The 243,800-nt window shown below is 28.3% G+C and overlaps 11 protein-coding genes and 1 long non-coding RNA gene across 17 annotated transcripts; 6 read left to right on the top strand and 6 right to left on the bottom strand.

Annotated features, from left to right (window-relative positions):
• Nucleotides 1-6,339: 6,339 nt before the first annotated feature.
• On the bottom strand, nt 6,340-11,021 carry LOC119688932 (testis-specific gene 10 protein-like). Its single transcript, XM_038103611.1, has 8 exons — nt 10,829-11,021; nt 10,529-10,751; nt 10,273-10,470; nt 10,105-10,200; nt 8,815-8,955; nt 8,567-8,758; nt 7,607-7,717; nt 6,340-6,413 (listed from the first exon to the last, which is right to left on the bottom strand). Exons 1-8 carry the CDS (start codon nt 11,005-11,007, stop codon nt 6,387-6,389), a joined length of 1,167 nt encoding a protein of 388 aa, XP_037959539.1. The 5' UTR covers nt 11,008-11,021; the 3' UTR covers nt 6,340-6,386.
• Nucleotides 11,022-13,920: 2,899 nt separating this feature from the next.
• On the bottom strand, nt 13,921-20,099 carry LOC119688931 (laminin subunit beta-1). The gene is made up of 2 exons (XM_038103610.1): nt 20,040-20,099; nt 13,921-19,971 (listed from the first exon to the last, which is right to left on the bottom strand). Exon 2 carries the CDS (start codon nt 19,462-19,464, stop codon nt 14,065-14,067), a length of 5,400 nt encoding a protein of 1,799 aa, XP_037959538.1. The 5' UTR covers nt 19,465-19,971; nt 20,040-20,099; the 3' UTR covers nt 13,921-14,064.
• Nucleotides 20,100-39,306: 19,207 nt separating this feature from the next.
• On the top strand, nt 39,307-40,200 carry LOC119688930. 3 transcript variants are annotated; one of them, XR_005253320.1, is made up of 4 exons: nt 39,307-39,532; nt 39,599-39,679; nt 39,753-39,919; nt 40,008-40,200. It is a non-coding gene; the product is annotated as an uncharacterized LOC119688930 (long non-coding RNA). The 3 variants fall into 3 exon arrangements; XR_005253321.1 differs by having other exon boundaries at nt 39,753-39,948; XR_005253319.1 differs by having other exon boundaries at nt 39,753-40,200.
• Nucleotides 40,201-45,479: 5,279 nt separating this feature from the next.
• On the top strand, nt 45,480-46,859 carry LOC119689727. The gene is made up of 3 exons (XM_038104621.1): nt 45,480-45,523; nt 46,038-46,480; nt 46,557-46,859. The coding sequence occupies exons 2-3, from the start codon at nt 46,066-46,068 to the stop codon at nt 46,688-46,690; spliced, it is 549 nt and encodes a 182-aa protein (XP_037960549.1). The 5' UTR covers nt 45,480-45,523; nt 46,038-46,065; the 3' UTR covers nt 46,691-46,859.
• Nucleotides 46,860-49,494: 2,635 nt separating this feature from the next.
• Nucleotides 49,495-121,866, top strand: LOC119690081 (dedicator of cytokinesis protein 9). 3 transcript variants are annotated; one of them, XM_038105073.1, is made up of 15 exons: nt 49,495-49,915; nt 108,071-108,187; nt 108,245-108,786; nt 108,861-109,046; nt 110,632-110,749; nt 110,819-111,974; nt 112,256-112,506; nt 112,591-112,926; nt 114,580-116,043; nt 116,110-117,720; nt 118,646-118,792; nt 118,857-119,067; nt 119,126-119,414; nt 120,325-120,551; nt 121,641-121,866. In XM_038105073.1, the coding sequence occupies exons 1-15, from the start codon at nt 49,817-49,819 to the stop codon at nt 121,661-121,663; spliced, it is 6,777 nt and encodes a 2,258-aa protein (XP_037961001.1). In that variant the 5' UTR covers nt 49,495-49,816; the 3' UTR covers nt 121,664-121,866. The 3 variants fall into 3 exon arrangements, with proteins under 3 accessions (XP_037961001.1, XP_037961000.1, XP_037961002.1); XM_038105072.1 differs by having other exon boundaries at nt 114,577-116,043; XM_038105074.1 differs by lacking the exon at nt 121,641-121,866 and having other exon boundaries at nt 114,577-116,043; nt 120,325-120,562.
• On the bottom strand, nt 58,021-59,199 carry LOC119690082. The gene is made up of 3 exons (XM_038105075.1): nt 58,500-59,199; nt 58,260-58,433; nt 58,021-58,155 (listed from the first exon to the last, which is right to left on the bottom strand). The coding sequence occupies exons 1-2, from the start codon at nt 59,087-59,089 to the stop codon at nt 58,427-58,429; spliced, it is 597 nt and encodes a 198-aa protein (XP_037961003.1). The 5' UTR covers nt 59,090-59,199; the 3' UTR covers nt 58,021-58,155; nt 58,260-58,426.
• Nucleotides 121,867-129,466: 7,600 nt separating the features above from the next.
• LOC119690080 lies at nt 129,467-163,964 on the bottom strand. 2 transcript variants are annotated; one of them, XM_038105071.1, is made up of 4 exons: nt 163,737-163,964; nt 163,557-163,605; nt 130,864-131,062; nt 129,467-130,138 (listed from the first exon to the last, which is right to left on the bottom strand). In XM_038105071.1, exons 3-4 carry the CDS (start codon nt 130,961-130,963, stop codon nt 129,579-129,581), a joined length of 660 nt encoding a protein of 219 aa, XP_037960999.1. In that variant the 5' UTR covers nt 130,964-131,062; nt 163,557-163,605; nt 163,737-163,964; the 3' UTR covers nt 129,467-129,578. The 2 variants fall into 2 exon arrangements, with proteins under 2 accessions (XP_037960999.1, XP_037960998.1); XM_038105070.1 differs by lacking the exons at nt 163,557-163,605; nt 163,737-163,964 and adding an exon at nt 131,779-131,872.
• A 20,785-nt stretch (nt 163,965-184,749) lies between these two features.
• LOC119690079 lies at nt 184,750-185,961 on the bottom strand. The gene is made up of 3 exons (XM_038105069.1): nt 185,284-185,961; nt 185,045-185,217; nt 184,750-184,859 (listed from the first exon to the last, which is right to left on the bottom strand). The coding sequence occupies exons 1-2, from the start codon at nt 185,871-185,873 to the stop codon at nt 185,211-185,213; spliced, it is 597 nt and encodes a 198-aa protein (XP_037960997.1). The 5' UTR covers nt 185,874-185,961; the 3' UTR covers nt 184,750-184,859; nt 185,045-185,210.
• A 6,198-nt stretch (nt 185,962-192,159) lies between these two features.
• LOC119690233 lies at nt 192,160-193,311 on the bottom strand. Its single transcript, XM_038105250.1, has 3 exons — nt 192,628-193,311; nt 192,389-192,561; nt 192,160-192,203 (listed from the first exon to the last, which is right to left on the bottom strand). The coding sequence occupies exons 1-2, from the start codon at nt 193,215-193,217 to the stop codon at nt 192,555-192,557; spliced, it is 597 nt and encodes a 198-aa protein (XP_037961178.1). The 5' UTR covers nt 193,218-193,311; the 3' UTR covers nt 192,160-192,203; nt 192,389-192,554.
• Nucleotides 193,312-202,964: 9,653 nt separating this feature from the next.
• On the top strand, nt 202,965-215,602 carry LOC119688290. Its single transcript, XM_038102969.1, has 2 exons — nt 202,965-203,669; nt 215,528-215,602. The coding sequence occupies exons 1-2, from the start codon at nt 202,965-202,967 to the stop codon at nt 215,600-215,602; spliced, it is 780 nt and encodes a 259-aa protein (XP_037958897.1).
• Nucleotides 215,603-225,140: 9,538 nt separating this feature from the next.
• LOC119662208 (putative gustatory receptor 28b) lies at nt 225,141-231,191 on the top strand. Its single transcript, XM_038071782.1, has 4 exons — nt 225,141-225,770; nt 230,302-230,703; nt 230,786-230,944; nt 231,012-231,191. The coding sequence occupies exons 1-4, from the start codon at nt 225,141-225,143 to the stop codon at nt 231,162-231,164; spliced, it is 1,344 nt and encodes a 447-aa protein (XP_037927710.1). The 3' UTR covers nt 231,165-231,191.
• Nucleotides 231,192-239,423: 8,232 nt separating this feature from the next.
• Nucleotides 239,424-242,221, top strand: LOC119662752 (putative gustatory receptor 28a). The gene is made up of 3 exons (XM_038072499.1): nt 239,424-240,047; nt 241,270-241,881; nt 242,015-242,221. Exons 1-3 carry the CDS (start codon nt 239,424-239,426, stop codon nt 242,123-242,125), a joined length of 1,347 nt encoding a protein of 448 aa, XP_037928427.1. The 3' UTR covers nt 242,126-242,221.
• The last annotated feature ends 1,579 nt before the right edge of the window (nt 242,222-243,800 follow it).

Raw genomic sequence — 243,800 nt, 5'->3', positions numbered from 1 at the left:
AATTTGGAATAAATTTTAAATTTATGTGTTTTATTTACAAAATCCGAATACTTTTTGAGCAGAAGGTATATATATACAAATCAACAAATTCAGTTGCATATGTATTGTATAATAGTAAAAATATGAAATTAAATATAACACTGTTTTGGAGAAAAAAAACTGATTCATATATTTAGAAATAATTTTAATAGATATTTATTAATTGTATAAGTTAATTTTTGTAGTAGTTTAAAATAGGATTAATAAAAATTCGTGCAGAAATTTTGGGTACCCACCTGATCAGAACTAATAGCTGGTTTTTTTTTAAATTAAAATAAAAACCACAATCTTCTATATATTATTTTTATTTTGAAATTTTTAAAATTCATTACAATCTTAATAATTTAATTTCCCATGTATAAGTTTAGTTTTCATACAGACCAATGTTTAATAAAATATCACAATTTTATAAATTTATTTTATATCTTAGTACTAAATTTAAAAAACCTCATAACCGTTTGAGAATTATCTATAGCGACATACATTTTTTAAATTTATTTTTAATTTCTATTTGTACGTTTTGTTTAAAAGCATTTAAGTTATAATTTTTTATATATATACATATTGATAACATAATTGATATTTAATTGCACAATATAAAATATATAAATTTGATATAAAAACATTATTATATCATAAAAATTATTTGTTACAGATTAATATTTCAAAGGCTTTAATGTTTTTAAAGTGGTGCTTAAGACATTTTTAAAGCTACATCTATTTTCTTTCTAGGGTGCTTTATTCACTGCAGCTGTTGTTTTTGTTATTATTATAGGTATTTTAATCTACTTAAATACATATCAAAGAACTGTAATGAGTACTGAACTTTTAAGTCATACTCGAGTCATTAGCTGTATTTCACCCAACTTCACCTGACTCATGTATAAAAGAAGAAACATACTTATTTTATTATATATGATACTCATTAACATTTATATTCGACACAAAAATGTTGCAAGTGACTTAGGTAAGTTAACCTAGTATTATTTATTGTGCTAATATTTCTGTAATACGAAAAACATGTTTAAAATTTTAAAAAATTATATTTTATAAATGAAACTCATAATGTAAATCAATGTTTTTTCTCAATAAAAAACAGTGCTCGCACAACTTTCATACAAAATTTTTAAATGCTAAAACTGACCGATACGGCAATCATTAACTTCATTCATTGTTGATTCATATCACTCGAGTATATGATAAATACTTACTAAGAGTACATTTACCTGTATGCTACTCGATTTAGAAAATTGTGGGCACTCTTGTGATGGTGATTGATTAATACTCGAGGTCCAGAATGGATACCCGCCGTGAAGGTTCAACACCATGCTGTTTTTTATGTATCGGTATATTGCACCGATAAACACCCCACTGGAACTCCGAGAAATTTTACCGGTACCATTTGAAGTTATGTCTTTGGACATTACTTTCTTCTTGGTGAGGAGCGTGGACTATCTAACACCTCTGCTGATCTTTGGGTCACAACAGCCGGTTGGAAAATGCAACTCCACGTTGAATGATTGTAAATAAATACAATCATTCTACCCGTATAAATTTGAGTTACAACTACAATTACCAAGAAACACCCTCTAAAGAGCAGATCTAAATGGTCAGGACAGCCGAAACTGCGAGCCCTGATCCCCGTAGTATCAGATTTTAACCTCCGGTCGGAGGTTACGAATAGTTGTACTTCTTTTTGCAGAACGCTTGTTAACAGAATGTGGGTCCAGATTTTCAAGGTATTCAGTAAGAGTTGCGTTTCTCAATTCGGACAACCACTTCTTTAGATCGAAAGCGGTCTTGTTACAAAGTGTTCATCAGATTATCAGCTTAGCTTCTGGCTAAAGGCCTTCCAACTTAGTTGCTGTATTTAGTATTTCTTACTATTTCTCGCTAAGAGGTATGTATTCATACTGCTGGATCATATTTTTACAATTTTTTAATTGTTTTGTTGGCTCTCAGGTGGTGTCCAAAATTGAATAACCCTTCAATCTCGTATTCTCTTTCGGCGTGGCCGATATATGAAATGACTGCACTTCACGTAAGCTTCTTAATGTCGTTAGAAATGCTTCCGAAGATAAGTTACCAACCGTTCCTAGATGTATAGCTTTTGTCACTAGACACATAAAAATAGATGCATATTGTTATCGCTTGCTGGTGGAAAAGTCAATATATTCGCTTTGACCGAGGCGCCAACAGAAAAGCATAAAGCAACGTTACTACCTAGCGTAGATAAATATTCTCCTTTCGTGCTCGAGAAAGAAGCTATCTTTGTCTTGTCCGTCTGAAAATGTGGTCTACAGATGGTTTACAGATTCGCGTCTAATAAGGCTTCTGCGCACGCTTATGCGAGAATTGGCACAGATTTTTATGGGAAACAAATGCTCAGAGCCAAATCAGCTACAACCGAACTCACATGCATAACTTAATGGTGACGGATGCAGATCGTACTTTGAGCCCTACCAGGGTTTTAATGAAACGAAGGCAGCTACAGATTAGCCTGGAGCCGTTCACATGTGGGCATCGCCACAGTTCCACTATGCTATACGACGAAAACCTGTAGCCACTAGCTCAGGTAGCTTAGCTTGATGCTTTGTTTAAGAAATGAATCTTAAGACTAACTTAAACCTAAATGTAAAATTTTTTTTTTCGATTGTGGCAACCAATGCAAACACTGGCATTGTATAGTTGATGGAAAATTAGTTCTCACAAATAATTTTGTTGAAACATCAAATTTTGGCTCAAATATGTTTTGCAAAAACATATGAATCAAATTTTGTTTCAAACAAAACTGATTACATTTTTAGCAATGGTCTTCACACCTTGCAAATGAATAGAAACACTCAGTTAAATTAAAAAACAAAATATTCAAAATTGAATTTTACTTTTCAATTTCAATATATCTATAACCTACTGGGTCGCCACAGTACTCCCTCCTAGCGATGGAGTACCAGCAACAACACGACACCACAGCTGAGTCGAACCACACAGACTTGTTCTCGATATTCCGCTAACCTTGCTGGAAGACGCACTACTCTACCAGCCCGCGTTATGTCGGAATCGGCGACAGGGATTCACGCCTACGATCGCAAGCAGTCACTGGCTGACCACCATCCCGCAGCGCTGTAGGATGACGCGCTTCTGGAATGACCTGCCCAAGGTCATCACAAAGTCATCTCTTCTCCGCGGCAAACAATGACCGACGTTTTCAAGTAGAGATCGTGCACGATCAGATCCACTCGAAGAAAAACGTGCTGACTATTGATAACGTCACGCGGAACAAACACATATGGATGAAACGTGCTTACTATTGATAACGTCACGCGAAACAAACACATATGCATGACGCTCGACCATGCCGTTTGCTTGAGGGTGATAAGCTGTAGTATGAAAATGCTTCACTCCAAGAAATCTCGTCGGTTCCCGAAATACAGTAGATTTAAACTCCCGACCCAAATCAGTTGTAATAGCCTGCGGAGACCCAAACATGACACCCAACCGTCAATAAAAGCCGCTGCAACTTTCTCTGCCGTACTACCTGCCAAAGGCACAGCAACAGGCCACCGTGAAAAACGATCGACGCAAGTCAAGCAATGGTCTCCACACCTTGCTAATAAATAGAAACACTAATAACTAACAATAATAATAAAATTTTATTCATTTTTTCTACAAGCCAAAATCGAAAACGTTTTCCTCAGGTTAATTAAAAAACTTGAAATATTTGAAATGAATTTTATTTACTTTTCAATTTCAATAAATCCATATCCTACTGGGTTGCCACATATTTTACATATCTTTAGAATAGTCTCTAAAGTATGGGATGATAAAACATCCCATTGATGACAACTTTATAAATATTGTTTAAAAAACTTATAGCTATGTGAGTTTGTTGGATTAACGTTGTTATGCGTTTAATTTTCAGGATTTGTCGTTACTTAATCAAACACATCATAACGGTAATTTCTTACTTTATTGATATGAACTATTTTATTAAATACGTTGTACATACGAAAATACGATGATGTAATAATGTACTGGTGTTCTGACCGGGAGGTAGTTCAGTAGAGTCGTGTGACATATAGGCCAACGCCACGATTAAGGTATTTGCATCGTTCCCTACTCTTACCGTAGTAAGGTCTGGTAAGCATAGAGGAGGCAATTGGATCACCATAATGTATGTTCTTATTTTTCCAGGTGTTTGTGAATAGAACAGCGTAGCAGCTGATGTAGCAATCCAACGCTCTTGAATCAACAGTATGTCCAACTTTTATTCGTCAAAGTGTCGCAATATCATTGCTGATACCGCTTTATTATTTTCTGGTATGGGACCACTAACCGCCCTATTGATATAAACAGACCCATTAGCCCTATATCATAGGGCTTGATCTAGACCACAGTTGAGCTTGCGCTCTGTAGTCTTAATCGCATCAGCGTATTTTTTAGAGTATCACACTGTGCGCATGACGCAAGCACTGTTTATATCGCCAAACTTTCTGAAATTAGTGACCCTCCATTTTGAAATGACTTTAACACAGCTGTTTTGCTTTTACTGCCTGTTGAGAAAACTTTCTTTGCCTACGGTAGAGTCGTAAACAAAGATAAATATTCTCCAAATATGGTTAAGAAGCAACTAAGTATTTCTCGCCAAGAAGTCCTTCGACTCTTGAATCGATAATAGCCATATTGAAATTCGTCCCAGCTGCCTGGGTGTAGGACGTCTTATGGGCAGAACTATCGTTTGCGTCTTCTACTGTCCGCTTGCCAGATTTGTCCTTATTTGCATTCTTACTGGTGCTAGGCAGTTGATTCGCCATCCAAATTTGAGGTTTCACTTGGCTAACAACCGTTGCTGGTTGTTCAACTTGTTTTACCTCAACTTTCTGACCTATGGATTTTGGTTGGTTGACATCACTAAAAATTTCACTAAAAAAAGTTCACTAAAAATTTGTACAAATTTCATAAAAAAAATTTTCGAAAACCAAAACTGATCGATACGGCAATCATTATTGATGCATACCGCTCGAGTATATGAGTATTTCTGCTTGTACGTTATATTACTTAGAAAATTGTGGGCATACTTATGGCGCTTATTCATTAGCACTGTCACTTGTTAACGAAAATACTTATGAATCATTTTTGTGCTGAGTATAAGTAAATATAAGTAGTGTATGAGGAAATTATTTATACGCACTTATACTTGCTTTTTATGAATGTACTACAACTATTAAAATTATGACTCTTTACAGTTCTCTGATGTATATACTTATGTATGAATATAAGTAAATATTAAGTTTTTAATACTATTTAATTTAATACTATCTTTTTGGAATTAAAAAAAAGGTAAATATGTAGTGCCAAGTTTAGCCTTTAATTCAATTCAGTTTCTAACAAGTTTGATTTATATTTTTTTTTCAATTTAGAAATCATTTTGAATATCTGCCTTAATTACTTTACATATTTTTGATTATAAATTAAAATTTGCTTTAATTTTAACAAAATCATAAAATCAAAATTTTTAATTTAATTTACGTAGGAAGGAACATGATTTATTATTGTTGGTTTATTATTTTGTAATATAATAACAAAATTTTAATGTTTTTTTTTTGTATTTCACTTAACTTTGTTAATTATGGTATACTCGGTTAAATGCGATTTTATTGTGGTTTCAGCTTGGCACTCACAAATTTTACTTTATTTTTATATGATCTTGAATGTATTTTTACAGTTAGATGTATTTACATATTAATTTTTGATAAGTTGTTGATTTTCTTTGAGTTTGATTCTTAATTGCCAATTAAAAATCAAAAGCAATAACAATTAATGGTGAATTAATTGCAATTTTTTAGTTTAATTTGAATCAAAAATTATTATGATTTCCTTAATATAATTTTTAATATATGAATAGAAATTATTATTATTTTAAAACATTATACACTCCCCTCTTCTTTAGCAAAATTATTTTTGGTTTGATGTAAATATTTAGTATGATAATTAGTTTTGTTCTAAATTAATGAATTAACAATGAATAATAATAACAAATTAATAAATGAATTCTGAATATATAATAAATACTTATTGGTATTGGTACTTATTGGTAGTATGTACTTAATTATTGCTTATAAAAACGTAAGGTACTTAATTATTAATTAATTATGTACTAAATATATATAACATTGTTTTTTATTTACACTAATTTATGTCTGTTTAAATCAATTATACATTGGAGTACGTTATATTGATATATTTTACATATTATATAACATTTTCAATGAAGAAAACGTTAAAAATATTTTTAAATTAGTTGATAAATTCTAGTGATAACAATGATAAATTTAACAAACTTAAATTCATTTGTCCGCTTGGAGTTGATTATGCTGTAAAAAGTAAAAGTTAAAAACTTTTAGAAATATTTAAAATTGCTTGATTTTCTAAAATATAAATTATTATTTTTTTTTATAAAATAAATATATTTAGTTGTAAGAATTATTACAGTCAAATAACTATAAATACCAAAACTGTTCTCAATATTTTTTATTTAAAAAGTAGAAAAAACTATAAGAAGAACTATGGATAAACATTAAATAATATTTTATTTTTACCCATTTTTAATCTAATTAATTTTTACATTATATTCATTTTGTCTTCTGTTTTTTTTTTACACAGCATTAATTTAAAAAAAATATTTTGTTTATACCAACAATTACATATTAAGAATATCATTTATAGTTATTATATATATAATACCTATATACACATATAAAGGGTCTGTTTCTTCAGGCCTTTTATTAAGTTATTCTGTTGTCTTATATTAAGACAATTGCAGCTCATTTGATATTTCATTTGATATTTTTTTTTTTTGAGTCTAATAAATCATATATTGGAGTTTGCTTAGGTCTTAATAGATGAAGGTTTGTTTTATATTATTTTTCTTTTTTTAAATTAAGAGTTTTCTTGACGTTTATCACATAAATTTAATGCCTTTAACATAGTAATAAAGAGAGTATATTTAAATATACTTTTAAATAGTAATGTAAAAAAATTGTATATTATAGTATGGTGTGCTATAATAATATATGGTATAGTACGGTATGCTATAGTAGAGTATGGTATAGCATGGGGTGATATTACTAATAATAATATTTTTTTTATTGAAATTTCAAAAAAAAAAAAAAATTGAGTGAATTTAAAACTGTTTTAAAAAGACTATTCTAACATTTTAAGACAAGTATGGAAACTGAAAGTAAATATATAGGGTTCTTTAGTTATTGATCTATTGACCTATTAATGCTACACTTATCAATTATTTGTTTAGTATTTTTTTGAGTATCTCAAATTAAACCATCCTATTGGTGGTTTTTTCGAAATTATTTTTACATAAAACTATAAAACGTGATTGTATCTCCATCACGTTAAATTTAGAATTGTAGCATTAAAATATATGATTAATTTGATCTACTCTATATCTCATTACAAAAATAAAAAACAAAAAAAAAAGTTTAATTGTTAAAAAGTGTATGAAAAATGATATAAAAAAATATGTACAATTTAATAAAAATCTCTTACTTACTTTTTCTTTTAATGGTAAACGAGTAGTCGAATTTTTAATTAAATCAAAAGTTATTTCATTCGATGATGGTTTTTCTTTTGACTTTTCAACTTGCTGATCCTCCTTACGTAACTTTTTATATATATTAAAAAAAATAAAAAAAATTTAAATATTAAATTAATTAATAAATAAAGTAAATATATTAATAAAGTAAATATATATATATATGTAAATATATTGCATTCATATAATATGTAGAATAATTGAGTAAAAGTAAAATAAATTTTTGTTGTTGCATTTCACTACTGTTCGAAAAAATCTCTTTATAACATTTTTCGTAAAATATTACTTAAAAAACTAAACAAAAAAATTTTTATATATTGTTGTATAAAAATATGTCTTTACAGTATAATTTTAAACTAGGCAACAGATGCCTAGTTTTTTTTGTAAGACTTGTAGTTAAAGTCTTGGATTTGTCTGAACTAAAATATTGTTTTTTTTTCTATTTTGATCATATCTACATTTAGAATAAAATTTATTTTTTTAGCATTAAATTTCCCCATATTAAGTTCTTTCCGTCATCCATGTTCCAAATAACATGATTATAATGAATATGTCAGCTGCATGCAGTTGGACCTTAAAACAATAACAAAAACTAAAACTCTAAAAGTCAGAAGGAATTATGTTCAACAAGTTCAGTAATATTGTATTTTAAAAACAATGTTATTTTGTTTTATTCTAAGAGTTAAAAATATTTTGAAGAATATAGTCATATAGGTTTAAATTTTCTATTGGTCTCGAAACATTCCTTCAATGCAATACTTTATTAAACTAAATACCATATAGTCTATAGAAATTCATTTTTAAAATACTTAAGAATATACTTAGTACTACCAAAGTGTTTAAAATCAAACATTCACAATCGCAAATAAATTTTTAGGATTATTTTAATGCTTATAATAAGGACTAAAATAAACTTACTGCGAAATTATATGCAGTCGATTTGAACTTATTAAGAAAGTAAGTATCTTCGTCAGTATCATCAGTGCTTGTACTATTAATTTTACGCAACTTATTGACCAAAGGTTTTTTAGTTGCTTGACTTAGAAGCTGTCGTCGTTTTCTTGTACTATACTTTGGTAATGTATTAGGTGTTTTTTCTGTATCTGATAACTAATCAAAAAATATATATATTTATTAAAGTTATTAAATGAAATGAATTGTTTTACTTGTATTATAACTTCCTGTGGAATCGATTTTGCAACTCCAACTGTCTTTTTGGTAGTATTATTTGCAGCCACAGACAGTACAGGATTTTCCAAAGCGCGTTCTATTTCACGTATTTTGAAACGTTGCTCTTCAATAATTTTCTAATTTATAAATACAAAAAAATCATTAAATGTTACACAATACTAAACAATTGCTTAACAGATAATAATAATATTATTTACTAATAAAAATATATACGACAACTATATTATTAAAAATAATACCAGAACAAAAGTACCACAACTTATACACGAAACAGAATAGAAATCTGATTATTAGTTAGAAAAAGGTATGCTTAATAACAATAATAAAAATATTAACAATTATTAACATATTGTTAATAATGGCAATAATTATAATAATTAATTAAAATTTACCGAACTGATATTTCGACCATTTTCTATAGTGAGTACCCTACAGAATATATATATATATATATATATATATATATATATATATATACATTTATTTAATTTACACAAGCGCAAATAATTTAATAATAAGACTAGTTGTATATTTATAAGAGCAAATAAAAAAAACATATTTGTAATTCTAATAATAATTTAATTGGATATATATGGGAATATTAAATTGAATTTCTATAGGAGATAAGGATAAAGAAATGAAAAAAACAAAAAAAAAATGTGAAAATGTTACTAATATTACTAAATTGATTTAATTATTTTATATAGTCGTGCTAGAGGGGATAAAGATATAGAGATATAGATATAGAAAAGATATAGAGATGAAAACAAAAAAAAAAAATATAAAAATGTTTTTAATATTACTCAATATAAAGTTCAATTAGTTTTACCGATAAAGCTACGCTTTCTTATAATGACAAAGAAGCTATTTTTTTTTTAATTTAGCGGGTTTCGAATAGCAAATAAAGAACGGACAAACACAAAAATTTAATTAATTTATTGAAATTTGGCTACCATACAAAGCTGTTTCGAGTATTGCCAAGTACTTATCATCAGTGGTCATAGGAAATATTCGAATTTTTTACTTAGATTATAGTCTAATAGTATAATTTGTTTGTACTGCAGGTGTCAGACTTGTCATGCCTGTCAAATTAGTAGCGATGACTAATCTTATTGTTCACAAGTCTAAATTTTTGTGTTTGTCCTTTCTTTCTTTGCTATTCGAAACCCTCTAAATTACTAAATATATATATAATAAAAATATATTATAAGTAAATTTATGAAAACATTAATAATTGCAATAAAAAATATTTTTTAAATTCTTACATTTTTGTTTGTTTCACATTCAACCAACTTTGCTTGAACTTTGCTTAATTCATCTTTTAAATTTTTGACATCATTTTCATACATTATCATTTCTCTCTGAAAACACAAACAGTAATTAGTTATAAGACGCCTTCATGAATAATAAATAAGATTTTCGAAAATATTTACTTGATTTTCCAAGCGCTGTTTCTCAAAACGTACTTTCTCTTCCACGCGGAAGGAATTAAATTCTTTTTGAGTATTTTCCAGTTCTATACATGCATCATTTAATTGTTTTACTAAGTCAGTATTTGAAGTTACCAGTTGAGTAACTTCTTTAATATATTTTTTGTTTAATTTATCCATTTCAGCTAATTGAGAAGCAATCTATGAACACAAAATAAATATCATTAAATATAATTTACAATTATCAAAAATCAAATACCTTTTTCTCGAAATCGCTATGCTTCAATTGTAGCGACGCAATAGTGTTTTTTAGATCCGATATCTCTTTTTGTTTTATAGCAAGTTTTTTTTCATATTTCGTTTCTAAATCTTGGTGTTTCTTTTCCAAATCCCCTGCATAATTGCGTAATTCTTTAATGGTAGTCTTCATATCATTTGTCACTTCTTTATTTGCTTTTTCGGCCAAAGTCCATTTATCAATTCTAAAAAGATAATAAAAATTACAAAAAAATAAAAGCAAAAAAAATAAAATTGAGCGATTATAAAACTAATGACTCACTTTTTTTTCAAATTTCGTATATAATTCTCTTTCTGGACCAGAAGACTTTTATAAGCATGAATTTTAGTTTGATTATCATCAACATTACAGCTTAGAGAGTTAACCATTTTATCTTTTTTTGTAATAAAATCGTTAAAAACATTTTGGTAGATTTGAAACTTTTCCTTTGGCTTGTCCATTTGTAATAGTTGCGTATAATGAACTGTTTAATATAAGGAGAATAATATAGGAGAATATTAATTTCATTCACTTAAACGATATAAAAATACGATTCTTATTAAAACACAGATGACAATTTTTAATAAAAATTTATTTTGTTAATAGCTAAATAGTTTTTTTAATTAATAAGAAATATATTCGATTTAATTGTAAAAATTCATAAAAACAAACAGGACTTTTTGAAAGTAGACATTTGTACTGAGGCCATCTATTGCCAAATACACACATTAGCAAGACAGATACTTCACCTTGACAGAAATGCATATTCTAAAGTACGTAAATTCTATAATATAACGATCGACTGCTAGTCTCGTAGCGTTTACGCTATCAATTGTAGCAAGAAATTCTCCTCATTCTAAAGTCTAAAATAGTTACCATATAATCTTATAATTTAACGCGTCTATTTGTTTTATTTCTCGCTTAGGCACTCCTTGTGGAGACAAGGAAAGCAAAAAATTCTCCTCATTCTAAAGTCTAAAATAGTTACCATATAATCTTATAATTTAACGCGTCTATTTGTTTTATTTCTCGCTTAGGTACTCCTCGTGGAGACAAATTTATCCATGTTATTTTCTTTCTAGATAATATTAGAAAGAATCTAAGATAAAAATAGAGAAAGAAATCTATATAAATAATACAGATATTTTAGAAAGTAAAGTTATCTAAATTCGAATTTAAGCTTATATTTATGCAATATATTGAAATTTTATCAAATTTGATATAATTTTCATGAAATACATTGAGTGTTAGAGTTAGGCATGTAGTTCTTAGAATATTTGAAATCTAGCTCTCCACTGCAGGCTTCTAAATAGGTTAGTTCAGGTTAGTAGCTAGTCTAGTTGACAAACTACCTTTGATCCTATGGAGCCATTGTCTTACCACTGAGCAACAAGAAAGTATAATTGTTTTATTTATAGAACTATTTTGCTGCTTTCATACAAGACATAATGTCTTTAATCGTAGCGTAAATACTTTTGTGGAACAGCCACGACATAGCTGTATAGCTAGAAGTTACAGCTTCTAGCTAAAGCTAAACAGTGTCGAAAATGTTTCATTGTTTCTTCTTTGTCCTCATCTCCATAAGTTCTACAATATTCATACCAGAGAAGTCAATAAGCCAATAAGCATGACTACCGAATAACAAGTAATTAGTTACATAAGTCACAATTTCTTCACTTGGTAGGTTTAGTAGATTTCTTGATTTTTTCCATTGAGTATCGGTTACATTCGTCCTAACGTTACACAATTCTTTTCGTTTGACGAAGATATATTAGTCTCTTAAACAACACTATACTAGGAGAATAATTTAAAAGTGACGAAAAGTATTCTATTACTACTATCGCTACTGTCTACGCTTTGGAAAAGATTAGTACCCCACCCCGTTTTGCCAATTCAACAGCTCTGTAGTTATCTTTAATATCATTCTGCCTGGTAACGTATATAATGCATACATCCAAAACTAATTCGCTAATTTCGTTTAGAGCAATATTGATTAATCTTAGGTCTAACTTCCTTTGGCCTGAATTTATTGATTTGATAGCCGCCTGACCTCAGCAGCCGCCAATATCTTAACAGCAAAAAACACATATAATGATAAATGCATGTTACGTCCTCACGTCAGAGAACGAATGTTTATTTAGAGTACCATATGAAAGTTCATTGTTAACTATAAGTAGCTGCTTTTAATGAGTAATGTTAACTTTATAAGAAATGGAAGAAGTAAATAGTAGAAAAAAAACTGATACTTTGATAACATTCGCACTGAACTCTTGAATTATGAATCGAAAGTGTCGCAGACCGGAAATGACAACCGATTTTTTGTTATGTTCGATAATTTTTTTGATCTCTATCATAATAATAAATATACAATATATTTTTTATATCTTTTTATTTGTTAATTATTGTGTAATACAAAGTTTAACTTACGTTACATTAATTTTACAAAATCATAGAAAATAAAACTTTTTGAAAATATAACATTGAAATTCATTATCAGACACAAAAACTATAACATTTATTTATTTATATATAAAAATCTAAATTGAATTTTTTTTTATAAAAAATATATATATAGCGTCAATATATTCGATTCGTTTTGATTTTATTTTCTTTATTATGATTTGCATTTATACTATTTAATAGTAGCCAAGCAAAATTTGTTTTAACCTAATCGTTTGGATAAATAACTAAATCGCACAATCGCTGATGACAATATAAATAAGAAATTTTAAAGATTATTTATTTAACATAAATATATTTCAATATATTAGTTTTGTTCAATATTTGGACATATGGCAGTTAATAATTAATTACATTTCAGTATACATATTTAAAACATAATTATTTGTATGTATCAATGTATACTTTTCTTATTATAATTAAACATACAAGACGTAGATTACTACTACAATAAACACTGGCGTTAAACAAAATAAAATAAATAAAAACAACAACAAAATTCAAATAAAACAAAAAAAAAACAAAAAAAAAAATAAAACAAAAAAAAAAAAAAAAAAAAAAAAAAAAAAAAAAAATAAACAAACAAAAAAAAATAAAACAAACAAAAAAAAATAAAACAAAACAAAAAAAAAAAAACAAAACAAATAAAACAAAAAAAAAAATAAAACAACAAAAAAAATAAAACAAACAAAAAAAAAATAAAACAAACAAAAAAAAATATAAAACAAAAAAAAAAATAAAACAAACAAAAAAAAAATAAACAAACAATAAAAAATAAAACAAAAAAAAAAAAAAAAAATAAAAAAAAAAAAAAAAAAAAAAAAAAAAAATAAAACAAAAAAAAAAAAGAACCAAAAAAAAGTGATAAAATATTTACATTTACTTAAAATTTTTATGCTAAATTAAAATTAGTCAAAAGAAAGGCGACAATTAATAGTAGTGGAAAGTGGGAAAGTGGGTGTGTACTTAAGTAAATAAATGCTAGAGGTTAGTTAAGGATTAGCATTATACATGAAGTGCTTAATAGCATGGCGCTTATGGTGCACGCGTCAACAGCTTTAAACTAAACATTGTCTATAACGATCTGCGTTTGACTGTATATTTTTAAGATAGATTGTTACTTCGTCATTTAATGGTTTGATATCATCTTGTAGTTTCAGTAGTTTATTATTTTTCTCTGAATAATTGTCGTGCATTTGTTGCAGTTCGCGTAATTTCTCATTGGTGTCGACGGTTAGCTTAGATGCGCGTTGCAATAATTTCTTGGCTCGTTTTCGCGCATCTTCGGAACGCTGGGCACGCTCGATTAATGTCTGATTGGCTACTGTGGCGCTGGACTTTAGATTGTTAGCATCAGTGCGAGCTTCTATTGCTGAATCTTTAACACGGTTTGCTTCCTTTTTGATTTCTTTAGCGTCAAGTTCATTCTTCAATATATTTTTCTGCAAACGATTAACTTTCTTTGCTAGTTCCTCAACTTGTGATGCAGTAGCATTTGCAGGAGCTTCAGCTTCACTTGTTTCCAAATCAATTTGATCAAGATCTTTGGCAGCTAGTTCTATATTACTATTTGCTTGTTTAATAGCATCCTCGGCTTTTGCTTGTGAATCATCTGCATCATCAAGATTTTTAACAACAGAATTGGCTGTTTGCAGTATTTCATTAGCGGTTTCTTTTGTAGCGTTCGCTTTCGCCTGTAAATTATTGACGCGTTCCAAATCATGTTTTGTATTATAAATTATTGACTCAACATTTTTCAGTGATGAAACAGCATCATTAATCTTTCCGCCCAATAATTGAATTTCTTGCGGATCTAATGTTAGATCCAATAGCAAAGTTTTTTGTGATATTTTTTTAGTGTCACTTGGTAGAGCAGTACTGTTGTTTAAAAACTCAGTAAGATTTAAAATCATAGCCTCACCTTTTTTGATATTAAGATTTGTACGATTTCGATAACGTTCGGCATCTTCGTAAGCACTCTTTGCCTTTTGGTAAGCTTCAGATGCATTTACTTTAGCTTGGAATAAGGAACGTATAGTTTGATCAGCTTGATCTTTTTTCTTTTCAATTTCGTTTTCAGTATCCTTAGCAACTTTAAGTGCGTTTTCAGTACGTGTTAACGCACCACGTTCACAAGAAAGTCCGCCACAAGTACCACAACCTGCACCACCACACAAACTATCACAAGGATCGCCACGTTTGTCACAAACTTCGTTATTTAAGTCCGGTATGATGGCAGTTAGTGCAGCCAATTCATTGCGATATTCATTGATGAGATTGTCATTTGCAGTAACAGTACTTGAATCGTCTTTTAGTTTATTTGCTAAAGCTTCTACACGCTTGCAATTGCGATCCGTGTTTGCTGCATATTCTGCTGCCTCGTCTTTAAATGCTGACAAATCTAGAACCCGATTAAAAGCCTCACGCGTTAAATTCAATGCACCATCGATGTTTGATTCTTGCAATTGAATTCCATTTTCTTTTAAATCTTTTGATAATTGCTTAACTAAAGCAGACTGATTTTGCAGTGCTTCCAGTTCAACACCAGACAAAGTAAGCGAAGAGTAGATATTTTCTAGATTGCGTTCTGTTTCAATAAGTTTTTGGTGTGCTGCAGAAAGATTGCGTTCAAGCTCTTTTGCCTCTTTTTCCAATCCATCAATGTCTTGCAAGCTCACAGTGGTATTTTGCAGTAAGTCACGTATGTTTTGTAATTTCTTTTCAAGAGTGCTAAATTCAGATGTGTAGGCTCCAGTGGCGCCAATGAGTTTAATTTCTTTAGCGCGTTGTATAGCGACGGCTGTGGCATCTTCTAGTTCATGCAGAATTAAGTCCCAATTGTTAAAGCATTCGCCGCAAGGTGCGCAATGTGGGAATTCGCCAAGATAACCTCGTGCACATTGATTACATTTGTCGCCACCAATACCTTCGTGACAAACACATTGTCCGCTTTCTCGATCACATTGGAAATCTGCTGAGCCATAAGGATCACAATCGCAAGGTAAGCATTTTTCATTTGGATTGCCCCAGAAATTAGATTGACATTGATTACATGCACGTCCGCCAAAACCATCTCTGCAATCACATTGTCCAGTATATCTATTACATTGTTCAGATAATGAACCGATTGGATCGCATTCACAGGCTTCGCAACCCTCACCTGATGCAATCTTCCAGTGATTAACTACACACTCGCTACAACTGATGCCTCTTACATTAGGCAAGCATGGACACTGTCCGGTAAAGCGATCACAATGTAGTGCTGTGTTGTTGGTGCCTAACACATCACAATCACATGGTACACAATTTTGATTAAGTGCATCACCAAAGAAACTATCACGGCAGAGCTCACAATGATCTCCAGTTGTATTGTATAAGCATTTAAGGCATTTTCCTGTGCGACGATCGCAATTTCCTGTATCATAAAGATCTGTATTTTTACTACATTCGCATTTTTCACATGAACCGCCAAGTGACGCTGCATCTCCGAAATAGTTATCAGCACAAATATCGCAACGGGGACCATCATAGCCTTCCTGACAATGACATATCATGTTATTGTTCCGTGAATCTAAAGAACAGCCATCAGCATGTGAGTTGCCGCTAGCAATAGTATCTGGACAACGGCAAGCACGGCAACCTATTTCACTGCCAAGTAACGGGTTGCCATAATACCCATCTAGACAAACATCACAACCATAACCAGTTGTGAAATCCATACAACTCGAACACTGTCCAGTTAGTGGATCACATTGTTGCGCATGACCGTTGCATTCACAAACTCTACAATCAGGGAAATGCCAATAACCGGGTTGACATTGATCACATTCGCGCCCATATGTATTTGGGTGGCAGGCGCATTGCCCAGTTATTAAATCACAATTGTTATCCTTGGCTCCAATGCTGTTACAATCGCATGCTTTGCACCCCTCTGGACCAAAACCATATGTACCAGGAGCACAAATATCACATTGTCGTCCTACTACATTCGGTTTACATTGACAATAACCACCAATAGAGTTACATTCCTTGCTCAATGACCCTGTAGGATTACAATTGCACATACTAGCACCGTTGTGTATAATAGTACTAGCATCGTTATTCCATTTTGTACAAGGTTCATTGTTTACACCACCGTAGCGCAAATCATACAAAGATTGATTGCAGCCCATATGAGTGTAATTATCTAAGGGAGAGCCTCTGAAGATTTCATTTACTTGTATACGTGGTATCAATGTTAATGAATCTATTTTTATTGTAGCCGTTGGATTATCTTCATTGTGATGTCGACGTTCAAAATTAATTTTAAATTTATAAACTTTTCCCTCTTCCAAGCATACATTGTGTAAAGCAACTACATGACGTTGGCGATCCGATAAAGTAAATGGTATATGTGTTTCATAGGCACTACTTCCTGGTCGCACAGCTTCTGCACAGTTGCCAGCTGGATCAACCTCATCCGGACGTACTAAAGTGATAAAGGCATCTTCCCAATCACCGTGTGAAGTAGTTTGGTACCGAATAACAACATCATATGGCATAGAACGGGCAATGTCATTGACTGTTATTGTAAGACCTGAGTTTTCGGGAATGCGCATAAAACCAATACCGGTAAAATCGGGAATACGATCAGATGGTACTTGAGACGGCAAAACAGTACAATTACCATTATTTGAATAAGAGATGCAAACATCTGCAGTTTCAGCTTCATAAACTTGTGTTAATTGTGGTATGAAATAATTCTGTTTAGGCGTGGCACAAGTACGACCACTCATATGTGGCCTACAACGACACTGTCCTGAAATGACATCACAGAAATTATCGTATGATCCACCCAAATCGCAATCGCATGGCGAACAGCCTTCCTCTGATTCAGAAAGTCCATAGGTTTCTGGTGCACACTGATTACAGTCTTTACCAGTTACCAAACGTTTACATGTACATTCACCAGTATGCATGTTACAACCAGAATTATCAATAGTACCAAGAATATTGCAAGTACATTCTTCGCAGCCATCTGGATTTTCTGGATCTAAATTCCAATAACCATCTTTGCACATATCACACCGACGTCCTTTCACGTTAGTTTTGCAGTGGCAAGCACCTGCCTGAACACCATTATCAGGATCGTTGACAGAATCGCAAATACCTTCGTCCAACGAACCAATTGGATCACAATCACATGGCAAACAAACATAAGGACTGCGTATATCTTGACTTGGATCCCGATAGAAGAACGGCATACATTCTTCACAGTGTTGTCCCTGTGTATTGTGAATACAATTATCACAAACACCACCAGATACACGTCCAGAATGGTCAAACACCGCCTGATCGAAATGACAACTGAAGGCATGTTCATTACATTCACACTTTTTGCAAGCATTGGTCTGCTTACCAAACGCTGGTTTCCAAGGTAAGTCATTAAAGAAGTCTTCACAAGACTCGCAATTTAAACCCTTCGTATTATGCGTACATTCACAACGTCCATGAATCATTTCATATGAATCACTATCAGAGCCATCCAAAGGCAAACATTGCGAAGCATGACCGTAACATGAACAGGATCCACGTACAACCATATTGCTTATGCCATAGTAATATTTCTCTTCCATTTCCAAACGATTATCCAATAAATTATCACCGAGTTTATGCAATTTAGTAAAATTAATACGCAAATTCGTCATTTTGAGCATATTTTGTACATGCGCCGCATACGGGTTAGATACATTTATATTTGGTGGCAGCACACGGAAGATAACCTCACCATTCCGAGATGGCTCGACATTGGAATAACGTGATGTACAAACAACATCTGTTATATTACGCAAAACAGTTGGTACACCGGGGAAGGATTCGGCACAGTCATATGCAAAGTAACGATAAACATGCCAACTTTGACCAAAATCAAATGAACGTTCTATCAACATTGCTGCCGGGCGAAATGTGGTAAAGGATATTATCAAATGGGTAAAATGAAATTCAGCTTCCATATCCAGTTGAATGATGACATTTTCTTTACCATTTTCAGACTGCCACCAAGTCGGTGTTTGCGTGTTTGGAATTGTTTCATATATTATTTGTCCGATACGATGATTTTTGAATGGGTCATTTCGTGTTTCCTCTCTTGTATCACAAAGGAAACACTTCTTATCTTGCAAATGTGAGAGTATACAAAAACGTTCCGGTGAATGTAGACCACATGTCGATGATGCTGTTAAGCGATTTTCACGCCCGATTAGTAAGTTACCAGTGGCCGGATAACATGATGAACGCTCGCATGGATGTTGTTTTATATATTGGCGGGGCAGATTGCGTACACGATCACGTCGACCGCCGGCATGTTTCTGTGCCACGCTTATGTCGAAACAGTGGCTCAGTAGTATAAAGCATGAAATCGCGATAAGCAATAAGCTACTTAAATTGCTGGTATGACCGCCCCAGCTCCGCTTCGACATTATATTGAACTAATTTTTTCTTGTTTTTTTCTTTCTTCTTTTTTTTTTATTATTTTTAATAATATTAATTCTATTTATGGTGTTGTGTTAGTTCGATTCTCTACGGTGTGTTAATATTGAAGTTGTTTTTTGATTATGTTCTTTTGTTTTTTGTAGTTTTGTGGCATATGTTTAAATATGTATAGAAACTAAAACAATTCTATGTGATATATATTATGCATGTGTGGGTCTTGAGTAAATATTGCTCCCAGAGTTGTTTTTGTTGCCCCAACAGTTTCCGGTTGTAATCGATATATAAATCAGCGTTGGTTTGATTTAATTACTTTTGATGCGATTACTAAAGAACAACTGAACTTCCTTCCTCTTCCTTCGCTTCAGAGTTTTTAATTTTGGTTGTAATAAATTTAAAAATAAAAACAATTTTAGTTTAATTTTATATACTTTTGGATTGTTTTTATTATTATTTTAAGTTTAATGTCGACAAGAGGATCACTTTTTCAAATTCACCTAAAAAAAGAGAAGAAAATTAATCTCTAAAATTTTAAAAAATGAGTATATATATACTTATTACTTACCCAAAAATTTATGAATCTTTTTTATGTTAGAAAGTTTTGTAGTGAATCCTGTTTAAAATCTGTAAGAATATTGTAAAGGAATATATCTTATAAAGAATTTATTCTTTTATTTTGGTGTTGTATCATTCAATAGTCAGTGAAATATTGTGTAAAAATATTATATCTTTTTAACCAAAGTACATAAATATACACTTTATAGAGTACTTAAGGTTTGACACAAATTTTGTAAAATTTAAAAATATATAGAATTTAGCACGAGAGTTTGAAAAAAGATCATCAATCGAAGCAAAGTTATATATAGATTTATATATATTTATATTGAGATTATTTATATTATTTATTCATATAAATAAATGCTTTTAATTTTCAAAAACTTGTTATAATCGAGAATAGTCCTTTGCAGTATTTATTCTCAATATTCACTAAATAATTATAAATTGTTAAGTTTCATTCTAGTTTTTATTCATTAATATAATAAAGATGTTATTATTTCGTCTTATATTATATATATGGTACATAAATAGTGAAAGTTTTTTTTCAGCGGACACCAAGCATAGAAGAACAGAACAGAAAATAACGTATTTTGTAAGACGAATGATATATTTTGTGTGACATCTGAAGACTAGTAAAATGAAAAGGTTAAGAGAGACATTTATTTATGGGAGTGTTTGTTTAACAGAGGTTTTGTCTTTGGCTATGATAAGAATGGAAGATCTACAACATACTGTTCAAATGAATGACCAAATCTTACTGTTAGTCTTTCTCTAATTGAATACGAATAGCACTAATATCTAACTAGAGAAAGTAGTAAAATAAGAACAAAAATTAAAGTATTTAATCACAGGATAATTTTTAACAATCGCTGGATACACCGTCTGTCCGTCCTCAATATAATAATAATTAATATATAATTATTAAATAATATTTTAATAATATGTTATTTAAAGTAAGTAGGATTTTTTAAAACTAGATGTTTTTAGTTAGACCTTTTATTAGCAAATACATGCGTCGGTAAAATAAATCCTTCACTGATTTGACAGTATGTTTGTGTTATCGATATAAAAATATTTTTTAATCAAGCAATGGGCTGAAGATCCTTTCGTACTTTCATCCCTTGAATCATTTTTTTCCGTATTTCTTTTATTAAAACTGACATTTTAACATTAAATAAACATTTTTGAGCAATTTTTCTTCACAAATTTTTTTATTTTTTTACATTTTTGAAGATATTTTTGTGATAATATCATTTCTTAGCATTATTTTTTTATCGCATGTTTAGTGGTGTTCACTAGAACTTATACTTGTGCTTCTTTTTTTATATACTTATATGATCTGAAATATCTTCTCTGGTGGCAACACACGTTCAGTATGTAATAAAAAAGCATAAAAACAAAGTTGTCATAAGCTAGAGAGAAGATCTCATGTATTGTCAGCGTTCTTTACCAAAGCTCCTGCAGCTTGTCACATCAACACAATAGCCCAACGAGGGTTGAATGATTTAGGGATCTTAATGGAGTTGAACACTGATTGCTTGACTAAGTAAAGCGAAAAGTTTACTTCGTAATTGATATAAAATCCATTAAGTATGGAAATTCATACACATTATAAAATTTCCAATATATGACTTGATTTTATTAGTAAATGTGTTGATAAGTTTTGGTTACTTGGTTTCAAAAAATCCTATCAGATAAGAGGATCTGATAGAGAAAAGTATAAGAGGTAAAAAGAGGATAATTTTAAAAACGTTTGTTAATAAATTATTTAATTTAGAGAAAATGCTTTGTTTAATAACTTTGTGGTTTACTTCTATAGTTTATACTCCTACTTAACGATAGGTGGGAAAAGGTGGTAATATCTAACGTACTTAATAGTTTGTATAAATAGTTCTTTGTTGGCGTTAATGTTTGCAGACCTATGTTAATTATCTTAAAGCTATATATTTGCACTTTCTTAGAATTTAAATAACAGATTAGCTGTAATATATATTAAAAATTTGTTGTCGTTTTATAAAGTTAGGAATAACTTCTTATTAAGGAACGACTGGAAGTTATGACGAAATGTATCTAAAAGTTTAAAGAAAAAGTAATACTAAGAAGCATAACAAACTTTATTCGAAATCTGTCAATTAGCAGCAAATATAAATTTGTATTTTATTATATGAAAAGGACCTATTTAGTTCAAATTATCTAATTATTTTACGTATAAAATTTTTAATGTATAAGATTTGAAGATGTTAAGCTATTTTGAACTTATGTGATAAATTTTAAGATACTTTTAAGAGCGATCTTACAACTACCTAGGAATATTTGGAACGTAAGTCCTTGATATATTTAATCTATGTTGTGCAATTATTAGACATAGAAAGTAATTGTTCCTTATAAGTAATAATTATGCATGTATGTATGACAGAGCAAGTTATTGAGAAAAAAAAATAACAAAATGTATTAGGAAGTATCCATAACCCTATCTATATAAAAAAGATCTTATTAGTTCAGATAAGGTCTTTTAAAAAGAATTCTGTTTTTGTACTCAAGGGATTAATTAACCGAATTATATATAATATTATATAGGATCGTGTGAACAACTTAATATATTTATGAAAAACTAAAACATTAATATTTTAATAATACCTATAATTAATTTTATTGGGGTTTTATCGCCGAATTTTAGGAAGTTATTGATTTTTTTCTCAAGATAGATTATTTTAATAATCTAATTTAAAACATTTTGATTTGAAAGAAGTTTTATTTAAAGCTCTCCTTCTATATATTTTTTTTAAATGGTTGGAACATTTATATTAGTGTGTCATGAAGAAAGCCTAGTTTATCAGAATTTAAAACATTTGAGCTATGGATCTCACAGAAACAGATTAAACATCAAACTGTTTTTAAAACTAAATCTGTCCTGAAATTTTATTTAAAGCTCTTCTTCTATATACTTTTTTAAATGGTTGGAACATTTATATTAGTGTGTCATGAAGTAAGCGTAGTTCATCAGAATTTAAGACAGCTATGGATCTCACAGAAACCCATTAAATATCAAACTCTATTTAAAACTAAATTTGTTGTGAAATTTATTCTGATTTGAAAGAAATTTTTGTTTGAAAAGATTTTTTTATAGCTTTTGGAAACGTTTCCACTTTTTTAGTTGATAAGTCAATTAAACTAAAGAATTTTACGATGTCATGAAGTAATCCAAAGTCTTCCGGTTGTAGAAAGAGATTTTAATTTGATATAATATTTTTTTTTCGGTTTTTGAAAATATTTAACTTTTTGTAATTAATAACTCAATTAAACCAAACTAAATTACGATGTTATGAAGTAATCACAGTTTAGTTTGAAGACCATATTTTTGTAGTTTTTGCAATGATTAAAAATTTCTGTAATTGTTAGGTAGGTCAATAATTAAACCATATTAAATTACTAAGTTATTGAGGACAGTTCTTCAGGACTTAAAATAAGTGTTAGGTTTATACTGTTTTTTTTATAGTGTGCTAAGATTATTAAACATTTTCTGTAATATCTGAATTTATTCGGATTTGAAAGAAATTTAATCTTTATACCTGTTTTACCATGTTTTTTATTATACCTGAAAACAACTTTGATAGGTCATTTGAACAGTATAGAAATCCGATGTCACATGATAACTGATCTTTTGATCTATATCTATTGTTATGTTGAAAAGTTGTGATAACTTTTTTTTGCGTAATAATATTTATATTGAATGAATGAATTTCATTTCTATACCACCATTACCGTTTTAAAGAAAAATATGGAATAATATGTAAAGATACTGAATCCTTGTTGTGTGGAGACTACTCTGTCTAATACACAATATTTCACTTCTCATTTAAAAAATACAATATAATTATTGTAAAAACATACTACACGTTTTTTTTAAATTTGTGTTTTAAATTTTACAAAAGTTTGGAAATTTGCTGTTTTCCAAAAATCTGTAAACTAACGATTCCATATATCCAACGAAAAAAAAGTGTGGTAGTTACGATACACATCGAACGATACACATCGAAGCTTTCGTCGCTGCTTTCAACTATATTTCTTTTGAAAGCGATAGAAATGTAGCGAAAGGCAATATAATTAATCTAACAACCGAACACGACGACCAACACGACCAGACTAATGAAATCTTATAATTTAGTAGAAAAACAAAAAAATCTCAAATTAAATATGAAGAAGTAAGTATGCAACAAAATGTGTACCGACTGTCGACCGATCCAACACAAAAGCAAGAAACCTCATTTTTTAATGTAGCGATAAATAAATTTTAAGCAATCTTTATAGTTTCAACGCTGTTAATTCATATATTTTTTTATCAGTTTACAGCGACAAACACAACGGCATTCGGACTTATTCACTTCCAACAAACATCCTTATCAGCATCTCGAAGAAAAATGCCGTACACCATATACCATATATTTCAGATACAAATATGCACACACACATATATACATATGTATATATATGCGTGAAGTACTAGCATATAATAATTTATTCATGAATATATGTGCACTCCTATATATGATATTATATATTAGTTTTGTTTTTTCTAATATTTATGCTGATTTTTTAGTAAGACATCAAAACACTTACTCTTACATATAAAAATATAGTTATGTTATGTTACACATGTATGTATATTTTTATTGAAAGTAATTAAAAAAAAAAATAAATAAATTTTATTAAAGAAATGCTTTGCTCTTGTCATCATTAAATCAATTATAGATATTTTTAGAAATACAGTTAGAATTAAATTATTTTAGAACTTGATTAAATTTGGTATATTCATATTCTTTTCCATCTTTTTCGGAATGCTAAAGCTACTGCTGAACAGTTTCAGTTGAAAAGACTTAGAAACTACAAAACGAGATTAACTGAAACTGAAATTTGTTGAGAAATATTGTATAAAGTAATTTAATCGAAAGAAACTATGTTAAGCGATAAGAGATAGTATGCGAGTAAGTTTACATTCTGATGGATTCTACTTATCTGTTATGCTGCTAGGTGCCATAGTGCCATAGACCTGCAATTTAATATTTTTACGCGCCAACAATGGGAGCATTCAGAACACCACAGACGCTAACATATTTTATTAGAATTTTTAACTTAGTTTTGAAGTTGCTCGTTGTTTATAATTTCACTTTTATTAACTGATAAAAGTTCATTCACTGAATACTAAAGTATTTCTTCTCCTCTCAGTACCCGTCTGTCTTTGCAGTTCTATGCGTTTTATTAGCGGATCTAGATCTCTGATATGACAGTGTTATTTCAATGTTTGATACTTGATAAGCGCATTAGTTGCACAATGATGCTGTGTGCACTGCATAATTGTGTTAAGAAAAAATTAAATTTAAATAAAAATTTAAAAAATTTAAATTTTTTAAACAAAAACAAAAAATTACGATGAGCTCATATTCTATAGATCTACATTAGAAATTATAATTAACAGACCACTAGCTTCCAACGGAACAGAGCACTACAACTATGGTAGAAATTTTGTGCTAATAGAACTACATTACTTGGTAGAATATATTTATATATAAAATAGAAATTTTATGCTAATAGAACTATATTACTTAGTAGAATACATACTATATATTATTATATATATATATAAAATAGAAATTTTGTGCTAATAGATCTACATTATTAAACTTTTTTTCCTGATTCTTTACAGTCAAAAATTGTTTAGTAAAATTTGCAAATTATTGTAGTTTTAAATTAAACTTAGCATCAAAATGAGAAAAAATTTTTTTTAATATTATATATAAACAGAAGTACAGTGAAAACTCTGTTAAACGGACGTTTTGATATGTGGGTTTATAACCCACATATCACTTAATCATTCAATATGTTTACTCTCCAAATTTTAATTTCATGTCTTAACCGTATAGAATTACTGATCCCTTCGATGGCCGCTTTAAAGAGTCTTCACTGTTTATATCACATTACTTTAATAAATATTTGTACAACATTTAAATTTATTTTCTTAACACATACACATACGTACATTAATATGTGTAAACTGAATGTACTTTTTAGCCATACTCATTTAATGTATCTTAAAGATACCTAAATACGTTATTAACCCTTGAATGACTGCACATTCGTCGAATAAGTAGTAATTTTTGTTGTTAAATTTTTCTAAAAAATATATTATTAAAGGTTTCACTACGAAAATCCATACCGATTTTAAAAAAACAAAAAAATAACTATAAAGGATTTTTTTTAAAAAAAATTAATCATAGAGGATCTTTTTTAAATTAATTATAAGGATTTTATTAAAAATATTTATAATTAAAGTTTTCTTCAAAAAAAAAATTAATATTAAAGATTTAGAAAAAAATTTAATTATTGAGGATTTTTTAAAAACAATTGAGGATTTTTATAAAGAAATTTATATATAATTGAAAATTTTTTTTATTTGTAATAAATAAAAAAATTAAGCACATTAATACAAATATGATAATATAAAAAAAATATGCATGTATAATAATATATATATAAAATGTACATAAATATATATATTATTATATATGTAAATATACATATTAATATAAATATATATATATATATATATATATATATATATATATATATATAAACATACATATTTATATATAAATATGTTATAAAAATATTGCCATCAGACCATAAAAAAACTCTGGTTATATCAGAACTTATAACATTCATAAAGTATAAAGATATAAAAATATTTATTAAAATGGATGAACATAAAAACTTAGTTCCAAAGCCTCATTTTACGATAATTGAAAAAAGGATAGTAGAAAGTGATACAATGATAACTCGTGATATATTTACACACAGGAGGAGTATTGGGCGACACTAACTTCATATATAGAACATTAATGTAAATTATGAACAAAGTAGTTTATTAGGTTAATTTATTGAAAAGAACAAATATAGAACAAATACATACAAATATAGTTGAGTTCACGGAAAAAAAAATCATTGAAAATTATTAGATACCTATATGTTTCCAATAGTCTCATTTAGGTAGTTTTGCTCATCATAAGGATAATTTACCATACAAAAATCTTTCATATAAATGAGATCACTATCAATAAATAAGCTTATTTACGGCGAAAAATGTCAAATGCAACCTTTACAAATACATTTCCCACTAGGGAAATGATCATTTTCTGAAATATGTAACATCAAGACATGTTCATATGTTTCATCAAGACAATCCATATGCTCAACTAAGATAACTGTTATTCTTATCTTGAATCGACTGAGATCTATTTTAATGAATCACAAAAAAAATAGAACTGGGAGAAAATACCAAAAATTATGCCCGTTTGGTTTGATCTTATACACCCTTCATATGTATTAAATAGTTTCTTATTTGTATTTTTATATATTATTTTTAAATTAGTCCCAATACTGTAAATCTTTAAGAATAAAAAAGATTGTAGGTGAAAAAAATGTATGCCCACAACTTGCACATATTTGTCGGTCAGTCAAGTGTTAATATTTTTACTTTTAATTTCAGTTTAAATAAACAATTAAACTTAAACATTATTCAATACAAACAGAAATTAGAAAAATAAGCAATACAAATTTGGTGGACTTAGAGCTGTGTGCATTGAAATGGTTGGGAATAAAAATATGATCTCATGAATAAAAACTGAATATGTTCGTAGTAATCACACAAATGGTGGGTACCCAGACAAAATCACACAAGAAATAATAAAAATATATGGAAATAAATAAATGCAGAAATATCATATCTAATAGATTTGATATGTATATTTCTCATTTATTGGAAAGCAAATAAAACAAAACAAATTTGCCGGTCTGCCGATCGATCAATCAGTTCATCACATCGGAGCATAACACAGTTTGTTTTGTTTAGATGACGTTATGCGTACGCAAACAGAGCGAGTATCTCAAAAATCTAAAGATAAAAATTCATACTCGAAGATAAAAGTTCATAATCGAAGATAAACAAAAATATATGAGGAGTTAACATAATAATGAAAATTATAATATAATGTGCAGTAAGAAAATGTATAATTGTAAATAAACAATTATTTATGAAAATTAATTGATTTATTTATTTGTGAGTTAACAACAAAATTAATTTTAAATATAACTAAGAATAGGGAATTCAATTACTAGGTCCTTCGCCCTATATGAATACTGTTATAGATTTTAATGTATTATTATTATATCGAATAAGTTACTTAAAAGAAGTTCTGTAAGAAGTCGAATGAAAACTAAATCTAAATAATTAACTAATGTTAAGGGTTAGTTATATTTGATTCGTAGAAAAGAAACTGTGTTAGTAGCTATGTTAGCATATATACCCACAAGTTCCTAGCGATACTAGTTGTGACAGTGGAACTACTCTTATTAATAATATTACCGGTGATATTGAGAAAGTGTGAATGTTGATTGATTGTTGATTAAAATTATTCTACTTTTATTCACAATCAAGGTATAGTAAGGGTTAACATATGTTGCCCTTTAAGCAAAATAAAGCATATTTTTAATCTATAGAATAGAGTAGAAAATAATAAAATATAATAGAATAGAATAGAAGGACTAGAATAGAAAAGAATAGAATAGAATAGAATAGAAAAGAATAGAATAGAATAGAATAGAATAGAATAGAATAGAATAGAAAGAATAAAAAAGAATAGAAAAGAATAGAATATAATAGAACTCAATAAATAATAATTATTTTTGATAAAGCAAATTTAATTTAATTTAAACTCAATAAATAATAATTATTTTTGATAAAGCAAATTTAATTATTATTTATTGAGTTTTATTTTAAAATGCGAATCATAACAGTTATAAGGTGATTTTTATTTCTTTAATGATAAGTGTTACTGTCTCTGATTATAAGTAAATCTAGATTCAATCTAGATTTGCTCTCCACCTGTCAAATTTTGTTGAACATTTAAAATTTAACCGAACATTTTTAGAGTTATTTAACTTTTTATAGTTGTGTTTACAGACATTCACATTTTTTACAAATATATATATCGAATCACGTATCATATAAAAAAACTGTTAATTTCAGTATACTCTTCCTATTCTGGGATAATATCTATAAACAAATCTCGAGTGTTATACATTTTGCCACAGACGTTACCTAATATTATAGTTATAGAAATATTTGATTACATTTTTGTCCTATGTTTAAAGAGTCTTCTCAAAAATTATATGTGGATACTGAAATTTATATACGAAGAAATGGATGTTGATCCATAAGACATAAATAAATATACATATATATATGAATTACTTGACGTCTGAACAAATTTTACATATTCTTTCCATACAAAATTTTTAACTGTTATATTAAGTATATTCTATATCGTAATATTACAGTTAAGAAATATAGTCAATTATATTTAGAAAGGTCTGCGTTATGAATATTATTCATGTATTTTAAAAACCGAAAGATTAATTCGGCATTGAAACAGACAATACAGTAGACAATTAACGCTGCCTACTTGAAGGGTATAAAGCAAAGTTTTCTTTAGTTCAAACTTATATTCTCCATATTTATTTATTCACATATATAACTATGTATATCCAAATTTTAGTATTTCCTGCATAGTTCGGCAGATCCATTATGACACATTGAGAAGATGCTGAAACACATGTTTACTGTGAAAATTAAACTCATAAGTCAATATGAGATCATCAACTAATTTTCTTTATATAGCGAAAGAAATTTTTTAAATTTTTTGTGTTACAATAAACAAAACTTTAAAGCAAATTTTATACTTTTCCTAAAATACGATATAAACAATTTTCTTTTAATAACTATAATAACACTTTATAATTATAGTAATGATATAAGGTATAAGAAATATATATATATATATAAATAAATCAATAATTAAAAAAATTACTGATTGAAGGATTACACCTCATACGGTTAAAATGATTAAATTTGCAGTAATAAAATTTTGATAATTAATTACAGTGATATATCTATTCCATTCTATGTTATGTATCACTGTAATTAATAACTTCACTATATCACTGTAATTTTATATAATTAAAAATAGTGAAAGAACTTAACTACAAAAATTAATTTTAAATTAAAATATTTCCTAAGATAAATAAGATAAAACATAGATGATATATGTATTTATATTTGGCACCATCCAAAACAGTTGTATCGTCAATCCACACAATTGCTTAATCAGGAACATAATATTTGTTCAGTATGAATAGGGACAAGGAATATTAAAATTATTATGGATTGCCAGATGTGTCCTACTTACCGAGCAATTATTACCACATGATGTAATTATCTATTAGTCACTGACTTGCAACTCACACAAATTATATAGTATAATTCAAGTCTAAAATAATCTTGAATTCTAATTTAGAGTTTGTAACACAAGCAACTTAACAAGAGACACTAAATAAAAATTCTATAAAATTCTATAAAATTCAGTTTGTTACTGTTTGTAACAAACTGAAAAAGCAAACCCGATATATAAATATCGTAGAGTTAGTTAACAGAATTAGAATTAGTTAACCTACGCTTAGTATGGTGCAGATCATAATAAACTTAGCTTGCTTACCATATGATTCAATAACCTCATCTTTATCAAGAGAATTGATGGATAGGTGCGAATAGTCTGGGACTGATAGTGAGCTGATATTCAAAGTCTACAAACATTGAGTGCAAATTTGGGAAAAGAAAACATTGTATTCGTATTGTCAAGACTGGTTACTTAAAACATATATTGGCATTCACCCAACTTTTGTAAACTTTTATGTATTCAATGAGCGGATATTAGATCATCTTACTTGGTGACAAAATGTTCTTATCGCAGCACCGCTATTTTGTTGTAGAGAGAGACTCAATCCGCTGCGTCTGGCACCTGATTTGGAGTTCTTCTGGCGAATTAAATTGGAAATTTTTCCAATTTTGGGACGACTAAGTCAATTAAAAGAGCTTCTAATACATTAAAAGGAATTTTGTTGGAATGTTATGAATAAATTTGTCTGGAATGTTGAAGAAGTTAAGGGTACACGTCGCTTGGTGAAATATTTAAGAATAGAGTGAAGTAATTTAATTGGTACTCACTAGAAACAGAAAGGTGCACAGACAAAACATCTAGAAGCTTGTTTAATTTTATAGACAAAATCACGGTAATATACACGGTAATATGAGCAATAACTAGTTAAGATAGCACTGTAATTGTTAAACTCAAATGAGTATTTTATCTCTTATCCAAACCACCATAATATAACTAAATTTGATCCAAAACTTATTATTGTTAGACGTTTCGTTTTGTATATATTACAGGCTCTTCAGGTAGGTGTGAGGATCTGAGGTCTGTTATTGCTTAGTCTTGTGAAGTGATAAACAATAATCCAGTCAAGGCGTAAAGAGGGGTTATGAAGAAACCTGGCAGTTTATAGAGAGTAAAAGTGTTCAAGTGCACTGACTCTCAATAAAATGATAAATTTATCTATAAACAAATTAAAATGCATGTCCTCACATAAGAACACCTATATTAAAGCTAAGAGAGAGAGAGGGAGAAAATCTTTTTAAAGAAAATGAAACCAATTTATTACTGCCTTTTGAATAAACATAAACCAATGCAGCACAAGTTCATATTAAATTAGTTTTGTCATTTGAGTTTATGTTTATCTTAAAGTAATTAGCACATGAACTTGTGTTTCTGTTTATTTTTTTTGTCTTCTTTATGTATCTGAAAAGTGCATAATTAAAAAGCATCAAGCAAGCAGATTTGTATGCAGCAAATGCCTTAATAAGTTTTTGTCCGGATGAATGTCAGAACAATAAGATGAACCAAAAAAAAAAAAAAAAAAATAAAAAATAAAATAAAAAGTATTAAATTAATAATTTCAAAGTTATGCGATACATGTCTGTCTGTCTGTCCGCATATCTCTCAGGCAGTTAGTCGTCAATGAGATATTTTCTTCTTTTATTTTTATTTTTTTTTTTTAAGTATTCTCTTGGTGTTATCTTATAGCCAATTTTTAGATAAACTGATGTCATAGACACTTAAGAAATGGAACTCAACTCAAGCAAATGTAAGTCTCTAACTTAATAATTAAAAAAAAGTCATACAGAATTACAGATATCACAAAAATGAACTTGTGACAATGTTACGCTCTGCTTAGCAATGCAGTTTTTTCTTGTTATTTAATTTCATTTATTTTAACACATTTTAACATATTTTTTATTTTTTTACTATTTTGAGTGATGATGACTTAAATTTTTAGCGTAAAATTACTTGCAACTTTAGACCTGAAAACTATGTGACAACAAAGTTATTTGCTAATAATTTAATTATTCATTTTCTCTTGCATATTTTTCAAATATCAATTATACACGCTTTGTATGTTATATTTCGGGAAAGTACCGAAATTGGATCCAAAATCTAAAATGCAGACAATACATTAAAAAAAAACTATTTTATCAGTTAAACGTAATAACTTGAACTTTGAAATTAAAAATAAAATTTTGAATAATATTTGAGATCCTCAAACAGTACGAGTATTAGATCGTTTACTATGTACTACTTCACGTTTGGAATAAATATGGCAGCATAATACACATCTTTTCATCAAAATGATAAAGGCAGCCGATGATTAATAAAACCAAGTGTAGTCTATTTTTTTTAAATCATCCTAACCAACATTTCCTGTCCAATAAAAGGTCTAAAGTATATAGTAAAAAGTCAGGACTTTAAAAACTGTCTTAAAAGGAAAATCATTGTCAGCCAAATCACTGTCATTTTGCTCGTTCCAGAGAAATGTTGGACCAAAAATATTTAAGTTGTTTCAAATAATCACATGAGTAAAGTTTGGTTTTAGAAAAATTGTTGACACGGTAACAAGTCCCCATTAGAGGAATTTTCAATGCATAATGACTCAAAAACTGGTGAGTTCTATAAGGATCTCAAATCTATAGTAGGCTCTACAGCTACATCTTTAAAAATTTCAGAATGCCGGGCTTCTTTAAACGAACTAGCAAGACGTGCTAGTGCACAGCTCACATAGATTAGTAGCTGGACACAGGGAAATCTCGACGAACTGCAGGGCAGACATATCTGACATTCTCAGATATTGGTTTTCCATTTGTAACGGCCAAGCTGGCAATGAAACAAAAATATCTAAGCATAGCTAGATAAAAGTGAGCAGCTAAACCCTTCTGTCAGATCTTAAGATTGAACTGGTCCAAACTGGACAAGAAGCGTACCAGTGAGTTGCTTTAACTAAGGTTCAACCTGCTCAGCACTACGGTATCTGTGCTGACAGGTCACTGCATATTAGGAACACATGGTTTGAGACTAGGTTTCTTTTAAACTATTAACTTTGTATACTTGATTCATACTTAAGTCAATTTTGAGACTCTAATTACGACAGCGAAAAAGGTTTTTATGGTTTTTATTAAAAAGAGATAACGATGTGTCTTAATACTACAGTCGAACTTTTATAACTCGAAGTTCTATAAATCGAATTTTCTATAATCTGAAATAACTAGAGTGCAACAGGGTTTAGAGAGCAAATTACATACAATTACAAAAAAATTTCTTAACTCAAAGTCTTCATAAGTCGAATATTTTTTTCCAAAATGGTACTTCGAGTTATAGAAGTTTGAATGTATTTAGAAAATATTTTGTTTAAAAGATACAAATGGAAATAATTCTTGTACTGTAAAGTATTATAAAAAGCAACAAATTACAAACTAAATGTAATAGAGAGCTGTTATATTACAGTGCTAAAGTTGGAGCAATAACATAGAATGAGAAAATACTGTTCTCGAAGCTAACAGGTTAGTCTTTAGAGTCTATTACTACTCTCATCGAGAACTCAGCCTAACCGTGTGCGTAACTAGTTCCTATCTAAAATAATCTCTATTACTGAAAAATAAATGGTGATAGAAATATCAATACGTTTATATAAAATAATAAATATATATAAAATTCATATATCCTAATATATCCCAATTCTATTATATAAATAATAGAATTTCAAATGTAATGTTTTTGATCATTACATTGTATTTATACAATGATTTTATTATATATATTATTAAACTAAATTTTTATGAAAATAAATATATAATATAAATACATTATTTATATTACAATGCAGTACGGGACTGGACTATCAAACTACGGAAAAAAAGAAGAATAAATACACATATTTTCACAGTTTTTTTATATTGTGACTCTGATTAGTATCAAATCTAGGATTAGGAATAGTTATATTAGATAGGGAAAGACATAGAGTTCCTACTTTAATATATTTCATTATTTGAATACCATAAAGAATTAATAATTATCCAATTTATTTGTATATCCAATATCATTTATGGTAGACATTACCGCTCATAGGTAAGACTTCACATTTACTTCAACCTAAACTGTATGTGCCTACATAACAAAGGAGTAATTCTACTTTTTATGGAATTATTTGCTGTGGAAATATTTTACATATTATTGTCAAGAAGTCAAAAGCAAGGTTAGCAATTTTTTTTTTATTTGCTGAGCTTTGTACAATACTTTTACCAAGTAATGTAAACGTTAACATATTGACAGAATGTAAATTATAAAGAAGTTCTGCAAGAATATAAAAGGTGTAAAGAAGTCAATGGAATAAGCAATTCACTAAAAGAAAATCCTATAGAAGTAAATAAAGAAATTAGTTTTTGCTTAGTCGAAGGTTAAATACCCTTCACACAAAGTTAATAACATTTTATTAATAAAAATTTAACACCACAATAAGATTGTATGGTTGCTATATTTAATAATATTCAATCGGCGGAAAGATATATTCAAATTTGAGTTATTGTTGTGATTGTTTGTAGTGATATGTAGTATAAACTACAATGCTAGTTTCATTTATTTTAGGAACTGGCTTTATTAATTTATGTCTTGTGAGACAAAGGGTCTAACAAGGTCCCTTCCCAAGACTGGAACAAGAAAGTTTAAATGTTAAACAAATTTTCTAAAAGACCAATTTTCGTAGAACAGATATCGAGGCAGACATATGGATAGACGGACATCGTTTAGTATCATTATAAAGCCAATACACCCTTATAACAATATAAACGTAAACTAAGGATTGAAACTATAGATAGAGATATACAATAAGATTAGAAAGATATATATTATGAGATCTCCGATGTTAAATTCACTTCGTTATAAATATCTTAACATAGCTTAACAAATTATCGACCGACTTTGACACATTTAGATAATTAAAAAAAAACATTTGTCATACAATTTTGATTTGATTAAGAAAGTTTTTCCACCAACAACCATAAGGAGAAAAATTATTTCAAATAATAAATAAAAAAAAAACAAATTTGATTTCAGTAAAAATTAAGCATTTAAGAAAGTGTCCCTTTAAATGAGGTGCCCATTGGGACAAAGTTTCATTCTGTAACCAAAACAGTATTACGGAATACCAGGTGTACCGGTATGAAATAAGCGTTTTTTGGTGAAAATAAAACACTAATTATTAATAGGAAAGTAAAAAACATTTTATTCAAAGTATTGGCCATTGCTTTCTACACATTTTGACCACCTTTCTGGCAATTTGTGGATACTACGCCAAAAAAAGTGTTCGTCTTTTAAAGCAAACCAACCAAACACCCAATTTTCGACCTCCTCGTAGGAATCAAAGTGCTGCTCATCCAATGCGTGTCCCATCGATGAAAACAAATTGTAGTCATTTGTAATAGACGTTCCGCAACATGTAAATCAGTACTTAAAATATTGATTTCAAAAATACTAATAAATTAATAAAATTTATCAAACAAAAAAAATCGATCGATAACAATATTAAACTAAATATATCTATCAATTTTTCATATCATATTCAATAATTTACCAAGAAAATTTGAAATATTAAATTCTTTTCATAGATCTTCTCATAGATAGTTTTTACGGATGACAACCAGCTACTGAAACAGAATACTAAGAAGAATTTATCTATACTGGTTATCAAAGTATTTAATTCAATCTCGAAATTGATCGTTTCCAACGATATTGTATAAATTTATATATTTTAAATGTATCCCAAATATTTGATATCCTCGTGCTTACCTGATCTATATCAATCTCAATTTAGTAGATTGATTTTGTAAACTTTCTTTATTTAATTTTAATTACAATATCGACTACACTATGATTATCAAAAAGCGGTTGATCATATTCGAAAATTAATCATTTTCAAGATGTTTTTATATATACCAAATATGAAAAATATTGGTAGTTCCTGATTTACCCCACCATATAAATGGGATTATAGAAAGAATTTTAACAGTATGTTGTTAATACCTTTATATATTAAATGGTTATTCAGTAAATATACATTCATTTAAATAAAAAATGAAGAGAATGAATAAAATAATATATAGCACTATCATATTTCAGTGACTCTGAAGACTCTCTGACAACAATTGGGTTCATATTGCAAACTTATGCTCTTTATAGATCGAAACAATTTTAAAATAAGTTTTTAAGTTATTTTAAAATAAGTTTTTAAGTAATTTTAAAATAAGTTTTTAAGTTATTTTAAAATAAGTTTTTAAGTTATTTTAAAATAAGTTTTTAAGTTATTTTAAAATAAGTTTTTAAGTTATTTTAAAATAAGTTTTTAAGTTATTTTAAAATAAGTTTTTAAGTTTTTAAGTTATTTTAAAATAAGTTTTTAAGTTATTTTAAAATAAGTTTTTAAGTTATTTTAAAATAAGTTTTTAAGTTATTTTAAAATAAGTTTTTAAGTTATATTAAAATAAGTTAAGTTATTTTAAAATAAATTTTAAAATTTTTTTAAATAATTTTATTTGATTATTTGATTTCATAGACGATTGCGTTTGTATAGGCGGAGGAATAAATTGGTTCATTTAGCACATGTCACGATATCATTATCTTTTCCATATTAGTGGACCATAGAGCAACGAATGAATCTTACTCTTTCACTTAGCAAAAAATCATAATTTCTTTACTTAAGTTTTTAGTTTTAATTGAGAATATGTATATGTGAATTAAGAATTTTTTTACCAAATCATGTATATAATTGAACTCTTTCTGAAATTTATTTATTTACTATTTTTTTTTTTTGAATTGTTGGCGATAACACAACAAGGGCAAAAACTAAGTTTAAAGTCTTAAAATTTATGTTTTATGTGGTTCATGACAATTTCGTATTGGAGCGATCGTAGGAAACGTATTTACATTAAATCAAAACATTTCTTGTCCTATATCTGCAGTAATACATTCCCGGGAAACAGAGGCAATTTGAGTAGATACTGCATTTATAAGAAGAAGATACTTCAAGAAAATATTGAAATTAAAAGAAAACTTCAAAAATAAAGTAGAGGAAAACAAAATGGTGTTTACGGGGCACAACAGAACATGCAACACATTTGTTGTATACTACCAAAAAAAAATTTTTTTTTCGATTAACTTTTTTTTAAGAAGTTTCTGGTACATAATTTCTTTATTTGAATTATTTTGTTAAGTTATTATATTTTTCTACACAATATTTCACTGCATCTGATTAGATATAGTTTTGTTTTTTTAACTTACCATTCATTCCAACTTGGACTCTTTCTATTTAGACACAAACATCCCATTCCTTTCTGTGCACAATATTTAGAAACCTATATAAATGCACACAAAAACAATTTCTCCGACTGTGACCCGCTAACACAAGATCACTATTCAACACTAAACGATCATTGAGTGAAATATTTTCATGTACAGAGGCAGTAGATACTTTTAGAAGCATGCCACTAGGAATTATAATCACTTACGCTTGGATAAGTAAGTACTAACATATTACAGTGTTCATATCTTATACCTATCGCACCAGTGCGATAAGTATTTTTGTATGAAATTTCAGTGACAATTTTTTTTTTTTGCTTTTTAATTTTATTTGGAATCTATCATTTTAAGACAATAACCAAATTTAATAAATACTTATACTATATAACAGAAACAATTAATTTCAGTGAAATTAACTGTTGCATACTTAGCATTTAATATCTAATCACTATCCTATCACTAACTTATAATACATACAGGTTAATTACATATAATACAATTCTTAGTTTATACTTATCAATTATTTTATAACTACCTATCTATATTATCTTAATATAATATGTCTATTTCACGAGCTACTTGTAATAAAACTCAAGTGAAACACAAGTAAAATACAAGCTGAGAGCGTAACACAATTAAAGTGCCAAATTACACTTTTTACACAGCTTTTCATGGAACAGCTTTGTGTAAAGTCTGGTGAGAACACCAGTGCTGCGCGTATAAATTATATAAAAATTTAAATTCGAACCAAAACAACTGATTCACACATCAACAAAAATTTGTAGTATTTTTTAATTTCGGCAGGGATGTTACGCTCTCTCAGATGATCTCATTTACTCGAAAATTTGCTGGTGGAATGCACTTATGTATACACAGTGTTATTCAAAGTTACTACGAGTAGCTCGTGGCACAGACCTATTAAAAATTTCGTAAAATTTATACACTGAATGTAATAATTTATATTTTATTGAAAAATTATATGAAAATGATGTGATATATACATATATAAATGAATATAACATAACGAATATCATAAAATAATGAATATCATTAAGAGAATATTATATAAATATCACAAAATGAATATAACGAAATGAATATCATATAATAATAAATAATTTAAAAAGATTGTTATGAAATGCGTATCATAGAATGAATATTAAGAATATCAAGAACTGCATTGAAATAATTATCATATATTCATATACGAGCGGTTTGATAAAATTTCGTATTGGGTCGTTTATCTTTTGCATTAAAACTGCACTCAAAAGTTAAGGATATCGAAAACAAAACATATGAAGAAAAACAATAGTTAAAATAACATCAAATAAATACAAAATACTCATGCACATAGCGTACGTGCATGTGTGGCACGTACCGTGAGCGATAAGTAAACAAGACAAGAAAACGAAATATGGATAAAAGGTAAATAGAATAAAAACAATCATTTAAGATACAAGCAAAAACATAAACGTCAAGTGAAATTATTGTGAAGGCAGCAATGTGCACTTGTGTACATTCTGTGTAATGTGTTACACACTGGAGAGTTCAATAAATTGCAAGGTTCAATTTGTGTAACAGCTGTGATTTTGGTTTTACGCGGTAGAATTTACGTATTTATATATTTGATTTTGATAAAATATTTTTGATATTTTTGTTTGAGAAATTAAATAAAAAAGATCATAAAATATATTTGTATTTATTAGCGCTGGATTCTGTAAACAAAGTTGAAGCAAAATATGCGTCACCAATTCGTACAAAATAGTCGGGAAATAAATAACAGAAGTGAACACATCCTTACAGTGCCATTAAAAGATTAGCATTTTCTAAATGAATATAAAAGGTTATCGTCAATACCTAAATTGCTTGACAAAAAGTTAGAATAATGCTTTTTACTTAATATTTATCATTAAACATAAATTATGTGCTTTATTTATTTCAGTATTATTAAATGGAAAAATGGTACACTCCATACTTGGAGTTACGAAATCCTTGGTACTATCGCTGAAGGGAGGCTCTTAAGGTAACTCAAATAAATTAAGTCTATTAATAAATCTAGTAATAATTTTTGGTTCAAAATCTCATCCCTTATTCAGTTTAAGGAAAGTCAAATGCACGGTGCATAACCAAATGAGTTTAGATTCCAAACACGAACGGATCAACATCCCGGAAACTTTTGCAACACTCTCAAAAGGAATTACACAGACAGATTTCTGCGAGCTAGAACAATCAGCTAACTTGAGTTATCTGCATTAAATGATATGTGAGTGTCACCTCAGCTACTAAAGATGTGTAAATACCTACTGGATGTCATTTATTATAAAGTCGATTTTAATATCTTTTGGTCTTAGCTACGACAAGAGTACTATTCAAATTTCACTGCGAGTGCAGCTTTCGACATGAGGAAAACATCTTACTAGTTTATAATCCACTATTTTAGAAACTTGACTTTATAAATATAAGTTGTTTTTGGAATTGGCTCACTACTATTATGCAAATAGTTTTTGCAGTTTCATATGAAGTTGGATATAAAAACAACAGCAATATGGGGTTATCTATTTAATAAATTAAAATATAGTTAAATAATATAATTTAATATATTTCAATAAATTTAATTTATGTTACTTAATATATTTGCATATATTTAACTAATATCATTTAATTTATTTTATTATTATTATATACATAACAATCATAAGACTTATAATAATTTTCATATATTTCTAAACCGAACAATATCTTATGACTCAAGATTCCAGACCTCATTCAGGACTATGAAAGACATGAAAATTCTGGTCGATCAGTCTATTTTAATAACTTTATTAAATTATTTATATTATTATATATATCATGTATTATTATATATATTACATTATATATTTATATATATATTATTTTATATATATTTCATCATATTTAAGTGATTAGTAGAATTTATGAATAAAAAATGTTAATATTATACACATAATATATAAAATTTAAATTAATATTTATATAGACAGATTGGTCGTCCAGTATTTCCATGTGTCAATCGTAGTTCTGTATAAGATATGAAATCTTGAGTCATGAGATATTGTTCGGTTGATCCACAAACCTTAATTATTTTGGTCAGCTTAAGAAACTACGGTATTTAGAGAATAGCGTAATATATTTTATTACGTTATTACTTGGTGTACCATTGTTGCATCACAAAGTACATTTATAAGAATAAAGAAATTTACAATAATAAATGCTATTTATGCGTTTAACAATGATGTTTATTATCACTAGAAAATAGTGTTTCCCACCATTTTTTCATTAATATTTTATTTTCAAAAAAAAAAAATATTCTAAATAAAACGATTTACTAGTTTGTTTTGTGCTCTACTATATTAAATTATATAGTAGATAAATTGTTAACAATTTCCTATTATTTTTACTCCATAGATTAATTTTGACTTCTTTGTAGTTTGCAAGATTTTGTATTATTTTTCAAAGTTAATAAACGAGGACTCATTTCATTTTAAGAGAAGATGCAATAAATAAATGTATGTTTAAAAAAAAAAAAAAAAAATAAACGAGGACGTAAGGACATTAATGATATATATAATGGAATTATAGAAATTGTGAGCGCTTCGATATTTTATATATTAGATATTTTAATATAAAAAGTGTCATTTAAATAACAATATTGTATATTTTAAAACATCCAAGAGTTTCCGATTCGATTTGAATGTTTAAATTATTATTTTATTTAAGATCTTATAAAACAAAATTATTCAGCAAAATAATTTAGAAAGAGAAAATAAATGCTTAAAATAAATATTAATAGAAATAATAATTAAAGGAATAATTTTTGCTATTATTAAAAATATTGAAGTTATATATAATGTAACTGCATATTTTTAGGAAATTATGAAGTAAATTTAATTTGTTTGTTCATTTTACTTTTTGAATTGAATTATGAAAATCGGACCGTCTGTTACTATGGTTTGCTGGTCACAATACTGAACCAACATAAACTACACTTAATAAGTTATTATTATTATATAAATAAAATATAATATAGGATATGTGAACAGTCAACATTTTTTTCTATGTATGAAATTGAATAGTTAAACTGAACATCAGAATTATTTGTATATTATAATAAAAAAAATTCTAATAGAAATAATAATGTGAGATCACTTACCTTTTGAAATTAGTTTTTATTTATTATTTTGAATCTGAAATAGTATTTGTTTATTATTAATTAATTAATACAGTAATATACATTAGGTATTTAACTTACATATGTACAATTACAGCTATATTTTAAAAAATAGTTGAACTGCAATTTCCTTCAATTAATTTGCACTCTGTAAAAGACAAATTAATAAGAAATTATAATTAAAACTAACAAATAGGAATATTAAGATGTAGGAACCTGGAACCTATCTATGAGTCTAGGAATCTTTGCCCTAGATTACTATTTTATTAATACTAATTATTAATACTAATATTATTAATATTAATGTCATTTATTTTAGATTTAGTACTAGGCGTTAATATTTTGAAATTTTTAACCGAAATTGATTATATAATATAAAATAAAGTGACTTATATTAAGAAAAAAAAAATTGTAATCTTAAATTTTGGAATTAAAAAAAAGTAGGAACTAAGCGTATTTTTCAACAAAAACCAAACACGGCAAAGGCAATGTAATGAAAATTTAACTATTAAAAACTTTTGAATTTTATTATTTTATATAAATAATTAATAATATTCATGTTTTTAATTCCGGTTGTTTTATTTTTTTTTTTTGAAAAAGCACAAAATAAATTGACAAACAAAATGGCGGGATATGAAACGGCTTTTTCGAGAATTTTTTTCAAACAGAGAATATTCACTTTTATGCATGTTACTTATTTGTCTATTATTTTTTATTAGAATTTTTTTTTAATAATAATACCGAAATGATTTATTTTAAAATTGTTTGAAAAAAAATTTAATTAATAAAATTATTTGAAAAAAAATTAAAAAACAATTATTATTAAAACAAATTACAGAATTTACATTAAGAGTGAAAGAAAAGATTTTAAGTAGTTAAGCACAGCAATTTCTATAAAAGAATTACGCTATTAATTTTTATGCATTTTGATTTTTATTACCAATGCTTCTTCATTCCATTATTAATCTTATTGAATTGCAAAAAATATCCAACCAAAATGGCGATTTTTTAAAAGTTGACGAAACGTCTTGTATGTTTAACATAATTACAACTATATAATAAAATCAGTTATAAATAAATAATAGTGTGTATAAATACCTTTATTTTTCAATTAAATATATTTAATATATATTCAAATAAAACCAATTTCACCAAAAAAAAACATGATTAGGATTCTAAACTTTGCGCGACTGCACTCGGTGAGCGACACAACGAAAATAAGCACAAGAAGAAATAAAGTAATGCGTTTATTTTTTACGAATGACAAGTAGTTGTACCGACGAGAGACGAAGCGCAAATTTTAAACGAAGGGCATAAATAATTTTCAAAAATCTAACGACATTTGTAAAGAAATTTAATTTTTGTTTCCACCTATAGCTAAATATAATTCATTATTTTATTAAAAAACAAAACAATGTTTTATTTATAATTTGTTTTAATTACTAGAGTTCGGTTACATGGCAATTTAAATAATATTTTTGGCAAAAAGCACGAAACAAATTTTGAATCAAAATGGCTGCCATTCTAAAACGACTTTTCTTACGATATTCTTTTAAATAAATAATTTTTTATTTAATCACTTTCACATCTTTTTTTTACTTATTCAGTATAAAATAATAATTTTTATATAATATATATATTAAAATAATAAAATTCTTTAATAATAATTAAAAAAGCGTTTAATTATTTATATTGACTTTGAAAACTTTTTATTGGTACTCACATAATAAAAAATGTGTTTATCTTTTAAGATAAATTTATTTCTTATAATGCAATTAGTTATAACAGAATAACTGTTTATTCACAAAACAATTCACAAATTTATCTTTAAGCAGTAATTGACACAACTGAACTCAATAAGGAACTGAATACGAATGAACACAAAAAACTTTGTAAGTAAGTTACGCGTTCGGTTTTCGAGTAAAATTTCAATTTTTACAGTTATAGTCTATATAACCAATTAACTTTTAATGCATGAATATATTTATATTATTGCATAAGTTTAAAATGAAAATATAAACTCTATTTAGAAAAAATCAATAATCAATAAATAATAATTTTAATTAAAATATTAAAATTTTAAATATACAACTGAAATGTATATTAAACATAGCGCCCTTTGGGTAATTGACTAAAATTTTACAATATTTTCTTTAATATAATAAAAAAATTTAAGGAAAAGTGTTCATAATTAGTTATATATGTTTCTACAAACATAAATAATGACAAATCAAATTTTTAAAGAAGTTTAACATATTAAATATTTTTCAGTTGAAACCATTTATGCTCAAATCGTATAGGTCGCAGCGTACCATTGTCCTTTTTAACAATTTCAATTTCTTCAATAAAAGAAATATATAATTAATACAAAAAAATTCTTAAAGTTAAAATAAATTCAAATATATTTAACTAATTTAAACAATCTTTTAGGTATCGGTTTGACAATACATTTCCTTAATATTTTTCATATAGAATCCATACATCCAAATGTGCTAGAAAAATTTGATAACTGCAAGTGTAAACATAATTATAACACCATAAATACTGAAGAAAGGGTATTGTAATAATAAAATGCGCCTGGCTTAAAATAATAACTATTCGACAATAATTAAGTTTGATATAATTAACTTTAAAAATATTTGATACTAAAAAAATATTATAAAAATATCAATATTTAAATATTAATGTTTTAAAAATTTTTAAATAAAAAGTTTTGTATAATAAAATCTAATTTCTTATCACTAAACGTATTTTATTTCAATTGCTATTGCAGCCATTTATGTAAAATATGAATATAATTTCGACAGATAAAGGATTTGTACCATACAGATTTCGAATTGCGGCATTGAAATTGTTGCATTCAAGTTATTTGATTGACAGCTATAATTACAAACATGGCAGCTAAAATTACAAACAAAACTCTTATGTTACTTTAGTATTAGCCCTTTATCGACATGACCCTTGGTCTTATTTGTGCTTTACTGCCGAAATGTCATATGTCGATCTTTAATTTTTAATCAATATGATAAACTCGAGTTATAATAAAAATATGTTAAAATGCTAAATCGTGAATGCATATTTTATAATTTCAGTAGAGCTTGCTTCAATTTTTTAAACCAACATCAGAACAGCAGATTTGACAGTGCAAGTTTCGACACTAAGTAAATTGAAATCAGCTGATTTGATAGTGCAAATTTCGTTAAAAGTCAATTTCTTTAGTTTTAATTTAAGGTTCACCATTAATGACTATTTTTTCTGATTAAATTGAATTTATTTTAGTAGTTTTAATAAAACTACTGAATGCCATTCTTTATAGATACAATAATCAACGTTTAAAATTTTCCAGATAAAAATGATGGTTTGAGCTTGTAATTTTTATACTGCATCTTAATTTGGGGGTAGTATGAACAGTTTTAAAATTAAATTAATTTCATTTTTACGAAATTAAGGAGATTTGGCTGTCTGAACATATAGGCCAACTATGCATAAGTTACTTCAGATATATGTATATAGAAGCTTAAAAAATTGATCATAGTATGTTATACTTTATTTACTTTAAAATCAAAAAATATATTTCCTCATATTATACTTTTTATATTTCAATAACGAAATTTAAAAAAGTTTTGTAATTATTAGCTCTTCGAATTTTATACTTAATCTTTATTTTATATATACTTGGTAAGTACTGCATATCAATATTACCAATAGACCATCTGCTTTGCGGTGCACGCTCAATAAAAATCATTGCAAAATAATAGAGTATTTTTTATTAACAAATAAAATGTAATTAAACTGAATCAAGGAAATTAAATTAGTATTATATTAATATTTTTATGGAAATAAATTTTTTTTTGCAAAAGTCACTAATGCTTTACAAAAAAAAATTTGAAAAATTTATTATTCAAATGTTAATATTTTATTTTCTAATTTTTTTTTTGTTTATTTCTTCTTTTGCAATTAAAAGTTCATATATTTGCAAATAAAGTAAGTAATTGGAGAATTTTAAGAATTAAATTATTTTTCGAGAAACGTGGCAACATAGCTTGTATTATTTCCTTCCGAATTAACGGACACGAGAAACTATGACAACATTTCAAATTAACAATTTATTTTTTCTATTAAGCTTTATATGTTGAGAGCAAAGGTTGATAAATATAAAGAGTGATAAATATTCAATTTAAAAAATATCTAGACTTGAAATTTTCTTAAAAAGCTGCAAAATGTTGAGCTTCAATTTGATGGGTATTCCTACCATGGATTTGCGTAATCGCAAGTTCTTGCCTATTATGGACCGCGAGGGTCGTATGGTCAAGCCGTATCCTCAGCCTCCACCAGTGCCAAGAGGTCAGCCTTGGTACACAAATCTCAAACCATACGAGCGTTTGTTCTATCATCAAACGTTGAGTTCAGTTCGTACTGGTAAACGTTTCAAGCAATGTAATTCGGTGCCAAAGGATTCGCTGGACTTGCACTTGCAGGCTTATTATGATCATGGTTGCATAGCGTTTCCTAAGCGAGAAGATCATATCATGCAGGTGGAGACAGCTACTGAGTTAATTACCTATCGCTTACTTCGCAATGTTATAACTGTTCATAAGAAACCACCGAATCCACTTGGGCATCCTATACAAATTAGTTAGTATATTTTGTTTAGTATATATAGAAGTAATGGTAAATAAGTAATTAATATAATATTTTCATTCCAATATAGTTAATCCTGAGGGTCCAAGGCAAAGAAAAATTCATCCTGAATACGTTAAGTTGATGGTAAGTGGTCCGCATAGCCAGTTGACCAATGGTGGTTTCTCACGTCAAGACGGCGATGGTAATTTCTTTAATTATTAAACCAAAAACATCAACGAGCGCAGAATATATACTTTATCACCAAATTGTGAAGGAAATAATAAATAATTTTATTTATTGTATTTTGTATAACACAGTAATAATCTACAATCTTTAGAGCACTTAAACAAACTTTAATTAATTTTATGGCATTTACGAAAATACATATACAGAAGCATTAAATATTGTGTCTTATTTGCATTGTTTTCATGGGATAAATATCCCTAAATAATTAATCAAGAGTTATGATTGAATCACGTTATTTAATTTGAATGGTTTTTCATATTTAAATAAATTTATTATTTACTGCAGTTTGCATTGCCAATCGTTTGGAATTATTGTTATCTGCTGAAGTGGTTGAAGACTTTGCTACTTTAATTCTAAGTGGTTTGTATATTAGATAGAATTGCAAAAATACGTATAAAATATTTTTGTACATTATTTGGGTGACCAGATGATATTTATACTAAAAACAGATACAGGCAAAGTTCCATAACTCGAAGTCTAATTTTGCAAAGAAAAAGTTCCACTTATGGAGACTTCGAGTTAGAGAATTTTTTTTATTTTTGAAAGAAATTAGAATTACATTTTAAGATATTTATTTATTTGTAATCAAATAAAGCACAGAAATTATAGTGAAGTAAGATATTCAGAAATTAGCGTTTGGGACTTTAATTTTTTTCTTATTTTCAGTAAAAAGATTTCCAATTTATTCATACTCCCATAGTAATCATCAGTTGTTTGCAAATATAAATTCAGAATTTTAAATGAGTCTTCTACTTCATTCTTAGAAGGCTGATAAACAATTACATCCACCGAACCCTCATCATCACTTTCCGTTGCACTTAGAATCAGATCCACAAATTCAGAGCTATAATGATCAATAATATCGTCATCTCTAAGAAAGTTTGATGTACAAATTTCATTGTCAAGCTCAAGTTAAAAATCAATTTAGTCATATTAATATGAAGGCTGTGTGCGAGATTGATGGTAAATTGAGGGAAATAGTAAATTATGTCGGTATGGCAGCGAATGTTAGTATTTACCAGAATTTCGAGTAGGTTAAATTTGATAAAAATTAGGTAAATTAGGTGTTACCATTGTTAAAATTTTATAAGATTCTTAATAAATAAATTTGAAAACTTTTAACCAAAAATAATAAAGAAGTGGAGTATATAAATAAATAAATATTAACAAAGTGCAGTGCAAAAAATACCTAAGAAATTTCAATTTACTTTACCTCAATATACTTGAGGTCACACACGGCCTAAACAATAAAATATTGTAGTAATATACTACTTTTCAAAATATTTCCTCATTGAAAACAATAGTTTATATTAACCCATTATATACTAGGCAATTTCATACATACTTGAAATTTTACTGTAAAATTTCTATAATAAATAGTAAAATAAAATAAGTTAATGTGAATGAGAAAAGTTATTTGAAAGATTACTCTTACTTTATTTTTATCCAAAATATACAAAATATTCTTTAAATATTAAAAAATATTCAAAGCTAGCCGGAATGGGTTAAGAATTAAGTTTCGTGAAAACGAACATTAAAACCAATTCAATCATATTAATATATATATATAATAAATGTAATATATATAATAATATATATATAATAAATGTAATATATGTAATAATATATATATAATAATATATATATATAAAATTAATAAATATATAATAAATATTTGTGCTTGCACATCAACGCAATTTTTAGTGTTTGTTAGTGTTGCCAAGAATTAGAATTATAATTTTATACCACTTTATACCATATGTTGTGCAGTATATATTGGTTGGTCACACTGCCACAAATTCAACTCAAAATTTTTTTGTGTGTTCAATTTCTATTCACGGCATTTAGTTTGCATTTCGCCGTTAAATCCTAAGGTTAGTTTGTGCGCAGTGAGTCTTATTGTTCCGCCGACGGTTTCCCATATCAAATGAATGCATATTTTGTAAACAAATCTAATTGTTGTAATAAAAATAAATAAAATGTGTAATAAATGAAAGAAAAAAAAACACCTTACAATAAAGTTGTTTTCAATAGTTTTTGTATATTTTTTATGGAATAAGTTTTTGTTGTGCTGCTTACTTTGCGGTCCTTTTAGAGCAAAACATGTGTGTTTGTTTTTCTCTCGCATCAAAAGTGTTTACGTATATTTAATTGTATTAAATGTTTGGATTTATTTTTATTATTTTATTGAGAATTTTCAAAATTTAGCAAAATCTGAATGCCTGCTGTTTTCTATGTGCCTGTTTTGTGTATATCACCGCAAAGCAGTGAAAAGGCGCTAAAATAAATGCAAAATGCAAAAAATTTGATGTGTAAGGATTTTTGTTTTTGCCGTGTTTACTGGGAATGAAAAATAATATTTTTCTTTTTTTTGAATTTTTTTGAATTAAGCAAAGCAATTCAATTAAGATAAATAAAGTTTTATTTGATTTAAATAAAATAAGTGGGTGTGTAAGAATTTCAAATGCAATAACAACAACACACCAACAACAGTGGCATAAACAGCAGCCGCCGTGTACTGTGGAATACTGTGGCAACAAAAACAATATCCAATAAGAACCAAACCAAAGGCAGTCAAAAAGGATTACTCATCATTATCAAACCTAATACTCTCTTTTGTTTTTGTTTTCTCTGACAAAAAAAAATAATTTTTTTGCATTTCTTTTTTGGCTTCCTGTACCTTCCACTGCATGTTTTATTTTTATTTTTTTTTTGTGCTAAGTGCAAGTTTTTTTTTTACCAACAAAATATTAATTACAAAACGAAAAGTGTCCGTAAAATAAAATACAAAAAAATTTATATCAAAATTTATTTAAATAAAATGTGAGAACCGAAATGCCGGCTACTTTATTGCATTGAATACAAAAAATACGAACACATAAAACGACAACAACAACGCAAGCAGCGAGTGCCAGCTCAAACACAAAACAACAAGTTTGTGTATAAATTTTTTTTTTTTCGCTCTCTCAGCATCGGTTTTGATACCGTGTTGTTGTTTTTCCTTGATAATTACGAGTGCGGTGCGGTGCGGTGCGTTGTGTTTGATTATTTCTTTTATGTATCGGTGTTTGATGTCGCTCAGCTCCTGTTCAACTGACCACAATGGCTGAGCGAAAATTTACACGCGGCTTGAATAAGCCAGGCATGGCAGCGCAATTGCGTGAGACGGTCTCGCAGGTTGTGCGTGAAAGTGCTGTGTTGGTAAGTGAAAAATTTTGTAAACTAAGCTTAATCGAGCGAGTAAAGTATAAAGTATATGAATGCATATGGCTAAGAAGTGTCTTTCAGTTTTTTCTATGAAAAAATCATTTTGATATAAAAAAAATTAATAAAAATGTTAACATTGAAAATTCATAATAAGATACAGTGAAAGCTCGCTCTTCAGCGTATATTGACGTGATCAGCAATTCTTCTCAGTTAAAAAAAACCAAAGGATTAGTAATATTCCATGGTTAATATTCCCAGTTAGTATATGACACTGTTTATTTAACGGACTTTTTGGGTGTGGCAAAGACCACTTAGTCGTCGATGCGGCGGAGATCCTGCCTGAGACCTGCAGGATCACGGTTGCACTGCAATAAAATTGTCAATAGGCCATCGCCTAACATTTCCCAGAAACAACGACACATTTCCCATGCAGTAAAAATTGTTCTAGCTCCATTATGATCAGGATAAAGTACATAAACAGTTACTTGAAACGCATAAATGTCAATGTGTGGGCTATTTCCTACCCTATCCTGCCTATCTGTCAAGCAACAACGACACATTTCCCATGCAGTAAAAACTGTTCTCGCTTAATTAAAATCAGGAAATAGCTATGTGCTCAACAGTTACTTGACACGCATCAATGTCAATGTATCAATTTACCAAATGTGCCCTTACTGCAGCTCTACTCCCTATGATGTGGCCTATCTGTTTTCCTCTGCCTTCAAATCTAACTGCAATCGACCTTGGGAGTCATCCATTAGAAGTAGCTAGGTTTCTGCCATTGTTACTGGGTGACTTTAATTTAAACCTCACTTATTCTTCAAATCAAACTCACTGTCTAATAATCACATTCATTACCCATCCACAACTTAACACATATACTTGTCGTGTAGTTCTTTATATGTTATATGCATTACAGATTCCTGCAGTCTATAACAATAACAATAACAGATTCCTTAGTATTTTAACATGATTACCTCACGTGAAGGTCTAACACTTTGATGTTTCAATACACGATCCCATCGGTTTCCTAGTTTCCTTCTTGGGTGGAAGCGAGGTCTAACTAACATCTATTTTGTTTTTTCGGTCACAGCACCTAATTGTAAAATGCAAGTCCACATCGAATGAATATAATCATTCTACACTCATAACTTTGAGTTTTAATGATACTTCACAGCTACCACGATACTTTTATAGAAAGTCTAAAAGAAGCCATACACCATCGTTTATAATGATTTAGACAACGATCTGGCGTGATATCGAATTTGATTTAGTTATGACTAAACGAGCCCATATGGAAAATTTTAAAAGAATTTGAAAGATTTGAATATTTTCTAATTCTTTCTATTGGTTTAAAGAACTACAATTGCAAATCAATGGTGTACAGTGAAAATTCTGTTATTAGATATACCTGTTGAATGAACAACGCTATTGAATGGATATCCCTGTAAAAAGAGTACCGCTATTGAACGAACATCTCTGTTGAAAGAGCAGCTCTGTTAAATAAGTAAATCTGTTGAATGGATACCCCTGTTGTGTGGACACCCCTGTTGAGCAGACACCTCTGTTGAGTAAACACCACAGTAGAATGAACACCCCTGTTAAATTGTTACCTGTTTAAATAGACATTTCGGTTATAAAGACACTTCTGTTAAACAAGCATCAGTATTAGATAGGCAGTCTTGTTAAACACACCGCCCTGTTAAATGAACACCCCTGTTGAATGAATACCCACACCTCTTTTAAATGGATACTCCTATTAAATGGACATCACAGTTAAATAAACACACCCCAGACGAATGTCCACCTCTGTTCACCATGGTACCCCCGTTGAATGCATATCCTTGTTGAATGGACTACCATATCTCTATTGAACGAATATCGATGTTGAATAGACATCTCTGTTGAAGGGCATTCTGTTAAATCGGCATCCCTGTTTACTGGACTCCCGTGTTCAATGGACATCCTTTTTGAATGGGCAACCATATCTCAATTGAACGGGTATCCCTGTGGAATAGAAATCTCTGTTGAACGGGCACCCTTGCTGAAGGGCAGCTGCTTTTATGTGGACACTTCCATTAAATGGACATCCCTGCTAAATAAAAACTCGTGTTGAATGGGCACTACTATTGTATTTAAACCCCTGGTAAATGAACATCTTTGCTAAATAAAAACTCGTGTTGAACGGACAGCTTTGGTGAACGGCCACCCCTGTTGTATAGACATCCTTGTTGAATGCATACTCTCATACACGGTCTTCCTGTTGAACGAAAATCTCGCTTGGGTGTACAATTCTTTTTAGGTAGCTTCATCTCATTTGACCAGACACACCTTTCGAATAAACAAATGCTTGCAGCAAATGAGTGTCCGTTCAATTGAGTTTGCACTGTATATGTACTTTTTGAATTTTCCGATACTTCCTCTACAAAGTGACAAAAAGCTAGACAAACTTAATGTCTCTTTTTCACAATGCGTGAATGAAGAATTCAAAAGAATCGACATAAGTTCTTCTCCGTGAAATGAAGCATCAATTTTTACTATCAAAACCTGACAGCATCTTTAATTTTTTTTGCTATTTTGCTATTTTGCTATTTTTCTTCTTTTAACTGCACATATAGAACATCACATCAATGACCTTGAACAGTTGTCGGGCGCTGCAGAAAGAAGCGAGCACGTATGTGTTTCTATGGTGCAAACGCTTCACAGTGGTTGTTAAGTAGCAGCGCCGCAGAAGCAGTAAATGGCAGCGAGTATTTGCTTGCAGCGGCGATTATAATTTTAACAACGAGAAAATTCAAAATACAAGCAAAAAAAATTCTTGGTCAGCGTGGAATCCAACGAGTAGCACAAGAAAAGCTATAATAAATTAATTAAGAAAATTCCGTAATACATTTTAATTTTAATTTAAAATACAGAAATAATTATGGTGAGGGTAATTATCATTATTTAAAAGCGGAAAATGCCTATAAAAAGAATTCTAACAGAAAATCGTTCGTTCTCGTTAGTTTTATTCTCGTTGTTGTTGGTGCTTATGTTATTCTTTTGTTTTTGTAAAACGAATAAGAAGAAGAACAAGAACAAGAACAAGAATTTGTAGAATGAAAGAAATTTCTTAATAATTTTTCTATTAAAGAACATAAATAATTCTTATGTTTATTTAGGCTGACTCTGATGATGTCAAAACGTTGCTGGCACGAAGCCAGGAGAATTGATTTGGAAAATCCCCTCGTTCTCAACTTGTTGGAGTGTGGAAAGCTCATAAATAAATAAATTTTTTATTAATTTTTCGTGTTTTTTTTATGATTTGCCATATTTTATGTTAATTTGCACGTACGCTTACGTACCATTACTTAACAATTGAGTTACAATATCGAACTAACAAAAATGCTCATAAAAATATTGTTAATAAAAACAGTTTTTATGAAGAAAAACCATGTGTTGATTCTACAATACTGATATATATACATATATAGGAAAAAACTGCTGTTTTGAAAAAAAAAAAACAGTTGCTTAGAAAATCATATTAACCAAAAGGGTTAACTCATTTGAATAATGAATTTACATAAACTTAACAGCTTAATTATATTATTAGCATACTAATACAAAAACACAGCTTAATAATTTTTAAAAAATTTTCCTTTATGATCTATTCACTCAAACCATTTGTCACAAATCATTTGTCATAGCACTTTTTTTTATTCCGTTAAGAACACTTCCTAAACACGGGTTTTGAACGCATCAACGGCTTCCTTCCAATGCCAGCGAAAATCGTAACTTGTATTGCCGTGGTTAAGAATAATCCGTCTTTGGCGATTGGTTTTCCTCCTTTCCTTGAAGAGTTCTGATGATGTGCCATTCAAACTGTAATGGTGCATCACAGTATTACTTTACTTTTCATACAGAAAAAAAAACAATCTGTTTAATATCACATAATGTCTAGAATATATGCATTTATACTGGTCATTAGCTTTATCAAAAAAAATTATCTACCCATGATCTATTCACACAAATCATTTGTCATAGCACTTTTTTTTATTCCGTTAAGAACACTTCCTAAACATTAACGGCTTTTTTGACAGCGAAAATCCTTCTGACTTGCATTGCCTTGGTTTAGAAGTCTTCGTCTTTGGCAATTGATTTTTCTCATTTCTTCGAATAGTTTTCGCAATCATAGTGATGTATTAGTTTTCATATGGAAGAAAAAACAATCTGTTGTATGGCATTATATTCCTAGTAAATCTCTGCACTTATGCAGAAGATTAGCTTTATTGAGTTAAAATATATACATATCCATGTGTATAGGCAATAGTATTAGAATGGAATGTACATTGCAAATTAAATTGGCTTATGGTCAATAAAGGGACAAGTTAGAATATTTGATGTTGCACAAGGTTTTATTGTTAACAATTAAAAAAAAACTATAATTAATTTATTCATTTATTTTATAGCTGGTTTATGATATTTTTCTAATATAGCAAAGCAAGAGAATTTCTTGATGAACTTCACAGCAAACTGACACACAACTCCAAGTTAGAACAATACAAGTCGAGTACGGCTTTGGGTTAGCTGAATAATTAACACTAGCTTAAAGCTTCTAATTTAACAGGGTCCAATACTTGTTACTCGCAGTACCAAGTACCAATAATGATACTCACATTATTAACGAATAATTGTATATAAGAAATACTTCCGAAAAAGACCAATTATAATGCGTATTTTGTTGTTGTAATTCATTAATATTTTCTATTAAGAAAATAGTTTCTTTCATCATAAAAAAATTTTCATTGGTTTTTATCCAAAGCAAATGTTCATTGCCTATATACCAATTCAAAAGATAGATTTTTTTTTTGCCTCAAGTAAACAGTTTTATAACCAGTCAAACCTACAGTATTAGTTTTAATAATACTATTGATTTTTCAAAAACTCTCACATAAAAGACAAATAAGTAATATATTCATTATAATTTAGATAATTGCAAAACAATATCTTAACTTGGACTTCTTGTTATCAAGAGATTTTGATTCTTATTGATATAAGAATATTTATATTATTTTTATATCAAATTTTAAATTGCATTAATAATTATAAATTGTTAATAAACTTTTACAGCGAATTAAAAAACTTCAAGCTTTCAACAGCTTTGGTTCAGTTGGCTAATGAACACTGACTCTGAGCTTTAAATTTGGCAGGGTATGAGTTCAATCCTTGGTACTTGCAGTCTCAAAAAATTATTTATAAATAATTAAATATAAGAAAAAATTCCAAGACCACCGATGATGGGTATTTGGCAATACCCGAAACAGCTATATGGTCAGCTAAAAATTTGATTAATTAAAAATAAATAAAAATTTTGTTGTTACAATTCACTACTGTTCGAAACTTCTCTATAAAGTTCAATAATTTCTATTAGGTAAAATAGTCACTACCGTCATAACTGATGTTAAAATTAAATTTAATAAGAAATTATATATAGATGAGTCTATTAGGACCTCTATTTTGTTAATAAAATATACTAGTTTCTTAAGTTGAATGCCTTTTAAATCCATTTCTGCATTTCTTATTTTCGAAATACCAATTCTTGATCTCATAATAAAACTGGACATTTAAAAGATTACCATATATACTCCATTATCTTCTTGTCTTCATCGTAGTGTTTACATTCATCTGATTCAAAAATGCATAATTTGCTTAGGTGTTAATTACAGCTTTAATGCTTTGTGGATAGTTTCAAATAAGATTCTCAGATCATGTCTGTTGACACGCAGACTACTAGTCCGGTTGCGCAAATAATGTTTGCTCCATAATCAATTTAAGAATGATACCATTTCGATGTTTTTTTAAAAAGCCATAAGTGGGTTTAGATCCTATGAATATTATTTTAGTTCTTAGTCTGAATTTGTTTATCTGGTTTCTTACTGTCAACATGTTCTCTATGTCCAGACACCAATATTAAGTTGTGTCCTATGATAGCATAGTCTGAATTATTTATCTTATTTTTTATTGCTACCAATATCTCTATGTCTGTATTAAGACCTCTATTATGTTCTTCTATGTTTATTTAAGTTAATGTGACACTCAGGCGTTGAAGGCGGAGATCAATAATATTTGCTAAGATAATTTAAAGTTTAATAATATTAAATTCAAACATTTCTAACTCCCACAAAATGCGGAAGATGTTATTGAATTTACACATACGAGATAATCGTCGATTAATCAATGTATCACTCAATAGGAATGGTTTCTAATTCTATGAATATCGTTTTCATTAAATTATTTTTCTTAAGTAATTTTCATAATAGACACAAAATAGTATTTATTTTGTGTGCTTATATAGAAAAATATTCAGAAATTAAATTACAAATTAAATTCATTTGAAATATAAAGCGAACCGCAAAACCTCTCTTATCATTTGGAAATAGTTATGCAAGGTTTAGGTTAGAAATGTCAAATTTCGACTCTTAATTGCAAGTAGCAAAGCTGTTGAAATAACAAATAACAAAAAACAAAATTTATTTTAAAATTAAAATTATTCTTCTTAATGTAAAGATGTGACTTTGACATGCAAATGAGCGGCTTATTTAAAACACAATTTTATAGAAGGTCTGCTCTGTCTTCCCTTTTGTCATAGTATAAAAATATTACAGCAGATAAGCTAACCCCGTGATAGATCTACTCACAGTTGAAAGATGAGAGGAGATTTATGCAGTGCAGCTTTGACTTTTGGAGACACTAAGAAGTGAAATTTAAAGATAATTTATTTTTAAATAAATTTTATGCCTACAAGTACTCGTATAAGAAAAATATAACTTTCATTGAAGTAATTGGTTTACTAAATATTTATAGAGTTTTCTTTAACAGAGAGGTTTTGAAAAGTAGTTAACTACAACAACAAGAATTGTTTTTATATTATTTTAATTATTATTGTTTTAATATAATCTATAGAGTTTTTTTAAACAGAGATGATATTATTTTAATTAATTGAATTATTGGTTGACCATACAGCTGGTTCGATTATTGCCAAATATCTAAAATCTTAAAATTAAATAAAATTAAAATTAAATACCTAAAATCTCATATTTAATTAATCGTAAATAGTTTTTTTTTTGAGACTGCAAGTATCAAAGATTGAACTCGTGCCCTGCCAATTTTGAAGCTCAGAGTCAGTGTTCATTTGCCAACTGAACCAAAATCGTACTTGACTTGTATGTTCGAACTTATAGTTTATTTTTATTAATTTGCTGTAAAAGTTCATTAACAAATTCACTTGCTGTATTATATAGGAACGAAATCATAAACCAGTTTTTTTTTAACCTAACAAAGTAAATACATACTTTAATAAGATATGCCTAAGCAGGCGAGGTACGGCACGGTACGATACGTGGTACAAATAACCATTGCGGTATATAGCATAACATAAACATATGCGGTACAATATTGTGATAGATTCAGATATTAAATCATACCGCAACGGTACTGTATTACAAAACAAAATGATTGACTTCACGGTATATGGTACAAATTTTTGTAAAAAAGGTACAATAAAAGTATATACGGTACTAAATATTTAATTACAGCATATATTTAAAAGTCCAAAATTTTGACTTTCAAATAGAACCATAGGTACTTAAAAAAAATTAAAATTGGTTATAAAATATAAATACCTAGAAGTATATATTTTTACTATAATACTACATAACATATATGGATGAAAAGTTAAAATAGGAATATGCTCCTTAGTTCAAAGCTTCAACTCTAAAAAGCCAACGTGACGTTAACCATGCTCAAGTGTAGGGAGAACTCCTTGTTGAGAAGGTAGAAAATATCTTACTCCTTCACCTTTATTAAAGCCTTTTCTTATATATGAAGAGATGTAGTTTGATTGATATATAGTATGTAAATGGGTAAAAATGAATTATACAGATTGTTTAAAAAATTATAAAATGCTTAAATTGTGGATATTCTTTGGTACAAGAAACGAACAATATTATATGAAACTTGAGGGTTTGTCGATTTCTTATTGTTACCTATATAGATAAAATTATTTGATTGTCTGATCTATTATATCTACAAAGTCATAGAAAATTTTAACGTTTCCGTAGTTTGACTTAAATTAGTTTATTTAATTTATGTAGTTTATAAAAGCATTATACATTCTATTCAATTTGTACTTCTGATATCTACGAATAATTTTCCAGTTTCTGAAGATTTTGATAGCGAGGTAGGTCCCAAGTTTTCTATAAAGAAAGTTTTATTAATATTTAACATTTTATTCAATACTGAAATGGTGTGTTTATGATTTTTAACATAAATATATATCTGTTATGATATATGTCTATACTTGCGTGCATGATTGGAATAGTTATTGTATATAAATTTTCATAAAACGATTTAGAATTTCTAGTTTCCCTCATCAATATTTTTAAAATTTCAGCTCAGAATTTATATAGATTCTAAATTCTTAGTATGAACATCGAATTTGACTGCGAATTTGAGATTTCTCATTATTTAGATTCTATTTTAAAAATTAAATTAGTGAGTAGTAAGTTTTTAATATTTCGTTATGTTATGCAAAACAAACCTCCTTTTCTTTTTACAGAATGGACATTTCTGGATATTATGCCGAGATTTTTTCTTTTTTAATCGCTTTTGGAAGTTATTTTGAGCGAACGCCTGAGTTTCGCCATAAGAATAAAATGAAGCGTTAGAGGATATTGGTGAAACGTTAGTACCATTACTAAAAGTAAACTCCTTATCCACTTCCATCATATTTGGATAATCATAGAATTCATCTATTTCCATTGGGACGACTTCATCAAGTTGTTCTTTGTTATTCTCTATGGGTATAGTTACATTTCCGGACAATGCTATTTGTGTGATTGTATTAAATGGATATAGTATTTCCATTGGGGAAAACAAATTTTCTGCATAATTATTTGTCATATCACCGTATGTTGAAACTGAATTTGCAAAGGGTGATTCAACATTTGGGAATGAGTTTATATTATATATAAAAGGTTCAGGTCTACAATCATTAGCATTAATGGGTATTAACGTCATTTCCGGGAGTTTATCAGAATGCATTTGATGTCCAAAATGATTGCCGTAGTAACCGCTAAGCACTTTTCTTTTTGAAAATTTAGATCTTCTTTTGCACTGTTTCCTAGGCATTTTTGATTTCGATCAATCAAAAGTTTTGAAATTTTTAGAAATATTTGTTTTTTTTAGCAAATAAAGTACTTGTATATAACTACTTGACTTTAATGTAAAAAAGTATAAAAATAAAACAATACAATAAAAAAAAATTATTAGTAACATTTTTTTATACAACAATATCATAATATAAAACAAAAATCAACAACTACTTAGATATTATTAATTCAATATATAAATATTTGACTTTCAATAATGTTATATTATATGTAAAAATTAGAATTATAACAGAAAAACGGAAATAAACGGTATTCTGGCTCGCAACCAAGTGATGCACTGCGATCATAGCACATATTTTGTACTGCTAACCGACCCTAAATGAACAAATATAGAATATTTTTTAATATCAGACAGAAATATGAACTCTTGATCTAGAAATCTCTTCCGGCTCCATGTCAGAGTTAGACAGTCATAGAATATGACTAGAAGTGTCGTCTGCTTTTAAGCAGAGCCGACACTCTATTTCTCGAGTCATTCTTTTTAAGGTCATCAGAATCTCTGGCAAAAACATTCGTCAGCTTTTCGAACAAGTCTGTTCCACTGTGTAGGGACGGTTGACGAAACAGCTCTTTACATGGCAATTATTTGTTGTGATGCTTCTATAGCGACATTTTTCTATTTACAAACTACTTTTTTTTATTAGAGTTTTAGTTGTGTAACTACTTATTAGGCTTCGACTATAGAATTGAATGGCCTATCTGTTCTATACGGTACTGTTCCCGAAAATATTGTTGTTAATTCCTTTGTGATTATATACTCCATACTCATTATTCTGTTCCTGCAAGTTGCATCATATCATAGCAGTCCATTTAGATATTCGAAATAAAGTACCAAGAGGATAATGCTTTCATTGCTTCTTGACTGTCTCTGACGATAACTTCTATTAATACAGTTATTTTCGCACTTTTTAAAGCACGTGTAGAAGTAGAAGTCCATTTTTTAATTCTTTCATTTCGCAAATATAATAATGTAACACTGTCTCATCTACAATCATAAGCATACATATGTAGTCTTTTTTAGGTTATGAAAGGTTACTGTTATATTTTGGACTCACTATGATTAAATGTGGTACAAATCTTGGTGTCAATTTTTTGGAATGATAAAAATCATTAGTAAACTCGCATACCTGTACCTTTATATGATGATATTTGTCTATTAAATCATGGATTTTGACAACCATGCTTTTATTTTGACATTCTTCAGCAGCTTCAGCCGAGTGAACCACTCAAGCTACCAAATTTCCGAACTTATGTTAATTTTTCAAGTTATAGCTTATCTTCTCAATAAGTTGGCTTGATTCCTCAGTGTCTATCTCGGTTAACTATAGGGCTAACGAACTTTTCTGTTGTAGATGTTAGGAGTTTGTTTGGCACTAATGTGTAATAAGCGATGAGAAAACGAAACATTGTAAATATTGCCAGATTATAAAAAAATATATATATGTAATTTATTTTTAAATTTATTTAGTGCAATTCCTACCGATTTATCAATGGGCCCTCATAATTCTCTGATCGAAAAATTTTTTTTTCGCTTTTTAAAATATTTTTTCTGTATTTAAAAGGTATTTTTTTTTAATTTTCTTATAGGTTTCGTTGTATATTATTCTATGTACTCTTAACAATTGTAAACTTTATTTGAAATGGCATTGTTTATTTATTTATAAATATTTGTTGCTTAATTTTTTTTATTATTTATTTTATTATCATTATTTTTTTCCATTATTATTATTTTTTTTAATTTTTTTGTATTATTTATTTATTGGTTATTTCAATAAAAAACACACAAACGAAATGTTGTTAAAAACAAAAAAAAAATAGTAAATACAAAATAAGTTCACAAATTTGTTTAAATATTTTTGTTTTTTTTTAAATTTAATTTATATATAAAAATGTATTTTTTAAATGCTATTTATATATATTAATTATTAATAATATATAATACATGCTATACAAATATATAATTTAGCCTAACCCATAGATGATATGATTGCTTTAAAGTATGTATAATATATATATATATTAATATATATATTTGTATATATATATATTATATATTATTTGTATATATATTTTTGTATGTATGCTAGAATCAGAAAACTTTGGTTTCAGTTTCTTTTTAGTAGATTTTAGGTTTGTTTTCTATTTTCTAAATTCAATAGACCGGTTAACACATCGCTTCCGTCCTTCAGTTCTTTACAGTTTCTAACAGTTTTTCTTCCGCTGTGTTTAAACGTTTTTCTACTGATAGTCTAGCGTTCATCTAATGTTTTTTCTTTGCTTCTTACATATCAATAATATTAACTTTATTTATTTTTATAATATTTTATGCAAATTTTATTTTGAATATATTTTTAATTTTTTAAAATTTTTTTTTAAAATCATTTATTAAATAAGTTTTATAAAATTTTTAAAATTTTTTTTTATTTTTTTATATTTTTTTAATTTTTTTAACATTTTCTTTTATTATTTTTTGTCTATATTTGAGTGTACCTAATAGTCCATAAAAATTACTCATTACAAAGCCATCAATTGTATTTTAATTAAGAGTAACAATACGCATTACTTTAAAGTCGCTTACTCGCCTACATGGCGATCCACAATCTATAAGGAAATTAATGCCTAAAACGGTGACTACGCCGGTTTCTACAGATAGACATTTGGCGAGTATTTTTATGTCTGAATGTGGCCACACTTAAGTAATTATTATACTATCTATAGTATGTACTTAGAGGTTTGTTAACTACTTTTGACTATTAATATTAGCTCAGTTCCATTAGGGAATAGTGTAGATTTCTTTCGAAATAATATATTCTCTTATAAGTACTAAAATGCTTACGCATTTACCATATGTAACGTATATTGTAATTAAATCAATTTTGGACTACAATTATTTTTAAACTCATTTATGTATAATTTTTTATAAAATATAATAGCATTTTAAATTACTTTAATGTGACTTGTAATAACTAAAATTTTGTATAAAGTTTTCTTCAGTTTTTTTATTACTTTTTGACACACTGACTTTATTAATTTCAAAAAAAAAATTAAAAGAAATATAAAATTTACATGAACCTCAAGTTTCAGATGAAAATAAAATAAAATATGCGGCTTTAGAGTGACGATTAAATGAAGTCTTATTTTGGATGCTGATATAAAACAGAAAAATATGTACGGATACATGTGTGTATGAATCTACAAGTCTTGCTTTTTTACATTCATCTATTTAAGTACTTAACTAGTTTGTAGAAATTATGATTTCATATTAAAACAATTTCATAAAAACCCACTAAAATGAACAAACTGTTTCCAGGCTTTATGCGAACTCGTATATTTGCATTGTATACTTATCACCAATTGTTTTATTTTTATTTCTGTTTGTTTATTTCATACTCCGGCACCGGTCATTTAAATAAAAATGTTTTCTTTTGTTTTTATGAGATTTTATTTAAATTAAACTGAGTTTTATAATAAAACTCATTGCCAGGCACCGAACACAGTAGCGTAGCAAATAAATAAATTGATTTAATTGAGTAGAGATCTGTTTTTGTTTACCTGAATTGTTCATTCTTCAGACACTTCATTTATGTCTGGCATGTTAAATTCAATAGAAAAAAAATAGATAAACTATGTTTTATTGGTGACTAATTAGTGAGAAAAAAAATTTTAAGTAAAAAACACACGGTTTTTTTGAAACCATCTGTCATTTTATTTCCTTTTAGTTCCACCATAAAACCTTACTCAGATTTCTGGGTAAGACTTCTAAGTATTATTAAATTTTAAGCACATTAAATCTGCAACTATTTTTTCTGATCATTGTTTAAATACTCGGATCGATGTGATACGCTTATTAACGCCCCATTAAAAGAAGATCTGCCGGTACCCGTGTAAGCCATCTATGTAACTTCCATCTGGCCATAATTTTCGTCTGGAGCGAGACTGACCAAAATCCTTTTCTTTTGTTTTTAGGGAGAGAGAACATATGACAGGAAATAAAATTTTATACTGAGTTAGGTTTCAACGACAACGGAAAGAGCTAACCATAAACTACAGAACAACGAGTAACGAGAGTAACTATCTAGTAATATCAGGTAACGAGTAATAATCTACTAGATAGTGACTTGTGATAGATTTACACTTTAGACTTCGGAAGTCACAACATAACTTCAAGCATGTAAAACTAACCCTATACTGGCCAGCTGATTATATTATATATATTATATAGCCAGCTGATTATATTAACACGAGATATGCACCGAGAGTGTAGCAATAATAGCCGTAATTTTTTCTTTCAGAAAAGATATTCGCAACTTACAAAAGAAAACATGCTCTTAAAATCCTCACAAAAATACTTAAGACCAAATTCAAAAATCAGTTTATTTTGAATGAAATATATCACTGAAAATATATTTCAAAATTCATGCTGCCATTTTTTTTCAATCAGACTTATTTTTTTCTTACGAGTTTCAAAAATTTAATAGATTAAGATAATAAAATGTTGAAGCAAATATCTATAGCCATAAGTATGAAATTTCTATATCTCTATAGATTCCATGTGGTCCAAAATTGATAAATCCGGTCGAGTGTTGCAAGTGAAACCCACATACTTCCAGTATGTTTACTTTGTAAGAAGAATAAGTACTTTAATTTGTTATATATTCTTTATTTTTATTCTATATTCTTTACTATTTGTAAATAAGTATTTTAATTTGTTATATATTCTTTACATACTTTTCTTTCTACCATTTATTTCTATTCTTTACATTTTCTTTACATATTTTTTACATATATGAGCTATAACTATAAATGGAATAATATGGAATAAGATTTTTATGTTTTTTGCTTTATATATCTTTGTATATCTTATATATATATATTGTTTTGAAAAAAATATTTCTCATGACATTTTATTTTATATATTTTTTATCTCAGCATTTTGCATTTCACCTTTTCTGATTTTAAATTCTTTTATTTTTTGCTCTACCGTAGCTAAAATCGCTTCTTCCATTTCAATTTCTTCATCATAATTTAGATTTTCCTTTAATATTACTCCTAAACTTTTGAAAAATGACTGGATAGTAGATTTTTCAGATGAATCTTTGCTTTTATTTTCTAATTCCAATGATTTGTTGTAGGATTGAGCTATTTCAATAGTTGAGTTCTTGTTTCCATGTTTTGGTCGTTTGTTGAAATCAGATGGTTGGTTATGAATCGGAGAGTCATGAGTAGAAATTTCCGTACCAATATCATTTCTGTTGTAAATTGGAGATTCATTCGTTGAATTTAAACTGTCATGACGTAACCGCTTAGAAGATGGATAGTCGTAAATTGCAAATTTATCAATAGAGTTTGCTTTCTCATTTCGCATACTGGTATCATATGGCTTATTGAAAGTAGAAAATGCATTTATAGTTTCAGACAAATCGTTGTTAAATAAAGGTGCTTGTAAGATGTCTTGACCATCAGTGCTGTCATCGGAGATTTCCAATATATCAAATGTGGTCATAATAGATGGATTGTTATGAATTGGAGATTCAATAATGGAGTTTTTTCTATCATTTATTAATCGGCTACTGATATTAGATGTATAGCTGTAAGTTGGTGATGTGTTAATTGAATCGATGTTTTCTTTACTTAATTCAATATTGTTAAAAGATAAAGCACGTGATGTAGGCGGACGTGGTACTTCATTGTTTTCATTAGAAATGTCTAATACTTCATATTGACTGATTGTAGATGGTGTGTTGTAAATTGACGAATCATTAATGGAGTTTTCTATCTCTCCCATAGTATCTCCCATAACAATATCAGTTGAATTGTTATAAGTTGAAGTTGAATTAATCGAATTTTTTTCTTCTGTACTTAATCTAATAGTTTTATTAGATAAATCATTGTTACATAAAGCGGCTCGTAAAATTGGTTGATCATTAGAGCCTTCTTCTGAACCAGTATATGTTCTGCAAAGGAAGAAAAAATATTATTTATAAAATATGTAATATATTTATTATATATATATTTATTTTTACTATATATATATATATATATAAGAAGTAGAAAGAAGAATTTGTGAACATACCTATTTAAATGAATCTTGTTTTTTAAAAAAGATAAGCTATCCAAATATTGCCAATCCTTCGTTATTTTTGTCGCTTTATGTATGGGTTTTAACATTTCTATTCGAGCCTTTCTCCTCAGAGACTTCCATCTATTCTTACACTTCTCAAGTGGCTCTCCGACCAAAGCTGCCACCTCTTTCCATTCTTTATCTCGTATCTTTGCATCTTTATATTCCACACAATTTACATTATATAGTGATGGGCGCACTTTAACTGCTTCAATCAATATTTTCTCCATTATTTGTTTTATCTAATGAACTCAATAACTAACTGACGATGATTTAAGAATATATCTACTTTTATATCCTTTTTAGTTTATTCCTGATGATATACTTTAAAGGTACAGGTACAATTGTATTCAAATTTCAATATAAGTAGATTTAATGTATCTATCTCTTTTTCTCCGTTCTGTCGTTGTGACTAATGTAATTATTTTTCATTACCTGTCGGTACCTGCAGGTAACTGAAGGTCACCGTTTTTATTGTCCGTTTTTTAAATATTAGATATTCTATTTTAAAAAATAGGTACTAAGTAGTAAAAATCCGTTAAGCATTTCTTTGTAAGTATTTGGCAAAAAATTTAATATTTTCATGTTAAATAATATAATGTATTGATATTATAATATTAATAATAATATAAATAGATTATATTTCTTCCAATTCTACAACTATTTGGAAAAAATATATTGTATTAAATAGTATACAAAAACAATATTAGAATTTATTATTTTGACAGCAATTGTTTTTCTATTAATTTTTCTATAAATAAATATTTTGCGAGTTAGAAGTTAATATGAACATATAATATTAATAATCATAATTCATATCTTATCTTTCTTTTTGTTCAATATCATTTTAGATGAAATATCCTGCAGCAAATCGTAGCCAAGTATTTGGGGTAAATTTTTTTCTTCAAAGAAAAATAAAAATATATTATTTCCGTTTGTACATATATACATATCCACTTATCTTTCTTCAGTTGTTGTTGTTTGTGGTTTAGATTTTTTTATATTATTTTTGTTGTACTGAATGTATTTCAAAATTACAAATTTTACACAGCATGCCTGCCATTCCATATACAAAAAACAGATACAATACAGATTTAATTAAAGTATCTTAAGAATTTTAGAAATGGAATTTTTGCAAATATTTTCTAAATTTGTTAACATATTAGAAACAGAAATATTTATCATAGTTTTGTTATGTGTTAATAGTAATTTTAAATTTACACTATGTAAATACTTAATTAACAATTGTAAATAGTTATGAGCTATTGCAAAAAAAAAAAATAAATAAAAATATGTTCTTGTCAAGAACATAATAAAGCAATAGCTCTCTCTCTTACTGGTTTGTAGATAGATACATTCCTCTATAATACATTTAATATATTATTTTTTTTATAATTTATTTAATACAATAAATTATTTTTCATTTTTTTCTATATAATTATATTATATTTATTGCGATGCTAAATTAAAATTAAACTATATATTATTTATATCATCTAAAAGCTTATGTGCCATTGTTATTAGTATAAATAAAATTATATGTCAAAAAATATATTTATGTGTTAATGTAATTACATTTAATTTAATAAAAATCTACTATTTGCATATTTTAAATATACACGCATATAATATAAATATTAACAAACAGACAAACTGCATGTTTTGGCTTTAATTTTATACAAGAATAATGTAACAATGAAAAATGAGAAATAACAACTGATATATAAATTCTGTACAAGAAGTATACGGAATTGAGATTTTGAAAAATGTATTGTTATGAATTGGACATTCAATAATGGAGTTTTTTTTATCATTTATTAATCGGCTACTGATATTAGATGTATAGCTGTAAGTTAAATAATGTAAGTTAAATAACAACTGATATATAAATTTTGTACAAGAAGTATACGGAATTGAAATTTTGAAAAATGTAAAATTTAAACTTAAAAAGCTTAATAAATACATCGGTTGTATTTGCAAAAGCGAAAACCAGAACGAAATTCCAAAATATGGATCTATTTCGGTTCAGCATAGCACGATTCGGTACTTATTTGTTTAATTGTATTTATCTTCATCTTCAGCTATTGAAACTTTAAGGAATGAAAGTTAAAAATTCAGTTTTTATCGATTAAATTCGTTAACTGTGCTTTTTAAAACAAAGAGTAAAATTAATTTAACCACGACATCCAAACTGGGTAGATAGAAAAAATATTTTTCTAAATATTTCTATATTTCTAAATATTATTATTTATTTAGTATTGATTCAAGGAAATTCATATAGCACTTATAAAAATTATAGAATTTGACCTAAAACCTAAATTAACAATAACATATTTGTTGTATGTCAGATTGATATACAAAAAGTGCTGCATATTATTAACATTATTATTCATTTAAATTCTTCAATAATTAATCTTCTGTAACTTAAAATACTTTTCATAATAAATTTTTACAGATTATTAGTATTGCTATTTAACAAGACTTTAACTTCTTCTTCGGACAGAAGTGCTTTATAAAAAAAAAAAGACGTTTATGTTCTCTGAAAATCGGACATACTCCAATAATATGACATATAAGTTTTCTATTTTATGACGCTTACACAAAGAACAATCAGGTTCAGATATATTTAATTCTATGGCGTTTACATTTAAAAGACCACCTGAAAAAGTAAAATCGGAAAAAGTGTTATAAATATATATACACATATATATTTATATTAGTTCTCGTAGATCCTATGAGGATGGTCACAATTAGATTCTTCCATTCCGTTCTGTTGGATACAACCGCCTTCACTTCTCTGCAGATTTTTCCAGATCCAGCAGCTTCGAGACCAAGCTGCTTGCGGCATGGAAGAGCCGACCGTCCTCTTTGTCGGCTGCCTGCGGATTCCAGTCTATAGCCATGCGAGTAATATCGTCTTGAGGCCTCACTAGTGTGTGGCCTAGCCAGCTCCACTTGTGCATGCGTATCTTCTGAGAAACTTCTTTTCGATTTGTCATGTCTAAGAGATTATTATTCGATATAGTTTGCGGAGCCAAAATATACGCAATATTCCACGTAGACAACGATTGCAGAAAACTTGCAGTTTTTGTATACCTCGTGGTACTAAATAGCTAAAACTGTCGTTAAATAAACTATTCTACGTATCATTGAAGGTGAAAATCATTCTTACTTTAAGTTTGAGTATGAATCTATCATGGTACCAGTCTATAAACTGTTAGCTGAAATATAGACTTTATGTTTTATGTATGTGATAACAATATGATAATATTTCTTTGTTAACAACTGTACGAAAACGTGAGGGTCTTATAATCATTTTATGTTACATTGTGTAAAGTGTTTGGAATGAAATTATGGATATATTCAAAAATAATCCATAAAGGTTGTTTTGATTTTATATAATGTTTTACCAAACATTTCGTAAAAGGATTATCAACAGAATGAATGGTGTTATAGTAACAAAAATAGATCCTTTGTATTGTATACGATTTTAACACCTTATTTAATATTGCTTCAACCGATGTAGTTCGACATTTCTATTCTTTGTCTACTCGGATACATGGATATCGCAAATAACATAACTATTTTTAGTAATATTAAACCTAATCTTTATTAAACTTTTATATTATTAAACTTCATTCGATTTGCTTTGTCATTGTGAGTTAATTACTGATACCTAGCCAGACTGATGGACGGACAGACAGATCTAGTTAAATCGAGTCGTCTTATCATGATTAGTTTCTGATATAGTTTCTAATTTTGTGTGAGAGTTAATAATAATGAATGGTGATAATAAATAAGATAATGTAATAAACATAACAGACATTTACATATTTAAATGTAAATTTACATAAATATACATTCTGAGAATAATAACAATATACTATACATTGTTATTAGTAGTAATACATTGTTGGTGTGGTTGATACTAAAATTGCTGGTGTGAACGCATGTCACGATATAAAATTATAATAAAACAACGAAAGTCAGATGATGACAATATCGGGTTATGCAAACCGTTGAATCATGAAATCCTTCTTTCTAATCTTAACTCGGTTTAATTTTTTTTAATAAAAATATATTTTTAAAAATAAAATGTGGTGTTACTCATTGTGTATGTTTTAGCAAGAGTACAAGACGAAAAAATAAATCTATGAAACCACGTATGATGAGAAGAAGAAAATAGGAAATAATAAGAAAATACATTTTTTTAGGAAACGATTAAAAATTTATGGTAGCGTTTTCGATGTACGAGTATTAAAAACAATATTTCAATAATCAGTTCCTTTCTCGTAAGAACAGCTTTAAAACCAATAAAACTTATGGATCAAATCAACGGAAGCATAAAAGGATTTTCAAAATAATTGCCGTTCATTGAAAATGTTGGACCATATGATCGCATGGATTTACGCCAAATTTTACTAAATTAGTATCTATAGATCTCTTTTTTTGGTATCCATAGTATTCCATAGTATTCAAATTGACACACAACAGTTACTGGCAGATACATTCTTGAACTTCTTAATTTCTTCTTCTTTTTAATATAAAAACGAGCTGGTTGAATGTCAATCTGTATCTCAGATATTCGTAACATAGTTATAATTAAATTGATTATGAGGGTTGTTATATTTTGATAATTATTTAGTAAAATAAGTAACAATAAAATATTACTGATATGAAAATAACTAAAATAATAGATTGTTGTTGCTACGGAAAAGGACACAATAACTACAAATGATATAGTTTACTTTATTGCGGTTAAATTATCTAGAACCATATAACTATTATTATTAAACTCTGGGAATAATATATACTAATTACACACTAAATATTGATGAAATTGCAAAGGTTGTTACAAAAGTACAATGTATTGGTTATAGGTTAGTTCATAAAATCTTCCGGAACTTGTTCCTAAATTTGTCATAAAATATGGGCTCACTTTTCTATGCAAATGAAAGAAGCCACAATAATGCTGAAATAACGAAAGAGATAGAGATAACTGATAAGTGATTAATAGTAAGTGTAGGTACAATTTAAAAAATATTTCAAGGTTATATTTAATTTAAAAATATATCTGTTGCCTGTATGAAGGTCACTTCAAATGTTTTTACGGAGAGTTTGTTCTTCTATTCATCATATGAATAATATGCCGTTTTCAATCGAGTTTCATTTTTAATGTAATTTTCATTTTCGATTGGTAAACCTCGAGGGAAATGTATACCACTCAAGATTAATTTGTGCACAATAGATCAAACTGGTCGCAGTGCATAAGGGCCTAAGCTTAATCCGAAATCCCTAAATACCATTGACCAAGATTAATTTATAACACTCTAGATATTTTGTCAAAATAACAAGAATACAATATGAAACAGCTGTTTCATATGACTTTACAAATAAATTATGATTTGATTCGATATAGATATGTATTTATAAAAAATATAGCTGTCTACTTACATAACTGCAAAAACGTTCGACGAGCAAGTTGGATCATTGTTGATATATAGACGTTTTTAAGACTAAATGTGTTTTAAAGAAACTCTTTTAGACCGACTATCCCAGTAAAAGCCCCTACTCCCTATTCAACGGTTTTTTTTATTACTTCGCTAAGTTAGTGAATCTGAAAATAGAACACACATTGTATAGTATCTCAATTATAAATGGTTTAATGTAGTATTATATACATGACTATATTGTATATGTGTATTTAATAACAAATGATTCTATTTACACGTGTTCTCAAGGTCATAGAGTTTTTCGCATAAATGTTATCCTTATACTTGACAGCAACCAAATTTCCTACACATGTCAAAGCTACTACCACAGGCACTCAACTATCAGAGACACAAAAGCCATGCCATCAACTGTCTTTTTGATGCTTTTGTGGTATATACTATATATTTTTTGTAGTGTATTCCACATTTTCTCAGATGCATTGTAAAAAGTTGTGTGCGCTTTTTATATGAAATGTGTGCATGGTTTTTGTTACCCTCCTATCGATTTAACTATTTCAGTCGTCATTTAACCTTGTGAATTATCCTTTTGTCCTCTAAGTACGCCTTGGCTTGTTAAAGTAAAATAGATTTTTTAGCAAAAACTTAAATTTTGTATTTATTTTCGCGTATTTTATCTTTGCTGACCTTATTCTGTATTTAATGTTTTTTTATTTTACGCAGTGAATGGAAAAGGATTTGGTGTTAAAATTTCTAAAACTCTTTTTTTCCAATTACTTTCTCTTGCAAAGTCCAAGTTTCTACATGATAGTTGTAAAGAGTAAATAAATAGTCTTAAATAAGTATAAGAAGTTTGCTTAAATAATACAAATTACTCATCTAAACTAAAGGAAGAAACTATTTGGTATTTTTTAAAAAATTCAATACTGTGTTTAAAAAACTAATAATAATCTGGTGGTGCAATGTCAGGGTCAGGACTATAGTAATGGAAGTATCAAAACTTTCCAGTGAACGTTTCTCAATGTTTAACGGTTCCTTGTAGACGCGTTTATAATGTAAAAAAAAACATTAAACAAAAGACTAACTATTTTAAAGTTAAAATGTTTTAAAATAAACAGAAAAATGACGAATACTTTATCCAAGGCAACCAAGGGTTTGTCATACCATCGAAATTGGGAGCTCTAAATACTTGTATAAATATTTTTTTTAATCATAATTGTATTCAAAAATTTCTTTTTTATAATACTTCATTGTTTTGAAAACAAAATTATTTGAAAGCTAGAAAGGTTCGAATAGTTATAAAAAGACAACAACAAAAATTTTAATTAATATACTGAAATTTGGCTGACAACACAACGTTGTTTCTTACTTTTTTATTTTATATATAATATTTATTATGTGTTAAGAATTTTGAACTTTTTCTAAAGGTATATAAAGCTATATTCAGACTGGTATTAAGATGTATTGTTAGATGTGTGAATATCCTTAATTTAACAGGAAAGCATTTTAGATTATATCCAGGAATACCATAAGAGGCCCTATTGGTTGAAGTGTACCATGTTTCCTTCTTAAGCTAATAATCTAATAATAGTATATAATAGAAATAAAATTAAAGTATATTTAATGTATTAAAAATTTAAATAAAGCTTGAAATGTATGAACCAACAGTTTTGAATATATACGAGGGTTTTTCGATTAAAATTTTTTTTGTTTAAGGCATAAGCTACATATGTTATTGAACCGACATTTCAGTAACATGTCTCTCGTATTGTCATATTGTAAATTTTAATGATTAATTTTCTTTTGTTCAAACCAAAAAGGAAAATGAGAGATGTTTACCATTTCTAGACGAGTAGAAAACAAGTCCAAATTTCTGTTTTTGTAAAAAATGCAACAGTTGTTTGTATTCGATAAAAATTATGTTTGAAGCTACAAATGCTTTTCATCTTTTTCACAAATGTTTGATGAATCACTTCCTCAACAATTATTTTTTCTAAAACATTTTTATTTTCCATTTGTATATAAAATCTGAACTATTTTTGCTTACTCATTGAAATCGGTCTGACTTTTGCGTGATTACAAATAACTTTAGGTTATTATACAAATAATTGATAGTGATTATAAAATATTAATAATTTTTTTTTTGTTAACATTTTTAATGTTACACGCTGCTTGCAACCTCCTCAATAAGTTAAAAATTTTTACTTCTTAATTCCACATTTGTCCTAATTCTAAGAGAGGAATAGGCGTTTGAGAACTGGTCGAACATTATTGTGAATGCAAGTGTTTGTCGAAATACTATGTTAGATATGTTGTTCAAATTCTTATTTCAAAAATGGAGCTGCTATTAGCGTTAGCCTTGATCTAGATTAGCCTGGACAGTGACACAGCAGACGTTTCTGTGTCTCTTCATATACAAGCGCAGTCAGCTCCATATCGTCCTATAGTCAAGTATGTTATGAAAACCGATATTATTTAAAATATTTACAACTTGCTGCTGTGAAGTCAAGTGTGCTATGAGAACCGATATTATTTTAGATATCTCCAGCACTCTGTTGTGAAGTCAAGTGTGCTATTGAAACTCTGATATTATTTTAGATATCTCCAACTTGCTGCTGTGAAGTCAAGTTTGTTATTTAAACTAATGTTATCTTAGATATCTCCAACTTGCTCCTGTTCAGTCAAGTGTGCTGTGGATTAAGTTAGAAGTTCTAGATTTTAGGTATTCAGACCGTGTATTTGGATGCTGAAGAAATATTAAATTAACTACTATTTATTTGTTGGCAAAAACTGATCATTTGTCAATATACGTTTATGGTTTGTTGATGATTTTCATGTGGAAATATTCAATTTTAAAGCCCTGAAGTAAAAAAGTGGTTCAAAATAAATGTTATTACTAAAATGGACGTGTTCTGAAAATCGGAGAACCTTGAAAACTTTATTGGCGCAGTTTTAGTGTATAATTAGTGCAATTATAATATAATTAGTGTATAATATTATTGGTAAAAACATATAATTTCAGTCTTGTTTGGGATTAAGAGAACAGCAGTTCAATAGGGAACTGTATTAGAAACATAACTACTTGAGTTATATTTGACCCAAAGAATCTTAAAGTCAGTTTAACTGGGAACTTTATTACTAGAGTTTTGTCTATAAATATGGTATTATATTATTAGTAGAAACATTCAGTTTCAGTATTGTTTGGATTTTAATTGTACAATAGTTATAAAACTATTGTCTGGAACTTTTTGATCGAGAAATAGGTCAACATTAAATAGCCATCGATGCCAGATGCAATTATTGTTTGAAATTAGTTATATTAAAATTTTATATTAAAATGTTAAGACTTTGATGGGAAATTATTTTTTTTATATATGTTTGTATTGAGTATATTTCTATACTTATCAATATTGTAATTATCACGTATTTTTATGTGTTTATATTTTCATCAAATATTGTTAACACTGTATTACTAAAAACATGCTGATTTTTACAAAACAAGAATTTATTTTTAGGATACAAAAATAATCTTTCTTTTGTATGAGTAAATTTTATATTATCGAAAAGTACATAGAACATTTACAAACGAAGATAAATATTTATATAAACGCAAAATGTATTTAGAATATAGTTTCTGTTAAATCCATTAATCTTTTCAACCATTAAATATATATTACGTTCTCTTTATTGCTTGAGGAATGCTCTCGACACTGATGCACAACCGGAAGAAACATCAAGGAGAGTAATACATGGAACATAGGCATTTAAGGCTAGGAAAGAGAGGCTTTATATTGTCTTTCATTAAAGAAATTTGATTTGGAGAAATCCGACTAAGGGGTACAATAGAATAGATCTTTTAGTTCGCAGTGCCCAATCCCTTTTCCTTAATAATATTAACAATAATATGTCTTCAATTCATTGTGATAATAACTAAATTAATTTAAAAAAATATTCTTGCATTTCAATTGAATCAGTAACATAGCAAACTTATGCTATTACATAGCACTAATATTAGTTTGTATAATGAGATATATTTAAATGATTTACTGATTAGTGAAAAATGGATGTGATCATTTTAATATGATAATACCAATAAGTTATAAAATAAAATTGATATCGAAGGTTGATAGGTTATTTTTAGTAATGAATTTAGCTTATATTTGTATTTAAGATATGAAGATAAAGTTTTACAACGAGTTTCTTATGTATGATCGAGTTAATATAAACTGGTCACACTTAAAAAAAATTAAAATTTTGTATAAAAATTTGTATTCTTGAAAGTAATAAAGCAAATTAATATCACTAATTAATTGTCGTAGATCCATAATTAATTTTTTTTTCATTTATTAGGTTTCGAAACAGGTAGTAGTCATTAGTTACCAGATCTGGAGGAAACGACGGGTGGTACAATAATTAAAATGCAATTTGTGCAATTTCATTATTGTTACCATCAACTTGACTGCATTTCATTATCATGATTAGGAGCGCGTTTTTTATTGCATTGGCTGTGACATTTGTGGAACAACAATGTTTTCATATTGTATTTATGGTTATGAATTATACTAAAAAATACTTTCTATTGCATTTAGCGTAACAATGATTTTGTGGATTTGTTTTGTGGTTTTTTAAAATTATAGTCTTATTTGTGCGACCAAAGCGTTTAGTATTCACAGTGGCCTCAGTATGACCGCGTATAGAGACTATTGCAACTGATTCGACTTATATGCTAAAGTAGCAAAACAAATACTTCATTTGTTTAAAAACAGTTAAATTAATAAAGGATTTTAAAATAAGAGTTATTCAATTTAAAATTTTATCTCAATAAATTGAATTTGTCCCGAATAAAACATTGTTTGGAACATTGGATTAGCTTGTAGAAACTTAAAAGGTTTAAGTCGGAACCTACTTTATACCACGAAAAATTAGTTACCAATCTGCAATAGTACTTCATTTACGGTTATGGTACTGCAATGTTGATTATATTTTCAAAGAAAGGACTGTCTAAATAAACTTCCAGACCATAAACTATATCAAATTGTTAATTTTTGTGGCTGTAAACATGTTTTATAGAAAATATGTGGTTTTTCCTTAATTCAAATGCCCACATTAGCTTCATCTCTAAAGAAGTTTTTTTGTTTTGTTAGAAATTGATCATGCACAGCTTTAGCTCTAAGCCCCTTCTACAAAATTTTTATGCCATAAATAATCATTTGATTTAATTCTTTGGGTTAATTGAATTTTATATGTCCTGAAAATCAAAGTCTAAGTTCTTGAGAACGACTTCTAATTGATTGCTTTTAATAGTTTGTTTCAAAATATCGATATTTTTAGCAGTGATCTTATGTTTCTGTTTTCTGGTTTAGATTTTGGACATTATAAGCAGTCAGGAGTTATTCAATCAAATTACGATTTTTAAGCATTGTAGATCGACTATCTTGACCATAAATTTCATTCAATGCGATACAACATAGTGATGTTGTATCGCATTGAATTAAAATAATGATTAAAATATGATTAAAATAATTTAAATCAAACCTGACTTAAGAACTATTTATAAATAGAAAGAGTTAAAAAATTTTATTTTTTTCGGCTAACCAAACAGCTGTTTCGAATATTTTCCAAGAATATTTATCATTAGTGGCCTTTGGTAATATTGGTTGGCTTTAATAGTGCATTTTTAGTGCTTGACCAACGCATATAGCGTTGTCAAGTATCACAAAAAAGTCTGAACTATCTTGTTTTACTTGTCACCAAAAAAGTTTATTAATATCTCATATAAATTTCAACTTTTCATAAGTGCATATTTTATTTTTCTTAAGAGATTTCTTAAAATATTTTCCATTTAACATAATTAACATTCTCTACACCATTGTTTCTAAGTTTGATGGACAAGTTTTCTAGTGGTCTTATGTATTGATATATTCGTTTAGAAACACGGCTTTACATATCATATATATATTGCAGTATGAATTCCTACTTTTAGGTAATATTGTTGTGATTTGATATTCTCAAGAGCGTGACATTAAACTTGATTATCTGCAGAAGTGACCTCTTTTTATGTCTTTTTAAAGTACATACTTCCAGAACATAAACGTATATAAATAATGTGAAATGCTAAAACTGCTTAAAGTAGTAAAATGGTGTTAATACCGCTTAATATTCTTGAATCCCAACATGTATTGTGTCAAGTGGTAGCTTCTTTTGTCATTACTTCCAGTTCGTTCCATTCAATTTTGCAATAAATTTTAATTTCACAATTCACAACAAGTAAAAAGTAGAATAAAAATAGTGAGAAATCTCGGTTACTTGACAAAAAAAAAGTAAACTGAAGCATTTATCAAAAGCATGAAAAGAATACGGCAGTGTTTTCAAAAGAGAACAAATTGAAGCATTTAAACTTTAATTTAATAAAATATCGCATGCCTAAAAAAGTCGTGTCCGAAATGAAAGTAAATGAGAATAAACAGAGCAAAACACTAAAAAATAACGCAAATCGGCTAATTGACACAAAAAATCTAGGCGGAAATAGTAATTTTTTTTCGGTGCTTGCAAAATTTTTACTCAAAATACATGAGAACATAAAATTATAGTGAGTTTTTGAAAAAAATAAAAACTACGACAAAAAATGTTTTTATTAACAAAATAATACATTTTATTTTATGTACATATGAAAAAAAATATTTGATATAATTTACTAAAGTAATCAAGTAATTTATTGAAAACATTACACTCTACCTAACCTTATTACTAAATTGAATTAAAATCAAGTAAGAGGTTAATAACCCCTTCATTTCATCCACGTAAGTAGTCAATACTGAACTTAGTTCATATATGCATGCCAGCTAAGTAGTAATACCTACTTACTTACTTATATAAGTAAGGCCATAACTACCCGTTACTGAGTTTCAGTCTGACGCAGGATGTCTCTCCAGGCGCCTCTACTGCGCGCGTGCCTACTCCAGTCTCGTACATCAAGTTCGGTTATTGCTCCTTAAACTTGATCACTTCACCTGAGACAACGTCGCCCTCTACGCAAAAAATAAAAAGTGTTTTTCGAAGATCGTCGATTGATTCAGAAAAATTTCAGTACAAATTTTAAACACATCATTTGGTACATTAAGCAATTTTTATATAGATTATAAATTAATATACTTATCAATGGTTATGTCATGCATATCTCTTTATATCTAACATATATGGTATATATGCGATTTATCTAATGGCTTTATATTGATTATTGAAACACTGGCTTATAAGTAAGTTAATTCATATTAAAAGTAGTCGCAACCCACATAAACGATGTCCAAAAACTACTTTACCACTAGGAATTGTCGCAAAAAAACAGAAAGTGTTTTTGGAAGATCAACAACTGATTGAGAAAATTTTTAGGACTTTAAAAAGTTCTTTATGTCTAATATATGTGGTATATATGGGATTTATTTGATGACTTTATATAGATTATTGATTTATTTAAAAAAATAATTGATAACAAAGTTATACTCAATAACTTGATGACTTAGAGGACGTGCTTTTATAAAGGTTAATAATTTGACTTATTTTAAATTTATAAAAAATCTGACATAGTTTTCTCCCGAAATTTTAGTGTTTTTTTTTAGTTGATTTTCATTTGACAGCTTGTATATCAGTCAATATTAAAAATAGAATTCCTATCCATACGATTTTTTGAATTTCCGAAACTGGAAACCATCTTCTGATGTTAAAATACTTTCAAATACAATACTATGAATATGTAGTGCATATAATGTGTTTGTCTTTGAAAAGGATTTATTGGAAAACTATAGATCTTAAGTTGTGATATTATTTTTCAAGTGTGATCCATTCTATTTGCTATTTATTGCAGGTTAGTTTTAGCTATTTGATTTTATTAGTTACTTACTCAGAAAAAGGTGACTTGCTTCCTAAAAAATAAAAACAGGTAACTGGTACTTTGGCTGACAGATGTTTTAATGTACTAAAAAAGTGTATGAGTACCTGTTACTATTTAAAAAAATAGATATTTTAAGTAAAAAAAAATTATTTTATATATATATATATATACAAACATATATATATACAAACTGGTTAGCCAAACATCAATTGACTTTTGGTAATTGTTGCGTGGATTCCAATTTCCGAAATGCCAGTGAGGAGTGCCATTTGCCAAAAGTTATGGCAATTTAACATTCGACGTAGCCGTACAGCTTTGTCTGAATAAAAAGTTTGATGACCTTAAAATGCAATGCAACACCTGTTGGTATAGAGCATAATATATTTTTATAGAAATTAATTGACATTTATTTTTTTAGTTTAAAAAAATATTTCCTATAAATTCTAATGTTTTATTAGTTCATGATTAAATATTTACTTCTTTTTATTTTTTTTTTGATGATTCATAATTAATTAACATTAACTTTATAACTAAAAATATTCATTTATTAAAACCAGCTTCAGGCTAAAAAAAAATATTGCTGACGATACTCCAAACACCGTTAGTGGTTTATATTGTTCAACTTATTAGTGTTCAAAGCCAGTTTTCGAGGCAATCTTTATGTCGTCTCTCTCAAAGTGTATTTATTAAATTTTTTATTATATTATTTTTAGCTTAAATTTAAATTTACACTTTTTTGCATTTTTATTGACATTTAACGATCTGTAAATTATAAATTTCTCGGAAGAAAGCTTATTTGACACCCATATTTATATTTCTTTCTATGGATTTTCAACTACTCATTGAGTGGTTGCGTATTTAACACATTTGCGGTCTTACAGTACAAAACCAAAAGGATAGCACTTGTAGTTATAATGAAAACAATGGCTAGGTACCTCACATTCTCCTGGCAACACAATTGGGCTTAAGTGTAAATGTTTTTATTTGTATGTTATAATACACGATCTTTCAAACTAAATTAATCTGGAACACAATCAGGAGCATATCCAGAGACTTGTTTAATTATAGGAAATTATTATAAAAACATTCAAATGAAAAAATCAATTATATCTAGAGTTTTAAAATATTTTGGGTATGATTAAACCTCAAGGTGAGGCCCCTTATATATACCACTGGGAAATCGTTCGAACAAAACGAAAATAAAATAAAAACTAAAGTTCGAGTAGCTCGAACATTTTTGAAAACTTGAAGTGTTCGAACCAAATGTTCGAATCGACTATACTCAGAGGAGTAGCTCAAATATTGTAATGCTCGAATATTTTAAAGCAATAATTTTAGTATTTGTAAGCCATTGGATCTATAATCTAATATTTTTATGTATCTAACAGTGTTTTTTTCTTTTTATTTGATGATAGTTAATCTCGTTTTTATATCTGTCCATTACCTGTATTTTTGTCTTTTTGGTTTATACCTAATAACTTCAGTGTGTGAACTATTCTTACTTTTAATATGTTTGGTTTTATGAGGGTAGTAGAATAACTTAATGGAGTATGTACAGAGGTAATTATCTCGGTGTTGTAGAAGACCTTAATTAATTAAAGCAAAACATATTACCAGAATTGAGTTTACGCCCATATAAGATCTATTAGTAACATTATTGAAGGGATGGAAGATGTGCCACTATTTTTAGCAACCATACTTTCCAGAGAATTCTATGCTGATCTACCAACAGTTTGAGAACTGCTGGCGTAGTTGGGTCATACTACTTTAAAAACGTAGAAATTGCAAATGTCTGTGGTGTACCATATACCATATCGAGTCATGTTCAATGATATCTTGTCTCACAACTGTTAGGAACATAGTCTAGAAGGTGTGTGATTTTGATAATATGCTGCCACGATTGATATATTAAAGAAAGAGTAAGTTGACAACATAATCTTCAAAACAGAATTCTTGTCTAATCACAGAGACTTTGTGATTTGAATCCATTGGACTGTCTTCGTTGAGAGTATTTTTATTCTTATTCTATGCGAACAAACAAATATTGATTTAAGTATTCGAAGTCAAGATTGAGCACAATTTTCTGAGTTCTGGATTTATATGGTGGAATCTTGAAAACTCGTGTGTGTCCGGATATTTCTCTGCAAGATATAGTTTTCCATTATGAAAATAAATGGGTGTGCGTATATGCGGATGATACATCTGCGTAAATTTTTAAAACAAACTAAAAATATGTTTTATATATTTAAAAAATGAATTGTTTGTATATTTAAATTAAAAAAACAATGAATTGCAAAATAAAAACTTAAAAAATAAATAATAAAGGCATTTTTAATCTTTGATATAATAATTTTATGTTTTAATTTATTTTATTTAAATTAATTATTTTATATTATGTTTTAATTTCATTTATGTAAATTAATTATTTTTTTTATTTTCTTTTTTTTAGGTGAGTACGAAATGTTATATATAACACATTAACTTCAATAAAGGAAAAATATATGAAGGTATATTAAAAATTAATACTACTAATATACTTGTAGGACTATTGTTATAATGCACATTTAAGTGAAATAACTCTGAATGTAAAGTGAAGTGTTCGATATTGAATACATGACCGTATAGGAATAGAATCATGTCATTTTGATTCTATCTTGTAATCGCGTGATTCAGAGCACTTGGCCTATTTAATAAGATTGCTTTGCAGAAATGTTCCCTAGTTTTACTGTATACGTTCAATTATACATATCTTCGTTCAACATTTGGACGATGTTAGCCTACTAGAACTACTAGAAGTTTTTACTATAAGTTACTAGTTACTAGAGGATTATTTGCATTTGGTATTTATATTGCTCATTGTAATAAATAATGTTAAATGGGGTTATATTAGCGGTGTAATATTGGGCTCATTTCGTTATAACAATTAGGATGAAGGCTGTTAACTTAATATATACAAATATATTTATAGGTGTGAGAAAGTTTTTCCATTGAACGCTTTTTTTTTTGATGAAAGAAGTAATCTATTTAATAGAATGTAATTATACTTTTTGAAATAGTATTAATTTTCTGAATGTATCGTCTTTTATAATAGCAAGTAAACAACAACAGTAACAATTTTTATTTCACAACTTTCTGATTAAAAAATACTACATGTGTTTTTGAAGAAGTCTCTGAAAAATATTTTCAATTTTAAGAAATTTTCAGAAAATCGTTTGCTCATCTTCGAATTTGCAATTTAAATGTAGAATATGAAAAAATAGCAAGATTTTAGAATTTATGAAACTAGATTGAAAGTAGAATGTTCAAGACAGTTCAAGAACTATTCATGAATCCTTCATTCTATAAACTCTTTTGTGCGTCTTTTTTCATCGTTGTTTCCGATGTAATCAGCTGAGCAACTTTTTGTCATCCACTGTAACACCAATTTTGTTAATCGGGGGCTGTAACTTTATTGACCGCTTCTGCTAAAGATGTGTTTTTTTCCGACTAACATCATAGGGTTTCGCACTATTACTGGTTTCCATATAATTTGCTATAGTTTGAGACACTAACGAGTCCTTGGTAATAAGGTATTTAAAGGCACTGAAGTTTAGCTATTGTATTTCTTTGATCAAGTAAAGTAATATCATTACCACGAAAATTTTTTCCAAAAAAAGTGAGGTGCTAAGATCCGCATGCTTGGAGACAATAAAATCAGCTGTGTTTATGCGAAATATGAACGAAGTGTTGCCTTTACTTGGAAAATTAGAGTTTCAACTGAGTTTTGTCTTATAAAAACTATTTTTATCAATCAGTTGTATTATTTAAGTTGGAATTACTTTGTTTTACATGATCTTCTCGTCAACTGTGTCTTTATGTTTTTAAACTCTGTACCGTATCTCGCTTTATATTATTTGATAGAAGGCAGTATTTAGCACTCCTATTTCACATTAGACGTTAATTAATCTTATGCAAAAATTTAAAACTTGTTGATTATACTTATATAATTTATATCTCCCCTTTCTACACCTTTTATTATAATTTACTACTTATTGTGCTTTCAAATTATCTCAAGAAAAGATATTGTAAAAGTAAACAATCAACTTGTCACTTTATGACGTAAATTAGCACAAGAAAAACTCAAGTCAAGGTCTGACGTATTACTTACAGTAATTCCGTCGCTTCTCAATATCTTAACAATGAGCAAAACTCATAAACGCGAAACCAGATGCTACCAGCAGAACTGAACCTAGATGCTTTTCCTTCCACAACAATAATTGTCAACCAAACGATGCACTAACATTAAAGTTTTTCTTATTAATAAAAACAAAAAAAAAAAAAATTAAATAAATAAATAAAAAATAAAATAAAATAGTAAAAGTGTGTCATTTGTTCAGTGCTATCATTTTATATGTGATCTCGAAACTGCATTCAAGGCAACTAAAAATTTGTCGCTTCTTCATTATTGTCTACAATAAAAAATTTTTCTTGGAGATAATAATAATTTTAATAACCTTGTCACAGCTATATTCATTGTTTTCATCCTAAATTAAAAAAAAAATACTAAATACTATATAGTTTTAATTTTTTTGCTTAAGTACAATTTCCTGAAAACAATGTCATGAAAATTATTTTAAAGTTTTGTATTTTCCGTATTGTCATTATGATATCAGTCAGTTCATACGAAATCCACATATTCTTCAACGATCTTTTGACCTCTATTTTCAAAAACGTTAAGTACACTAATAGTATGTGTACGTTTCCACTGGCTTCGTTAGACCAGTTAACTTTCTTGAGATTCAATTGATTCAATTCAATCAATCTCAAGTAAGTGGTCTAACAAATCCGGTGGAAACATACTATAACATTTTTAAATTATGTTTTTCAATATCTTATCTCTAAAATCAAAATTCTAAATATGCAGTTTTCTAATTCAATATAAAATATCTGCTTAGTGAAATTCTATTGATTTATTTAAGAACTATATGTAAGCTCTTGAATCAAGAACTGGTATATCATCAATAACCTCTTAGTATGTAAAAACATTATACAAGTATAATTACGAGTTGGATATTTTAAAAATAAGATTCTTAGGGTAACATAACGGGCCTATGAAGGGTCTATACAAAGTTTGGCACAGACTTCCGCTTAAACTTTATCTAACCTATGTTAATACTTGGGTTCCTCTTCAGTCGTTGAGTTGATCTTTTATCTTTACTTATGTTCACATAAAATAATACTATTGTTTCATGATTTCCTTTAAGATGTACTAGTCATTTCAAGTATAAAGTGTGATGTATATATGTAACATAATGTAATCACCATATTTGTTGTGATTCCTCTCTTAATGGAACTAAGCCAGTTGCTTTTATATTTCTTTTAATTATAATATTAATATACTAAATTTGATTCTAACTTCAGTTGTATCGGTAGTGACTATTTTATTTAATAGAGAAGTTTTAAACAGTAATGAATTGTAACAACAAAATTTTTATTTATTTTTAATTTATTGAATTTTAGCTGAACAAGCTTCTAAGACCACTGTTAATTGGCATTTGGCAATACCCGAAACAGCATATGGTCAGTCCTAATTAGAATAATTACAAATAAATATTATTTATTATTTCGACGTTTGGGTTACATTTAATGCAGTTAGCCTACATTATTTTTTCTCATATTTTTCTGTTATATTCTTGAACTATGTACTTTCCGAGTAATTATAAGTTTAACTTTTTATTTAAGGTTTCTACCATTCTTCTTCAATCAATTTAATCCGTTACCGTATCGTTCTTGATCATTCGTTTTGTATTTCTTAGGAAGAACCAACTTTAATCCGATTTGTTTGTAGCATCTTATCGTGTGTTAGTCATCTATTTTTACGGTTTAGTATTTTTTTTTTCTAATAAATAAAATAGTTCTGTTATGTACTGCAAGGATTTAAATACATATAAGTGACATTACGTTCAAGAGATGATAAACGGCAGCAATACATGATGGAATTCGAGTTGCAAACAGAAACTTCTTTAGTCACATAAAGTCTTATATAGTTAAAATTCTTTCAGAAAATCCGTGTTCCTATGACTCCAATTCGACTAGTTCTTGTATACGAACTTATGGTAGGTAAGATTTATTGAGCTATATTAGCAAAACTAACAAACTAAAACCGAGTTAAGAAACGCATTAGATAGAGTTTAATGGAAGCTATTTGTTCTATTTGTTACGGTCCTATGTTTCACCTAGAAATACAAGGATTAAATATATATCAACTAAACTGGCTTTGGCATATGTGAGTATAGTAACTACTTTGGAAAATATATAGTGCTAGTACTAGATATTGAACCAACAGTCTTACCGAATTTAGTGCTGTCACGGGCGGTAAAATGTGATAAAATATAATATATTGCAGCGGTTGTGATGATCAGTGTACGTTCAAAGAATATATTCCAGGATATTAACAAAACAAGTATTTACCATTGTTACCAATTGATAGATGTGGTAGAGATAGGTTGAGAGATATGTGGATATATAATATTATAGACGACTTTAATAAGTGTTACAGGCCAACTGAACTAAATGGATTTTCTTTCCATTTCTGCTCATTGCTAAGGAGTTAAAATTCTAAATTAATATAAAAATATTTTGACCATTTATAAAATTTTCATTTCCCTTAATTTTATTATCTATATATACATATCTAATAAAATACGTGTTTATATAAAAATTTTTTTTTGCATAAATCTTCTATGCAAAGTTCCAATTTGCTGTATAACATCTTGTGTGCGATAATATATATATATATATATATATATATATATATATACATTTTTATAAAGGAAAGATAATGTGTTTGCTTTCATAAAATAGGATAATCTTACAAAGGATAAACATTTTATACATTTTTATATACATGTGTATGTAAAAAACTTATGGTATTGTAAAAGTTTTACATCGCCAACATTTTGACTTACTTTATATTCAAATTAACCAAAGAAAAAAGTTGAGGCAAATATTTGAGTTTATACTCTAAGCCAAGTTGAAGGCATGTTGTCTCGTATGAAGTATTTGCTAAGTTGTTATTTACATGCGAATTTCTGAAATCCGCACATATCCATATATACGAGTATTTGTCTATTAGAAAATATTCGACTATACGAAACATGGGTGATATACGAGTAACATATAGTGTATGAACATAGATACTTTTCGCTTTGTGTAGTGTTTGTACTGTGAAATAAGAATGTCATTCACGTTTGTTGATGCATTCATCTACTGTTATTTGTAAATGTAAATTTTTAGTAGAAAATCGCTGACAAAATGCGGACAAATCGTTGACAGTATTTCTGTACGAGGGTTACTTCATAAGTTATCAAAAAACTAATTCAATAGAAAATATTTAATTAGCTTGGAAAATTTATTTAAAAAGTAAAATTTATGTATTTAATGTGTATAGAAATATCTCTATATGTTTCAGCATGAAACTATACCCTTGCAGGTATAGCTAAATTCTTTGTATTTTTTGTAGTTAACATTATAATCTTCTTTAGATTATTGTACTAATATTAAAGAAAGGTATTATTATTATGGTAAAAGTAGTTATTTATATCGATAGTTTTTAGTTATTCAAAGATAAACATAAACATATATAAACAGAAAAAGATCATTATTATTGTTAAGTTATATGACACTAGGAGCGTTCGGTCTATTGTGCCCTTCTGGATTTAGAGTAGATCCCTAAGCTCTGTAGCGTCAATCAAAACTAGTATAGAAATTATTTCACAGAGTTTTATTGCCTCTTCCGTAAGGGCATACATTATTTATTTAAATATATATAATTCATTATCGGCTAGCAGCCTTTTAAAAATTTTCAGCATATATTTCGTTCTCTTTAGAACTTCATCAGTGCTTGATTTTTTGTGAAAAAGCAAAAATTTTGGTTTATAATTATCTTATTCAAATGTTTTTAAACAAAACATGTACAAATGTTCACAAAATCAACATGTATATAAAAATGAATAAATTTAACAAGGAAAACATTAAATATAATATGAATTATTTTAAAAACATTATTTTTAAACAAACGCTTAGACGGAGTAATGTCACAATAATAATGACATTTGACCATTAGTGCAGGGCATTCTAATAGCACATATTTGGCTGACTACTCATGCTTTTCGCAGAATTTACAGTTTGCATCTGTATGTATACCCACTTTTGTAAGATAGTAATTTAGTTCACAGTATCCTGTTAGAATTCCTGTGATGATTCTAAGATTTTCTTTTGATAAGTCCATACATTCCTTATATCTCTTATTGTTATAGGTACCAATAAGAGATTTGGATTGTGTTAATCTTGGTATATTGTCCCAGTATGTTATGATTCTCCTTTATTTTTATGAGAGAAAGAATGATTCAAATTCTTTTTTCTCTTTACCATGCAACCCCCTATTAGTGATTTCTGCAGCATTAGCATTGGCCGGATTATCGCTTTTTTTAATGCTTCTGGCTGGTTCTACATTGACCTTCTTGTACCCATTAATACGATAATTTGTGAATTCAAAACGGGTTTCTTGGCTAATTGAGAAGGAATTGTTAAAATATACTATAAATATATACAACTTTATCGCGAAAATCAAGCTATATCAGCTACAGTGTAGTGGGAAAATTGATAATAATAGTGCACTTACTAAAATTCATCATCAAATCACGGTGCTCTGAAAATTGTTGCCATGTATAGTATAGCACGTAGCATAGTGCTATATACGTATTTGGATATTACGACAATGTGGTTTTGCAAGTCTACATGCATACAAAAATTAACATATTTATATACATAGATTTCGATTTGTTTAACCATTATTCAAAAAGTTTTGGTACAAATTTTTTTATAATTAAATTAAATATATATCCAAATATATAAGTTAATTTTTTGTAATCAATTGTAATTGTTTGAACGTGCCATAATATAGTTTAACAATCTATTCCATTTATTGACTATGAGTCTAGTTTTTTGAAATGTCTTTATGGGTTTGTTTGATTGGTTCAAAAACTAAATGTTTTGTTTGAATATAAACAGAAAACAAATGGAGCTGTTGGAGATGTATAGTACGTAGACCGATGTAACTGAACCCATTCATCTTATACTATAATACTGTTCTAAATTAAATATAATACTATATGTAGTTTATGTGGTATCTAGCGTATCCTTCACTACGTAACAAACTAGGTATGTTCTTTATTTGTTTAAGGAGTATACAGAGATATGCTCTATATACAATATATATTTTTCTAAACTTTATATAGGTACGATTATTCTGGGCAACTTATCAAGCGGCCCTCTTGCATGCTACCTTAAAGCTACAAGTTATTATGCAGAAAGTGTGCAACAAACCATTGAACCCTAGTCAACGTACAAGTATGTTTACATAAAATGTTTTGTTGGTAAAAGAAATAAAAAGTTTATATGTTATTAGTTCTCTTCAGTTTTGAAGAGCATAAACATTAAATTTCGATGCAGCTTAAACGATAAAATGTCAAATATATGTACGGATTTTTCCATATATGAAACTGCATGAAATTCATAAATCTTGCATAAATCTTTATTAAATCATGTAACCGCACCTCTTTCGACTCTCAGCGAAAATTTTCACATAAACCCTGACATTGATTTTGTTCGCCTTGAAGTGCATTGCCTTGCCTTGTCTTGTCTTGTCTTGATTTGGTTTGGTTTGGATGTGGATGCACAATACACAAATTTGTTGATCATATTTTTCCAAAAATGAAAATAAATGATAATTATGAAAAAAGAAAATAAGTAATTATGACAAAATAATCAAGTTAAAAACTAATTTGCATTTAAATGTCTTTAACTCAACAAGAAAAAACATCCTAACTTACATGAGTTACATGAGCCTGTGTACATCTGTACATCCTTCCAAAAAGTCCAAAGGCGCTGAAACGTGTACTCGTATTCCATAAGAGCAACCGCCACATAACAACTGTACTGAGTTGTTGCTGAAACCTGCTAATAAAACAATAATTGGCCAGATGCACCAATGTCTGGTTTGGTTTGAAGATTGCACGTGAAGAAATTTATGGCTCAGAAATGTCATTATCAAAACTGGTATGTTCCTCTTTAAACAGTTTTATACTTGTGATATATTTGCGGCAAAATCAAGTCAAACTATTCGCATTTTTTTTTTTTTACAATAAAATTGTTCAAAATAGTAGAAAAAAAGTTAATTAAGATTTATGTTTCTTTCGCACTTAATTGTTTACTAGAAAGTCTTTATGGAAAACGCTCACCAATTAAATATATTATTTTCATATCTTTAATGATTGGTAATGTCATCTATATATAAAAAACAAAACCTGAAATAAATTAAGATGAAATGTTTTTATTCGATTAATTATATATTTTTATACGCATTGCATATCCCTTATGTATTAATTATATTTTATAGTTATTCGTTTGATTTTCACTTTTACCATAAAATGTGTAGATACTTCACTATTATACATATTTGTACTATAATAGGTGGATTGATGAATACCCGGTCTAAGTAATAAAAACGTGTTTTTTCTGAAAAATTATATTTTATGCTTCAATATAGTTCTCTTTTTGCTGCACATACCGAGCCCAACGATCATTCAACATTTGCATACCCTTTAAATAATACGATTTATCAAGTTCTCCAAGATATACCCCAGTTTCCCATTTCACTTCAACATTTGATGCAAATCTCTTTCCCTGAACCCATCTTTTCAAGTTTGGAAACAGGTAATAGAAGTCAAATCTGGAGAATATGGTGGGTAAGGTAGCAATTCATATTGTAATTCCTTTAATTTTGTCATGGTTTCCATTAACATGTGAGCGGGTGCGTTATCTTGCAAAATCCAAATTTTTTTCTTCGACAAATATGGTCGTTTTTTTCTTGAGTTTCTCATGCAATCGTTCCAATAATGTGCAATAGTAGTCTCATGTTATTGTTTTTCTTTTCTCCAAACATGAAAAAAGGTCTTTGAAATTTATTCCACTTGAATCTCAAAATACAGAAGCTGAAATTTTTACAGTCGATTGTTGAATTCGATAAATATAAAGCCTTATCAAGGCCTCTTAATCTTTAGTCCTGGACAGACTGAATTACTTTTAAAGAATTAATCTAGGAGCATTAATTTTTATGAATTTTTGTTGATGTATAGACAAGTTGCGCATTATTTGAAATGTAATATATACATATGCTATATATTAAAGCCACATATAGTCCAAAATTATTTAATTTAGAGTAGAAGTGAGTTCACTTATTTAAATTTTTCTGTTTTTTTTTAAAAGGTTTATGTGGTAAAATAAAACTTTGTTAGTCAGTTTTTATTTTTAAATAAATATCGTCAATGTTTCGAAGTTTGTTTGACTTCTTTCTTAGAAGTTCTTTCCGTCCAAGAATATCAATAAATCAATAAGTTCTATTTTTGTATGATCGTCTATATAAATATCGCTGACATTTCGAAGTTTGTTTAATTTCTTCCTTAGGAGTTCTTTCCGCACTTCCAATAAAAAAAAAGAGTAAGCCTTAGTAGTATTTCTCATTTACACTAATTTCAATTCCTATTTTATTTTCAAAAATATACGTTCCAATCATATATGCCGAATTATTAGTATTATGATTGTAAACGGTCTCTATGGAAAGAGTGTGAATCTCTTCACTTCAAACTTTGTTTATTTACAAATCCATTTATTCAGAGTTGATATAATTTTTGGTAACAATCTCCCTCTGGCAATTCACATTCTCAAAGCGAAGAAATTTGACTTAGAAATGATATGCAGAAACTAGGCTAATAAATAGTGCAGACGCCAAAAAAATGCAGTGAAAAGTGGAGGTCTGGACGCAGATCGAATAACAACAGAGCATGGTTTAATATGCCACCATAAAAGAAACCTTCGTCAAAATAATGTAAAAGCAGTTCCAAGAGAGAATAAATCTCTTAGAAAAAATGTCTCTTAATAAGTAGTTCATAACATATACTATACATAAGGGAGTGTTAGAGTTGAGCACAGCGTTCCGATGACGGTCGATCTGACGGTGCATAAAGCATTCCATCTACTTACCACAAAAAAAAAAAATATTGTTTTGAGTTATTATTAGCACAGGTTCTTGCAAAACACTGTAGGTCTTAGTACAAAGAGCACTATTCTATGCTATTAGTTTTTAGATTGAGAAATACTTCTCTATACTATCATGAAGATACTATTCTTAGTAATCATTATATTGGCTACTGAAAAATAAGAACATATTGCCAATTGGAACTTTATTGTAGACTTTCTTAATTGTAATTGTATTTTTTTGACGTGAAAGTTAAATCGATAAACACAGATATAGTAAGAAAATATGTTTTGGTATTACGTATTATGTTTTCCATTCTATTAAACTTATATGATATATTGTCAATATCTGCATTCTTCACTTAAAGTCTTAGTATTGCATTTAGAAAGTCGTTTTGTAACTTTAGATGGCATATATCTTTCTACTACAGATGACTGGTATATATGGTATATAAATCTAATTTTCATTTTCTAATGTAAATTATGTTATGTTAAAGTGAAGCGTTAACTACATATTTGTTCGTCTATAGTTTTTTTTTTGATGTAAGTAAAACAACATAAGAAGGGGCTTGTTCTGTTTTTTTAGTACTTCTTTATTGCTTTCCCGGAAATGCAATTTTTATTTACATTCCAAAACCTTTTTAAACATTTTCATTTTTACTTAATTTGTTTTCAATACAATTTCATGCATTAAAATGTTTTTAAGTGGAAAATTCTAATGTTTTTCAAATGCCAAAAGAGCACGTCTTTGATGTACTTAAGAACACAAAAAAGAAAAAATTGTGAAATATTTCATAATGCAAATCCTCTTTACAAACTTCACGTACGTTTGAAGCAACTAAAAAACTGAAGAGACGGGAACTTGAACAATAATTTCAATATGAAGATAGATTGTAACTATCTATGTATGTACGAGGTATGTACGTATTTATTTGTTATGCATTAATCTATATATATATAAATATATATGAACTTTTGTATCTGATTGAACAATCAACGCAAGACTGTCATTTAAATTGCATCTCTGCATACAACTTGAGATAAAAGTGAGGTAACTCTTATGCAAATAAAATGCAGTCTAGAGACGTCTGTTGCACGCAATGCAGTGGTAGCGTTTCAAATTTGAAAAGTTAATAAAAAGGCGACAAAATCAATTTAATTGGAAATGCAGACTAAATTAAGACTTTTGTTATTTAAAAATATTTCAATGAATGAGTGAATATGTTCAAAAAAAACATTAAATTAAGTAGTCAGTAACGTGATTTGATTCAAAATTTTTTAATGCACTATATTGTTGCATACGAAAACAGTAGTCCACTATATATTTTGCATACGAATATAAAATTAAATAATAAAAAAAGAAACCATTTATACGATCATAATTTCTTTTTAAGTGACTTATAAAACTTTTTAGTTTATGGACTGTAATTAACTGAATTTCTTTCAATCGATGACATAGTCTATATCTGTATTACTTTGAAACATAATAAAGTCAATGAGTTATTGAGTTGTTGGAAAAGTTTTTAGGTATTTTTCAAATTTTTCTTTTAAAGAATTTTCTTTTCATTCGTTATGGTTTCTCTAGCTTTTACTAAGTTTCATAATTCTTCATTCATAGTATGATCTGCCTTTATCGTTAAAAAATAAATAAGGCATTTACAGCATCAGCTAAATGGAATGTTGTACAATGTAAGGAGTTTTAAACAGAGAATGAGAAAAATGGAAATCTGATAGTTTAAAATCAGATATCAATCAATCAGATATCAATATCTTGTATCTGATTTTTCTTATAATGCTTTTGACTGCTAAATCTAGGTTCAATCTAAATTTGCACTAGATCGGTCAAATTTTGCGTCCTATTGTACCAAATACACTTTTAATAACATAAAGCCCTTTAAAGCTTTGTAAATTAAGTCCGGAACTAAATGTGGAGAATAGTTTTTAATTTGTTCTGGTAACAAAAATTCCAAGTGATTCCAGTTTCTTCTGTGCGTTGTTAAAGCTGGACAGTCACAAGGAATATGCATAGTAGTTTCCTCATCTTCGAGCCATAATCTGCATTCCGAATTAATAGATACTCGTAGTTTATGAAGGCAATATTTCAGACTATAATGACCTGTAATGAAACCCGTTATCAACTTTAAACTACATTTTGAGAATTTAAGAATGTTTTTGTAAGAGTATGATTTGATCAGTGCTTTGCTTTATCTAAGTCCTGGAAAATCTTCCCAGTACACCGGCCAAAAACGATTATCCCTCTCCTGGATTATTTGTTTTGTGCTGATCTATTTTAACCAACAAAAGGTTTGAGAACCTGTAAAAGCAGTTTTTGATGCAATTCTGGTTTTCTTATTAGTTTGTTCATTTCCCAAAACTCCCCTGTGTCTCAGAACCCAATAAAGACTTACCTTATTCCGAGCTGCAAATAACTGTAAAAGCTAGTAACACTCGAGGACTTGTTTCGATTAGAAAGTCCAAGAAGACAGAGCTTTAAGAACAGCCTCACTGCCAAGTAAATAACAATTCTCGAGTCAAAAGATTTGTTGACCTGTGGGTCTCCGTTATCTCACGTTGAATGTGATGGTAAGCGTACCTGAAATTTTCTGCCAAAGCGATAGATTTTTGTTAAATAGTCTCCATCGCACTGAGGTATTTTATGTATTTCAAATGTTTTTAATATTGTTTCATGACAATAGTCGAGACAAACCTTGTTCATGTGGAGTTTTAATCGGAGCGCATTAAGCGCAGACATAGATTGTATATATACCTATGTGTAGAAGTGTCAGCCCCAAGTGCTACATTTAGAGTAGTCCTCACTAGTGTTTACATTAGCTTAACAATTGTTTTTAATACAAATTTTTTGCCCTATTGAATGGATGTATAGTATAACTTGTATATTAAAATAATTTTGAATAAATAATAAACAAGTAAATAAAATATCATACAATGTACTTGACGTAAGTTGCTACGAAATATAGTATTGGCTCTTAATTAACCTTTTTGAAAATTTTAGGATTACTGATATTTGAAAGAGCTGTGTTATATAGTATAGTGTCGAATAAGTATTCTTGAAATATTGTATATAAAAGAAAAATTATGTGAAATATCTTAAATATGTGTATAAGAATGGTTGTAATGCTGACGCAGTGCTGCGTTGTGCTACTAGAAGCAATATTCTAGTCGATCTGTTTATATATCATTAGTCCTATGATTAGTGGTATTTAACGACAAGACATTTATAAATAGCTTATTAAATGACTATTGATCAGTTCTAATAGGTTTTAAAATCAGTTGAGCATAGCAATTGTTCGAATAGATCATAAAGGAGAATATTTTAAAGAACTGTAAATCCATTTTTAATGACAAATTATTGTTTTATGTGTTATTATACTCACAATATAAATAATGACCTCCATATTTACAATTTTCCAGATATCTTACAGAGCTTTTGGAGTGTATTTTCAGACTGCATGTGAATAATAAAGAAATGTATTGAAATCAGAAAATACAGTTCCTTAACATTTACTACTTATATGCGTTGCAGTTGAAGTTATTTATTGTAGTATTTTAGATACTTTTGTGTAGTGCAGTTGAATTTTCCCAGGTTTAGAAAATTTTCTGAGAAAAGTCATACACTAGCTAGCACTGTGTGTGCGTAATCGGTTAAATATTTTTGTTTTATTGATTTAAATTAAATTGCATTATTTACAAGCAGTTTGATCACAACAATTGCGCCCTTTAGAAATATGCTTCGAATGAAGGAAATATGAAAGAAATTCTTAATGCATTCTTGATAAGTCGTTGAAGCGATTCGTCATTTCTCAGATGTTGTACATTGCAGCATTGCAGCATTGCAGTATTGCAGCATTCGCATTCGCATTCGCATGGAAATGAGTCCCATGACTGCGATCTGAAAGCCTCGTACAATTTCCTTGGATTTCAAGAAAAACTTCAAAAAATGTTGATACAGGCGAGGTTAGTCTAGATAAGGCAACACTGTGTGTGCTTCAGTATAATTTTAATATCATTTATTACTTTGCAATGGCATTTCTTGTACTGATAAAAAAAGTTCTCAGTGCATATATTGAATTTTATTATTTTTTTTCTTGTAACTGTTGGCTAGGCAATTCTTTTATTCGCAGATATCTAAAATGGAATTTGTAATGTTTTTTTCTATTACAAAATAATAAAAAAAGAAGCACGTAAGAACTGAATTTTGTGATATTTATCAGAATACTCATTGAATAAATATTAAAAATTGCATAAAGAATTACTGCAAACAAAAAGTGATTTTTAGTATATGATTTTATTGTTTTTTATTTGTTGTTACTACATACATTTAAGATATTTTTAATACTTAATTTTGTTTTTTTTGAAACGTATTTTACATAACTCAATTTGGGCAAAAAGTTCAATGAACGATTTAAGTTTTATTAGTAGAAATGAGATACTAAATTAAATTCACAAATTTTATAAAAAAATATATATATAATGAATTAAGTCTCGTACAAACAGACATGTGAAATTATTTAATATAGATACAGAGATAATAGATATGAATTTAAAAAAACTTGTTAGAAAATAAAAGCAAAACAAAAAAAAATAAATTTAAGCTGAAATAGTCAAAAAAATTAATTAAATGGTAAAGCAATTAAAGTCATGTTGTCATTCAAGGTATAAAAAATTACTATCCATTTACCCTCTGTAACTTCATTCCATCACAAAATAAGCTGACTTTATAATTATGATGAATAATATCACCACAATCAAACATAAACAGGATTAAATTAAAATAAAGCAAAATGAACTCAAGTTGAAAGTTACAAAAATGGACTGATTATTAGAGAAAGATCAAAACTCTACATATAGGTATAAAAAAATTATAATTCACAAGGAAATTCTAAAACCAATATAGTGCTCTACTGCACAAATTTGGGATTCTGTCTCCCAATGCAAAATCAATATAATTCAATGGCTTTTATATAAAATTCTTCAAAATATAATTAACACTTAACGTATGGTACATTCATAATGCCGGTATTCACCGATACCTTAACATATATACATCTGCTGAGGAAATTAAAAGACAAGCAGACAGAGTTCCAGAGATATGTTAATAAATAAGCTAGCAAGTTTTTAAATTTTATAGGCCTATACCGACCTATATACTTCATCGAAAAAAGTTACATGATTTAAAGTAGGGGCTTTAAAATCTCTTAGTTAAAATATATGATAGCCTAAAAACTACAAACTACTTGTTAGTTTCTTATAACTAGTTGTAGTGCGAACACATTGTTATGTACATACTTGTTATTATTATAAGTATGCTTCATACTGAACTTTCACAGAATATATAGTGCTAGTATTTTGGTCCTAGATCGAAACTACTTAGTTATTTACTTACTTAGTTGGTCATTACAGACGTGTGGTGTCATTGGCCGCGTCGAATAGCTTCCACCATCTTAATAGTGCCGAGCGCACCCAAATCATCGGTCATCTGGTTCTTCCACCGAAGATGCGGACGTTCTCTACCGCGTTTTCCACCCGACGGGTACCGAACCTTACACATTTTTAATCGGAGCACTTTCTTCCACTCGCACAACGATTAATCTAACGAGATCGACTAGTTAGGTAGTTAAGGTGGAGGGAGGACGAGTCTTCCTCAATTAGCTAAAAAGTCGTTTTGAATCCAAGTTTTAAAAACTAGAACCAGCCAGAGGCATTAACAAAGGCAAGAATCTGGCTAATGCTGGTGCTGGAGATATCGTCAAGTTAATTGAAGAAGGGGCCAATTAATTTTAATGCACTTAACAATATCCATGTCATGGTATAGCTCATCGTTTCATCTAATTCGATACTCGTCGCCAACGCGTAAGGGACCATAGATCTTCCGAAGAATTTTTCTCTCAAACTCTCTAATGCTTTCTCATCACTGTTGGTAATTGTCAAAGCTTCGGCACCATACAACAGGGCAGGTATGATAAGAGATTTATAGAGCGTGATTTTTGTTTGACGAGAGAGTGTTTTATTTCGCAATTGTCTACTTAGCCCGAAGTAACATCTGCTGGCAAGAGTGATTCTTCGTTGAATCTCATTTTTGGTGTTTACGGTGGTTCTCAAAAAAGTAAATTCATTCATAACTTCAAACTTATGATTGTCAACAGAGACGTGGGTCCCAAGACGCTCAGAAGATTTGTTTGTTGAAAGTAAGTACTTTGTTTTGTCCTCATTTACCACAAGACTCATTTACTTTGCTTGTTTTTCTAAGTTGGAAAATGCCAAACTGACGGCGCGGGTGTTCAGACGAAAGTAGATTCGTCTAAAAAACAAAACGTTTTCTTTACTTTGAATTTTTATTCTTGTTTATTTAAAAAAATCTTCTTCGGAGTTAACGTAGTACCAGAAAGCAATGTGGGTTGAGTAAAAAGTAAATGAAAAAAAAATAATTGCTGTGAACTAGATTAATAACCAAAATATTCAGCAGAACCCTTCTATGATTCTCTTCTTCCAGGACTCTCATATACAACCTTAAGGTATTATCGAGTAGGTTCTGTTTTCAAAAGCCAAAATATTATTTTAGAAATATTAAAATATGCTTAGAAATATTGGTGTATAAGAAGGAGTTAAAATAGGTGTATATTTGTCAGATATGAATTTAGGCCTTACATTTTTTATACTTGTACTGTAAATTTTAGCTTATTCATTCAGAACAAAAATGTTATTTTATAAAAATATTTAATTATTTACAGTTTTTATTATGCGTTTGTGCTTACACAGTAAATTCTGTGTATTTTTATGTTGAAATATTTTAAATATTTATACAAGTTTTAAAAATTGTTAATGTTTTTTGTTTTTTCTGCTTGTAAATATATTTTATGTATATATATATACAAATATACTAAAATATTATTTCAATAAATGTATATTATTAAAATTCTTTATTCTTATTTTATTTTGATTTTCAAAATTATTTTTTCTTACTTGTTTTTATTAGATTACTGCATATACCACAAATACCCCAATGTGTTTTTTTTTTCTTCTCTTCTTTTGTAATAAAACCGATTTCATTAGTTGACCAGTGCCAAAATCCAAAGTGCAACGAAATTAGCTGACGTCGTAAATAGTCGGAATTACTAGGAAGCCAATGTGCCCTATAATAATAACTTCACATTAACACAACAATAGAGGCATATGTCTACATTAATTGCCTTCAATTAACTTCAATTTTTTATATTTATGGAGTTAAAATAGGGAAGTTTAAACATTTATATATTTGTATTTATGTGACAATGTATGTTGATTAATATTAGAATTAAATTTCATGTGTCATATAATTGGATACTTCTTCAGTTCATCATTCAGTTGTTACGATAATTATATGGTACTAATATAATTTTGACCGTGGTAATGGGTGACAATGTGAAGGAAGTTTGATAATTGTTGTATTAATTATTATTATTTTTTTTTCAAAAACAACATTACAACAATATTATTATTTTTCAATATAAAATTGTTTGTTTATAATAAAATAAAATGAAAATGCAAAAAGTAAAAAAAATAAATGCTTTATATTGTTTGAAAATAAGCCACAGATTTCAAATCTTAATATAATATATATAGTATAAATAAAGTATATTATGGCTGCTCTTTAAAGATTGTAAAAAATTTATTTTGAATTTCGCTTAAGATACACTTATTCCTAAGGTAAGGCCATAGATTTAAAGACAAAATATGTAAAGTCTGCCACAAGCTATTCCTTAAACCTAAACTATTCTACGACATACATCACACAAATAAAAACAAAAATATATTTAAGATTGAGATGACCTGTAGAGATATCAGTCTTGTAGTTGCTTTGCTCTCGGGTCACAGCTAGTTTAAAGAACCATTCTACAAGAATCTCCCTTTTTATCATTTCTAGGTGTATTCTTTTGGCTTGAATGCTCCAATAAAACACATGTCGCTTAAAAATTAACATGCAAACCAAAAAAAAAAATAAGCCCACTTTCCTGAAAGTGCTTAACGAGTAAGCCACTCGTATTACAATGGTGTCAAATCTTAAAACTGATCTATTATAAATGATTTTTGGAAGAAAATGGAAAAAACATGTTATTATTTTTGTTAAAATAATAACACAAGACAGAAATATGGTTGGAATGAAATTTTTTTTAATAAAAATCTGGTAGATTATTTCATGGCATTTATTTTTTGAATATGATTTCTGGCATATGTTCACCGCGGCTATGAGCTACATAGTCCATTCGATCAGTCCAATTTTTGACTAGTTTTGCAATAAATGTGGCTATATGGCGTCATTGGTGCCATGAATATCGCAATTTTGGCTTCCAATACTTGAAGAGTTGCTGTTATAGTCCCAAAAAGGAAACAAGAGGCGTTAAATTGCATAAACAAGGGGGTCAGTTAACAGAACCACTTCTGGAAATAAAGTTGCTACCAAATTGATTTCACAATAAATCGAATCTGAAGCGTGCTATATGACAAGTTGCGCCATCTTGCGTCTTGTTGAAACCAAGTGTCGTCGAAGTTTAACTGATTAAATGCAGTTATTCACCATTCATTTCGAAAGAATTAAGGACCGTTGGTCTCGCTAGCTTGTAAAGGAAACAGTAAATTTTAATGGATGTAGTGGTAATTCGTTAACGGCTTGAGGATTATCTTCCCTCCATATACGACAATTTTACTTATTGACGTAGCCATTTAACCAGAAATGAACTTCATCACTAAACACACTGTTTCGACGAAGTTCTCTATGAGCTTTGTGAACAGATTTAATTTTTCATCATGAAATGCTAAGCCTAATAGTACAGAAATGTCAACAAAATTGGACATTCTATTCTGTCAAACTATAGTTATCGATATCGATGAGAACATGTAGCTAAAAAACACCAGATATTCTACAATAATGAAGATAAAATTAACATGATCAGTTTTATGACTACGTCATAACTTTTACTAAAATCCCATAATAAATTTATATTCACAGCTTTTTAAATAATTTGTCGTCATTAAGTGAAATTAATAAATTGATTTACTCACCAATTAACATAATTGTGACATAATAGTAATTTTTGTGCAATTTAAAATAAAATCTTCAAAATTTTTGTGAAGCTTAAACATTTCTCTCAGCAATCATTTTTAAATCGGTGATTGTGCAATATCGCATATCACATTTATTAAGCGATTTATGACATGATAATTTACACAAAAAAGTCTTCTTTTCCATTTCCATTTTCATTTCCATTTAATAACTTTAACGGCTGCATGTGTTTAGTTAATAATATGTTAATATGTTAATAAACTCCGCATTTTATTTTAATCTTTCGGTAAACAAAATAAAAAAAATGCTTTTTTTTTAAGTGTTAATTTTCGTTGTTGTAGTTTGTTTACACGGCACTGAAAGCATAAAAATTCAAAAATTATAAAAATTGAGTAAAATCGCACAGAAAAAAAACAAAAAAAAAATATACATTGTATATACAATTTATATACAATTTATATACAAAAAGTTAGCATTTGTGTTATACTTCAAATAGCAATTTAAACTTCCGGTATTTTAGGCTCTATTGTTCTGTGCTCTTTTATGATGTCAACGGAACACTCGATTGTTCCCTGCTTTATTTCATTTTGCTCATTTTGCATTTTGTATATTTTTAATTTTTTATTTTGACTGTTTGACTGACAATGCAAAATATTGTACTCGATATGATACTTTGCCTCATCAGAGCCTAACCCTACCCGAAATGCCCACCATATGTCAGATATCATTGCAATTCGAACCCCAAGGGATTGTATGGCAGGCAATGAACATTAAATGCTCAACAAAAACCCTTAAAAAAGTACAATTTTTTTATTGGAAATTTGCATATATTTAAGGTTTTCTATATGTTTTCTATATGTGCACATATATTGATGCTCTTTTCTACTTTTAACCCATATAGCATGTGTTCATTCAGTAAGTATCTCAAAAAATAAGCAATATGCAATATGCAATTTTATACTTTACTTCACAGATATTTATCTTTTTTGACACGTGATGTGGTTTTTGTTTCTATAAAAATAAATGCGTTCACACCAAATGAATTCTCTGCGCCAATTTGCTCAATTCATTCATTATACGTTGTCATATTGTTCAGAGGGGTCGTAAAATGTTGTACTGACACGTTGTTGTGCTTAGGTATATGGTTTATCATATTGAAAAGTACAAAGTCTAAAGTTGTAGAATAATTATTCTACAATAATGAGTAAAAGTGAATTAAACACATTTTTTACACCCCATTCAAATATGCTAGAGATGCATGTAAATAGAATTAATTTTGAAGTAATATTATTAATTAAGTTAAAGTTAAGGGTTCTCGAACTATAAATTCGTACACCTGAAAGTTTCAGTATTATGACTTATATGGTATATACGAAAACATATTAATTTAAAAATAACATGCTAAGCTTATAGTTATATAGAAGGCCTTACACTCTATTACGAGAGAGAAAGACAACAGTAAGTAAGTAATAGTTAGATAGAATCTAAAAAACAAGTCGTGGTGTAGTGAATGGAGTTTTCTTAGTAGGATTGAATAAATCTTTTTACTATAGGCTTTACAGATCATTGTAGTGCTTTTCAGGCGGAAGTGATCACCATTAGGGAAGCTATACTTTGTCTCAAAGTAGATGATATATTTTAGAGGAATGTATAGATACTACCAGACAGTCAAGTTGCTTTAAAGAAATTTCTTGAGTTCAGTTCAATTTATATCCAGGTCTATTTTTTGTTTGGTACATATCAGAGTTTATTGACAGAGCTTAACAGAGTTGATCTGTATATCCGATCATAGGGATATTTTCGTAATTACAAAGCAGACGAGATAGCCATTTTCATTAAAAAGAAATTCAATACTCTTATTATTATTAGATGTGAAGTAGAGATATCAGTTTTATGTTAGGTTTAGTCATAGGTCATTGCAGATTAGAAAACCGTGCTAGAGGGTTGAATCCCTCTTTCATTTATATCTAACTAATCTGGATTTTTTATAATGAGATAATCTGGATTTTTTCAATCCAGATAATCTGGATATTTTCAATCCAGATTAGAAGTAAAGTTGAAAGTATTTTGAACGAAAATTTCTAATATTTCTACCATACAATATTTATAAGTTTAACGTTATATATTAATAATTTCATTTCTTAATTTAATTATAATATAACCTGTACATTTCTTATCATAAATTTTCTTGGTTTTGGATGCCTTGAGACTTTGTATCATTTCCATAATATAACATATAAGACTTATATTAAAACATCAAAAATGTTGAAAGTCCTTTTAAAATTGTGTTCATAATTCTTTCTCTTCACAGATATGCCAATGTTTCTATACCACAATGACCCATAAATTTCAAAACCAAAAATATTTAAAGAATTCCAAAATGCTTTTATAAATTTAAGCATCTCAATTTATACAAGTATATATGCATATGTGAATTTTTAAATTTTTTATTACACTATACATAAATATCTTTTTATGTTTATTCAGAATTCCAAACACATTTGTTCGCCATAAAGCATTTAAAATAAATGTAATGTTACACAAATTCTAAAGTAGTTTCCAGACAAACAAATATCATATTATTTTTAATTGTGTAAGTGGCTTAAATACTTAACCGTACCGCCTTCTAATACTTACAACCGATGCTCTACTCCAGAGTTCATACTCGTATCAGAAGACGTTGCCGTGCGTATCTTTTTAACGCAATCCGAAAAAGCGATGCTAAGATGATCGCCTAAAGATTTATGGCATATTTTTTTGAGTGCTCAAAATATTTATTTGGGTGTAATGAAGCGCCACAGAAATCAATTTGCTTTTAGAAGCTCTAGCAAATTGCTTATTTTGGCTTTCAGTTTGTAAGGGGGGTGTTGTTGGGTGGATATAAAATATATTTTTTTGATAATTAAATTGAACAGACGCACTGAAATTGGCAATACACAATAGGTCATAATAACTTAAACTTTCATGTGTAATGACACATTAACGTAAAAATTTAATAATAAACCGGAAAGTCTAAATGACATTTATTATGATATTCTATAAATATATATAATTGGTACATATAGTTGAACACAGAGTTCCTTGAAGTATTTTTCAATTCTAACTTGGATATATATATTCAACTTCACATTTCGATATATAATCGAATTTGCCTTTAGCGCGAATATGTTATGGACACAATCGATAAACAGGTTTCACATGGTTCATTTATCCATTCAAAAAGATTGCATTGAACACATCAAAACTTCGATATATTGTAATACTGAGATTGACGTACAAAATGGCTCATATCGAGAAGTCGAGTGGACTTGCATTTGGTAAACATGGAGATCACTGTACACTAGAAATAAAGTGTTTAAGATTTTTTAAAATTTATGGTTTGCCTATGTTTTTCTTTCACTTTCCAAAACGATTTCGCGATAAACATTCTTAAAAGCATCAAAGAGAAGTGACACCATCACGGCCAGCCGAATCAATGCAAACATTGCAGCTTCTCTTCTTGCGGCCACATTAGAATGTCTAAATTATCATATAACCTCTTTATTAAGTAAATTCTATAATTTTCTTTGTTTGTAGTTTTCACTCAGAGGTGAAATTTTCTTCTTTGAAGTAGACAATATTTTGTAATTGGTCACGTTTGTGTGAGCGCAATAGCACCTTCTCTTTATCGAGTCTAGTTTTAGTTTTTAATATCAGTAAAACCTTAAATTATTGGAGCTTATTAAGCTTCACTTTTAATTCGTTTTTAAACATTCAATTAGTTAAAATAAAATCTGTCAACTAACATTATTTTGTATTCAAAAAATATTGGTCTCTCCCGTGCGAATCGTGGAGTAACATTATCATGACTTTCTCAGTATTACTTATTACGTTCCTAGATCAGGTTTTAAACATAAGAAAGAATATATAAATCATGCAACAAATAATGCCTCTACCAAACAGAATAGTAATGAAATTTAACAATTAACAACTAAAAATATATAAATTATTAATTCAATTATTCTATAGCTGGTTTATGATTTCGTTCTAATATAAATACAGCAAGTGAATTTGTTGATAAAACTTACACAGCAAATTAATGAAACTGCAGAAAATGTGCGAACATAAAAGTCAAGTACGGCTAAGGGTCAGTCGGTTAAGTAGCGCTGACTCTGAACTTCAAATTTGGTGGGGCACAAGTTCGATTCCTGGTACTTGCAGTCTTAGTTATTTATGGATAATTAAATACAAGAATTATTTCCAAGACGACTACTGATGATGGGTATTTGGCAATACTTGAAACAGCTGTATGGTCAGCCAAAAATTTAATTAATTAAAATAATATAAAAATGAACTACTTTTCTACTTTTCGAAAAAAACCTTTTTTCACCTTTTTTTTTTAAATAATATTTAATAAATCATCGTATAACTACTTAAGTCCGAGCAGTGTTTATAAGTTATATATATATCCAAAATTAATTTCAGCAAAAAATGTTTACGGAGTCTTTAAATATGAAGCTTTGTAGATGGCTTTTGTCTCAGTAACTTTATTAATAAACATAATTGTTATATATAGAGTAAAAAAGGTCATTCAACAATAACCGATATATCCTGAAATGTGCACTGTTTGGTGCTGTTCCACTAGTGGTAAAATTGGACCTTTTAAAAACTATAGAAAATCGTATTTTCATAATAAATGGTGCTTGGATTAAAGCTTTACACAACGATTAAATATGTTTTGAACTACTTTTGGTCTCAATGACACTGAAGTAATTGTGCGTCTTCAGAAATAAAGCGGTTGTGTGGCCTTATACACTGAGTTATTTAATATTGGTGGAGCAATTTTTATGGAAGTATTCAAAATAAATGGTATATGCAATTAAATAATATAATATATAATATATATTGTTAATAATTAACAAATATTCCAAACTTGAAAGTAACTATCAAGTGTACCGATTCCAATATACATCATATATATATATTATATATATATATATATATATATATATATATATATATATATATATATATATATGTTTGTATTATATATATATATGTGTTTACATTATCATTTTTCGTTTCCTCGATATACTAAACTTCTAAACACGCAGGGGTGTAAAATAGATAAAGCTGGACGCAGTGCATAAAGGCCCTAGCCTAACCCATGAACTAATACCTTTATCATATTATAAAATAAAATTCATTACTTAAGTTTTGAATAATCAAACTCGAAAAAGAGTAACTAAATCGTTTATAACAATTTTCAGGTTAAATCAAAATTAAAAAAAGAAAAAAAAATCCGCTTTTTCTAAAATTTCTATAAACAATAAACAAAATCTCTCACAAAATCATCTAAATGTCAACATTGCGTTATATACTCGTTCTTATTTTAGGTGTATGAACTCAAGGCAGAAGTTTCATAAATTTTAGATTCTAACAGTTGTGTAAATAAAATCCACACACCATATAGTAGACACTCCGAACCTGGAGCACACACTCTTCACAAACCATTCAATTTTCAATTTTGATTACCTTGACCGAAATTATTAAGACTTGCTGGCGTGTTCGTGTTCTTTCTAAATTTTCGCTTAGTCTATATCTGCCTATCTAGAACATTTTGTGCGTGTGCTCTTCCAAATATAAACAGAAAATATCCAAAATTATTACACAAACATCCACAAATGATATGATGCCATATAAATTGATTAATACTATTATTTAGCATATCAAATAGGCTAGCTTTCGTGTTTCGTGTTTCGATTTCATTAAATTTGTTTGGAAAGCCAATATAAAAAAGAGAAGTAAACAAAATTCAAGTGAAAATGTAAACAAATTAAAAATATTGATAACAACTTAATTATGCAAATTTATGTTAAATTCAATTTTGTTGGAAACGAACTATCACAAAACGAAAATAAATTTGATTCCATGGTTTTTTGTCAAATGACGAATTTTTCCTTGGCATAAGAAATTGCGCAAAACACACCCTTTCTCTACCGAATGAGTGTTGTGCATCCAAAGAAGGAAATTAATTAATTAAGCCATAAAGATTTTTTAATGTACCAAACCCTTTTCTTATTTGTTCGATTCAAAGGTCAAATTATTTTGTTAAATTCTTTAGCAATAATCCTCGAAGTATGTATAAAGGTATAACAAGTTCATGATCTTAAAGGGTTTAATATTTTTTCTTTTTAACATAGGAAGTATCTTTTTTCTTGTTAAATTCTTAAAGTTTATTCAATACTGAATATGTTGGCAGAAAATGATTAAGGATGAGACATATATTAGAATGGAAATGGAATAATGGATTAAAAATTATACAATTTTGAATACAATATACATAGTATGAAACACAATATCATTGAACTATTCGCCACTAAACATCTATACTCACTCCTTTTGATGCGATTTGCAATAACTGGTTAGTATATAGTTGGCAAGAAATCGTGACAGTTGGAAAAAGTTCGTTATGGCCCAATGTTCTGGGAACGTAATGAAATGAATAAAAAGAATATAGTTGGTAATAGCACGATCATGACTTAAAATGCGTTTAAAGATGTCTTTCCAAACCGTTTAGGGTTTAAAGATTGTCCACATAAATATGATCGCTTGCTTATCTTTGTGCTTAATTTTGTGCTCTAAAATATTAGTAGTCATGTAGTTATAGAATTAATGGTTTGAACTACATCTTTGTTATTTGAAAAAATTTCAATGACGAAGAAATGGGCCTATCACACCTTTAAACCAAATGCCATACTGTAGTATCGAATGTTAATCGAATAGTTTCTCGTCAGTTTCTTGTGGATTTTAACTGCCCCAGATGCGACAATGTTAGTTAATATATCCACAAATCTAAAAATGAATCTCATCATTAAAGAAAATACGATGTAGTATAGTTAGTTTTAATAATTTTAACATATCCACACATATATATGTAATATATTTTAGTGATATATGATGTTTAACAAAATGTAATGTTTAATAATATGTAACGCACCCGCGACGATGAGCAGCCCGACTTCAGTATACCACTATCTTCACAGAACAACTGCAAATTTACAGGTTAACTCCTTTTACAACTGCACTGCATTAGGTTGCCGCCCCAATACTACACATTTTACATATATATATATATCTATATATATATGATCTATATATATAATATCTATATAAAGAATGTCTATATATATAATGTCTACATCAGCAACAGCTGTTTTTTTTATTTCTTATTTTATAAAATTATAATCAAATAGTTTCAGTTAGTAAATCGTAAGTCAATCACATCTCTTACATATTATACAACTGATGTGAACCATGTACTATCTTGGAACAGACAGTAGTAGTTCATAATGAATGATACCTCTACAATTTAATTAAACAAATAGTATCAGTTTCTTTGGCGCCAATATCGAGTTGGCCCTAGTTTTTGAATATTCGATTCACAAAAAGTTATTTCCAGTGATTTTAGTGAATTCCAGTTCGTTATAATCTCAAAACCCGACTTGTATATATTGGTTCACGATTAGTGTTACTTCTAGCTATCCAAAAGATACCACGAGGACATTGTTGGTATTTTAACAAACTTGATTTAACTTAAGACAAGGATCTCAGGTTGCCAATTGCAATATTGAATGCAAACAGACATGACCAAGATTATGTTTAATTAAAAAAGTAAATTATTCTTAACATTATGCGATTTAGTTTTTATTATTTCTTACCATAGTCCTTAAAAATTTCATTCCACTTTAACAGCCACTCACAGATAAAAAATCGGTCCGCTTAAGTTTTTTCGTATATTTAAATACCAGCTTTTCGTATACCTAAATACAGAATTTATTATTAAAACCAGTCTTATGTGATGGGTTTAAAACATTAATGAGGTTGGCTTTTAATTCTTGGGCGGTATCGTAACTATATGATATCGCTTTTTAATGGCTTTCTACTTCTTGATCTATATTTTTTTTCACTTTTCGTAGATGATCTTACTTACTTGCTTACTGTTGTTCTCTTATCCTTGTGGAGCATAGGGCCTCAATGGACTGGCCAAAACGATATATTTGTGCTATATTGTTAGTGTAATTAAATTGTGAAATTTTATTTCTAAAATTTCAAATATGTTTGTTTAAATATAACTTTTTAAATGTAGTTCTGATCCCAATAAAATATTAACAAATATTTATCTAGTCTATTCTCTGTTAAAAAACAATTTTTTTATGTAAATAATTATTTAATAAGTAAATGGATTATCTAATCAATCGAACAAAAAAACACTGAATAGTTTTTTCCTATAACAAATTCTAATTTTATTGATAAAATGTTTTATTAAAAAAGTATATATAATTATGTGATTATAAATTATTTTTCAGAATAAGCCACTTGTTGTTGAACCCATCGATTTTGAAAGTTTTGTTGCAAAGAATAAAACACTTATTCAAAATGATCCACAAAGGGAGTTGCTTATATATCCAAATGATGATGTTTCAGTAAGTAAAAGATTTCATTTATCATAAAACATATAATCATATAATTAATAATTTTAGGAAATTATTATGCCTCGAAAGTTACGCACAAATTCAAAATCGATCACAGATCGTTTTGAACCGCCAAATAAATCAATTGTCTGTCCCTTACATGGTACCAATACTACCAGGCAGAATAATGTCACAAATAGTCCCAAAACAACACAACGCCAACAAAGCAATCACTCAACTAATAGTCTTCAAAATGGGAACATAACCCGTAGAAGCTCACAAACTTCTACAAAACTTGCGAATACTAAGTCACCAACATCGTCGTTTGAATCATATGAATCAGCACATGCTGCACCTGGTCCAGTATCATCATCTTCCTCATCAACATCTACTCTTAAATCATTTATTGCAGAACCTGAAGAAGATTCAGAAGAAGACAATGAATGTGTTAATGGCGGTAGTAATGGCGATAATATTGTTAAAGTTACTGCTACAACGCGTGCTGAATGTACACGTTTCACGCGCCAAGCGCTTTATACGTATCGTGCTAAAAATCATTTGATTCACTATAAATATAGTGCATATGGTGGTACTTGTCACGATTTGCCAAAGTAATTATTCCACATAACTTATAAGAATCTAAAATATGTATATATTATACTTCTTAAATTGTTTTTAATATTAGAATTAATCCGCCGGAATCACTTATAGAAGAAGTTTATGAAATTGACGCTGATCAAGATCGTATTGATGAACAAATGACAAGATCTCAGGCGGATTCTATTACAAAGCAAGGATTTTTATTGAAGGGTCCTGATTCTGGATCGGATCGAATGTTTGCTAATATTGGCAATAAGTCATTTAAGAGAAGGTTAGTTCTGAATAAAACAAATACAAATATTTTTTTATACACATAAACATACATATATATATTTAATATATTAAATGTAATACATATACACATAAATAAATTAAATAAATATAATAAATTCATATTTTAATATATATAATATATATAATATATTCATAATATATTCATTATATTTCTAAAATCGAGTTAACAATCCAAAACGTTAAACATCATCACTTTTTATAGCTATACATATATGAGTCTGTCTGGAATATATATTTTATTAAGTTTAATTAAATATTTAATATTGGCTTCTTCGAGCCCTCCGAATGATTTTGGATATTCTCTAGATGCGAAAGATTTTTTATAGACATTTATATTAAAAGTCTAAATTTTTGATCGGATTTAAGTGTTTTTTTCCATATTTTAGTGTTATTCTATTTAATAAAATTATCCTTCTGTCGATATGGAATGTGTAAAATTTTCTAGAGGTGGTTATATAGCCGCAGTTTTAAATCTTTTGAATTTAAATAAAAACTCCTTCAGACTTATTAATTCTGGCAGTAATATCTTTATCTACTTAGATTTAATTTTTTGTGATGCTTCTGACGTATATAATTGATTACACACATTCTGATTTCTTGATTTCTAAATGAATGGAAAAAGAAGCTGCAACTCTATTTCTGTTCGTCGTGATTCTACTTTTTCCGATACTTATTTCTAAATCAGCATATTAAGAATAGAAGTATAGTTAATTTATGCTACTCCAGAAACTAGTGCAACATTTTCACAGTAGACCCAAATCATCAGCATATTTTAAGTCTCAAACTCAACTGATGTCCGATGGATACCCAATGGTTCGTTTGATGATGTTCCATTATTTCATCTAGTACAAGGATAAATAATAAAGGCGATAAAATCGAACTTTGCCGTTCACCCGTCTTGACAACGAATAACACAGAGAGTTGTTTAGAGTAGGAGAGTGAATCCTTTAATCAAATGTGACACCTTAACAGGCATGCTTTTTTTATGATGTATCATAGAAACGTAAGATTTTAGCTGTCGAATGTTTTTTTTTTAGTAAATAAAATCCGATTACATTGACTATCAAATATCATTACATTCTTAAATACGTATCGTATTAATAGTACCAGTATCAGAGCGATTTATTCTGAACCCGAAATGGTTTTCTCGTAGTGAGTTTTCTGCGACATTAGAAATCGTGGCCAGGAGAATTAATGTAAATATTTTACTTAAAATGGGAAATAATGTTATGGGCTCGTGTTGTTGTTGCTAAAGAAAGCATCATTCATGATAATTCTTTTATTTCCCACATATGCTGTATAATATGTAACCTTATAGTTGATGGTAAGTCTGGGTCACATTACAGAAATTCCGTGTGAATGTTGTCGTTGCCTGGAGACCTCATGTTTTAATAGTGAATCAATGACATTCAATACTTTAGCTTTGATTTTTGCTATAAGTGTATCGATGGAGTCATCTTGGAGTGAATCATCTATTGAGTTCTTTTCAAATATATATTTAATAAATATATAGTATAACATATTAAATATTGAATAAATAATATAATTCTTAATTTTTTCAGATATTGTTATTTACGTCAAGAAGTAGATGGAACGTATATTCTAGAATTACATAAGGATGAAAAACAGGGAGAAGCTAAAGCTACTATTGTAATGGATTTTTGTACTGAAGTTGTGCAGGTAAAACTCTTCGAAATTATAATAGTTTATTTCTTAAATTTTAAAAAAAAAATTTTTTCTTCACAATAGAATCCTAAAAAAGGTCGCTATTGTTTCGAATTACGCATGACTGCTGGCCATAAATCGTTTACATTAGCCGCAGAAAACGAAGATGAATTTAAAGATTGGTTAATAAAACTGTCATCGGTGCTGCAACAGAATAAAATACAAGAAGATAAACGTGTTGCTTCCTTAGAACGTACATTACCACCTAGTCCTTGCAATATTATGTTTGGTACACTTAAAGGCTTAGATCAGTCGATGAATCCACAATTAATGAAATATGGACGAGAAACCGATATATCAATTGCACAATCACGTCGTGAAAATCGTCGTAGACTTTTTGCTTGCTATCAATCGCCGACCAAAGTAACAAATGCTGACAACGTTGATCAATATCGGGAACAGTTTGGTAAAAGAATTTTCATTTCTTGTAAAAGCCTTAAATTTAGGTTACAATGTTGTAATGAAAATGGAGAAGGTGATAACTTGTGCCAAGTGGAACCATATATAACAAGTTTGGCGTTATATGATGTGAAATCTGGACGCAAATTGACAGAATCATTTTATTTCAATATTAATGATGACAACGTCCGTGATATGTTGCCCAATACACCAGTGCCATCTTCTGTGACTGCTTGTTGTGTGCCCAAGCGTGAAGATCGTGAAGAAAAGGCACGTCAAGGTTCCCAAGCACAAAACTCGGTACTTGATAATTTGTCACCAGAACTAATGCGTTGTCCTAAAGTAATTTTTAGTGGTTTAAAACAAGGTGTATTCTGTGTGACAGCACCGCATCCTGATATATTTTTGGTGCTAAAAATTGAAAAAATCCTTCAAGGTAATATAGTACAGGCTGCGGAGCCATATCTTAAGACTGGACGCGATCCAAAGATCGCTTTAAAATTGCACAAATCAGCACGTAATTACGCACAGAATATTGGTCATTATCGACAACCTTTCGCTTGGGCTGCAAAACCTTTGTTCAAACTTTACAGCAATGAACTGGACACTGAAAATAATCAGTTCGACTTTACAACTTTATATCGACAGGAACCAAATAAACTAAAAGATGATGAATTGCTTAAGCTACTGGCAGAATATCGAAAACCAGATAAATTGAGTAAACTAACAATAATACCGGGATGTATGAAACTAATTATAGAAGAGATCGATAGAGTTCAATGTGGGTGCCATAATTTATGCATTTTGTTATGTTGTATATGTAGTTTACCGATAGGATAACAATGTAAATGGATATTAAGAACTAAAATAATAACTAATCTAAAATTAGTTAGAGATCAGTTTAACAGAAAAGTTGTTAAATTAAATTTTGATACTAAATTAACTATATAATAATTTTGAAATGATCGGTAACTGCATGGAAAATATAACAAAGTGGCAATTGCGATTTTTGATAACTTTTATAATTAATTTTAATGATGTTTTTCTTAATTACTTAATTAGGTTCCTTTAATAAATCGCTTGTACCATTAGCTAACTTCAGTTTTCCGCCCAAAACGCCTACGCTTGAATTAACTGAATTCCAAAGTAATAGTGAACGTGATACACATCCCTACACCTTATTCTGTAATCACCTATTTATATATCCGTTGAGTCTACAATTTGATAGCCAAAAATTATTTTCACGTGCACGCAACATTACTGTTGTTGTAGAGCTACGTGATTCAGATACTGAATACAGTAAACCACTTAAGGTTGGAATCTTGAATTTAAAATTTTAATCAAATTGACTTTATTTACATAATTTTTTTATTAATTCGTACTGTTCTTTATTGCAGTGCATTTATGGACGTCCTGGTCATGATTATCTTGTCTCTCAAATTTCCTGTCCTATTTTACATCATAACACAACTCCGTCTTGGTATGAGGAAATTAAAATACGTTTGCCTTTAGGCATATTTCCGGAGCATCATTTATTATTTTCATTCTATCATGTTTCATGCAATTTGGGTAAGAAACGTGATGCTCATGCTGCATTTGAAACACCCATTGGCTATGCCTGGTTGCCATTATTGCAAAAAGGAAAAATTAATTTAGAAGAGCAGATATTACCAGTAGCAGCTTCGCTGCCTGTTGGGTATTTATCCATACAACCACTTGGCTTGGGCAAAGGCGTAAGTTGAAAGAATATTTATCTGTTTTTGTATATACGTATAGGCATATGTGAAAATTTATTTAAAAATACATATATTATATATTTTATAAGCCTATTAATAGTATATTAACTTGCAATTTTAAGCAAAAAATCTGTTCAGTTGTAAGTTTAATATTTATTAAATATAATTTCTGATATTAACACTAATGTATGTGTTTTTAAAGTAGGAATATAAGATCTGTGAATTCATAGTTCAAAATCTCAACGAGTTTGTAATATTTTGTTGGCAACTGGCACATTCATAAATTACTTAAGGTATCCAGCATATACCTGAAAGATATAGATGAATTCACTCAAACAATTAAACCACTTCTTGTTTGCATGAAACCAAAGTCTACCATATATTACCTCCTTGTCAATCATGTTTTTAGAGTTATACTAATATTAAAATTTTAAAATTTTCTAAGCTATTGAGAAGGTCTAATATCATACGACCAAACACGGCACCACTGTCATCGCTTAGGCCCATATTCGCCAGATCTGGATCCGTGCGACTTTTTCCTGTTCCCGAAACTTAAATTGCCCCTTTGTGGTGAGCGTTTTGAGTCGATTGAATCGGTAAAAGAGAATTCGCCGAAGGAACTAAAAGCCATACTTGCACGGGCCTACGAAAAGTGTGTGGAAGATTGGGTTAAGCGTTGGGATATGTGTATCGCTTCAGAAGGAGCATATTTTGAAGAAGATAAAATAAATTGGGAATAAAATTTAAATTTGTGTGTTTTATTTACAAAATCCGAGTACTTTTTGAGCAGAAGGTAAATTATATTGTATATGTTATCTTAACTCAGAGTTCGGTATGAAGTAGCTTCGGTTGCTTCGTATGAGTTACTTTATTTAAGCGCAATTAAACTTGGCTAAAAAGGGTATTTCAAGTAGATCAATAGGAGCTAATTTTTATTTTACTTTAGACAATTACCATATTACGCTCTTGTGTAACTCTCTACTGATCAAATTATCAATATAAATAAGCCTTCCCGCTAACACAAGTTTATTTTTTGTCTCAAACCAAATATTAATTTGAATAATTGAAGTTTTGAAATAAAGCACATTGTCTTTATTACTTGTATTCATTATAGTTAGATAATAAACCCTTTGTTTTCTACATACTGAACAGATTTGATATATTTTTTTTAAATTTTATTTTATGTTAAAATATTTAATATAATAATATTATCAAAAACAATTAACTAACCTGTGTTTTTTTTAATACTACACACTACACTTACACACATTTTAAAATTTATACAAAAATCACAACTCATACACTTCTAATCAAAATCGAACTTATCAAAATTGTTTCTAACTTTGTCTAATTCTTTGTCATTTCATTGTTTCTTTGCGTTAATGTGTGCTGAAATGTAAATGTGAATGGTACCATAAAAAAACTACCTACATAAACAACAACGCCTAAACAACATCAACGAAATCAATTCACTACACATCCAAAACGCCCTACACTATTCCATACTTCAACCTATGACTGTTAACTTATTTTCATCACCAACTCATAATACTCGTACTATAAACTTTACTATTGCTATCGTTCATTTGCTTATAAAATTTCGACCTATCTATCCTCTTTGGCTACAAAACATTACCATATTTTTAGCAGAACTGCGGTCCCGATATACAATGGATCGATAACCAACGTCCATTATTTGCGTTGAGTTTACGCATGGATTCCACAGTATTAACCGCTGATCAACATATGCACAATCTGTTTGCACATTGTGAACGTTTACTAGAGGGCGGTAAGACTACTGCTCTACCCGCAGAAACGGAGACCTGCAAAATACTAAAAGCTGCGCATGCCATCGATATATGCTCTCTGATTAATTACCTACCGACAGTATTAAATGAACTCTTCACTCTGCTAGTACATATTAAAAGCGATGAGGTTGGCTTAAATATCATACGTCTGTTAATTAATATCATACATATGATCATTGAAGAAGCCGGACGTAAAGAGTTGTTGACGGCATATGTTAAATATGTATTCCATGCTCCATACTATAACTTTAAATCAACACGTACTGTTCATGATGAGCTGTGCAAGCATTTGCCTTTAATATTACATCCTAACAACACCGATTTCCTAATAGTTAATAAATTTATGCGCTATTCCAGTATTTTCTTTGATATAGTCGTTAAAAGTATGGCACAGCATTTGCTCGACACAGGACGTATACGTATGTTGCGCAATGAGCGTTTTCCGAAAGAATACCAAAATAAATTGGATAGCTTGATAAAAGTACTCATTCCATATTTGATATCACGTTACAAGGATTTGCCTGTTGAAACGCAGCACTTAAACAAGTCGCTCTCACAGTTCATTAGACGCTGTTTGACTTATATGGATCGTGGTTTCGTTTTTAAACTTATTCGTTATTATATGGAACAATTTGCACCTGGCGATCCACGCACATTGCAGGAGTTCAAATTGAATTTCTTGCAAGAAATATGTCAACATGAACATTATGTGCCTATGAATTTACCGTTTGTCCTAAATCCTAAAAACCGTCCACCCGAAATGATGCAACACTTCACACTTTCCGAAGAATTTTGTCGGCAACATTTTCTTTCCGGCCTATTTCTACAAGAGTTAAAGAGCAGTTTAAACGAAGTCAACAATGTACGCCGGCACGCATTGTTCATATTTAAAAATTTGTTAGCAAAGCATGAACTGGACGATCGTTACCAAAATCGTGGTCAATTGTCACGTATTGCTTTGCTCTACGTGCCCTGGTTGGGCATTGTTATGGAAAACTTACAGCGCATTGATGACTTGTCTGAGACTGCATTGACCCCAAATGGGCATGTTTACGCTGATTCTGCATCTTATACGCAACGTTTATCTTGTTCGAGTAGTTATGTGTTTGCCAAAGACTCAGCATTGACATCTACAACATCAACTCCTCGTTCCAAAAATCGTATGACTCTTCATATAGACCATCCTAGTCCACTACGTGCTTCGATACATATTAAGGAAAATAACTATCTGGCAGCCATTGCCGGCCAAGCAGTGACAAATGGCGCATCAACCACATCCTTGAATTCCTTAACTTCTGATTCTCAGGTAAGTCATACACAATTCATATTATATAGTATACTATGTAACAATGTATATAAAAATTCATTTTAGGGTTCCAATGATACTACAACAATTGGTAACATTACTAATGGAAATCATGATTCCGATGTTGCATTGAGAAATGGCCATAATCGTTCCGTAAGCGTGACACAAGCTCTGCAATTGCCGCGTTGCGATAAATTTTCTACAACTGAAAGTAAGGATTTATTAATCGGTTTCCTCTTTGTTATTAAACATCTGTCACAAGATCAGCTGATTGGCTGGTGGCAAAATTGTAATGAAAGCGATCAGATTTCATTTCTAACCATACTGGAATTGTGTTTGGTGCATTTTCGTTATGTTGGTAAGAAGAATTTGAATCTTGCCGAAGAAAGTAAAGATGCTCGCGCTGCGCGAGCTGCTAAAGCTAGTACCCTGCCTGCACGTATGGCACCACCAAACCTTGAAAATGGAAATGCTCACGAAACGGGTACCCTAAACCTAACACAAAATCGTGATAATTTTCTCAATGAAACTGCTAGAAATCAGTTGGCGTTATATGAATCTAATTTAGCTACAGAAGTTGGCATGATAATATTGGATTGTCTGGGCCTCTATGCGGTACATTTTCGTGAAAAACTTATTGACTCCATTGTTTTGCCAAAACTTGCTCGAGTTTATTTACGTTTTCTACAAATTGGGCAATCGGAAAATCTATCAAAACATATTTTTGCCGCTTTACGGGCATTTATAAATAATTTTTCACCAGCATTATTTAAAGGAAATGCTATACTGTGCGGTCAAATGGTGTATGAGTTACTAAAAGCTTGTGACAGCCGCTTAGTGGTCATACGACATGAATCTTGCGCTGTTCTTTATTTGTTGATGCGTAGCAACTTTGAATTTAGCGGACGTAAAGGTCTAACACGTGTACATCTGCAAGTTATAATATCCGTTTCACAAATGATTGGCAATGTGATTGGACTTAATAATGCACGTTTCCAAGAAAGTCTTTCTTTAATAAATAGTTATGCTAACAGTGATAAGGCAATGAAAGGCACAGGTTTTCCAATGGAAGTAAAAGACTTAACACGTCGTGTACGTACTGTACTAATGGCAACTGCACAAATGCAAGCACATCATATGGATCCAGAACGTCTACTGGAATTACAGTATTCATTAGCGAATTCTTATGCTTCCACTCCCGAATTACGACATACGTGGTTAGTAACAATGGCACGAAATCATGAGCAAAACGGTAATATATCGGAGGCAGCTTGTTGTCATTTACATATTGCCGCTTTAATGGCCGAATATTTACGTTTACGTGGTGGCTGTAGCGTACTGTGGGGAGCGTCTGCATTAATGAAAATTTCGAGTAATATACCACGTGATGAGCAGGGTTTGAAACTGGATGCTGGCGCACAAGATTCACAGTATACGGAGCATATGTTATTGGAACAGTTAAAACAGTGTGCTGATTTTCTGGATAGAGCTGAACGTTTCGAGTGTTTGGGTGAACTTTATAAACTTATACTTCCTATTTACGAACGTGGACGAAATTTTATAGAATTAGCACAATCATATGAACACTTGACGCAAGCTTATAATAAAATTGTAGAAGTTAATCGTTCTGGAAAACGGATGCTCGGACGATTCTACCGGGTAGTGTTCTATGGAGCGGTAAGTTAAAAAATTATTGTTAGCAATATGATTTTTTTTTTAATATTTTTTATATTATTCTATTTTAACATTATTTTTTATTACAAAACATGTGTACGGAGTTATCCATTTTCGGATCACTTTGTATAAGTTACAAAGTTAAACCTAAATGAAGCATTCTTGTAATTGAGATTTGGATAATACATTGACTGTATTAAGTAAATTTTTTCATTCTTAGCATTTTATTCTTAAATTATGTGAATATATGCATTATATTATTACTTCACACGAAATACAACTTAAGAAACCTTAGCGTAAAAAATTTTAAGTTGACTTTTCCTTTGCTTTTTGCTGGGAATTTTGGAACTTTCAAAATATTCTAATAAGATCCAATAATATTTTATGTAAAAATGTAGTATTCAAGAATACATTTTTTAAGTACTGCGGAAATGGCGAGCGACCTTTTGAAGTATCATTTCACTTAAGCCAACGAAAACATCTACAATAGCAGCAACATAAGCCAGTAGCTCTTTAACATAATCTCATATTATATGAAAAGTATATTAATTCATATTATGTACATTCACCTAAATAAGTAAAAATCGAAATGCCAGCTAATAGCATCAAAAAAAAAAACAGATACGCGAAACATAAAGCAAAGAATATAAGAATAATTTTATACAAACAGTACCAAAAACGGGTAAAGCAGTATCAAACACGTGCGAAAGTGCTAGTTAACAGTAACAAAAACGAAAAATATAAGACAAACAAATGTCACGTTATATAAATTTCTCAAGAAAACCTCTATAATAAAATTTTCAATATACATAAATTTAGAAAAAACTTAATAAGAAAATTAAATGCATTAATAATTAGTATTAATTACATTTTACTTTATTTCCCAACTTTTATTAATAAATAAATATTTTAACTTTCTACTTTTCAGATGTACTTTGAAGAGGATCACGCCATCGAATACGTATATAAAGAACCAAAATTAACTTCTTTGAGTGAAATTTCTGAACGTTTGGCAAAGCAGTATAAAGAGAAATTTGGTGCTGATGTGGTTAAACTGATTATGGATTCATCACCAGTAATTATTTATATCATTATTATTTTTTTTTTTGATTCATTTAAATGGCATTTTTTTCCCTCAGGTTAATGTCAAAGAACTTGACACCAAATTGGCTTACATACAAGTAACACATGTAATACCATTTTTCACTAAAGATGAACTCGATCAACGTTTGAATGAATTTGAACAGAATCACGATGTCGATACGTTTATGTATGAAACACCATTTACAAAATCCGGTGCTGCTAGAGGAAGCGTCGAAGAACAGTGGAAGCGTAAAACTGTTATAAAAAGTAAAGTTTGTTTATTAATCATAATTAGACACTAACAGAAAATTGTGTTTTATTCCAGCTACTTATTCATTTCCTTATGTGCTAAAACGAATATCCGTTAAATCGAGAGAAATTATAGAACTGAGTCCAATTGAAGTAGCTATTGATGAAATGCAGACTAAAGTTTCAGAACTAGAAGAGGTTATATTACCGCCAGCAGATGTAAAGAAATTACAACTACGTTTACAAGGTAGCATTGCAGTAACTGTAAATGCAGGACCTTTGGCCTATGCGCAAGCATTTTTGGATCCAAAAGTCGTTGAAAATTTCTCTGTTGATCGTGTCGAGGATTTAAAAGATGTTTTTAGGTAATGACTTTAAAGTAGAAACAAGTCATCTAATATATTTTTAATGTGAATTAGACTTTCAGTATTATTAGTTATTAAGTTTATTATATTTATTAATTTTATTATCGATGCATTGACGTAGCTAGAGTGTAGTCAAAGTAGGGTAGGAAGTAGAAAACAAATTTTGTGATTGAAAATGGTTATAATCCTTGAATTTTCGTTTATTGTTTTTAACTTTCTGTAAAAGTAACAAATAATAAAAAAATCGATAAGCACTGAAAATTATTACCAATAAAACACAGCCAAAGCAAAATATAGGTGGAACCTTGTAAAACCGTATTCAGAGTAATATTTTACAATGGAAACATCGCATTTTCATGCTATCAAAACATCCTCTGTTGTAGCCCACAGGGATGTGCTTTTGTAGTTTTTCGAAATTAACGAGTGGCTCTGGAGTATGGATCTGTCCGTTCTTGGCACTTGGTATTTTTTACTAGATATTAGCTAGGCTATGTATTTGCTATTTTGCGATAATTTTTGGGTATTTAATAACTTACCTGAGTAATTAATTGACTTTATAATTTAACTTTTGGTAAGAACTTCCAAATTGTCTATCAAATGTTGGATTCTTTAAAAGTGCACAATAATACCTTGTTTAGCTAGTCTATTGGCATTTATCATTTACCGTCTGTTTCCAGGTGACCTATCGACACTCAAATCCGCCGAGTTTTTTTGTTTGAGGACTTGAAAAAGAGAAATGTTTAATTTTGTTGATATATGCGTTATTAATACCTGAATACCTATATAACATATATAATTTCTACTTTTATGGTGTAATGCAAAATTTAAAAACTTATGTATATTAAATAATAATATTTTATTAATTAATATTTAATTTCAATTTAATTATAACTAATTTTCATATTTTCAGGGATTTTATTGGCGTTTGTCATACTGCATTGCAATTGAATGCACGTATGATTAGCAATGATCAAAAAGAATATCATTCTGCTTTAAAGGAAAACTATCAGAAACTATGTCAAGCACTTAGTGAGTTACTAGATGAACCATTCCAGCCGCTCGACGATAGCAGCATTAATACGCATCGCAATAGCATGGCTTTGTTCAATGCAATCAGTGGCGCTTCGAATAACTCAAGTAATGCCTAAAGGAATTGTTTTCACAAAAAGAAAAACAACTATTTTTTCATTAAACATTTGCTTAGGCTAAGCACTTTTATATGTGTTCTTAATATTAAAACAATATTGTTACAACTATTTAGTTTATATAAACAATTTTTATATACGTAATATATATAACAGTATGTAACAATATTTCATTAAACTAATCCTAATGATAAATGTTATTTAAATATTTAAAAAAATTAAATTAAATTATTTTGGTGATAGCAGTTAATTGTTACTAACAATTATGAGAAAATTTTACCCAACAGTACAGTAGTATAAACTATTTATATAGACTATAGTTAAAACATAATTTACACCCAACTAACTGATCACTTAGAAAAATTTTAAGTCTAAAACTATATAAACTAAATAAATAAAATATTTATATCATAAATAATTATTAAATGATATAAAATTATTATATTAATTAATATTGAATAAAGCACAATGCCAAATATGAGTAACGTTCTGTGTATGTAGCTTAGTGTTATGATATTATCATTTAAGGTGTGCAGTAGTAACATTGATCCATTGAAACTTTTTTCCGTATTTTTTTTATACACTAAAAAGAATTAAAATAAAACTAACCTATATTTTTGCTATAAATGTGGTAAAGGCTTTTGGTCTTAAAATTAAAACTAAAGATTTTAAATCATAAATTTTAAGCTTATTCTGTGTTCGGTGTATTGGTTAATTTTTTTAAATAAAATGGTTTAAAGTTTATATAGTATATTTATGTATTAAATTATTTTGAATGGTTGTTTTTGTTGTTAATTTATATGGCTTTGTTCATTTTATATATTTAAGTTGTAATGGCCAATTTTGAGTTACTAATGCTATTTTTTATGCCATTATTATTTATTATATAAATTAGGAAAAATGCTTTTAAAAAGTTTTTATTCAATTAATTTTCAAATAATATTTATCATTTAAAAGTTTATAATATTAATAAGTTTTAATGTAAAATTTCATAATATACTATATACTTTACTATATACAAATTATTTTTGAAATTATGCCATTAAAATTGTTTTTTTTTAAATTATTTTGATTTTTTTAGGTCTTGATTTTGCAGTTTATTAAACAACAATTTACACAACACACCCACTTGCACACACATATCTAAAAAAATATTTGAATTATGTACTCGAAAATCCTAAAACCCCACCCAGTTTCGTATGAACTAAACTAATTATTCGTGAAATAACAAATTAAATTCTGTAATATTTAACAAATATAAAATCAACATGTAATATTTTAACACAGACAGAAACACAATAGATGCTTAGTAAATTGTAAAAATGATTTAAATATATAACATTTTTAATTAATTAATTTATTATTACAAAAATTCACTTATTGTTATTTGTTTTATATATACATGTTTTAGTATTAATAATTTGTAAAAAAAAAACATTTTTGTTGAGAATTGTTTTTGAATAATTTGAATAATTGTAAACAATATGATTTTGTTTTTTTTGTATTATTTTTAATTGTATAAAATTTTTATTATTATTATTATATATTTTAATCACTTTAGAATATTTTTCAATTTATTGTAATATATATACGTATACATTATTTAATAATCTATACTATAATAACATAACTTGAAATATAATTGTTTAAATATTTCAATAACCTTTTATAATATTTAAATACTATCTGATAAGTATATATTTTAATTCCCTCAGAATTACATACTATTCATTTTTAAACTATCAAACAAAATTTACTATTATAATAGCTTTATTTGATATTTAATAAAATTATTTTTAAATTAAAATATTGATAATACTATAAATTTGAGATAATAACTTCCCAAATTATATTTTGTTTTATTTATTTTGATTATAAAGAAAAACAACATTAAATAATAATTATTTGTTTGTCTAATAATTTTTGTTAAATTATTCTGGTAATATTTTCTCTCTAAATTGACTAATCTATAAACTTAGAATCCATTTAAACTCGCGTATACTCGCGTTCGAACATTTAAATCGAAATGTTCGAAAATGCTGAAACTGCTCGAAGATGTTCTACTTTGTGCAAATAAAATAAATCAGGTATTATTTTGTTTTATATCCCTTATGATGTTCGATCATTTCCGAGAGGTTCACAGTGCAAGCACGATTCTGATTTTTTATTGATTAGACATTTCACAATAAATTTTGATGAGGGGAAACTAATATGGAGTGACGTAGGAGTAAGAATCAAGAAATTGATAAGAATGTTGAATGTTACTTGGTTTCAGGTGAAAAATCCTAATAATCAACGAATCGGAGATATAAAACAATAGGGATCAAGTTTATGTGGCCATTCGGGTATAAAAACAATAGGACGACATCATGTAGATTAAATTGTAGTTGAGGAGCATATTTGGAATATACGTCTATGTGTGACAAAGTAGCTTTTTAGTAGGTGATTATATCCTGACCTTGATTGTGCATAGTTCCTGCAGCACAAAGAAGACATCTTTCACTGTTAGAAATATTAGACGGGGATCTGATGAGGACGTTGCTATTATACAATTGTGATCTTGAGATGGATATAACTCTGGTATGAAGAGTGGAAAGCATTTACATATAGTCAATATTACTGTTGTTGCGTGGATTGAGGTAAAATTTTAAATACGAACATAACAGTGTTCCGGCATTTGGAGTATCGAATTACAAAACCCAACTTCTTCAGATATAAATGCGATTTACTAACCTAATATTAACTTACACAATTTGCATAAATGTAGACTATATTAAGTGTTTGGTCTTTTGAGAACATGACATATTTCTTCAGGAATTCTTGTGTATATTTTCTATATGTAGGTAACTCTAAAGGCCTTTTGTAAATGAGTAGCCATGAACGATATTATTAGCATTTCATTTCAGATTATGGAAATTAGTGCGACATAGTTTATAGGCAATTAATAATAACATTGAAATGGTTTATATTAAAAATTTTATACTAAAACTGTCGATATTTTCGACAATTAAATCTGTTAAATATGACTTATATGCCTTTACGTTTACTTTATTTGATGACACTAATCAATATTTTTTTTGGTATACTACTTCTAGTACTTTTCTTTCCTTGAGAGAAGTAAATATAATTTTATAATAATAGTATATAATTTTATAATTTTTATGATTTATGTAACTTATATAATATTTTATCATATGTCTATGATAAAATAATATATAATTCGGTTATTGTAAATTATATAAATCAGATAATAGAGTGATGAAAATAATAGATCTGTGCCTCGAGCTACTCGCAGTAACTTTGAGTAAGACTGTATATACACTGTATACACAAGTGCGTTCCACCAGCAAATTTTCGAGTAAATGAGAGTATCTGAGAGAGCGTAACATCCCTGTCGAAATTTGAAAATGCTACACAGACTTTACTTGCACTGGTGATCTCACCAGATCTTACACATATCTGTTCCATGAAAATATGTGTAAAAAGCAAAATTTGGCACTTTATTTGTGTTACGCTCTAAGTTTGTACTTTACTTCTATTTTACTCGAGTTTTACTACGAGTAGCTGGTGGAACAGACCTAATGTATCTGCAACAATGGAAATATCTGCGATAATGAAATACATAAGCGATATGTTTATAATTATTAATATGGTTTCAAAACAAGTTAGAAATCTTCGAAGTGGTAATTTGGAAACCTTTCTAAATACTTTAAAATATACTGAAATAATATTATAGCAAGTCAATATTAATTGCATTCTGCAAATATCGTAGTATGCTACAATCAGATTTTCTTTGCCAAAATTAGATTACCAGTAAAAATGATTATTTTTCTGTTTTAAAGAATTTGATAGTAAATGTTCGTCGGAAATGCCAAGATTTATACACATTAAATTTGTACCGTCAGCTACACATAGTATCTTGTAAAATTCAAGGAGTGACCGAGTCTACTTCTTATAGGCTCGAAAGTAGTCTATCTACGTTGGGTACAGCATAGCAAAAGCCGATTGAAAAACTTTTTTGTTAAAGTCGGTTTAATACAACCTATTTTCAATGTTCAGGGTTAAAATATGTGTGAAAAATAAAAAATAAATATAAAATTAAAATAAAATAATGAAATATATAAATGTAACTATTTTGTGATTTTTCTGATTTAGTTTTTATATTTATTTTCCGGATACTTTTTGAACATAATCTACATATACATATAAATTATATTTAACCGAATTCAGTTTATAATTTTAAATTTTATATAAATTAATAAAAATAATTATTTCAAACTTTATTTAAAAAAATAGTATTATCTTACCACTATTATAAACCTTGGGTTTACTTATTTTTTCAAGTCAAAAATAGTTCAAAAGTCTATGTTGTTACATTAACTCCGACCGTTGGTTTCAATCAATTGTTTAAGATGTTTAGTATTTATTAAGTATATATATATATATATATATATATATATATATATATATATATAAAAGTTGAACCATGACAAATTAAACATTGGATTATATTGTACATCGTACTTCTGTCACAAGTAACCCAAAATTTGTATTTCCTTCAGGCTCGCCTTGAAAAGGTTTGGCACTTAAAAGTTTAAGTTTTCTTCATTTCAAATACATAATATTATTAAAATTTTTATATATAACTGTTAATAAATTAATCTTATATAATTAAAATATGTTACAAATTAAATATTCTATTAAAAGTTTTATAAGTTTTTTTTTAAAAGCACCTCCAATTGAATTGTTGAAAAATTAGTTTAAATTTGCACTTTTTAATTATATTTCAGTACAACAAAACTATAGCCTTTTCTATATAAAAATAAATTATAAATATATATTATGTTAGGTTAGGTTAAATTTTACGTGTCGAAAAAAAAAACACAAAAGATTTTCATAAAAAGTATTAAAAAAATATTCTTCTATATATTTTTATTAAAGATATTTAGATTAGTAATAATTTTGTAACTTGTGTCTTCTTAATTATTAATATTTAATAAAATAGTAAATAATTATAAATATATATTAATTGACAACAAATGGAATATATACGTATATACAAAATATATGTTATAAAATATTTATATAAAATTTTTATATGTTCAAAATTAGTTTCTTATATTTATTATTATTAACAATTTAAATGTGTTTAACTATTAAAATTATTTTTTTTTTCAAATAAAATTAATTAATATAAATAATACAAAAAAGAAAAAAATGAAAAAGGTATTTAACAATAATCAAATTATGAAAACAGGAAAAAAAAGAATATGAATATAATAAATATTAGATATGAAAAATAAGATTAAAAGCAAGTCATAAAGTCTTAAATTTAGTATAATGTTTATATAAAACTATAAGTATTGAGTGTGTTATATACAAATGGATATTAAAAATTAATTAAAAAAAAATTGTCTTTAAATTAACAATTATTTAAAAAAATTAATTTCTTATATTATAGAGGGAAAACGAATTTTACAATTCAGGTAATAATGATATATCATTTTATTTCATTCGTTTTAAAAAAACTGAAAAAAAAAAATATACGTGTTCTCTATAATTTCTTTTTCCCATAAATAATTATATACTTTTTTTAAATACGATTCGATTTAATTGTTTTATATATACCATAAATTGGTATGCAAAATTAAATTGTTTTGTATACCATATACAATATTATTACGGAAGTGGGAGAATATGACTTCTTTTACATATACGTATATACACAATATTATTAAGAAGTTGACTTCATTTACATTCTCCACACTATATACTATATAATATATATATACTGATGATGAGTGAAGAGATGAATCCTTCCGTTTAGTACAACCACAATAGTTTTAAAAATATATTCAGAATAATTAATTATAATAGAATAATTTATTTAATAATTAATTTGACTGCATTATTAAAGTAGAATATTAACAATCACCGAATACTCTATAAAAGGAATTATTGAACATTCATTAAAACCTTAAAATTATAGTGTGTTATAAAGATAGTTGGTCAATAGTTACTCAATATGAGAAAAATAATTTTTCATTAGAATCATTTGTTTTGATTAATAATATAATAATAATAATATAAAATCCTAACACCATGGAGAATTTCTGTTTTGAGAAATTGGCCAATCTATATATCTTCTGTATCCGGATTTTGTTGTTTGTTAACTACTCCTTAAGTAATAGACCTTTTTCAAAAATTTTTTGACCAAACAGGGCACCACTGTCATCGCTTAGGCACCATATTCGCCAGATCTGGATCCCTGCGACTTTTTTCTATTCCCGAAACTTAAATTGCCCCTTCGTGGTGAGCGTTTTGAGTCGATTGAATCGGTAAAAGAAAATTCGCCAAAGGAACTAAAAGCCATACTTGCACGGGCTTACGAAAAATGTGTGGAAGATTGGGTTAAGCGTTGGGATATGTATGTGTATCGCTTCAGAAGGAGCATATTTTGAAGAAGATAAAATAAATTTGGAATAGAATTTAAATTTGTGTGTTTTCTTTACAAAATCCGAGTACTTTTTGAGCAGAAGGTATAATCAACATAATAAAATTAGCGCTTCTATTAGAAACCAAATAAACCACCAAATATCATTAAGAAGGTGAGATAAATCTTATCTTACAAAAAAAGATTGTGAATACTGTCAGTAGAGAAATATGTACTTACTAGTTTTTAGCATGATAAGGGCATGTTGCATATTGAATACATTAATTAAAATTAAAATCGAACAATAACATTATTGCAATAAATATATATTCTCAGTCACATAGGAACTAATTTTTGTTTTATCAATGTAATACATCAGCTTATAACTTTTCAGTTCCCATGATGAATATTTAGGAAATATTTATCGACTTGTTAAATCATTCACTGCAACCACCAAAGTACAAATAAATAGTAAGAAAATCTCATTTTAAGCCAACTATATACAATATTGTAGCGCACGAACTAATATGTGTGAGGGACTGGAGTATACAGGAGGATTACAGGAAGATTATTATATATAAGATAACCTTAACTAATCTTCCAATTTTTTTAAATAAGGAGTACTAAAAAACTATTGACTTGTAAGATTTTTATTGTATCAAGGGTTTATTTTATTGTTTTAGAAGAAACACCATATTTATCTCTTTTCAGGAGACTCTTTAACTTAATATTTGGGAGATATACGAATGTCAGTGTAACAACAATATTTTATATTAAAATGTAACAACAATTTACTTATGATTTTTAAACTTATTTTTAAAAAATAGTAGTAAAAGTAAATGAGAATTAAATTTTTTTTTGAAATAGAGTTTACTTATATATATTTAAGGATGAAACTATTGTAACGTGATGATCGTTTAACTAAACAATTAAATAAATTGTTGCAATTTCTAAGACTGAAACTTATGCGTTAGCTATTAAATCGAAAGTTTTAAATTAAATTATTTAATTTTTTATTAAAATAAAAAACATATAGATATATTAATAAATCGTTTTTATTATATATATGGAAGATGGAAAAAATAAATTAGCAACTACAATTTAGTACATACGAATTTTTATGTAGAGAGATAAAAAATGATGTAGAGATAAAAATTTTTGGTGTGATGTATGGTATAATATTAGGCCTGTTCCTGTACTGAAATATACTAAAATTCAAGTAAAAACTTACTTGTGAGAGTGAATTCATATTTCGTACAAAATTAATTTGCATTTTATTTAAAGAATTTCTCTTTAAGAAATATCCCGGTAGTTCGAAATCGCAAGGGAACAGCATTTCTTTACGAATAAGAGGGGTTTTCAAACTATCGAGGTTTCGATTTAGTGAGGTTAAAAAAGAAGAAAATACGAATTAACGGGGCTTTTACATTTCAGTTGGTCGATTTGGTTTGTTTATTCGTTATAAGTTATTCCTTACCGGCGTTGTCATCCTCACCGCTCTCATTATTAATAGCCGCAACTTTTTCCAAAATATTGTTATCTCTTAACATACCACATACAGTCACGTCAACATCAATGTTCACGAAATTAATGTTCGAAAAGGGTCACATTTTCAAAATTCTCACGTATACGGTCCCATAGATAATCTATGGTATATTGAATTGTTCGACTTGAGATAAATTCTTGTTTAAATCATTATTAAAACCACAAGCCGGGAAGTAGTTTTTTCCTTGAGGTAAAGTAACCCGGGTCCAGACGAAGAACCTGAGCATTGCAATGTGGTGGCTATAATGGTTAATTAGACGGAGGTTCGTATACGTTGTAGGACAGGAGAACAGATAGGTGATGTCATGGGGAGTATCAAAAATAATAAAATCGGTGACTGTTTTTTTTTTCTGTACTTATGTCAGCTAACTTTTTTTTGTCTAAACATAAATAAAAAAAAAATAATAGTTTCCTTTTTGCAACAATGTTTATTAAATTTTTAAACTAATAATCAAAAACAAAAACAAAAATATAACAATTTTGATTTAACAAAAATTCGTAAAATTATATTTAATGGAATTAATTTTAAATGACGAAATGCAAAATAAAAAATGTACAAGTTTCAAAAGAAGACTTTAAATGTTTTAAAACTAATTTTAAAAATAATTAAGTATTTCGAAATTATTAGTAAAATTTTGTTTTCTACTTTAATTGTTAAATAATTTAAATGCGGCGGTTAAAAGTGATTTTTTTATCGCAATTTTACTCTACTTTTTCTACAAATACTTTTTTTAATTATATTTTTTTAAATTATATATTTTTAAAAATTACTTGTAAATACTTTTAACAATTTTGTTTTTATGGATAATGTCCAAAATATTTATAATTATAAAATGCATTCATGAATGGTTTTTAAAATAATTTTTTTTTAAATTTTCTATTATAAATATTTCTTTTCTTATATATAGTTTTGTATCTCTTTTGCTTAGTTTTTTTTGTCATAATGGTAATAAACCACTTCTATTTATAACAACTCATAATCGGTATATATGCTATATATATACAAATACACATATATTTATACATGCATTTAAGTAGAACTTAAAGACGAACACCAGGATTGCGTGAGCGTACGAAGTTCAAGAGTTCATCAGAATCTTCGCAAACGAAGGGTTTTAAATGATGACAGGCAACATCGTGCCATTTAAGACCGTCGTTATAGAAATTATTAAGAATGGAGAGGCAAGATTCATCATTCCCTTGTGCAGCTTCACGGTTATCGGGTTGTGGTTGATTGTATCCACCAGTGTGAGACCAATCGCCAGTGTTGCGTTGAGATGTTGGACCGATTTTAGCACCAGAACCAGACCAGAACCAACCGTTCTCATTTGGTGGTTGTAAGTCAGGGCGATCACAGCCAGCGAAATTGCATTTACGACCTGAAGTCCAAATGTAGCGTACATTACCACGTGCTATGCGTTGTTTAATAAACTCGTTCTCTTGTGGTGTCTCCAATGAAACAGCATCCATACAATGACGACGACAGATATTACGTGCATCAAGCCAATCAACTTCAAGACTACGGGTAGGTGCATGTTCCCAACTGAAGAAGTATGAATGCGCAACACCACGTGCATCACGATAGGTAGCGTGACGTACACCTAAAAATTAATGAATAAATATTATTTTATGAGGAATATGTGTTACATTGAAAAATCATTATAAATTATAACTATATCAAAGCATTTATTTTTTTTACAAACTAGATACTTTTGCTTGTTTTTATTATTTACTTTAGTAAGAATTAATAAATTACAGTGTAGCCCTGTAACTTTAAAACGATTTATTATGCAAGGTAATTGTTAAGAAAGTGCTATAAATGCAGGATGTGATCCTCTCTTGCAAGAAACTTAAGAAGTAGCATCGGGTCCATTTTCAATATTTATGGATATTTTAATTTATTGTTATTACTACATATGTGAATAAATAAATGAATATGAAGATATCAAACTTATGATGTGTGGGTATTTCTTCTAAAGTTCTGCATAAATTCTGCAAGTGATTGCTTCTCAAAATAAAGGAAAGAAAATCATTACTTTGAAAGTGAAACATTTTCTCAACTTCCTTAGAATATTTTATGTACACTATGTACATTTTATAGTTTATTTTTTAATTACCATACTTTATTTATATATTTTAGATCGGGCTTCAGCACCTTAAGGATGACTATAACATAAATTATAGTCGAAATATTGATGCAAATAATATATATCTTTTAAATCTAATTAAAAAAGTTGTTAACTATTTAAGATTAACCAATCAGTCCTAACAAATATATATAAATTTTACTTTTATTACTTTAATATTGTGAAAACTTTATACTTACGATTAGCACAGCTACGTGGATCCGGTAGGGCTAGGCGCCGTTGAGCCAATGTAACAGTAGCACCGATTGCCAATAGCACCAAAGTACGTAAAAGTGACATGTTTCTTAGTTGAAAGTGGTTCTATGTAATTTCCCAGAACAACAAACACAGCACAGCTGATAAACGTAAACGATCCAACGATCCAATGAAGTGCGTCTACTGAAAAAGACAAGTGAACCGTACGAAAATTAAATTAAAAGTGAACCATTAGATGAAACGATAATGTAAATAAATCTAAATTCATATATGAAAATATGTACGTATATACTATTTATATATATGGTGTATAAAATTACTTTATGATGCTAAAAAATATAACAAATAATTTTATGATATTTTTTGTTGTTGTTGTAGCTCTCGAATGAATGTTTTTGCATTGTGCCTATTAGCGCTGTTTATTCACTTTTCTTTTTATCGGTCGTATATGGGTTACCCACCCGGTATAAGTCCATATGCATTTGATACACATAGTTTTTGTATGGTCGCACAATGCTCGTTCATGTACGGCATGACACACACCCATTTTACGGCTGAGTGAACTCACAAATTTACAGGTGTCCATCAAGCGATGGACAAAAAATGTTTACAATTTTCTTTACAGAGTAGTCAAATAGTTTTTACTAGAAAAAAAATCACTGATTGGAAATATTTTGTTTTTTTTTTTTGATGAGTTGCAGTTTTGAGTAATTTTGACTAAATTTGTTAATCTAACAATAGATCGGAAAAAATTGCCTTTATTACCTAGATTTGTATTTTTTATTAAATGAACTCTTTAGTAAAATAATTAATTTAAATTGCAATTTGTTTTATTTTATTTTTCTATTTTTTTTTTTGAAGATTTATAAGTGTTTATTTACCAAATAGAAAGAACTTACAATGAACCCGTCCCGTCACAATATATTTATAGCGTATTATTTACGCTCCTTTAAGTTAACGAAGGAATGCAATTTTAATTTGAATTTATCTTATCAATTCTGAAAGTTTAATTTATATTTGTTCTTTTTGTTTAAAATAATTTAATTTTAGTTTTTCAAATAATTTGATAATTTAATCAGAACTGCTACATTTAAATATTAATAAATTATTTAAGTGAATTAAGACGTTTACACTATCTCATTTAAGCCGACTAAATAAGTATAATTTTTCATATAAAATCTATACAAAAAAGGAGTAATGACTAGAAAGTAGTAATAGTTTAATTATTTATTTATAAATATATGTAGTATAAGCCACAAGTTAATCGGGATGGCAGTATGAATCCCTCACTTAAATGATATAAACTTTAAATTCTAATTGTTATAGTTATATACTCAACAATTCTTTCTTAGCGTGAAATTAAAGACTTGAATGTGAAAGATATGTGGTTTTATTATGCCAAAGCCAAAATCTATACAACACTTTTTGTTTTTGCTTTGTTTCCGGGATACATAAATATTTTCCGGGTATGTGAATACATGTTTTGGTAATACTTGACAACCAAGACAATGCTATTTGTCAAGACAGGACATTATTTTCTTGGATTACAGAAAGGATCGTGCTTATACAAACATGGATTATAAATTTTTACGCCTATAGTTTGGTATTAAGGCTGCTGCCTTCTTTTTAATTTAACGTTTTAACCTGGATTTCACTTAATAATGCCTATATTCTGAGTTGTTATATTCCAGAAGTAGTTATACTGTAATAACAACATTGGAGATTATGACTGAATCTTTGTTACAAGTCCTATCATTTTTGCTGTATATTACATATTGAAACCAATTGTTCCTATTTGATTGTTTGACCATTGTCTGGTCATAAGCCATGCACATATATATCCAATGATTTCTAGCGATATCAGATGCAGCTAAAACTTATACAGATTTTTAGTAGACATCATATATGATGTCAATGCTTCTTTACGAATCTTAAAAATGCTCAAAACTTTCTGAGGATTCCATCAAATTTTCAAGATCTTAAAATGTTTTATATTCCTTGATATCTACACTTTATACAACGCCATGCATGTATGTGCTACTTATGATATGCTAGTTACTTATGATAGTTCTGTAATCTTTTCATAACAGCGATGCTCAAATTATCGAAGATCTGAAAACCGAACACCCATTTACTTATCGTTGAGTAATTGCGAGGTATGTGCATACCAGTTATCGAAAACTGCCTCAAAAGGATCTACTACTGTGAGTTATTTTGTGGATAATATTTGAATGATTTACTATTTCACACATCATGCCACGGTGCAGATAATATCTTGAAATACAAATTTGCTCGAAATTTGAATTAAAAGTGTATTATATTTATATTATGTACTGTCGCAAAATCTAATAAACAACGAATATATTATTGTTAATTTAGATTTTATTTCTATAATTCGATAATAAATAGTAATAATAATAATGTTATAAAATAGACAACCTTGTATATTTGATGAACCTTGTTTGGTCGCTCCCTAATGGTAATGGTTTAGCCTTTATGCACTCCGACTAATTTGATCCCCTTTGCTTAGAGAAATTTTAATATATCGAGGAAACGAATCAGCTCTTTCCGAGGAAGTTTTTGAAGGTTTTCAGCTGCTAGTAAGTATACATCTAGAATTTTGTGTCACCTGTGCAACACAATTGGTGATCAAGTTCCCATATACTCTTTCTCATTACAGCAGAATCTGCATATAAATGTGCTGGATATAGCTTTTTTGTGTATGTGTTTATTGCGGGCACAATGGGCCATCATTTGAGCTCAAGTGGACTTTTTGGAATACAAGGCCGCCACTCCAACCTACCTACCTACCTATTGCAGGCAGAGTGGCCTGTTATTGTACCAGAGAATGACTTGAGATTCTTTTTGTTTAGGGTTAAGAATTTTTTTGAGTGACTCAGAATCACTCTCTAAGATAACATAGGCATATTTTTCTTTTAGCTACGAAACATGGTGATCTTCTGTGGATTTGCTTTATAAATGGATGCTTAAGAATTATTTTTCTGCAGTAAAATAATTTTAAACAAATAATTATAGGTAGTTAGTATTAAACTCAATATTAAAACGATATAAAAAAATGGAAGTATGATTAGATTGGTACATTACACAGTTTTGAGTTACAACCCTTATACTCGTAAAATACCTTAAGAAAGACTCGACAATACGTTGTGGAGGCCTTTAAACAACACGGAGTAGAATCGTCCTTATACAAATCACACAATCAATTAACTTACTATTATTAAAAGCAGTTTACAGATTAAATAAGATAATTTTTCTTGAAAGTTTAAGCTATAAAAAAGGAGTAAAATACGAAACTTCTCCATTAATTTTCAACTTGTGAAATATTTCTATGGTAGGCTTTGTACTGACAGTATGTTTAGTGATATTAAGTTTTCTAAATTAAGTTTCTTTCCAAACAAATCAATTATTTTAAAAAGTAATTAGTTCATCCATACCTAATACTTTGGTACTTGGTTACCGACCCACGGCTGCACATTATGGCATATCCAAGCAAAATGAAACCGTGTTTACAGATTTATTTTCCTATTCTGTTGAAGTTAATGAAAATGATGCAAGAGCATAGCTAATTTGGTAAAGTATCTAAACTTATGACTGACAAGTATAATATTGTATTGAAGGAACCTACGTATTAATCTCCGAGTTAGTGATCCATTAATAGTTAATTTATTATTTTGTTTTTGCTAATTTTAAATTGCATTAACTTATGACATCAGACGATTCGTATGCATTTATTATATTTAATTGATTTTAATATGTATAGATGCAAATTTTACCTTTATTGGCAATTACTAGTAAATGTTTTCACAATGGAGAGACTGCACAATATGTGGCGATATGCAATAAATTGCTGCAACATTAAGTATTGTAAGTCACTAAAGACTCAATTATGCAAAATCTTGGATTGCTTGTGCTTTTGTTGGCAACAATTTTTATTGTTTCTTTGTTTATTTTTCAAAAATATGTTCAATGAAGCGTTTCGTTTCACTAAAAACTCACATCGTATATGTTAAAGCGCAAAATCCATGAAATAGGTTTAAAGTTGAAATGCTTAATGTTCATTTAAATAATTAAAAAAAATATTAAATTTATATATTTTAAGTTAATTTAGAATGCAATTTATATTTATGCTTTCGCAATTTTATTTTGTGATTACTTCACAAAAGTCATGAGAACAGAATTTGATTGGGTATTTCATACAAATAAGATACTCAATCAAAATCAAAAAAAATACACGTGAAGAAAATCTATCTTTATATGATCTAAAGTTAGATTAAAAAGTTGCAACAGTTCCACTCTAAGACAAATACTGTCCATTAATATACCATTAAAGTAATCAGCTGCGAAAGAGCTAGAGCAGTGGTTCTCAACCCGTGGTTTGCGAGATGGTTAAAAATCAAATTTAACAGGTATGGATATATTATGGATTATAGTATGTATTATAGTTTATCCACTGAGACCTTAATTATTAGAAAAGAAGCATCAAAAATTTTCAATTAATTATATTCCTATTTTATAATCTATATAATGTATCTATGAACTTATACAATTCATTATACATTATACCAGAAATGCATACAGGTCGTTGGTCCTTAAAAGATTGGGAAACACTGAGCTAGACTAACAATTGTTTCCATTATGGTTAAATGTGTTATCTTTGTTTAACGGTTTGGTTTTCCTGATTCAGTTAATAAAATCCTATGTGTACCTCCGTTGTCAGTTCAGTAGAGAATTTTCTAGACCGTAAACTTTTAAGACTTCTAAAAATTAAAGTTGTTTTGTCTAGGGATAAATTAATTTGATAAATTAAGTTTTTAATAAATATATAGTCCGTTAGTTAAAATACGTCACCGCTGAAAGATCGACGTAATCTGTCTTCAGTACATAAGTACAAACAGTACTTCAGTAAGCGCACGAACTGTAGTTGTTGAAACCCAAAATATCTCTATCTAGTGTAGGATATATGGGAAATTTTGAATTCAGTTTCAATGGAGTTTTTAAAACCGAACACTTTTAATTTCTTCTTCGGATATGCTTTATTTGATCGACATTTTGAAAAACTGGCAATCTATATCATTTTAATTGTAAAACTCTTTTTTAAAATATATAGCAGAATGGATGCTACGGATTCGTTATTTGAATTCTATTTAGCGGACCCATTATCATAGGCTTCACGGGTAAAAAGTCAGGACTCTGCTAATAACTTTTTCTTCACTCTTCACATTGGCTATTAATGACCAAAATAGAAAGTTTTTTATTAAACATTGTAATCTCTCTCATATCAAAATCGTATCAGAACATATGATACGAGTATAACCTAGTACATTTTAAGAGGGTATTGTTTAAAACAATATTTCTAACCCTAACCTTACCACCGAAATTCTGTACTTGAAGTACTTGAGATAGTTCCTCTATGTTTTTGTTATATTATTAATAAAATATTTGTTTATATATTCATGATAAATAAAATTATTTTTTTTATATATTACTATTGTTATTATATTATTATTAATATTTTTATTATTATTATATATTTTAATTAAATATTATTATGTCTTCGCATTGAATTTCACAATTCAAGTTGCATATATATTAGGGAAATGTTGATGGTTATCAGCTATAAGTCATGTTGCGGTTAAATGTTGCAACCTAAAATGTATTGCAGCAACACACATACTAAGGGCTGTTGCAACATAATATGCAGCTTATATTGATTAATTTAGTACAAACTTTGACTTTTTGTCAAATTTTTAAATTAATTGCTTTTTTTTGTTTTTCAATCATATTTTATTTGCTATTTTTTCTACGTTGTAAAATTTAGTCAATTAATTTTTATTGTAAAATTGCTGCTGGATATTATTTTTGTGGTAATTTTTAAATTGCTACTGCTTTTTTATAATTAATTATTCAATTTATTTTTATGAGCTTTCGTTGATTTTCCATTTAATAACATTTCATTGTATTTTTTTTATTAGTTAATTTTTATTTTTACTTTACCATATTTAATTTTTATGATTGGATATAAGAATAAAAAATGTACAGATGTCAAGCAACATTACATTTAAAATTTGGGATATTAATATTGATATTAAAATAGGCAGATGTATAGTAATGGTTCAATAAATTAAAAGAAAATGAATTGGACTATATATGAATGGTATCAGTTAGTCATAAAAGAATTTAATGATATTCTTCTTCATTTGACTTAGCGATCAAAATTGATAGTATGTAAGTGTTACATTTTTGTCGTTTTTGAAAAAAGTACGGACCTAACCAACTCCAAACTAAATACTAAATCATATAGTGATTTCAAGAGTTCCTTGTGGACTTTTTTCAACTTTATTAGTTGACGTATCCACTAAGCGAAAACCAAGATTCATGACTGTAAAAAATTTGATGCTAAAATCTTCATCCAAACGTTGCTTCATCCAAACAAAAAATCAGCGCATGTTTTATGCATTGCATGATGATGATCCATATTATAAAATAGTCATATATTAAAATGAAATATTTAAATTTTTATCACTAGAAAGGTGTAAATAGTAAAAAGTAAAATAAAATAATAAATTATTATTAAAAGGATTTCAGAAATTGTCCCATACAAAATCACAAATATAATACTTCAGTAAAGTCTTACGCATAGTTCATTAGTTGTATGATTGATTAATTTGACATCTTTGGTTTTATTTAATTTTTTGTTTCTCTTACTAAATTTAAAAATATTTAATTCCATGAAAAAAAAATCCAAAAACAAGATATTACATAATGTATAGTTTCTTTGGTCTTTGGCCTCTGTCTAGCTGGCGGCGAATATTTGATTACCAAAGATACAAAGATACTCATATAAAGAAATAATTGCGAATTTGTTATCTAATAAGGAAATCGCCAAATATTTTCTCCATAAATTTCTTATACCATACATATTACTAATTCAACTAGTAGTTCAATTTACCTCAAGGTTTAAAGCTTATGTGAAACCATTAATAGAAAAGGATTGAAGATATTTGATGTCTATTAGATTTTAGAGTTAAAATAATTGGAGTTTTATTTTAATGTAATAAATAAATATATTTATATAATATGTGTATATTGCAGCTTTTTCAGATAACACAGCAGACCTCTTAACTCCTTATATTGAAAGTTGCTAAAAATTGGAAGAAAATGAATTAATTACACATCTTGTCTAGCTTGAGCTATCAGAATGAATAAGTCTTTTGGGAAAAGCTTCTTTGAATGTTTTTAGGATTGTTCACAAGCAAAGGTAAATTATAGAATTTTAAAATAATGGATATAATCTTAATAATATAAATTTTCTTGAAGGAATGTGGCACTAAAATGACATATTATCGGTATTTAATATATAGATGTAGACACTCTTCTATAATAACAGATGATTGTCTACTAATTAGGCATCACAACCAACTATACAAGGGTTTCATTACGGTATCTCCATGCATTAACTAATATGTAATTGATTTCTCTTGGATTAGTTTTAGAAATAACTATTATTACGTCAATTCTTATTATTTAATTTTTGTTATAATCAGTGTCCATGCTATAATTCGTAGACCAATGAATAGGTGAGGTTATTTCTTTAGTCAATATTGTCATCCGATTCGCAACATATTTGGATTGTTTTTTGTCTTTGGGGATACATTGGATATTATTGTATTTTGTTATTTAGTACTTCAAGTTTATGATCAGTACAATTACCGTTGGAATTACAAAAGATTTCAGTAACATTTATAATAATGTGCTTAATTTACTTCATTAGAACTAACTCAGTTCTTCATTTAATGTCCAAAGAAAATTATAAAATACTTCAATTAAAAATATATTAAAATTATTTAATGTAATTATTCAAATTGTAGTTATATTAAGTAGTAGACAAATTGTTTTACTTAAATTAAAAGAATTAAATTACAAATTAAATTCTTAAATCACAAATGACAAATTAAGAAAGTTACAAAAATTTTTTATAGCGACTCTTGTATATCAGCGAGACTCATCGAACAGGAAACTTGGATATTATTAAGCGGAGCCTATTGAATATTGTCGGAAAAGTTTTTGGCAAACAGAAATGGACGACTAATGTCTAAAATAACTGGAGACTTCAACATTGCAAAGTCATATAAAAAATGTCCCGAAGAAATCTGTGAAGAATGTTAGACATTATAATTGGTGCTGAAAGATGGTCTTTTAATAATCGGCATCAGAAATCGGCAATGTAGTCACCAGTGAAAAAATTACACTTTTAGAGTATCAGAATTATATTGGCCTTCTATTCGATACTTTAAAGGGAATTGCTTAGAGTAAGGGCAATTCTTTATAGGAAATTGCTCAGAATTTATGACGGAAGGTCAGTTTCAAAGCGCAGCGTAGTATCTTAAAATATTACAATTATTGTTGGTCAAAATTTTAAGAGTTCAACGAATTGCAATGCATGATAATGCACTATAAGAGAACTCATTATGGTACCTGAATACTTTATCAAAAAGGCATTATTCTTTTGAATTTCAATCACATTATTAATCTGATTTAGCTTCATGTAACTTCTGATTATTTCTTAACTAAAATTGGCGTTGAAAAGAAATCGTTATGAAATCATCTCTGTTATACTAAAGGCGATTCCAATCGAAGTGTTTCGATATATCCTCGGAAAACAGCTGGACTGTCTTGATTTGAAATAATAATGTTTAAAATAAACAAAAATAAAATGTCAAAACGTTTAAAGTTCGGCATTGTTTGTAGTAATCAATAGGGGTGCGCAGAAATAATCGAAGAGGATCCTTATTTAAGTATTTATAATTATTTTGTTTTTTTGCATTATTCCAATGCGGGATTGGCACTAATCATTTCTTGCCAATATATTATTAGTGATTATAACATAAACATGAAAGTTATTTAGCTTTATGTGCAGAATTAAAGATTCATTTAATAGTCACTCTTAATCACTGAAAGTGAAAAGCTATCAAGTTGGAATGACAAGCTCATATGCCTCATTGGATTGCTGTGCTTATTCACAGTGACAATGATTATGTCTTCAATATGAGTAATATATCTGTGTACAGTGGTATATAAAACTGTCAAATATTTAATGCTGTGTAATTATAGATGTATTTTTTCTCTTCACTTAATTTGCATTGAGTTACGTGGGCGGGGATTTACGCATGCGGGCAATTGCTTAAAAAACCGAAGCCCACATTTTAATTGCAAACTAATTAAAGCGAAATCTTACACTCAACGCAACATGAAATATTTATATGTCATAAGACCAACTGAAAGCAAGAGTAAAATAAATTTTTCGGATAGCTAGCGAAATGTGTGGAGTATCTACAATGATCACATGGGTATGACATAGGTGCAGTTTGCGTACCGTAGAACGGTCGCCGCCCGCTGCGTAACGGACGCATGCGCACAAATTTGTACGTCATTTGTATTTTGTTAAGTTTATCACTTTATTTATTATTATTTTTTTTTTGCTTTGCTTTTTTGAAATATAAACAATTGAGTTTGTTGAATATTTGCATTTTGTGTAAATTGAATTTTGAATATTTAATTTCAGTTATTTTACCATATGTAAATAACGTAAGTACGAATGCGTACGTGTAGTTGATACGCGGAAGCAAATTATTTGCTTAACTTTCTCCGGCTACGGCATGCCAATAAAGCATATAAGCTACTCGTGACTGACTAAGTCTAGGCTTGAAATGCTTGCCCAAAAATCTTTTGTTTATTATTATTAATGGTTCAAAAATATCTATTTATACATGCATATATATATAATGTGACATAAGCCTGGAAGCGTTTAAACTGTCTACCAACCACAAAAATAACAGTCAAAACACGAGACAATAACAGTTAAGCTGGCTGCCCATATATTTTCTGTTCCTTATCGTGCACGGTTGCAATCGGTTACGTGCTTTATCGCATCCACCATGCCAAGGCTTAGTGTGAAGATGACGTTGAGTGCGCTAAAAAGCCACGGAAATGGGTACCGATACGGTACGATATGGCAAGGTACGTTAAGCAAATTCGTCACACTCAATAACCCAAAAAAAAAAAACAAAAAAATAAAATAAAATATATTAAATAAATCAAAAAAAAAAAAATCCAATTGATATTTAATTGAATGTGTCGAAGTTGTGCTCGTTTAATCGTTGTTTTTATTAAATTTAACATTGCGTGATCTTTCGAACAGTCGAACACTTCTTCAGATACCACAATTTGTATTGGGGAAGGTCATGCAGCAACAATAATGAATCGTTGAAATCGTGCCAGCAACAACAACTTCAATGATTTGCATTTTTTTTTATTTGTTTAATAATTTTACTCAGTGAAAATGTTTGCCGTTCAATCGATTTGTGGTTTACTCTTTTTTTGTTAAATTTCAAATATTTTGATTCGATGGTGTCAGACGATTTGTAGTTTCTGCAGAAATAAACTTTTCTTTGCAACCGAAAATAATACGCTGGAGCATATATCACATAAAATAAGTCCATGAGTAACTCCTGATGATTTGCGGTTGCGTACTCATAAAGTCATAGTCTATTTCAACACAAAAGTATGTCAAATGTAAGGACTTGCCAGATGCAAGGGTTTTTGAAAGCGTTTGGATTTTTAATTTTATAACATTAAAAAGAATTATAGAAATATAAGTTCTTAGAGAAAGTTTACTATATAAAGTCCGGTTTTTCATTTTTTTAAAAGATTTTTATAATCAGGTGAGCTGGATCTTAATTCTCAATATTTGTTGTTAACTAATCTGAAACAGTTAGTTTCGAGAAAAAAGTTCTTCGTAAGATCTGACCCGCAACTAATGTTTGTGAGGCTACAATTACGCAAATTTTCTTTTGGTATACTGGTAAAGCTAAATTATTTTATTTTTACGGTATATCAAATAAATGAATTTAAATTGATAAATTAAAAAAACTAAATTTAACATTATAACCGTATTTAGGTATAATGTTATAATATATTTATAACAACAGCTATGAACATATGTATTTGTTTCTGCTGCCCTCCAATCTGTACAGAAATTTGTCTAGGCCCGCGATCGCATCTGGTCTGGACAGCCCTGCTCTAGAGGATCAAAGATATCCACTACAACAACGAGTTGTATCACGACATTGATATAATTTAGTTAATTAACGCTGAGTGTTGCGTTGGCTTAGTCTTGTCCTGAGAATGAATGAAGATGCTCCAACGAAAAAGATGTTTGAAACAATAGTTGGAGAAAGAAGGCGAAGTAGACCGTGTCTTCGGTGGAGTGCTCAAGTTGAGGGCGCTTTATGTTAATAGATTTAATTTTATTATATTTAATACTCTTTTATATTATATTGTTTTATTTTATTTTATTTTATTTTATTTTATTTTATTTTATTTTATTTTATTTTACTTTATAGCCTCCTTGTCGTAGTAAATAGATTGCACGGACTTAAATCAATAACTGAACACCGAAGGTGTAGGTAGTGTTAAGATATTGCGGACCATCGACACAACTGGTTGGTTCTCAGGAAACAAAGAGACTTTTCCTTCTAGTTGAATACAGCTAAATTAACTGTAAAATTATACTGGTCATTGGAAACATCTTAACAAGATAAGTCTTTCTGAGATAATAAAATATCGTCTGTGCTTAGAAGAATAAAAAACTTCTAGTTAAATGCATTTCGACTAATCGGCTTTAGTACGGATCAAAAGGATATTAGTCAGCCGTTAATTCTTATTCTTATCTGATATCAGAAAATCTCATAACAGATAATTTGACCATGATTTCTAAAGCTGATTGTTAGTTGCTGGTAAAATAGAACTTCTATGTTCGCAGCGCTTTGCTTAAGTGTAGACCCAAAACCCTAAATTCCATTGTATTCTATTTATTTTATCTATAGTTTTGCGATCGGAATGGTGTCATGTCAGTAGAATGCTCTCCAAACAGTCTTATATAAATATTATATTTAAATAAAAAATTATATTAAACACACAATACTTAATATTTTAAAGAAACTAATACCATTTCAATATAAAGTTTCAAATATACTGCCTAGTCTCTAAACGATATTGTTATTACCCTGTATTAAAATAAATAGTAAAAAAATGTATATTTTTTTTTTAAATATAGTAGAAAAAGATGTCTTTTAACCAATTGCGAAACAATGACATTAAATGATTATTTAACGTAAATTGTGGTTACGCATGCGCAATTTTTCATTATTAATGACGTGATTAAGCGTTTAAGACAGCTTACAACATTTTTCGATTTCGAACGATATTTTATATTTTATGTAATCGATTTAATTATTATTTAACAAACCGCATATAAAATAATTTCAATAAAAAATTGTACACTTGTTCAAAATATTTTGCTTAACCAAATTTGTTCATTAATTTGTTGAATATAATTAAATTTTTTAACTTATTGGAAATAAGCTATAGACATGCAAAAATTCACTAAATTATTTTATTGAAAAAAAAGGAGTCTTATTATGTTACATATCGATATTACATCAATTTTTAATGTCAAATTAATTTTTATATATATAGTATTTACAACGTTGATGAACAGAAGATTTATTATATGTTACATATCGATACTTTATCGAGTACTTATATCGAAAAAAAATTTATTTAAGTAAAAAGCGAAACATTTGTAAGCTATAATTCGATTATTTATTGATTATTAATGTTAAGATAGTTAGTTAGTTAGTTGTGGTGGAGGGAGGACGAATCCTCCCCAATTAGCTAAAAGAAAAAGGAAAGCCGTTTTGAATCCACAAAAAAACCTCGTAATAGTGGGTAGTAGATAGAGGGTCAACCTAGAACCAGCCAGAGGCATTAACAAAGGTAAGAATCTGGCTAATGCTAATGCTGGAGATATCGCTAAGTGAGTTGAAGAAGGGGGATTATGTTGAGATAATATTTAATTAAATTAAAAATGGTACAGTAGTTAAGGAAAGTTTTATTATGAGTTACATATCAAAATGTTATCGATAATTCATGTTAGAACAATTTTTTTTAAGTTATAAATGGGAAAGTAGTCAATAGCAGTTTTATTTTAAGTTATATATTGATACATTATCGGTATATATATCAGAGTAATATTTATTTAAGTTATAATTGGTACAATAGTTAAGGAAAGTTTTATTACAAGCTTATTATATTTAAAAGTTGTTGGGTATTCATGTCAGAATAATATTTATTTAAGTTATAAATGGAAAAGTAGCCAAAAGAAGTTTTATTATAAGTAATATATCGATACGTTAACGGTTAGTCATGTCAAATTAATATTTACATAAATAGCAATTAAAATGGTTTTAAACCGATTCTCTGATATCGATATTTTATTCATTGTTCATTTTGAAATAAAACTTATTTAACTAAAAAATGTTGAATTAATCCAGGGAAATTTTATTATACGCTTCATATTGATATGCTATCGGCCATTCGTGTAAAAATATGTATTTACATAGTAACTATGTAATACAAAAGTGAACAGAATAATATTTAGTTAAATTATAGCTAGTATACTAGTAAAAGAAAGTTTTAATATAAGCTACGTGTCGATACTTTATCGATAATTTATGTCCGATTTATATTCTTTTAGGTGGTATCTAAACAATTAGTGGAGAGAATTTGTTTGTGCGCTATATATCTATACCTTATAGATTATTATTATATTAATAATATTTTTTTATATATTAATAGTTTTATTTTATTTGAATTTAATTACTTTAAACTAATTTTTTTAGTTTTATTAAAAAATATTACACAAAAAAGTGTTATGTACATTGTTTCATTTCTGTTAATATGATAATACATACCTAGCAATATATGTTTCGATTATAATTGCAAAGAAAGGTCTTTAGTATATGTAAATTTAATATTACAATACGTTATATGTGATATATGTATTAATATAATCTTATTGTATACTCTTTCAACACACATGCGCTTCTTATAATTACCGTGAAAATAAATAATATTACCTACTACATATATATTTTTAAAATACAATTCTAAGACAGTCTGTCTGTTGCAGTCGATATTTATTGACACTTCATAAATCTGGATGATCTAATATTTATACAATTTCATTAAGTGATGACAGCCACACATTCTGTATGCTAGAAGTAATTGTTAAAAAACTATAAGCTATGTATATTATACCATATATATAATATATATGTGTAATATATACAAATATCTAGTTCTACAATTGAATTCAGAGAATATACTTTGTTGTTACCACAATGTGTATTTTTATAGCAATTTTATTAGTTTTAACAAAGTTTCTTTATTTTAGGTAAATATTTCTCGAAATCGATGAGACACCCATAATTATATTGAATTGACTTAAGCACAAACTGAATGATTCAAAACAAACAAATAATCTCAAAATTATAAAAAAAAGTTATCCGCAGCTTGACAGATACTACACTTTAATATCGATTTATTATTTCCTTCGTCTATTGTACTATATATATATTAGTATTATCGATTGTGTTTGTAAATTTCAATATAATTGTATATATGAATACGTTGTATGAAGGCTGTATGAAGTATTCGTACTTGTAGTGAAATGAATTTATTTATTTATCAACTTAACTGCATAAATTCATTAAAACCATTTATGCAACTAATTATTTGGTAACATCAAACTAAAATAAAATCAAAATAAAAAATAGTTTACTGATATTTAGGTAGACGAAAATATTAAATACAGTACTGAGTATATCATATAAGATATACCTATATATCAATCATATAACATCATATAAGTACATAATCGAAGTTGAATCAAAAGTTCTATCAAAGCGAAATAATATCATAGAGATAAAAATTTTTTTTCTTTTAAACGTTTTAAAAACTGGGTAGCGAAACTTAGAAGAACTACTTAGCAATATTCTTGACAACATTCCAATATCGCCTACACCAATAAATACAATATTTACAATTTTCATACAACACATATACATAACTGACTTCTAAAAAGGATATGCTTTTGGTTAATACCATCTATCTAAGATAAAACTAAGAGTAAAGTGCAAAGTAATAAAGAGTTATAGTGATGTACGTATCTATCTTTTTCTATCTATTTTTCTATCTATCTTTTTCTATCTATTCTATCTATTTCTATTTATCTGAAAATATATTAAGTTTATTTTTTTGGCTTTATTACAGAGCCTGAAAGGAAATCTAAAGGCCTAAATCAAATGTCATCATAAAGTTTATCAATAGATTTAATCGTTGTTTAACTTGAATATCAAGTATTTATTTAAGAATAGCATGATAGACCTTATAGGTCACGATATAATCCGTACAATTTTTTTATAATAATAAAAATACTTAGTACTCGCGAAAAGAGAACATATTGAAAAAAAATTGTTAACTTCTATTAGTCAGCGATCAAAGCATTATATTGTTATAAATATAGTTGGAAATTGTTTGTCGAAATGTAACAAACTTTATATGAGATTAACTAAATACTATAACTAGAGTTTTAATGGCAATTAAAAAAAATTATGAATGAAATCTATGCCATGGTCTTAAATCCATATAACATAAAATCATACTACCAAATATACTAAATCAATTGATTTATTTTTATTCGTATATTTTTAAAAAAAAAATTTCTGGAGAAGGGAATATTAGATAATAGAGAGTTGGTACTGATAAGCGAAGTAAATAGGAACAAATCTTTTAATATAAATATTTATAAAACTCACTATTGGTACTGTTAACAAATATGGAGTAATTAGCATTCGAAATCGACGAAGATGATGGAAAAGCGAAAAATAAAATAAAAGTAAAAGAATTAAATTGATTTAGAGTATATATAGAATATATATAGAATATATATACTCTAAATCCGTACTTATATATATTAGAATATATATAAGTACGGCTTTGGGTTAGTTGGGTAATGAACGTTGTGTCTAAGCTTTAAATTTAGCAGAGTATCAGTTAAACCCTTAGTATTTGCACTTATAAAAAATTATTTACGAATAATTACATATAAGAAATAATTTTCGGGACTACTGATGATAGGTATTTGGCAATACCTGAAACAGCTGTATGGTCAGCCAAAAGTTCAATTAATTACATAATAAAAACTTTGTTTTTGTAATTCAGTACTGTTCGAAACCTCTCTGGAAAATATAAATATAAAAAAGTGTAGAATAAGAGAATATACATAAAAATTAAAATTTAAACAAATATAGAGTAGTTACCAAACATAAACTATAAAGGAAATAAGGCTGAAGATATTAAATACATGCAAATAGGGTATCCAATTCAAAAAGGATAGAATAAAATAAAGTGGAAAGCAAAACTACAAATAAAATAGACAAATGAAGTCTTAAAAGTGCAGCAGAAAAATTAGATATATTTAAGCTCAATTGAAAGAAGAAAAAAAGAGGGGTAGAAGAAGAATACAAAAATTAATTTTAGACTTAAGACCCTTATTGTATAGTATTTATGTATATTCAAGCTTGACAGGAAGAAGGAGAAGAAGAAGATTAAAAAAACTTTAAAATTCTACAAGAGTCATATATGGTTAAGTTCGAAAGGAAAAAATGGAAGAAGAAAAAAAATAAGGTAGAGAAAAATAAGAGAAACACGCGAAAGGAGTAGGTAGACAAGGATCAAGAATAAAAAGAAAAAAGAAGAACTTTAAAAATCGCTTTAGTTTTAACGGCTTTGTTCTACAAGAATCATATATATTCAAGCTTGAGAGGAAGTAGAAGAAAAAGAAGAAGGAAAAAGAGGAAAAGAAGGACGAGAAAAAGGTCAAATAGATGTAAAAAACCGAAAAGTGGAAGTAAAAAAAGAAAAAGAATATAAAGAATAAATGAAAATTTAAAAATTACTTTAGCTTAAAATGCAGTAGAAGAAGAAAGTGGGAAAAGAGGGGAAAAATGTTAAATACGGAAAAGGGGAGACATAAGAATAACTAGAACAAGAATTAAAAAAAAAAGGAACTTTAAAATTACTTTAGCTTTAGAAGCTTTGTTCTACAATAATCATATATGTTCATGTTTGAAAGGAAGTAGAAAAGGAAGAAAAAGAAGCAAGAAAAGCAGAAGAATAAGGAAGCGAAAAAGAAGAGAGTGATGTGAAAAACTGAAAAGAGGAGGTAAGAGAAGAACAAGAACTAAAAGATAAATTTAAAAATCACTTAAGCTTTAGAAGCTTCGGTTTATAAAAAAAGCTTGAACATATATAAAGCTCGAGTCCTAACGACGAACTAAAGTTATCTCAACAGTAAAGTACTGCCGAATATTTGTAGAGAAACTATCGTAACCATAAAAAACTAAATGTGCTAAATTTTTTGCTAATGATTCAAGTAATAGGAAAAATAAATAATAAAAAATGTAATTTGTTTTTTTAAACGAAAATGAACTATTGTAAAGGCAAACATTATATTTCACTTTAGTGTTTCGAACTTTGGGTTTGTTGTTGTTTTTTACGACTATGCTAAGTGCTTGGTAAACCGATAACAAATATTTAGTTTATAGACAGACATATCTGACTTATGTGTGAATCTAGGTATACATACTCATATATGAGAACAAGTGATAAACTACAAACAACTGCCTTTTATATTTTCCAAACTAAAAATATTTTAAATAAATTTATGGCAACAACTTTGCTTCACAACTGATAAATCGAAGATGTTGCAAACACATAAAGTGCAACATGCAATTGCATATAAGTGAGTTCATTGTTAGCAAGTGGCATTTGTTAACCAACATAAATATCGAAGCGGTGTGACAGCAGTGTTAATAACATATTTGGTATACTTTGTAAATACGAAAACACAATTTTTGGAATATAACTATATAAAAAACTATAATCTGAATAAAATAGAATAAATAATAGAATAATATTTTTTATGTGAATATTTTTTTTTGAATAAAGGCATAAATTTCATATATTATTGATTGTAAAATAAAAGAGTTTTAAAGTGTACATTTATTATTTTGTATGAATTTTTATAATTATATTTTTACTCAATTAATTTTATTGTTTTAATTGTTTAAATTTAATTTAATTTGATTTAATTATGATATTCCTACATTGGTATTTAATTTATTTCCATTTAATGGAAATATGCATTTCTCATTTGTTTAGCAACATTTTTCAATGTCGGTCACACATTACATATTTATGTTTATAAACATTGCTACCTATTTGCTACTTTATGAGCTGGCTTGTTTGTTGTCCGCCTTCTTCGATTTCAATTTGTAACAGTTGCACATAAATTGTTTAAATTGTTCAAAATGACACTAAACTTATTAATAAAACAGAAACAGTAGATGAAAAAAAAAAAAAAATAAACTAAAATAAATATGTATGGACTCCTTTTGTGGCAAATTTGTATTTGCGAAAGATAATTATACTTTCACGCCACAAATTTTGTTGACAACAACAACGTTGGCAACAACAACAGCGAAAACAGCAGCTGATGTGCCACATTTTGTTGTTATTGAACGTCTCGTATTTATTTGAATTTTGATGAACAGATTTCACTCATTAGTAAATGCAGATAATGTATACTTGAAGAAGAGTGCACCCTGCTTCTCTTCACAAGCCTGCATATTAATCCATCAAGATGAAAAATTGCATGAAAATTCATAAAAATATCCGAACCTCAAATGATTTTAACGCTGAACCCAGACGAGTTCATAGTTGACAGTGATTTCATGGGAATTAAAATTTTATTACGCCTATTACGATAATAAAAAATTATATTTTACGGTGATTATACAAAATTTTAATTATTATTGAAAATACTTGTAAGTGATGAGAGTAATAGAAAATAATATAAAATCATATATAAATACTGTCAGGTGAAATTTATATAGTATCTTTCAACTCATGTGAAAGTAAGGTATCATGGGTAGTACGATCAAATAGGAATAAAGCAATATAAAATTCAAACAATATATGAGTTCGACAGAGTGAGAGAAGAACGCAAAGTAAAGAACACACATAAAACACATACACTAAGATACATAAAATAAGATAAGAATATAAAATTCGAACTATATATAACTTCGACAGAGTGAGAGAAGAAAGCAAAGTAAAGAACACACTTACAACATATACACTAAGATCCATTTCCATTTATATCGGACAAATTGTTATTGATTATAATATATAACATGAGAAATATGTGTCTTTCAAATATAAAAAAAACAAAATCCAGAGTGCAGCGATATCTATTGGTGTTATACACTTTATCTACTTACTGTTAAAGTTAGAGATAATTTAATATAACTTTATGTATATCAGTCAAAAATCACAAGGAACAAATGAATTAAGGATTATGAATTAAGGAGAAAACGTGGTACTACTTATAGGAATGCAGACTTTTTTATTATTATAGAAACCTAGAGTTTCAAAAGCAAAATAGATTTAGTAAGCTAAATTTAATTTATAACATTTAGAGTATTGGATATGTGATTTTTTATTGCAATATGATATATATTTTTTATTAAATTAATTAAATATTAAATAAAATTTTTAAATATTAACACATATATCATCAATTAAATTATTTTTTTTTTTAAATTAATTTTATAAGTAATTAAATATTTAAATATTTATTATTTTATGACCAAACAATTTTAATATTAGTCTTCTTACAGGCTAATTGGTCAATATTTTATTAATGTTGAAAATAAAAATTAAGAAAAAAAATTTTTTTTTATAATAATTTTTGTTCAATCGATATTTCGATTTTAGCCTAAAGTCTTTATCAGGAAATTTAGTTTCCTTTGTTTTAACAACAATAAAAAGTTGACCAATTAATCTGTGAGCACACTATTTTATCAATAATTAATTTAAAAATTTTTCAAATTATTTCAATTATATCTTATAAGCAATATTATTATTATAATAACATATATATATTATAAGTAATATTCTATATTACATTATCTTATTATAAAGTATGGAACTTTATAAAAGAGACCAAATGCTATTAATATTATAAATAAATTTTATTGATTAATTTTAATTCAATCAATATTTATAATATATTTTAAATTATATAGTTATAATATATTTTAAAAATTTTTATCATTATGCATACAAAACTGTTCATATTTAAATATTATTTTTTATGCAAATATGCTTTTCTCAATGATGGAAAGAGAAATAAATGGTGTGGCTAGCATTGGTTATGATCCACAATGTTTATAATTATAAATAATTATAAGCAATTATTGCATTAGTAATGTTAATAAATATTTTGAACTCTTAACATTTAAATATATTAACATTTTAACTGCCTTCCAAGCCGCTAAACTGAAAATTACTTAAAATGGGTTTATGGTTTTCTGACGCCTCTAGAATACTTTGAAATGCCGCCCAGTTAAAGCATATACACATATGTATATTTTTTTATTAACTAAATAATTTATTTTATTCACGATTTAGTGCAAATTTTTCTCTTCTCTAGATAACAAAGCTCCAATTACACTACTTCATAAGCGCATGTTGCTTGACTTAGTGACTCGCAACATTTCCTTACCCACAGTTTGTTAGCAACATTTCTCTGACATCATTTCAAACGGTTTTGCGCTCAGAAAGTATTTTATTTAATAAATTATTTTATTAAAAACTTTAACATCTTAATTTGACTTTATTTTTGTTACTAAGTTGTGAGTACTGAATATTAATGCAATATAAACACCTTCACCTGTAGGACAACTAAATTAACGAGTTCTACAGCTTTGTAATATAATCAATAGTAGAGACTTTGTTGACGAGACACTATAAATTTTTAGTGGTTTTCTTATACACTTTTTAGTATTATTTTTTTTTTTTTTTATAATTGTTTATATACTTTCGTTTTTGTATCTTTAGAGACTTTTTCATATGTTTTTATTTTTTCGTTTTTTATTTATTGATGTTGTTACTTTATTTATTGCCAACAGTTTTTATTTTGGCAACTCACGACTGTCCATCTCCATCTTCATCTCCTTCACTGTTAACTTCTACTTTCGCATGCTATTAGCAACTTTTAAAATGTTTTTATGCCAATTTCAGGATTTTAGATTGCGCTGCATTGCATCTGAATTGTGGCAATTGCAGCAGCAATTGTTGTCATGCAACTTGTAATTTCTTCTTTGGAATGTACACAGGTTTCGTTTTCTTCATGAAAATATATAAAAAAATACAATAAATTTTTCTTATACAAAAATTATAATTATTTTCCATGCTGAAGATGCAAGCATGTTGTATTTATTTAATGTTTAATTTCTTGTTCAGTTTAAATTAAATAAATTGTTTTTCCATATATTAATGCTCGCCAGTCAATTGTAATTATATAAAAAAAATTTACATAACTATGAATATAGTAGTTGTTTACCATTTTTGCACATATGTACAGAAAGTCAAGTTTCTTTTAAATACTCGATATGGATTCAGATAAATTTACTTATACATATTCATTAAAGTTTAGAAAAAAAGCAAATACGACAACTATATAGTACTCAAATACGACAAACTTCATAGTACTCACAAAAAAGCTTGGGCAAAATTAGTTTTTCCATCATCATGTTATATTATATAACATATATAATATATATATCATCTATGCAACAAGGGATTTCATATCATTTTTAATGAACCAAGTTATTAGTTGCTGCTCACAAAACGTGACGTACTCTTTTTTTGTATTTATCTAATATTTTTTTAGAAATATACTAGAAGTCAAGATTTCATAGAGTTTCTCTTGCAGGCATAACAGATATGTGGGTAGTTTCAGATATTATACAGAAATATATATATCGCCTTCATCTCTTACTTTAAAAATATCTTGTTCATCCTTATATAGTCCATTTATTTTGAATATTAATAGATAAAGCAAAGCAATAAAAATAAAAGAATTTTGCCCATATATTGTTACATACACACATTAAACTGATGATATCATTCGAATAAGTTAGAATCACAAAATTTAAAAAAATTTCTTAAAAACAATGCCTAATTATGTGAGGCAGAAAATGTTCCCCATAACGGAACTTAAAGCTTCTCTATAACATGAGGAATAAATACACTATATCCTTGGTAGTACAGATCAAGTTTAAATTATGCAACTAATTTAAAATAAATAAATTTATTTTATTTGGTATATAATTGACTAAAAAGAAACATATTAAGAGCTTCAAAAGCAAACAGCTGCACAAGCCATAAACAGGGATTGTGCATCCATTTTATGGTACTGAAATCAAACGTAAATAAAGAATAAAGAATTCGAATTGTGATTTTGGTTAATTTTTAATTTTCATATATTATTTAGATACTGTCATTAGATGTGCAATACAACATCATGCAAATCTTCTTCACAACATACCTTAAACTACTGAAATCTGTTACGATAATTTTCGATGACTTTTTGGCATATAATTGACAATATCTAGTATCTAAACTGACAGATATTTGTTTTCAAAAGTTCAGGAGTTTGAAGATTATTCGTTTGAACTAGAGACTTTGTGAAACTCTCCAATGAAGCTCAGTGGTGATAAATCACATCATTTTAATGACCAATTCACATAACTAAAACATAAAATCATACGTTAGGTAAATTTCTCTCGTAACGTAATCAACATATGAGGTGTTCTATGGCTTGTAGTGTTCAAATTACAATTCCTTAACATCCACATGTGCAATTTCACGTCCAAAAAAAATTAGTAATCATGTAGTTATAGTGCTCAGAGTTGATAATTTATTTCACACCTTAGTGATTTGCAAAAAAGTACGGGCCTATCACACCTCTTTACCTAAAATGCATACATTATGCAGTGGTGCCATAGAGTGTAATGAACTCTGTACAATTTATTTGTTGAATTACGAAGTATTAAAAATAATTTGATCTATATTATCTAAATTTATATATATCTAATTGTAAAAATGGTATCTACATTAAGACCGAAAAGTTTTCGGAAATTCTCATTTAAAATTCGCGCGCTGTATATTTTTCGATATTTTAAGTTTATGTAGTTTGGCAGCAATTAAGGACAATTACTATGCAAAAAATGAGAGCGATCTGTCAGACAGTTCGTTTACGGCAGCTGTTGAAACCAGTTCACCTCAGTAGTGCGTTGCGAAAAAAACAATGGAAAAAAATATTGGACAAAGAGTTTGCATCAAATTTTGTGTTTCGAACGAAATTTCGTGTGCAGAATCGTTGCGAATGCTACAAAAGGCTTATGGGGAATCAGTTTTATCGAAAACTCAAGTTTATGAGTGGTACAAAGCCTTTCAGGACGGTCGTACGACCGTCGAAGACATTTCGCAACGCACTACTGAGGGGAACTGGTTTCAACAGCTGCCGTAAACGAACTGTCTGACAGATCGCGCTCATTTTTGGCATAGTAATTAAGGACAGTGCTGCCAAACTACATAAACTTAAAATATCGAAAAATATACAGCGCGCGAATTTTAAATGAGAATTTCCGAAAACTTTTCAGTCTTAATGTATATTGCTTTGAATGTTAGTTTTGTTTAATATAATTCAGTGAACGAGTGCTGCTAAAGCTAGACACGATATGGATAATACTTTATAAGAAAATTCATAAGAACAAAATCATAATAGGTTGGTGATACATTAAAAATACACTAAGACAATATAACTAGAATGGCAGTGGAACGTAGTCCAAGTTAGAGAGGGAGTTTCAAATATTATAAGATGTGTGTTTTGATCGATACGAGCTATAAAAGCACGCACTTACATATGACGGAACAGTGTTTGTTGCTCAAAATCGTGTGTTATTTAAATACCAGACTTAAGCTGTATATCAATCTCCGTTGTATTATCGTTAAAGTCACACTATTATGACTTTGTTTCTAACTTAAGATATACGTCAATCTAGTGATTTTATTAGCTAACTACGTTACGTGATTCAATATATTTTTTTAAAAATTCTGTAAGGTTTACAATATTAGTTGCTAACAGTTCTTTACGGTCCTCAAAAGAGGGCCGTGTAATAGAACTTGATAATTTTAGTTTTTTCTTTTGATAGAGACTATGAGGTTCGTCAGCCTGCCTATTAGCCAATGACTGGTAACCGATATCGGTGCTAAGCAAGTTATTTAGTTTCTTAGTTCTAACTAAGTTTATAAATGGTCAAATTTTTTTGGCCTTATGCAAGCAATCCCGCTTTGCCTACTAGTTTGTGATTTTTTTTAGTATCGAACTATGTTATAGATTTATAGATAGTGATTAGTATGTAAATAGTTTAAAATTATTATATAGTGCATGACTGCGCCATTGCGTCCATGAAAATTGGTTTAAATAATTTTTGTTTAATATCTTCCGGCTTTTTTTAATAAAAGCACATTAATATAATTACTTTATAAACTTGTCCAAATAAATTATTTCATAAGTCAAACAGAAATTATTTCTTATTTTCACTCATCTGGCAGTATCTAAAACAGGCTTTCAATTAATATCTTCGCTGCTTTTAAATTCATTCAGTGTCAAGCTGCCATCAGAAACTTAAGGCTTCAAGTTATTTTTTTTAATTATTTATAATTTTTTATTCATTTGCCTTTTTTATTTATTTACAATTTTTAGGCGTTATAATTTTACACAGATTGCTGCGATTTAGAAAATATGAAAAACGGCGCCAATCGCAACAGATAAATTCTGAAATTGTTGTGCTCATTTAAAATGCTGCACCGCTGCCACTGCATCTGTTTTGCTCGTACTTGTATCTTAGCGATGCATTGCAGTTTACATCCTGAAACTGACTTTGTGCATATCTCATCGCTGCAATACTGCAATGCTGCAATACTGCAAATGGCTAAGAGAGTCAATTCACTTGAAAACCATAGTGAAAACACCAAAAAAGTAACGAGACAGTGAAATATCATTTTAAGCAAATCGGTTAGTGGGTTGGGAATTAAAACCGTTTGCTGCTTAAACAACTACGCTTTCCGCACTGACCAATTTAGTCAATGAAATAATATAAATTTAGCACATTAAAGAGTTAATATAAGGAAAAAAATATATTAAGAAAAATTCTATCAAATACAAGTCGCACTAATAATTAGTTCATTAATGCGGTTGTGCAACAATATTCTCGTTTTACAAAAATTTAAAGGCCTAATGTGGTTGGGGGGAAACGAGGAATTCTAAAATGATGAAAACATATCTATGACTTTACAAAACCTACATCTGTAGAATCATTTCTTAGTTATATTTAATTTCAAAATAGTGGAACCATTGTATGAAAGTTGCCATGGAATATATATGCCTACATTAAATGTTTGGTAACTAAAGATATTTTTTGGAACTCAACTACACATTAATTTGGTTCATATATATTTTTACATTACTTAATGATAATGTTTATCATTATTCAAAATTTACTTTTGGTAGTAAACAAATTATTAACAAACGCTAAGCACTAAAGAACTGTTGGATATTTGTCATGTATTCCTAGTTGGATCTTATGGAAATCTAGTAACAATAGAGCCTAACGAACAATTCAAAACATAAATCTTAAAAAAATCATCTTCTTAATCAACGCACTGTTTTGATCGAAACGGCACCTTGGATAGTATAGTATACTAGACGGTACTTGAATCAATCTCAATTATTCCTCGTTAGTTACTTAACCCCATGGGAGTACATGATGTCGATGGCATCAGAAATTATTAGAAACACTTAGCTGGTGTAATTGAATATCTATGCAAGCGATTATTATAAATATGTACTTTTAATTGGATATTGTTTTTATCAAAGACATTACAATACAATTACACATCCAAGAGATTTTTGAAGTTTGTAAGATCAAGAAATTTCAAATCTGCATAGATCCTTAAGCTTATGTTGCAGATAGTTGTATAGTTGTAGTGTCTAATTGCTGGAAAAGAATCAGTAAAAATTTATTTTATGGGAAAAAAAGAGTGAGGGGAATAGAGAGATAGAAAGAGAGAGAGAGAGGGAGAGAGAAAGAGATAGACAACGCGAGAAAAAAGGAGAGAAAGGGAGAGAGAGAAAGAGAGAAAGACTTAGAAAAGGAAAAAGAAAGAGACAAAAACAATGAGATCGATAGAGATATGGAAAGGGAAAGACGAAGAAAGGGAGACAGAGAGTGATAAAAAAAGTAAAAGAGAAATTAATTGACGATATTTACAATAAATACTCTCATATATGAAAGTTGTACGATTTAATTGTAAGGTGCACAGTTTATTTATTGATTCTAACATCCTATACCTTACATTTATACCTTTTTTTACAGAAAAGGTACCTTTTCTTTCTAGTATACCTTTCTTCTATACTTCCCGCGTTTTTTTTTATTAACATCAGTTCTCTTGGATCGTTCTTTATATAGAAGATTAACTATAATTTTTCTTCGTAAAACATGTAATATTTAATCAAAATTGCTTACTGGAATAACAACGTCTATCATATACATACATATGAGAAACTATATCAACAGTCGTTGAAATTAATCTTAATTTTGAAATTAATTAATTTAGTCAAATCAACTAAATTTTTTTAAGTTAAGTTAAATATTTGGGCTTTTTCTAAAAGGAAAGTAATTCATACAGAATACTGTATAAGTATGAAATAGATAAGGTACTTCATTATGGATGGTAATTTCAAAGAAAAAAGTAGTTGGTACACATTATACGAATGTATTATAAAGAACCTGTAAAATAAATATTAGTATGTATAGCCCTTATAATAAAATAATGCGCAAAAGTAGTAAAAAGATGAAACTTGGTACAATGAACTATAAAATTAAAGCACTTGACAGGAATCACTGGAAATGAGAAGATCTTATGATGAGTAGGTGCGCACACATATTAAAATTTGATAGGAGTCATTGAAGATAAGGCGATTTTATAATATGATTTTTTTGATTTATAATAAAAAGACAGAAATTGATTTAATGACCTATGTATAAGATGAAAGCACTTAGCAGAAGTCATTGAAAGAAGTTTCGAGGGAAGTGCTGGAACTTCTCGAGGTATAATACAATTAATATATATACATATGTTCATTATAATATTAAAAGTGAGCGCATACGAGTTTGAAAAATTTCCGAGACTGATATTTATAGAAAGACTTCATTCACGAAACTCCAATTCACTTTTCGATTACCTTTTGGTGATAAAAAAAATTCAAGCCGATTAAATATCGATTAAAATGATTAAGTTTTATTAAGTGTTAGAATATCGAAATCTTAATACAAAATCAATAAATCGACAATTCAACTGTTCAACTGTTCAACTGCTCAATTACGATTATAAATTGACTATAAACTGCTTAGACCTTTCAAGCAGAGCTCATGAAATGTAGAGAACGAATATTTGAAAGTTTTTATATAGTAAAGTAATAAAGTTATAAAGATACTTAACGACCATCGCTAGATGTGCGCTACTAACTTGTTGCAAGGCAGCGATTGTTGTAGTGTTGTAAGTAAATACGGTAAAGTCTTGGGCCACTGCAGAGAGATCCCTTCATTTCGGCTGCAGAAGCATAAAAAATCTCATTTATTTCGACTCTGCATATTTATGGTGAATCTGTGAATCCAAAGACGAGTGCAGTTGCAAAAACTAATTTGCATTAGTCTTGCATTACAAAAGCCAAACACGATTCCCAGACAATCAAAATTTAAAGCAAATACAACGAGTATTTCATGAAGAAAAAAAACAATTTCAAAAAAGAAAAAATAAAATCCGCCAATAAAAATTTGTAGTCAAAATTCGAGACTCATCAATAATTCTTCACGAACAGAATTCGAACAACTGTCTGGTGTGGAAGGTGTTGCAGCTACAGAGATGGTGATGGTCTGAATGAAATTGTGTTGCAATTAAGTACTAAAGTAGATTTAATGATAGGTATGAGTACATGTGGCGCAAGACAGTTAAAAGTCTGTCTGTTTGTTTGCTTGTTCGTTTGGCAGCTGTGTACGGTAATTTGCATATCCGTTCCGAGTTACTCATTTCGTTGTAGATTTTGATTTCATTGAACTTCTGTGCTAAATTTCTGGAATTCTTAAGTAATCCACAATCCATTAATTTCTCACTTCTATATTCAAACTCCAATTTCTGTTGCATGCTGAATGTGTTAGTTACTTAAGTACAATACTTGACTAGTACGAGCTGTTTTCGTACGTAGCAATTTGCACGAAAAATGAAAACGTGACGAATTGTTAATAAGTGAAGGAAACACTTAAAGATAGATTTAATGCTGGCAATCTATTGTGTTTAGTACTTGTGCTTATATGCACAATGGCAACACTAGATTATGTTTTAAGAAATATCGAACATACTATGTATTGAAAATCTACTCGTATTTTATTAACTACTCAAAGATAGCTTCAGTCTAGATTTTTTCAAATAAATGAAATGCATAATGTCAAACCAATGACAATGTAGAAAGATATGCTTTATTTAAGACTCAAATAAGATTTACAGATTGTTTTAGTTGAAAATTTTTCTACTGAAAGCGGTGGTACTATGATAAGGAACAGATTTTAAATGTCCCTATGATACTATGATACCACCACGAAGATATATTTTATTAAACACTCAAAGATTCTTTTAGTTGAACGTTTTCCTACTGAAATAGGTACCACTGTATCAATGTAGAGTTTGTTCATTGAGAGATCGTCCCTATTATACTTATATTTACGAAGATATGTTTTGTTAAGGACTCAAAGATTCTTTCAGTTACAAATTTTTGTACTGAAAGCGGTAGTACTATGTTATGATAAGGAACAGATTTTAAATGTCTCTGTGATATATATACCTGAGATTTAATTAAAATTTGATTAAATCAACCAAATTATTTTTCTGAGTGCACTCAGAAAATGGACAGCACTGTGACAATGAGGATGCTTATATTTACAAAGATATCTTTTATTACATGTTTGAAAACAGTTTTATAGAAACAAATACTAAATACAGTTCCAGTACAAAACGGGAACTGTTTTTTGGGATGCAAAGTATGTAGTACTTATGACTGACTAACTCGTAAAAAACAAAATAAACAAAAACAGAGCAATATTATGTGACATTTGTGAACCACTTACATCGTGAAAATAAAAAACAAATTTGATTTGGAAAAAAAATTATTTTACCACAACAAAGCACCATTCATTAAAACTTATTATGCGATCCTGCCACTTTTCTCGTATTCACCACGTTTAACTCCATCTGATTTATACTTTGAACTATTTCTATATACGAAAAAAGTTTTTGCTGTCAAAGAAAATCAATCGAATTCAGAGGTAATTCCGCGGCTGATGAATTTTTTGGTAACCTGAAGGAATCTAAAAATGCGTATGTACTTTTGTGCATGGTGAGTAAACAATTTTATAGGTCCTAAAACAGTTGAATTTATTCCCGAGTATCAGTTTAAAATCAAGAAGTATTACAATTTTAAATTCGATAAGGTACAAATAACTATAATTGCATATATTATATAACTATAATTATATTTTCATATCATATCTTTCATTTAGGAAGTGATAATAAATATATAATGTATATATATTTATATCAGTGCTGGTGCCAATGAATCAGCGACACAAGAGGGCGTACACTTTCTAAGTAGAGTAGTGCACATAGCAGAAGACTCATAAGTCTTAGCATATATTATATATATATTTTATATATATATAATTTTATATATATATATATTTTCCATAACATATTTTTCATTTAGGAAGTGATAATAAATATATGACGTATATAAATTTATTTCATGTTCAATATTCAATATAATTTTTACGAATGTCCAAAATAAAGCAACAGCACAGTCACCTATTCTGCGAACATAGCCGTAGCTTCCATATGTTGTATTCCATACTATAAAATAAAATTGTATTCAGAATAAAATAAAATTGTATTTAGAATAAAATAAAATTGTAGAATGTATTTGATGATAAAAACATATTCCAAGACTATTAAGAAGAATAAAATAGTTAGTATTTATTTTTTATTAGGCTACTTTGGTCATTTGCTTTGGATACATATATATATTAATTCAGTGATTTATATTTTATTGATTTTTGCCCTATTGTTTTAAAGGTAATTATAACCAATATTACTATATAATCAGTAGCTTATTTTTATTAAAAAGTACAATGGGTACAAAGGGTATGGTAACTTTTAATATGACAGGTACGAGTTCTAATCCTGGTACTTACAGTCCACACAAATTATATATGGACAGAAAACTAATTGAGAAGAAATTCGAATATTTCTTAAGACCACTGGTGATGACTACTTGGCAATACTTGAAACGGCGTTATAATATTTGTTCTTGTTTTTTCTTTGCTATTCAAATCCATCTAATTTTCAACATTTTTTATTAAAAAAATTAAATCAGATATTTTAAATGTTCTCAATATTAAAAAGATGTATTTTTTTATTACAGGACCTTTAATGCAAATATTTATATTGTAAATTAGTTTTAATTTCAAGTTTAATATTTAATTAGAAGTGGTTGATTCATTGGTGGACACACCATTTAATGAACTTAATTTTGTACATATAAGCAAAATGTTGTCCTATGTGCACATGACAACATTGGTGTTATTGCAAAATAATTATTTTTCTTCTATACAGTTTTGAAATTTGTAACAATATAAAACTATATTCAACTATATTCAGTTCCTTACTACAATGCATTTATTTGACAGTAAATAAAGAAAGGAATTTCTACCAACTCTGTTACTTTTGTTAAAAAATTTTAATATACGAGTATTTTCGATACAATGAGAGTATAAAACTTTTAGTGATTACAGATTTGCAAAAAATTGTAATAAGCGAGCTCAATAAAAGTGAGAGTTAAAGAAAGAAATTAATCCACATCAGTTGTTTAGACCTGAGACACAGAACTTACATAGAATCTAATTCTTTCTATACTTAAGAAGTAAGTCTAATATGAAATTTTTAGTGATAAGTAAAATTGATTAAAACAAACCATAACAAAACAATAGGTAATATATCCCATATACCATATATGAACCATAAAATACTGCTAAATGAAAAGTGGTTAAAAAAATTACAGTACATACCAAATGTGAACCAAAAAATAGTAGTCTAAAGAGGTTTTAAAAACCGTAATTTGAAACATTGTTTTTTTTTGCATTATAAATAGCACATACAATTCATTGCATTTTATTACACAATGGGAATTATAGTTCTTGGGTTTTTAACAGCTTCCCATAAAATCACGATTACCACTAAACGAGAAATAATTACTCACAACTTCTCGAAACACTAATTAACTTTAATACTATAATATTATGATAAACGTTATACAAAAAAAACAGAAGAGTAATGAAATTAATGATTACATAGCAAAAACAGTTGCAAACACACCTTTTATTAATGTTGAGCACTTCCATTTTTTAAACATTAGCTTAATAGTATAGCTCAATATTTTGCGTTATTTGTAGAATTATGGCATAGAACGAAATATACTTATATTTCTCGATTCTGTGAAATGATCATAAAAGATATAGAACACATTCTCTCTGAACGCAGTACTCTTGGTTTTACCCTTACTCACGTAAGGTGTTTGTGTACTCTAGAACAACATATACTCTGGAACAACAAGTCTGAAGCTATCTTGAATGTTAGACATAAATATATACGGTTAACTTTGAGATATGTTTTATTGACAGTGTATCTTGATTGTCAGTGATGATATTAAAAACAATCAGTAAATAATTTTTTTTTTGGTTAATTTGCACTAGATTTCTAATTAAACTACTATAAGTCAATCTATTTCAGACTACAGGCTACTTTTTAATTTAGCATAATATATCATTTTATTCTCATATTGACTCTTGTTAATTGTCAGTCCTTAAAATTATTTACTTTATTTATTATAAATTCTCTATTATATTGAAAATGTATATACAAATTTTTTCTTCAATAATTTTTCATAAAAACTGGAACTTTGATTTAACAAATAGTTGGTCTGCGATAGCATTGTTAGTGGTATCATTACTGGATTTGTTCTAACCGTATAAACGATTTTTGTTAGGATCGTTTTTACAATTGTTTTATAATTTTAATTTTTTTCTTCATTTTTAATTTTTATTAATTTTTTTTTTTTACTTTGTTATATTTTTTAAATTTTTTTTAATTTACTGTTCTTTTTTAAGTTTACCATATTATTATTTTATCAAAGTTAATTTTTATTTAATTTTTTTTGTTATTATATTTTTGTTTTAATTTATTACTTTTTTTCAAATTCATTATTTTTTTTGGAATTTATTTTTATTTTATTATTTTTATTATTATTTTTCTTACTTCATTATTTTTGTTTTTAAATGTATTATTTTTTTTAAATTCATTTTTTTGTAACGTATTATATTTTATCTTCTAATATATTATTTTTATATTAATTTTTGTTTTATTATTTTTTCTGGAAATTTATTTGTTGTACACCATAAAAAAGTTCTTCAAATTCACCACCGTTCTGTTAAATAATGGTTCTGTTAAATCAATAATGTTATTGTAGTCCTTTTGTGTAATATTTGTAGCGTAAATATATTATTTTTTATTCCTTTAATTCAAATAAAAATTTTATATAAATTTTTTTAATTTATTTAATTTAAATCTTATTCCACAAAAAAAAATCAATACAAAGAAAATTATTGACACTTACCTCAACTTGTTTTTCACGAAGGATTTCGTATCCTTAGAATTAAATTTCACTTAAAATATATGTAAAAATAATAAACTTTAATTTAATAATTTTTTTTTAATTTAAGTAATTAAATTTTATCATAAAATTTTTAAATTTTAATTTTGTCTTAACGTTTTGCATAACTTAAAGGATATTCACCTTATACAACGGCACGTTTTCAAAAGGCAATTAACTTTATTAAATTCTTTTGTAAATATAAAAAAAAATTTTTTTTCTCTTTTTTTTTGCACAAAGATTTGTCCTTCTTGACGGATTAAAAAATTATTTGTATAAATTCAAGAAAAAACTGCACGATTTATACGCAATTTGCCGAAGAAGCGATTTTATTTTTCTCAAACCAAACACAGCGATACACTTTTACCAACTGAACGTGCAAACGATCTTACCACAGTTTATAGCTGTCCCAAAAAATAAAAAAAAAGTAAACAAAAAAAAAAAAACAAAACAGTTTGTGCTGTGACTGACTAAAATGAAGCTTCGCTCAAACAGTTAAAATCGTCTTGGACGAGCCGTAAGCATGGCGCGCATCACTTACTTTATGCTAAATACGAGTCTTCCTACCCGCCACCGTTAATGCAGCATATATAATTGTGTGTCGTACTGTGTATCATTGCTCATTGCAATGATGTACTCCGCCACCAGTAGTAATAGCAACAAAGGCGGCAATAGCAACAACAGCGGCAGCAGCAACAGCAGCGTCAGTAACGGCAGCTATCGAGGCAGCAGCACACCTGTAATTATTCGTAAACAAAGTTACCAAATGCGAATAAAATTCAATAATAATAACAATACTCATACATACTCATACCTACAGCCATGGTGCATAATTGTCTTTCTGTCATCGGTCTGACGGTTTGACGGTTTGACGGTTTGATGGTCCGTCTAACTGTTTGTTGGATGGTTGTTTCTCTATATAAATTTATCTGTCTGTCTCTTCGCTATAATTTCTTTAAATTTGTTTGCACATTTGTGGTGTGCGTTGTGATGGCACATCAGTGCACAAAAAGGTCCAACAAACCAACTTAGGTATCATCATTTAATAGTTGTTATAGCTGTTGTTGTTGTTGTTGTTTGTTTGTTTGTTTATTTGTTGTTATTGGTATGATTATTATTATTGTCATTGTTTTTGTTGCTTTGTTGCTTTGTTGTTGTTTTAAAATTGCGTTCAATTGCAATGTATCATTGAATTCCTGACTTGTCGTACGCGCACATGTTGCTTATACGCTGTGTTGTTGATTTTTTTTTGTGCTTGTTACTTACTGCGTGTAACCGGCTTCATCAACAGTAAAATTATTAAAGTAGGTTACAAAGTATTTTGTAGATTTTTTATTTGCATTTGTTTTTGCTCACAATTTTTTTCTTTTTTCTTTTTTTTTAGGTCTCATTTTGTTTAAATATTTATTTATTTATTATTTTCCAATAAGTATTTCATTTTTTTATTTAATTCATTTATGTTGGAGTTGGGAACGCATCGTTGAAAAAATATCATTTATTCGTAGTGTATGAGTTCGAAGTATGAAGAGTTTTATGCCAAACTTTTGTTTTTATTGCTGTATTGAATCTATACAAAATAATTATTTTTATTAAATTTATTTAAAGTCAAGTATAACAAAAAAGCGAAAAAAAAAAACGATTTCAAATAACAAATGTGTAAAAAGTGATAAATTACAACAATAAAATATATAGACATTTTTTTATATATTAAATTTTTGCAACTACTATTGCAACAATAAAAATTTTATACTGTATTTAATTTTTTATTTATTAAATTTTTGCAACAACAAATATTTTATTTTTTATTTATTACATTTTTTACACCAAAAATTTAATTTTATTTCTTATATTTTTATTTATTGAACTTTTACAACAACAAATATTTTATTTTATTTTTGTATTTATTGAGTTTTTACAACAAAAATTTTATATTATTGTTTAATTTTTTATGGATTGAATTCTTACAGATATTCTTTTTTTTTTGGCTTCATTTTTTTATGTATTCAATTTTTCAACAACAAAAATTTTATTTATTTTTTATATTATTATTATTAAATTTTGGCAACACCATAAATTTTATTTTTACATAATTTTTTTTGGTTTTTCATTTTAATGTTGAATTTTAATAACCACAAAAATTTTATCTGTTTTAAATATTTACAAGAACAAAAATTTTATTTAATTTTTGGTTTTTTTTTTAACCAATTTTTAAAAGTACAAAAGTTTTATATTATTTTTATGTTTTCTGTTTTAAAAAATAATAAAAAATTTTATTTTACTTTTTTATTTGCTGAAATCTTCTTCATTTATTTTTAAGAGGTGGGTTGATGGGTTGTGGTTGTTGATGCTTCGTATTTACCGTAAAAAAATAAAAATATATTTGCTATATTAAATAAGTAGAAATCTTAGTTATGTGAGCTATGTTATTTCTCACTGAAGTGCTTTAACTTCGTTAAGTAATGCTTTGATTTAAAAAGCAGAACAAATAGTATGGGTAGTGCGGTTCCGTTTTAAATATGTACCCAGACACAAGGCAACAAAATAAACTCTAGTCAATAAAACCATACAATTAAATAAATATCTTAATGGGCACAGTCCAGCTCAAAAACGTGGTCATGCTGATAAGTTTCAGGCCAGTAAACACCCATGTCGAACAATTGGTTATTGGTTAGTAGAAACAAAGTAGAGTAAATATATTTACTCACATGTAAAGAATTGATAATATTCTGACCATCCTCTATGGAAATCTACCAAGTAATGAACTAGACAAACATAGTTCCTTCAAAAGAAATGTACTTTATTATCAGATGTGTTAGCGAAATGGCGTCTATGCGTTATTTGACCAATTTATAAAGCTTTGCTGCAATTAAAAGCAACTAAATTTTTTTTGAATTTAATACCTAACACTGTTTTATATATAATATATATAGGACATATACTTGTGTTTAGAAATTATGCAGATTCAATTTGTTTATGCAGATTGATTTGTTTTTAAAGATTTTCCACAACTTCCGTAATTTGGGTGAACCTGAATTTTTTCAAAGTTCGTATATTTTTTTTTTTTATTATTTTTTATACATCAATAGCCTCATATTGTCTTACAAAAATATTTTGTGATAGCATTTTTCTTTTATCATGCACCGTTTTCTGCAATCGAGCCTTGAAGTAAGCAAGTTTTTACTTATTTTCAAAAAAACAGTCAAATTTTTATTTTGTTACTCATACGCTCCGGGGACTTCATTCTGTGATCTTGAAAAATAAAGGGTTTCGAATTAAAATTTTATTATTTTTTCATTTTTATATTTATTCTTGCGATTTGCGCTGGCTTAATTAATAAAAATATTAGTTCAGCACTGGTTTCTATTTAGTAAAAATATCGGTTTTTTTTTCAATTATAGATTAACGAATTCGAAGTGCAAGAAAAATGTAGAAGGTTGCTTGTTTCAACGAATGCTTATAGGTTTATTCGTACGGTGAATGATGAAAAGAAAATTTCTTCGCAGAAAATATTTACATATCAATAAGGTATTGATGTAGGAAAACGTTAATAAAAAATTTGTGTTAAAATTTTAAAAAATCAAATATGAATCCTCATAAATTCTTAATTAATAAATTCGTATTAATTCGTATTAAATATTAAACTAAATGGACATAAAAACACGTACATACGATTTAAGATTAAATTATTTTTAAAATATTAGGATTTTTTGCAGTTATATAATATGTAGTTATTTATTTAAGTAGACTTTGCTTTTACAATCTACATCTCAGTATATAAAAATTGAAAATTATCATCACTCACATATATGTATATATAAACGAATTTTTTTATTTATTGGACTAGGAGCTCATCTTCTGCAGTTAAAGTATTTACATATGTTCTATATTTAATACATATTATTATTATTACTATTAATACTATTATCGTGAAATCACCCAATAGCCGGTACTACCGCCTACTAGAAAAGATGTAGTGACAGAAATGTAGCGAAAACTTTTAAAAACTTTTCTATTGTCTTCCACCATATAATAAAAAATTAATAAAAATAATAGAATATTACTAAGTAGAAGACATCTCATATATCGCCATTGTTTTTATATCAAGGTTACTACAGTTTGTTGACCTGATGGTTCAATGAGGAATTATGGTCAATTGGGATTATGTGGAATCGCAAAGCTCCAAGTTGGTTTAAGTCTGGTGACTTTTATACTTATAAAAAATTAAATAATAATTATTTTGTTTTTAAACGGACTAACTGGTCAATAGTTAAACAATATCCTTTAAAAAGAAATATTTTTTTGTTTTTTAAAAAATTTTATTTTAACCAATATTTCGGCTAAGGGCCCGTTCAAAAACAATATTATTATTAAAAATTTCTGGATCATTAAAACAATAAATTATTATAAAAAATTAAAAAAAATCAAATTTCATTTCATCAAGTTTAAAACTAAGGTGCAAAGATTTCATTATATATCACATATCTTCCACTGCCTTTTAAACAAATCTAGAAGCTTTTTATATGGTTTTTACATAACTCGAAAACATAAAAATCTTGTCTATTATGTTATGTCTATGACATCAAGTTTGTTGTATTACTTTAATGCTTCTTCTTGTATTTTTTGTATTTGTGCTATTTTATAGCACTTTTATAAACATACCCGCTGGAGTGCCTATATGAATGAAATAATCACAGTAGATAAATTGAATAGTTTAATATATATAAGATGATTTATGTAAATATTTCCTAGAATCCCGACGGTTTCATAAAGCCTAATAAGTTTGAAATATAAAATTAAATTTTAATTTAAAATTAATATTATTGAAAATATGCATCCATCATCAATTCATGCTCACTACTAGAAAAAAAAATCCTATAAATAATTTCCTATAAATAAATGTATGAGATATCTGGTTATGCAGGAATTAATGGCAAATGATTTGCAATCATTCTGGTAATCAACTTGCTCCACAACAAAGCATTTAAAAAAAAACTGATTGGTAACTGAAAGATGTCGCTATGGATTAAGGAGCCAAAGTCCTTACAACAACGCTAAACCGTCCTTCCTCAGACGGGGTTTACAAGAATAAAGTGATTTTAATACACTTAGGTATATAATGTAGTGCCAATACATAATAAAATTGTATTTTACATCATGTATGTACATTAAATTTTTATTTAAAGAATAAATTTAAATAAATAGAAAAAAAAATTACTAATAATTATAGCCGCTATTTGTGTGAAGTATGTTGAAGCTCTAGCAAAGAGAGTCTACATGTTTTACAAATTTGAAATTTGATATTTGATAGTGATATTTTCACTATACCTATACGTTTGAAAAGTTATATGTCATTATACCAAAGAGTATTATACTGTATAAACGATGGTTTAAATAGTAACAATGAGTTTGTCTAAATAAACTATAGAAATTGTAGTGATTTATTTAGAGAATATTAGTTGTGAAAATGGACAATTTTTAATAAACCAATTATTATTATAAATTTGTATAATATATTCTAGTACAGTATAATATAATCATTATAGTTTCAGTTTTTGTCTTTTATACAAAAAAAATTGTATCCAAACTTCTACATAAATAATAACGATAATAATAAAAAAAACATATAATATGCATATATGATATGCAGTTATTTCTTTAAGTCTACAGCCTACATCTCAATATATATTAATTGAAAATTATCATCACACACATATACGAATTTTTTTATTTATTAGACTAAGAACTCACCTTCTGGAGTTAAAGCATTTACATATGATAAATATTTTATAGATATTTTTATTATTACCATTAAAACTATTATCGTGAAATTACCCAACCGACGGTACTGTGGCCAGAAGAGTCCTATTACACCATATTCCACTTTTAATCACATAAAGATCTTTAAATCTTAAACGAAGTTCAAAACTAAATCTGGAGAAGAGTTCTTAATCTATTCTGCTGACAGAAATTTCATATGGAATTAGAGTCTTCTGCGCATTGTTAAAGCTGGACAATCACAAAGAATATGCATACTTGTTTCCTTATCTTCGAGGCATAATCTTCATTCCGAATCAGCAGATAATCGAACTTTATATAGGTGATATTTCAGACCATAATGACCTGTAACGAAACCAGTTAGCTACTTTAAATTACCTTTTGAGAATTTAAGAATGTTTTTGTAGAAGTATGGTTTTATCAATGCTTTACTTTGTCTAAGTTTTGAGAAATTTTCTCAGCACTCCATCTACAAATGATTCTCCCTATCCTTGATTATTTGTTTTGTACTGACCCAGTTCAACCCTTAAAAGGGTTGAGGACCAGTAAAAGCAATTTTGATGCGGTTCTGACTAGCTCATTAGTTTGGTAATTTTTCAAAATTCACCTGCGACCTGAAACCAAATAAAAACTTACCTTATTCTTCGTAGCAACTAACTGTAAAATCTTGTAACACTCGAGAACTTATTTCGAGATCAAAGTCCAAAAAGACAGAGCTTTAAGAACAGTCTGAATGTCAGTGTAAATAACAATTCTAGAGCCAGAAGATTTTTTGATGATAAAAGTTCTTGAAACATTTTGTAATGTGAAAATTATTAAAACTTTTTAAAAATGTTTATTTTGAGTAATCATACTTTTCTAGTTCATTGATATGTAATAGATATGTAATGAATTTAATATCTTAAAACTGGTAAATGACATAAATTATCCACTCGAAATATTTATCGTTAGATTTACCACTATTGAAAGTTATTGCTTATTAAAGACTTAATTTATTTATTTTAATATTTCTTAAGTTTTATCTGTTAATTTCTTAATTTTTTATTTCTTTATTTTTATTTCTTAATCTTAATCTCTTCTTTAATATCTTTTATGTTAACTAATAAAAAATTATTAAGTCTTAAAAAATGTCAGCATATTACAAGTTATATTTTGTGAATAATTAAAAAGTAACTATATGTTCGAAGTATCTCTAATTCAGCGGATCTCATTTAAGTAGTACTAGACCATTTGGGTTTCATTCAATTAGTCCAGTTTCAATATCTTAAAGTAACGGACTAATTGAGAATCAGAGCACACAAAATAGGATTATTTGTATTGTGAATAGCTTGTCTATTCTTTTAAGATCGAGTTGTTTTTGTCTATATATTAAGATTCCTGAATAATGGGTTTACGTGTGTTTTGGATGGGTTTTAAACTTATTATTTTACGATTGTTCTGTTGTTGGAATTTATCATTGTTATCTCTAGATATTTATAAATTTTTTCATATCTACTTAAGAGTTTCGAGTGTGTTTTGCAGGATTTTAATGCTGAATGAACAGGAATTATCAATAACTGAAAAGCCAAATAGGTTTAATGGCACCTTCACATAGAAAAAAGAACTTTATGTTTTAAACTTAAAGCTGTATACGGATCCATTTAGTTATATTTGGACTTCTTTGTTTTGATGTGCTAACTTCAAGTTAGTCCCTTATCCAAATTAATGCCTAAATTACTAGTTTACATTTTAGAACAATTTTCAGTATATTTACTGGAGAAGTACCTTAGTTATAGATATAGGTGACACAGTAGCAGTTTTGTTCATTAATTTTACTACGCCGTTGGACTATCCCTTTTCCTAGAGAAGTAAGTAAATTTCGAGTTTCTATAACATTGTGACTTAAAATTGCTGTGTGTTTACAAATATAGAAGTGAAAAAGTGGTTATTTCGTAGAATATCTGAGAAATGAATATGAACATATGAAATGGGCTTTGGACATTATCTTGAGGGACGTTGGCGTTGTAACTCTCGGCGATGTATGTTCTATGCATCTTCGAGATGCTCGAACATTTCTATACATGTGAAGTGTATGATCCAAATATTCGAATTTAAATTTGAGTATACTCGAGCTACTCGAGTATTTTAATGTTCGAACTTTTTGAAGCTCTAGCATATATATATTCCAATTTATCTTCTTCTCCTTCTTTGTTCTATTAACTTCCAATGGAGCATAGGGCCTCAATTCCAATTCATACTTACCTATATAATAATTTATTTAATCAATAACATATAAGTAACTCATTTAATTGTTCATTCATTATTATTAATATTTCTTTCAACTCTTATTTGTTACTAATAAAATAATATCTGTATTTATTTATGTTTTGTATAAGACTACAACCAATGTTGCCAGCCGTCATAGTACACAGACGGACAAGAAGTGGACATTTACATATATACTCTTTATATATACTACTAATTTTCTTTTTATTCAACGGTAATAGAAGCAATGGATTTTCTTTAAGTAGAATTTTGTAACAAGATCTTTGTTTCTGCGTAGCTGAGAAGTGTGTATTTAATATTCTATAAAATTTCTTAGTAGCACTACTATCTTAGTTTTTCTTTTCAACAATTCAAAGAAAGTAGTGAAAGTCCAAGTTTGTATTAACTTAAAAGTGCAATCAGTCTTACGTCTTACCTGCAAACGGTAATTTCTGCACATTTAGTGGAGTTGAGACTGGCCAACAGGTTCATAAAAGTTCTGAGACAAATTAATCATAAATTTGTATGGCTATGAGAACCGGAAAATATAGCAAGGTCGGTATAATAAGCTATTTAGTTGTGAGTTACTTAGAAATTAACTTTTTCTAGTCTTTAAAAAACTGAAATAAGCAATATATTTTATATACTTAATTATCACTTAAATATTGTCAAAATACGCATATATTTTTGATTACATAGAAATAGAAAAAGTATATAAGGGAATATCGCTGTTATATTTCTACTAGATTTGTGTGTGAAGCCAAGAGTATACGCAATATTTAATTTGAATTTGAATTTTCTATTTAAATAGTTTTTAAATAATATTACTATAAGTCTATGTATGTACAAATTTTATTAGTCAAACAATTCATCACATATTTAAAAATATTTTTATTTGATGATAAAAAAAAAATTTTATAATTTCATTATTCATTATATGACAATATGGTAACACTTAAATAACTATTTGACCTTTCAGAGAAATGGTACCACTGCAAAAAAAAAAACAAAATAAAATCAATTGTATGCAATACTCTCCCATCGACCTCACCTAGGGCGTGTAATTAAAGCATACACTGTATCAGTTTTAAAATATACATAAATATTCAATAAAAGATTAAACAACTGACAAAATTTTGATGTAGTGATTGAAAATGAGTTTTATCCAATAAATTTACAGTTGATTGAGCCGATGGATCTATGCTTTATTTCCCAATTCTAGGTTAATAACAAAAGGCTTTAAACTGTGCTGGTTAAAGTCCGTGAACAAATGACCCAATATTTTATTTATTTTAAACTTTATTTTTATATATTATGAATATTTGCTTATTATTATATTAATTCTTATTTACAATAAAATGTGCTTTTGTCAACTGCTTGAGCCATACTTAACTAAAAAAATATTTAAAATTACACACAAAAAGAATACTCAAATAATTGTAACATGAACCCCTCTGAAGATATCGTCAAATATCATAATACATTGTAATAAAGACAATAAAAATCATTATAACTGAAAGGATATATAAAATGAAAGCAAACTACTTTAACTGTTCTTAGTCTATTGCAACTGATAGCACCTTTTGTCACAAATCAATTCCTGAAAAAGTTATTCATTTCAAAAAATTGAACCATATGTCATTTATATATATCACTAATATGTGTTTGGGAGTTTTGGTAGTTATAATATAATGTAATTAAAATATTTTATATATCACATAAACATAACGTAAAGGTCTTTCTTTGCCTGAATATTAGAGACCTATAAGTTTGGTCTCTAAATCACTGTACCGATTAGAGTGCCGCACAGAAACAAATATATATCATTTTTCATCAGTAAAGAAAATTTAAGCGGGCGGTCTTAAAAGATCCCCATAGTCTCCTTCATAATATAATTTATATCCAGCAGATATTCCTTTGGAATCTATAAAAACAATTATGCTTTTTGTCGACGACGCATGTACTATGTATGATAATGAGTTACTTCCGAAGATGAAGAATTGCAGTAAATGTTGAAAATACGTAGGCTACGTTCATTACAAGATGTAGAAATCAAGATCCAAGGAAAATAAACAATGGGAGAACAATGTTAAATATTTAGGTTTAACTTTTGATAGAAGATACTGTCTTATTTGTATTTAAACTCTGAATGTTATAAACCCAATGACACATTGCTGTATGGCTGTTTTACTTACTGCAATGCTGTTCCATCTCCTACTAGAAATCTCCAAATTTATGAGAATATTGCACTGAGATGTATGCTAAAAGCTCCATGGTACATCAGAAACAAAAACAGTCACACAAACTTGAGAGTTGAAAGTGTACAAACATGTATGCAATACTTATATTATTTTGACGCAAATATAAATCTTATTTACCATGAAATTTTCTTAAGAAAATATAGTATAATAATTCTTCTTTACTGTAATAAAAAATTCTATATAAGCTTTCAGAGTAAGTTTCAATAAATTGAAATTAACTTAATATATGATTTGAAGAGTTGTAATCTACATCATCATCATTTTCATTCTCTTTTGTCACTTGAAGATTTAAATTAAAGAAAATTTGTATAAAAATTTATTTAGAATAGAAATTAATCGTCTTTATTATCATTTTAGCTTCCTCTATCAGAAGTACCATCATGAAAAATACTAATAAATATCGAATAATTATAAGGTACTTCTGGTGGCTACTAGAAAGACATAATTTTTTCTAGTAAACTGATGTTATTTTTTTTTGTGTTACATCGCGAAAAGTATTATTAAAAAGGTATATGTTTTCCAATTGCTACTTAAATTTAAGTATATTATAGTGGTCAGATTGAAAATGTTATCAACAGTTAAGTAGGAACTGCGTAATCCGGCTTGGTATTAGTTTAGGATATTATGGAGCTCAACCTAGCTATTCATACGCGAAAGTACTATACCAGTAACTTTTTATAGTCCAGCAATAACAGTCCACGATAATTTGTAACTATATTGGGATTTCTGTTTTTAAACATTGGTTGTGAATTATCGATTTTAAAAATGAAGATGATATCACACCTTGAAGAAATAAAAAATTATATAGCGTAAGTAACGCGTTGAGGAAACCACGAGTAGCGTTTTTCTAAAACTCATAAGAAATGTGTTTGAAAGCTGAAGTTCACAAAGTTCAAAAGAAGAGTCAAGGAAAGAATTGACAAAAGCCGAAAAACAGCAACAGATACTCGGAAGTCGGAACTACATGTAATTAGGGATTCATAGCGAATAACGGATATATTTATAATAAATTTGGTAGCATACTTCAATCATATAACGGTGATAAGCTCATGCACTTGAGATATAATAAATTTTTAAATATAAATATTTAGAACATGAGATTGGAATTGAAAAAATATCTAGACTTATAACACAGCTCGAACAATCTTCTTCGGACGGGATTGTGCTACCGTATTATTCAAAATCCAAGGGTTATAAAGATTAAAAAACTTTGACAAAGCTTATGATGCTATTCAGACGGAGGTTCTGAAGTTTGTCAAGATCTTCAAAAAAGAAAGCTTCTGAAATTTTAAGGCGGTGCCGCGCATATGCTTGACAGAAGCAAAGTAGGTGGGAGACATTTTCATCATCCTCACGATAACTGCACTTCGGAAAAGTATTTTTAAAAATGATATAATTTGTCTATTCATATGTCTTAAATTAAAAGCCTTCGATCAATATGTGTGATAATAATATAATGAGCAGAAATTCTAAGATTATTATTATGTGTATTGAAAAAAGAAGAGAAAGGAAATATAGTTCTAAAAAAAAAGCGAAAGCCATCTCCAAATGAAAAGATCTATTAGGGAAAAGTGACGATGGTTGGTACGTAGCTCGCATGATAGCTAACACAGTAATCAAAAGAGTTCTTAAATGGAAGCATGAAAAGATAAGCGTAGAATTGGAAGATCTATTGAGAGAAAAAAACAAACAAATGAATAAAGCACTGGGCAAAGAAAATCAGAGGAGCCTTATGTATGAATGAAAGAAATATTATGTTATTATTTATTTATTTTTATTAATTGTATTAAAAATAAAACTGTATAAAAATGTGAGTTATTATTTTTAAAGTAATTATAAGTACTTTATGAGTGTTATATGTTTATAACATTTTATAGTTCATTATAACTTGAAAATCTCTGAAATTTGACTTTCTCACAGAATGCAAAAAAAAAAAAAACAAATAATCAAACTAATTTTAAAATTTTGTAATTTTTTGTTGAAAGATAATCAATTAAATTTTTATTAATAGATTTTATTAAAAAATCGGAGAGCCAATTTAGCAATTAATTACTATTAAATTTAATTAATTAATTGGTCTCTCTTTGTAAAATTTAATACGAGTAATTTGATTTCGTAAAAAATGATAAATCTTGAGAAATTCAAAAAGGTCGTCTGGCTACATTGACATACCGAATGAATGACTTTATTTTCAGAAAAGAAAACAAATTAAATTCCAATTATGTAAAATTATAAATAAATTTACATAACACAGAGTTTTGACTCTGGCCAAATGTACGTACTCTAAACACAGATAATTTTGCTTTACATCAATTATTGGGTTGAGTAAAAAGATTTCAATATTGCTTAATATAAATTTGAAACATTTTTATTTGATATAAAAATCAAATTTTTTTCAAATACCAGCCACGTTTATTGGTCAATAGTCGTCATTGTTCCTCTATTGTACAAAAGAATTATAAGCTTTAATCTATGAAAAATTAAGGCAGTACGTTATTTTTGAATTTTTTTTGAGTCAATCCATAGAATTCACCTTTTAGAATTGAAGTCAATCCTATTCAATAAGTTAGTATTACACAAATGAAACAAATAATAATGAGACTGTGTAATGTAAGGATTATATGTTGGATGTATAAAAACTTCGCAGGGTCTCTCAGTCTTTGTAACATCACAATAGATGATTGTGACCTGCTTCGTGACCCTTTTCAAAGTAATGCGACAGCAGTTCCGAGGAGAAATAAGTCTTCCCGAAGAGGGGGTGTTGTAGTCCATACACTACATATAAATGTTAGGGAGTTAGGCACACCCTTCCGACGATGGTCGGTTTGACGGTGTAAAAAGCATTCCACCTCTTCACTACATAACAAGAAAAAAGAAAGAAAAAAATAAAAATATAGCTGTTTGGAGTATTGTCAAATACCCATCACAAGTGGTCTTGGAATTATTTTTTATATTTCATTATTCGTGAATAATTTTTTAAAACTGCAAGTACAAAGGATAGAACTCGTACCCTGCCAAATTTGAAACTCAGAGTCAGTGTTCATTAGCCAACTGGCGCAAAGCCCTACTTGACGTGTATGTTCGAACTTTTTTTAATGTGCTGCGAAAGTTTATTTACAAATTCATTTCCTATATTATATTAAAACGATGATTGAAGTCATCAATTATATATTTTTTTATTTTGAATTGTTAAATTTTCAATGCTGTTTTTTTGTAAAGACATTATTTATAAAGTTAATTAATAACATATAAATAACTGCCGCCTATGACTTATGGGAAAAAGTCTTAACAGAATTTTGACACTTTATCACAACTTGATTGTAAAGGCATCTCTATAGAATGGACAATAGCAGAATTATTTTATTATTATTATTTTATTATTATTATTATTATTATTTTATTATTATTATAATTATTTTATTATAAGAAAAAAGAAAGGCCACCAAAAACTCAGACAGATGACGTTAGAGAAGATTTATAAAGCATGGCTGTTAGAAAAAGTGGACTAATGAATCATGATATATACAACTATAGAAGATATATGACAATGATGATGATGAAGAGGATCGTGATGATAATGATTAAGATGATAACGTATATATTATAACTATAACTATAACTATAAAGGATATATAACGGTGATAATTTTTTTTTATCTGAAGAGTTGGTTTAAAAGTGACGAACGCAGCGTCACTGTGTCGTGACAATAGTGGTATGTTCTGTTTGCATGGACTATTAACAATCCCCTTCGTATGCCAGACCATTTATACCCTGGAACTGGATTACTTCAAGACAGGTCACTGCGTGGTTTAAGACCTCAAAACAGGGTCACTGCGTGTTTATCCATTAATAATTTTCTTCATTATGCTGCTTCTTGGTATCGCTTAGGTTTATCTGTTTACCTCTTCTTCGAAATAATTTGATGATGATAATGATTAGGACAAAGCTGTGTAATCAATAGAATACTGCTTAAAATAAACTTTCTTATGTTATATCAATGCTTTATATCTTATTTTATCTTATGTCGAATTTATGGAGAACGTTTATGCAATTAACTGGATTATACACAGTTTAGTGCAAATATTGTAGTAGAAGTTCTGTAGATATATTTTTAAAATGACTGCATTATATTGCCGGAAACAGGTATCATGGTCAAAACGGTATAGCGTCTGCTTTAGCGTATTTATTCTAGCTTTTTTATTACAGATGCATTTAAATTTTGAATGTTGTAAGTCTTTGTAATATATTGGAATAAGTTCTTCCAAATTTTTTCAATTGAAAAGAAAAATACTTTTCTTGATATTTAATAAATCAATTAAAATTATATCTAAATTTTTTTATTTTGTTTATAATTTTAAAACATTTTTTTTGCTTTAGTTTTATTTAAGGTCAGGAAACTAAAATTTTTGAATATCAGGTACGTTTGACGATTCAATGTCAAAAGTGTCAACGCATCTGTATTTCAATTTGTCGTGCTAAAGTCAAGTTTTCAATTGAAATTCAATGCATTTTTTCACATTTTTGTATTTTATGATCATGAAATCATGCACTGAGCATCTTCATTTCGTTGACATTCAAAATAAAATAAAATTTGTTATTATAGTTGTAGATTATTTTCTGTATTTATTTACAATTGAACAATAAAATCTTATAATTTATGAAGCTCGGCCAGGTGATGTGGTTCAAGTTGATTCTAGTTTTTCAAGTGGATGTTTATGCAACTCGTTAGTAAGTAAAATCAAAGTCAAGAGAAAGATGTGAACTTGAGTGAGTTACTAGCGAATGCGTGGAAATCCAGTTCAAGTTGTTCATACTATTTTTGTATTTATCATTACAAACTAAATGATCATCATTATCATAATCATCACCATTTGTGAGTGATAATTAAATCATCACAATTTAGGACGCGCCACTTGAACGCAATGCACATATAAGGCATAAGTAATGCATCCGCAAATAAGTGTGGAACAATTTATCAACTTCAATTTTGAATGAGAATCATGCAACAGTTTTCTTTAATCAATTTTTAGGAATCAAATAGATTTTCAAGATCTTTTAGCCTATTCAATAAAAGCGGTATTATGCAAATATTTTCTTTTTCAAATAAAATACTTTACAGAGTATAATAATAATTATTTCTAATATAGTAAGAACAGAGCGCGAAGGCGAGCTTGCTAGATTGTGCTCTTCTTCTACGGATATCCATATTTCAATCCCCACCCCTGCCAGCAACAGTTTGAGGTTGATGTAAGACTACTATTTGAGTGAGCGTAAATAATAGTGAGTGTGGACCCATACTACTACAGCAGTCAGATCAAGATACTTGACCAATCTATTCCAAATGCAGAACCTCTGGCTTGACACACAGAAGCAAATAAGAGGTATGTAGGGTTGATATCTGTCAGAGCACTGGACCCTAGTAGAGTATGGAGAAAGAGTCTGCCTACCCTGTGGAATCATTTGCAACGTATTTCTGTTGACTCTAGAAGAAAGCACACCAGAATAGCTTTTGTGTCTATGTCCAGGCCTGGCCAGAACTAGGGTTAGGTTTTTGGGGCCACTTTCTTCAACACACTTAGCGATATCTCCAGTATTAGCATTGGTTACACTCTCGCCTTTACTCGCTCCATTATTACAACGAAAACGGCTTTATTAGATATTTGAGGAGAATTTACTCCTCCCTCCACTTCACTTAATTAACTAACTAAATTATTAAATAGAAAAAACTGTTTTCGGGTTTTGTGATGACGTAGCTGATAAAAATAAATATATATGCAGCATTGATAAATAGTTAATTACATAAAACTATAATAAGATAGATTAGCTGATAGAGATATATACATGCGTTGTAACAATTGATATAGATAGCGAAAAGACAAAATAGGCATTTGTGAAATATGTGACTGTAACGTATTGAATGGTGTAGTGCCAATAAATATTTTAAACTGCCAGTATAAACGTCTGTACGCTAATGGCCCAGCAAATCTTCGACTACTTTCAGGGAAGCGAAGAAATGGAGCACAGACTTGAGCTGCGAGAAATATGAACATTCGTTTGGATAAATACATAAGGTTAAACAGTAAACATATGATATGTGCTCTATGAAGATGGCTAGTTTTGTATATTTCGTATGTTTCTTATTCCTACAATAATGTTAACTGAATATAAAAACAAGTTTGTTGCTTAAGTCTTTCCTTTTTGTGCTGCACAATAAATTCAAATTTTATTTTTTTAATTATAGAAATACGAAAAAAAGAAAAATATTCTTAAACTACATTTAAAATATTAAGGTTTTTGAACAGTAGTGAATTCTAACAATAAAGTTTTATTACTTTTATTTAATTGAATTTTATACTACTGAATGTATTTTTATATATACATTCAGAAGTGTGTATAAAAATAGTATATAATTAAAATATTAAAATATAAAAAATATTACTATTATTACATTTCTATTATTATTATTGTTATTAGTATTATATTTTTATTATTAATATATTACATCAGTATATAAAAAAAAACTTAATACTTATTTCTATACAATTTAGCTTTAAAATAAATAAATACACTGTTATTAAATTTAAAATCTCTTATTAATTCTATGCAGAATAAAATTATCTTATAATTAAATAAAAAATTTGTTTAAATAGGCAAGACAGTTGCTTTCCTTAAAAACGGCATCAAAAGTACAAAATTTTATGCTTTATTAATAATTTCAAAAATTTTTTTTGCTAATTTTAAGATCTGATATATAAAAAATATATATGTTATAATTGAACAGTTAGTTACAGTTAGTACAGAAGCACAGGTGGGATAAGTGACTTATGAAGTTTTGTCGGACGAGGGGATGTTCTTCATCCAAAAATCCAACTAAGGTAACAGTAAAATATTTTAGCTACAGTGGTTCTCTGTCTAATCTCTGGACTCAAGTCGCTAATATTATTTATAGTGGTGTCCTGTTAGAGTTTGAATTCTAGTCGGGCAAATATTTTAGTTTATCATAAGCAAAAAGCTAGACACAACCTATTTGGTAAATATTATATTATGCCTGCGCGATGAACATCTGCCGTAAGTAAAATGGACTGCTTCAAATAAAATGCTAATGATATCAACAACATCCCTAGTTGTCAGTCGATTTTTAAAAGTAAAATTCTGGAGAAATTGGTTTACCAGAGTAATTTCTCTACCAATTTTGAATTATTAAAATCAATGAATATAGTTCTAACTGTTCACAGAAATAAGTATGCGTATTAGAAAAATGTAAATATAGATATTAAACTTAACATAGATGTCATTGACAATACTATTAATCTAAAAATAAGAGTAGTTAGCATCAGCATTATCTTTATACAAATCTCGCTTAACTTTTATATTACAAATTCTTCCCGATTAAAGAGTATGTGTTAAGAGGTAAAATTTTTCAGAACCAAATTATGCTATTATTTTAGTGACATATTTTCGCATCTATATTGTTAAGCTCTTGAGATTTTCTTCATATGTTAACATATCAATTCACAGTAAAATATATAGTCACTTCTTTCAGGAATTTTTAGAAAAATACATATCAGAATTAATTATCTGTCTTAAAATAATATATGAAAGCATATGGAAACCAATCGATATCTAAATTATAGTGAATGGTCGCTTTTACTATCATTTATATTCATAGTCAATTCAAATCGCAAATCGTTATATGCTTTGTAGTCAATTAATTTTAATCAGTTGGTGCAGAAATCAATTCCAAATGAACAGACAAATGGACATTTTGAGGAAAATTATATTGATATACCTTGAACGCAGTATTCATAATTAATCGCCTTTCTCAGCAGGTTTGAAAGAGCATAATCTAGAATATAATAAAAAACAACAAAGTTGTGGGTTCCCGTTGGAATAAAGCAATGTGATCATGTAAGATCTTTTGTATAAACTGAACCCATTCCAGAGGGAATGAACTTTACTTTCGAAAGATAGTTCTTGGTGTTTAATGTCAAACGGAGATCTCGGAAAAGCAAAATTAAACATATTTCTATATACAGTATTTAGCATAATAGTTAAAATGCAAATTATTATTTGAAAGTATCGTGCAATATTCCATGTTTTCCAATGTTTTTTTTTTGACTGATTGGTGCCCCAAAAGCATCACGGGATCTTATACATTTTTTATTATTTGAACTGCGATTTTTTATAGTTAATAAAATGATTTAATATAATTATTACTATTATTATTATTATATATTAATGATTTAAAAACATCATACAGCACATACAAAAATTATAGGGGTTGTCTTAAAATCTAAATTGACAATAACATATTTGTTGTCTGTAGGATTGGCATACAAAAAAGGGTAGAAATTATTAACATTTTCAGTCATATAAATTCTTCAATATTTAATCTTCTGTAACTTTAAACAGTTTTCATAAATTTATAGAGATTATTAGTATTGTTACCATTTAACTTTGACTTTGACTTCTTATAAAATACGTCTCTGTTCTCTGGAAATCGGGCATATATCAATAATGTGACATATATAGGCACATAATAAGACCGCATAAAAACAGGTTTGCCTATATTTTCTATTTCATGGCGATTATAAAAAGAACAATCACGTTCAGATGTAGTAAATTCTCTGGTGTCCAATTTAAAAAGACCACGGCTCTACATTTAAAAAGTACACCCGCTATATGCTGAGTGTTGGCGTCAAAGGAATCGTGTTGACTCCGTTTTTATACCTAAAGTTATAATATTCTTGTGTAATAACTTAAGATTCATATTTCGAATATTGGTTATTGAGAGACATAGTTCCAAACACTTTTTGGTCTAATATATGCCTTTGTTAATTGCAAGTTCATCTAGTTTTCGAGGATGCCTTGTCAAGGGCAGATTAAGAATTTTTCTCATATAATATATACATATTATATCATAATATGAAAGATTGTTAATAGCCTAATACCTATATCCCTTCTGCACATCTATTAATTATATTCATTTATTTAGAGACTATAATTTGTAAGGTATTTCTTGTCCCAAGATTTTTATCTATTTTTTTTCCAATAAAATTCTCATTTCGTGTAATATATAGTTATAATAGAATATAATTTTTTGTTACAATGTTTCTCAATAATATAAAATAATATTAATAAATATTTTTAAAGAGAATGGACTTAAATAAATCCTATGTGTTGACAAGAAAGCTTCAGCTATTAATATTTACTAAATTTTATTTAATAGAAATAAAGATGTTTTCTGATTTAAAAATATTGCTGGAATTTATAAAAAATTTGACAAGAAACCAGAGGATAGCATCAATATCGTCATCAAAAAAGCAGTTCTAGAGCTCCATTGCAATCAAAAGCCATCAGTTACAATGGTCTACATGATCAGTTTACAACAGCTACGAAGTTTGGTCCTACGTATTTTGACTAATTGATGACACTATAATTATTATCACCAATAGATCCTGCTATCTGATATATATCTCCAAAGTGGACACATTAGTGGATCATCTTATTATTGTTACATTTTATTTATAGTTTTTAATTATTTAGATTATTTTAAAATCTTCAACAAAAGTTTTTTTTTATGCAATATATCTCGGTTAACGATTTTAATTATTAAGATATTTTTATATTTTAATGTAGCAAAAACGGAGAAAGCGTTTACATTTCATAGCACTTTCGTTGCTTATTATCTTACAGTACTGCTCTTAAATTCAAATTGATTGTTACATAAAATGAAATGGTAACTTTTATTTAAATTTGACATTTTTAATTGCAATATTTCTCAAGACGTTAAAAACACAATTATGTACACCAAACTGCCAGAGCCAAAAACATTTGCGTTGTCTTCACGGAACAAACCATTAAAACTTATCATAAAAATAAATACCGAAAAACAATGTCAAGCTTGAGATATTAAATTTGAAGTTCAAATTCATCTTATTAGATATTATTTCTTTATTATTATCTTGTGTTAATGAAATGAATTGAAGTCTGTCATGGAACGTATACGTTATCTAAACGGCAAATATCCACAACTGAAAGGAAGACATCTGGACGAATTAAAATTTAATTAACTCAATTCATTCTACTTGCTTTAGTGTCTTTCATTTGAGATTATTTTAAATACCGACTTTTATGAGAAATTTAATACCCTCACATTCAGCTAATACCCACAATCATTTTGTTAATTACATTATTTATAATCAATTAAAAAAAATACATCATAAATTAAATTAAATTAAATAAAATTTCGTAAAATAAAATGAAACAAGATAAAAAGAAAAACAAAATAATATATAATATAATAAAATAAAATATTATAAAATCTAATAAAATTAAATGTAATATAATAAAATGTAATAAAATGTAATAAAATGAAATAAAATAAAATACAATAAAATACAGTAAAATAAAATAATATAAAATAAAATAAAATAAAATAAAATAAAATAAAATACAATAAAATACAGTAAAATAAAATATAATAACATTTATTTAAATGAATTAATATTAACAAAATTAAAATAAAATCTAATAAAAAAAAATAATAATAAAATAAAAAAAAAAAATAAATAAGTCTCCATCAAACCAGATGTATGGTACTTAAATCTCTATGTATATTTTGTAATAGACATTTTTGCGAATTTAAGAAATGCTTGAAACTAAAACATTATCACCAAAAACTTTTTTAAAATAAATTTTAAGGGAAGTTTTTCGACCAGACAAAGAACCCAGATCTAAATAACCGTCTCAATAACACGGTTACTATCTACATATATAAATAAATAAAGTAATAATAGTACTATGGTTATTTGTTCTACTATATCTATAAAATAACAAAAAAATGCAATGTTTTCAATATTTTACTTGAACTGGTTTATTTATTATATGTAGTTTTAAAAACCATTATACAATATATTGATTTTGAATTTATGATATAATTTTTCTAACTCTAACAATTTTCATACCAAGGTAGCTTCCAATTCTTCTATAAAGAAAGTTCTATTAAAGTCTTACAATTTATAAATATGCAAAACGATTATAAATATAAATGTAATATGGTATATATAAATATACTTAAATACATAATATTTATAATGTATAATATTTATATATATAGAATAAATAATATTCTATATGAATAAACATAAATAAAGCATATGATATATATACCTGAGCGCACTTTTTCAAAAGTTATTGTATATAAATCTTCATAAAATGATTTAGAATTTTTCGCTTCTCTCAATAATCTTTTTAAAACTATACTTGAGATTTGATGTAGATTCTAAATTCTTGGTATTAACATCTATATGACTGCGGATTTGGGATTTGTCATAACTTAGATTCTATTTAAAAAATTAAATTAGTGAGTAGTAAATTTTTAATATTTCATTATGTAATGCAAAACAAACCTCCTTTTCTTTTTACAGAATGGACATTTCTGGATATTATGTCGAGATTTTTTTTTCTTTAATCGATTTTGGAAGTTATTTTGAGTGAACGTCTGAGTTTCGCCATGAGAATAAAATGAAGCGCTAGAGGATATTGGTGAAACGTTAGTACCGTTACCAAAAGTAAACTCCTCATTCACTTCCATCATATTTGGATAATCATAGAATTCATCTATTTCCATTGGGACGACTTCATCAAGTTTCTCTTTGTTATTCTCTATGGGTAAAGTTACATTTCCGGAGAATGCTATTTGTGTGATTGTATTAAATGGGTATAGTATCTCCATTGGGAAAAACAAATTTTCTGCATAATTATTTGTCATATCACCGTATGTTGAAACTGAATTTGCAAAGGGTGATTCAACATTTGAGAATGGGTTTATATTATATATAAAAGGTTCAGGTCTACAATCATTAGCATTAATTGTAGATAACGTCATTTCCGGGAGTTTATCAGAACGCATTTGACGTCCTAAATGATTGCCGTAATAACCCCTACGCACTCTTCTTTTTGAAAATTTAGATTTCCTTATGGATTGCTTTCTACGCATTTTTGATCCCGATCAATCAGAAGTTTTTAAATTTTTAGAAATGTTTGTTTTTTTACCAAATAAAGTATTTGTATATATATTACTTGACTTAAATATAAAAAAGTATCAAAATAAAGAACGTAAAAAAATAAAAATAATATTTTTTTTTATTAATATCTTCATAAAAGATTAAAATCAAAAACTACTTAGATGTCATTAATTCAAAATAGAAAAGTTTGATTTTTAAGAATGTTAACTGTAAAAGTAAGAATAAGTTTTAGAATTTGAAATAATTAGCATTTTGGCTCACAGCTGAGCGGTGCACTGCGGTTAAGTGAATTAGAGAGATTCTGGCTCCACAGAGACAGAATGAAGATCAAATTATCACCTGTTGGGAATGTCTTATTTTCAGATAGAATTAAATCGGACAAGAACACCTGGACCAATAATCTTCCCCTGGCTCACATCAAATCCGGAAACTCATAAAAAAATGTGGCTAGAGGTCTGAAGGTAATTACCTTACCATACTTGCAAGAACGCACCAGCTTTTTACCTTAGTGATTATCCGAAGTGGTGCGTCACTTGCGAAATTGTTTACAGACGAATTGCTATTGATTATTTTGTGAATGAGCATTATTTTGTTTCACTTGATAATTACTGTTGCAGGACGGAACAGTTCATCAATATTTTCGAAATAAGAGAACGTACTGCTTCTATCTGTAGCAGTAGCAGCAGACTATCTGTATATTTACATATATGGGAACCTTTTTTCTCTTCGGTAAGATTGACACACTGATAAGAAAGTAAGCCAGCTATATAACTTGCGCCACCGAAACTCCGTTTTTAAGTCCAGAAATAACTGCTTGGGGCAACATAACTTTTGAAGTTCCCAATAAAGTGTTTTAAAATAATATGTAGAATATACTTATTTAGTGGACCATTTGACAACTATTTGCGTCAGTTGTCCAAGGTACTATATAATAGACTATTTTCCTCTCACCAAATAACACCAAATAATAAAATTCGACCAATTTTATGTGGGAACTGGTAATGTACAAGCAATGACTCCGAACTTGATTGAAATTCTTATCTTCCTCGAATGTCAAATAATTAAATATTATTTTTTTATTATTGTTTTGTGTTAATAAAATGAATTGAAGTCTGACACAACTGAAAGAAAGACATCTGGACGAATTAAAATTTAATTAACTCAATTCATTCTACTTGCTTTAGTGTGTTTCATTTGAGATTATTTTAAATACCAACTTTTATGAGAAATTTAATGCCCTCACATTCAGCTAATACCCACAATCATTTTGTTAATTACATTATTTATAATCAATTAAAAAAAAATTTAATTAAATTAAATAAAATTAACTAAAATAAAATGGAATAAGGTAAAAAAAAACAAAACAAAATAAAATATAATATAATAAAATAAAATTAAATTAAATTAAAATCTAATAAAATATTAAATTAAATAAAAATAGGTAAAATAAATAAAAATAAAATAGAATAAACTAAATAACAAATAATTCAATTAAATAGAAATGAATTTAAATCAAATAATAAGTAATTGGAATATATTATATTAAATTATAATAAGTTTATTAAATAAAATGAAATATGTATTTATTTTTATTTATTTGTGTTAACACTAAAATTATTTTTAAAGTCAACTAAGAACTAAGTCAACTAAATCTTTGACCTAGCATAAAATAATATAATTATTTGATATTAGTACAAATGCTCTCAAACAAATTGTTTCTGATAGTGCTATATAGATGCACTATTTTTGTATATGTACCTTCGAAGTGTATAAAAGGAAATACTTCTTAAGGCGATATTGAAATTTTTAATACTAGTGTTTTATAATTATATGGTTTCTTTTTTTCTTTTTTTTAGCTGACAACACCCTAAATGATAATAAATCAAATTACAATATCTATTTAACAGCTTTATAAATATATATGCAGAGGTTTTCTACAGAAGTACTTTCTTTACAGTATTTTCGTACAGCTTTTTTTTTTTTGTTATATTTATAAAAATACAATAAAAAATAATAAAAAAAATTTTACTTTTTTAGTATTCTTAACTGATTCTTTAATTTTTGTTGATTTTAATATATATTTATATATAAGCCAAATTGAAAATTATTTACATGTGTCGCTGAGATGCCGGAGTTTAATTTATAAATAATGAAAATTAATTTTATAAATTATTATAATTTTTAAAAATTATAAAATTATGAACAATTATAAATTAATGAACAATTTTTAAAATTTTGATTTCATAAAAATGTATAATCTTATTACTTTGGCAAATCTACATTATTTTTTAATCACTCTTTTGACTAATTTAAAGAAATTTTACATAACACAATTAGACTCGCTTCTAATGGACTACAAAAACATTTATGGAGTTGTTTTAGAGGTATTGCCAAACAATAGTATCTTCTTTTTTGGCCAAAATGATTTATCAGTTTAAGAGTCGTAAAAATTTAGCACATATAATAAGTAAAATTATAAAGAAAAATAAAAAAAATTAAAAAACAAGCAATAAAATTATTTAAATTAAATTTGAATAAAAATTTAAATATTTATTTGTTTAATTAAATAAAAGAAAATAAAATAAAACAAAAAGTAAAATGAAATAATAATAAAATAAAATAGAATAGACTGGTAAAACAAAACAAGTCAAGTTAAGTTAAGTTAATAATGTCATGCTAATTAAAATAAAATAAATTAAAATAAAATAAAATAACATCAAAATAAAATAAAATCAAACAAAATAAAATGAAATATAATAATGTAAAATAAAATGATGTAATATAAAACAAAATAAAATAATACCAAATGAAATAATAAAAAAAAATGAAGTAAATTATATTAAATTAAATAAAATTAAATTATTAAATTATATAAATTAAAATTAAATATTATAAAAAATAAATGAAATAAAACAAAAATAAAATAAAATGAAACAAAATATAATAATATAAAAATAAACAAAGTTAAATAAAAAAAGTCTAACACAATAAAACAAAATAACTTAAAATTAATAGAAAAAAATATATAAAATAAAATATTAAAAAAATAAAATATAATACAATAAAATAAAATAAAAAAATGAAATAAAATAATATAAAGTTAAATAACATAAAATGAAATATAATAAATTAAAATATAAGCACATAAAATAAAATAAAATTTGATGAAACAAAATAAAATAAACTAAAACTAAAATAAAATAAAATTAATTAAAATAAGACAAGAAAAATTAAATTCAAATAATATAATATAAAATGAAATGAAATAAAATACAATAAAATAAACTAATATAAAATAAAATGAAACAATAAAAATTAATAATAAAATGAATTATAATTGAAATGAATTAAATTAAATTATATTATAATAAATTATGCTGAATAAAACACAATAGCATTAAATAATTATAAAATTAAATGAAATAAATTTAAAAAAAAGCAAAACTAAATTAAATAGAATTAAAAAGAATGAAATAAAATTAAAATAATGTTAAATTGAATTAAAATATAAAATAAAATAAAATCGAAATAATTTAAATGAAATCAAATGACTTTATTTTTATTGTTTTTTTTTGAAATTTTTTTTAAGCCCAAAATAATTGAACACGAAAAATGTGTAAATGTTGAACATGTGCGAAAAATGGTTAAAAATCTTACAAAAAAAAAATTGTAACTTAAACATAAAAAAAATTTAATTTATTAAAAATCATTTTTTTCAATCAAAATATAAAATTTCAAAGTCAAACAAACATTTTTTCATTTAATTTTGATATATTATCCAAGCAAATAAATCACATTTAACAAGCCCGCAAGGCTTTTGAAACAAAAAAATGTGTTAAATATTAATCGAAGCAGCGTTGCACAAACTGTTTTTTAATATAATTTTTAAGAATAATGGTATATTGATATTTTTAGTATAAAATAATTTTAACAGTATTTTAAATTAAGATTTTTACAGTTTAATAAAAAGTTCTTATTTCAAAATATTCTGTGATCGAACCGATATATGATGTCTGATCAAATCCGAAAACATCTATTTCATATCTATTTCTATTTCTATATGTTATATATAATATAGATAGAAATAGATACATAATAACTATTTCTATATAAATATGACTTACTTTTATTATTATTATTGTGAAAGTAAAGAATGTCTTCTGAAGATGTGTATAATTCTAAATCAAAAAAAAAAGATGCAAGAAAAGCCGATTATTTGATAATATTTTTGATGAAATATAATTGTATGGCAACTAACGACGCTACAGAAGAATCTGAGGAACTGTATTCTTCTACTTGTATTTCAGACTGTATTCTTTTACTGCTTATAACATTTGAGATCATATCTCATAAATAAGACGTTCGATGTTGTCTTTCAAAGTTGAATTCGGTCCAGACTTGTGAATACACAACAACGATATCAAGTACCTCCACAAAAAATTACTTAGCAGTATTAGAGCACATGATCGTAGGGACTAAGAAACGTGTAAATTTCCGATGAACATATTATCATTAAACTCTCCAGTACTGGGTGCCTTTGAATGCTGCCACCAGCTTATTGAGTATTTTGTAGGATATGCCCATAGCTCAGCCAGATGTGAGCGTCAATGACTTGCTTAGTTTCGCTACAGACAATTCGATTAACTTCCAACAGTTTAAGTTGCAATTTACAGAAGACACGATTTAAACGATATATCGTATCATTATATCGTAACATTAATCAATATATCGTAATGTTTGAGTTTCATTTTTTGCATCAATTCAATATTGTTAGGATATAACCTAAAGTTTTCCTATAAAATTTTTCATCACTTTATTGAATGAAGAAATTAAGATATCTTTTAATCAAAAATTAGTAAGATACACCGAGAAGCGCATACCAGTTTTAAGTAAATTACATGCATTAAGGGCAGGAAGTATTTGTTTTACACAGAATGGATTTCTAAGCAAAGTCGTGGTTTATATTTAGTTGGGTGGTTATGAGGGTTTTGAATGGTTTTGTATAGTAAGTCTCCAAATAGTTTGAATGTCATGTTTGAATTAAATGTTAGCATGAGGTTGTACGGGACCTACTAAGACCTAGTTTAAAGACTACAAAAAAAACTTTAATAGTTTTATGATTTTAATGTTTTGTTTTAATAATTTCGGATTTTTTAAGCATCTTAGAAAATATAATGTAGGATTAATAAAAAAAATCACATTTGCCATTTTTTTGCGCTGTTTTCAGTTGAATAGCTCTATACGTACTAATTTTTTGCTGATGATTTGTTTAGATACAAGTCAAAATGGTACAAATATGATTTAATCTGATTATTTGATTCGAATTTCAACTAAAAACAATTCACTAATTTGTCGATATCTAAACATATAACGAATTGTTTCTTTGCGGTTGTTGGAACTACTTTAAAACCACTTAAAAAGTTTTTTTCCATAAGTCCATTCATATTCGAATTGTTAACTGTTTGAATGTAATTAATCACCAAAAATTAACTTCAAAAATTTATATCGTTATATATAAATATTTTGTTTTCTCTACGTTTTTTAATTTTATTTTTTTTAATTTTTTTTTTGTTTAATAACAGTTTTGATTTTCTGCAGTCTAACTCTTTTACATTTTTTCGTGTTAAAATTGTCGACCGTGAAATATTATGAACATAATTTTTGAAGATTTTCAACACTTCCATTGTTATTGTTAACAATTATTTTGGCTGGAAGCTATGAACCTCAAGTGGTAAAGCAAGATGCAAAATATCGTAAAAAAACTAAAAGATAACACAAATTTTAAATAAAAACGAAACGCTTAAAAATATTTTAAAAAAAAGATTTAAGTTGCAATTAAAGATATCTGATCTGCCTATAGACTTTGATGAGGAAACTAAGCGGCTTGTAAGTTGTATAACAAAAGTCGATACAATGACAAAGTATTATGGTGGGAAAGATATTGTGAAGAGCTACTGAGCAGCGGTTCCTTAGTTATCTTTAATTAACTAAACCCACAAACTTTGATAAAAAAAAATTTATAGTATATCATATATATTGTAAATATTGCAAATATTTTTAAGGAATTGAATTGAACTGCTGAGAAATAGAAACATAAATTATAATAATAAAAGTCTTTTTACATCTAACTATGAGTAGTAAATACTTTAAATGAACTCATTTAATATTTTCAATATTTTACTTGAACTGGTTTATTTATTATATGCAGTTTTAAAAATCATTACACAATATATTGATTTTGAATTTATTATATAATTTTTCTAACTCTAACAATTTTCATACCAAGATAGCTTCCAATTCTTCTATAAAGAAAGTTCTATTAAAGTTTTACAATTTATAAATATGCAAAACGAATATAAATATAAATGTAATATGGTATATATAAATATACTTAAATGCATAATATTTATAATGTATAATATTTATATATATAGAATAAATAATATTCTATATGAATAAACATTAATAATGTGTATGATATATATACCTGAGCGCACTTTTTCAATAGTTATTGTATATAAATCTTCATAAAATGATTTAGAATTTTTCGCTTCTCTCAATAATCTTTTTAAAACTATACTTGAGATTTTATGTAGATTCTAAATTCTTGGTATGAACATCTATATGACTGCGGATTTGGGATTTGTCATAACTTAGATTCTATTTAAAAAATTAAATTAGTGAGTAGTAAATTTTTAATATTTCATTATATTATGCAAAACAAACCTCCGTTTCTTTTTACAGAATGGACATTTCTGGATATTATGCCGAGATTTTTTCTTTTTTAATCGATTTTGGAAGTTATTTTGACTGAACGCCTGAGTTTCGCCATGAGAATAAAATGAAGCGCTAGAGGATATTGGTGAAACGTTAGCACCGTTACCAAAAGTAAACTCCTCATTCACTTCCGTCATATTTGGATAATCATAGAATTCATCTATTTCCATTGGGACGACTTCATCAAGTTTCTCTTTGTTATTCTCTATGGGCATAGTTACATTTCCGGACAATGCTATTTGTGTGATTGTATTAAATGGATATAGTATTTCCATTGGGAAAAACAAATTTTCTGCATAATTATTTGCCATATCACCGTATGTTGAAACTGAATTTGCAAAGGGTGATTCAACATTTGAGAATGGGTTTATATTATTTATAAAAGGTTCAGGTCTACAATCATTAGCATTAATGGTAGATAAAGTCATTTCCGGAAGCTGGTCACAACACACTTGACGTCCAAAATGATTGCCGTAGTAACCCCTACGCACTTTTCTTTTTGAAAATTTAGATTTCCTTATGGATTGCTTTCTACGCATTTTTGATCCCGATCAATCAGAAGTTTTTAAATTTTTAGAAATGTTTGTTTTTTTACCAAATAAAGTATATATACAAATACTTGACTTAAATATAAAAAAGTATCAAAATAAAGAACGTAAAAAATAAAAATGATAATATATTTTTTTTTTATTAATATCTTCATAAAAGATTAAAATCAAAAACTACTTAGATGTCATTAATTCAAAATAGAAAAGTTTGATTTTTAAGAATGTTAACTGTAAAAGTAAGAATAAGTTTTAGAATTTGAAATAATTAGCATTTTGGTTCACAGCTGAGCGGTGCACTGTGGTTAACTGAATAAGAGAGATTTTGGCTCCACAGAGACAGAATGAAGACCAAATTGTCACCTGTTGGGAATGTCTTGTTTTCAGATAGAATTAAATAGGATAAGAGCACCGGGCCAATAATCTTCCCCTGGCTCACATCAAATCCGGAAACTCATAAAAAAATTTGGCTAGAGGTCTAAAGGTAATTACCTTACCGTGGTTGTGCTCTTCAGCTTTGTGGTGGCGCACGACTTCCTTCATATTCATCGAAGTCGTTTCACAAAACATTAGATAAGAGATGTTTCACATCCTTTTAAATCTTTTATGCTCTTTGATTGTTTTTATTAGCATTTGATAGCATATGAATAAGAGACATAAAAACATTTTTTTGAAATGCTTCACTTCTATACGATATGATATGGCGATATGACTAGGCAAGAAAATGGTAGAGTGATTAAGTTAACAGAACATGTGATGTAAATAACTGGAAAAGACGTGCACAGGCTAAGGTATCTGGAAAGTAGTGCTACAAAATGCCGCAACCTGGTAAAGGATTATAGGAATATTAAATCGAATAAGATTATTATATATCCAAAACAATAAATAATCAAATTGATTCAAAGATAAAAAGAAAACACAATTACTCAAGGCTGCTGAATGTATTCGTTAAATTAAATTATACGCTGAAATTATAAGTGAATGTAAGCCCCCCTTTATAAACGGCTTTAAAAACCCATTAAAACTTCAGTATACTTTATGAGCAGAAAAAAATACTACCAAATTTAAAACAATAAAAATAAAAATCATGAACAAATTGCACAAATTTAGATAAACTAAAACTGAACTCTACGCTTGGTAAGCGTTAAGTTTATGAGTCGAAATCGCTTCTCTAATGGCTAATTATCATCTGTATCTCCTCAATTTAGAGCTTCTTTAGCTTTTCAGAGATTAAAATGTATCCGCTACTGTGCAATTGTTCAACTGTGCTACTCGTATAATTATTTTTGGTGCAAACTGAATAGTTTTTGTATAAAAATCTATTGCACCGAATACTAAATCTTCACAGTAGTTTAAAAAGACTAAGACACCTTATAAAAAAGTTTCTGAAATAAAAAAAAGAAATAAATTAATATAAATGAATTTAGAATAGATTACCCTCTCAATTACAGTGAAGTGCTTAAAGGTCACAGTGTAAAACCTTAACCTACTATCATCTTCGTTTGAATTTTTATGAGAAACCCATAATATATTGATTAGATACAATACTAGTACTTTGTAAAATGAATTTATGGTTTAATCAGAAGGAGATTGTTTTTTTTATATAAATATGAAACTTTCTAAGTTAGTGTAATAAAAAAACTAATTTGAAGGAAAAATCATGAAAAAACGAATCTTGTAATTTGATGTATTATACTTCTCTGATGTATATTAAGTATGTAAATATTTTTGCTATACTATAATTTTTGGATAATATACTTGTATGCAAAGATAAGCATTGGTCCACTTATTGCAACTACTAGATAGAGTCAATTGATAGAGTCAATTTTAGTAATACATGATCTACCGGAAAATAATGAACTGGCAAACATTTATCGATTACAACTATCAGAATAGAAGTTAAGAGCAGAATTATAATCGAAGCTCATCAAAGGTTTGGTAATGATTATGAGAGTCACTAATTGTATTGTGAATGTAATTATAATAATTAAAGAATAAAATTATTAATTGTTTTTAATAATATTTAAAATATTTTATGAAATAAAATTTACCATAAACAATACAAGTTTTGCTCTAATGACAAAGATTTCTAAATAAGGTAGTGGTCATATATATTAAACTCTCCAGTATATATGTCAACTAATACTTAACAACTTCAACAATAATACATATAGAGTTTAGCCGGATTTACTATAAGAAGGTCCATTTAATTAAAAAAAAAATTTTTAGTGTTCAATTATACTAGTCCTATGTACCTATAACAATGCATTGTCCTTTCCAACACATTCAACAACCGAATAAATGATGTTTTTTATAAGTTTTCTATTGCTAGTTGCTAATACAATATTTTGAGACGGTTACAACATAAAGGCTAATAGCATATAAACTGATCAACAAAAATATCGTTAAGCAGATTCATTCTACAACCTTAGCTTCGGTGATACTGGTCACAAAATCTACAACTAAACAATCCAAATCAAACGAACTAACCACTTTAGTTGTGACCTTATCCTTTTCAGCCTTATCCTTTTATCCTTTCCTTATCCCCCTTTCCTCTATACCATGCCTTTGTCTTCTGATATAATAGACTTGCTTCCACCAAAATGTAGTTTGAAAGAAATTCCACATAGACACATTAGGATTCCCTTAAGTTATCAGGAGAAGGCGAATTGGTCTATCTAAGTGTAAACTTAGATATTCTTCAACAAGATTTGCCCATCACAATATGCTATCAAAGTGCTAATCTAGCCGTTTATAATTCTTAGTGATGTTTGAATTTTGGGATATTTGGAAGAACTTTTTTATGTGGTATTAGAAAAGTATGATTTATTTATTATACTATACTGAATCAAGAAATCGGTTACACCCTGAGTAGATAGCAATCAAAAAAGGTTGATCAAAGTCAAAAAGGTTACTGCATTTATATTTTCAAAAGCGCGCACTATAAGAGTTAACTATTATCTTGAAAAAAATTAGATCTATAAAATTTTTGTAATATTTAAAGTATTAAATACGAAAATTGGGAGTATTTCAAAGACGAAACTTTTTGGTGATAACAAACGTATAACTAAGTCAGGAATTTTTTTTATATTATTATTATTACATTATTATAGACCATTTATATACATTATTATATACTATATACTATATATACTACATTTCAAGAAAACGCATAGTGATACAAGTCGATGACATTGACTAAACAAACGGGCAAGTTTTTGTCAAGCTATTAGAACATTTATATATATTCATGTCATTCTTTCTGATACTCTAGGAATTTAAAATTGACTGGGGTAGCTCCTATTCTTGTTCATAAACAAGGAAAAACAATTATTATATAAGTAGGACAAATTCGAATAGCAAAGAAAAGACAAATATAAAAATTTTCGTTTTTTATTGAAATTTGGTCTTTAGACCATTGATATTTAAAAATTAAATTATTAGTTAACCCCACTGTGCAGATATTATTTTATGTTTTTTTTTTTTTGGAGTAACAAAGACATAAGTTCAAACAACACAAAGGAAACAAAAGAATACTGCTTTAAAAAAACAAATTAAAATTATAAAAAAAAAAAACAAAATATAGACGAAGCAGCACATAAAATAAATAAGCAACGCATAGTTTATTAGGTTAATAGAAACAATTCATAATATTTTTTTTTGTTACAAGTGTCGTAGTATAATTGCTTAGTTCAAGTGCAACACCAACAATAACAATAACACTAACAGCAACCACAACAACAACAACAAATACGGAAAAATAATAGCACAAGCCCTAACCACAAAAAAAACGTATAATAACTAAGAAAAACAACAACAAACACAACACAAACAGCATTAACAACATCAAGTGACTCTTCTTCTAAAGCTCATCAAAAAATTTCTTGTAGTTGGCATTTGTTTTTGTTTTTATGCTGTAAAACAATAAAATCAACCTTCAATTGAAATGAAAAGTGACCTTAAAATACATAAGCAAAAACAAAATAAAAATTTAAGAAAACTTTATAATTACAAAAAAAAAAAAAATCAAATAACGCAACAACAACTAAAAATTTCATAATCCTAAGATTTAAAAGAGTTAAACCATGTCTTACTGCATACTATGACAGAAGCTGAAAAGAGCTTTTTTATGCTTGATAAAATAAAGACAAAAAAAAAAACCAAAAATTTGAAGGCATTTTTTTTTGTGTGCAAGTGTGTAAGATATAAGATGTGTAAATGCGTATATATCATATATTCAGACAATATATTTGTTGCACTTCTTACACTCCAGCACCGTACAACGCCATTGTTCTACTATTATTAAAGTATGTATGTATGTATGTATGTATGTAATATTATTATTTTGCTGATTGGCGTTGTTTATTATGTGTGGTTTATTACTATATCGAAAATTTGTTATGGTTAGAAGTTTTCTTTGTCTATTTTGTTCATCTTAACAACAATTGTAATGTTTCGCAACATTTTGTGAATGAATTTTTAATTCTTATTGTTTATAAACATACAAACCCGAATGTATTTATGCATATGTATATTAACATATGTTTTTGCTTTTAGTTATGGTCTTTTAATGTAATTGTTGTTGTGTTCCTCTTTTTTGTGGCTATTAACATTCGATGTTGATTCATTTTGCTTGCTACTGTTTTCATTGCTGTTTGCATAGTTTTTGTTGTTGTTATTTTGTATGTTAATGATATTAGCGATAATGTTTTTTTGCGTAAATGAGTTTTTTTTTTTTTGTTGTATTTGCCGTTAATTATTTTTATGGCAGGTTGTTTGACAAAAGCGGCAGAACTTTGTATTTTTGTTGCTAGCGCTGTGATGACATCAAAAATGCTCATCTTCTTGTTGCAATCGAAATTGTGCAATTTTTACAAGTGTTGCATTAATTTTCAATTTACTATTATTTATATTTTTTTTTGTTTTTATTACTGCAAGATAAAATGCTGCTGATTATTATGTTGTTAGGAATATTATAATAATTAAAATTTAACACATCACTTACATACATATGCAGTGTGTATATGTGTGAATTTCATATTCATATATAATTATATATTTGATATGATGATTGATTGTAAATTCATAAGCAGATACATTTTATGTGGCATACAGTGTTGCATGGGATAACAAAGAAGCAAATTAGCTTAAATTAGCAAAGACTACAAAATACACATATTATATGTCTGAAGTATTTCCCCAATCTTAATGACTATTCATATCCGCATTTTGCAAACAATAGTTGAAGATTTCAATCTGCAAATTTCATTCACTGCTAATGCAATTTTAATATCTCTTCATATCTTTTTTAGTTAAATAGATTCAGAATCACTTACTTAAGATACCAATTAGTACAAGATGAGAAGCGGCGCTTGTGCATATGCAGGTGTGATGTGATTATACATTCAGATCGCTCCAGAGACCCCAATTCAGAGAAAACTTTCTATTATTTAGAAAAATAATAAAGTTCTGAGTTTCAAAGCCCATATATGTTATTACTTGGACTTATCAAATTTTTTGCATGGAAAATTGCATAACAGAAACAAGGAGCCAACACAGAGACTGCATAAAAATGGGGGTAATAGCAATTAATTTCTTAAATATTTAAGGTTGCTATAATTCCGTTTGTTTGGTTCATATAACATATTGATAAGTCCAATCATGTGTTGTTTTAAATACAGTCCGCAAAACATTTGGGATTATTAAAATTCATTTCTTAAGAGTTTTGGGTTGCGACAATCCATTTAGGATAATGACTATCTATTTTTTACGAATTTACGTTTGTTATATTCCCGTTTAAGTTTAGATCTTATAAAATCTTGATTAGTCCAATTATATGTTATTTCGAATATGATCTGCAGAACAAATGAGATCATCACAATCCATTTTTTAAGGATTTCAGGTTACTAAAATACCTGTTTAAGTTTGGATCTAATAAAATATTTATTGAATTGATCATACTTACTTATCTGTAATAATAGCAACTTATTCCTATAGCATTAAAGGTTACTGTATTCCCGTTTAAATTTCATAGAGTATTGATTCGCTGTTTGAATATTGCCAAGTATCCGCCATTAGTAGTGTTTGAAAATTGTTATTATTTCTATAATTCTTTTAAAGCTATACCCATTATTCTGTTATATGCTATTATTATTTATCATTGTTCTATAATTGCAAGTGTCAATAATAGAAACCTGAACTCATCCAATGTATACTTAATTTGTGTTATTTCAATTTAATAAATAAATAAATGAATTTTGAGTTTATTGTATTTTTTTGTTAATTTTTAGAACTAACGCATAAACAACAGTTATATAAATAAAATTATATCGTTAACAATAAAATAAATATTTTTTTAAAACTAATTTATGTAAAAAATAAATATTATTTATTAGTATAAACACAATTGAAAGTAATACTATTAAGCATATCAATTTGGATAAAGTAATTTTAGGTTGTTTTGCGGCTTTTAATACTGGAAGATATAATTTAAATTGTACAAAAATAATTTTAATAATTTAATTATATATATAAACAAATTTTTTAGTTTTTGTTATTTTGTAGAGTTGTATTTCTATAAGAAAAAAAATCTATAGTCATTATCTAAAGAAGTAACGTTATGAGTTAATCGTACTGTACGAAACTAACCCCATCTACGATACTGCACAAGCTTGTGAGTTATCTTGCAAGTAGTATATCTTTAACGTTGGATAATTGTTTCGACTTTGCTGAAATACTAATTTATCCCTTTATTAGTTAATATAATTAATAATTTATATTGAATTTTTTGATGCCCTGAAGTTCGTTTGCTTCGTGCATCGATCTATTGTTGTAATTTTGTTAGTTGTTATTATTACTATTGAAAGTTGACACTCAACTCTAATCACAGCAATTAGAATTAACACAATTCCTATAGTTAAAATAACAACGATTATTTCCTTTTATTACAATAAAAGAATAAAAGTCAAAAACTAAAATATTTACAATGCAAGCTAAGTAATATAAGTAATACCAACATCGAATATAAAGAATTAATTAATGCCGCAGAAAAAAAGAAAAAGGAAAATAAATAAACTTGCGTTTATACTAAAGATATATTTATTGTAGATACTTTATATAAATTATTAAAATTATTAAATTGAAAATTCTAAGAATAAATCTATATTTAAATGAACGTTGAATGTCATAAGTATTCTTAATACTGATGCAATTCGTATTATATTCTCAACGTGTAAACTGTTCAAAAATATGGATAGATATAATTATTTAATAGATCACATTTAGAAATTTACAAATTTTAGTACTTGATAGAAATTTTGCTATACATTTCTTATTTTTTACAAAGTCAACAGAAGTGCAATTTTTGATTATTATCATAAAATTATGAATATGCAGATATATACATAGCTGGAATTTTAGGAAAGAAATTGTACTCAAAACCCTTCAGATTCTTGATTCTGATTCTTGATACTTTTATTTGTTATTTGTTTTAAATTCTTAAATCTTTCGGACCTAACGTATTAAATTAGCCATGCTGAACTATACCATAATCAAGTAATTTCGATTTGATATAGGCCTTTTCGAACTCAGTTACCACTTTATGCTAATCAAGAAAAGTAAAAGTTCACAGTTTCTGCAGAAACTGCCAAAAAATTTTGCCAAAGGGGATCGTTGGGTTAAAGTTTCAGGAAAATCATAATGTATTGTATAACTAATAGTAATTAAAATATCCAAAACTCATTTACTATTATTTAATATCACAAAAAATTTAAAATGACAAACTCATTAAAATTAAAAACAAAATATTTGATTTGTATTTTATTAAGTGTTTGAGAAATTCCGAAGAGAGCTACTTGTGGCATTAGTGGTTATGGATCAATGCCGCAAGAGAGCTACTTGCGGCATTGGTGGTTATGGTATTGATAAAGCATAAATTAACTATAGAAAGATATATAAATCGATTTTTAAGGTTACCATCATCCTTGATCCTTCATAGACAATAAAAAGAATCTATTATTTTTGCTTGAAATTTAAAGCTTATTTACATTAAGACCGAAAAGTTTTCGGAAATTCTCATTTAAAATTCGCGCGCTGTATATTTTTCGATATTTTAAGTTTATGTAGTTTGGCAGCACTGTCCTTAATTACTATGCCAAAAATGAGCGCGATCTGTCAGACAGTTCGTTTACGGCAGCTGTTGAAACCAGTTCACCTCAGTAGGGCGTTGCGAAAAAAACAATGGAAAAAAATATTGAACAAAGAGTTTGCATCAAATTTTGTGTTTCGAACGAAATTTCGTGTGCAGAATCGTTGCGAATGCTACAAAAGGCTTATGGGGAATCAGTTTTATCGAAAACTCAAGTTTATGAGTGGTACAAAGCCTTCCAGGACGGTCGTACGACCGTCGAAGACATTTCGCAACGCACTACTGAGGTGAACTGGTTTCAACAGCTGCCGTAAACGAACTGTCTGACAGATCGAGCTCATTTTTGGCATAGTAATTAAGGACAGTGCTGCCAAACTACATAAACTTAAAATATCGAAAAATATACAGCGCGCGAATTTTAAATGAGAATTTCCGAAAACTTTTCAGTCTTAATGTACTATAGCTAGAATGATCCGATTTAGGTCAAATATACGCCGTTTTATTTGATAACTAGTTGCTATTTGAAAGGTAATTTTATTATGCCTCTCACACAGAAGTCCTCGTTTCTATTGGGAAAAAACTTAGAAAGTCGATTTTCACAAACTTTTCGTGAAGAAAATTTTTGACCAGAAAAATTGTTTGCATTGGACAGAAACAAATGGTAATCACTTGGTGCCAGGACTGGACTATAAGGTGGATTCATAAGAATTTCATAAGCTATTGTCGATGTGTGTGGCCTGGCATTGTCCTGTTGGGACATAGATATAGATACATTATTAGGTATATATACTATAACTGTTATTGTATCGATGCTTTATTTGAAAGACTACTGTATTGCTCTTAAGATGAATAAAATTATGCATACACTGTAAGAAGATTCGCTTATCGAAAGTGCAGTCAAACAAAACACCTCTTGTGGTAGCTGGTTAAAGGGATACGTAACCAGTCTGTCTGGTTAAATAGATTTCAGTCCTCTCTCTTATCGCCATTGGGGGAGGACTGAGTGGTTTTGGCTCATATTTTGACAGACTTGCATGTTACTGATTAGAGCACAAATAAAAGCACAAAGTCTGAAATTATTTACTCCATTCATTTTGTTAGTGATGAAAATTGGTTTATAACTTAAGTGGTGGCAAAAATAAAAAGTGCATATTAGGCGACTCTTTCATGATTGAGTTTAATAACTAAATATAATAAAAATTTATTAAGATATCATTTACGTTTTACTTTTGATAGTAACAATACTTTTCAGTGTGAATTTTGTTCGCTTACCCTCCAACTATTAATTAATGCAGTAATTATTTGTCTATCTCATGTTTAGAACTTATAATAAAGTATTCTTATGGCTTTTCAAAGATACTCAGTAAAATTTGTTTATTCTCAAGTCAACAATTCATTTACTTTTTTATTGAAGTTTACATGACGAGCACCACCAAAACACGTAGCACACGCCACAGGTAAGTCGGTCATAAAATTCTAATTAAAATGGCGGTAAACAAGAGTAGAAATTCAATGTGCGAACGGCTACAAGCGAAAGGATATAAGCTGCATACATTTCAGTAATGTGATAGTTAGTTCTTAAACCGGACGCAGATATGCAGAGCTGCTCGAAAAATACCGCAAGGACTCCGATAAACAATAATCAAAAACGTAAAAATCATATATGGCGACGCGTTTATAAGAAATTTTTTGTATCTCATAGTTACTATGATGCCATTCAACCGGTACTCTTCTGTACGTATGTGTATGGCATAACGTCGTTTCGGGTCGCCAGAAATAAGTTCGGTACCAAATCTATCAGATCAACTTGGTTCGGCTACATAAATCCATTTCTGCGTATAGTGGGTTTCGCGTTAAGTTATGTATATGCTATATACTATAATGAATCACTTATCGGTTACTTTTCTAATTCGTATGTATCGAACTTAGGTACGAAGCTGCACTTCTTTTTTGGATTCGTAGGTGTAAGTGTCGTCTTCACATCGTCAGCCATTTATAAAAGTCAATTGTTACATACTATTGACCTCTTCACAAAAATCGATCGTCATTTCGAGCTAGTAAATACGAATTGTAATTATTCAGTGATATTATGCTGTGTACTTAGCTATATGGGAGTTATATTAAGTTTGGTGATTACTTGTATGGTATTATGCTTACGCTCACTATATCTGATGAATGTGCGACCATCACCATTTCTGCTCTATATATTCATATCGGAAATGTTTGGCATACCTTTATGGATAACATTATATTGCCTATTAATAACGTCACTAAACCGTAGAATCGATGTTTTAAATAAGGTAAGTACAGTAGTGTTATATAATTTTTAAGAAAGGTTTTAGAAGTTCAAGAATAAAATTTTTTTTAGACACTTTATACAGAATAGCAAAAAATAATTGAAAAAAATGATTTATAAAGTAATACAGCAAATACATAATTTATTATATACTGCGTATTATTATATATATTAGATGTATTATATCTCTAATTTGATTCGGACAATAGGTTTGTTTGTAATTTTAGCTGTCAATTGTTGTTGTTTTCAATGTAGAATGAAAACTTTTGACAGCTAAAATTATAAACAAAACTCTACTGTGAATCCCGTTTTAGTTACATGTTATTAAGTACGAATCCCGAGTGAGTCCCTTATTAGATGTATGTTATTTTGTACGACATTAATATGACCCAAGTATTTACTAATTGATTACTCCCATTTGTATTATGCTTATACGTATATCATATTTCATTTTGTGAGATCCCGGCATACATATATTTATTGACGTGAATTTTTGAGTTTTGTCTACATGATATAATAAACTGATTGCGTCCATTTGTCTATCTGAATATACGGGTTATATATAAAATAGACATTCAACTAGTACTGAAAAGAGAAACAGTTAACATTTTTAAGATAGAAACGTATTCTCAATTTAACATTAATTGCAAAGAAACCGTATACTAATTTTTCCGATAAGAAAGATACTTTAGATATTAATGGAATAGCATTTATAATATTAAAAATATAAATGTTTAAAGTACATAATTATTCACAATTCACAGTTCTGTTAAACAAAGGTATTTGAACAGCATACTTAACCATCATTTCCAAATATACCACCACAAGAAATTTTTTTTTTTTGTTTGCGGTGTGGAGGTGGGGAATATCTATGCAATATCTATCATGATCCACCGCTCCGGAAAGTGATTGCCCGACCACTGGCAATATAACTTAAACAAATGTGACTAAAATCACTATTATATTAATAATCATATTCGTAATAGGATTAGTTTTCAAAATTTTTTTTAAAAATTAAAACAAATGTCGATTTTATTAGAAATGATCTAGAAATTTATCAATTCATTTCCATTTTCCACGGTGGAAATGTTAGCAGCAAAAGTCAATCCAATCCAAAAGTTTGATAAGTAATCTCAGAGAGGCCAAGATATCCTATATATTCGAATTAATCCAAAAATTAGTAATTTTAAATACATTGTCATGTGTTACTTTCATTTAAGAAGTAATAATTAAATTTAACTCAAGTATTAATAATTTTAATTAAATTGAGTTAATTGATTTAAAATTAATTAGTTAAATATCAGGTATTAAGTAAAAATATAATAAATATAATAAAAATATAATAGTGTGGTTCAATGTGATGATATAACATGATATAACTTCCTGCATTTTAAAAGGTCGATATTTAATGAACCTTGTTTAGAACCCACCCCTTTATATCATGTCTTATATAAAGTATGTATATATGATGACATAGTACACTTTGGGAATCACTGTGACGATTACGGGCAATTATGATAATGATAATTTTACACGACCGTTAAATTAAATAAATGACTTCAAATCATTTAACAACAAAAACTAATGTGTTTGCATTTTAACATAAAAGTTCACACCCTACCACATGCAGGTATACACAGTCAGTACTAGATTTCAGGCATTAATATTTATGTAGTATTTATAATATGTGTAGACAAGATAAACATAATAATATTAATGACACAACTATTAAGTCCTTCGAGTATAATTTTTTTTTTTTTGCTTTTGCATTTTTATATTATAAAATATTTTTTAAAAATACTTTATTAAATTTGATTTCAACTTCAACATGACAGTAGTGACTATTTTTACTTTAATATAAACTGTGGTTTTTAATAGAGAGGTTTCCAAAAGGGTATGAGTTCAACCCTTGATACTTGCAGTCTCAAGACATTATTTACGAATAATTAAATATAAGGAAAAATTCCAACACCACTGATGATGGGTATTTGGCAATACTCGAAACAGCTGCATGGTCAGCCAAAAATTCAATTAATTAAAAATAAATAAAAATTTTTGTTGTTGCAATTTAGTACTATTCGAAACCTCTCTATTAAAAATACTTGTCTATAAAAATTTATCTAATGAATGCTCAAAAGTAAATCTGTTTTTAATCTGTGGTATAGTAAATGAATACTACTCGTAATAAATAATCCTTATTGTGTTTTTAAATACTTATTATTGTGTTTTTAAATACTTAAATCTTTGTTAATCCTTAATAATACCTTTTTTACTACTTTGATAATGAGAGATTACATGTTATTGAAATGAAATTAAAATGTTATTAAAACTGTAAACTTTGCATGTTTACATCTCCAGTTTTTGCTGTTATGGTTGGTTGGTTGGTTGCAGTGGCAGGTCGTAAGATAACTTCAAATGTACCTCAATTAGCGATTTTTCGCCGTTTTGTTACCACATTCCTCGCAAGAACCCTAGTATAGAAGAGTAGAGACTACATCCATCCCACTGAATTTATGTAATTTAATAGGTTTTTCATCTTTACCATTGAGCAGTCTGATAAACTATCACAAAAGTATTTTCCTAAGAACCTATATCTTCTGGCTGCTAGAGCTGGGCATTCACAGAGAAAATGTATTATTGTTTCTTTCTCCTGCGGGTTTTGCTGTTATACCTTTGAAGACGATCATGATAAATCGTGCCTTTAAAAGTTTCAAAGCAGGGATATAGCAGTAAATTTGCTTACTTCTAGATAGAATCTAATAGGTTAAAATGATAAAAACATCAACAAATCCAAGAGGGTGGTACTAGAATTGTCGTAAAAATCTTGAAAAATTGGCTTCAGTGTCACTTATATGTCACTTATTATATGTCACTTAGAACATTATTATACTCTGTTTATAAAATATATCGAAAAAGATAAATATAGTCGAAAATGTGTATATAAAGCAGATTGTTAAGGACACACTTTCCCGAATTTCAATTGGCCCCACCTTCATAAAACGCATCATAACTTACGATTAGATATGGGTTTGCGAGTAGCACATATAAACAGATATACTTTAAACAGACTCTTGATTATAATGTAAAAGATAAAGAAAGTATGGCTTTTGTTTTTTTTTTGGCCAGTCCTAATCTTAACATGGATCTGGAATATATGTACTGTGTCAATACTCCTCTTTGCTAAAAATTTATAGAAATTTAAAAAAAAAACGTAATTATCATAAATTTAAAATAATTTTCGAATTAAGGGATATAGATCGGTTAATGTCATAATCTTTAATTTTTTTTAATAAGCTTTATTGGAGTTTAAGTTAAGGTTTTTGTGACTTAAGTTGAGTAAAAAGCATCAAATTATTGTGCATTATATGGACTAAAACTTAATTTGTGACTTAAGTTCAAGTTGAATATGCCATTTTGGAAATACTTAGATTTGTTTAATTGAACGTTCTATTTTTGTTTATAATTCGGTTAATTTTGAAAATAAATACTAATATTTTTTTTTGTTGTGAAACAAAGAACCACATCTCATTTCTTAGTAGCAGTCCATATACCCGTTTATATGAATTAAGTTACATTTCAACAATGAAATCTTTTGTCCATTCTTTATAAATTAAAATAAAACTCAAATATTTTTTTACTAAATAAATACTGACAAAATTATTTATATATCGGACACACACGCAATATAATCCGTGAAATATTTTTAGAAGATACGAGGTCAACGGCACGAATAAATATAATTTTATTAATATACTCACCCTTAACTAGGACTTTTTTGGGTTAAGCAAATTTTTACTTCAAATGAGACTATTAAACTGTATCTAATAAACTAATATATATATTAATAAAAATTATATTTATATTTGGTTAGCCAAAAATTTAATTAATTTGTTAATAATAAAATTTATTGTTATAATTCATTGCTGTTTGATATACCTGTCCTTTAACTTCTAGGAGAAGCAAAGGGTTTCTTTGCTATGTCTGCTATATATATTGCCTTTAATAAAAGTATTATCTGAAGTGGAATATTTTTTTTATTTGAATTATATTGTAATTATATATGTTATTGTAGTTATATATTAACTTAATATTTAATTTATTTAACAACTTATTCATTTATTAACCTTTATTCATCGTGCTACTGTACTAGATTAGATTAAATTAGATTTTAAAACGAGTTGAGAACTTGTCACCACGTGACTGCATTCTTTGAGCGGGGATTAAAGTGACATTCCCACTTCAGTTCCATAGACGAGTAGCAGTTAAGCACGTCATTATGTTCTTTGGAGAGATTTTGCCTAATTCCGTTATAAGTGGATAAGCAGTGAATAAGTATCGAAGTTTGAGTCTGGCGAGACTATCACAGTGACACAGAATGTGTTCTGCTGTTTCCTCTTCTTCGCAACAAAGTCCTCAGCTACCGTCTTCAGCTACCGACATACATAAACAAACATATATATCAAAAGAGCATAACGATTCCAAGTGGTTTAAAGATATTGTATAATAATAAAAATAAATTTTTAATTTTAAACTCAATATAACGTATACTTATTAGGTAAAAATCTTTATACCATACTTTGAAGTATCTGTCAATCGATCTTCTTGTTTGTATAGTGTTAACATACGGGTATTATAAACATGAATATAGGTCATTCTTTCACAAATCGGATAGATTTTGTCAAAAAAATTCGATTTGGCTGAAGAAATGAATAGAAAACATTTTTGTGTCGTATTTTGTTAAAAATTAATTTAAAGGTACTATAGTGCGTATGAGTGACATAAAACGCGTCGGATAAATAAATTTTTTTTTGAATTTCTAAAAACTTTCTCAGCATTACGTTCCTAGATTAGGTTCTATACATAAGAAAGAACAAATCATGCCTCAAATAATGCCTCTACGAATAGAATAGTTTTGAAATTTAACAATTAAAAATAATAAAAAAATATAATTAATTAATTAATTCAATTATTCTACAGCTGGTTTATGATTTCGTTCTAATATATAAATACAGCAAGTAGAATTGTTAATAAAAATTTTCATAGCAATAGTAACAAAACTCCAGAAATAAATATGCGAACAAAAAAGTCAAGTACGGCTTTGGATCAGTTGGTTAAAGGTGCGCTGATTCTGAGCTTCACATTTGGCAGGACCCGAGTTCGATTCCTGGTACTTGCAGTCTCAAAAATAATTATTACGAATAATTAAATACAAGAATTATTTCCAAGACCACTGATGAAGGGTATTTGGCAATACTCGAAACAGCTGTATGGTCAGCCAAAAATTCAATTAATTAATATAATTTAAAAAATAAATTTTTGTTGTTGTTTCACTTCTGTTCGAAAACCTCTTTATGTAAATATAACAAGTTTCTATTAAAACTATAATAGTCACTTTCGTCTGGAAAATTTGACGTTAAATTATAACTTATTCACAAAAACAATGCCGCAATAGTTATATTTATTTTTTAAGCAACAATTATTAGTTAAACCAATTTAATAATAAAAAATAACAATTTCTCTATATTCTATATAGAAAAATTTTTATAAACTTTTAAAGGCAATAACATCCTGAAATTGTTGCGTTTTATATAGAATTATATTACAAATCGAAATCACAAATATAAGAATTTTTACAGTATATCCATTGAAAATTTTTATTTTAAATTTAATGGTTAACATTACTTCTTACATTAGTAATCTAACTATTTCTTAAATGTTCAATCAATTATCTTTAAAACGGAACATATTTCAAGTTTCTATCATTTATGGAGCCTGGGATATGGCCGTTTAAAAATGTGTCTACAATGCAGATTGTCAAAACTTCATGGGTCTATATCTAGAATACTTCGTACAGTACAGAAAATACAGTATTAATTGGTATCATATAGATATGTGTACTTTTTAAAGTACATATCTCTTGGATATGGATCTCTTTATAGAAATTACATATTATATATATATAATGCATTGAAGTTGCATAGAAAATTTATCAAAATTCAAAATCAAACCAACATACACGAATCAATAGTACATCAAATTTTGACAGGAGATATAATACATACCAATTACTTTAGCCAGACTCATCGGAACTAGATTTAGCGCCACTGACTGGAAACAATTAAATTTATGTACATTCAAAATAATTATAACTATTGAATAGAACTAGCAGAGATAATGATAGTTTTAATATTGTATAACCTTAAATATCATATGCTTGATATAATATTTTAAATTATATACGAAAGAGTGATCGTAAGAGAATACTAGAGATAAAAATTGTATTTATGTAAACATGAAACTATTTAACACGAGCACGTGCTTTCTTAACTGATGTGAAATATGTTTATTTTTAGTAACTTTAAATCTGGTAACCTTTTAAAAGCTGACAGGTAATCTGACTTAAATTCTATTATAAAATATTGAAATTTATATTCAAAACAAATATTAAGCTGAAAATCATGACGAGGCGTTATGAGACTCACTTCTCTGTCAATGTCTTTCACAATTCATTGCTAAATTTGAAGCAAGGAAGACAAAAAGTCGATCTAGTGCTTACGAAATTACTTCGAAGCCAAGGGATTATAATGGACTATAATGTTCGAACAATAAACAACATCAGTATATTGTAATTATAGTTGCTCGGTAAAAAACAGTAATTTATAATATTTTTCTCAAAACATGCTCTGAAAGAATCTTACTTTTAACGAGATAATATGTTTTTTGATAACAAAATCATCAACTTTAAAGTAAGTTTTTGAAGACAACATAATCTCAAGAAATGGTTATATGGTATGGCCTCACCTGAGGTTATAAACCAATGACTTTAGTTGTTTTATGCATTTTTAAATAACCAGCAAGATTTGAAGTCTTGAAAATCAATATGAAGTGTACTATTTGTTACTACATCTAATACTTGAAAAGTGCCCGAAAATTGGTGGTCTAAAATGGGTTTATTAAGGTAATGAATACATGAATGAAGTTTCATAATGGACACATGTGAAATAATTTTTCATTATTAATGATAATTGTGCAATTATTTATTGAATATATTTGAGTTATTTGCTACAATTGTATCTTTATTACAAAATTAAATTCGGTAGCTATTAAATATTTTATTTTAGAGTTTTAATAATTGCTAATTTTACGATTATCTTATAAGAGCATTAGATATATATAGGCATAGGGATTTTAAATTGGAGGCACTTCAATTAAAAAATTTTTATATCATTGCTCTCTCAAATTAAGTCCACTTAGAAACGTAGTCTTTGCAGAATGCAGTAAAGAGTAATTGGCGAAACCTTTTAATATTATTAATCCCGAGCACTTACAGCATTGGGAATGTAAGAAGATAAAATCTTAAGACAGGCGTGCGCACTTAAGTCCTTACGGAAATTCGCATTTGTGTAAATATTTGCCAGTGCAAGGAACAGGAAATTGTTTCCTTTCAATTTGGTTTGCTCAATTGCCAATAGACGCAAATAAATAAAAGCGCAACTCTAAGCATTCGTGACTCACATTACCTCAAGAGCAATGGAAGCTTAAACAATAAAAATTCAGTGATAATCCATTAAAAAAAGAATGTAGTATTTTGAAAATTATATATAAATTATATTCATTGTTTTAAATAAAGTGGTGCCAACTCGTTAAGAACGGAGAAGATTCTCTTATATCTAACCAAAAATGTCAACGAAATTGGAACGAGTCCGCAAATATTTCATATCAAAACAAGTTTTCGAGACCCTGAAGCCGGTGTTTTTTCTTACTTTTTTATACGGTTTAACACCTTTTCGTATTACAAAGCATAAAAACGGTGACACAAATGTGAAGACCTCGTTTTTTGGTTACGTGAATATCGCTTTATACATAATTCTTTACGGTGTTTGCTATATTGTGTCGTTGTTGCATGAAGAGTCTGTGGTCGGTTACTTCTTTCGCACAAAAATTTCGAATGTCGGTGATACAATGCAAATATGCAATGGTCTTATTACCGGTGCGGTTATTTATACGTCAGCGATAACACAACGTCATAAGCTACTGAGTATCCTCGTCATTCTACACAGCTTGGATGAAAATTTCCAAAGCATTGGCATTAAAGTAAAATATTCGCGTATATTTTGTTTTTCAATTGTGATGATTGTGTTCAAAACACTAATTATTGGCATTTATTTCGTGGGTGTTTATCTTTTATTAAAATCTGTAGATGTCACTCCATCATTTTGTATATGTGTGACATTTTTCTTGCAACATTCTGTGCTCTCCATTGCAATTTGTCTGTTCTGTTTAATTGCAAGAAGCTTTGAAAGACGTTTGGTTATATTGAATAAGGTAAGTACTTTAACTTTGGAGAATGTGATTACTTACCAAATATAAAATACATGACTAATAAAAAATATATACATCATATATATCAGTAAAAAGAAATAAAAATGAAATAATTAAATCACAGAAACGGAGTTATAATATTAAGCGGGTATTACACATCAAACTTGATCGTACGACTTGTAAGACATCGCTTGCTATTACACACATTCACAACCAACATTATTCTGAGCAAAATAAAATAATGCATGCGTTTAAACGATGTTTTTGCTTCCATCCCTTGAAATGAAACAAAATTTTGCATATACCTAAGCCGACGAAAATCCAATTGCACACGAAAAAACATGAGCAAGTCGGACGAAGAATTAAAATACTTTGATATTTATCCGACTTGTGGTTAGATCTGCAAATATTGCTATTACACATGAGACTTGCCACAAATATCGTATTTCAACGCACAAGTTGTATGACCAAGTCTGATGTGTAATACCCGCTTTAGTCACTATAATTAACTACAATTATTTACAATTAGTTTCTAAATGAAATGAGTAATTTTGTCATAACTTACTTTGAATTTTACTAAATAAAAAAGTAGTGAACTACAACAACAAAAATTGATTTTTATATTATTTTAATTAATTGAATTTTTGGCTGACCATACAGTTGTTTCGAGAGTTGCTAAATACCCATAATCAGTGGTCTTGTATTTTATTATTCGTAAATAATTTTTGGTGACTGCAAGTATCAGGAATTGAACTCGTGCCCTGCCAAATTTGAAGCTCAGAGTCAGCGCTCCTTTATCAACAAACCCAATGCCGGATTCTGCAAATTGATTTTAAAAAATATGATTTTTCAATAATCCATTTTTATTTTACCATTAATTTATGTTTAATGAAGTTATGTTTGTATCACTATTCGTAAAAATTGCTTACACTAATAACGGGTGTTCAACACTTACAGGTGTCGAAAAGTAATTATAAAATTTAGTATATGGTCATATAACTGTTTATTTATATCAGTATAATATTCTAGATATTCTATTAATATTCTAGATATAGGAACATCGAAGGGAACGGAAAAGCTGCCAGTTTAACGCACTCCAGTGCTTCCCTAGCGGTATTGGCTTATGTTACCCTAGAGAAGATTAAGAGTAGTACTTACTTCTACGTTCTTCAACTTGTCAATAACAAATGGAAGTGCCTTCCATGTGGAACTTCCCGGTTAATATAGCCCGTCTACATTAAAACTAGAATTTGGGAACTTATCAAAAGAGATCTTATGCAAAGCATTTTTTATAGCAATTCGTGTGTAGTGTATGTACGCAGAGATACTGAGCATTCCTCATAATCCTCATTGCAGAAATTATGGAAACCTGCAAACAAAAGGAATCATTAAATACCTTCTCTGTGAATGTCAGGCTTTGGCGTTCAGCAGAAATAGGATTTTAGGAAGGTACTTCTTTGACAGTTTTTCAGATTATTCATTGGTAAAGACGAAAGACCTATTATTATCTTAATTCGAAATATTATTTTGTTCCAATCTCTTTTTGGAAAAAAATTAAAATAAATCGACACATTATTTGCGTTATTGCAAACATTAATTTCATTGCTTGGATACCAAGTTAGTTAAGAATAAGTAAGGATTCAAATTAGCATGAAGTGATGTATACACTCTAAGTCTATATATGTGTTAGAACTGAAGACCTTCTTTAAGTATAAAGATCATATAGATTTCATATAGATTCAGATCATATAGATTCAGGTGTATGATTGCCCCTTAATAATAATAGTTCATATCTTAGATATATCAAACTCGATACAGCTAGATGCTATGGTGTGGTTAAGATAACAGTACAAGAATGTTCAGTTAATTAGACTGAGGTAAGTTGGGACTAAGAGTCACTCTGTCAAGTGTGTTTAATTTTAAAAAACTTTTATGTTCTTTTCGTGTTCGCATGTATCTAGTAGACATAGAGTCGTGTGATTTAGTAGTATATTACTACCTGTAATTAGACCTATTTTTAACGTAGTATATGATAAAAATTATTTGTGAATTTATAAATTTATACAATATTTTTTATTTTATATTGTATTTATATTGGACTATTTATTATTTATCCTTAAGCATTGTCACTATTTTCTCCATCGTAATCAAAGTATGTTCTTTTTTAATATACAAGCATTTATTCTGCAATTTTTTACTCGGACTATTAACTAGTAGTCAACTAGCTATACAAACAAGCAGAAATAAATAGATTTTATCATTCGACAGCATTAAATAGCATTAAATGTAATTAATTGCAATATTTAAAGTAATTAAAATAAGCTTAAAACAAGACTTAATTATATTGAACTGACTCAACACGTTTGTTACTCTTACTTTCATTAATTATTAAATTAATTGTCCGAAGTGGAACATAAGTTCGGTTTTAACGTTTTACTGAAGTTTTTAATTATTTTTGGGAATAAAAACCAATGCTTACACGCAATTTATAAATTACCCAACAAGCATTCTATTTAGAATTTTTCTTATCCCGGGTTAAGGATGTAACGCTTTTGTAATTAAGGATGTACTGAATTTGTCAAGATTTCATTCTATACATACCCACATATTGAATTGAATTGTCATAATGAAATGACATTATGTATTCACATCAAGACTTGCCATCATACAATATAGAGTACTTTAAAATCTGCTTAATTGTAAAAAGATCTACAAAAATTGTGATAATTCTTCACATCTATAGTTGTAAAGCTAATTCTCCGATGTAAACACACTGAATACATCTCCGATCTATAAACACATACATTTTGACACAAATGTGAGTCTAAATCATAAAGTAACTGTCCATGATATCTACACAAACTGACTGTATGGTGAGGCATTTAGTCTGGGAGTATGATAAGCATCACTTTCTTCGAAGTGTTGAAGGTGTAACACAAACATGTGATTATCTACTTCTTTCTAGATAACACATTCTGTTTTGGCTTCATTGCGCAAGAAATTTCGCTCATTGAACAATCTCCAAAGTCTTAATAAGTTATTGACTATTATTCTAGATATGACCATAAACTCTGATGGTTTTATTCCACTAAATAATAGTAGATATTTTATTCTAATCATAAGATTTAAGAAGCGGCAAGTATTTTTTTTTTTGTGACTTAGTACCAATTTAGTAGCAATAACCCTTTTCCTTCCTTAATCCTCCTTCCCAAAGAAATATAACTATGCTATATGAATTGCTATTTCTCATATTTCTTTTTTTGGAAAAGGAGTGGTAGCAATCATGCTACCTCGCCTTCAAAAGAAATATTGTTGTTGTTGCCTGTCGAGTTCTGCTTGTGTAGTCCCAGTTGAGAGTGGTGAACGGTACTTGGTCGTCAAACTTGGTGAGGAGTGGTATTGGCACGTAAACACTGCCGTTCTTGGAACCGTAAAAAAAACAATCTATTCTTGGTTTTCTCAGATCCTTCAATCGATGGCAAATGGATTGAATTTGTGTTTTTTTTAATTCAAGTGTTGTGTTTTTTTTTATTAACACAGTGCTATAATATAATAAGTCCCGGATCTCAGCACCCGTTATTGGGTGGAGAAGATTCAAAAATTTTGAGCATTTAATTTTTCTAATTTACCGGACAGAACTGGCATGCTTTAAAATAAATGAACCATCTAAGTTTAGTTCGCTTTACATAGGAACTATTTACCTTTATTTAAATGGGAGAGTCAGAACTTTACAAAGTGATATTGTTAGTTCACTATGTATTTTGAACGTTAACCTTTAAGGTGGTTTTTCAGGTTAGGTGTCTGGACTTTCACTTACAATGGGCAATTATTTGTACTCAAATGGATTTTGGTGTGTAAGACCGCCACTGTGACTTTACCCAACAGTATTGAGACAACCATGCTTTACGGTGAACTACTCTATATCTATATTTTTTTTTTAATGAGCACATATTTTGGATATATAAATGAATATATAAAAACTGCTTTCACGCAAGTTTTTATATGATTACTGACTAAACTTTACAATCGTATTTACTACAAAATGGACCTGTATATAATTATTTTATTTATAAAATTTAATTTACTTGAAAATCATATTAATTGAATATATTTCAAGCTCTGCTTTACTTACACTAAATTGCTGTTGTAGTCGTACATTAGAAAGTCAATTACATCCATTAAAAATGGCGTTTGAGAACAAGTTCAAGCTCATGTTTATTTTTTTAAAGATTTTAAAAAAAGTTTCGCAATAATTGGTTTTAAAACTCAATACAACACTTTATGGATATTACAAAAAAGCTACCCTATAATTACGTATGAAAATTATACATAGTATGTATACAGTAATTAACTGATTACGGTCATCCCTTGAAGCGAATTAAATTGCCCCTTGCAAGAAAAACGAAAAGAAAAGTATTTATCAAAAAAAAAGGAAAAAAAACAAGAAAACGTTCATGGTTATCTGGGGTGTAATTATTGTGAATGAAAGTAATTAAATCAACAAGTCAAACAAGGTACATACTGTCAACACTAACAGTACCGTTCCTTCCGACAGTCACGACAGCCAACTGCTGCTGTTTACCACTCAATTACATCAGCATAGACGAAACTTTTCAGCATGCTAAGGTCAAGCACAACGCTCACCTATAAAGCAACCAAAATGGTTGACACCTACAGAAAGGACGCCGAACGAGTGAACAACTGAACGCTCACAAACGCAAATTGCACTCCGTGTGCAGGAAGTAGTACCTCGCGGCGGTATAAATATATGGGAGACAAAGTAGGCGGACGTACTTCAAACAGTTCTATAAACCATAAATTTCCCTACTAAACTATACGTACCAATTTATGGAAACAATAGCAATTGCGGCAATAATGCCTTAATAAGCGACAGACGGACATGTTGATTGATATTCAATATTTAGTGTCTATCGTTTGCCATAGATTATGTGTGTACTTGCATGCTAATCCTGAACCGGCAACAGTTGTGTGGAGTATTTCACTTTGAATGGACGTGCGAGCCGGCGTGATGGATGCACAATTTGAACGTACAGGACGCGGTTATTGGCGTCGTCTATTTTCCGCAAAGCAATTATATGAATGCCTGCAGCCACTATTTGTGGTGATGTACTGGCACGGTTTGACGCCGTTTTATATAGCAAACGATAGTGAAGGGAACAAGATTTTGAAACATTCATTGTTTGGTTACCTGAACGGAGTCGTACACATAATTGTCTATAGCATTTGTTATATTTTCGCTTTACTGAATGATTTCGAAACAGTTGCGGGTTATTTTTTTCAAACGCGTATCTCGCAATTCGGTGATTGTATTCAAGTGATTAGCACCCTAATTGGTGTGACTGTGATTTATGTGACCGCTGTAATACCAAAACATCGCCTACAAGATAGTCTCACATCCATCCAACTTACCGACACTCAATTGCGTGGCGTTGGTATTAAAATTATGTACAGCAAAGTTTTACGTTTTATTTACATGATTTTATTTGTCATGATTCTGGTTAATTTTTTCTATACCGCCGGAAATTTTGCACTGATTAGAGCTGCTTCCCAGATCACCCCATCCGTGTGCGTATATGTGACTTTTATAATGCAACATTCCGTGATTACGATAGCGATTGCCTCGTTCACGTGCATTACAAAAATGCTGGAGATGCGACTGAATATGATGCACAAAGTAAGTAAAAATCTATACGAAAAATAAATAAAATAATTTAAACGAAAATTTGTACAGGAAATAGCTAGTATATACCATAAATATATAACTAAAGTGTTTAGTGCGTGATAGAAATACATACAATTTTTATATGAAACTGTGTTAAGAATTTTTCAAAACAAATATGCAATCTATTTTCAATATGTAATCTTAACAATTAAGAAAAATAAAAAATTCTAAACATGTCCTATAGTTCATACATATACAATAGAAAGATGAATCTAGCAGTCCAGTTCCTTATACTTCCTTACCCTTAACCTTAAAATTAATTTTAATTTGTAAACTCACAAATAAACAGATAAATACATATACAAACAGCATTTCAAAATGAAGAAGACATTTTAAAAATAGATTATCTAAATAGGTTATCTAGATAAAATAGATAATCATCTATTGACAATTACATGAATTGTCAAGATAAGTTGTTTCACTGATATGCTGCAAAAATTTTGACACATAGAAGCAGTTGTCCAATACGTCGGTACAAGATTTTTAGATAGCTTCTTTATTCACAAAAAATCCGCACAATATTAAAACACTTATATACGTCGACTGATTAGAAGGGTTAGGCGATTGAAGTGCTACCAACTACACATAGGTATATACGTCTAACTGATATTGCCAACTAAGTGAAATTAATACGAATGACACATCTTTACATTATTTACAAGCTACCTCAAGCATCTGCTACTCTATTTTATAGGAGAAAAGTTATTAAAAATAACTTATTTCGGCCACCCGAAATAATTTTCCATTTCAAGTAATGGTATGGGCAGCTGTGATGGACGCTCTCCCATCATTTTCGTTGAGCCTGATGTCAAAGTCAAAGTCACTTATTATCAGGAAAATAGTAAATGTTTTGGAAATTGCTTTAGAGCCGTGGGCATGCAAGCATTTCGGTCATAGACCATGGACGTTCCAACAAGATGCCCACGCGGCACCATTTTATATAGTCGCTTGAATAGTTAACACTTCAATCCCTTAATTCTGTATTTTTAAAATGCAATTTTTGGTCAAAAATTGAATACAAGTATCAGTTGATGTTAGCAAATTCAGTTCACAAGTCGGAAATTGCTCGGAATAATCCGGAGGCCTTTGATCAAGCTACGATGTAGTAATTTTTTTAAGATGTTTATATTTAGAACTATGAACTTTAATGCACTCTTTTGAACTCTACCTCATAATATGAATATGATACTTATGTGATAAACATTTATCAGTCTTACAAGGTTTATAACATAACTGGATAATACAAAAATCTCGTTATTAATAGGGATTTCATCTCTAAATCTCTAAACACCCCGAGTGTTTAACTTCTTCTTCTAGAAAAATGCATTCGCTGATTAAAGCAAGAAATATTTTTTGCTCGTCGTACCTGACCAGAGGTTCTGCAGAGAAGAAGAGGGGACCCCAAAGCACCAGCTGAGAAGTTGGTTAGCACTAACATATATCTGAAAAATAGTCTTATAGGTATTCAACATCTTATTATGATGAATTGACACTTTGAAGATCAGGAAGAATACTACTTTTTATCACAGAAATAAGACTAAGTGTGTCAGACTCAGAGAACATAATAGATCTTTAGGTTGCGATGCAATATATCCTCGTTATAAGTACTATTTTGATTTTAATAGATGTGTGTATCTTTTTAGCTTTAGCTATTCAAGTTATGCGAACGGAAAATTGAAGTAATTGAAATAATATACAAGCATATTGATCAGTTATGGCTTATTTTTTTTAATCACAACTGTAACTGTGGACTCGAAAAAGAAGAGAAAAATGCTAATTATCCACAAAGGAAATCGTAAAAAGATGTCTAAAATCTATAGCTTCTAAATATTAAACAGGTATTTATTTTTGGTTCAGAATAGGCGCCTATTTACGTAAAGCACACAAAATTAACTTGATCTAAGGTTCCGTCTTAGTTAAAACAGCTGACTGGTACGTTTCTTGTCCAATCTTAGGTAAAATTTGATAAAATTTTTTGATGTAAAAAAATAAATTCCTTCTATTTACTCCTAACCCAATAGTTCTGTCAACGTATCAAACCATTTCCAAACATATGTATATTCGATTGATACTATTTATATATGTCTTATATATACAAATTTATTCTTTTGAAGCTTGCCATGATTTTATAAAAAAAATTCAATGTAAAACTCAATAATTGTGTCATTATTTATTTTTTTTTTGTTTTAAAAATTGTCACCATTTTTCTCAAACTCCGAGTCAGTACGTATAACAAAATGTTCGGCGGTGACGGTGACAAAGGCCAATCTGGTAAAAAATTCAACGAACGTAATGAATTCTCAATGAATAAAAACGCATCGGACCGCCGAACGAGGCAACAATTCAACAATTCACCTGAAAGTAACTTAATTGGTACAACAGGTATGCGTAAACGTACTGGTCTTTACTCGGAACGTAATCACATCGCACATGAACTTGACCACAAACTTCAACACGACTCTCGTGGTCGTGAATGCGCAACAGTATTACACGGAATCGAAACTAGTTCTGCGAATCAAAGGCAATCACCGGAGTACAATCCAGCACTACAATCAGATGATTTATTAGATAAACTAGAACACATATATATGCATGACCCTCCTGGTCCCCGAATGAAAAATGAATTACTTCGTCTGATTGGAAATGATCATAGGCAAGATATGACCGAGGAAGAATTGATTAATTATTTGTATCAATCCATGCAAAATTTTTTGGATTTAGTGCAGAAAAATAACAGAATACAGCAGGAGGAACTGTGGAGACCAAGAAGATTGCACGAACGAGATTCTCAACGATATATGCCAATCCAAGAGCAACATTCGCAGAGTGACGTTGATGCATTCAACAGTGTTTTAAATAACCCAAGTTATTTTTCCAAAAAGGAAAAATCTCAAGTTCGATTTAGTGAGTGCTCTTATGAAGAACTTCCTAAAAAACGTATTGTTGGTCCACCAAAAAGTATTCTCAAACATTGTTCTCATGTTCCTAAAGAATGCGAACCATCAAGTTCGAAAATTTCTCCTAAAACTCAAGATGCTAAAAGTGGTGTCAAAAGTAATAAACCTAAGGAAGGCAATAAAAAAGACGAAAATGTCAAAAATATCAAAAATGCCAAAAATGTCAAAAGCGTGTCTTTGCCGGTAAGTAAATCTATCAAGAACAAGAACTCGAGCAAAAAACCAATTAAAGCACCAGTTAAACCGATTGTCTCACAAACTAAAAAGAAAATAATTCGTCCCATAAAATTAGTTAAACCTAGTTTAAAATTTGCACAGAAAAATATCGAAAAGCAGCCATTAAATGAGGATGATATTCCAAGTTGCTCAGCTAAGAGGATGGTTAATCCTTTCAAAAGATTACGACCTGGTCCGAAATGATAAGGACTGAATATAACTCATAAGTCTGCTGTCAAAGCGCAGCATGACAAGAATACATCCGTTAAGTAGAGAAATACAGTGCAGTGTAGATAACAGAATTGAGAAATACCTTTTGGACCCATTCAGAAAACTCAAAATTATTGGTATACAGAGAGATAAATAAAGTCTTTAATTCTGCGCTTTTCGCACCAGTTTTCGACAAAACCTGTTTAAACCAGAATAAAGTATTTTAGAAAAAGTATTTTCTATTTTTAGTGTTATTTTTTTTGCGAATATTTTACTAATTTTAATATTGGCTGATATTGAACCTATTAATGTAAAGCGGATATTGGTTTGAGAGCCCTGTGTTGGAGAGTTCTCAGGAGATAGTATTAAACTCATTTTCTTTGCCTTCTTAACGAGAGGGTGTGCGATGTTGCGTTGTTTTGATAATGCTATCTCATAGGTAAAAACTTCAAATTCGCATCTGAATGCCGATGCCTGAGTATGAGAGTATGTATGGAACCTTGACTTGTCAGGTGTCATCTGACGTTTGCATACAAAAGTTTGACATAAATATAACATACATAACACTAATCTTTTTGACAAAAGAATAATTCGCCTTGTAAGGAGCTGTCATATAAATGAGCTAATTAAAAATAAATCAACTCATATAAGGCGAAAAATGTTGAATGCAACCATGAAAAATAAATTTCTCACGAAGGAAATTAGCAAAATTTAAAATATTTGTCATATGTAAATTAGCTTATGGTAATGGAAACGACTAAATCTTGATTACATTAATAATAATATAAATATAATATAAATAGTTTTAACGACAGTAGAAGCGTGATATTATTGAGATTGTGCACAGACGTTATTTTCTTTTCGATATGGGATCAATTTTTTATTAGTTTGTTCTTCAAAAACTTCTAATATAGATGTTGCGACAATCATTGAATATTATATTATAATAAAAATCCAATATCCTCTTGGGCGACTGTTGCATCTTTTTCCCCTTTCGACGGTTATCCACTCAGCAGACCATCAATTTATTTCCATTGTAATAAACCCATGTTGTATTCAAGATACCATATATTACAATGAAATTCTTCTCATTGCTCGTAAAAGTAGAGTGCATAGTTGTCAATATCCAAAAATGTCTGCATAAAATAAAATAAAATGGAATTTTAATACCTCTTTATTTGTATTTTTATTTACTTACTTACCTCAAAGGAATAGTTTAGATTAATCATTCTCTATTAAGGCATTCAATTGTAATTCTGAAATGAACTTTGTATCTATCGATGGATTTGTATAACACATGACTTAAGTATCTGAAATTGCTTAAATTGCTTTATTGGCTTGTCAGTGAAATATAACACCCAGCACAGTATTTCAGGCAATTAAGTAATTACTTAACTATTGCACTAGAGCAGTGAAACCAAAGGCAGACAATGAAAGCAGACACTTCCGGGAATACCTAAACCTGTCAAAAAAAAAAAAAAACCAACAATCCATGCAATCAAAAATATGTCAATAATAAGAGATATCGTCGCATATTGGCTACCTTATAAAAAAACCACTTTAGATATTTAATCAAAAAATTAAAACAACGTTTTTTTATTACTTAAATTATAGGTATTATTATAAAATTGACAACGATAAATTGTTGAACTCGTACATTGGTGCAACCCTTCTAGTTTCATATTAAAATATTATTTTATAGATATTATATAAATATATACATATATAGTAGTGTAGTGTTATCCCATGTGATTTGGTTAATCAGTCTGTTTAGGAATCAAATGCTTTCACTTAATTTTCGTAATTATTCTTTTGTTTTGTTGTCAACTTAGTCGAAATTAATTCAGTTATTGTTTTGATTAAAGTTACTATTATTAGAAAATGATTAAAATGCTATTAAATTCATTTTATATATATGGAACCGTATACTTGAATTTGACAATAAACACATTTTGTCCTAGATCTAATTAGACTTGTTTCACAAAAAATCTTAATAAAGCGACATCTATGACTGAAGAATTGTAGGTGCATGATATATACTTTATTTGTTTACGAATTCGTTTGACATGAAAAATAAAAAACAGTTAATAAGTTCTGTTTAAAACTGGATACATTAAGAATGAGTAGACATAATTTTTCCGTATGTTCAAAATTTTTGTGATCATCGAGGTAGCCTGAGGATAGTGACTGGATGCTAATAATGCAATAAGGAAAATCTGTCTATACTTTGTGTCATACACTCTGGAGAATGCTTAAAAAAACTAACGAATACAGCACTTCAAAGGTACACTTAAAATGTCCCGAAGTTCCATTCCTACCTGTCAAGCATGTCAGCCACCGTAATTGGTCATGAAATGTAGTGACTTCAAAACGAATAGAACACAAAATGCCCAACTCGAACCCAGACTTCGACATGAAAATTGCCAGAAAAACTAAGAGGAAGGAAATTATACTTTCAGAAGACCACGATTGATTATTTTCCTTATTTCAAAGGGAATAGTCCATAATAAATTCATTCCATAAGGGCATACGGTAAATACAAAAAATATAACCTAAGAGTTCTGTAACGATTCTGGATTGAAACTCGACCGAAATATTGAGATGGTTGGTTTGCAAGGATAACGCACCATATATCTTAAGAAATAATGATAAGTGAATTTTTGATAAAAAAAAGGCATCATTCTTACCGAAAATGAATTGCGTATAGCTGATTTGATTCAGGACAATTGTCGGTTATTCACAAAACTTGAGTTGACGATGAGAAGAAATCATTTGCATACCATTTAAGTCATCCAAAATGCTTTGAGTAATATACTTTAGATAATTCCGATCAATTAGTACAAAATATTTTACTATTTCATATAAATAATAATAAATATCGAAATAATAAATGCTTTGTAATTTTTGGAAAATTTTAAGATCAGTCTCTTCGGATTTGGCATAGAATGCATTTTCTTGTCTTTAATCATTATTTCTATCTATTCTATCTGAATAAATAATCAATCTTAGAATATTTTTAGAATTAATTGGACATTGTTTTACTTTCACTTTAAATGATCTCATAATATTTTTTTTAGTTTATTATTTAGGTCTTATTATTATGGGCTTATATTCCTGAAATATATATTAATATATACCTTAATAATCTTCTTTAACAGACTCAGTGATATTTTCTACATTAGTATTGGATAAATACTCGCATTTATCAATGCTTCAAACTGGTATTACTTGACCCTTCTTCTACCCATTATTACGAAGATTTGTGAAGGATACGTTCCTATCTCCAGTTCAACTAACTAACTAACTAACTAGCTAACTGCTTTTTAGGCAAAAGAACCACAGAAGACTTAACTCATCTTTAAGTTTTCTGGATACATTATTTTGGAGATATTGTTTTCGAGATAATATTAATGGATGTAAATTTACTAAAACGGAATTTTCTTTGACGAACTGTTCCTTAAAATACAGTCTAAATGATCTCACTGCAGTACCTTTTCTTTATTCCTTGAACCAAAGAATCGCCTATTTAATTATGTGGCAGTATATGGCGAAACACCCTGTATATAAATATTTAGACAAACGCTGTTGTATAAATATTATTATTATATAAAGTTATTAATATACTATACTATTAATATATTATTAATATACATGTAATTTGTAGTTTAATATACTTGCAGCCAACGACATTAATATCTATGCTATATCTCTATGGAATTTGTTTTTAGTGTTACTATTTAAAATAATTTTATCCATCCATTCATAATCTTAAGTTCAAATTTTCATGAAAAACCTTGTACTTCCGTCAGGAAACTCCCAAATACATTAAAAATAAAAAATTTGATTGACTGAATCGTTTAAAAATCCAATTTTCACTTGTCAAAACAACGCGTGAGAAAAATAACTGGCAATTAAAGTCACTTTTTTATAATGAAATTTATTAAATTTTTCCTATAAATACGAAATAAAATTCGCTTTAACATTAAGTAACTAAAGTCTATTGAACCTTCTAAGAACTTTCAATTTAATGTCTAAGTGTTACGAATTTTTTCATCCGAGCGATGCATATTCAGCTAAGCAAATACTATTCTTCGTGACATTCGTTCTGGGTTTAACACCTTTACGCTTACATGGACCAACCGGAAATCGAAAAATAACCATTAGTCGTCTTGGCTATAGTGCTACAATTTTACAAGTAATCTTCTTTATGTTCTGTTACATATACTCGTTCATACACGATGAGTCCATTGTGGGTTACTTTTTCAAATCGGAAATTTCTAAAATTGGAGATACACTGCAAAAATTCATTGGCATGACTGGACTGCTTACGCTATTTGGCACCAGTTTGTGGAAATGTTGGGACATTATCTATCTATTTCAAACAATTTCCTCGACTGATGTACGATTTTTGGATTTGGGCGTGGTCTTTAATTTTCAATACGTTATGAAATTAATTAATTCAAAACTATTTTTGATTTTTAGCTTAAACTTTTTTTATGTGAGCTCAAGTCTTTGGCTGCTCTTTCGCAACGACATATGGCCGTCATTACAAGCTATCGTCTCTTTTTTCACTCCGCATATATATTTACTAACCATTGTCGTGCTTTTTATGTCCTTTTTAATACGTTTAAGTCAGCATTTCGAAATGTTAAATAAGGTAAGTCAGTTTATTGATTAACTTGAAAGATAACAGATTAAATATAGAACATATATAATTTATACATCCTTATAATATTAAAAAATATATTTTGTGAGTTTCTGATATATAACAAAATCATGTTTTTCATACACAATTTTGAGCTCTTTTTAATTCTATGTGAGATGTCTAAAGTCTTTTAAGCTTAAGTCTAACTTTTTTATCTCTGAAAGTTTAGTAGAACAAAGCATTAACAAGGGAAAATAATTGTCCACATAAAATATGTACCAGTATTGGTATCCAAGACTTTGTGCAGGAACTGAATAGTAAACAGAAACCCAAAAACCGTTTTGGGTTGATGGTAAAAAACAATCGAAATGGAACCTATATATTTTTTCAATTAAATCGGAATGAAAATCGAAATGACATATTGCTGGTTTGAAGCCCTTTTAGAGTCCAGGTTAACCAGTTAGCAGATAACTAAAGGTTTGGAAACTAAAATATATGAATTCAAAACCAGTATATTTTTTTTTATTAAACCGGAATGAAAATCGAAATGACACTATGCTGGTATGACTCCGTCTTGGAGTTCAGGTTATTGTTGGTCTCCAATTATAAACTTTAAACATTTATAACTATATTCATCTGAAAGGTTTCGAAATAGATGAATTTTTAGCATATTTGTAACTTTGTTTCGAATGTCTAATGTATCACTTTTTACTAAATCTATTTTAATCGTAACAATTGTAACTTTATTGATCATTGTAGCATAATAACCACCCGATAATCATCCGAAATTCTATAATTATAATTATTATGATTAGTCTATAATCAGTACTGATTTTCCTCAAACTGAGAAAAATTGTTGAATAATTTAATTGTTACTTATTCAATTAACTGTGGCTTGTGACTTGGCATATTTTATTAAAAATGCAGAATATCTTCTGAAGTTAGATTTTTTTTAGAGTCATATTCTGCTGATCTATTTCTTAAAATCGTCAATTCCGAGTCTTATATAAAGCTGTACGTTTATTGATTAATTTTTCATCGATCTTCGTAGTAGCATGTCAATTACACTTTCACTTACTCCGTCATTTATTTTGGATCCATAAGTTTACCAATATTATGTTTCAGTTCTCAGCCTATACGGACATTGATATTTTTAAAGAACTTAAACATCTTTGAACTTGTGATTGCTTCCATCTAATTCTGGAATGAAAACATAATTCATTAAACTTATTTAAAACCAATTCTGTAGCCTATTTATTATATATTAAATAAATTTTGTAGTTGAACTACTTTATCTTAAATGGATATATAACGCGATACTAACTATATTTCACAGAGCTTCCATTCTTCCACTCATATCACTCATTGAAGTGATTCTTATTGCAATTGTCGTACTTAGACATTCCACCCTCTGGATTTTGTTAAGTCCATTGCGGGTTTTGATTTCATCCATTTTTTGCAGAAGATTTATGGATTATAGAATGAATTTGTCGATGGATTTGCAATGTCATTTAGACTTCACTAAAGTATTTTTATTACACTCTAAATATTTTATATCATTTTTATGCTGAATATTAGTGTTTATTATATTAGTATATATATGTCCAAAATAAATCATTATAAATACTGTGAGCTCTTTGTATGAATCAGGTGGAGTCGAATATACGGAAAAGAGGGTCAGAATGCTTATAAATCAACCACAGTCAATGATTCAAGTATGATTCGAGTGTTGAGTACTCATTGCAGTTCTCTGGTGAATACAAACAAATTGACTGACATCACTCAAATGATTTTTCTAATAGTTCTATTAGTTTCCAACATGTGTAGTATTTCGTTTACAAGCTTTTTGACACACATAATACATTCTTTATTCACTGTGATATGGAGTCTATAAAAATTTAACAAGTTATACAAGTATCTAATCAACATAAAAGGTAATATCTGACCTGAATCTAACACAACTGTCTAATATAAAATTAACTTTGTTCCAAATGAATGTCAGCAAACCCTTTAAAGTGACAGAAGGCTAAGATATAAACACAGGCGGTAATTTCATTGTCTAAATACTTCGGGTAGTCATTAGTATCTTTAGAAATATCAATTTGTATTATACATTTATTATGTCAAATATTCGCTATTGCTTTCAATTATCCTTTCAAATGAAATATCAAACAAAAAAGCATAATACAGTCTGAGAATAAATTAATTACTTTGCAATCATCCCACTTTGGTTAAGTGAATACAATTATTGGGTGTGGGTCAATATTAAACATTATGAAAATTAACTTTCGTGACTCACAACAGGATGTGGAGTGAAGGATATATTTGTTTATGCTTTAAGTGTACGCAAATATTCACGTGCACCATCTTATCTAAGTACATTGATGAAGATAAATAAATTAATATGATTGCATTGCAATTCTCACGCACCTATTCCATTTCCGAACGACTCAGGTCAGTATTGAATTTCTAATAGCCGGAATGTCAAACACGAATAAAATGCAAAAATATAGAACGTAATTTTTTCGAGATGTCATTTTACAAAAAGTTTCAATAAAATTTTATACTTTTTATCTATAAATTGTGAATAGAAAGTAAACATATATATTCGTGTATATAATAATACTAAATAAATTGAAAAGAAATTATTTTCAACCAGAAGAGAAAATAACAAAATATGGGACTATTGGAGTATTTTCAAGATTTGCATAGAGATTTGCAACGTCCAAAAAATATTTATGGCTGCCTACGTCTATTATTTCTTATGGCATTTATTTTCGGTTTAGTGCCTTATCTAATAACTGACCCCCGTAAACCTATGCTGCGCACCACACACTTCGGCTACTTTAATATGTTGGCACGCATTGTGTTTTACTGTGGAAACTTCACCTACAGCATAGCAAAGGGACAATCACTGCTCACCCACTTCTTCCTATCAAATATCTCGAGTTCTACGGACTCGCTGCAGAAATTTAACAGCATGTTTGGTATATCACTGGAACTGTTCTTTTGTCTACAAAAGCGTCATCATTTAGTCACCACTATGTGACGTTTTCACGCACTGGAGCAACGATTCTTCAACGCTGGCGTTTTTTTCTTGCAGAAGAGCTCGGCGAAAAAAATCAATCGAATCATTGCCACATTTATGTGTGTTAACTTCGTCTATATTATTTTCAGCTTGACTTTTCTCATAGTACGTATTGGGCCGGAACTTACTTTTCCAGCAGTGATTGCGTTCTTCTCATCGAATATAATAGTAGGCGCTTTAGCCACGTTCTTCTTTTGCTTCACACGCAAAATGACTGATTATTTTCGTGCCCTGAATAAGGTAGGTGGGAACTTTTTTTTAGTTTTCTAATCATGCAGTCTCTGCAGTCTAAACTACTCCATAAGTAAAATTTTTGAATAACACTTGATGCTTAATGCTTTTATTCAGAGTATTGAGGGGATGGATCGAGGCGTAGGGATCGATATTATACCATAATAGTAAAAATTATACTGCTTCTTCTCAACCATCTGATTCCAATAATATATTTCAAAGTAAAATCGAATTATATGCTTAAGTGAAAACATTCAGAACATTATTGGAATTTCACTTTCCTCATCTAGGCTGTATATATAATAAATATGTTTGTCTTATCTATTCTTAAAAATGCTCCCCTTACTCTTACCAAGGACACCCTATTTGAGTATTGTTTGCTCGTAAATAAACTATTCATTGAGATATTGATATGGCCAGTGCATGTCATATGTTATATGTTATATCTATGTAAGTTTCACTGCTACTTGAGAGCTATTTCTAAAATTTAGATATAAAGACTCTAGCCTAGCTCTTTTTTCTTGTAAGGTGAACACCCTTCAATATGGAAATCTTTTAAAAATTTGTATAAATACAATACAACGGGACTGTAAAGCGTATGACTCACTAGTTCGATGTTTTTGATATGTGCTATCTCGCATTGTCGTGGTAGGGGATGATCTTACTTCAAAAGTTTTTTTTCTTCAATTCTCGGAAGACTTCAGGTAAACAAATAGTTGTGCATCAATCAGAATTGGCTGTACACTTCATTCTTATATACAATAGATTCTTATATACAATAGATATCCTTGTTTTTAACTAGCTATATTTGTAATCTGCTCGGTTAGAGCCAATCTGCACAATTTAGAAAGCTCTGAAATTAATGTTAATTATCGTTGTCTCCAAGGTTTTATTGAAAAGTAGTTTTGACATATTTCAGAACTACCACTGATCTATCGCTACCTGTGTATGCAAATGCCTATATGGCCAACAATTTTAGGTATGACCCATCAGTCACATATTTACTAAAATTAATTTATGCATATGTTATATGACCCCAATATGTGTCAGTAAATAAATAAATATTGTGAATATTGAAATATTTTGAATATTTTTGTTCGATTTTTGATTTTTACTATATTTAAACATTGATATAGCTATCAATATCAATATCAATAACCATCAATATTGATGGTTTAATAAGTGACTTAATAATGACATTATGTTTTTGCTGTATTCATTAAGGTTCTTAAAAATCTCTCTCATCAATGGGATAATCGTAACACCAAATCAATTGCACATAAACAAAGATCACTACAATGTTTGGACTCATTTTCCATGTATACAATGGTTAGCAAGGATCCAAGTGAAATTATACAGGAATCAATGGAAATACATCATTTGATTTGTGATGCAGCATCAACAGCAAATAAATATTTCACATATCAGCTACTCACCATTATATCAATTGCATTCCTCATTATTGTATTTGATGCGTACTATGTACTGGAGACAATTCTCGGTAAATCCACAAGAGGCAGTAAATTTAAGCCTGTAGAGTTTGTGACATTTTTCTCGTGTCAAATGATACTTTATCTCATTGCGATTATATCAATTGTTGAAGGTAGCAATCGTGCCATTAAAAAGGTATAAAATAAGTATATTTCTATATTAACTAATATTGATTATTAAACAAAACCATTCTCTTTATTGTCATTAATTACTATAGAGCAAAAAAACGGGTGGAATTGTACATTCCCTATTGAACAAAGCTAAAACACCTGAAGTCAAAGAGAAACTACAACAGTTTTCGATGCAATTATTACACTTGAAAATAAATTTTACGGCAGCTGGACTTTTTAATATTGACCGTACTCTCTACTTTACGGTAATTTCTTAATATTTATAAAAATTAATCATTTAAATAAATTATCCTTTTAATTTTTTATCAACAGATCAGTGGAGCACTTACAACTTATTTGATTATTCTGTTGCAATTTACATCAACTGCACCAAATGGACAACAGATGGCAGTTGACAATGAATTGTCAAGCGAACTCGCCCTAATGAACTTGTCAAATTTTTCAATAGATAATAATATTTCATAATTTTAAGATTTTATTTATATTGTCTATTATTTGCAACAGAGTACTCATAAAATGTTTTTGATATAACTCATATAAACCGCTTTGTATGTTATTATTAGTGTTTTGTAGTAGTAGCAAAAATAAAATATGTCGGTATATATCGACTATGGATTTAGTATATTTATTTATACCACGGTTATCTTACAATATATATACAAAAGTTAGATTAAATACTTTGCATATATGGTACATACATAAATATATACACTAACACCCCGATTTGCGTCGTTAAATCGTATCACATGTCTCCATATTTTTAAAGAATTAAATTTAATATATCGACAGAGCCCTTTTTTGCGATGTAATTCGAATCAACATAAATCGGTGCATTAGTGTATATTTAATTCAAAGTTCTGTCAAGTTGGACCTGTCAACGACCAAATTAATTCAAATATATGTAACTATAAAACAATGTTTCTTCATCAATAAATATTTGCGTAATGTGTCATAGAGATGACCTATCTAAAGTTATATAGGAAGTACTGGCTCAATATGCGATGCTCAACCAATAAAATAATTGAAATCATTAAATAGTTTAAAATCTATGGGAATTTTATTTAAAACTCTCTCACTTTTCTTTAATGTACTTGAAAGTAGTGATATATTATTCACTCTACGCTCCCAATAATAACTAAAGAAAATTAATCTATTTCACAGATTAAGTATAAATCTAATGATCCAACTTGAAGTGCAATCAGAAAACATATACACAGTCTCTCTCAGATTTCACTGATTCCATTAAAATTCTTATAATTCTTGTCGTTATTTCGACATTTATAACGGAATGATTGTACATAACTGATGGTACGTGAATGGTGTATACTTTATCTACTTACTGTGAAAATTTGAGCAAAATCGTCCATCGTCCAAAAATGAAAATAATCTTATTAATTTTTTAAGTAAAAATTTCGTAAAACATAGGAATATCTGAAAAATATATTTGAACATAAACTGACAGGTTTTTGCTTTCCCTGATTCCCTGAAGATAGTAGAGACCTTAAAGACAATGACAGAGAACCGCTGCTAAAAATCTCTTGTAATTAACAGAACATATAGTAAAGAGAAGTAACAATTTTAATGTCATCGCCATGTGCCGGTAAAACTCATCAAAGAGGAAACTCAGATATCGTACCTATTTTTTTAAAATTTAGACTCCGCGAATGATCCAAAAAATAGAGAGTTAAGCGAATATAAACATACTTAAGCCATCTCGAAGATATCCATCTCAAAGCATGCCAGTTATTGTGACTGATGATGAAATGTGTTGTTTTTAATATAAGCCAAAAATAATATGACAGATTGCAATATGTAGTTAAACTAACTCCATACGAATTACTAACTGATATATACAAATTCTATATTCTTTGTAAGAAACTACTAGAAATGAAAATTGATCCAACTGATAAGTTCAAGAAATGTAATATATTTTTATCCTAAGTAGTTTAAGCAATATGTCGAACTTTGAAGAAAGTATTTATCTAAAAATCTGTTCTCTGTAAGGGGTAAAATTGGACAATTTCATTGGACAAAGTTTTCATGATTTTTATTTTATGAAAACGAAGTCATCTGAGTTATTACAAATGTTGTGCGTAACTTCTAATTACTATTAGCTAGTTTTGCAATAGTTGGCTTTCTTAATTATCTTTTTAGGCACATGAAACAGAAAGACATCCATTCTAATAAAAGTGGGATAAACTGACTGCTTTTATATTCCTTTCAATGTTGCTAAGACGACCATAAACATAGAAGAAAGTGAGATAAGTATGTCGACTTAGTCAACTAATTTTCGAACTGCATTCTCTGCCTAATTATATTGTTATTATTGTTTAACAATTAAAGAATTTTAATTACTGCTTGTCTGTAAATAAAATAAGTGACACTTCTTTAATTTAGTTTACAATTTATTGATAAAAAGTATAAAAATTATCATAACTTCAACAATTTTAGTTGCACAACTGTAGTTATGCTTAGAGAGAGAAGGAGCCCCAAGATTTTAGATTAAAATCAAATTATATTTATAAATTAATTAATTAATAATAAACAACAAGTATCCTACATATAAGTAAGACGAATTTAGTTATGATTTGATAAAATCGAATATCTTTCAAATGATCACTTTCAGTAGAGTGATTGGATGATGATATCGAAAAGCCTAGTTGAAGATACCCAATGACCCGTGGGAGATAATTCGAAATTTACATACTTTAATACGTTTATCAATCACAAAAACGTGAAAACATTATAATTTATATAGGTAAAATCTATTTTTTTTAGAAAAGATTTTATTTAATATGTTACATATATGTATTTTGTGGCGGTAGAACACAAAGACAATGTCTTGTTCTATAAGGTATACTCGTATATAGATTATATGTGTTAAATATGAATGTTTGATGTTATTGGGATTGAATCTGTTTTGAATATATTATAGCTACTAAGTATGCTGTAACTTGGGTATATTATCATTATTAAATATCAGATTTTTACCTACAAGCTGAAGTATTAAATATATGTTCTTGTAGAAATTAAACTTTCAAGAATTTATAATTATACAAAAACAAACTGCTAATAGTAAAATCCATGTAGATTTGGATAAAGCTATAACGTATATGATATATAATATTATATAATAACAAAGATTCACATTCCATACAAATGAACTTTCAATATCTGTTTGTAAAAATATTTTACAAATCTTGACCTTTGGGAAATTTAAATTCAACCATATATTGCCATTAAAATCTTTCTTTATCGGTTGGTTTCATTATACTATATAAATACACATATAAGATTACATTCCTAATCGATATTTTTTTAATATAGTCATAATAATCTTCATATCAAAATATTAGGAACAGTAGACCCTTCTCAATTCAAATATTACAAATATTTTTAGAAAATAAAGCAGATCTGATATATCTGGAATTTATATATGGAATTCAGTTCCATAAATTTTATACTGATTGGTTCAAAATATATTTTGCCTTACAATTATCGAAGAAATAACAGAAAGAAAGAAATATTGGTTTCATGTCATATTATTATACTCTTAATAAGCTTGTTATGTTTGTATGCTGCTATGAATGGAGAGTTGTTGTTAGTGTGTCTGTACCGGCGGTTGGGTCCAACGACCCCATATGGAGAAGACAAAGAAGATTTCTGCTGCATCTTCATTGAGGAGTATCATGGCTTCTATAAGCAAACATAACATATACAGGACAAGCAAATAATTTATATTAAATTTACACAAACTCTTTGAACACTTTTTTTTATTTGTGTTTGGTATTACCTTTATCTTTATCTTATATCTTTATTATCGTATAAACACTTACTTAGATTGGGTTAAACAGAGTTTTAATTTTCCGTGATATGTTTATTGTGATAAGTGATTTATTATCGTAGAACAAGAAGAATCTGACAACAGCAATAGATAACCGACATTGTGGAGAGCGACCAATTAACGCAACATAGAGAGGTGTATATATATATATCTACTACATCTAAGTAAAGAGGAGATAATTATAGTTGAAGCATTAGGTTATAAGTTTTTTGTTACAAATTGAAAATTCAAATAGTTTTATATTTTTATTGCTTAATTTTATGCAATGTAATGCTTTGTAATGCTTTGTAATTGCACTTTCAATTAAAATTTCTATTAGAAACTGTATAAAAGAATTATATCAGTATCAACAAATATGAGAGATATGGTTTTAAGCCATCGTTTGATTCTATAATATTAACATATTAGCACTTTTATTGGAAACCCTTCGCTTACTATTGCTGTTTTTATTGTTGCTTTTATATTTGGGTACCTTTAATATACCTATAATATATGTATGTACACACATACATACATTAAGTGCGTTCTTAACCAGATTTACCTCCAGTAATTTTTGTAAGAGAGTATGGACTTGGCGATTGAGATTATGAAACAGTAAACTATTTCTTTTTATTTAATTATGAGATTTTAAATAGAACAGGAATTACAATAAATTTCATTAAGCTGATAATGTTGAATTAACCAAGATTGAATCTTCTAGATAAAAGCTATCATTAATCTGATTTCAAAGTTTTTATTTTTTTGGCCTGTCTTAAGTGTTCATGTTGTGCTTTTTTATTATTTTTTACAAGAAAAAAATAATGACAAAATAACAAAAATAATTCATTAATTTTTGACAAAGAAATATGTAATTCATATATCATATATGCTTAGATTTTAATTATATACATTTTTATTTTATTGTTTTATTTATATTATTATTTAACATTTAATAAATTTACAGAATTTTTTAATATTTATAATTATTATAATACTAATAGAAACTAAATGCCAAATATTAGTTCAATCTAACATTCATATAATGTAATTAATCTATATCCTTCATTCCGACCATTATCCAAACATTTTCAAAATTTGGCTTGTCTCACTAAAAAAGTTGGAGATTGTTGTGCTTTGAAACAGAGATGTAGACACAGCTATATGATATATATAGTTTATGCTTTTGTTAGCTATCGTCAAAATTTGTAAAGTTTCGATATCTAACACTTGCGTCTGGAGTATAGAAAATCAATTTTTATTTCTTGAATTAGAAAATATATATATTATGTATAGATTATATACATAAAACGTGTGTGTAACTTAATCACTCTATTACCCAATTACCAATATATGACTCAATTGCTTATGGAAATAGTGCGGCGCTCTCAAAGACCAATCTTCTTACAATGGCAAAAACTTAACATTTTGAAGAAGATATATATTTCTTAATTATATCTTTTTATAAAACAGAATTATTATAAAACATGTGCATAGCAAGTCGTATAACTCATCTCTCTCAAAGCAAAAGAAAGTAGAACACTTTTCTGAACTATATTTTATGTTTGTTTTCAGTACCGGAATATTTACATAGGCTTCGTTCTGATATCTCTTCATTGATTTTTAAGCCCCTCAATAATATAAACTCTAAAACAAATTTTGAGGCACATCTACTCAGTAATTCATTACATTTTATACTTATAAATTATTTCTATTTAACAAACTTACAGAGAAGTATACAAAGCATTCAAATTATATACATCCATCAGTTAGGGATTTTATATAATTGTTGTTTAAAAACTATTCTGTCTCTCAAGTGATATGAAGAATATATAGAAATGGAACTTAATAATCTTTCTATTGATTTCTATTGATAGAATAGAATTCTGTTCTATTTTTATTTTTTTTCTATTGCTGCTCAAGAACAAGAGTGATTAAAAAATAAATATAAAAATTCATGTACCATTTATATCGTTTATATTTTGTCGTTTATATTTAGAAATAATTGAGTTGACAGGTTTACCTTGAATTTACAAAGATACCTCATGAAGACAGCATAATATGTTATCGTTAAAGTTACCAAGCGCATCGAGAACTTGACGATATGACGGTGTTAGTCTCATCCCATACAATCTCATAATGGACGTGAATATCTCTCTGTCTTAAAAACTCTATCTATTAATACAATGCTTTATATTGTATTATACTACACTGACTATACAGTTCTTAATTCGGACAATGAATATGATTTACAACGATTGCTTTATAGATTTGAGAAAATGAGAGTAAACTATAACATGTAGATATTGAAAGTAAAATCTATAGCGTTGACTATATTAAGGCACCTGCTGCGATGTCATTTAGTCATTAAATACGAATGCATTAAACTAATCATAAAGTTTAATTATATTAGAGTAAATACGACATCACTGAAAGATTTAAAAAAAAGTGGAAAATAAGTTCAATCCCAAAACACTACTCAAATATCAACGATGGCAGTACTCTGAGTCTGGTCATACGAGTACACAATTTAAACCAAAACTGATATTGCAAAACGGAGTATTACGTAGACATGTTCCAACATGAAAATGCGATTTTCGCAATCAATGTATAACTGACCCCATCCTCATTGCTTCAATCCACAAAGAAGTTATTGAAAAGGCATTCGATACATAAAACAGAACTGAATGGAGCAGTAGTGGAATGAAAGGATTGACATCGCCACGTCCAAACAATGCCCAATAACAATCAGATGACTGGGAGTACTGTCCTCGTGGCAATGGTATGAATGTTGGATTGATAAAAGAAATTGGATTGCATTTTAAAAGACAATAACTTATGAAAATTTAAGAGGAGTATATACTATAATATTAACTTCTATATACAACACAATATTAATATATTTTAATTGCAGATCAACCAGTAAGACTTCAAATTTTTACATTTAAAATAGATTAAAGTTAATATGTAAAAACAAAATACTATGTATTTATTATAATATGGACATGTAAATATAAAGAGAAAATAATTTATCAGTGCTTTCTATGTTAATCTTATGAAGAATTGTAGTCAAGCTTACAGACATGAAGTTCTCTCTTTGTAATTTATTTAGATAGTGCCCTACTAAAAGTTACCTAGTTAGGTTATTAGGATCTTTGAATGATCGAAGCGTATACCAAGTTATTACCCAGCTTTCAAGTTACTCTTGAATCATATTAATTTTTATATACCGATGGACAGTTGCATTTTTTAAATACCATCAATGGAGAAATTGCTCTCATCAGAGGTGAGAATGTTTGGAAATTCGCCTCGTTCGTGCAAGCGTAACAACTTGGTGTAAGATCTTGGTGTAAGATCGTATAGCTTGTGCTAGCTTGTAAACAATATAAGCAGCTGTCAATGGTATGAATTTCACGTAGTTGGCAATATCAGTTTGACATATATACCTGTGTGTAGTTGGTAACACTTAAATCGGCTAACCCTGTATACTATTCAAACATAACCTATTAAATAAATTAAATTAATGTATATAATAATTAATAGTTTAATAAGAAATTAATATTTTATATATATTAATTTTAAATACTTTAATCTATTATTAACGATATCTAAGAACTGTACAATAAATGGAGAGGTTTTTTTTTCTGACCTCTCTAACAAATAAAATGTTAAATTCTTTCAAGCTTTAATTTTGTGATATTTTCCTGTAAAAATAAGCAACCAATGGAACTTCGTTAAGCCAATATTTACTTATCATTTAAGAGAGCACACACAGCGCCACATATTTACACAATAACTCAATATGACATGTATCTGCATAAATTACGAAATATTAAGCCATAATCCATTGTCCTACGACCTTCCGCACAAACTTTTCTACTGACACAAAAACGGAAGCGTTTGAAAGGAAATTTATTAATAAAAAATATTTGTTCTTGTATTTAGAACTTCCATGCAATTTTCCGACAAGGACCGCACTTTTCATGTCGGGAAATGTGCGTACATGGCGACTTCCGTAGCGGTTTATGTACAACAACATAACATAAACGCTTGATGAAATTAGCTCAAATACAGAGTAAATAATGAAAGAGAGGTAAAAAAAATTATAATGAATAAATAAATGAAAATTAGAAAACGCATTTTCCCGCGTACATACAGCGAAACAATTAAAATTGGCGCCCTCCGAAGCCCACGGCCGGAATTGACAAAATTAATTAATTTTCTAAACATTTTCCCCTTCCACTTCCTCCTATTTTAGTATTCGTACAATCCTCCTCACGTCAAAGCTAGGAAAACAAAAAATAGTCATAAATGATATTTTTAATCAGATGTAACGTTATAGGTCTTCACTGTAACAGAATGAATTATTTTTTACAGTGTACAATTTAGTAGATGACCCTGTTATTCCGCGCTGCTTGTATAAATATTTTCGTCAATTGTTTTTTGATTAACTTATTATGATTAAATGTGAATGTGAAGGGATAATAGAAGTGGCATGTACGCTGTGTTTACAAAACCTGGAATACACTCATCCCAAGGGTGCAGACGTACTCACAACGAAACTTACACTTTCATTCGAGTTGAAAACGCCATCAAATGCCACTTTTACACTTTTACTGGTAAGTCCTCTACTTTTTTATTATTATTTTTTTTTTTTTGGTTGATTTTTTATATCTGTAATATGTTGGGTGTGCTGAGGTGTTCATCACTCGTGTATCTTGCGTCATGAAAAAATTAATGCGACTGGAAAAGTATCAATCTTACCACTTTCAATGTCAGTATTCAACAAGTGCGCTCTGTTAGTGGTTGCTTACATTTCGAAAATACGGGTATATCCGGTACTTTAAAAGAAGTGCATCAATTAAGTCAATTGTTTAACTTAAAAATTTCACGTAGCAAACATAATGGGCTTAAAATTTTTGGAACGTTTTACGCAAGCAGACAACATTTTTCAATCGTTACGCCCACTTATCTATATCTCGCTCATCGGTCTGGCACCTTTTCGTATGAATTCACAGAAAGGATTGCGCACATCTGCTCTGTCCTTTGTCGCTGGAATTGCACATTTCTTGTTTTTTGTTCTATGCTTTTATCTATCATTGCGAGAAGGTGGCTCCATTGTGGGTTACTTTTTCCAAACAAACATAACAAAACTGGGTGATGCAACGCTCTCGCTAACTGGTATCATTGCCATGTTGACTATTTTCGGATTTGCGATTTTTAAACGGAACGCTCTAATACAAATCATACAGAATAATTTGGTTGTTGATGAGATTTTCGTGCGCCTTGGCATTAAACTCGATTATCGTAAGATTTTGTGGTACTCGTTTGTCATATCGGTGGGTATGTTGCTCTTTAACGCCATCTATTTATGTGTTAGCTATATGTTGCTGCGGTCCGCTCTGATCTTGCCCACGTTCGTGGTTTTTACGACATTTGCTTTGCCGCACATCAATATCAGTGTGATGGTCTTCAAGTTTCTTTGCACTACACATTTGGCTAAAAGTCGCTTCATTATGCTGAATGAGGTAAGTAAATTTAATAATAGATAATACTTATGAACTATAAGACATGTGTAGATCTATACATCTTTATAGAAGATTTGTTTTCTTGCAAATAAGTAAAAAAAACATATTTCTAATCATGACAATTCTTGGCAACATCTTGCTAAAGTCTAGCTAGTATAGACGATCCGGTAAATACCTTTTTCATACTTGCATCCTAAATACTAAATATGCCTTTCTTAATTTCTATTAATGAGTTCGATTAAAAAGAAGACATATGTTAAATTGTGTTCAATACTTTTTATTAATAATTCCTTGTGAAAAGAGAATAAATTTCGATTAAGAACAAGCATATCAATTCTAAGTAAAAGACAGTTTCTTTCTGGTCATGGACATTTTCAAAAATACGTTTTTCGAATCGGTAAAGTAAATGATCCGAAATATGTATATAGAGATGCAGACGAGGACAAGGTTGAAGACATCACTTACAAATACAGTAATGAAAGAACATTGCTTGAAACAAAAGTAGGTGAAATAAAGCCGGTCGTATATATTACAATGAAATTGATGCTAGCAGATGAAAACTGGAGCACCATAGACCGATTCGTTACAATCGTAATCAAACGGAAAAAATATGATCTCGAAAACTGATAATTACGAATTTCCTCGTCTTTTAATTTGACCTATGATATTGTCTTGTTTAACGAATTGCATTTTAAATTGATTGTCCATCTTTTTTTATTTAATATACCTAGCAGTCTGTGACATTTTATTGGTTTTCAAAAAGTTTGGCTTGAGAGGTAAAAGTAGTCGTCAAACGAATATGTGATATGTCCCACAAACAAATATTTTCAAGAGATTGCAGTAATGCTCAAAGGTTAAAAAATAAAAAAATTAACAACGTTCCTTTCCATATTGGGCGCAAACTATTCACAGATTATCAAAGGTAATAAGTATTACTCCTAACAAAATTTTGATGATATTACTTCAATAGCAATTTCTGTTACTTTCAATCTCCAGGCATCCAATAAATATCGATTTTGTTGTAGATATCAAGAATTAAAATATAATATTAAAATTCTGAGTTATAATATATGTATATCTGGAATGTATTTAAACTTAATTGAAAAAACTTCCAATATATAACATTTCTCTATTTATGATGTTTATAACTTTTTCTTTTTAAATAATAATAAAATATTTTATTCATCAAGCAATAATTTTTATTTCTCCTTCATTTTTCAAGATTCTCCAAGAAATTTTGGACTCGCATATTGAACAGTCTAATGCAATGGAGCTATCACCAATGCATTCTGCTATTGGCATTAATCACAATACAACGCAACATCGTCGCGTTAATCCAGTTATGCAAACAGCTACTCCACGGTACAGTGTTACATCGATAATACGTCAAAATCCTGAACTATCACTAAAGCAAGTTACGAATGTACACAATTTACTGTGTGATATATGCAATACAATTGAGGAGTATTTTGCATATCCCATGCTGGCTATCATAGCTATATCCTTTCTATTTATATTGTTCGATGATTTTTATATACTTGAAGTAGTGCTGAACCCACATTGTGTGGAAACTGTTGAAGCTGATGAATTTTTTGTGTTTTTCTTTGCACAAATGCTCTGGTATGTAATTATTATAATCCTAATTGTTGAAGGCAGCAGTAATACAATTAAGGAGAGCGGAAAAAGTGCTGCTATTGTGCACAAAATACTCAACATAACTGATGATCCAGAAATACGTGATCGTCTATTACGTCTCACATTGCAGCTATCACACAGACGCGTACGTTTTACTGCAGCTGGACTATTCAATTTAGATCGAACGCTAATTTTTACGGTATTACTATATATATAATATTGAAATATAGATCATTTGTAAATAAAATTATAATTTATTTGTTTTTCTTTTTAATTTTATTAACTATTCATTTGTTAATAATTTGAATTGATTTGAATTGACACACTCTCAGATTACCGGTGCTGCCACTTGTTATCTCATCATTTTAATACAATTCCGTACTATGTCACACCGTGATGGAGGAACTGGGTCTGCAAATGCTACAGATAGATGTATACCTTAATCGGTTTATGCAATTTTAATGTTGCTTTTTACTGTTATAGATTACAAGATGTGTATATTTATATTAATGTAATAATGCCTTGTAAATTTGCGATTTGTTTTTAATAAAATCTGTGCCTTGAAGTAAAATAAATTTTGTTTTCTGTTATCTTATATATTATAAATAAATAAAAAAAATTTTTAACTTATATTTTGATTTTCTTTCTTTCCAAATTTAGAAAGAAAAATATTTAAATTAAAAAATTAAGAACATCGAAAAAATGCTATATTTAATAATGGATTAAACATTAAATTAGTATTATTAAACATATATCTAATGCGTTTTTTAACTTACCTTAGCTATATGCATAAGATATTATTTTATTGCAAAAAACACGTTGTTGTCAAGGGAAATTAATTTTTTTATTCAAAATATTAGCCATCGTCATTTATATATTTCGCCCATCTCTCAGATTATTTATGAATGCCATTCGTCGAGCCATTTTCCAACTTCCTCGAATTGTTAAAGTGCTGCTCTGCCATTACGTACCACATTAGACGTGAAAAGATGATATTCTGGGGTCTGGGAGTTTTCAAGGTGTATTTTACTGATTTTGCAGTGAGTCCCACACATCGTGTAATAAAATCACTTTCCTGTGTCTTATGACCTATTCCGATCGTCTTTCGATCAATACGCGATTTAGTTTAATCACTCGTTTGCGATAGTGTTGTGAACCGGGCGGGTCACCATAGTCTTTCAACCCATCACTCATTGACTAATCTTTGCATATACTCGTAACAAACATAAATCAAAACCACAGTGAAACTATATCTTCACAGGGCGACTGTTTCACGGCTAATCCCCCTGTGACGGCATTAGACGTATCGGATTTGGCGGCGTCAATTTCACGTTTGAGTATTTGGCTGACCATATAACACTGTTTTGAGTATTGCCAAGTACTCATCATCAATGATCTTAGAAAATATTCGTATTTTTAAAGTCCTGTATATAATTTGCAGGACTTCAAATTTTTAAGAATTACTGGACTTGTAAAATGTTTTACATTACTTACTTACTGCTGTCCTTCTCTCCTTGTGAAGCATAGGAGGGCTTCAACATTAATGCGTTACATTAGTGAATATATATCATTCTGTAAATCTGTAACTCCTTCGGTGCAATTTATTTCTGAATACCAAATATAAGTTGCAAGCCGAGCGTATTATTTTTAAGCAGAACAAAATAAAACCCTCTTGCTGTTTGGTGATTCACGGGTTCAATTAAAAAATTTATCATTCACATTATTCTGATTAAATTTCTTATGGACAGTAGGCAGGAAATATTTTTGAATTCTTTGCACATCAAGAAATAAAAAAAATTCAATTAAATTTAAATCGAATATAAACAGTAGTAACAAATGTCCGTAAGAGACATTTAAAAATTAATATAAATTTATTTTCTAGTAATTAAATTTTCAAAAATGGTATGCATTATAAACTTCGAGACGTCTGATAATAAAATTGTTATCTCGGATTTCGATACTTTTCGACAATGTAGAGCTATAAGATCTCAGATTCCTTCAGATAACCTTTGTGAAGAATCTAAGGTCAGAATTAAAATGGAATCAATTAAATCAAAAATAATGAGATTGATTGTTGATTGGTGTCGTCATCATGTTAGAGAAAATTGGTTCGATGTC

Source organism: Teleopsis dalmanni, chromosome X, assembly GCF_002237135.1.
Source record: "Teleopsis dalmanni isolate 2A chromosome X, ASM223713v2, whole genome shotgun sequence".
Lineage (NCBI taxonomy): Eukaryota > Metazoa > Arthropoda > Insecta > Diptera > Diopsidae > Teleopsis > Teleopsis dalmanni.
This window is presented reverse-complemented; position numbering and strand designations above follow the sequence as displayed.

Excerpts from the sequence above, each read along its gene's own strand:
- LOC119689727 (XM_038104621.1), top strand. The coding sequence starts at position 46,066 with ATGTTGAGCTTCAATTTGATGGGTATTCCTACCATGGATTTGCGTAAT. Across the intron at positions 46,481-46,556 it reads TGGGCATCCTATACAAATTA|TTAATCCTGAGGGTCCAAGG; the intron begins GTTAGTATATTT and ends ATTCCAATATAG.
- LOC119662208 (XM_038071782.1), top strand. The coding sequence starts at position 225,141 with ATGTCTAAGTGTTACGAATTTTTTCATCCGAGCGATGCATATTCAGCT. Across the intron at positions 225,771-230,301 it reads ATTTCGAAATGTTAAATAAG|GTTCTTAAAAATCTCTCTCA; the intron begins GTAAGTCAGTTT and ends GTATTCATTAAG. Across the intron at positions 230,945-231,011 it reads ACCGTACTCTCTACTTTACG|ATCAGTGGAGCACTTACAAC; the intron begins GTAATTTCTTAA and ends TTTTATCAACAG.
- LOC119688931 (XM_038103610.1), bottom strand. The coding sequence starts at position 19,464 with ATGTCGAAGCGGAGCTGGGGCGGTCATACCAGCAATTTAAGTAGCTTA.
- LOC119662752 (XM_038072499.1), top strand. The coding sequence starts at position 239,424 with ATGGGCTTAAAATTTTTGGAACGTTTTACGCAAGCAGACAACATTTTT. Across the intron at positions 240,048-241,269 it reads GCTTCATTATGCTGAATGAG|ATTCTCCAAGAAATTTTGGA; the intron begins GTAAGTAAATTT and ends TCATTTTTCAAG. Across the intron at positions 241,882-242,014 it reads ATCGAACGCTAATTTTTACG|ATTACCGGTGCTGCCACTTG; the intron begins GTATTACTATAT and ends ACACACTCTCAG.
- LOC119690079 (XM_038105069.1), bottom strand. The coding sequence starts at position 185,873 with ATGCGTAGAAAGCAATCCATAAGGAAATCTAAATTTTCAAAAAGAAGA.
- LOC119690081 (XM_038105072.1), top strand. The coding sequence starts at position 49,817 with ATGGCTGAGCGAAAATTTACACGCGGCTTGAATAAGCCAGGCATGGCA. Across the intron at positions 49,916-108,070 it reads TGCGTGAAAGTGCTGTGTTG|AATAAGCCACTTGTTGTTGA; the intron begins GTAAGTGAAAAA and ends ATTATTTTTCAG. Across the intron at positions 118,793-118,856 it reads TGATTATGGATTCATCACCA|GTTAATGTCAAAGAACTTGA; the intron begins GTAATTATTTAT and ends TTTTTCCCTCAG.
- LOC119690080 (XM_038105071.1), bottom strand. The coding sequence starts at position 130,963 with ATGTCACTTTTACGTACTTTGGTGCTATTGGCAATCGGTGCTACTGTT. Across the intron at positions 130,139-130,863 it reads TCCACGTAGCTGTGCTAATC|GTGTACGTCACGCTACCTAT; the intron begins GTAAGTATAAAG and ends ATTAATTTTTAG.
- LOC119690082 (XM_038105075.1), bottom strand. The coding sequence starts at position 59,089 with ATGCCTAGGAAACAGTGCAAAAGAAGATCTAAATTTTCAAAAAGAAAA.
- LOC119688932 (XM_038103611.1), bottom strand. The coding sequence starts at position 11,007 with ATGGACAAGCCAAAGGAAAAGTTTCAAATCTACCAAAATGTTTTTAAC. Across the intron at positions 8,956-10,104 it reads AATGTGAAACAAACAAAAAT|AAAATTATTGAAGAGCAACG; the intron begins GTAAGAATTTAA and ends TTTATAAATTAG. Across the intron at positions 8,759-8,814 it reads CACAGGAAGTTATAATACAA|TTATCAGATACAGAAAAAAC; the intron begins GTAAAACAATTC and ends TTTTTTGATTAG.
- LOC119688290 (XM_038102969.1), top strand. The coding sequence starts at position 202,965 with ATGCAGAGCTGCTCGAAAAATACCGCAAGGACTCCGATAAACAATAAT. Across the intron at positions 203,670-215,527 it reads GAATCGATGTTTTAAATAAG|TGCTATAATATAATAAGTCC; the intron begins GTAAGTACAGTA and ends TTATTAACACAG.
- LOC119690233 (XM_038105250.1), bottom strand. The coding sequence starts at position 193,217 with ATGCGTAGAAAGCAATCCATAAGGAAATCTAAATTTTCAAAAAGAAAA.